Below are 241,096 nucleotides of genomic sequence, written 5' to 3'. Positions count from 1 at the left end.
GGGCAGGATCTGCCTCTGTGGTCATGTTTTTGCTCTATAAAAATTCTGTCTACTTTCTGTCTATATGGCCGAGAAACTGTCTACCTTAGAGACCGTCTTTTCCCATATGTTCCCCAGAGGGTTCTCAGATCAGGGACATGGAACCTGTTATCAATCCCTGGGCTGAGGGAGGCAAGACTGAAGCTCACCCGGGAGATGGCCTTCTCTATAGTGGCCCCCTTTTGGTGGAACCAACTGCCAGAAAAAGCAACAGCCTTGCGGGACCTTGTTCAGTTCTGCAAGGCTTGCAAGACAGCTTTATTTCAACTTGCTTTTAATCGATAGCCTCATATGAGGGTACTCAAGAAGACTGAAACTACTGGAATGTATTATTAGCACCAAATTGTTTTTTTAAAAAATGTTTTAATTGTTATATTGTTTAAGGTTTTAATTAGTTAATGTTTAATATTTGTGCATGTTTTTACTGTTGGGAGCCGCCCTGAGCCTGCTTCGGCGGGGAGGGCGGGATAGAAATCCAATAAAATAAATAAATAAATAAACAAATTTGCTGCTGTAAATGTTAATTAATAATCATCATAGTAAACATTATCCAAAGCTGATTTCTGCAGATTCAGTTCATTGACCCATCTAGCTTGGTATTGCCCCCTCTGATGGGGAGTGGCTCTACAAGGCCTTAGACCAAAGTCTTTCTCTGCACCTACAACCTTCTATCTTTTTCACCGGAGATGCCAGGGCTGAAGCTCAGACATTCCATATGCAAAATATTGCCAGTTTGGTGTAGTGGTGAAGTGTGCGGACTCTTATCTGGGAGAACCAGGTTTGATTCCCCACTCCTCCACTTGCAGCTTCTGAAATGCCCTTGGGTCAGCCATAGCTCTGGCAGAGGTTGTCCTTGAAAGGGCAGCTGTTGTGAGAGCCCTCTCAGCCCCACCCACCTCACAGGGTGTTTGTTGTGGGGGAGGAAGATAAAGGAGATTGTGAGCCGCTCTGAGACTCTGAGATTCAGGGTGGAGGACGAGATATAAATCCAATGTCTTCTTAAAAAATATGTCCTTTATCCCTGATTTATGGTGTCTCCCCGTAAGTATTCCAGGCAGTAGTTGTTTGGGACATTGTCCTTGCTCATGAGGATTGTATGGTTGGGTACAGATGGCCAGCTTGGGGTCGCACCATCCCATCCTGGAAGTCACCTGGCATAAAAAGAAGCACCTAGGGTGGTCAGATAGCATGTAGCCTGCTGCTGGAACAGGGACGGGCAGTGGGCGCCCCGGAGGAGTGTTCATAACACTCGTGCACCTAACTGCTACTTCCCCAGTGCTTCCTGGATGTTCAAATGGCTGGGAAAGATGCCGTGGAAACGCCTCACTGGTTACTACCATTCAGTATGTGGTAGCTTTTAGTGGCAGCAGAATGACAGGTAAGAACAGGGTGAGGGCGAGAGCAGGACGGAAGTCAGATGTGAGTGTTTGGATGAGCTTTTTTGGGCCTGTTGTGGGGCATCCCAGAGGCGGCTTATACTAGCTGTCTGGATCCAGCCTATGACTGTTGGTGGAAAGAGCTGTCAAGCAAGAGATCAGAAGAGGTGGTTTGTCATTGCCTTTCTGTATTATAGCCCTGGACTTCCTTGGTGGTCTTCCGTGCAAGTCCTAACCAGGGCTGATCCTATTTAGCTTCTGAGATCTGACAAGATGAGAACTAGCCTGGGCCATCCAGAACAGCACAGTGATTAAATTCCATTGAGTCATAGTCAGGGGTGGAATTCTAGCAGGAACTCCTTTGCATATTAGGCCACACCCTCCTGATGTAGCCAATCCTTCAAGAATTTACACAAAAGAGCCTTGTAAGCTCTTCAAGGATTGGCTACTTCAAGGGGTGTGGCCTAATATGCAAAGGAGCTCCTGCTAGACCCACCCCTGGTCGTAGTCAACTTATGGTGACCCTCATAGGGTTTTCAAGACAAGAGATGAACAACGATGGCTTTGCATTTCCCGCCTCTGTGTAGCAACCCCAGACTTTCTTGGTAGTCTCTGATTCCAGTACTAACCAGGGCAACCCTGCTTGGTTTCTGAGATGTGATGAGATCAGGCTTTGTCTAGATTATCCAGGTGACTAGTAAGGCATATTCATGACTATTAGGAGGTTTTATAACAATATTTTATTATGTGTCTGTCTCTGTAAGGAAAAGACCAACAACCATATAAAAGCTTACAAAGATGGTTAACCTCCAACACGATAAATGTGTTAATGTGACAAAAAAAAGAAGCTCATGATTCTGCGTCTTTATTGACTTTTTACAGAGTGAAGGAAGGAAAAGTCCTCAGACATGGCCTACCGATGATAAGACTTTTGATGAGAGACATGTACAATTGTGGTCAATCCTCGTTGTTCGAAACGCAAGTCAATAAACCCGGCTTGCAGATTTAGAAGTGAAAAAAACAACAACATAATCACACAACTTAGCACCATCACATTAAATTCTTTTACACTTCCCTAAATTTTAGTGGTCTTGACCAGCAATGACAGGAAAGTATAGGAGCACCCTTGAAAACTTCAATGCAGCCCAGAAATAAAATTATATTAGTCTGCTGACACTAGGGCATTCGCTTCTTCTGATACACTGGACTCTCTCAACCATGAATCAGTACAGAAACAGTCAGATGTATTCCTTGTTTCCAGCTGGCTTTCTCTTGGGCTTCCTTGGTGTGAATCATCCAACTCATCCCAGTTTCGGTCCATGATGAGGTAGTTGAAACAGGGATTTCCTCTCTAGCTTTGTGAACTGCATCTGATAATGCAAAGTCAACGTGGATGCCGGGATCTGTCAGTGCTTGATTGGTTGGGCGAGCAATCGTTTGGCATGACACAGTTCGTGTTGTACTGAGTGTTGAAGTTGTAATGTAGCACCATGGAGTTATTTTGTTCATTTGCTTGAAAGTGGAATTCGGGTGAAAGAAAGTAGAGAGGATGGTGTTTTCGTTGTATGAGCGGAGTAAGAAAGTGGTAACCCTTTACATCAATTTATCTCTCTTTTTTTTTTGTTCCCCCTCTTCAGAATTTTGGTAAATAAATAACTGGGATAAGGTTGATTTGATTTTACTAGTTGATAAGGTCGAAAACGAAAAGAGCAAAGATGGCGCGTGAATTGGCTTGTTGGGGGTTCGGAACGAGCATTATTCTTGGTTTTATAAGAAGCAAACTGGGCCAATGTCCACACCGAATTCCTGATTGGGAGCGCCAATATCAAAGGGTGCAATATCTATCACCGGCAACCTCATTGTCTTGCGTGTTCGGTACTCGAAGACTGTTCTGCCCCATTCGTTGGTGTGTTTCTGTGAAACGAGAAAAGAGGGAATCAAATTAAAAATATTCTCTTAGAGATTTTTTTTTAAAAAAATAAGACTCACTACAAAAGCAGCGCAAAAGAAAGCACAAGGGAGCTTCTCTGTTATTCCCTATGGGAACTGGTCTCCATAGGGTATAATGGAGTGTGCCCAGCAGACATTTCCCTCCCCACCCCTGGCTTTCTGATGACTCTGAAGTAAGGAGAGGGCCTCCAAAGCAGGGAATCCCCTGCCCCCAACTGGGCAATTTTATGTTCAACATAGAGAGAAGTCACCACAGAATTGCAAAACAAAACACAACCTCAAGGTTATAATGACAAAATTACTAATATTGCAACAAAGAAGAAGACTGCAGATTTATACCCCAGAGAAGGGCAACTAGAATGATTAAAGGGCTGGAGCACTTTCCCTATGAAGAAAGGTTGAAACACTTGGGACTCTTTAGCTTGGAGAAACGTCGACTGCGGGGTGACATGATAGAGGTTTACAAGATAATGCATGGAATGGAGAAAGTAGAGAAAGAAGTACTTTTCTCCCTTTCTCACAATACAAGAACTCGTGGGCATTCGATGAAATTGCTGAGCAGACAGGTTAAGACGGATAAAAGGAAGTACTTCTTCACCCAAAGGGTGATTAACATGTGGAATTCACTGCCACAGGAGGTGGTGGCGGCCACAAGTATAGCCACCTTCAAGAGGGGTTTAGATAAAAATATGGAGCACAGGTCCATCAGTGGCTATTAGCCACAGTGTATGGAGCACAGGTCCATCAGTGGCTATTAGCCACAGTGTATGGAGCACAGGTCCATCAGTGGCTATTAGCCACAGTGTATGTGTGTATATAACATTTTTTGCCACTGTGTGACACAGAGTGTTGGACTTGATGGGCCGTTGGCCTGATCCAACATGGCTTCTCTTATGTTCTTATACCCTGCCGTTCTCTCTGAATCAGAGACTCAGACTGGTTTACAATCTCCTGTATCTTCTCCCCCCACAACAGACACCCTGTGAGGTGGGTGGGGCTGAGAACGCTCTCACAGAAGCTGCTCTTTCAAGGACAACTCCTACAAAAACTATGGCTCACCCAAGGCCATTCCAGCAGCTGCAAGTGGAGGAGTGGGGAATCAAACCCAGTTCTCCCAGATAAGAGTCCGCACATTTAACCACTACACCAAACTGGCTCTCTACAAATAACAGTACATCAAGAGAACAAGTCCCTTGCTGAAAAATCATGATGTGTCAATATCCAGGATCCAAACGGTCTTGATACTGATTCCAGTAGATGCAAAGGCATTCAAGTCTCTTCAAGTCGCACACACAAGAAGCGTGAGCCGGTAGGAACATGTGCCCTAATTGAGAGAGCATCTTGTGGAGACTGGTTGGCCCCTATGTATAATGTTTGAATATTGCAAGCTATATTCTATATAAGTACTGTGGAATATCCCCTGTTGACAAAGGGTTGAAACAGGTGTGGCAGATGTCCGGTGTGAAAAGCAAAATAAGGCCTCATCAATTTACAAGATATTCTGACCATAGAGCTCCTGGTTAATCTGAGTGCCACCCAAAAGTAACAAAGGATAGCTCTAGGAATTTATGAAAACTCTGTGGTAAAATTAGAAGTTCTTACCATAGAGTTTCTGGGGATCCCTAGATTCCTACGGTGGCAGCCCTAATCCTAGACAAGAGCACTGTAGTGCACTTGGCAAGGACTCTATTGTTGGAAGTAATACTAGTATGCCGGGCTCTTTTTCTGGGGGAATATGGTGGAACAGAATTCCAGCTCTTTGAGGAAACAAAATTCTCAAAAAAATGTTTAAAAATTCATGCATTTCTCCTTCATTTTCCTCTTGAGAGTTCTGGCACCTCTTTTTCCAAAAAAAGAGCCCCGCAAGCAGGAATGCACAGGAATGCAGTTCCAGCTGGCTTGGCACCAAGGAATGTGGCCGAATATGCAAATGAGTCCCCGTTGGGCTTCTTCTACAAAAAGGTCCTGTGTGAAACAATGGTGACATCAGAGGGTGTGTCCTAATATGCAAATGAGTTACTGCTGGGCTTTTTATACAAAAGGCACTGTGTGAAACAATCAGGGTATATGGCCGACTAGGCAAATGAGTCCCTACTGGGCTTCTTCTACAAAAAGACCTTGTGTGAAACAATGGTGATGTCAGAGGGTGTGGCCTAATATGGAAAAGAGTTCCTGCTGGGCCTTTTCTACAAAAAAAAATCCATGTCTGCCGGTATGGATAAAAGAGGAGTATCCCACTTTCTTGAGTAAATCTGCCCACTTTTGAATACCGCTGCTTAAGACAAGCACTGTTCTCCAGCGGCTTAAACTGGGTGCTGGGATGTTATAATGGCAAAATATATCGAGTCACTCTTAAAAAACAATAACAATAAAGGAAAGGTGCTCAAGTCTTGTGTCCTTACAGTGCATCCGTCTTCCAGCACAGTGTATGTGAATTTGCTGTTTCCTTCTGCCTTGATTTCACTGTCAGTAGAGCTCATGAGCTTCAGCGCCCTTTTCACGTTCCCGCTGGCCTCATCCATGTAAGCGATGCTGTTCTTGCAGTGATAGGTGATGTTCTGTGAGGCTCGACTGGAGAGGATCCTGAGGAACGCCAGTTGAACATCTGCAACTTCTTCTGGGAGATCAGGGTCACCGTAGTTGAACTGCAAGCGGGGACAAAAAACGGGGAGACACATTGGGTGCTATCACACTTGGAAGTTGACGCAATAGTATCTCGAGGCAAAAAACCCTGATTCACTCAGGTCCATTTTAGGGGGATCAGACAGCCACAGTTGAAGTGGCAGGATCCTGGAGGCTGTCGGTGGTTGCGCCTTCACACTGCTAGTGCGGCTCAAGTATGGACTGCTGTGGAAAGGGAGTTTTTCATAAAAAGTCCCCCGTGTGTGCGCTCAGGCAGAGACGCGCACAAGCACACCTTGTAGAGGGGTTAGGGGGGAACCTCCCCACACCGGCAGTGCTGGAAATGGCTTGGTGGAATCCTAGAATCATAGAGTTGGAAGGGACCTCTAGGGTCATCGAGTTCAACCCCCTGCACAATACAGGAAACTCACAAATACCTCCCCCTAAATTCACAGGATCTGCATTGCTGTCAGATGGCCATCTAAAAACCTCCAAGGAAGGAGAGCCCACCACCTCCCGAGGAAGCCTGTTCCACTGAGGAATTGCTCTAACGGTCAGGAAGTTCTTCCTAAAGTTGAGCTGGAAATTCTTTTGATTTAATTTCAACCCATTGGTTCTGGTCCTACCTTCCAGGGCCACAGAAAACAATTCCACACCATCCTCTATATGACACCCTTCATAGAATCCTAGAATCATAGAGTTGGAAGGACCTCCAGGGTCATCGAGTCCAACCCCCCGCACAATGCAGGAAACCCACAAACTCCTCCCCCCAAATTCACAGGATCTTCATTGCTGTCAGATGGCCATCTAGCCTCTGTTTCAAAACCTCCAAGGAAGGAGAGCCCACCACCTCCCGAGGAAGCCTGTTCCACTGAAGAACCGCTCTAACGGTCAGGAAGCTCACACAGCTCTTACGTTCATGAGTCGCGCTGGGGCACTCAGACAATATCCAATTATGCAACCTACATCTGAATCAGGGGGAAGCTACCAGGCAGATCCAGGTGGCTTTTTTAATGTGGATAGGAGGCATCTGGGGATGGGGTAGGAACAGGTGCAACTCGGAGGGCAAATGTGCTCATGTGATCATGCGCTTTTGACTCAAATAGGAGGCGGGGCTAGGTCTGGCCACATCTCTTGTGTGAAAGCACCCATTGTTTCACAGCTGCTTTGTGTGATCTTGAGACTGAGTTGTTTAGTGACACAGCAATATAGAAAACATTAGCTTTACTGAGACCATTTCTGCAGTAGTGAAATCCCCCCCATTGACATTTATAAAGCTGCACGTGATGTGAAGTTTTCTGCAGTAGATTTTTCCTCACCAGGGGCACTAACCATATGTTTTCTCCTTCTTACCACCCGGCATTTTCAGAATGCCCAGTTTTAGCACGTTCTAAAAATGTGCAGTAAAAAAAGGAGAAAACTTTAGGTCTGGGCCTGGTGAGGAAAGATCTACTGCAGAAAATTTCACGTAACGCACAATTTTCAAAACGTCAATGCAGGGAATCTCCCTACTGCAGAAGTGATATGAGAAGGCACTGAAATGCCCTCTCCGGTCAAGGTGACAGGGAGGAAGGTTAAGTTGGACAGCCCTGTTAGTCTGTCTGTAGCAGCAGAAAAGAGGAAGATTCCAGGAACACCTTAAAGACTAAATTTACGGTAGGGAAAGAGATGTTGTGAGTCGCTGCTCACTTCTTCTGATACAAAGGTTATCCTGACCGCTCACCTGGAAGCCACCATTCATGGATTCTCCAAACCAAACGTGCTTCTTTTCTGGTCCTGGGCTTGTCCACCAGTTCCTCTGTGGAATACTTCTGGGGTTGGCGTTGATGCACGACTCACCGGTTTCCATATTGCAGAACACTTTAATGGCATCCAATTTGCAACCTTGGTTAGGATCGATCCAATAGTCTCCTGCAGCAACACAACGAGAAGAAGGCATAGGGAGCTGATTATGCTTCAGAATGCGTGAGTGTTGCACAACCCAAACCCAAACAAGTACAATGTTTCTGAGGCCGTTTTCGCACTCACGTTTTACTGGCGCCACGACCATCCTGACGCCGGCGAATCTGCATGGCTTTCGCACCAGAAGCTCCGGCGCTCCCAGAAGCGCCGGCTACTTCCGTCGCTAAGCCAGCGCAAACGGAAATCGCAAAGATGCAGGAAAACGTTTGCGCTGGCTTAGCGATGGAAAGCGCCGGCGCTTCTGGGAGCGCCGGCGCTTCTGTTGCGAAATCCATGCAGATTCGCCGGCGTCAGGAGGGTCGTGGCGCCAGTAAAACGTGAGTGCAAAAACACCCTGAGTCAGCGCTAGGGACAGGCACAAACCGAAATTCATCACGAATGTTGTCCCATTCTCGGTTCGCAAACCAAAGTTTGTGACAGTTCTACCATCACGAACTTCTGTGGGCTTTTAAAGCAGTTGCGGTGGGTTCATGGATAGAGCAGAAAGCAGGTGCTTAAACCCCTGCTTTCTGCTCCCCACAAAAGCTTGTATAAGGGGACTACAGTCCCTTTCAACAGGGTTTACTGGGGACCACAAATCACAAACTGGTTTGGTGCACCTGGAAGCCTCTGGTTTGGTTCTTGGTTTGACCATCAACTAGAAAAAAACTCGCTACCAGATATGAATCAGCAATGAGATCAAGTCACAGGGATCTTTATAAATAATGGTTAGAGAAAAAGGGAACTAGATCAGCTCCACAAAGCATTGCACGTTGTGCAATTGTAATTGTTCATAACCTGGAGAGAAATCAATATAACAAGTGAGATATGTATCTGTCACTTTAAAGCTACAGAAATGGATCATTGCAAACTTGAAGAATGAAGATTGGGGAAACATACAGCCCTCACCACTATCTGCACCTATGGAATATTCTGGAAGTCTTCTTCCTTTGAAGACTGTTTTTACTCAAAGTCATAGGAGGTGTATAGTGATTTATCGTGCTGAGGCAAAATATTAGGCACAACAAAAGACATGGCTCATTAGACTATGCCTTTCCCCGGTTTCCTTAATTCCACCTCTCACCATTGGCTGTCAGTATTGAAGTCATGTGACATGCAAGGCAGTGAAGTCATGTGGCACATTGTCACACTAGATGTCACCAGAAAGTGGGGATAAAGCCATATAGAGGGACAGCAAGTTTGTGTTGCTTGTAACATCTCATTTTGTTCAGTTATTTCATGACCAGGGCTGGTGCATGGGAGTTGGCAAACTAGGCAATTGCCTAGGGCACCAGTTCCCAGCTAGGGTAAGGGTTGGGCTCCCCCTCCCTGCTCGTGCCATCCCTGACCCTCCAACTGGGCTCTGAGGGGTCAGAGGAGCTCCCCTGGTGCTTCCTGGCACCCCCCAAACTTGGAAAGCGTCGTGGAGGGGAAGTGTCATGTGTTCTTTCTGAGTGCTGAGGGGTTGAAAGAGCTCCCCCGGCCCTTCAGAGTAGTGGCTGGGCTTGAACTCAGGGTGCCTGGGTGAGCGGGCTGGGCAGCCTTCTGCTCCGTTCCTCCCCTTTGCCACCGGGCCTGCGGCTGCCCTGCCACTGCTGGCCTCTCTGATGCTGGCCAAGGGCTTTGGGGTGCCATGCCTCCTCCTCCTACATGCTGCCCTGGCACCAGAGATGCATTTCTCCTTCAGCAAAGAGGACATCAAGCAGCACTACCGGCTGCTAGCCAAGGTGGTCAGGTTGGTGGTGGCTTGCCTCGGCGGGCTGTGGGGGGTGGAAATAGAGAGGCCTAGCTCCTGCCGTAGGCCCCCCAACTGCCTGGCGTGATGACGTCACCTCTGGGTGACATCATCACAGTGCGCGTGTACAAAGCAGACACAATAACTTTTTCGGGGGGGGGGGCACATTGGGGTTCTGCCTTGGGCAGCAGAACCCTATGCCCCGGACCTGTTCATGACTGCATGTTCCTTCCCTATGATGGAGATAAGAATAGAACAGGACATACCACTCTTCAGTTCTGGATGGCAGAACTTCAGGTCTCTGCAGTTACGGGCTGGATTCTTCCGTGAACCATCGGGGCTAATAATGTTTTCAATCTGATTGTTGATTGACTTCAGCGAGGACAAAACGTCATTCATGGTGGCTTTGTCGTCAGATGGCTGGTCTCTGTAGTAGGGGGGTCCTTTCTCCCACTGCCCTTCAGGGCCACCACCAGCAGCACCACAACATGGGCCAGGAGCTCCGGGGGGACCAGGGGGTCCGGGTGCCCCAGAATGACCAGGGGGGCCCTATAAAAGAAACCAAAATTTGTCCAAATAACAATAGTCCATCCACAGGTATTGAAAAGATGAACCCCTGACACTGCCTTATATAGAATCAGACCATTGGTCCATTGAGTCAGTTAGTATTGTCTCCTCAGATGGGCAGTGGCTTCCCAGGGTGTCATGAAGAGTCTCACCATGTACTGTTTGGTCCTTTAACTGGAGTTGCCAAGGGCTGGGCGTGGGGCCTTCTGCATGCCAAGTAGATGCTCTACCACTGAGCCACAGCCCCTCCAAACCTCTTTATTTGTCTATCTGTCAGCATAAAGTGATTGTACTCAAAGGGCTGTAATGTAGAGAATGGTGTGGAGTTGTTTTCTGTTGCCCCGGAAGAACAGATCAGAACCAAAAGGTTGAAATTAAAGGTTTTGGACGAAACATTAGGAAGAACTTCCTGACAGAGCAGGAAGACCTCAATAGTTTGTAGTATGTATCTGAGGAAATTGCCAAGTTAACAGCAGCCAAAAATGCACTTCCCAGGTATCTCTCTTGGTGTTTCAAAACATTTCTTCTTCAATAACAGCTGTTTAATGGAACTTGATTTTACAAATAGGTAAGGTGTAACTCAAAATTACAATGGAATCAGTAGGCTTTTGGACACTGCCAATTGTAGGAGGAATTCCCCACTTATCTTCTTGTATTTTTGTTTATAATTGTGGACTTTCTCACGTTGCATTGATGGAGACCAGGAGTGGGATTCTAGCAGGAGCTCCTTTGCATATTAGGCCACACACCCCTGATGTGGCCAATCCTCCAAGAGCTTACAAGGCTCTTTTTCGTAAGCTCTTGTGGCTACATCAGGGATATGTGGCCTAATATGCAAAGCAGTTCCTGCTAGAATTCCACCCTGATGGAGACTATATTATGCTAACATTAGCGTCTGGTATTGTGACCATCAATCCAGTTATTGTGATGTATATCTGTATTTATACAATAATTAATTGTTTATATACATCAGAAAGAATATTCACATTATGTGGTCGAATTCACAACAGCATCACATTGTTGATGGTCTATCCATGCGTTTTTTTGCTTTTGTTTCAACTGTATTGAAACAATCCAGCATTCATTAAGGCATGTACAACTGCTTTGTTTTGTGCAGCCTTTGGCTAACGTTACGAACCAGGGAGCTGGTTATCCTTTTCCAAGAAATTTGCTGATTCAGTTGATGTTTTAATTGGTTTTATTGTTCTGTTTATTGCATTTATCTATATTTGAATTGCATTTGTATCTACTGCACTTTTAAATGTTGTAATCCTTCCGGAGTTCCCCTGTGGGGAGCAGTTACGGCAGGGGTGTCAACATGCAGCCTGGGGCCCAAATCAGGCCTCCGAAGTGCTCCTATCAGGCTCCCGAGCAACTGGCTGTTGTCTGCTTCCTTCTCCCTCTCTTTTGCTTCCTTCTGCATCACAGCTTGCTTTGCCAGGCTTGCTCGATCACATAAGAGCTACAGAGAAAAACCTCTATTTTCTCCATTGGCTGAGGCTCCTCTTTTGGAGAGGAAGGGGGGCAGGCAGAGCTTGCTTTGCCAGGCTCTCTCAATTCCACAGCAGAGCTACTGAGCCAAGCCTCTCTTCCTTTTTCTTGCTTTCTTTCTCCCCCTCCTGGTTCCCTGGGGAATGAAGGAAAGAGCCAGAGCTTCCTTTGCCCAGTTCCCTGGATCCCATGGGATTGATATAAAGAAAGCACCTCTAAGACCAGTGAGTGCTAATATTTTAAAGCATGTTTTAAGGGTTTTTTTAAAATCTTTAATTGTGTGTGTTTGTGTCCTTTATAAAATTTATCTCTCTGCTACCTGGAATTACATTTTATGACACACATGGCTCAGCCCAACAAGGCCTCATTTGTGTTGGATATGGCCCTCATAATGAATGAGTTTGACACCCCTGGGTTACGGGGTATAAACAAAATAAATAAATAATTTTTCAGTATCCTAGTTCTCTTACCGATGTTCCAGCTTCACCTCGGGTTCCACGAGGACCTGGAGGGCCAATGGGGCCAGGGTAGCCGCTTGTACCGTCCTTTCCGGGAGGGCCGTTAGGTCCAGGGGGTCCCTAAACAGCATAAGAAACGAGATGTTATCTGCTTTATTCATGGATTGTGAAGCACTGCTATGAACTTGTCCGTTAAATGGTTTTGTCTCTTTGGAACATTTTCATGCCACTTTCCCACCCAGTTCTGGGTCCTCAAGGCAGCAAAAGATCAAAACCATTAAAACAAGCTTTTCAAACACATAGGATAAAAAAATTGAAAATAACGATTAAACCAGACACATATACCATTAGAACATATACACAAAGAAGGAAGGGCCAGTGAGGGGAGTAGGGTTGCCAATCCCAGGTGGGGGCAGGGGAGCCCCTGGTTTGGAGGTCCTCCCCCCGCTTCAGGGTCATCAGAAAGTGGGGGCGGGGAGGGAAATGTCTGCTGGGAACTCCATTATTCCCTATAGTGACTCCCATAGGGTATAATGGAGAATTGATCTGCAGGTATCTGTAGCTCTGGAAGGGCTGTTTTTTGAGGTAGAGGCACCACACTTTCAGCATAGCATCCAGTTCCTCTCCCCAAAATACTCTTCAAAATTAAAAACGATTGGACAATGGGGTCGAATTTTATGAGCCTCAAAAGAAGGTGCCCCTTTCCTTCATTATTACCAATGGAAGGAAGGCATTTAAAAGATGTGTGGTCCCTTGAAATGTGATGGCTAGAACGCCCTCTGGAGTTCAGTCATGCTTGTCACACCCTTGCTCCACCTCCAATGTCTCCTGGCTCCACCCCCAAAGTTTCCTGGCTCCACCCCCAATGTCCCCAGATATTTCTTGAATTGGACTTGACAACCCTAGAGGGGAGGCCAAAAAAATGGACCTGATGGCAGACGACAGTGATAGAGGGGTTAGATCAGTCTCCTTGGGAGGGAATTCCATAATTTGGTTCTTCCTGACTTCTGTGTTATACATGCCTTTTTGTCTATTTATAGAAATTCCACTGCCTGTTTTAGGATTCTGCCTCTAGAGAGGAAAGTGGGCCTGTAACTGGGCTCATATCTACACCAACAAACACAGGAGTAAAATTCAGTCACTCTTCCTTAACTCCCTAGCTGTCGTTTGGAAAGGTTTACTTACTCTTGCTCCAGCAGGCCCTGGGCTTCCGTTTGGACCTTGGGGACCCATTGCACCCTGTAAAGACAAGGACAACGTAAAGCAAGTCCAGCTAATGCAAGGTTTGTTGCATAGGAATGGTACATACAATGGTGCTCAACTGCATTCCTGAGCTGGTCATTACCTTTAAAGCCCTTTATGGCCGAGGACCTGCTTATCTGAGGGACTGTCTGTCCCCACACGTTCCCCTGAGGGTACTAAGATCGGGAACTCAACATCTTTTAGTGATCCCTGGGCTGAGAGAGGTGAGATTGATGGCTACCAGGGATCGCGTCTTCTCAGTAGCAGCCCCCTACTGGTGGAATCAGCTGCCAGAAGAGGTTAGAGCAGGTGTGGGGAACCTTTTTTCTGCCAAGGGCCATATGGATATTTATAACATCATTCGTGGGCCATAAAAATGATCAACTTAAAAAAAATAGTGCTCAGCCAAGGAAGAACGATTCAGGCCGGCAAAATTAATACAAATAATTGTTTTTCTATTTGAAGTCATGTGGGGAGAGCCTAATCTGGCGCACACGCACGCGCACACACACACACAGTAGTGGTGTAGTGGTGTAGTGGTTAAGTGTGCGGACTCTTATCTGGGAGAACCAGGTTTGATTCCCCACTCCTCCACTTGCACCTGCTAGCATGGCCTTGGGTCAGCCATAGCCCTGGCAGAGGTTGTCCTTGAAAGGGCAGCTGCTGTGAGAGCCCTCTCCAGCCCCACCCACCTCACAGGGTGTTTGTTGTGGGGAGGAAGGTAAAGGAGATTGTGAGCCGCTCTGAGACTCTTCGGAGTGGAGGGCAGGATATAAATCCAATATCTTCTTCTATCTTCTATATTAGGTCACACACTCATTAGCATATTAGGCCGCACCCTCTGGGATAATCAAGTGCAAACTGAACTGTGGCAGTAACTTTTCCAGGCCCTGCAGCAATTCTGGTCGGCCAGCCAGGCTCCAGGGAGGCTGCTGCACAGCACATCTGGGCCGTGTGATCCCTGCCTGGCCCTGGGGAGGCTGCTGCACAGTGTGGCTGGGCCCCACGATCCTTGCTGGCCAGCCAGGCCCCAGAGAGGCTGCCACATGGCCTGGTTCAGCCCAGCAATCCCCGAGGGCCACACCAAGTGACCTTGAGGGCCACATATGGCCCTTGGGACAGAAGTTCCCCACCCCTGGGTTAGAGCCTTGCAGGACCTTGCCCAGTTCCTCAAGGCCTGTAAGACCACACTCTTCCGCTTGCTTTCGGCTGACCTTTGAGACTTATAACAGCAGGAGGAATCCAGGAAATACTGACATCATCGAAAGTGAATAACACCGGAATGTTATTAGCACCAACTGTTTTAAATTGTTTTAAATATTAATTGACTTTATTAATAGGATGCACTAAGGTGTTAGTCTCTTATTGTCATTATGACTATTGTTGTAAGTTGCTCTGAGCCTGCCTCGACGGGGAGGGCGGGGTATAAATTTAATAAACCTAAACCTTTATGTCAGAGAAAGGCTGCTTGACTTGAAGGAAGGTGTTGCTGCTTTTTGAGAAAACTAGTGGGCTACAGTCCCCTGGGCCTGTCAACATCGCCCGCAGTCAAGAAACTGGAGAGACAATATGATAATGCTTGTCACTTGACTCCTGATTGCTTCCAACGAAATTGAGAAGAGATTCAGGACAGACACAAAGTACTTCTTCATAGCAGTTAAACTGTGGAACTTGTTACCACAGAATGGGGTGAAGGCCACCAACTTGGAAGGCTTCAGAAAGGGAGTATGCCTCTTCGCATCAGTTGCTGGGAATCATGGGAGGGAGGATGCAGCCATCTTGCTTGTGGACTTTCTAGAGGCAGCTGGTTGGTGACGGTCTGAACAGAACACTGTCGGAATGGAATGCTGGACCTGATGGTCTGAACCAGCAGGGCTCCCTTTGTGTTCTGAAGTGTAATCGTTTTAGCGTAAATCTAACGGAATCATCTCTAGCCCATTTTACAATCTGGCAAAGTTATCTAGCGCCATGAAAATTCCTGCGCATACAGGAGAAGAAAGTTATGCTGAACAACAAAATCCTAAAAACTTACAACTGAACCGGGAGGACCTGGATTACCAGGGAATCCTCGATGACCCTTGATTCCGTTGAGGCCACGTTCCCCAGCTTCACCTTTATCACCACGTGCACCAGCGGGGCCCTTTTGAAACATTGACCAAGAGTTAACATACATGAAATAGTAGGACTAGCAACACAGGAAGCATTGTAAACTCAGAACTGGGGACTTACAGGAGCGCCACGAACACCAGCAGGGCCAGAGGGGCCCATTGGACCAGCAGGACCCTGTGGGGAAACAGGAAATGTGTTTATTTTATGTTTAAGATTTTGTTTACATTATTTACAGTCTGCCTTTCTTGAAGCGGATGACAGAGAGCGAGTCAAGACAATCAGCAAAATGGACATTTATCAGAAGAGATAATTATACTCTTCCTTTTGAGAAATAATGGGGATTTGCTAGCCAGAGAAAAGGAAGAATATCCGCACCCCAGCATCAGTTCTTGAATATACCTTTACCTTTATAATTTAAAATGCTGCCTCTGCAAGTAAGGATTTCACAAGCATCTACATCCCACTGCGGTTCACAAGAAGCCATCCATAGGCTGGTTTGCTATTTCCTGGGTTTTATACCGTCATCACCTGCGACTCCTTGAGCGCTTTCATCAGCGCTGCCTTCGCACCATCCTCAACATCCACTGGAGTGACTCTGTGACCAACACTGAAGTCCTCAAGCAGGCGGAGGTTACAAGCATCGAGGCACTGCTGTTGAAGACGCAGCTGCGCTGGGCAGGGCATATCTCCAGGATGGAAAACCACCGCCTTCCCAAGATTGCCCTGTATGGCGAACTTTCCACCGGCCATCGAAATAGAGGGGCACCAAAGAAGAGGTACAAGGACTCCTTGAAGAAATCCCTTGGTACCTGTCGCATTAACCATCACCAGTGGTCTGACCTAGCCTCAGATCGCAAAGCATGGAGGCACACCATCCACCAGGCTGTCTCTTCCTTTGAGAACGCACGCATAGCTGGTCTTGAGGACAAAAGGAGATCGAGGAAGAATCGCACTGCTACAGTACCAACCCCCAAACAGACTTTTCCCTGCAGCCACTGTGGCCGGATCTGCCTGTCCCGCATTGGTCTTGTCAGCCACCAGCGAGCCTGCAACAGACGTGGACTACTGCACCTTTCTTAAATCTTCGTTCGCGAAGCCAAGCCGAGAGAGAGAGAAGTTGTGAAATTTTTGCTTTAAAATGCTGTGGGTTTTTTTTTTTTTTTGGCATTTCAAAGGAAACAGCATGGTGGGCAACTATCTCATTTGGACTGCTATGAAAATCGCTGATCAAAGAGAGGTTTCTGTCTCAATAATTCTTCCAGATGGCCTCGTTCTGATAACGGACAGCCATTTCCAGCCTAACCCATGTCTGTAAATGCCACGGCATGAGATTACTAATAAAGACATGTCTTTAGTCAGTCTTGTGTTTGTTTTAAAAGGCGGGAACAGTAGCTGTCACAGATATGATGCTATTCTTTATGCATACTGAACATGGTTAGCTATACTGCCCATATTTGTAATTTGACATTGTTTTTACACTTACTGGACTTCCTCTGTCACCTGATTTTCCAGGTTGACCAGCATTCCCTGGGGGACCAACATGGCCAGGAAGCCCTGGTGCTCCAGGAGAGCCATTTTCACCCCGATCACCCTGAAGAGAAGACAATCAGGACATATGTGAGTGATGCATTCATTTACCACATGCCACATCAGTCAATCTCTGGCAAACTCCAGTATTGCTTAGAGCCAACCAAAATAATTGGAGATGTACGGAACACATGTTCTTGTGTTAATATGGCATCTTCTCACCTTTGGTCCTGAAGATCCATCACGTCCTGGTACGCCATCTTGTCCAGGGTTACCCTTAAAAGACAGATTCACATGTGTTTAAGCACAAGCTGAAAACAACAGAAGGGACTGAAAATGTGTAAAACATAAATACTAAGCATGCCTATTAATTGAGTGCGGTCTTTTAACCAATAGTTTCAGAAATATGACATTCACAGGTACCACAATGGGGACCTCTGGTTTATAGCATTATATTACTATGGGTGAGATGACCAGGGGTTGTTTTGTAGAAAAACAGGTGGTGGAGCTCATCCAGGGATTGTTATGCGGCTGCACCTACTATTCAATGGACATGGTGGGAAGGAGGAGGTGGAACTCTCAGAAAGGTTCAGGAGCTGTGCTCCTGTGAGCTCCTGCTGAATCCAAGGCCTGAAGATGACACAAGAAATTTGGCCCAGCCTAGCCCTGAATCCCCTCCAGATTTAATGCGCACAATCACATCTATGCATCTGCCCCACCCCCCCAGCCCAGTCCCACCCATTTTTACCTTGTCTTAGTTTGGGCTGGGACTGGATTAAATAGCTACCGGGAGCTGACTGGTAGCAAATCTCTAAAGTGCATGCAGGGTGCATTTCCCAGCTGTCTGAATGGCTGGGGAGCATGATGCATGCTCCCTGCACACAGTCTGAATGCTCTTTTTGAAAGTGTGCAAAGTGGGAGACGGTTGTGGCAAATTCCCAGTGTGAGCCCACCCTATGTGTCATGAGACTATTGATCTCCAAGTCAGAACAAAATAATAAGAAGAAGAATAAGAAGAAAATGTTTCTTACATCTCTGTACAACAACAAATAACAATAACAACAATAAGAATTGTTTCTTACATCCCTGCCTGATTCTCCAGGTGTTCCGCTAAGTCCAGGGGGACCCTGTGCACCTGGGGGGCCTCGTTCTCCTGGGCTGCCGTTGGATCCTGGTTTTCCATCTTCACCCTACACAGAAAAGGAAATAGACCAGAGACACATTTTCCCCCTCAAAAACAAAAAAACCCCACAATCCCTGTGTAAACTATTAATTCATAAACGGTCAATCGCCAAATAGTTGGCATTAGAAAAGATCTATGTGCAGTTGGTAGTAGATGCCCCACAGGCATGGTGGTGGAAAGTGCTATTAAGTCACAGCTGACTTATGGCCAATCCTGGTGGGGTTTTCAAGGCAAGAGACATTTGGAGGTGGTTTGCCATGGCCTACCTCTGCTTCACAACCCAGATAGGCCTTGTAGGTCAACTCCGCTTCACAACCCAGATAGACCTTCTAGAGTCAACTCTGCTTAGCTCCCAAGATCTAATGAGACTGGGCTAGGCAGGTCTGGATTCCACCCAAGAAGAAGAAGAAGACTGCAGATTTATACCCCATCCTTCTCCCTGAATAAGAGCCTCAGAGTGGCTTACAATCTCCTATATCTTCTCCCCCCATAACAGACACCCTGTGAGATCAGGGGTGGGGCTGAGGGGGCTCTCACAGAAGCTGCCCTTTCAAGGACAACTCCTAGAGAGCTATGGCTAACCCAAGGCCATTCCAGCAGGTGCAAGTGGAGGAGTGGGGAATCAAACCTGGTTCTCCTAGATAAGAGTCCACACGCTTAACCACTACACCAAACTGGTTCTCCCATGGGAATACATTATTTCAAGTTTTATTTCAGTTCAAATGGATGGGCTAAGCAGAAGTCATTATGAAAGCATACCTCTTTCCATGGGTCATCCTCACACTAATAGTAACACACACTCACTGAAGAGCTGAGCTTAGTCCACAATTCTAAACCAAAACCCCCACTGACGCAACTATCTTATGCAGAGTTACCACAAACTAAGGCAATTGATTTCAAAGGGTTCAGAGGGGATTAACTTTGGCTAAGAGGGCATTGTGTATCTTGGCCTATGATATTATACACTTCCAGGGCTAGAGTTCTAGCAGGAGCTCCTTTGCATATTTGGCCACTCACCCCTGATGTAGCCAATCCTCCAGGAGCTTACAAAAAAGAGCCTTGTGAGCTCTTGGAGGATTGGCTACATCAGGGGTGTGTGGCCTAATATGCAAAGGAGCTCTTGCTAGAATTCTACCCCTGTATACTTCTATGGCCAACTGTCAAGTGATGACTTTTAATAAAGACCCCCTTTAAGCATGCTCTAGGAGGCACACAATGTTGGAAGTCAATTAATCCTGGTGGGCAGCTGTGTTGATCTGAAGCAATAGAAGAAGAAGAAGAAGAAGAAGAAGAAGAAGAAGAAGAAGAAGAAGAAGAAGAAGAAGAAGAAGAAGAAGAATTGCAGATTTATATCCTGCCCTTCTCCCTGAATCAGAGACTCAGAGCGGCTTACAATCTCCTATGTCTTCTCCCCTCACAACAGACACCCTGTGAGGTGGGTGGGGCTGGAGAGGGCTCTCACAGCAGCTGCCCTTTCAAGGACAACCTCTGCCAGAGCTATGGCTGACCCAAGGCCATTCTAGCAGGTGCAAGTGGAGGAGTGGGGAATCAAACCTGGTTCTCCCAGATAAGAGTCCACACACTTAACCACTTCACCAAACTGGCTTTCAAAGTAGGAGTTGGAGTCCAGTAGCACCTTTAAGACTAACCAAGTTTTATTCAGAATGTCAGACCAACCAAGTTTTATTCAGAAGCTTTTATATGCATGCATACTTCTTCAGACAATGGAATAGGGTGCAGTGAGCAGAGCTACATATAGCTGGTGGGCAGCAGTTCAGAATGCAAAGTGGTATAAAGTTAGAATCCAATGGACGCATGCATACGAAAGCTTACATTCTGAATAAAACTTCGTTGGTCTTGGAAGTAAATGAAATGTCAGAAAAGAGGGTAAGGCAAATTACCTGGCTTAAACCACTGAGGATTTATGGAATCCAGGGTGGAGGGATATGCATTTATAGATGTTGTGTATGAGGGCTTATATTATTAGCGTTCCTGCCTAGCTCATTGGAGCCTTTAGGACTGAGCTTGGGGACTCGGGAACAATGGGCAGTAGGATCCAAATCCCTGCTGCCCTGCTCCAATCATGGGCCCCCTGCTGGTTTGAATGGTCCAATGGCATCCTAGCGTGGGAACCTTGACCTCTATATAGTTGGCCCCATTGGCCCAGTTCTCCAATCTTCTTAGTTCTGTAGCTACCATGCTGTAACTGAATAAAGAGCTATGAACATGAACATATGAAGCTGTCTTCTACTGAATCAGAATTGGTCAGTATTGTCTTCTCAGACTGGCAGCGGCTCTCCAGGGTCTCCAGCTGAGGCTTTTCACACCTATTTGCCTGGACCCTTTTTTTGGAGATGCCAGGGATTGAACCTGGGACCTTCTGCTTCCCAAGCAGATGCTCTACCACTGAGCCACCATCCCTCCCCAATGATCACTGCCACCATGTCTCCTCCTTGCATTGAACCCTCTATATTATAATATATTTGCAATTTGTTTTTCTCTTTCTCTATGCAACAGCAGGTAGAGATGTTTCCTGTGGATTCCCTTCTTGTTGCAGATCCCCTTCCTGAGGGTCCCCCATCCTTCCGGGGTTGCTTGGGATGGTGAAAGGGGTTGCAGGAAAGGGAAGGTAGCAAAGTTCTCTTTCACAAATTTTTATTTGTAATTATATAGATTCAAGGGGGTAGCCGTGTTGGTGTGAAGCAACAGAACAAAGTTTCAGTCCAGTGGCACCTTTAAGACCAACTAAGTTTTATTCCAGGTATAAGCTTTTGGTATTCCCAGTGGTAATGTATGGTTGTGAGAGTTGTACCATAAGGAAGGCCGAGCACAGAAGAATAGATGCTTTTGAGCTGTGGTGCTGGAGAAGACACTTGAGAGTCCCTTGGACTGCAAGATCAAATCAGTAAGTCCTACGAGAAATCAACCCAGACTGTTCCCTGGAAGGTCAGATGCTGAAGCTCAAATACTTTGGCCACCAAATGAGAAGGGAGCGCGCACTGGAGAAGACCCTGATGCTGGGAAAATCAGAAGGCAAAAGAAGGGGATGGCAAAAGAGGAGATGGCTGGACAGCATGACTGATGCAACTAATGAATTTGAACAGACTTAGGAGGATGGCGGAAGACAGGAGGGCCTGGCGTGACTTGGTCCAGGGGGTCGCAAAGTCACACTTGACAGTGCGACTGAACAAGAGGAAATCAGCTTTTGTGTGCATGTACATTTCTTCAGATATCCGGAGTGCCACTGGACTCAAACTTTGTTCTTGTAATTATATACAACTCTAGGGTTTTTTTCTATGATCTCCATGGAAAACGTGTGTAGTTTCATGTACAACCAATGGAAACTGCTGGTTATTGTCATAATATAATGTATCTTGAAAATGAGGGCTCAATGATTTCGGTAAATTGCAAAGCTATACTTTACAAAACCCTGGTTCTTCATTTACCTCTGGACCCATAATTATCTCTTTTTGAATGGCATGGGGAATGTCATGATATAATCTTATATACGCTATAAACTGTTAGACTTAAAATATTTGGCAAACATTGGAAACCATGCAAAGGCACTTCAGGAAACGAATCACTAGCAACAGAGTGGGAATTAATGTAGATCGTGCAATTAATGACTCCTACAAGTGGTCCTGGAGAAGACTCTTGAGAGTCCCTTGGACAGCAAGGAGATCAAATAAGTCAAAGGAAATCAACCCTGACTGTTCCCTGGAAGGTCAGATACTGAAACTGAAGCTCAAATACTTTGGCCACCAAATGAGAAGGGAGCACTCCCTGGAGAAGACCCTGATGCTGGGAAAGATTGACGGTAAAAGAAGAAGAAGGATGAGATGGTTAGACAACGTTATCGATGCAATGAACATGAATTTGAGCGAACTTAGGAGGATGGTGGAAGATAGAAAGGCCTGGTGTGATGTGGTCCATGGGGTTGTGAAGAGTCGGGTTCAACTTTGCGACTGAACAACAACGCAAGTTCTTAACAGGTACTAACTAGTGATCCATGGAAATAAGAATTTGAAGACATTTGATGAGATCATGCTATCCAGGGGTGGAATTCTAACAGGAGCTCCTTTGCATATTAGGCCACACACCCCTGATGTAGCCAATCCTCCAAGAGCTTACAAGGCTCTTTTTTTTGTAAGCTCTTGGAGGATTGGCTACATCAGTGGGGTGTGGCCTAACATGCAAAGGAGCTCCTGTTAGCATTCCACCCCTGATGCTATCTATGAATAGGTTTTATGTTCAGAGGCCTGGATCCTAAGCGTTCTTCCCCTCATGTAAAGAGCACTTCCACTCACACGAGATTTCCACTAATTCCCTGTCCCAACGCAGACAACCATGTTGTGCCATATGCTACTCCTGTGGATCTACCAGTGTTATGAACTGCACAGGATGTACAGCTGGGTGCAGCAGAAAAGGGGAAGTGGGAAATTTCCCTCCAGGAATATAGCTCCACTCATGGTATTTCAGACTCAACCATATGCATAAGACATGTGCCATGAGCAGTATTTTAAAATGATATGTTCTTGCGCCTTGCATTGCCTATATAGCATGTTGGGTACATCTCAGATTTGGTACAATCACTCCACATCTTAGACCATTAAGAAGAATAGGGAAAGGGTTTTGTTTATTTTACACATGAAAATTGTCACTGAAAACTCAAAGAGTCCGTTAGATCATTGAGGTGATTTCAATAAAGGGTCATCTTCAAAGAATGTTTGCCTTACCTTGATACCAGGTAGACCAACAGGTCCTGGGGCTCCTCTTGAGCCTGGCAGTCCTGCAGTACCACGTTGTCCGGGGATGCCTATAATTCCTGAAGGTCCTGATGTTCCCTAGGAAAGAAATGGGTTTCAGCTTAGACTAAAGGCAGTGGAGTCTAAGACAAAGGTATTCTCTATGCTTAATAGGAAGCATCTTTGGTGGGGGAAGGAATTTTTAAAGTGCAGAACATTTTCAGTGAGCAATGAGTTGGTAGAGATGAAAAAGTACTTGAATATAAGAGAAGCCATGTTGGATAAGGCCAGTGGCCCATCCAGCCCAACATTCCATGTCACACAGTGGCCAAAACCCAGGTGCCAATTCCAGAAGCCCTCCCACTATTGCTTCTCCAAGCACCAAGAATACAGAGCATCACTGGCCCAGACATAAGAACATAAGAGAAGCCATATTGGATCAGGCCAGTGGCCCATCCAGCCCAACTCTCCATGTCACACAGTGGTCAAAACCCAGGTGCCATCAAGAGGTCCATCAGTGGAGGCAGCATTCCAGAAGCCCTCCCACTGTTGCTTCCCTAGCACCAAGAATACAGAGTATCTCGGCCCCAGACAGAGTGTTCCCTCTAGACTGTGTGCTGTGTTTGTTCCTCTCCACAAATCCCCCTTGATCCCTTAAATGATCTGCCTCTGTATTTCTGCATTTTAAATGGCTTTGGATGTCCTCCATCTTCCCTTATGTTGTTATTCCAGTTTTGAATGCTGAATAAGCAAACATGCCAGCTATAACTGTGAACTGAGGGACTGTCTGTCCCCACACGTTCCCCAGAGGGTACTAAGATCTGGATCCCAACATCTCCTAGTGATTTCTGGACTGAGGGAGGTGAGATTAGTGACCACCAGTGATTGGGCCTTTTCATTGGCAGCCCCATCCTGGTGGGATCAACTGCTGGAAGACAGTTCTCTTCCGGCAGGCCTTCAACCTGAGAATTCTGGAATAACTGCCATCCTGGAACTATGAAGAACATCTGATGTGTTAGCACCAAGCTGTATATTGTTTTAATTTATGTGTTTTAATTTAAATATTTAAATGGTTTTATTGTTTTTATGATTGTGATCACAGCATGCTAAGACTCTGATGTAAGCCTCCCTGAGCCCACCTTGGTGGGGAGGGCGGGATATAAATCGAATTAAACATTAAACAAACAATTGGATCTCAATCTTTATCACCTGGGAAGGTGTCAAATATATATCTTAGGGCAAATGCAAAAACTGCCAACAATTTGCCATGCAAATACTGGTAGAAAGTGCCATCAAGTCGCAGCAGACTTATGGCTACACCATAGCATGGTGGTCTCCCAGAAATACTGACTGGGGCCAAACCTGCTAGGAGTCCAAGATCTGATGAGACTGGGCTAGCCTGAGCCATTCAGGTCAGGTTGTCATGCAAACACAGTCATTAAATTAGTCAATAGCAGAACTGCTATAATACCTTGGTCTTCGCTGGAGAAGAAGATGATATTGGATTTATACCCCGCCTACAATTTCCTTTCCCTTCCTCCCACACAACAGACACCCTGTGAAGGTAGGCGGGGTTGAGAGAGCTCTGACAGAAGCTGCCCTTTCAAGGACAATTCTGAGAGAGCTATGGCTGACCCAAGGCCATTCCAGCAGCTGCAAGTGGAGGAGTGAGGAATCAAACCCGGTTCTCCCACATAAGAGTCCGCACAGAAGACCATGCAATTAATACTGGTCCACTTTGTATTATCAGCAGTGAGAAATGATAGAAAAGCTGCAATTTCACCGATCGTCCATCCTGACTCTAGGTATGGATTGCCCCAAAGGGTACCTACCGGTTCTCCTCGTGCTCCTGCTGGGCCTCTTTCACCAGGTGCTCCAGGCTCTCCTTTTGGACCGGCACCTCCAGGGGACCCACTAGGGCCAGTGGACCCAGCGGGACCAGGAGGCCCGTCTTTGCCTGATGGACCTGCAAGGCCAGGTGGTCCAGGGTTGCCCTGAAAATCAATATTGGATAGATTGAAAGTTGACATATGAGAAATACAGCATTGGGGGGGGGACCCTACTGAAATATGGAAAGAAGGGATGATCCATTTTATAAAATGATGTGATTAAAGTAATTGATTTTGTTTGGCCTAGGCAAGAGAGAAGACTTAGATTTATATTTCGCCCTCCACTCCGAATCTCAGAGCGGCTCACAATCTCCTTCATCTCCCTCCCCCACAACAGACACCCTGTGAGGTGGGTGGGGCTGAGAGGACTCTCACAGCAGCTGCCCTTTCAAAGACAACCTCTGCCAGAGCTATGGCTGACCCAAGGCCATTCCAGCAGGTGCAAGTGGAGGAGTGGGGAATCAAACTCAGTTTTTCCAAATAAGAGTCTACATACTTAACCACTACACCAAAGAGAGAAAGAAAGAGAGAGAGAATTTAGGTGTGGATGTGAGTATATATTTATAGTTAACACATGCCTTAGAGAGTGATAACTAAATGATAGAAACTAAGAAGAAAAGAAAAAATATATATTGTAATGAAATTCTGGTTTTATTAGCATAGAAAAGTAGAAAACGATACTCCCATTCATTATTTTGTTGGGGAAATAGAGATGGCTTCCATGCTGTTATTTATTGCTCATAAGTCTGAGAGATCTAGTACTTGTAAAGAAAACCCCACCCTTCACTCTGAAGATAAGCCGTAGTCAAGCCCTACAATAGACAGGGCATTGTTTGAGCAGGAACACAGTCCCGCTGGCTTTGGCATCAGGGGGTGTGGCCTAATATGCAAATGAGGTCCTGCTGGGTCTTTTTCTACAAAAAAAGCCCTGCAGTAGAGTATTAAATCCAACCAGCTGATTAATGCTTCGAGGCATGGCTGTTATCCTATGCTTGGGGGAATGTGCCACTGAATTAAATGGGATTTATGTCTGAGTAAACATGCATAGGACTGCATTGGACATGAGCTGTAATGCACAGAGCTGCAAATGAGTTTTCCCATTCGCTGCAGTGGAAAGGGCAGCATTTTGCATGCGCCGCTTTGCCGCTGCCCCTTCCTCACATGCCAACCAGGAATCTATTGTAGTAGGTGGGGGGAGCTGGATCAGAAATGTATACCAAAAATGACATGCTAAAAGTCTTACATTGTTGCCGGGAGGACCGGGTAAGCCGCGAGAACCAGGGAAGCCGGCCTGACCCTGAAATACAAGAACAACGTTAAATCGAGGCATTGAACATTGAGGAATGAAATATAGAAAAGTACAACGAAAAATAACCACATATTTTGCGCAGCAATTAAATTAAACCTAATCTGTTGGTGACCTCTGGCTCAAAGAGCATCCAGGTATCCTGAACTAGGGCCAGGGCCTTGGCTCCAACCTGGCAGAATACTCTTTCAGGAGAGATCAGGCTGCTGCGGGAGTTGTCACAGTTCTGCAGGGCCTGCAAAACACAGTTGTTCTGCTGGGCTTATGGCTGAGGACAGCGACAGGCGCTATCTTAACAGTTTCCATCTTGGATGGGCCTTCTTCCTTTCTCCCCTTTCCTTCTTATCAAATAACTATACCTTATACCCCCTGAGATTTTTGCCATCTTTTAGCTTTATAGAGAGATGTGTCCATTTATTACATACGTTATGGCATTTATTATGATTTTATATTTTCAGTGGCAGCCCCTGCCTTGTGGAACGGTCTCCCCGGAAACATCAGGGCCCTGCGGGACTTGCCACAGTTCCACAGGGCCCGCAAGGCAGAATTGTTTAGGATGGCATTTAACATTCTAATGGGGAGACGACCACCATTTCGCCATCCCACAGCATTGGTAATTGAACTCATCCCAATGACCATCTGGATTCTAGGGAATGAAACTAAAACTGAACGAAATGCCCCTGAAATGTATGACATCGTGTGTGTTGTTTTAATGATTTTATTGTGAATTTATTTTGCGCTGTGTTGTTTTAACTGTTGTTAGCTGCCCTGAGCCCGTCGGGGGAGGGCGGGATACAAATGTAATAAATAAAATAAAATAAAAATATTAGTTTTATGAACTGAATGTTTCACAAATGATGTTACCCTGTTCTGAGCCTAGTCTCTGAGGAGAGCAGGCTATAAATTTTATAAACAACAACAAATTTATCAGGGACAGAATTTAGAAACTTCTATGCAATATGTATCGGTTTTCGCAAGAGGTATTCATACTTTTTTGTAATATCTACAACCTAGATGCGAATATTCACAGTGCAAAAGTCAAACGAATGTTCGCTGACACTGCGAAAGACAGGTTTGTTTTTTTTACCTCCAATGATTGGTGACCTGGAGAAAACTATTCCAAACACTTTCTTAACCTATCAATTTCCAAGTTAGAGAGACCTTATATGCTGCTTTTTTCCTCACAGTGCAGTGTAGAAGCCCTAAGGGTTTGCACCCTGTTGAAGCTGAAACACCTAATAGTAAGTAGAGCAGGGGTGGCCAACAGTAGCTCTCCAGATTTTTTTTACCTACAACTCCCATCAGCCCCAGCCATTGGCCATGCTGGCTGGGGCTGATGGGAGTTGTAGACAAAAAACATCTGGAGAGCTACCATTGGCCACCCCTGAGGTAGAGGATAAGTGGCCATCTGACAGCAATTCTGACTTTGTGAACTTAGGCAGATCAGGAGAGGGCAAGCAGAGCAGGAAAGGAAGAGTCAGTACTTGACTCTTGCGGCCCTTTCTTATATGCCCAAGGTCAGGGCTTTTTTTGAGCAGGAACGCACAGGAAAGCAGTTCCGGCTGGCTTAGTGCTAGGCGGTATGGCCTAATATGCAAGTGAGGTCCTGCTGAGATTTTTCTACAAAAAGCCCTGTATGAAACAATGGTGATGTCAGGGGGTGTGGCCAAGGTAATGCTAATACCACCAGGCTCGGTGCTGGGGGTTCCTCCCCCTCCTAGGACTCACCTTGTGTGCGCTTTGCACGAACGCTCAGCCTGCCCCTCTCACGCTTCAGAGGGCACCAGAAAGAAGCCACCACCACCACATCTCCCCTGCTTCTTCCAGCCTTTGAGGGAAGCAGGCAGCAAAGACCCGCATTGCTGCTGCCAGAAGCAAGGGGAAGGCACACCTGATGTGCTGCGGAGGGGGGGGGGAGAGGAAGAGATCCCCCTGCGCTTCCCTCTGAAGCGGGAGAAGGCAAGGCAAGGGGTGGGCTGAACTGTGCATTTGGAAAGAATGCATGGTTCGTCCTGCCCTTTGCCCAGTGAAGAAAGGAAAGGGTCGCCATGAGTGGGGACGGGGAGGGGCTGCCTGCCCCTGAGGTGAGGTGGCATCCCAGGTGGCTGCCTACTTTGCCGACTCCTACATGCCAGCCCTGATCACTACTATGGAATTTTCTTTCAGGTCAGATTCCCCAGGAAGCCTGGAGTCTTTTTGCCTTCTTCTGGGCACAGAGCAGGGGTAACTGGGGGAGTGGGAGAATGGAGGGAGTTGTGAATTTCCTGGGTTGTGCAGACAAAGAGGCCAGGCTTATGATGACCAGAGCTAGGGCCTTCTCTGTTGTGGCTCCGAGCTGGTGGAACGAGCTCCCTGAAGAGGTTAGGGCCCTGCGAGAGCTCACACAGTTCCGCAGGGCCTGCAAGACGATTCTCTTCCACCAAGCCTTTTGTTAATCAGATCACAGGCTACAACAGAGTCTGAAACATCTGGTCCACCTCTAGCATGACCCTAGGAGCTGTTCTATACATAACATCCAGCTGGAACAGCAGAATAGTTAAACTTAATACAAAACAGAATAGGCAGCCATCCATTTTATTAAACAGACTGCCATCTAAAGATCAATAGCACCTCAAATGTTTCTTAATATTTTATGTTTTAATTGTATTTTTTGTTTCATTATTTATTTATTACTTTAAATTTCTATCCTGCCCTCTCCACAAGCGGACTCAGGGCGGCTAACAGCATTCATTTTTACAGATTAAAACAAATAAAAGATAATTACAATTTAAAATTTTTAAAACATTTCATTTCATGGTGCAGTATCACTACAATATAATATAAGCGGTGATCACATAGTTCTCTATAATGATGTAGGGTGGCAGCTCTTTCCCGGTTAGATCTCAAAGGCCTGTCGAAACAGTTCGGTCTTACAGGCCCTGCAGAAATTAGAGAGATCCCGCAGGGCCCTTATGGCCTCCGGGAGAGCATTCCACAATTCTGGTGCTGCCACCGAGAAGGCCCTAGCTTGCGTCAGCCGCAACCTAGCCTCCTTTGGTCCAGGGATGGACAATAGATTTTTTGTTCCTGAATGCAGTACTCTCTGGGGAACATGTGGAGAAAGGCAGTCCCGCAGATAGACAGGCCCCTGACCATAGAGGGCTTTAAAGGTCAATACCAACACCTTGAAAGAGACTCGGAACACAATAGGTAGCCAGTGCAGCTCTCTCAGCACTGGCCGAATGTGCTTCATGTGTTTTATGTTCATACATGAATATATAAGCCGCCCTGAGCCTGCTTTGGCGGGGAGGATGGGATATAAATGGAAATAAATAAATAAATAAATAAAATACTTATTAAGGACAGAGCAAAAAGCAATACTCACTGGAAGACCTTGAGCGCCACGCTCTCCTTTGGTTCCTTGTGGGCCAGAGGGACCCTAGAAAGGATGTGAGAATGTTGCACATTAATTAGTGGAGGAGGGGAACCCCAAGTTAGAAAGTACACAAAAACCTTCGGTTGATGAATGGACAAAGCTTCTTGTTGGAGGTAAAAAAGGGGGGAAACTATAGCTCTGTTTGTATCTTACATCCTAAATTTACAGGGGCCTACTTGTTTGTATGATAGAGCTGATGTGTGGTCGGTTTGCAAATGAAACCAGAGACCATGGATAAATGTGAGGTTTAAATCATACATTTAGGTGCAGATGCACTGCATGTAACAGGAGAATTACACTGTGCCTGTATACAGGGAAAGCGAGCAAAAGGTTTATTGTATAAGGCCAAAGGCCAATACAAAGAGGACACAGAAATACACAGACAACTCTGGCTAAAATGACAGCATAATAGCATTTAAAACACAAAAACATCTTCCCTATGTACAATTAAAATAGTTCCACATTTAGACACAGCTCTAGCCCAGATTTTCTTGACTGCCGAGATGAATTGTGCCGCTCTATAAGAAATTTACTGAGCAGTGTTCCCTCTCAGCTGAGTTAGCGTGAGCTAGCTCACGTATTTTTAGCCTCCGGCTCACACATTTTTGCCTTAGCTCAGGAGGGATGCCCACAGAGCACAATAATTTATCCAGTAGCTCACAACTTTAACGCCAGCAGCTCACAACTTTAATACCAGTAGCTCACAAAGTAGAATTTTTGCTCACAAGACTCTACAGCTTAGAGGAACATTGGTACTGAGCTGAATCGGAAAGAAGGAAAATTAGTTTTTCTACCACAGGAAAAGAATGTATACCCTTTAAAATCTTGGTGAGTATAAAGAAAAATCAAGTATACGTGGACTGTACGTTTGTTCACGGTAACTTGTGAACAGGGATTCTGCCCTGGATGTTCCAGGCATGGCCAAACTTGCTTAACGTAAGAGCCACATAGAATAAACGTCAGATGTTAGAGAGACACATAGAAAAAATGTCAGATGTCTGAGAGCTGCAAGACATGAACATCAGATGCTTGAGAGCCACAAGGAAGGAAGGCAGGAAAGAAGGAAGGAGATGGGAGGGAAAGGTGGAAAGAAAATAACTTTAATTTTAAATGCATTCTCCAAGCCACTGACTGACTTGGCTTGGCGAAGTTATTTAAAGGAACTGGTGCCTTTTCCAAGCCAGCCAACAGGGGGTGGGGGGGGGACTTCAAGAGCCACACAATACATGTGAAAGAGCCACAGTTTGGCCACCCCTGGTATGTTCACATAAAACGTTCGTGATAGAATACTTACCGGTGCTCCAGGGCCTCCAAGTGGACCTGCTGCCCCGGGAGGGCCTGGCTCACCTCGCTCACCAGAAGGGCCTTTTTCACCTTTCCCACCAGGCTCTCCATTTTGTCCCTACATGAGAAACCAGTTATTACATGTTTTAAACTTCCATACATAATGAGACCTGATAAACCTCTGTTTTTTGTGCCCTTTATATCATGACATATGGCAAGCATAACAACAGAAGAGAAGCCATGTTGGATCAGGCCAGTGATCCATCCAGTCAACACTGTGTCAAATAGTGGTCAAAACTCAGGTGTCATCAGGAGGTCCATCAGTGGGGCCAGAACTCCAGACGTCCTCCCACCATTGCCCGCTAAGCACCAAGAATACAGAGCATCCCTGCCCTAGGCATAAGGACATAAGAAAAGACAAGTTGGATCAGGCCAGTGGCCCATCCAGTCTAACACTCTGTCTCACACAGTGGCCAAAATCCAGGTGGCATTAGGACATCTACCAGCAGCAGGGCCAGAACTCCAGAAGCCCTCCCACTGTTGCCCACCAAGCACTAAGAAGACAGAGCACCACAGTCCCACACAGCGTGTTCCCTCTATAACTTGTGGCTAACAGCCACCCATGGACCTCTGCTCCAGATGTTTATCCAATCCCCTCTTGAAGCTGTCTATGCTTGTAGTCACCACCACTGCTTCCTGCAGCAGTGAAGCTCACATGTTAATTCCAGGGGATCGTGGCTCCCAAGGAACAGTATGAAGGGCAAACTGGACGTCTGAATTTTTTTTAAAAAATGCTCTCCTTTCTGTTATCAGACCTTTACTGCAGGATCCCTGCCCGAAGTTATTAACCCCTCAAAGAAGAAATGTATGAAACAGCAGCAAGTGAATTGAGTTTGTAAAAATCTCCATACTTACAGGAGCTCCAGGAAAGCCAGCAGGGCCTGGGGGCCCGTGTTCTCCTCTGTCACCCTGAGAATTACAAAAATGGCAGAGAGAGAAGAGTCAAACAGCCCATAATTGAAGCTTAAATACAGCACTACCAATAATGCTGTTCTTAACTCATTTGAATGTGTTAATTTAATCCCCTTAAACAGGAGGCCTCTGTTGCTATGGGTTATAAGAACATAAGAGAAGCCATTTTGGATCAGGTCAATGGCCCATCCAGTTCAACACTCTGTGTCACAGATTGGTTAAAAAAAAAAAAACCCAAGTGCCATCAGGAGGCCCACCAGTGGGGCCAGGACACTAGAAGCCCTCACACTGTTGTTCCTCCCACAGAGCATTACTTGCCCAACAAGATTTTTGGGGCTTGAGTTTCTTAGATACAAGGCTTCTGTTTTCCTCAGAGCAAGTGATAGATTTCCCACCAGTTGCTTCATGGGAACATTCTGAGCCACGGCAATCTCCAGTTCTTCACACGGCAACGTAGTACTGAAAAGACTCTAGATGTGGGAAAACGTCTCTTTGTGGAAGGGCAGACCAGAAACGGTAGCACAGGCAGAAGCGTTCCCGTTAGAGGCTGTGGATGTTTCTCACTTTATGCAATAATATGCTTTAGAAGATGTAAAGTTTTAAATCATGTCTTTGAAGAATGGCTAAATACGTTTATGAACTCTAAATGAACTTTGCACAACGGAGTCAATTTCAAGCACTAGCACTTTAACCCCCCGCCCCCGCAAGAGCGGGTGGATTGGCACTGAATAATCTTTGAAGCTGAAGAAATCTGGACTGTGACATTTATTGGTATTAATGAGTTGCTCAAGAGTCTGTTATACCTTTATTGTACTTTTCTACTTTGGCATTACAATAGATGAATTTTAAAATATTTTCAATATTATATATATTTTGTACGGCGAATGTGTATTCCACAGTAATTTTGGTGTGTTGACTTTGTTCTGCGGTACTCTTGAGTTGTGCATTCTGAGCAACAGCAATCTCCAGTTCTTCACACGGCAACATAATCCTGAATCTAAAAATGGCGCAGGGAACCTGGAGGTTGCCGTGGCTCAAAATGCACAACTCAAGAGCAATGGTTGGGAAACTGATCACTTGAGCCAGCGAAAAACAGAAGCCTGAGGGCAGAGGAACACTAGTGGTCCAAGTTTCAGAGGAACACTAGTAGTCCAAGTTTCAGAGGAACACTAGTGGTCCAAGTTTCAGAGGAACACTAGTGGTCCAATTCTTATCATGTTGGTGATAAGAATTAAGTGGTTTATTGGAAGATACTACATCACAGTATGCTATAATAACATACTGCAATAAACAGTTTTGTACTACACTAACAAATTGCTAACAAATTGCCTTTACTTTTTGGGGATTTTCTGCATTTGCTTTAAAAACTTGTAAGGCCAGATGGACAAAGCTCCACAATGCAGGACACCAAAACATGTGATTGTAAATACTTGAGCCAGTTACCCTGGCAATTTTTTTTTGGATGTTGCCAGATTGTAACTGCTTGGGGGAGGGGAACACTAGAAAGATCTGTGGCTTCTCTAAGAGATCTTCCTCTGACAATCACTTCTTGAGTAAATTCATGTTTAGAACACAAGTAAAGCTCTCTAGTGTACAGTAATGCAATTGATTGCTCACACACAATCCACCCCCCCATCACTTACGGGGCCACCACGAGGACCTGTTGGACCAGGCGGTCCTGCTGAACCAGACTCTCCCTGAAAGAAAAGATGAAGAATGTTTACTTCAGAATACGGCTCATTATAAAATAAGTACCGGTAACACTTATATGAAGAAGCAGAAGAAGACTGCAGATTTATATCCCACCCTTCTCTCTGCATCAGAGACTCAGAGTGGCTTACAAGCTCCTCTATCTTCTCCCCCCACAACAGACACCCTGTAAGGTGGATGGGGCTGAGAGGGCTCTCACAGCAGCTGCCCTTTCAAGGACAACTCCTACGAGAGCTATGGCTGACCCAAGGCCATTCCAGCAGCTATATGTGGAGGAGTGGAGACTCAAACCCGGTTCTCCCAAATAAGAGTCCACACACTTAACCACTACACCAACAATAATAACAACAGAAACAAGAATAAGAACAGCAGCAACAACAATAATTTCTCATCTTAGAGTAAGCGAATACCTTATCACCAGGTTGGCCAGCTGGACCAGGGGGTCCGATGGATCCTACAGGACCCTGCAAGGTTAGAAACAAAGACAGAACAAATATTGTCCATAGAAGGTGTAGACATTTGTCAACACCTCCCCCCCCCCCCCCGAAAAAAAATCTGGAATCCAAAAGTGATGCAAATTGTTTATAGGTAATTTGATGGGTTATTTTTCTATACCTGTACCTAATATTGAGTAAGGCCCCCCTCCCCCATTAAACGGAATGATGCTGGCGAAGACAGCTATAGACTGACTTTTCCTGTTAATGCTCAGAGAACATCAAAGTCACGTGGACCTAGGCAGGGCTTTTTTTGTAGCCGGAACTCCTTTGTCTATTAGGCCACACCCTCATGATGTAGCCAGTCCTCCAAGAGCTTACAGGGCTCTTCTTACAGGGCCTACTGTAAGCTCTTGGAGGATAGGCTACATCATGGAGGTGTGGCCTAATATGCAAAGGAGTTCCTGCTACAAAAAAAGCCCTGGATCTAGGTGGCAATCACTAACATACAAAGAAAGGAGGTTGGTGTGAAGAAGTAACTTGTATGACATTGAACTTGAAACCGTACGACACGCTTGAACCCCGCCTAGCTATATGAACTTGTGTGAAATGTTTTAATGATTTTATTGCAATTTGTTTTTCTCTTTCTCCATGCAGCAGCAGGTAGAGATGTTTCCTGTGGATTCTCTCTTGTTGCAGATCCCCTTCCTGAGGGTCCCCCAACCTTGCAGGGTTGCTTGGGATGGTGAAAGGGGTTGCAGGAAAGGGAAGGTAGCAAAGTTCTCTTTCACAAACTTTTATTTGTAATTATATAGATTCAAGGAGGTAGCCATGTCGGTGTGAAGCAGCAGAACAAAGTTTCGGTCCAGTGGCACCTTTAAGACCAACTAAGTTTTATTCCGGGTATAAGCTTTTGGTCTTCTCAGTGGTAATGTATGGTTGTGAGAGTTGTACCAGAAGGAAGGCCGAGCTCAGAAGAATAGATGCTTTTGAGCTGTGGTGTTGGAGAAGACACTTGAGAGTCCCTTGGACTGCAAGAAGATCAAATCAGTCAGTCCTAAGGGAAATCAACCCAAACTGTTCCCTGGAAGGTCAGATGCTGAAGCTGAAGCTCAAATACTTTAACCACCAAATGAGAAGGGAGCGCTCACTGGAGAAGACCTTGATGCTGGGAAAATCAGAAGGCAAAAGAAGGGGATGGCAAAAGATGAGATGGCTGGACAGCATTACTGATACAACTAATGAATTTGAGCAGACTTCGGAGGATGGTGGAAGACAGGAGGGCCTGGCGTGACTTGGTCCAGGGGGTCGCAAAGTCAGACTCGACTGTGCGACTGAACAACAACAAATCAGCTTTTGTGTGCATGTACATTTCTTCAGATATCCGGAGCGCCACTTAACTCAAACTTTGTTCTTATAATTATATACAACAATTGCATTGCAATTTTATTTTAACATTCTGTTGTTTTAATTGTTTTTAGCCGCCCTGAGCCTGTTAGGGGAGGGTGGGATACGAAGGTAATAAAATTTAAAAAATAAAAAATAAAATAAAATAAAAGTTGAACACAGTTTGGTTCCAGTGACAAGTCTTAAAAGTGCCACTGGACTCCAACTTTGTCATACAAAGAAGGGGAAAGAGAATTCAACCCAGATAGCAGTGCACTATGTATTTACCTTATCAGCAGGATATACATATTTATATGGTCCTTTCATATGATTGTGCTTCGTTCTCTTGGGGGGAAAACCCGATGCTGATGAAAGAAGCTACCTGTGCTGCTATGAAGCCATTCAATGGACATGATGGGATCTACTCACCCTTCCGCCATCTTTACCAGGCAAGCCGTCACCCCCTCTGCCACCGGGTTCTCCCTGTTGAACAGAAGACAGTTGTGTTAGCATAGCACAAAACTTTGGCGGTCTTAAAGGTGCCACTGGTCTCAAACCACATATTCAACTGCAAACAGCACATATTCAACATGGACCACCTATATTCAACCTGTGCTAGAACGGGTAAAAGGAAGGATTTCTTCACCCAAAGGGTGATTAACACATGGAATTAACTCCCACAGGAGGTGGCGGCAGCTACAAGCATAGACAGCTTCAAGGGGGGATTGAATAAACATATGGAGCAGAGGTCCATCAGTGGCTATTAGCTACAAGGTATAGATGGACTTCTCTGTCTGGGGCAGTGATGCTCTGTATTCTTGGTGCTTAGGGGGCACAGTGAAAGGCCTTCTAGTGTCCTGACCCCACTGGTAGACCTCCTGATGGCACTAGTGTTTTTGGCCACTGTGTGACACAGAGTGTTGGACTGGATAAGCCATTAGCCTGATCCAACATGGCTTCTCTTATGTTCTTATGTGACACTGAGTGTTGAATTGGATGGGCCATTGGCCTGATCCAACATGGCTTCTCTTATGTTTTTATGCTGTGCCAGCTGCACTGGCTCCCAGTGGAGTACCGGGTCAGGTTAAAGGTTTTGAGGTCATGAGCAGTTTGGAACCCATGTATCTGAGGGACCTCCTCCTCTGGTATGTCTCCCAAAGAGCTTTATGCTCTGCTGAGAACATCTTACTGGTGATCCTCAGCTCTAAAAACATCTTAACTGTCCTCAACCAGAGGCAGAGCCTTATCAGCCCTGGCTCCTGCCTGGTAGAACTCCTTGCCCAAACCCCCCCAAACCACTGCCCTGCAAGACTATATGCAGCTCCACAGGGCATGCAAGGCAGAGATGTTCCACCAGGCTTTTGGTTGAGGACAGCAATGGGTACCACCTTACCTGGCACTCCCTTCCCCTCCTCCACCCTTCTCCTCTCACTTACTGTGAGACATTAATGCATACTGTATGTCTTTTTTGGCACCTTCTGATATCATTTTAACTTTTTTTTTAACTTCTGGGTTTTAAATTGTACCGCTCTGTTGTCAACCGCCCTGAGCTTTGTGAACTCTGAGAAAGGTGGTAAATAAAATGCAATTATAAATAAATTGACTTGGTTCACAGTTCCACAGTTACTGCCGGTACTGTATGGGGCTCCTTGGCTCAGATTGCTCTCAGCTACCAGTGGCCCTCCATGGTAGAGGCTCCCTGGGGACTCTCCTGAACACTTAAAGCCCCAGTCTCTCCCTTGAGGTAGGGACGTATTCTGCCTCCTACTTTGTGGGTCCCGAGGTGGGACACTAGTGGGCTCATCCCATACCCTTGCCAACTCGAGACCAGGGGTGGAATTCTAGCAGAAGTTCCTTTGCATATTAGGCCACACACCCCGATGTAGTCAATCCTCCAAGAGCTTGTAAGCTCCTGGAGGATTGGCTACATCAGGGGTGTATGGCCTAATATGCAAAGGAGCTCCTGCTAGAATTCTACCCCATCCTTCTGGATACCTAAATGGAAAACTTTGTCAGGAATAGCTGGCACTGAAGCAGATAGTGTTGTCATAGAACTTTTTTTAAAAAAAATTACCTATTGAATACACTGATAGGCCACCTCTTCAACCAATATAGGATTAGGGTCCCCAAGGCAGAAAAAACAAGTTCAACATAAAAACAAATGAACAATTCATAAAACATGCAATCATAGACACAGACACATCAGCAGGCGGTGGAAAAGATGATTTTTTTTTTTTTAAAGATGGGGTTAAGAATTATTGAAAAAGCGCTAATTCCAAATTTATTCCCAACTGGATTTTGGCCTTGCACAATAATAAAATCCAGTCGCAAAGTGCACTGAAAGTGGATTAAAAGTGCATTATTTAGTGTATACGAAAGTGATCTAAAAAGGGTCTTGCAATGTCCTAAAGGCGACAAATATACAGTGACTGACATAAGCATTTTTAAGGCAGAGTCTGCTTCATTTGATGCATGAAAAACCAAGAATGCATTATAAGGAAAGACGGGAATCGGTAGCTTTTAATTGCCTAACTTTGGAATTGAGGTTTTTTGATAAACCTACAACTGTTCCAACAGTAATATCTAGTTCAGGAGTCCCTGGCACGATGACTGTGGTTGCAACGGCACCTGCCAACACCTTTAATTGTGCCAAGGAGTTGTTTTGTAGAAAAATAGGTGGTAGAGCTCATTCAGGGATTGTTATGCAGCTGCACCTACTGTTCAATGGACAAGGTGGAGAGGAGGAGGGGGAACCCTCAGAAAGGTTCAGGAGCTGTGCTCCTGTGAGCTCTTGCTGAATCTGAGGCCTGATTGTGCCTGCTAAGTGCTTTTCGAAAGTGAATGGGGCCAAGGGAGGGTTTTGCTCAGCAAGCCTTCTGATTGGCTGTGTAGGTTTTTGGAAATCTTGTGTTGGTAGCCATCGCCACTACAGCACAAGAATCTATTTTTTTTTAAAATAAACAATTGTTATTCAATTCATAAGGTAATTGGGGAGAGCGGAAAGGAAAAGGGGTATGGAGAAGTAATACTGAACATACTTATTTCAATTTTCCACCTTTTCTCATTTCATTGAGCTACATGAAGTTTCTAATTTATTTTACATTCTTTAATTTTTAAATCTATTTTATGCTAAATCAATCATTTAATCTCATCAGGTTGTAAAATGGTTACCAAAGTAGCACAAGGATCTTTACTGTGTAGGCTTACCAATCGCCAAGTCCCAGCGGGGGTTCTTCCGCTTTCCCAGGCTCCTTTCCACCCCCAGTCAGCTGGCTGGTGGGGGTAAGCCCCACACCCAAAGCCACCATGTGACTTTCTCCCTCTGGAGGCTCCAGGAAAGGCTTCCTCTTGGGATGGGGTGTCTGTGTTACTTGGAAGAAGTTGGCTGCAACTCGTGAGTAGAGAGGCCGATCCCTCACTTCAGAGTCACCAGAAACGGGGGGTGGGGACGTCTACTGAGCACTTCATTATCCCTATGTGGAGATTGATTCTCATAGGGTATAATGGGGAATTGATCTGGAGGTTTCAGAAGCTCTGGGGGAACTGTTTTTTTAGGTAGAGGCACCAACTTTTCTGTATAGTATCTAGTGCCTCTCCCCAAAGTACCCCCCAAGTTTCAAAACGATTGGACCAGGGGGTCCAATTCTATGAGTCCCAAAAGAAGGTGCCCCTATCCTTCATTATTTCTTATGGAAGGAAGACATTTAAAAAGGTGTGCTGTCCCTTTAAATGTGATGGCCAGAACTCCCTTTGGAGTTCAGTTGTGCTTGTCACACCCTTGTTCCTGGCTCCGCCCCCAAAGTCTCATGGCGCCACCCCCAAAGTCCCCAGATATTTCTTGAACTTGACTTGGAAACCCTATTACTGTGTGATTGAAGGTAAGTTAGAGCAACCATTTTGTGGCAGCTATTTTATGACGGCGCCCGCTGCACTGTATTGGATTTCCAAAGATGCCCACAGGTTCAAAAAAGTAGCTGACTCCTGATCTGTTTAATTAGCTGGTTAGTTAGCTGACCTGGTTAATTATCTGGTGGGAATGGTACCTGGGTCATCGTAAGTTGGTTGTGGCACACGTATACATTTTCACAATAATAGTCATCATTCTATTATTGGCATAAGTCAACAGGGACGATACCTTGTCTCCCTTGGGTCCAGGACTTCCGGCTCCTCCTCTCTCACCTGGCATTCCTTGCAAACCTGGTGATCCTGATGCCCCGGGAGGTCCTGGAGGACCACCAGGACCCTAGAAGAATATTTTGAAGGAGAACAATTCATATTAAAACAGAGAGAAAATGTCTGGAACGTATTTTAAGGAATGCATTGAATATGCTGCTGCCCCTAAGTACCTTTCCACCCTCTGGTCCGGGAGGGCCTGCTCCACCTCTGGCTCCGGGAGGTCCTTGAGGTCCTTGTGCACCGCGTTCACCTGGGACGCCATTTTCACCCTGATACAAATAAAAGCTTGTTAGCTGAGTAGGGTTGCTGATCCCCAGGTGGGGGCAGGGGATCCCCCGGTTTGGAGGCTCTCCCCCTGCTTCATGGTCATCAGAAAGCAAGGGAGGGGAGGGAAATGTCTGTTGAGCACTCCATTATTCCCTATGGAGACAGATTCCCATAGGAAATAATGGAGAATTGATCCTCAGGTATCTGGGGTTCTGGGGGGGGGGCTGTTTTCGGAGGTAGAGGCACCACATTTTCAGCATAGTATCCAGTGCCTCTCCCCAAAATACCCTCCAAGTTTCAAAAGGTTTGCACCAGGGGGTGCAATTCTATGAGCCTCAAAAGAAGGTGCCCCTATCCTTCCTTATTTGCAATGAAGGGAAGGCTTTTAAAAGGTGTGGAGTCCATTTCAATGTGATGACCAGAAGTCCCTTTGGAGTTCAATGATGCTTGTCACAACCTTACTCCTGGCTCCACCCCCAAAGTCTCCTAGCTCCACCCCCAAAGCCCCCAGATATTTCTTGAATTGGACTTGGCAACCCTATAGTTGAGAGGTCTCTGTCATGAGTTCATTTGCCTTCTTTCACATTTAGAATCAGGCAGTTTTTTTGATGAGAAATTTACCTTGGCTCCTGGGGCTCCTGGGCCTCCATTCTCTCCTCTTGGTCCCTGTAAACCAAAATCAAAATATGTTGCTGGTATGTTTCATGGATTACATGGACACTGACATTCTACATGCTTCCAGATTTCCTCTCCTGAATAGTGTACTTAATATAAAATCCAATTTGTATATTTGGAATAGTAATATGACAGGCTGAATGTCCTTTCCTTTTATTGTCTTGAATTTTTTAACTAGTCTCTTAAACATGTCTTATTTTTGTTATGAGAAAAGAAGAAGAAGAAGAAGAAGAAGAAGAAGAAGAAGAAGAAGAAGAAGAAGAAGAAGAAGAAGAAGAAGAAGAAGAAGAAGAAGAAGAAGGAATCTCAGAGTGGCTTACAATCTCCCCACAATACAAACCCTGTGAGGTAGAAGAAGATGATGATGATGAAGAAGAAGATATTGGATTTATATCCTGCCCTATACTGTGAATCTCAGAGTGGCTCACAATCTCCTTTACCTTCTCCCCCATAACAAACACCCTGTAAGGTAGGTGGGGCCAGAGAGCTCTTATAGCAGCTGCCTTTTCAAGGATAAATTCTACGAGAGCTATGGCTGACCCACGGCCATTCCAGCAGCTGCAAGTGGAAAAGTGGGGAATCAAACCTGGTTCTCCCGAATAAAAGTTCCCACACTTAACCACTACACCAAACTGGCTCTCAAGGTAGGTGGGGCTGAGAGAGCTCTCCCAGAACTGCTCTTGAGCAGAACAGCTTTGAGAGAACTTGGCAGACCCAAGCTCACATCAGCAGCTGCATGTGAAGGAGTGGGGAATCAAACCTAGCTCTCCTGAATAAGCAGGGAGTTTTTTTGTAGGAGGAACTCTTTTGCATATTAGGCTACATCCCCCTGATGTAGCCAATCCTCCAAGAACTAACAGTAGGCCCTGTAAGAAGAGTCCTGTAAGCTCTTGGAGGATTGGCTACATCGGGGGGGGGGGGTGTAGCCTAATATGCAAAGGAGTTCCTCCTACAAAAGAAGACCTGCAGATAAGAGTCCGTGCACTTAAGCACTACACCAAACTGGCTATAAAATATTACAATTTGAAATTAATTGATGGGATTACTACAAGGTTGACCTCTGATACTTGATGAAAAAGAACAGTTTTAGGTTTTTCCCATTGTTCCATCTTCCAAACTAAAGATGTTTTTAAAATTTCAATTGTATTTATGACTTGCAAAAAATTGTCTTTTCTCTGTTAACTTTTATCACTTGCTATCTGTTTGAAGTACATCCTTCACATGGAATACACATGAAGATCCCTTCTACAGATCAGATCTTTGGTCTAAAAGTCAGAACCACCTACTCTAGTTTTCTGGGTCTCAGAGGATTTTAACATCACCTTGTACCTGATCCCTGGAGTTGCCAGGCATTGAATCGGGGACCTTCTGTATGCAAGACAGATGCTTTACCACTGAGCCATGATTCCAAAGGTTTACAAAGCTCTTTAATGAGTATAATATTAGAAGTAGAACTATGCCATCTTCATTTCTCTTCTTTTGGCTCCTATTTCTTTGCTTCCTTGACTGGATTTATATCTTACTATGGCCAGAGCCTCAGATGATGGATTGATTTTATTTCAGTTGATAAAAGTTTCTGCGATGATTATGAATAGGAAATAGATGTTCCTGTTTAGTTCTCTTTGGAGTCCTAAACTGTGTCTGATAACTGTTATGTTTGCAAGTATTCTGGCAGTGTAAAAGAAATAAAATGTCTAAACCTCAAACCTGAAGACAGGTCCAATATTGAATTATTTTAAAATCTAACTTTATTCTAATTTATCAAAACACCTGAACAACTAGAAATTCCTAAAACTCTGTCATTTTTATTCATGTCTTCAGCCATATTTAAATTCAGACATATCTATCAACGTTCTGAAGTTATCCAACATTTTGTAAGGAATGCTGCCATTAATATCATTGCAGACAGTTTTATTTAGTCAAGAAATAAGTGATGCAAACTCTTTCTGGCATCAATCAAGAAATCCACAAGCCTATATCACTAAAAATTGATTGATATTTCCTTTATGAATTTCCAACATTTTTTAAAGGTAAAGGTAGTCCTCCGTGCAAGCACCAGTCGTTTTTGACTCTGGGGTGATGTTGTTTTCACAATGTTTTCACGACAGACTTTTTACAGGGTGGTTTGCCATTGCCTTCCTCAGTCATCTACACTTTCCCCCCAGCAAGCTGGGGACTCCTTTTACCGACTTTAATAGGATGAAAGGCTGAGTCAATTTGGAGCCGGTTACCTGAACCAATTTTCACTGGGATCGAACTCAGGTCGTGAGCAGAGGGCTCTGACTGCAGTACTGCAGCTTCACCACTCTGCACCATGGGGCTCTTGCCCAACATTTTTTACCTTGACATAATTCCAAGAATGACTTGGAAGAAGATTAAGTTTTATACCCCACTTTTCTCTACCTTAATTAGTCTCAAAATGGCTGACAATCTCCTCCCCTCCTCTCCTCACAATAGGCCTTGCAAAGTCATTGAGGCTGAAAGCATTCTGGGAGAACTGTGACTGACCCAGTCACCCAGCAGCCATCATGTGTCTCAAAGAGATTTACAATGGCCTTCCTTCCTCTCCCCACAACAGGCACCTCATGAGGCAGGTGTGGCTGAGAGATTTTTGAGGGAACAGTGACTGGCCCAAGGTGACCTAGCAGCTATCATGTGTCTCCAATTGGTCTACAATGGCCTTCCCATCGTCTCCCCACAACAGGCACCTTGTGAAGCAGGTGGGGCTGAGAGAGTCCTGAGACAACTGTGACTGGCCCAGGGTCACTCAGCAAACTTCATGTGGAGGAATGGGGAATCAAACCCAGTTCTCCAGATTCGAGTCTACTATACCACACTGGCTTTTTTTTTTTTTTTAGAGCATTGGGTTTCATGAATTGCATCAGATAAAGTCCCATATTCAGTTTAGGCGAAACAAAAAGGTTCTACCAGATATGTTGTGTGTCTGCGTAAAGTCACACAACATATGTCACAGCCAACCCAATAGAGTTTTCTAGGCAAGGGATATACAGAGGTGGTTAGCCATTGCCTGCCTCTGCATAGTAACCTGGATTTCCTTGGTGGTCTCCCATCCAAATATAAACCAGAGCCATCCCTGCTTAGCTTCCAAGATCTGACAAGACTGAGCTAGCCTGGGCTGCCCAGTTCAGGCCCAGATATGTTAGTTATGCACATATGTGGAAGAGCATTCAGGTATCAGATCTCCCTGACTTGTGCCCTGTATTCTCCTGGCGTATTATCCAGTGACAGTTATATCATATAGGAATTCAGACAGTGTACAGTGCTCGTCTTTAGCAGGCAGGGAAGAGCAATTCAATCATGAGGCTTACCTAATGTGGGCCACACATCTGGCGCCATGAACAGCTTTTGAACAGAGGAAGGGAAGGGTAACAATTGAGAAGGAGAGAGACAGAGAAGAACTATTGATAGAAAGTTGAGATGGAAATAAAAATTAGAAAGAAGGCTCTATCTAGATCACAAGTTTCCAGCCTTTCGGAACCTCTGGGCCCCTTTGTAATTCTGACAGGGCGGCAGGGACGGAATTCTAGCAGGTGCTCCTTTGCATATTAGGCCACACACCCCTGATGTAGCCAATCCTCCAAGAGCTTACAAGGCTCTTTTTTATAAGCTCTTGGAGGATTGGCTACATCAGGGGTGTGTGGCCTAATATGCAAAAGAGCTCCTGCTAGAATTCCGTCCCTGCAGGGCGGTGATACAACCACAAAATGGCTGACAATAACAGACAGAGTCAACCGAAAGTATCAGGGAGGGAGGTTATACATAAATCAAATAGTACCTTTTCAACATTTCAGGCAGAATCTCTGCTTAACAGGATGCCTTTTAATCCGCAAAGCCTATCAGATCTCCAGTGGCCAATCAGAAGCCCTGCCAGGCAAACGTCCCTCCTAGCCCCTCCCACTTTCTAAAAAAACTGAGAAAGTGACAGGAAAGATGTCATGGCACTGAAGGGTACCATGTTGGAGACTTTGAGTTAGACATATAAAGGCAGATAGATAAGATGTGAACATGCAAGGGCAGATGATCTACAGAAGGGAAAAATAAATATATATTTCATGCAGCAGAGTGGGATCCTAGTTCTGGGAAACTTTTAAGACTTCCAACACACATGACTTCCAACACATATGAATCCACTCCATAAAAGGACACTGAAACAAGATTCAAGCTTTTCCCAAGTCTTTTTCTAGTTCATGCACAAATAGACAGTAAACATGACCATGACAGTGCAATTCTAAGAATACTTTCTGGGGTCTAAGTCCCACTGAAGAGACCTGCATAGGAGTCTGAGGGGACCTATTTAGTATTATTCTGTGAGACTAACCGTACATGAAGATTATTTTGAAAGCCAAAAGCCTACCAGGTTTTTATGAGCTCTGTTACGGGAAACTATTCTGTCAGGAATCTCAGTAGCGAATCTGCTTTGTCTCCTAGACTGATGCTAGGTCTAAATTAATTGGTTTAACATATTTTACAGGTTCAGGCTACCACTTAAACTTTTGTGAGTTACTGCTGAGACCGAAGAGTCCCAATCAAAAGTAAAGTTTGAATTGCACTGAGTTATCTATCTATCTATCTATCTATCTATCTATCTATCTATCTATCTATCTATCTATCTATCTATCTATCTATCTATCTATCTATCTATCTATCTATCTATCTGTCTGTCTGTCTGTCTGTCTGTCTGTCTGTCTGTCTGTCTGTCTGTCTGTCTGTCTGTCTGTCTGTCTGTCTGTCTGTCTGTCTGTCTGTCTATCTATCATCTATCTGTCTATCTGTCTGTCTGTCTCTCTCTCTCTCTCTCTCTCTCTGCCTGCCTGCCTGCCTGCCTGTGTCTGCTATGTATCTATCATCTGTCTGTCTATCTTCACTATTAAATTGCAGCCAACTTATGGAGACCCTGTAGAGTTCTGATGGCAAGATACAAACAGAGGTGGTTTGCCATTGCCTGACTCTGCATCAAGACCCTGGACTTCCTTGGTGGTCTCCTATCCAAGTATTAACCAGGGTCAACCCTGAGTAGCTTCCAAGACTTGATGAGATTAGGCTAGCCTGAGATATCCAGATCAGAGCATATGCATACTGATACAGCCATTTTTTTCCACTTCAGTTCTTGAGATAAAACAGTGTAATAACCGGAAAAGAGGAGATAACTTACTGCTTCTCCAGGTTTTCCATTCTCTCCAGGTGGTCCTGAGGTACCAGGTAGTCCCTAGAGAAAGTAAAACTGTTGCTTAATACATGATTCCTTCCCATTTCAAAACAAAGAAGGATGGGATTCATGTGTTGTACAGAATCGGTCTGCTATTCCAGCCGGTCTACTGCTATTTAATATGACTAGTGGTTAGTCTCCATTCCATTCCATTTAACAACAGTTTTGTCTGTATTTTCTATGTGACATAGAATCATAGAGTTGTAAGGGTCCTCCAAGGTCATCTAGTCCAACTCCCTACCCAGTGCAGGGAATTCACAAATACCTCCCCCCTCATCCCCAGTGACCCCCCTGCTCCATGGCCAGAAGATGGCAAAAAAACCTCCAGAATCCCTGGCCATATTTGCCTGGAGAACAATTGCTTCCTGGCCCCCAAGTGCTGATTGACATTTCCCTGGGTATATAAAACGGGCCATGACATCTATTAGATGCCAGGGATTAAAACTGGGATCTAAACATAAGGGTTCTAAGAATGGGTTGCAAACCCTTCCGCATTAAGGTGTGAATATTCCGTGTCTTTGACAAAGGATTCGTCACGTTTTTTCTCAAAAGGTTTTTCGGATTTATTTTTGTTGGGGGAGAAGTGACACCGTAGTTAATTTTGGGAGCCCTGCTTGAGAAAAAAAAAAACCCATCAGGAAGAATTCTGAAGGAAATTCAAATCGTTTTAATATGCTTGGAAAAAATAGAGGGGAAAAGGCTGTCTCCACATCTCTTCTAATTCGCCAATATGATAAATCCTTGAAAATGATAATGTGTGTATTGATCTTCATATGTTGCAATGTTTCTGGGTAGTTTGTTACCCAGAATGAATTATAGTTGAGTTTGAAAAGTTATTCTGCCCTTTCTGTAATAAATAAAGTCGTGGACCTTTATTCTTCACATGCCTGTGTTGGCACTCTTTATATCAGGCCTAATTCAAGGAGTAGTAAAAGATGAAAGATGATTTACCTGGAAACCAGGTGGTCCTATAGCTCCAGGTTCCCCTCTGTCACCAGCTGGACCCTGGAAGGAGAAAAAAAAATAGTCCTATTTTGCCATGACAATATATTTCCATGTGTCATGCTAGCTTGTCTGGACCCATTGAAAGAACACCCCCCTCCCCCCCAGAAAACCTCTTACCCCCTCCTCAAAGAAAGGCAAAACCAAACAATATAAAGATGGAAAACAAAAGTTAAAAAGATATAGCACAAGATGGGTAGCCGCGTTCGTCTGTCTGTAGCACAGGGCCATAGCCGGCAGGGAACACTGAGGGTGCTGACCCCTATAGAATCTGCAGTGCCTCCACTCAATCTTCCCTTTCAGGATTGGGTGGGGGTGATGCAGATTCTATAGGGGGCACTGCCCCCAATGCCCCCCCGCTGGCTATGTTCCTGCTGTAGCAGTAAAGTAAGAGTTCAGAAGTACCTTTAAAGACCAACAACATTTGTGATAGGAAGTATCTGAAGAAGTAAGCAGTGACTCACAAAAAGCTCATATGCTACCACAATTTTTAAAAAGCCTTTAAGGTGATACTGGACTCTTACTCTTTTCCACTGACATGATAACGATTCAGAATATATGTGACTAAAATAAATTATTTTATTTAAAAAAATGGAAAACAAATACATATTCCTTATGAGCTCTTTCCAAAGTCGAGGCTTCATCATGCGCTTGAAAGCACGGTTGCAAATTATTTAGTTTTTTTTTTTTAAAGGCAATAGTTGTTGCAGATATTTTGATGATGACTTGTCTCGGTTGTTGCTTTTCATTGGTTGTTGTTGGTGGGAAGCTCGGTCAAGTCACAACCAATGATGACCCTCATTGGGTTTTCAAGGCAAGAGACCTTCAGAGGTGGTTTGCCACTGCCTGCCTCTGCATAGCAACCCACGACTTCCTTGATGGTCTCCCATCCAAGTACCAACCATGGCTGATCCTGCTTAGCTTTCAAGATCTGATGAGATCAGGCTAGCCTGGGCCACCCAAGTCAAGGCAGATGAACAGAGATGGTTTGCCGCTGTCCAACTCTACTTAATGCCCCTAGACATCCTTGGTGGTCCCTCATCCGAGTACTAACTTGGGCTGACCCTGCTCAGCTTCCAAGATCTGACAAGTTTGGGTTTTCTAGGTCAGATTGGTTATTAGTTTGGCGCACATTAAGTTGGAGCCTACAACTCTCTTTAGTAAGTGGGGAGCCTTTCTCTGGTGGAAAAAGGATCCAAGTGAGTAGCCATGTTGGTCTGAAGCAACAGAATAAAGTAAGACCTTTAAGAATAAAGTATAGCACAGGGGTGGCCAATGGTAGCTCTCCAGATGTTTTTTTGCCTACAACTCCCATCAGCCCCAGCCAGCATGGCTGATGGCAGGGGCTGATGGGAGTTGTAGGCAAAAAAATCTGGAGAGCTACCATTGGCCACATCTGGTATAGCACTTTTTTTCCATTTTCAATAATTGTTATTAAAGAAACTAATAATACAATGTTGTGAATAACATGACAGTTCTTTTCATGCGGCTGACCTTTACAGTATTTTCAGGCTATAAGTATACTTCAATAAATTGCATTTATGACATCCAAATGATTTCATATCCTTCATAAGAAGCCAAACTTTCTAGAAAGGAAAACCAAATGGTTTCAAAATGAGAGGAATGGTTATGGGAATTTAGATACAGGTTTGAGTCTGATAGTTTATCTAATGTACAAAATTCTTGGAGTGCTAAGAGCCAGTTAGATATAAGTATAGCACCTTTAAGACCAACAAAGTTTAAGCACCTTTAAGTAGCACCTTTAAGACAATTACCGATTTTGCACGCAGCTTACCCTGCGGTCATGTTCCCCTTCTCTGCGCAGTGTCCATCGGATTTCCCACTAGCTGCGTTGGAGTTATAGGAAGTGTTGTGGCTTTCGTGTAGCAAACGTAAACTGCTAAAACCCAGTTTACGTTCGCTACGCGAAAGCCGCGGCACTTCCTGTAACTCCGGCGCAGATAGTGGGAAATCCGACGGACATGGCGCAGAGAAGAGGAATGTGACTGCGGGGTAAGCTGTATGCGAAATCGGTGAATGTTTTATTCAAGGTACAAAGTTTGAATAAAACTTTGTTGGTCTTCAAGGTGCTACCGGACTCTTACTTTATTCTGGTGGAAAAAAAGTTTTGCTTCCTTAGAGGTAGCTTTCTTCGATATAATAAGACTCTTTCAACGGGAAGAAGACACCTCTAATTGGGGAAGGAAGATGTTGGCTCAACCCTATTTATAAACAAGTAGACTTTAAAAATAAAATAAAATGTTTCTGTAACCTGGTACACATTGCTTAGATTGCAGCCTCTTTATATAGTTGACTTACAGCAGGTCCTGGGGGGCCTTGAGCTCCACTTTCACCATCTTTTCCAGGTAGTCCCTGTTAAATGGTAAGAATAGCAGCTAGTTATGGGTCAACATAATCCTTATAGAGGTTTAAAAATAGAAGGAGAAGGCGATGTGGAGTTTCTGAAGGGACAGTTTCTACTGACCTGTCCCCCAGCATTTCCAGGTGGACCTCTTTCTCCATTTTTACCAGGTGCGCCCTAAAAAAAAAAAAAAGAGAGAGGTCGAATTCAGATCAGAGAAATTCTGACCTGAGTCACAGAAACTGTAAGGTAAGTCACATGCACTATACTGAAGACAATCAGATAGCCCGTTATTAGTAGGGTTGCCAAGTCCAATTCAAGAAATATCTGGGGACTTTGGGGGTGGAGCCAGGAGACTTTGGGGGCGGAGCCAGGAGCAAGGGTGTGACAAGCATCATTGAACTCCGAGGGAGTTCTGGCCATCACATTTAAAGGGACAGCACACCTTTTAGAATGCCTTCCTTCCATAGAAAATAATGAAGGATGGGGGCACCTTCTTTTGGGGCTCATAGAATTGGACCCCCTGGTCCAATCCTTTTGAAACTTGGGAGGTATTTTGGGGAGAGGCACTAGATGCTATACGGAAAATTTGGCACCTCTACCTCAAAAAACAGCCCCCCCAGAGCCCCTGACACCCGCGGATCAATTCCCCATCTTTCCCTATGGGAATCGTTCCTGGAGGTGCATAATGGCTGTGGGGGTGGAGCTTCCCCCGCCGGCCAGCTGGCTGGGGGAGGAGGGAAGCCTGTAAAACCAGGGGATCCCCGCTGGGACCTGGGGATTGGGAAGCCTAGTTATTAGTCCCATTCACATAGATAATATCTGCACCAGCAGTGTCTTTTTCCATTACTGGAAGGCCATGTTAGCTTATGTTGAAACAGTTGGCATATGCTGAAAATTTTCAGCTCAGTATGGCTTTCCCCCCAGACAAGTCAGAAAAGAAGAAATTGGATTTATACTCCGCCCGTCACTCTGAATCTCAGCATCTCAGTGGCCTACAATCTCCTTTCCCTTCCTCCCCCACAACAGAACCCTGTGAGGTAGGTGGGATTGAGAGAACTCTCCCAGAAGCTGCCCTTTCAAGGACAACTCCTACCAGAGCTATGGCTGACCCAAGGCCATTCCAGCATTTGCAAGTGGAGGAGTGGGGAATCAAACCCGGTTCTCCCAGATAAGAGTCCACGCACTTAACCACTACACCAAATTGGCTCTCTAGGACCAGAACCAATGGGTTGAAATTAAATCAAAAGAGTTTCCAGCTCAACATTCAGAAGAACTTCCTGACCATTAGAGCAGTTTCTGAGTGAAACAGGCTTCCTCGGGAGGTGATGGGCTCTCCTTCCTTGTAAGTTTTTAAACTTGTAAGTTTTTAAACAGAGGCTAGATGGCCATCTGACTGTAAGGCTGTGAATTAGGCAGATCATGATATTGGATTTATATCCTGCCCTCCATTCAGAATCTCAGAGTCTCAAAGCGGCTCACAATCTCCTTTCCCTTCCTCCTCCACAACAGACAACCTGTGAAGTAGGTGGGGCTGAGAGAGCTCTAACAGAAGCTACCCTTTCAAGGACAACTCCTACCAGAGCTATGGCTGACCCAAGGCCATTCCAGCAGCTGCAAGTAGAGGAGTGGGGAATTAAACCCGGTTCTCCCAGATAAGAGTCCACACGCTTAACCGCCACACCAATCTGGCTCTCAAGAAGCCAAAGATGTATACATTTTGTACATTATACTAACCTCACTACCCTTTGGACCAGGAAAACCCATCACACCTGGTTGACCCCGTGGGCCTGCTGGGCCTGGAGGTCCGCTTCGCCCAGATTCTCCTGAAGAACCCTGATGCAAAAAAAAATCAAGCAAATTAAAGACACAGATTCACATGGAGGAAAAGACCCACAAAAGTCCACAGGGAACAATATGAAGTACCACAAGAGCAATACTAATATGATGGATTAAATTATGGACAATGACATCATGACTCTATCTTGTCATGATTTTAAATGTGTGTGAATATTTTTTTTTCCAGTCAAGATGCTGTAAAACAGAGGTCCCCAACCTTTCTGAATCTCTGGGCACCTTTGGAATTCTGACAAGGGTTGTTGGGTGCAGCTTCAAAATGGCTGCTGCAGGAGATGGAGCCAATCACAAAATGGCTGCCTCAGGAGGCAGAGCCACACACATGTAGGAAGCCCAAGTGTGGGGTAGAAGAGAGGTAATTAAAAAAAAAAAACCACTGAAAAAGGGGAATGAGAAAGATTAAAACCAGCACTGTGGTGGAAGCTCCAACTGAAATGTTATTTTCATCTGCACAGCTACTCAGATCTCCAGTGACCAATCACAAGCTTTGCTGGGCAAAAGCACTACATTGCCCCACCCACTTTCTAAAAACACTTTTGTAAGCACCAGGAACATTGCTGGTGGGCACCCCGGCACCCACAAGCACCATGTTGGGGAAACCCTGCTTCAAATAAGAAAAGGTAAAGATAGTCCCCTATGCAAGCACCAGTCGTTTCCGACTCTGGGGTGATGTCTCATCATGTTTTCATGGCAGACTTTTTACGGGGTGGCTTGCCATGACCTTCCCCAGTCATCTACACTTTCCCCCTTAGCAAGCTGGGGACTCATTTTACCGACCTCGGAAGGATGGAAGGCTGAGTCAACCATGAGCTGGCTACTTGAACCCAGCTTCCACCGGGATTGAACTCAGGTCGTGAGCAGAGAGCTCGGACTGCCGTACTGCAGCTTGCCACTCTGCACCACGGGGCTTCGCTTTAAATAAACTTCCCTCTAAATAATATTTGCTGTTTGCATGAATATTATAGAAAGATATTTGGAAGAGGTATCAAGTAGACTGAACCCAGAAAGCTTTGCTGGTGTGACTTTATAGTAAGCCGATGTATGCAGTGGATATGTATACGCTACTACATTTAGAAGAAGAAGACATTGGGTTTGTATCCTGCCCTCCACTTTGAATCTCAGAGTTGCTCACAATCTCCTTTATCTTCATCCCCCACAACAGAAACCCTGTGAGATAGGTGGGGCTGAGAGGGCTCTCCCAGCAGCTGCCCTTTCAAGGACAAACTTGTGTGAGAGCTATGGCTGCCCCAAGGCCATTCCAGCAGCTGCAAGTGGAGGAGTGGAGACTCAAACCTGGTTCTCCCAGATAAGAGTCCACACACTTAACCACTACATCAAACTGGGCAACTGACATTCAGATTGACTATATTGACAAAGCTGGCATTGTCAAGCTATTTACATACGGCTGGGCCTGGTTTTCCATCTGATCCTGGACTTCCTGGGCTTCCGGTTAATCCCTGCATGAGAAAAGAACAATAAGATGAACACCATATCAGGAAGTGTTCTATTTCTTGTAAGATACAGCATCAGTTTAGTAAGCGCCTGGCTTTTAAAATGGCGGTGACTTTGGGATCTAGGGTTGCTAAGTTCAATTCAAGAAAAATTACTGGGAACTTTGGGGGTGGAGCCAGGAGACATTGCAGGTGGAGCCAGGAGCAAGGTTGTGACAAGCATAATTGAACTCCAAAGGGAGTTCCAGCCATCACATTTAAGGGTGTCCCACACCTTTTAAATGCATTCCTTCCATTGGATAGGGGCACCTTCTTTTGGGCTCGTAGAATTGGACCCCCTGGAGATGCTAGGGATTGAACTTGGAACCTTCTGCATGCCAAGCAAAGGCCCTACCACTGAGCCACGGCTCCTCCCAATTTTTTTGTCTTATACTGAACCAGACCATCAGTCCATCAGAGTCAGTACTCTCTACTCAGACTAGGGACCCAAGGAGAGGTCTTTCACATCTGCTACAGTCCTTTTAACTGGAGATGCCAGGGTTTGAACTCAGGGCCTTCTGCATGCCTATCAGAGGCTCTTCCACAGACCCATAACCTCTCTCCTGCTTATTGTCTACTTACTCTCATTCCTGGAAGTCCAGGAGATCCATCACGTCCGGGTTCACCGGGGCTTCCTCTTTGTCCCGCTGGTCCGGGACCACCTCGTTCACCAGGGACACCCTTCAACGACAGTGAAACAGGGTTATTACTGAAACATAGCAACATCATTCCTTTTACAACCTGAAATAAACAGCAATAAATATTACGGGAAACAAAATTTCTATCCAGAGAGGAGGGCTGTACCTTTTCACCTGGTGCCCCATTTCTACCAGCAGGACCGCTAAAACCTGGAGCACCCTGAAAAACACAAAAGCAGGACTTTCAGTTTGTGGATGGGAAATAGCAAATAAGAGGGCTGGAATTCTTTCCCAAATATCTGCAGAACTATTAAGAAATATGCCATGTTCCAGCTAAGTGGAAAAGTCAAAACATATCTTGAATCTCTGAACCATGATGTTCTTATAGAAGAAGAAGAATTGCAGATTTATACCCCGCCCTTCTCCCTGAATCAGAGACTCAGAGTGGTTTACAATTTCCTATGTCTTCTCCCTCCACAACAGACACCCTGTGAGGTGGGTGGTGCTGAGAGGGCTCTCACAGCAGCTGCTCTTTTAAGGACAACTTCTGTTATAGCTATGGCTGACCCAGGGCCATTCCAGCAGGTGTAAGTGGAGGAGTGGAGAATCAAATCCGATTCTCCCAGATAAGAGTCCACACACTAAACCACTACACCAAACTGGCTCTCTTATAGTAACAATGCATATATCTGTGGTGATATCATGGGTGATGTATTTAGAAAGCCCCAAATTGTGCATTATACATATTGTGAATATGCCCTGGGTGGAATTCTAGCAGGAGCTCCTTTGCATATTAGGCCACACACCCCTGATGTATCCAATCCTTAAAGAGCTTACAAGGCTTTTTTGTAAGCTCTTTGAGGATTGGCTACATCATGGGGCATGTGACCTAATATGCAAAGGAGCTCCTGCTGGAATGCCACCCCTGAATATGCCACTTTGGGTCCCAGGTGTGGAGAAAGATAAATACCTGAAGCTGCCTAATACTGAATTGGACCATAGGTCTATCAAGGTCCATATTGTCTATGTAGACTGGCAGTGGCTCTCTAAGATCTCAGGTGGAGGTCTTTCATATTACCTATAACCTGATTTATTTCAATTGGAGAAACCCGGAATTGAACCTAGAACCTTCTGCATGCCAAGTATTGCTCTGCAGCTGAGCCAATGATGATATAATCCAGGACTAAAGTTCAAGGCTGAAGAATTAAGGGACCATTTCACTATTCAGGTCTCTTTCTTGTACGAACATTGCCTTATGAGGAAAAATCTTAGCTGATTTCATTGTCCTGAATTAACAGTGTCCTGAATAGCTCCATTGGCTCTGATATATCTAAGGCTGGTCATGATGAAATCCCTTTGGAATTGTGCCATAGCATGGTGGCTGACAAAATGGCTGCTACAAAATGGCTGCCGTGGGAGGTGAAACCAGCCACAAAATAAGAAATAAGAGAAGCCATGTTGGATCAGAACAATGGTCCATCCAGTCCAACACTCTGTGTCACACGGTCGCCAAAGCCCAAAATGTCATCAGGAGAGGGGCCAGAAAAATGATCGCCACAGCTTGATTGCAGTGATACAATTCAGATCCTTGGGCTATGGTGACACCTGCTACCCAAGTAACGTTTGTAAAAATCTGCACAGCCAATCAAATCTCCAGTGGCCAATCAGAAGCCTTGTTGGGAGGAAGGCCCACCTGCTCCTACACACTTTTGAAAAAACTTGGCGGGTGCCAGGAAAGGTGTTAGAGTGTACCATGATGCACTTGGGCAATGTGTTCGGGACCCTAGTCTAAAGGGCTGATGATGACTACTTGCCCTCTCTCCCGGATTTCCAGGCAAACCATTTGTGCCAGCTTGACCAGGAGCTCCAGCTTTGCCTTCTTCACCTGGAGGACCAGCTGCGCCAGGAGTGCCATTCTCACCCTGATAAAAGAAATACAATAAAATATGATTAAAGCACGAATTGTGGATTAAAACCTCCTAGAGATGCATAGGCAAACACTTACCCTCTCCCCTCTTGCTCCTGGTTCTCCTTTGTTGCCGTTCTTACCGGGTTCGCCCTGAAGATGAAGACAGCGCCGTTAGAATCATCCTAGCTGGCTCATCCAATAGGAATAGCACAGCAAGATGAATCGTAGGCCCCTCCTCTGTCTCCCATCATGCTTTCGTTTGATTAAAATGTAATGGGAGAACTTTGCTGTTATGAACTTTTGGGATTAATGGCAGGTTCGCATGCCCACGTTCATCCCTCGACTGTAGAGGAAACCAAGACTTTGCAAGTGAGCATGTGTCGTCAAATAAAAAAACCCTACAGGCACAACGTTCATACAATCTCACAGCTATCTCAAATAAAACATTTTCAGGTAATCAGTTCAGTGCAGTTTCAAGTTTTCAAGGCATATGTTAGATTTTGGGTAAGCAAGAAAAGAGAACTCAAAGGATGTTCATATGAACAGGGGCTAGAGAGATCTAAGCCACTGAATTTCCTTTCCCTGTAACGCAACAGCTATATGTTGGAATAAGAACATAAGAGAAGCCATGTTGGATCAGGCCAATGGCCCATCCAGTCCAACACTATGTATCACACAGTGGCCAAAATACACACACACACACACTGTGGCTAATAGCCACTGATGGACCTCTGCTCCATATTTTTATCCAATCCCCTCTTGAAGCTGGCTATGCCTGTAGCCACCACCACCTCCCGTGGCAGTGAATTCCACATGTTAATCACCCTTTGGGTGAAGAAGTATTTCCTTTTAGCCATAAGAACATGATATTTTACAAGAGCTTTGTTACTGCCTTGATAAAATATGGCTAAATCACATGCACAATTTTTTATGTTGCCTTACAATAATATCTTTAGTTTCTGTTGTTCTGCAATATTCTGTAGATGATCAGTCCAAGGAGAAATACATTGGTTACAACCAGGGCTTCTTTTTGTAGCAGGAACTCCTTTGCATATTAGGCTGCACACCCCTGGTGTAGCCAATACTCCAAGAGTTTACTTTAGGCCCTGTAATAAGAGCCCTGTAAACTCTTGGAGGATTGGCTACATCAGGGGGTGTGGCCTAATATGCAAAGGAGTTCCTGCTACAAAAAGTCCTGATTACAACATAAAATATAACTGGGGGGGGGGGGGAGCTAAAAAGGATATGGGCAATTGAGTCAACTTGATCTTTACAATAAGTACAAAAGTGTTTCTCAGGAGGAGTTCTGCTGAAGCAGCCCTTCACCTCAGCGGAAGGTAGCACGTTTGCATCCCAGTGATAGGAAAGAATGATGATATTCTGGAACTGTTAAATAAAATGAATTTCTGTGCTGTGGAAAAGTGTCCACATTACGCACATGGGGCCCCAGTTCTATTAATTGGCATTGTGGGTAATTTATTCTTGTTTTTGCCATCTGTGTTCTCTTGTTTCTTTCTTTTTCTTATTATTCACATTTTGGGTTTGTGGTGTCCTCCCAATGGGTAATAACAATATGTCTTAGAGAAAAGAAAGATGGTGTTTTGATTTTCAGGGGAAAATGGGGTGACTGAAGACTCCCTGTATAATTTTTTTCTAGGCATGTTCTGGGTCCAGTGACCCCACCCATTGTTTTTTTAAACACATGGCAACAATGCAGGAGATTTTCTTCTTCATGCAGACTTACAGCTGGACCTCTTTGTCCGGGGATTCCATTAGTTCCAGGGGGACCAGGAGGGCCACGAGCTCCAAGCAATCCTGGAGATCCAGGAATACCACCAGGACCCTGTGTTGAAATAAAAGGCACTGTAAGAACCGGTGCTTAAAGATGCTAAGCAAGGTTACATAAGAGTTAGCCAACGGAAGTACTGCCCAGGGACACTTACTGGTAGACCTTTTGCACCCGGGCTTCCGTCACGTCCTCCGGGACCCTACAGGGAATAAGTAATATTGTAATTATTTAATGACATAATTTATAGTCCACCTTTCTCACATGGACTCAAGACGGATTATTAAGGGGAGGGACGGTGGCTCAGTGGTAGAGCATCTGCTTGGGAAGCAGAAGGTCCCAGGTTCAATCCCCGGCATCTCCAACTAAAAAGGGTCCAGGTAATAGGTATGAAAAACCTCAGCTTGAGACCCTGGAGAGCCGCTGCCAGTCTGAGAAGACAATACTGACTTCGATGGACCAAGGGTCTGATTCAGTATAAGACAGCTTCATATGTTCATATATGTTCATAGTAAGTAATATACTATTTACATTTCTAGTAACAGATGTTCTAGATTTACAGTACGATCCTATGTAGAGTTACTCTAGTCTAAGCGCTGGAGTCTATTTCTACAGAATGTGTTTTAGTAGTTTAAATGTATTTCTATTTTTGGAAAAAACCACATGCCACTTACTGGAGGGCCCGCACCGCCAGGCTGGCCTTGAGGCCCGGGTTCTCCTCTCGGTCCCGGTGGACCAGAGGATCCAGGGGGGCCCCCAGGGCCAACTTCACCCTGCAAAGTAAAGAGTAGGAGATCAACCCAAGCTCGGTGGCCAATTATTTCATTCTGGAGGAAAACACAGGGAGGAAGGAATTTGACCGTCTGCCCACGGGTGCGCTGCTGGAGCGCAGTAGCTGTTCAGGATTCCTGGGTTCCATGACTTCTCAAGCATTCCTGTTTATCATCTGAAGAAAATGATTTGTGAACTATTGCCCAGAGAGGGCACAGTGAAGTAACCGTATCTTTTAGGGCTACCATTTGCCCACTTCCAGCAGGGAATCCCCTGCCACTGTGCTCATTTTCCCAGTGTCACTGATATCAGCAGCAGGAGAAAAAAAAAATGGAGGGGGTGGTAACTGACCCCCAAACGATACAACTTTCAGGGTTGGAATCCCCACCCCCGATTCATAGGATTTTATCATAGAGATCTGTGGATATTTCTGGAGCAGGGGTGGCCAACGGTAGCTCTCCAGATGTTTTTTGCCTACAACTCCCATCAGCCCCAGCCATCAGCCATGCTGTCTGGGGCTGATGGGAGTGGTAGGCAAAACACATCTGGAGAGCTACCGTTGGCCATCCCTGTTCTAGAGCATCATCCATAAATGATGTTATTTCCAGGTTACGCATGACTCTCCTCAATCCCTGCCCCAGAAATCTCTCAACAGTTGTAAGCTAGGACCTCAGGGCTTTTTTTTGTAGCAGGAACTCCTTTGCATATTAGGCTACACACCCCTGATGTAGTCAGTTCTCCAGGGGCTTACAGGGCTCTTATTACAGGGCCTACTGTAAGCTCTTGGAGGATTGGCTACATCAGGTGTGTGTGGCCCAATATGCAAAGGAGTTCCTGCTACAAAAAACCCCCAAGGGACCTGAGGACCATAATATATCTACACCACAAGTCCAAGTAGTTTTTTATACATCACTTTAATGCTTAATAATGAGTTCCCTGCAAAGGGTCCTCTCTAAAACCTAAAGCTGAACAGCTGCTAAGGATCTTCCATGCTAGATCCCTGCACCCCTTCTCAGAGCTAGAGTCAACAGGGTTTCTACTGGAGATGAGAATCATGTAAATTGATGGAAGGCTCTTCAGACGAGAAGAAGTTCCATCAGCCTAATGTAGGATAAATGCCGACATAACTGACTTTCCTTCTACACAGGGGTGGAATTCTAGCAGAAGCTCCTTTGCATATTAGGCCACACTCCCCTGATGTAGCCAATCCTCCAAGAGCTTACAAAAAAGAGCCTTGTAGTCTCTTGGAGGATTGGCTACATCAGGGGGTGTGGCCTAATATGCAAAGAAGCTCCTGCTAGAATTCCACCCTTGCTCCTACTAAACGTCTGTGAAATCTATTTTGAAGTAAATGTGCTAGAAACACAGATTAATATATTGGAAACATTCATTTACAGAGAAACTTCTAGATTATATACATCATCAGGTAGGTACCTTAAAACCTGGAGATCCTGGGAATCCTGAAGGGCCAGGTGGGCCAGGGGGACCCTAAAGGAAAAAAAAGGAAAAAAAATATAGTTAGAAGAAAACATAATATAATTTGGAGTTGCACATTTAACAAGGGTTGTGTTACGTCATGTTCTTATGCTAATGCATATATTCCATCACCAACAGAAATAAAAGCTATGTTGTAAAATAGGACTTCAAAATACATAGTCCCCAATCAGTCCTAGACTAAGTGGGTAGTTTCACAACAGGAAATTGACACGGAATGATCTCGTCACCAAAAGATCCGTTTGGGTTTGGTCACAACCAGATTGAAATGGTGCGCTCAAAACATGAATATCTGGATCCTGCCTCACTCCCGCCCGTTACTTACATCATCCTCTGTTGAAACTCTGTCGCTTCAAAAAGCTACCAGGTAGTAAGTGGTAGCAAATCACTGAAACACTTCTGGGGCGCCTTTCTTGGCCATCTGAACAGCCAGGGAGTGCCAGGGAAGTCTTGCTCATGTCCTTGAATGGTATGACCATTCCTCTGGGGCACATGTAGCCCAACCCTGTTCCAGCAGCAGACTGCGCACTGTCTGACCACCCCCAGGGTGCTTTCCACTAAACCAGTTTTCTTCTGAGATGGAAGGCTGCTGCTCCATCTGTACCCAGCCTTAGTATTTTCCTATTTCATTCAAACCCTGGACTTCCTGATGAGATTGGGCTAGCCTGGGCCATCAAACCCATTAAGTATAAGGTCATTCTTTTATTTGATTACTCCCTTTTGTTTGGCTCGGGGTGGTGCAAGGTAAGACTCTTAACGTAAGAATCAATACTTTTGGCCCAACTATCAATTAATTTACCCTTAATAGGATGTTTATTTATTTATTGGCAAATTGGATTTCATTTATCTTAAATTCTATATAAAATGTTCCACAAGATTATATATGCTGTATCGTGCCAGTTTGGTGTAGTGGTTAAGTGTGCAGACTCTTATCTGGGAGAACCGGGTTTGATTCCCCACTCCTCCACTTGCACCTGCTGGAATGGCCTTGGGTCAGCCAGAGCTTTGGCAGAGGTTGTCCTTGAAAGGGCAGCTGCTGTGAGAGCCCTCTCCAGCCCCACCCACCTCACAGGGTATCTGTTGTGGGGGAGGAAGGTAAAGGAGATTGTGGAGGGCGGGATATAAATCCAATATCATCTTCTGCATCTTCTTCTTCTCTATGCACAGTAGAATTTTGTTATGTGCTAAATCAATGTATTTGACGCTACTTCATTTAAAAGGTTATGTACAACCTGGAGATTTCCAATAAACTTATCACATATATATTATATTATCACATGATATATAGTATAAGCTAATTCAAAATGGCAATGTGGTAGCATACAATGGCAGTGTAATTGCAGGTTCATGCCCAGACTGGATATGAGCAATATTATCGATTAACTGTTTGGATATACAGAAATGCAGGAAAAAGGGTAATGATGGAAGAGCATGGTACTTACAGGTTGGCCAGCTGCTCCTGGGGAACCATCGTTGCCACGACCGCCCTTTCAAAAGAAGACAAACAATATTACTCCTTTTGAAAAATCTTCAGCTGCAATCAAAAATTTCATCTGCTGGGATGTGCATCTTTTTGTATGCGCCAAATTTTCTCTGTCCTTGAAGTCAACAGGGAGGTCAATATGCTGGAATGCTGTACCTGTATCAGAGCTCTAGTGCTCATGGTGAATGGCTGGACCGGGCCAGTTAAAGGGTTCAAGGCAATGAAAGCAACCAGCACAAATCACTAGGCAAGACAATATTCTTAGAAATATCTATTTGATCATTTGTGTCAAGTAAGCAACAAGCAACATGGGACGGTTTAAGAAAGAAGAAGAGAAAGCTGACCTTTACCCTAAACAATAGGGCCATATTAGGGAAAATACAAGACCTGAGAATGGGAGAACATTACATCAGGAGAGGTCTACCCCTTACCCTTGAGGGGGCTCACACAAAATAATTTGGGTTGACTCCAGAGGGTGATAAGGTCAGACATTTTCTGGGATCCCAATTCTAGTAAACAGTCCACTGTTTCCCCCCATGATAACTCATTACAAATAGAGTATCCAAGGACACCAGAGGGAAACACATGTTTGCAAACTCCATCTCTTCGAAGTGTCTCCACTGAAGATGTTTGCTCGAAGGCTTGCAGGGTGGTAGGAATATCGCTGAAAATAATAATTTGCATGATGTTTTGCTCTGGTTACTTACAGCTGACCCTGGGCCTCCTGGTCTTCCTCTTTCACCTGGTTGACCTCTTGGGCCCTAAAAAAATAATACATTAAAATTAATCTCACAGAATGAATGGGAAGAATAGTACATTGTAAGAATTTAAATTTAACATCCTTAGTGGTCTCCCATACAAATGTGGGCTAGGAGCTGACCCTGCTTAGCTTCCAAGATCTGACAAGATTGGGCTAGCCCGGTCAGATTTTGGAGCATCTACAGCCATGGGAGAACTACAGGTTCTGGGTCTTCCATACTGAACGCTAGTGATGTTGTGTATTGGCTATCATGCACAACAAAATAAAGACCGCGGTATAAGGATCAACTTCTGGAGGACTCATCACACTTCAGCTTTCACGTCAGTATGAGATGGGTCAAGATGAGTCAGGGAGCTGCCCTGGGACCCATGCCAGGTGGGAACTCCCCCACCCACAGCCCCATTCAGCCCAATGGAGTAGGGGAGAAAAGGAAGAGCAGGCAGGCTCCTGCTGCTGCTCACACGTGTCCACTTGTGGGGTGGCCTTGGCAGGAGGTGGGTCCCAGCAAGTGGTGCACTGAGGGATCCCATTCCCGACTTTTGTCCCAGAATTACTAAGACTGTCCTTGAGAAGAGTGTGCTGCTGAGACTTCAGCATGGGACAAATAAACCTGCAAAACATTATACGATACCAATCTAGGTCTGGTCCCATTGAGCAATCTGGACAAAGAATAAGCGGCAAATCTGATTGTCTACAGTTCTGGTAACTCAGTTACCGATACTGCATGTCCTCTTGTCTGAGTAGTAATGCAAGGTTCAGTTCTCCACCACCAGAGAACTTCAGTAAGCATAATGGACCCATTTTGATTCACAAATGCTGTTAAATAAAGCAGCGATCTTTGTGCTCTGGTAAACTACTATTGTAGAAAACTCCTACTAAATCGTATTGAAAATAATTACCATTGGTCCAGGAGATCCATTTTCTCCAGGAAGTCCATTCTCACCCTATTTGATAACGAGAATCAATGATAAATACACAGTAGGCTTCCAACCCCCCCCCTCCCCACAATTTTAGTATGCAAGCTTAAAGTCATTAAATATTTTTGTCCTGCTCCTAAAAGAATCCTTTAGGGGCCCATTCAACACCATATGTGCAAAAATTCTTCCCTTCACGTGGCATCTAGGGCTACTCAAGCAAAGCCATTGTGTTATAGTGGTTAGAGTATAAGACTAGAGGATCTTGAAATCCCAGGTTAGTATCCTCTCTTTCCATGGAGGCTTGCTAGGTGACAATGGGCCAGTCACACAAGCTCAGACTAATATAAAGAGAGCCAGTTGGGCGCTGTTGAGAGCAGCTGACTCTAATCTGGAGAACTGGGTTCGATTCCCCACTTCCTTACTTGAAGCTAGCTGGGTGACCTTGGGCAAATCACAGCATTCTCCACCTAAAAAATAGGCATAGCTCACTGCCTAGTCGTGCCCCAAAAAGGGCTACGGCTTCGGCAGCCACACAATCCCTTCCAGGATCTCCTGGCTATTCCACAAACAATGACATACAGTAATTAATTAATTACCAACATATGTCACAGGGTTGTTACGGGGATAAAATGGAGGTGAGCAAAACGAGGTCAACCACAATGAGTCCCCACGGGGCAGAAAGGCAGAATATAAGTGAAATAAAAAATATGAATGCATTGATGTCTGCATCAATTGACGTTCATCCATCTCCTAAGGACGGGAATGGGAGCATGGTGGTCTCCTTCAACCCTCACCAGGAGGTCCCCACTGATGGACCTCCTGATAGTGCCTAGGTTTTTTTGGCCACTGTGTGACAAAGAGTGTTGAACTGGATGGGCCAGTGGCCTGATCCAACATGGCTTCTCTTATTTCTTCTTAGCATTCTCAGAGTTTACAGATTTATTCACTGATGATATGTACAGAGATCTTTGCAAGCATCAGGGTCTTTCCAACTCTCTGGTGCCCACAGATTTCTGAGGATCAGGTCTTAGTGTAAGACATTAAATGTTTCCTCATTCTACATGCATCACGTATGGGGGGATATCATGTGATAATGAAATATTAGAAATAAGGGGGGAAGGATTTTAATACCTGATTACTTATTGATTACAATTTCAATGGAGTTCATACGGTGTATACCTAAAACCACACTGGTGGAAATGAGTCTCATAGAAGCAGAAGTGCTTACTCTACAGATTGGGTTGGATCAGTGGGAAGAGTTCCACTAAAGGAACGAGGGTAATTTTTGCTGATTCCCCCTCTCCACCACACAGACCTCTGATTTCCCCCTTGTGCTGTTTCTGGAAGACCCCTAACCCCCCAAGAAGCAAGATTCGGGTGAGCATTTTGGGAATCCTTTCCACCAGTGGAGGTTTTGTGTGGGATCCATGCCATAGTCACATAAGAAATTTACCCTCAGACCAGGAGCACCGGCATCACCTTTGGCGCCATCTCTTCCATCAAATCCCTTTAAGGATAAAAGAAGAAAAGGGTGGGGGGAGATGTTTAAAGTTAAAAGTTATATGTAAGTGCTGTCAAGTTGTAGACAACTCTTGGCAATCCTGTAGGGTTTTCAAAGCAAGAGAGAAATAGGTGCAAAGCGACCTTGGGCTTCCTTGGTGGTCTCCCATCCAAGTACTTACCAGGGCCAATCCTGTTTAGCTTCCAAGATGTGGTGAGATCAGGCTATCCTGGGTTATCCTGGTCTGTCTGTCTGTCCGACTCTATCTATCTATCTATCTATCTATCTATCTATCTATCTATCTATCTATCTATCTATCTATCTATCTATCTATCTATCTATCTATCTATCTATCTGTCTGTCTGTCTGTCTGTCTGTCTGCCTGCCTGCCTGCCTGCCTGCCTGCCTGCCTGCCTGCCTGTCACCTCTCCCTCCCCAATCTCTCTCTCTCTCTCTCATCCATCCATCCATCATCTCTCTCTATTCTTCTTCTTCATCATCAACAACTATCTATAAAATTTTTATTTTTTCTCCTTTCAGCTGTACCAAAAAACACAGATTATTTATTTTAGTATGTCTCCCCAATTCCTTACCTATACTCAATAAATGTTTACTGACAGAACCCTGATCTGAAACCAACTTATTCTGTGCAACTGACTCATCCCACAAATAATCCCTGTGACTATGGATCAGGGCCAAAAATCTTTTGGGTTTCAGGGCCTAGAGACGTTACTTCCATCAGAAAGCATCTGATCCCTCACATTAGTAACTGGAAAATTGGGATCAACCATTATTTCTCCAGGACTGGAACAAAAACATTTAACATAGTCCACCTCCACAATATGCATCTCCTCTCCTCATCTAAATCCACAGAAATAAAATAAATAAATCAACAAATCTGTACAGTCTCATGAGTCATGAAAGAAAAAAAATTACTAATTTGTTTTGATATGACATAAGTAGGTCATATCATGGAAATGGGTATGAGACCCAAACAAGTGCACCTCCCTACAGTGGCTGGCCACTCTTGGAGATCAACTGCCTACAGATGCAACCACTAAACCCTTGTGGAATTAAAACCAACTGCCATTTTAAAATGTCCCTGTGCTGAGAGGACTGCACGGGCTGCCTGTTGTGTACCGAATCTGTTTCAAGGTCCTGGTATTAACTTTCAAAGTCCTATATGGCCTAGGACCTACGGATCTGCGGGACCGCCTTGCCCCACATGTACCCCAGAGAGCACTGAGATCAAGCTCTCAAAATCTTCTGGCTGTCCCTGGGCTAGAAGAGGCTAGGCTTAACTCCACCAGAGCAAGAGCCTTCTCGGTTGCGGCCCCAATACTCTGGGACACCCTCCCAGAAGCCATCAGGGCCCTGCGAGACTTATCGCAGTTCCGCAGGCCCTGTAAGACTGAACTGTTTTAGATGGCATATGACATCTAACGGGAGAGGGTTGCCACCACATCCTGATCTATCGCAGTTTAGTACTAACTGCCTAGGATCTATACGCGCTGAGAAAGGAAATATTATATGCCTGAAGTAACACCATTGCATTTTTTTATCTGATTGTTTTATTGTTTGAATATTGCTTATTGTTTATTATGTATTTTACGTTGTTAGCCGCCTTGAGTCTGCATAGAATAAGTGGGATATAAATATAACGTAAATAAATAAGTAAATAAATAAAAAATTATTTTATGTTCAACTCACTCTGTGGCCTTTCATTCCGGGGACTCCAGGCATACCGGAGGGACCTTTGTGGCCCTAAATAAAACACGAGATGCAGCAGCAGAAAAAGGTTAGGAATGTGTATGTTAAACTGAACACTTAGATCAAATCAAGTAATACCTCAGAACCAACGAGATTTTAGGTGTTTTGAGAGTCCAAGTTCCTTTCATCAGATATGTAAAACTAAGAATCTGATATACATAGGCATGTATTTGGGAGGCACCTCCAATTCTATACCAAGGAACATTTCATCTTTCTGAGGGACATAGTTTTTTTTAAAAAAAATCCACTGAGAAAATCCAATGAAATCCTCAGGAAAAAATGCATTGTATTAACGAGAGTGAATAGAAGCCTGGCACTGCAATTTTACTGCAGATGCTAATATCTGTAAGTTGCCTGAATGGAAACTCTTCAGAGAAAGAAAGTATATATTAAACAAAATAAATCAGGGCTTTTTTTTCCCTTCCAGGAATTCCTTTGCACATTAGGCCATACACCCCTGATGTAGTCAATTCTCCTGGAGCTTACAGTAGGCCCTGTAAGAAGAGCTCTGTAAACTCTTGGAGGATTGGCTACATCAGGGATGTGTGGCCTAATATGCAAAGGAGTTCCTGTTATAAAAAAGCCCTGATTTAATAAATTAACAACTCAAGAAATAATTGGTCACTGAGAAGGAAGAAGAAGAGAGTCTTTGCACACAGCAGTAAATCTGTAACTTCTGGTGAAAGAAACTCTCTTTTGATGGAAGAACCTCTGGATTATGTCGCAGGCTGGGACAATCCTGAAATGCATCATTTTCAAATGAGGCCCCAAGGGAGCAGCTTTCACCAAGACTTTCCACAGTCGTATCCAGGTTGGATTGGATTCATCCATGGTAGTGGAAAGCACTATCCGGTCACAGTCGACTTATGTAAGGTTTTCAGGGCAAGAGATGAACAGAGGCGGCTTGCCATGCCTCTCCTCTCCACAACAGCTTTGGATGTCCTTGGTGGTCACCCACTAACCAGGGCTGACCCTGCTTAGCTTCTGAGATCTGACAAGATCTGTCTAGCCTGGGGCATCCAGGTCAGGGCAGTTGTTGTTCAGTCGCACAGACGAGTCCGACTCTTTGCAACCCTATGGACAAAGTCACCCCAGGCAGATTCATTCCTAAATCAATATTTTTTTTGGGGGGAGGGCAGATAACTTAAAGACTAGGGGTTCTGGCTAGAGATACAAGCACGAAAGAAATCAGGGACATTGAAGCCAGACAAATAAGACCTGGACTGAACAAATCTACACCCCCCCTCCTTTGCAGATGAGAGCCAGTTTGATGTAGTGGTTAAGTGCACGGACTCTTATCTGGGAGAACCAGGTTTGATTCCCCACTCCTTCACTTGCAGCTGCTGGAATGGCCTTGGGTCAGCCATAGCTCACATAAGAGTTGTCCTTGAAAGGACAGCTGCTGTGAGAGCACGCTCAGTCCCACCCACTTCACAGGGTGTCTGTTGTGGGGGGCTAAAGGAGATTGTGATCGCTCTGCGATTCAGAGTGAAGGGAGGGATATAAATCCAATATCTTCTTCTCTCAGATTATGTCCTTGTGTGGGCTGGAGCAATGTCAACAAGCCCACTACAGGTGCAGAGCGTCCTTGAAGGTTGTCTTGCAGTCATCTTGGGCACCACCTTTTTGTCTGATTTTGTACTCATGTACATTTTATTTTGTAAGTGGCTTGGAGGCCCAGCATTGGGGAAAATGAGATTAAACAAACAAACAAACAAAATATTTCCTCACAGGAGCTCCAGGCAATCCACGTTCACCAGGTCTCCCAGGTCGTCCAGATTCTCCCTACGGGCGAGTAAAAGAAAAGAACAGCGTTTTAAAATTGTTTCATGGCCTCCAAAAAGGACTACTGGGTAATGGCGTATGTCAGTTCTGGGGAAAACCTGGAAATAAAGTCACACCTCTCTAGGAATCACCAGAAACGATCAAAGAGTTTCCACTGATTCCTAGAGTGGACTGATGTCATTGTGGGGTTTTCCTTGGATGTGATATCATGCATTTGCCTGACAGTGTCCCCTCTACACCGCTTCTGGTCTTCTGACCGGAAATAGGAAGTAGAAGTGGGGATCTGCCATGTTTGACAAGAACCTGCTAACAGCCCATGGATTCCTGGTGTGCTGATGCGATAAGTGTGTGTGTGGGGACTGAAAAGGAGTGAGGGGCCTTAGGCACTCCCTGCTCCCATTACCAACCAGGAGATGGTCTTGGCAATTGACATAAAAAGTTAGATTTAACTAAAATGGAGACATGGACAAATATATCCTCTTCACATTTTTCTGTTCCATATGCAGATAGACCCCGCCTCAAATTCTCCCCCCAAGTTATGCTACAACATTCATACTCCTTTTGACACAGATTTTCTGTGTTAGGGAGGGGAAAATGTATGAAGTAGCCCCAAAGCTCACCAGCTGAAATCAATCCAGGAATACTTTATGCCCAAAGCCCACTTTAAGACTATTTTAGAATAGGATATCAGTAGCTATAAAATAACGGAGCTACAAACTTTCAGTAGGTAGATAATCCCCAGTGCAAGCACCAGTCTGGGGTGATGTTGCTTTCACAACGTTTTCACGGCAGACTTTTTACGAGGTGGTTTGCCATTGCCTTCCCCAGTCATCTACAAACTTTCAAGTCCCTTGGAAATAGAGAACATCTTGCAAAAGCATGTTAGCGGTTTGGAATCAATGTGCTAAGCAATGCAAATAAGTATAGGGAGGGAGATAACAGAAGAACATGTACATCACTTTTCTTAACCTCAGTTGGGCTGAACAAGCATTTTAAAACCCCAAACAACCACCCATTTCTTACAGGTAATTTTTTAAATAAAACAGGCAAGCTGAAGTATAACTTTATGCAATAGAATTTGCATACTGCTAATTGGAAACTTACATCTTTCCCAGCTGGACCAGGGGGGCCCAATAATCCTGGGGGACCAGCGGGGCCCTGTGGGAGAAAAAATCAAAGAAAAATATTCTTCCGTTACTGCTAAATAGAAGTAGGTTAGAATGTTAGAATTTGGATGAACCCTTTGCCAGCGATGAATGCGGTTATACCAAGATAAGACTTGAAAGAAGGTTTATTCTATGTCAGACTTAGATTCAATACAGAAGGGAGGTTCCCCATTAGAAAGTTCCCCTGACTTAGCATTAGGGTTGCCAATAGCTGGTTGGGATGTACCCAGAGATCGGGGGTTGGAGCCTGAAGAGGGCAGGATTTGGGAAAGGGAGAGACCTCAGAGGCAGAGCTGGATTAACAACAAGGCCAAGTAGGCACTGGCTTATGGGCCCCCATGCTTTTAGGGGTCCTAGGCTGGCTTCCCCCCCCCCTGCTTGCAGCCCTCCCAGCCTGCATGGACAGCCAGCAACTGAACCTCTCTTTGCCTGACTTACCTGGTGCGGCTGCTGCTGGCTTTGTTGCCAATTTGCCACTCTCTGTCCCCCCCCCCCCGCGCAGTTTTGTCAAAGGGGCTTTTGGGAAAGTGGATGCAGCGAGGGCCACAGGCGGCAGGGTGGGTGCTCCAACTCTGAGATAATTTGCAAGCCCCCCCCCCAATATTTTGACTGTCTGGGGGCCTCTACAGGGTTTAATCCGGCACTGCTCAGAGGGACAGAATGCCACAAAGTCCACTCTCCAAAACAGCTGTTTTCTCCAGGGGAGCTGATCTCTGTAGTCTGGGGTTGAGCTGGAATTCTGGGAGATCTCCAGGCCCTACCCAGAAGTTGTCAACACTCCTCAGGGTGGATTCTTCACATCCATGATCCTCTATCCTGTCCTACATAAGCTACCCAGAATACAAGCCCCTTCACACTTCTGAGGATGGTAGGGCATTTAAATGTAATTTGAAGGGACATATGAAGAACACATGAAGTTGCTGTCAAGCCCCAAATAGTTCAATGATCAATGGCAGTTCATTACAAGAATTGCTGTTTATTGATACATGACAGGTCAGAGCAAGATGGTCGTGAAAACTGGCTATGGCGGGAAACTGCCCTCTACTTATAGTACAGTCTTAGACTGTTACACATTCAAACTTAAGGCACAAAGTGAGCAATTCCGCCCCCCCCCCCATAGTTCTTTCCCAGCCCCCTTGAGGTGCGAGTGTAATCAGACAGAGGTGACCTTGGCTATCCCTGAGACTAGGCAGAAGGAATGCTTTGCTCATTACATAGAGATAGGAGTGTTGCAAAGCAGAGACAGTGGGGAGTGAAAGAACTCCCTGGCTAATGGTAAGAGTCTCTCTCGACAGTTGCCTTATACTAAATCAGACCATTGGCCCAATGAGGTCAGTATTATCAGACAGGCAGCAGCTCTCCGGGATTTCGGGCAGAGGTCTTCCCATGACCCCAAATCCAGGATCTTCTGCATGCCAAGCAGATGCTCTACCACTGAGCCACAGCCCCCCCCCCCAGGGAATACTTCCTACGTTGCTTATTATGAATAAGCAAAAGCTTCTACCAGACCATAACCATTATTAAGGTTATAATAGTCAGACTCACTTGGGGTTGATATAAGGCTATACAAGGAAATCTCTAATTCACCTTTCATTTTGTGGGATAAATCACAGCCCAACCTCATCAGGAAAACTGCTGAGATTTATCCAGGGGTGGAATTCTAGCAGGAGCTCCTTTGCATATTAGGCCACACCCCACTGATGTAGCCAATCCTCCAAGAGCTTACAAGGCTCTTGTTTATAAGCTCTTGGAGGACTGACTAAATCAGGAGGGTGTGGCCTAATATACAAAGGAGCTCCTGCTAGAATTCCACCCCTGGATTTATCAATGCTGTCCAAAGTACTTCTCTATCAAAGACAATCTAGGTCTGAGTGCTGGACTATCAAGCCTGGAAACCTGCTACGATACTGTTGCTCGAATGGTCTCAGGATCCCTGTTGACTACCATGAGTGTTTAAATCCCCTAGTTTCTTTTTCATACATTAGGCAGAATATTTCAATACATTCAACATTTGACATATGATGCTGCCTTCTACTGAATTAGACCCTTGGCCCACCAAGGTCAGTATTGTCTACTCAGACAAGTGGCGGCTCTCCAGGGTCTGGGTTAGAGGTTTTTAACATCACCTAGTACCTTCTAAATGGATATGCTGGGGATCGAACCTAGGACCTTCTGCATGAAAAGCAGGTGTTTTTCCACTGAGCCACAGCCCCTTTCCTTCTCTTACTGGGGCTGGAATAGATGTCTTTCTTGCTATTCCTGTGGTCACCCATGACATGGGCCATAGGATAGGCCTACATGTCCCAGAATGCTCCAGAGCTTCTATATGGCAACAGGCACAGCCAATTTCTCTACTGAATTGCAGACATTAATAATATCTTTGCTTCTCATGCCATTTCATCTACCCTCAACTGTTTTCATTGCCCAGAATTTCTTTTCTCTTCCTCCCAAAAGAGAAGTTTTCCTCTCCTCACAAAAATTAGTAAATGAGTATTTTGGAAAGCAACACTGGACAAAATAAAAAAAAATTATGACTAGAATTACTGTTTCTTTAAATCCTAAAATAATTCTACTGAATTTGGGAGATGACTGTGATAGTCCTAAGCTTAGAAAGAATTAATTTTAGTGTCGTGGGGAGCTGCAAAAGTGGTTTCAAGTCAACAGATATCTGAAAATCCTGCTATTTCTTTGTGATATCACAAAATTTGGAAACACTTTATCGTGGATAAATTATCAGATTAGATTATGAACTCCAAAAACCCTCGTTATCAGTCCTCCTTTTTGGAGAAATGGTTTCCTTTCTTGAATTACATAGAAATAGATAAGAAGATCAAACATGACATTCCTAACAAATTTAAAGTAATACTTTTATATTAAAATGACCAATGTTGTTTCAAATTGCCACTCTATTACGTTACTATTCTTACTGTTTTATACTATACTTTATTGACATTATTTTTGTATTGTTCTATTCTCATATCTTAGTATCTATAAATAATAATAATAGTAATAATAATAATAATAATAATAATAATAATAGAGCAGCTGCCTTTCCGTCTGTGCCCCTGTAACATATTTTGATCACAACTGAATTCCAAACACAGTACTGTAAATTCAGGATGCTAGAAGGATTTAACTTGTTGTTTCTGACAAGGTGAAAACTTGCAAAAAACCCCCAAACCTATGAGCCCCCTTAGATAAAAATGGAAACTGGGACTTACCGGACTGCCTGCTTGACCAGGTTCACCTGGAGGTCCTTGGTATCCATGAGATCCCTAGAATGCAAGACAAATTCCAAATTTTAGAAACTCTGCAAAGTGATAAGAACTTTTAGGACTGTTTATTTTCATTAAGTTATTCATGAGTTATGTTTTATCTTCTCTGTGATTGATTGTAACGGCCTTTGGCTAGATGCACTTAATGCTACTGTATCTATATTGTTTTCTTCATTAGAATCTTAAAGACCATCCTCTTCATTGGTGATAAAAAGTGCCAATGAGTAATAGCCAATGGATGGCAACTCCATTGAGTTTTCAAGGCAAGAGGTGTTCAGAGGTGGTTTGCCACTGCTTGTCTCTACGCAGCAACCCTGGATTTCTCTGGTGGTCTCCCTTCCAAGTGGCAGGCGGTGGCAAACCACCTCTGTGTAACAGAGGCACTATCAAAAGCCAAAAGCAGTCCAATAACCTAAAAACACCATACTCTCAACATATGACCCTACAGACAGTCGACAAGTGCTAAGTCCATTTCAGAGCAAGGATCCATATCTTCTCAGTTCCTTGGGTAATGAAATTTCTGCAAACTTCCCCAACTTTGTAATCAGTGTCCAGTCACAGAATATATTGAAGTATCCAATAACATATGTACTCCCCAGGGAGACATATGATTTTCTTCAGTGTATATTACAACATGGAATACTTACAGAAACATTTGATTTCCTTGGCTCGTCTCTCTATTATTGCTAAAGTTTAACTTGTAACCTGATTAAGGAGTGCCAAAACATGCAGGGGAAACATTATTATTGGTACTTACGGGTGCTCCGGGCTGACCCACAGGACCAGGGGGGCCAGGAGGTCCAGGGGCTCCACCTCCAACCTGGGTGAACATTTTCAAGATATCAGAATGACAACAGGATTAAGCATTTTTAGAATATCTGCCTTATATTCTAAAATTTGACTGATATTCTAAAATCCCCCCTTCATTTTATTGCAACTGAGGTCTGACTGATTACCATGAGTGTGGCTGCTTATATAGATGCTTCTCTAGTGATATGGTTTATACACGATGAAAATGCTCCACCCATGTTTTCCGAAACTTCCCAGGATGTGGTATGGGTGTTTACATAAAACGGGAAAGTGTGAATCTGCCCTTCAAAGGGACTCCACAGGTATTGTACGGAGGTGCTGGACACCAAAGAATTGAACCGTGGTATTTCTCAAAGTCAGTATGGAAGAGATGGCCCAGATGTTTGTGGCACTTACTTTTACTCCAGGTTTCACAAAAAAGTGGAAGATTTTTTTTTTTAAAAAAGTATATATGTTGCCAGTGTTTCTTTGGCAAGCCATTTGTCCCTCAATGGGAAGGAGTTATAAAAGAGTTAATTTAGACTGAGCATACATTGACACAAAATTATGATGAAAGTGAGCTAATGGCACAGAGGGGGTGCTGTTAAAGAAATGCCTGGTCACCAACGTGGGGAAAAATATTAAGTTCATTTCATTTTGGAGAGCACGTACCATAATTGGGGTTAACTGTTATCCTTAGTTACAGAAAGCACACCGCAAAACAAAAAACCCAGAACCAAACAAAAGGTGTACATTTACTGTGTGGCTCAGAATTTTAAATTTATCTATGCAGGGAAACCTCTGTGTGTTGTTGTCACATGGGACGTAGTCATCCCAGTTCTAAGTGCTACATACACAGAGACAAACATTTAGAGGCGACCTCATTTCATCTCAGTAGTTAAAACTAGTCAGTGTGTGCAAATTGGCAAACTGGCTTCCTTCAGTGAAGTGAACTTTTGTAGGGGAACAGGAGTTCTGGGAGCATATGGGTGTATTAAGATCCATAAAAAATTTGCTGACCCAGGACACAAATCCAAAAAAAAGCAGAATTCTTGAAACAAAACTTAGTTTTAAAATACCGTACCATCTAATGCAGGGGTCCCCAACCTTTTTGAGTCTGTGGGTACGTTTGACATTCTGACACAGTGTGATGACTGCAGCCACAAAATGGCTGCCAAAGAAAACAGAGCTAGCCACAAATTGCCTGCTGCAACTTTCCTTCAGTCACACAGTAAAGATCCTTGCGCTGTGGTGGCAGCTGCCACCAAAGCAACATTTTTAAAGATCTAAACAGCCAATCAAATCCCCAATGGCCAATCAGAAGCCCCACCTAAAAACACTTGATGGGCTCCAGGAAAGGTGTTGACAGAAACCATATCACTCAGAGGCATCAAGGTGGTGGCCCCTGAGCTAACAGTTCTTCTCCAAGGATACACAAAGCAATACATGCGAAACAACCCAACTCCCCATCCCCCAAATCCCACAACCAATGAAATGTGAAAACACATGAAATGGAAGGACATTTCTTTTCTTTCACTGGGTTCTGCACATCTCAGATGAGGAAGCCAGGCAGAAGAATGCAAGGGACATAAACTGTGAGGGGGTAAAAATGGTAAGACACTGGAAATGGATGAATGAATTAGAGAGACAAATGATGAGTTGATGATGGACTGATGAATGGATTAATACACAAATGAACTGAAATGGGGAGAAAACCTGTGAGGAGCAGAAAAATGGATGAACATGATAATTAATGAGTGTAGTAATAAATGAGAAAGGCAGGAAAATGTAGAAAATGGTGATCATGTGGATGATCGTCCTTAGAGCATGGTATGTATATACAACTGTGAGCAATCCTTTCAGTAAGCTAGTGTACAGCCCAAGGTCATCTTGTCACAGAATATTTATTTGTTTATTTATATTTATATCTGGCTTTTCACATTGTTTTCCCTCTGTCACCTAATCCTCAGTACAACCATCTTGTCAGGGTCAGGTAGACTGTGGTAGGACCAAGGTGACCTGACAGGCTTCTATTGTGGAATGAAGGATTCATACATGGTTATCTTAAGCCCTAGTCTACCATTCTAACTGCTCTGCCACACCAGCCCTCATGAGAATTAGCAGAATACTAGCTCAATCCACTCATAAATGGGAATACTTTTGGGGAGTAGCCATGATGGTCTTTAGTAGAACACCTAGTTGTCCCTCAGCGACCAACCATATTTTCAAGAGTCAAAAGTTCCCATCACCAGGTATCTAAATGGGAAAGTTCTCATTCTATATGGCATCCAAAGAGGGAATCGCACCAATTCTTTTCTGTGACAAGATTGTTTTTTTGAGGAAATTTCGAAGTAACTCAAGAATCCAAAATGCTTGTACCACATCCAGTGAGTAATAGCAACAACCCCACTAGATCCATCCGGGCAGCTGCAAAAGGGATGGGGGAAAGGAAGTGATGAAGACTCATAATGTTTATGGCTGGATGAGAGAAATTAATGGAGAAAGTAATGACGAGCAACAAGGAGAGTGGAGAAAGTGGGAATAAAATGAAGGAAAAGATGAGGAAGCAGAATGTAACAACAGGAAACAGAACAGGGGGGAAATGGGGAAATGTAGGCAGAGACAAAAGAAGGTCTGGAGGAAGCAATGTCAAGGAAAAGATAAAAATGTTTACGAGAGATCCTAAAACTGTTTCCTCCTTAAAAACCAGTCATGTTCCTGGGCAGGAACTGAACACTGTTTCTCCAACAGAGAATCTGTACAAGGCAAAACAAAATCAATAATTTCAAAAGGCGCTCAAAAAATAAGAAGAGAAAGAGAGAGGGTGGGCCGCAGTCTTACACTTGGGAAGGGATATTGTTGTCCAGACTTGGTATCATAGGTGTCATACTGAGGCAGAGGATAGTTCTGTAATAGAAAAATGGATAAAAAATATATAGTTGCCATTATAAACATACAGGAAAATGACAAGGCACATTTGGAATGGAAGGAATAATTCAGACACATCAAATACAATATATTGGAAATGTTGTTCCGACTTGAGACCCACACGACATATCTTTCTGCTGACTGAACAGTTTTCTTCATGGTTAACTTCACTGTCGATACACTATTGATATTCAGATAGCTCTGACAGGATTGCCTCAGGAACTGAAATAGGTCTTGAAGTTTTCAGGCAAGTGACTTCCAGGTAAGTGAAACTTACCAGGCAAGTGAAAATAAAGATCTCCATTTCCTATCCCTTCTTCTAGCCTCATTGTCTTTTTGGTTTTACAGAAAACAATCTAATTCTGTGACTTAGGTTGTGGCGTTTTGGGAGAGGAGACTGTGGTAACCAAAGAACAATTTCAAGAGATGAGAGTTCCTCAGGGGTCGTATGCTGCTTTGGAGGATAGCGAAAATAAGTCCAAATCCTAGTTTCCCCAAACTTTAGGGGGAGAATATTAGTTATGATCACATTGATTGAAAGGGTGGTGTTTATAGCTTGCAGAACACCACTAGGAGGGGAAGGTTATCTTGACCTGGGGTGGTCAAACTTCTTTAACATAACAGCCGCATGGAATAAATGCCAAATGTCTGAGAGCCACAAGACAGGAAGGAAGGAAGGAAGGAAGGAAGGAAGGAAGGAAGGAAGGAAGGAAGGAAGGAAGGAAGGAAGGGAGGGAGGGAGGGAGGGAGGGAGGGAGGAAGAGAGAGAGGGAGGAAGGGAGAGAGGGAGGGAGGAAGGAAGGAAGGAAGGAAGGAAGGAAGGAAGGAAGGAAGGAAGGAAGGAAAGAAGGAAGGAAAATAGATGGGAGGAGGGAGAGGCAAAAAGAAAGCAGCTTTACATGCATTCTCCAAGCTGACAGCAAACAAGATCCTCTAAAAACCAGTTTCTGTTTGCCGTGCAAAAAAGGCGAAGCAAGTTGCAGCCCTTTGGCAGATAGTGTGAAATTCAATGGAAGCCCTGCAGAGGAGTGTGAGAGTGGCATAAGGCTAGTGGGAAATCGGTCCAAGTAAGACAACAGGGCGATGGGGGCTTCAAGAGCCACACAATATGTGTGAAAGAGCCACATGTGGCTCCCGAGCCTCAGTTTGGCCACCCCTGCTTTAGAGGGTAGATATGTTGGTCTGCAATAGAGCTAGGTTTGAGCCCAGAAGAACCTTAGAGACCAACAAGATTGTTGGGGTATTTGCGGGTCAAAGCTCCCCTTGTCAAATCGATGAAGAAAGACTTGACCCTTGAAAGCTTATACCCTGAAAATCTTATCAGGCTTTAACATGCTACTGGACTCACATTGAACTCTTTGGCCAAAGAAATCACTGCATGGAGATAAAATTAGAAGTCTAATTAGGGGTGGAATTCTAGCAGGAGCTCTTTTGCATATTAGGCCACACACCCCTGATATAGCCAATCCACCAAGAGCTTACAAAAAGAGCCTTGTAAGCTCTGGGAGGATTGGCTACAACAGAGGTGTGTGGCCTAATATGCAAAGGAGCTCCTGCTAGAATTCCACCCCTGAGTGTAATTAATTTTCTATACTTGATTTTATGCACGAACCTACTTTCCACAGAGTCCAGAGTCAGACTATAAGGATTAGAACATCCTAACCCAGCACTCTCTGCTAGGGTTGATAAAATTGCTTCAACAAAGGCTAGCAGATTTTGAGGTTTGGGGAGGATATGACATCAATTCTGGGTGCTGCTGTAGGAATTTTTCATAATGGAGGAATTCCTAGAGTGTCACCATGGAAGCCATTTTATCTCCAGTTTCTCAATTTCAAAAGGGATTGGGGCTGAGAGTGCAGATTTACCTGCTGTGGACAGGTAAATTACAAGCCTAGCTCTCACTAGCAATACCTTTCCAGGATCTTAGATAGAGAAAGGTTTCCCGCCCCCACCCCACTCAAGCATGTTTTATGACTTCTGCTAACTGAAAATATTAGCCACTGAAACTGGGACCTTCCATAACCAAAACAATGCTCTACCATTGATCTATGGTAACTTTCCATATTCAAATTATGAGTAGCCTTTATTGTTCAGAAACAGTGAGATGACCTTTTGTTTCTAAACCATCAAAACAGAGAGTAAGGGCAGAATAATTGATCTTCCCAGACTTCCTATTTTTGATGAATTCTGGAATTCTGGTTCTCTTAGTGTTATGACATGATTCTGGTCTGTCTCTATTTAGATTGGCCAGAAATTCCCTTTTTACATTAATCATCAAGAATTAGTGGAATATCTATCTATCTATCTATCTATCTATCTATCTATCTATCTATCTATCTATCTATCTATCTATCTATCTATCTATCTATCTATCTATCTATCTATCTATCTATCTATCTATCTATCTATCTATCTATCTATCTATCTATCTAATCATCTCCAGTTCTTCTATGGTAGATGTGCAGTTCTAAGGTAACAAGGTATCTAATATAGGATTTTTTGTCAGTACACAAATAGATTTAAGTCTTCTTTCTAGCCACAATTTGTCCTCCCATGAAAAAACTGACTATACGTGACCTCAATGGGTGAATTTGGTGTTCTCATATGTGCCAAAAGATTTGCATAAAGGAAGAGACATATTTCAGATTGGCTGGCTCCATTGTTGTGAATGGGGAAGAAGTTCTGAATAAGCAACACCTTTGTGTAGTTCTGAGTTCAGATCCATAGAACAGATCACCAGGGAAAGACACAGAGTGTGAAATAACCTTCATAGTATAGCTTCATGGTGCGAGCCAAAAAGTAGGTCCTTCGGGTAAGAGAATTATTTTATACAGAAAGTGACACAAAGAAGCCCATGTGTAAAAATGTTGATTTCCTCCCACTCCCCTCTTTCCCACAAGTGGCCTCCTTGTTGAAAAGCAACTGTGAATAACAGGAAAGGGTAATTTTTCCTTATCTTTTTCATGGCTTCCCATGCATGTGAGAATTTAGGGAGTAAACTCACTAGACCAGACTCCAAAACATTCCACTGTCTATTTTCTCTTTCCCATTTGTTTATATTCTAATGGATCGTTTAGCTGGGAGAGCGTCCAAACCCCTTCAAGGGACCACCCCACTAGACAGTTATTCTGGAATTGCCATGATTCATTTATCTGGCTTTAACTAGAATCCAGAAGACAGCATTGACAACTCCTTCCATTCCACCATTTCCCCCATCATCCTCCTGCTATGGCGCTAACGAATCAGTCAGGGGTCGAGCATCGCTGGGTTTTTGTGGGGCAGAACCCTAGCTGAAATCGTACTTGCAACTGAGTGTGGGAAAGCAACAATCAAGTGACAAGAAAGCATCCTTGTAATAGGTTTGCCAGCTCTAGGTTGTGAAATCCTGGGGTATTTTGGGGTGGAGCCTGGGGAAGGCGGGGACTGGGGAACAGAAGGGATCTTATCAGAGTATAATGCATCAAACAATAGAGTTTGAATGGATACCAAGGGTCATATCTTCCTGCCCTCCCTCTCATGATCACCTAAATTCAGAATGAGGCAGATTCCACCCTGCAAAGCAGACATTTTCTCCAGAGGAACAAATTTATCTAGTCTAGATATCAGTTTTAGTTCTGGGAGATCTTCATGTCCCACCTGGAGGCTGGCAACTCTAGTATGGAAGCAGCCCAGGTAGAAGGAAGTAATCTTTTTTAAAAAGTAATCTTTGATAGGAAAGGCACGAACCAGCTCACAAACAAAAGTTCGTGATGAGTTTTATTGGGTTCGTGGTGCACGAACTGATGTTCGTCTTAATTTTTCACAAATTTTCAGCAATTTGGGGGCATTTTGTCATGGTTCGTGAACGGATACATTTCCAGCTAGACTTTTTCTGATCTGCACATAACTTGGAGGGCATGTAGAGCAGCATCAGGGGGAGGTCCCCTGTTAGTTCTAGCTCACAAAGAACCCATTCTATAGACTCTTGCAGCTGTGCCTATCATTTGTCCAGAAAGAACTTTCCCGGGGGCACCTTCTTGTGGGGGGGCATAACTCAGACCTCATAAATCAAATTCTCATCAAACTTGGAGGACAGGTAGAAGAGAGTCAGCCAGAGATCCCCAGTGAGTTTGGTGTCTCTAGTGCATTGGTGTGTGTGTGTGTTCTATTGCATCATGAACTGTCACAAGCCCATTCATTTCATTTGGAAGCCTTCCAACTCAGTTCAGCTCGTGGCACATGAACTTGGCATACCATGAACCCTGAACCTCATTTTTCTGGTTCATGACTATCCCTAATCTTTGAATCTCCTTTGAAAGCTTTCCTCTGTGGCTTCACAAAGATGGCTGTGTTAGAAAGTAACCAATCGTTCTGCATAGCATAGTTCAATAAAATGGTCTTAATAGCACCAGGGAAAGGCTATTAGTCTTCATTGAACACAAACAGTGAAGAAATGCATTATGAAAGGGAGTAGTATGTACTTGGCAGGGCTGCTACAAGTGCAAGATCAGCATGAAGGGGTGGTTTATAGGAAGGATGCAATGGATACTTGAATGCTCCCGGATGTACAAAAGGGACAGGAATGTGTTTGAATAGGATGGCGGATGGTTGACAAATAAAAAAGAGGATTTCCGAGAGAGAATATTGAAAGGTATAAACATTTTGGAGTCCTTCATCCCCCAATGGCTACATTTGGGGAATGACTGATGAATTCAGGAATATTGGTAAAATAACGACAATCCTTGGTAGTTCCTTCTGACTCTACTCTTTCAGGGTATGACCTACTGGTCACACGAAGGCCGATCTTCAACCTGTACATTGACATTTGACAATAATAAAACATTATTATAGGGAAAAATAGAACAAAACAGATCTCTTTTTAGTACGGCACAAAACAGATTTTTTTTGCAGAACAGCATGCAAATGCTAGATGACAGCTCACAAATAATAAATGTAAGGCAAAAAAGAAAATAAAAGAAAATTACTTACCGGTCCACTAGTGATACTGGGGCAATTTTCACAGACTCCAGGGGACCCGGGGGGACCAGGACTTCCGGGTGTTCCTGGTAAACCAGGTGAACCATTTCTTCCAGGAGTACCAGGTGGACCCTACAGATTTTTCACCAACATAATGTTAATAATAATAATAATAATAATAATAATAATAATAATAATAATAATAATAATAATAATAATAATAATAATAATAATTTGTTTACGCCCATTCCCCCATAGGCGCTCAGAGTGGAGTACATCATAAATAATAAAATCACAATAAAATTACAACAACATCATAATAAAAACCCATTACAATATTCAGTACAACAGGATGGTCCAGGCAGTACAGCAAATCAGCAGAGTAGGATAGTGCAGTAGGGGAGGCCAAGCGATCTAGTGGAGAGATGCCTGCCGCCTCACCCAAAAACCTGTCAGAGCAGCTCCATTTTACATGCCCTATGGAAGGCTAACAATAATTAGATAACTATATAATAGCTGCCATTCCCATTCTTATTCGGAGAACTGGAATGGATTGTTATTTTAAAATGTATACATATGTATGTTTGTATATGTTTATCTATATTAGTACATGTTTCATACACTCAGGAATGATTGTTTTGGCTACTCATGTATGCATCTTCTTTCCAATAGTGGACAGATGTTTCAAGACGTATTCATAAAAGAGTGCTAAGATTCTGCCAATCCTAACATCTGGTCACACCCATCCTCTAGTTCAGGGGTGGCCAACGGTAGCTCTCCAGATGTTTTTTGCCTACAACTCCCCTCAGCCCTAGCCATTGGCCATGCTGGCTGGGGCTGATGGGAGTTGTAGGCAAAAAACATCTGGAGAGCTACCATTGGCCACCCCTGCTCTAGTGGAATGAGAACTAGAAATGGCTACATATTTCCAAGGAATGTACAGTTACTTTTGTAACCTTGGCCAACATGTGTTCTTCAGAATGCTGTAGGAACACAGCAGGAAAATGAACTTTTTGGATGCGTTTTGGTCAGATTTAATGTCCCGCAGGAGACCTACAAACCTTTTATACCAGCAGTAGAATCTGAAAAGTGCCCCTTATAGACATTATATGAGGAACTGGATACTGACTCCACCATTTCTTGTGGCTTGGTATTGGGCCTGAAGCTGTTTCACCTTTTGCCTACCTGAAATGCTAACTCTCCATTCAAAGGAGCACATCTCCTAGCTAAGCTAAATAACAGCAATCATGTCTATTGGAAAATGAGGTGGCTGACACTGAAAATGATAACCATACATACAGCCCAGGAGTTAAATAGCAGCAGCAAAACGTTAAGGCCTCCTCCTGCCCGACTCTCACAACATCCCAGCGGGGCCGTCTCCATTTACCTGTCCCTCCATCTCTGAGCAACTGTCTTGCCTTCCATTATTATGTCCACAGTTTTCTCTATGGAAGTTTCCCCTGGTCTTTCCCCTCCCCATTTGCTCCCCTATTCCATGTCCCATCCGCTCTGCTGCTCCATTTTTTAAATTGCCTTTGACATTACAGCATTAGATCGCTGCTGGGGAAAACCCGGAAGTGATGTTTTATGGTAGTTTCCAGGGATTCCTAGAGTGGCGTAACATCACTTCTGGGTTTTCCTCAGAAATGATGGTGCCCCCCCATGCTCCCCTCAGACTCTGCTGGCTGGCAACCTTATCCCAGCAGAAGAAACAAATTCTCTCACTAAGGCCAACAGTTCTCTGGTGAAAGTAAACATTAGAGGGGAGAATCCTAGGATCATGATCATCTCGGCAGAAGAGCAAGTGACTGAACAGATAGCCCTTCTCCATTCCCACCTCCCTCCACCAATTTTGGCTGCCTTATCTCCCCTACCCCCAGATATAACTCTTTGTTCACCATCTAATTCTCCATTCTTACATGAAGAAAGCCATGATCTTTCTTGTGAGGAAACATGAAATTGTCTATTTCCTCCTTGTGTCCCACTACTGGACACAACACCTTCCCATTGAGTTAGCTGACTCAGGGCTTTTTTTCTAGAAGGAGCTCCTCTGCATATTAGGCCATGCCCCCTGATGTAACCAATCCTCCAGGAGCTTATAGTAGGCCTTGTACTAAAAGCCCTCTAAGGTCTTGGAGGATTGGTTACATCGGGGTGTGTGGCCTAATATGCAGAGGAGCTCCTGCTAGAAAAAGAGCCCTGCAGCTGAGCATTAGACTTTGGCCTGACATAAGTCTTGGACCTGGTTCTCATTGAGGTGGAAAAACTATTGCTCGATTGTACCACTTTAGGCTGTAGAACGGTGGTCTCACACAACCAAATCCTCTTCAGAAGCAATGTCCTTCCTACAGAAAACCAGGGGATAAGAAGCTAGTTTTCTGAGTGTAGGTATTATTTTGAATTTGAAGGAACACTGAATCATGGGACTTCACTCATGCTCTCATGTGGTACACCCAGACTAGGGTTGCCAAGTACCTTGTACCATAGAATTTCCCCTCCCAAATGGCTAGAGTGTCCGGGAAAAAAATAGAGTTTCTCCAGAAATGCCTAGAACAGCTTCAGCGTGACATTGTTGGTGTGATGATGTCACTTCCGGGGGCTTGGCAGCCCTAACCCAGACATGAGTTTACCACTTCAAAGTGACAGCTACATTTTTGAAGCTACAAGGAGGCCCTGTCAGCTGCCATGTGGTGATGGCCACAGCTTTAAAGGTGGACTAGATAGATTCATTGAGGACAGGTCTATCAGTGGCTCTTAGCCCTGGTGACTAAAGGAAACACCCATGTTCAGAGGCAGTCAGACTCTGAATACAGTGCCAGGAGGAAAGAGCAGAGGAAGGCCTTGGGCTCTATGCTCCTTCATAGGTCCTCCAGAGTAACAGGTTGGTGGCCATTTTGTGAGACAAGGTGCTGGACTAGATGGACCACTGGTAGGGCAGCCAAGCTTTTGCTGGGGCAGGGTTTCCCTTGGTTTGGAGGCCCGCAACCTGCTGGCATGGAACAGGTTTCCGGGGGGATCCCTGCCCCCAAAGAGCTCTGTCATCATGAGACATGCCTGGTGCAGTGACACCACTTTGAAGTGATGTCATCATGCTGGGCATGTTGTGTGGGAGACTCTCTAGCATTTGGGTTAAAGTAAGGTAAGACTTGGCAACCCTAACCACTGGTCTGATCCAGCAGGAATCTTTTTATATCCTTAGGAATGCTTTGGTCTCTCTGCCCTGCTTTTAACCCTCCAGAAGAACTGGTTGGCCACTGTGTGAGACAGGATGCTGGACTAGATGGACCACTGGTCTGATCCAACAGGGCTCTTTTATGTTCTTTGAAAGGCCTTGGCCTCTATGCCCTGTTGTTGGCCATCCAAAGGAACTGGTTGGCCATTGTGTGAGACAGGATGTTGGACTAGATGGACCACTGGTCTGATCCAGTAGGGCTCTTCTGATGTTCTTAGAAAGGCCTTGGCCTCTGTGCCCTGTTGTTGGTTCTCCGGAGGAACTGGTGGCCTCTGTGGAGACAGGATGCTGGACTAGACGGACCTTCATTGGTCTGATCCAGCAGGCTCTTCTTATGTTCTTAGGGAGGCCTTGGCCTCTACGTCCTATTGTTGGCTTTCCAGAGGAACTGGTTTGCCTCTATGTGTGACAAGATGCTGGACTAGACAGACCACCGGTCTGATCCAGCAGAACTCCTCTTATGTAAGAATCATGACAGAAATGAGCAGGGTCTTTTGTTAGCTTAATATTATTTGGATATCGAGGGACTCTGGGATGGCAATTTAAGAACAAGCAAACAAACAAGACTGACGAATGCGCTTTTAGACATGTTTTGAACTTACAGGATCTCCCCTGGGGCCTTGGGGGCCTTCTGGTGCAGGGCCGGTGACAGGCTAGAAAGAAACATAAGCAGAAAGAAGCCACAGTGAGCCGTTAACATCAGCAGAAGCGTAAAAATCTGAAATCCACGGTGAGGAATTGACCAGCCTTTGAAACGCATAACAGGAAATCCACATCTGCTTTCTCCTAGCCACCCAAATCGAAGGAGAGAAATTGTATAGAATCTGCTGCTATTTTCCTTGGAAACATATTGACAATAGGAGCAGGGGGGAAAGGATGTCCTTCAATATGTCCTTCTCTTTCTCAAATCCCTGCTTGAAAGAAAGCCTAGGCAGGTAACTTAAAAGGGGAAGTCTCTAGCCCAGCTATGCTAACTACAAGTCCCCCTGGATAGCCAGAAGGCAACATCAGAGGAAGGCCTTGGCCTCTCTGCCCTGCTGTTCGCCCTCCAGAGGAAGTGATTGGCAGCTGTGTGAGAGCCAGTTTGTTGTAGTGGTTAAGTGCGTGGACTCTTATCTGGGAGAACCGGGTTTGATCCCCCACTCCTCCACTTGCACCTGCTGGAATGGCCTTGGGTCAGCCATAGCTTTCGTAGAAGTTGTCCTTGAAAGGGCAGCTGCTGTAAGAGCTCTCTTAGCCCCACCCACCTCACAGGCAATGTTCCCTCTAAGCTGTGGAGCCTTGTGAGTAGGAATTCTACTTTGTGAGCTACTAGCATTAAAGTAGTGAGCTATTAGCATTAAAGTTGTGAGGTACTGCATGAATTAGCTTGCTCTGAGGCCTTTTTTTGCGAACTAAGACAAAAAATGTGTGAGCCAGAGGCTAAAAAACTGTGAGCTAGCTCACACTAACTCAGCTTAGAGAAAACACTGCTCACAGGGTGTCTGTTGTGTGTGTGTGTGTGTGTGGGGGGAAGGTAGAGGAGATTGTGACCGCTCTGAGACTCTGAAATTCAGGGTATAGGGCGGGATATAAATCCAATATCTTCTTCTTCAGCTGTTGTTAGCATAGCTAGATTAGGGACTTCCCACTTTTTCAAACTGCAACCTTGCTGTCTCCTCATTGGCTCTCCTGGGGACTTCCTGCTCCTGCGGAGCTTCCTGTTGCTCTTTGTTCCTCTTACCGCAACTAGATTAGTTAGTTTAGGCTTTTTCTCTGTATGTCCTACAATAGTTAGTTTTTTCTATAGTAAATCTATTTGTTTTTCTCTAAACAGTGAGCGCTCCACTTCCTTGCATATCTAAACTCTGCTGGCAACTTTTTTATTCTCTAGAAGGAGATGTTATCCTGTCCTCTTTTCCGATCTTCCTCGTGCTCCCACCGCTCTGTCCTCATGCTTTTCATTGTTCTAAGTCACTGTTTATATAGCTGGACAGTTGACTTGGTCTTCAGTGGACAGTTGACTTGGTCTTCGCACTCAGCTTACCACGCAGTCACATCCCTGTTCTCTCCGCAGCGTCTGTTGGATTTCCCACCATCTGCGCCGGAGTTACAAGAAGTGCCACGGCTTTGGTGCAGCAAACGTAAACTGGGTTTTAGCGGTTTACGTTTGCTACGCAAAAGCCACGGCACTTCCTGTAACTTCGGCGCAGATGGTGGGAAAACCGACGGACGCTGCGGAGAGAACAGGGATGTGACTGCGTGGTAAGCTGAGTGCGAAAACGGTCTCAGAGACCAATTTCCCACTAGTGTTGCTCCACCCCAAGGCTTCTGTTCCACCCCACCCCCCAGCTCAAGCGATCAATTTCCTATCAGTTGCTCCACGGGTGCATTTTGTGCTGCAGCAACCTCCTGTTCCCTGCACCATTTTTAGATGCTGTCTTTTCAGGATGACATTGTCACACGGAGAATTAGAGGTTGCTGTGACTCAGAATGCACCCGCGGAGCAACTAGTGGGAAATCTTTTCGGCCCTGGCCCTGACCAGGTTGAATCAGCTCCCTACAGAGATTTGGGCCCTCCCGGATTTGTTACCATTCCGGAGGGCCTGTAAAATGGAGCTGTTCCACCAGGTCTGTGGCTGAGGCAAGCGGATGTCCTCATTTTATTATACCATCTAACTGGCCTCCCAGCTATGATTGCCACCTTGATCGGGGCCGATACTGCTGACATTTTTGGGCAATGAAGTTGCCCACAATAATTATGCCTCATGTGCTCATACCATCCATGCCATCTTAAACAATTAATGTTGATGTATTGTTTTAATTGTTTTAACTGTTATGATGTTTTATCTGTTTTAACTGTTATGATGTTTTAACTGTTATGATGTTTTAACTGTTATGATGTTTTAATGGTTTTAGCATGTTGGAATCTGCCCTGAGCCCTTCATGGGAAAGCACAGACTATAAATCTACAGAAATAAATGAATAAATGAATAAATAATCTATCACTTGCTCCGAGGAAAACAGAAGCCTGGGGGCGGAGCAATGCTAGTGGGAAATTGGTTACAGACTAACAAGATTTCCAGGGTATAAGTTTTCAAGAGTCAAAACTATTTGAGGAAGTGAGCTTTGACTATGGACAGCTAACGTCCTGGAAATTTTGTTGGTCTCTAAGGCACTACTGGAATTCAGTCTGTAGATCTAGACAGTTCCTGCTTTGCAGAAGCCGTTACTGTTTAGCTTTCCCCAGACCAGGGGTGGCCAAACTTGCTTAACATAAGAGCCACACAGAATAAATGTCAGAAGTTTGAGAGCCACAAGACAGGAACGTCAGATGTTTGAGAGAAGGAAGGAAGGAAGGAAGGAAGGAAGGAAGGAAGGAAGGAAGGAAGGAAGGAAGGAAGGAAGGAAGGAAGGAAGGAAGGAAGGAAGGAAGGAAGGAAGGAAGGAAGGAAGGAAGGAAAACAGATGGAGAGGGAGATGTGGAAAGAAAGAAACTTTAACTTTAAATATATTTTCCAAGCCGCCAGCTGGCTTGGCTTGGAGAAGTGAGTTAAAGAGAGAAATGCCTTCTCCAAGCTGGCCAATAGAATGCTGAAGGCTTTGAGAGCCACTCAATATGTATGAAAGAGCCACATGTGGCTCCTGAGTCACAGTTTGGCCACTCCTGCCCCAGACCATTCAAAAAACCCCCATGGAAATAAGATGGGGAGATCTGTTTCAATAAAGGTCCATGGACGAGATAAATTCTGGTATAGCTTACAGTTGGCTCAACCTAAAGAACCACTTGCTTTCAAGAAAGAAATTCACCACTTCCTGGGCTCATGCTAGGGTTGCCAGGTTAGCTTATCTGTCCAGTGGGGGGATTTGGAGGGCATTTTAGAGGTGGGTGAGGACATCACACAATGTCCCCGACAGGATGACATCCCTTCTGGGTGATCCATCCAATACTCCCCCTAAGCTGTGGAGTCTTGTGAACCAAAATTCTACGTGAAGCAAACATTTTACTTGCCTTAAAGTTATGAGCGAGCGATTTAGCCACTACACAAATTAGTTTGCTCTGGGGCCATCCTACCTGAGCTAAGACAAAAATGCATGAGGTGGAGATTAAAAACCAGTGAGCTAGCTCACACTAACTCAGCTTAGAGGGAACAGCGATGCCATCATGTCAGGGACATCATGCAGCAACATCCCTATTTGGAAGGCGGGTTTCCCTCACTGGCCAGCTGGTCCACGGCAGAGAGGAACCCCCAGACCTGGGGGATCCCTCACTGGGACCTGTAGGCTGGCAATATTAGCTCATGCAGTTGACAACTTGTCTAAACCTGTGCCATGTGTGCCCAGGAAGGGATGTTAGTCACATCCCCAGGCTTGATAGCTGGGAATCTTCCAAGACAAAGGGGATGTTTGTCTTGACTTCTTTGTTTACCTTGACTTCCAGAAAGCTTTGGATAAAGTTCCTCATCAAATGCTCCTTAGTAAGCTTGATAGTCATGGGGTAAAAGAACAAGTCCTCTTGTGGATCAAAAACTGGCTAATTAATAGGAAAGAGAGAGTGAGTACAAATGGGCAATTTTCTCAGTGGAGGGTGGTGAGCAGTGGGGTACTGCAGGACTCAGGACTGGGTCCCATGCTTTTTAACTTCTTCATTAATGATTTGGAGTTGGGAGCTGGGAGTAAGCGGTGAAGTGGCTAAGCTTGTGGATGACACTAAATTGTTCAGGATGGTGAGAACCAGAGAGGATTGTGAGGAACTCCAAAGGGATCTGTTGAGGCTGGGCGAGTGGGCGTCAACATGGCAAATGAGGTTCAACGTGACATGATAAAGGTTTACAGGATTATGCATGGGATAGAGAAGGTAGAGAAAGAAGTCCTTTTCTCCCCTTCTCACAATACGAGAACTCGCGGGCACTGCATGAAATTGCTGAGCAGTCGGGTTAGAAGAACCTCTTCTGTGTATACAAAGAATGAGCTTGTGCCTTGTATGGAACTGGCAGGAAGGACTGGTTCCACTTTAAGCCTCAAGTCCAGACAAAGGCATTGAAACGTGTCACACCAGTTTTACCTGGATTGGCTTCATATGACTTTTCTTCTCACACATCAATGCCACATTGGAGGACTGACTTGTGAAATATTTGCTTTCAGGATTCTGTAACATTCTTTTCTCCCTTTCTCACAATACAAGAACTCGTGGGCATTCAATGAAATTGCTGAGCAGTTGGGTTGGAATGGATAAAAAGGAAGTCCTTCTTCACCCAAAGGGTGATGAACAGGTGGAACTCACTGCCACAGGAGGTGGTGGTGACTTCAAGCATAGCCAGCTTCAAGAGGGGGTTAGATAAAAATATGGAGCAGAGGTCTATCAGTGGCTATTAGCCACAGTGTGTGTGTGTGTATAGATAGATAGATAGATAGATAGATAGATAGATAGATAGATAGATAGATAGATAGATAGATAGATAGATAGATAGATATAGATATATATAGATATTTATTTATTTATTTATTTATTTATTTATTTATTTATTTATTTTGGCCACTGTGTGACACAGAGTGTTGGACTGGATGGGCCATTGGCCTGATCCAACATGGCTTCCCTTATGTTCTTATGTGACACAGAGTGTTGGACTGGATGGGCCATTGGCCTGATCCAACATGGCTTCTCTTATGTTCTTTGTAGCACCTTTAAGAATTGCCAGTGTGAGCAAGTCTTGTAAGAGTCATTCTGTGGACTCCCTTGTATGTTTATTGTGCCCGCAAGCACATTCTGATTTATGAATCCTTATTGTGGAGGTTTGTGATGAACTGTTGACTTTTTAAATAACCTTTTGTGATAAGTTTTCAGGCTAAGTAGTAAGCAGTATTTTCCAACGTTTCTTTTTGGTATTCTACTTCTATGCAGGGAATCTCCCCTTTTCTTCTAGTGTTTCATTCTAGGCAGGGCTCTCTTTTTTTGAGCAGGCGCTCCTCTGCATATTAGGCCACGCTCCCTGTTGTAGCCAATCCTCCTGGAGCTTTACAGTAGGCCCTGTAAGTACTTCCCTGTAAGGGAAGGTCTTGCTATTCTGGAAGATTCTTTATTTTAAAAGATTTTTTTAATCTTTAAAGATCGGAAATCTTTAATCTCGCCAATGTGGGTGATAGCTCACATGAGGATTGCTATAAACTGGAAACCCCCACATACTCCCAGGATTGAAATGTGGTATAAATTATGGGACCAGTATGTAATGGGAAAGACAGTGGATAACCCTTTTTTTCAATAATGATACTGATTTGGCTACGATTTGCTTTGGGCCCCGTTTTGGAATTCTATGAGAATTTTTTAATTGCCTTAGCAAATTCTTGTAGATGACCTTGGGTCCACAAAGTAGGGAAAGGCTGTCTAGAAATGTTTTCATCAATAAAATCTCAAGAAAGGAAAACACCACTTTTGAGCCAATGGGATTAGTCAAGCTTAATCGAGCGTGGAAGTGGAAGTCAAAATATGGCGCTCTTACAGGTGCTGATGTTGACGGTGGGCAAACTGGGCAACATTCTCCAAACGGAATCTCGGGGTTGGGGCAATCTTAAATCCTGCTCGTCACAGATGATGTCATCGCAAAGGACAGCTCCCGAGTCACACACACATATTTGGCACGGTTCAGGTTTCCACACATCTCTGTCTGCGTTATACTTGGCCAAGGTGGGTGCAGGCTCCTAGGATCACTGGAAAAGAAAAAGAAATATTCGGTTCTAGTGAGCATGGGCCGAATAAAAAATAAGAACCTTCTCAAACAGGTTAATGACATTACAGACATTTTGCCGGTGATACTTTCCCTGCAAACTTTTTATTTTTGAATTTTTTTTTCCTGAACAAGAATAAATACAAACCTAGTTAACAGAATAATGAAAAAAAAACTTTAATAGTAACATAATAATAGAAAGGGTAGAATAAGACACATAATTCAACAAAAAGCCACACAAGCATACTTCTTTGGTAATGAATTTTTAGCTTTTGAGTGGTTTTTGACACAGTCAAGGAAAGGGAACCATTTGTCTAGAAGTTAGACTGGAACAAAGGGATTTCTGTGGTGAAAATCTGATCTGAAATATCTTCTATTGCCAGGTAGTCCCATTTTTTTTTAAAAAAAACACAAAACACTGTTTTATTGAAAGGCTAATACAATTTAAATTGATAGATCAGGGCCCCCAACATTTTTGAGCCAGAGAGAACCTCTGGAATTCTGATACAAATTTGGTGGGCACAACGACAAAATGGCTGCCACAAAATGGCTCCTTCAGGAGGCAAAGCCTGCCACAAAATGGCTGCCGTAGCTTACCATCAGTCACACAGTGAAGATCATTGAGCTGTGGTGGCAGCTGCTGACAAGCAACATTTTAAAAAATCTGAATAGCCAATCAAATATTTTTTTTTATTATTATTATTATTATTATTATTACCACCTTTTATTTATATCCCGCCCTCCTCGCCGAAGCAGGCTCAGGGCGGCCAAATATCCAGTGGCCAATCTGCTAGGCAAAAGCCCTACTTAACATCTCCTACTTTCTTTAAACATTTGGTAGGTACCAGGAGAGGTGTCGGTGGACACCATGTTGGGAACTCCTGTGATTAACTAAACTTTATGATCTACTAGGTGAAGTACAAAGAGTTACTATTTAGGAACAACAGAGAAACCATATTGAGTGGTGCTTGTTTAGTACCTAAGTATTGCTGGCAGAATGAACCCTATGAAATGGGTTTTTTTCTGTTTTGAGCCTTGCATCTCATTTCTGGTCTGAGGGTTCAAGAGATCCTCAGAAATAGTGTGGATCTGAAGCTAGGAGGGGTTAGGAATCTTGGTCCTGCTAGCTTATCCAACTCAACATTCCTTGATCCCCAAGAAACTGGGAGAGACAGCCAGAGAAAAATGGAACCCAACTTGGGAGCAAAGGCAAATTAGCTCCAGTTCATTATGCATGGGTGACACACCCAACAATGTAGATCTCAGGGCACGATCTCTCCACACATGTCCAAGACTTATCTCTATGCAAGAGAAAGACCTACAGAATCTCTGGTGTGATGGAGTAACCAGAATGATGCCCAACAGTTAAGAGATAGTGAAGGACTATTAAGGACAACTAAGTTAAGAATGTTTTAAAAACTCCAAGAATCTGTACAGATCAACAGGCTGTTTTCAACCATGGTGAGAAAGGTCTTGGCAAACCACTCAGCAGGTGTGAAGCTGAAGTTGTTCGATGCTGGAGTGGATACAGGGGTGGAATTCTAGCAAGAGCTCCTTTGCATATTAGGCCACACCCCCCTGATGTAGCCAATCCTCCAAGAACTTACAAGGTTCTTTTTTGTAAGCTCTTGGAGGATTGGCTACGTTAGGGAGATGTGGCCTTATATGCAAAGCAGATCCTGCTAGAATCCCACTCCAGAGTGGATCTAACTATCCTTGAAGGAGCCTCCCTCCAACTTAAGTGGCTTTTCCATTGAAGGAAGAGCCACAAGTAGAAGGAAGTCATCTTAGGCTGGAGGAAGGCTCCCTGAAGAACTCCTCCACTGGACAAAGGCTCTGCAGGCAGAAATAAATCCCAAATAGCTATTCCCAGCCCCCCCCCCCCCACATCTTTGACAGCAACCTCTCTCGTGAATATCTTGAGTCAATAAACAATGCTAGAAAAAGCAACACTGCATCACCAAATAGTAGAATTATATAATACAATACTGTTTCTTCTTGTGTCCACTAGAGGGAGCAAAACATGGGAAAGGGGAGGGGGGAACTCCAAGCAATAAGCACACACGGGAGCTCCTCTTCATAGTAGGCTATGCCCCCCCAGATGCAGCCAATCCTCCAAGAGCTTAGAGGGCTTTTAGTACAGGGCCTATTGTAAGCTCCAGGGGGATTGGCTACATGGGGGGGGGGGGTGGCCTAGAAAAAGAGCCCTGTCAGAGAATGCAAAGGAGCAGAATGTGTGCAGTGAACATAATAACATAAGAACATAACACTCTGTCACACAGTGGCAAAAAAACCAAGGTGCCATCAGGAGGTCCACTAGTGGGGTCAGGACACTAGAAGCCCTCCCCCTGTGCCCCCCCAAAGCACCCAGAATACAGAGCTTCACTGCCCCGGACAGAGAGTTCCAACAATATGCTGTGGCTAAGAGCCACTGATGGACCTCCGCTCCTTATGTTCATCCAATCCCTCTTGAAGCTGGCTATGCTTGTAGCTGCCACCACCTCCTGTGTTAGTGAATTCCACATGTTAATCACCTAGGCTTTCCAACCCTCCTGCCCTGGCGGGGGACCCCAGGATTTCCAGCCTCTTCCCCACTCCCCAAAAAAATGGAAGTGGGGGGAGGGGGGGAAACGGCGCCAAGGAGCGTGGCGAGCCGCCCCATCTCGGAGCGGGCGACGCCGCTGCACTGCTGCCACTCTTCTTCGCTTCACCGTAGCTGCTCCTCCAAGATGGGCTCAGGCTGAGCCCATCTCGGAGGAGCAGCTAAGATGAAGTGGAGAAGAGGCGGCAGCAGCGCAGCGGCATCGCCCGCTCCGCCTCTGAGGTAAAATCAGAGAAGGGGTGGGTGGAGGCAGGCCAGGAGCATGGCGAGCCGTGAATCTGGGTCCTTCTAGGACCCGGACTTGTGGCTCGCCACACTCCTGGCCTGCCTCCACCCTCCCCTTCTCTGATTTCACCTCAGAGGCGGAGCGGGCGACGCCGCTGCGCTGCCACCTTTTCTCTGCAGCTGCTCCTCCGAGATGGGCTCAGGCTGAGCCCATCTCGGAGGAGTAGCTATGGTGAAGCGGAGAAGAGGCGGCAGCTGCGCAGCGGCGTCGCCCGCTCCACTCCGCCTCTGAGGTGAAATCAGAGAAGGGGAGGGTGGAGGGAAGGAAGGCATTTAAAAAGTTGTGAGGTCCCTTTAATTGTGATGGACAGAACTCCCTTTGGAGTTCAATTGTGCTTGTCACACCCTTGCTCCTAGCTCCACCCCAGTGTCTCCTGGCTCCACCCCCAAAGTCCCCAGATATTTCTGGAATTGGACTTGGCAACCCTATAATCACCATTTGTTGGGCAGTGATCTTTAGTGACATTTAATAGTGGAGGAACATTATGGTGAGACAACAGAAGTGTCATAAATACACACAAGTGTCTTTCCATTTTGGAAGGCCCTTATATCATTATCTCTGTTATTCACCAGATCTCTCAGTATTCCAACAAATCCCCGCTCAATTTACAATCCATTTAAAAATATTTTTTTGTTTGCAGCAAAACACCTTCATACCAATTCAGGCTGTTAATCTGGAATAGGGTCCTTCAGAGAAATTCTTTTCATTCCTCTTTATCCAGTTTCTCCCTGAAATCTGACAATCCCTTTCTCTTAGTCTTTTTAGGAATTTGGAGTCAGTCTCTGTGACGGAAAGCTAGGGGTTAACCATAAACTGAAGACGCACAGGGCTGCATCAGGTGACCTGAGGGTGGGGGCAAAGTGCTCGGAGCTCTCAGGGAGGGAAAGTGGTTGAGAAAGAGAAACTGCTGAGGCAGGAGTTCAGTCAGTTGGAGTCTGACAGAGTGGAGGCCTGTCAGAGAAGTCTGTCAGTGGGGACCTGACAGAGACTGAGAGGGTCAGTTCGAGCCTACCAGAAGGGCTGAGAGGGCAGCTGATCCTGTGAAGGAGCTTGAGGCGGAGACGGGGAAGTCTTCCAGAGACTGCAAGCTCGACAAAATCAGCCAAGAGGGCTGTGTGTGTGTGAGTCAGTTAAGACCGGAATGGTCACAGACACCAGGAAACTACTCTAAAGATCTAGTGAGGAGGTTGAGGGAGTGGATGTGGGTCTGAGACACCAAGAAGGGCTGAGAGGAGAGACTTCAGTCGAGGGGTGAGACTAGACACATCAATCCCAAGAGGCCAGACCTTGGCTAGAGGTGGAGAGTGAGTTGAAGGGAAACTGTGAACCGTGTAACTGTGAAAGACTCAAGAAAGTAAAAGTGATTGTAAAGCCTGAAACAACAGAACAAACGTACTAGCCTATGTAAATATCTCCCATATCCCCAGTTTAAGACTTTTTGTTACAATAAATCTGTGGTTTAAGTTAAAGTTCTCGTGAGCCTATATTTTGTGGGAAGAGCAAACAAAGCTGCTGTGGTCCCATCAAAGAAACAAGTAAAAATACCCCAAAGAGACTAAAATATAGAGATCCAGTGAGGCCGTGAGGCGGGCGCTGCTATAGTCTCTAATCCAGGGGTGGAATTCTAGCAGGAGCTCCTTTGCATATTAGGCCACACCACCCTGACGTAGCCAATCCTCTGAGAGTTTACAAAAAAGAGCCTTGTAAGCTCTTGGAGGATTGGCTCCATCAGGGTGTGTGTGGCCTAATATGCAAAGGAGCTCCTGCTAGAATTCCACCCCTGCTCTAATCTATTCTGTTTTGATCAAAGAGGTATCTGGAGAAAAGGGGAAGGAAGAGAGGTTCTGCACAATTTCAGAATTCCCTTCTGCCGATTCTCAAAGGCAGGCCCTGTTTCCTGTGAGCCCTCCCCTTTTCCTGTTAAAGCGCCACCTTGTGGTGGATCGCAAGAAACAACCGCAAAGGCTGAAACTATAGAAGGGGGCGATTTCTCACCAGAGAGAAATGAAAGAGGAACTCTTTTTTTTCAAAGAGGAGGGGAGAAAAGTCAATCAGAGGTCTTCCTGGCTGCATCTAAAAAAGTGGATGCTGGAAAAAGAAATTCCCCTTCTGATAACAACTTTAGTTCAGAAAGGTCAGCAGCAAGGAAAGGTCTTTTGCAAGGATGGCTTTAACTGGAGGAAGAAGAAGAAGAAGAAGAAGAAGAAGAAGAAGAAGAAGAAGGAGAAGGAGAAGGAGAAGAAGGAGGAGGAAAAGAAGAAGGAGAAGAAGAAGGAGGAGGAGGAGGAGGAGAAATTGGATTTATACCCCACCCTGCACTCTGAATCTCAATCTCAGAGCAGCTTAAAATCTCCTTTACCTTCCTCCCCCACAACAGACACCCTGTGAGGTAGGTGGGGCTGAGAGAGCTCTCCCAGAAGCTGCTCTTTCAAGGACAGCTCTGCCAGAGCTATGACTGACCCAAGGCCATTCCAGCAGCTGCAAGTGGAGGAGTGGGGAATCAAACCTGGTTCTCCCGGATAAGAGTCCGCATACTTAACCACTATACCAAAGTGGCACCAAACTATGGACTGAGGCATAGCCTCTTCTTGTAAGGAAGCATCCGGAACGTGCTAACAGTGGCAGAGTTATGCTTCCCAAAGCCTCTTCAATTCAATAGCCTCAGAAGAGTGTAATTCTGCTTGGGATGGTGATCTGAAAGGGTGATTATGGAGGATGCTGAAGATTTACTTCTGTATCAGACTGATTTGCAGGCTCCTGCTAGGTAGTTATACTGCCAACCATAATAGGTACAATCAGGGCTACAGGAAAGAGTATCCATCTCTTCTGCAGCTGTTCACTTGGCTCTTTTAAGAAGCAGCTACAAGTGCATGTTTGTCTTAAAAAGGAAAGGAACACACCTGTAGGAATAAAATAGTAGCCATAAACCAAGCTAATCGAAACAGCATGAAAAATGCTCTAACAGGCTCATTAAAAACCGGCCTGTCTTCAAGGCTTCTTGAAAACAATGTTCATGTTTCTCTGTTTAACGGGTTGCCAGTATAACCAGGATTCCTTTCTTTTATTATTAAGCTTGTACGGCCAAAGGTTGAGTATAAACCAGTACTTCACAACAGAACAAAACAGAAAACCCAACATAACAAAACATGACAAGAAGGAAAGGAAAGGTCCCCCGTGCAAGCCCCAGTCATTTCCGACTCTAGGGTGACGTTGCTTTCACAACGTTTTCACAGCAGACTTTTTACAGGGTGGTTTGCCATTGCCTTCCCCAGTCATCTACACTTTCCCCCCAGCAAGCTGGGACTCATTTTACCAACCTTGGAAGGATGGAAGGCTGAGTCAACCTAGAGCCGGCTACCTGAAAGCCCAGCTTCCGCCAGGATCGAACTCAAGTCGTGAGCAGAGTTTAGGACTGCAGTACTGCAGCTTTAACACTCTGCGCCAAATTACCAAATCAATAAAATACATGTATCTCATCGATCCCGAGGAATCAGCCGTGTTAGACAATTGCGGCAACATAGTAAAGAGTCCAGTAGCACCTTTAAGGCTAACAAATTTTATTGCAGCATAGGCTTTCAAGACACACAGCTCTCTTCGTCAGGTGCATGGTGGGTATGTAGAAACTGGCCAAAGATGTATAAGTAATAAGGGGAGGGGGAAGGGGATGAAGGAAATGAGTGCCATGTATATTTATTTATTTATGTTATATTTATATCCCTCTCATTCTATGCAGACTCAAGGCGGCTAACAGCATAAAATACATAATAAACAATAAGCAATATTTAAACAATAAAACAATCAAATAAGTTGCAACGGTGCTACTTCAGGCAGACCATACAATATTTTCCTTTCTCAGCACGTACAGATCCTAGGCAGTTAGAACTAACTGGAGAGCCAGTTTGGTGTAGTGGTTAAGTGTGCGGACTCTTATCTGGGAGAACCAGGTTTGATTCCCCACTCTTCCACTTGTACCTGCTAGCATGGCCTTGGGTCAGCTATAGCTTTGGCAGAGGTTGTCGTTGAAAGGGCAGCTGCTGTGAGAGCCCTCTCCAGCCCCACCCAAGGAGATTGTGAGCCGCTCTAAGACTCTTTGGAATGGAGGGTGGGATATAAATCCAATATCATCTTCTTCTAAAATGCAATAGATCCAGATGTGGTGGCAGCTTTTTCCCGTTAGATGTTATATGCCATCCAAAACAGTTCAGTCTTGCAGGTCCTGCGGAACTGCGATAAGTCCTGCAGGGCCCTGATGGCTTCCAGGAGGGTGTTCCAAAGTATTGGGGCCACAACCGAGAAGGCTCTTGCTCTGGTGGAGTTAAACCTAGCCTCTTTTAGCCCAGGAATAGCCAGAAGATTTTGAGAGCTTGATCACAGTGCTCTCTGGGGAACATGTGGGGCAAGGCGGTCCCGCAGATAGGTAGGTCCTAGACCATATAGCAAAGCAGTTGCAAAAGACACGAAAAAGGTAGAATATATATCTCATAAAAAGGTACATATCTCATTTCAAAAGTCTAAAACACGCTGGAGGATAGAATAGAACGGCGGGCCCATATAGTTTTTCATAAAAATCAACAAGATAGGAGCATTTTAAAAAGATCACTATTGTCATATATTTTGCAATGGATCAAGTTATTTCTGTTAACAACAAAGATACCACACACGACTTGAGAGGGAGCTGGTATCTAGACACAACAGGGATAATCCAAGAGAACTCTGGGGATTGATCACAAAATAGCAAAAAGTGGACTACAGTCTCTAATGCACCAGTTACACAACCGCAGAAATAACCTAAAATGGAATTTTAGTGAACCGATTGTGTCTGTCCTAATTCAATATACTTTACAACCTTTATAATCAAAACTGTCTTATTACATTCTCTGCGTGAGAAGCCAGTGAGGGCTGGTGGAGCGGTGTAATTATTTACCAGCAAAAAGTCAGTTGCCTCTTCCAACTAAGGTTAAAGTCTGTGGCATTAAAAATAAGATTGCTATTAGACGACCATCAACCTTCAAATAGGCTTGTTAAACAGCCTCAGAGTGCTGTCATTCTTTTACTGTACAGTAGGTGGCGGTATTGACCAGACAGAAAACAGTGACCTTGCGCGCACATCTGGTTAGAATGCTTTCCAAGTCTTGTTGCAAACTTTTTTGGGATATTGTTAAATCAGTTAAGAACTAAACTGGAAGTTCTGCGCTACAAATCTCTGTAGCTTTTGGCACACCGAAAGTAATATATACAGTGGGTTCCCCCCCCCTCCCTCTCAGGAGAAACCTTCCATCTGTGAATATTTGCCAGTCGAGGAAAACACCGCCAGGTTAAGAGATCAGCTTGCTCTGACATAATGCCCCATAGGTTGCATATAAAGACAGACTTTTTTAAAAAAGAAAAGAAGAGGAAAAGTACTCTGCAAGGCTGAGCCGTATTCCAATATTGACACTATGGCTGATAACAGACGGGCTTTTGAAGCCGACCGGGGAGAAGGGGGGGGGGGGCGGGAGACAGGCAGACCAAAAATGCACATCCACATGTGCACATCTGCCTCCTGTTCGTCCCGTCCCTGAGTCACCCTCGGCTTGCCGGGGGCCGGCTTTTCACTGGGGTGCCTCCGAGATGCCTCCCTGGCCATCTTGAAGACTGGGCAGAGCCTGGAGAGTGCCCAGGGAGCTGCGGATGGGATGTGTGAGCGTTCTGGACACTCCCCGGGTGCCCATTGGCCTGCCCTTTTCTCAAGCACCACCTGGAAGCTCCAGGGCGCTCTATTTCCGCCCGGCTGTTGTCAGGGTCGATGCTAGACTTTCTGGTGCCCTAGGCGAATCACCCACTAGTGCCCCCCCCATTATTAAAAATATATATAGGGAAAATGAAGAGCGCCAAACTTTTCACTTTTTAAATTTACCGATTTTTAATGTAAATTTTTCAAAAATGTGTTATAAGTTATAAAAAGATATGTGAGAATAAGTGCTTGCTGGCCACGCCAGGAAGGAGGGTGGCGGGATAGGATGAGGTGGGAGGCCAAGTCACACATTGGGGAGAGGCGGGTGGCTTGGTTTTGTTGAGGCAGCTTGGTGATGGGAGAGGACAAGGTGACAGTGGTCAGGAGCCAGAGTCATGTGTCAGAGAGGGGGCGCCTAGTGGTGACCCTAGGCCAGGTGGCACCCTAGGCAACTGCCTACTTTGCCTACTCCCATGCACCGGCCCTGTCTGTTGTTGGTCTATATGTAGGAGAGAGAGAGGGAGGGAGAGATGGAGAGAGCATAGACTTTCTGCATGGTGGGATTGTCCACTCTGGGCTGGGAAATTCCTGGAGGTTTGAAGGGGATAGAGTCTGGAACTTAGGCAGGGACGGGATCTCAGGTGGAGAGCTAATGCCATGCAATCCAGCCTCCAAAGCAGCCATTTTCCTCAGGGGAACTGATCTCTGAAGATCAGCAGGGCATTTTTTTGTAGCAGAAATCCTTTGCATATCAGGCCACACCCCCTGATGTAGCCAATCCTCCAAGAGCTTACAGGGCTCTTCGTACAGGGACTACTGTAAGCTCCAGGAGGATTGGCTACATCAGGGGTGTGTGGCCAAAAATGCAAAGGAGATTCTGCTACAAAAAAAAGCCCTGTCAAAAACCCTATTAGGGAGGGGGCTTTAGTGAGGAGAGGGCATACATTATCACTCTAGGACAGGGACAGGCTTCTTCAGGCCATTTAGCACCTCTGGGTGGTGGGGCCGGTCAACTAATTGCACAAATACATCTCTTTACATTATGGCTGATCCAGGAACTCATAAAACATCGACCGGATGCCCGGATCGAGAACCCAGCCAGCCAATTACCCATCTCTGCTAAATGTGCTTGGCTGCAACAGCTAATTATAAAAAAGGTAAAGGTAGTCCCATGGGTAAGCACTGAGTCATTACCGGCTCCATGAGGTGATACCACATCACGACGTTTCCATGGCAGACTTTTTTACGGGGTGGTCTGCCGTTGCCTTCCCCAGTCATCTACACTCCCCCCCCCCCGCAAACTGGGCACTCATTTTACTAACCTCAGAAGGATTGAAGGCTGAGTCAGGACTGGATCTACATGTTTTTGAGGGGGGGCAAAATTAAAAAAACGACACCCCCTTATGGGCCATTCTATCTTATGGTCCCATAGAATACAATGGACTCCATACCCAATTTGGCGCCCCCCCTCCATTGGTGCTTGGGGCAAGCACTCCCCTTTGCCCCCCTTAGATCCGGCCCTGGGCTGAGTCAACGTTGAACCGGCTCCCTGAACCCAGCTTCCGCTGGGATTCAACTCAGGTCGTGAGCAGAGCTTGGACTGCAGGACTGCAGCTTTACCACTCTGCGCCACGGGGCTCCTGCAGCAGCTAATTATCCTGGACCAAATCAGATTGGGAGGGGAGGGTAAAAATCACAGGAAATTTGCTGGCCTTGATCCCACACAGGATTTGGCGTGTCAGTTCCTGTGGGGCTCAGCGCATCTGACAGGCTGTCCAACTGTATTTTTTTTTTCATGCATACAAGTTTCTTTACAAACCAAACATCTTGGGATGTTCCCATCAAAGCATTTCCTATATGCACAACACGGAACACACATTACTGCTGAAGGATACAATTTCTTTTTTGAATAGTTGGTCGGAGCGGTTTGCCAACAAACAAAACGTTCCTGAACATCTGTAATGCATGTCACAAAACAGCAACGAGGGGCTTCTTCCCCCCAACCATTAGTGTAGGAAAATATGCATATGTAACATTAAAACTGCATTTGCTATGGTTTCAGTCCTTAATGCTGACTGCTTCCAGCGATGGATTTGCGGTTCTTGAGGTGAACCAACTGCGATCAGAAGTATGGAATCCTGTCCAGTGGGAGTTTTGATACAGTTCTCAAAATGTCCATGTTTATGTAGGAACAGATGCATGCAGGGAGATCGAAGTACCCAGGGCTTTTTTTGTAGCAGGAACTCCTTTGCATATTAGGCACCCCCCCCCCCAATGTAGCCAATCCTCCTGGAGCTCACAGGGCTCTTTTTTGTAAGCTCTTGGAAGATTGGCTACATCACAGGGGTGTGGCCTAATATGCAAAGGCGTTCTTGCTACAAAAAAACCTCCTGGACGTATCACATTTCATGTCAACATTGAAAAAGGAAGAGCGCATAAAATCCTTTAGGAAACAATAGGGTAAGAAATGAAAGTGCCTAGTAACTGGTGGTAAGGTTGTAGACATGTTGTGGCCCTGCCACTTCTGATATAAGAGGAAGTGACATAGGTAGCTCTAGGAATCACTGGAAACGCTATAGTTTTTAACCATAGAGTTTCTGGTGATTCCTAGAGCTACCCTGATTTACTTTTAGGTTTTAATGGAAAGTGAAATGGGGCGGCATGCAACACAACCGTTTAAAAAAAAATTCTAGTGTGGCCACTCAGAGTAGGGGCAGGCAATAGGAAAGGGAAGCGGGGTATCATAAGAACATTAGAAGAACCCTGCTGGATCAGAGCAATGGTCCATCTGGTCCAGCATCCTATCTTACACAGTGGCCAACCAGTTCCTCTGGAGGGCCAACAACAGGGTACAGAGGCCAAGACCTTCTAAGAGCATCAGAAGAGCCCTGCTGGATCAGACCAGTGGTCCATATAGTTCAGCATCCTGTCTCATACAGTGCCCAACCAGTTCCCCTGGAGGACCAACAACAGGACAGAGAAGTCAAGACTTTCCCCCGATGTTGCCTCCTCCTGGCTCTGGGATTCAGAGGTCTAGTGCCTCTGAATGTGGAGGGTTTCCTCATTCGCTACTAGCCACTGATAGACCTATCCTCCATGAATCTATCTAATTTCCCTTTAAAGCTGTTTATTCCTGAGGCCATTACTACATCCTCTGGAAATGAATATCTGCTACAGGGGGAATGGGACCCCTTGTGTAACCGCATCTTGTGCTCTGCCTGTGTGTATCAAAGCCCTCTCTGCACTTTAGATTGAGGGAAATGTAAATTCCTCAGAAATATTCCTTTGAATATTTTTTTTAAAAAACCAGCTGAGGGAAAACCCGAGAACAAGGCAGGGAGGAGAGATGCTTAATTGTTTCCTTGTTGACTGCCTTCCACTCAAATCACCCCTTTCCAAGCTGATAAACCCCCAGGCAGGAAACTAGAGACAGATATCTTTGCTGGAGGAAGCAAATAAGAATTATTTTGAGCAGGGAGAAGAACCAGCCAACAGGGAAGGGATTAAATATTTCCTTCTTATCCAACAGTCCTTGGCTCAAGATGGTCGCCTGTATCAGCTGCTTATTGTTATAATCATTATTGTTATTTCGAATGCCATTAAGTTAAACATAAATTCTTATACTGTGTCGTTTGGGGGCATCAGTATGAGTTTATGGCACACGTGAGGAGAAATAACAGCTCAGCTTACAGCCAGGAACTCCAAACGCCCTCCATGTTAGATCTGCTGAAACATAATCCTGAGGCTGATTTCATAATGGTAGAAGTTGTCAACTCGTCCTTCATGGATAAGAACGACAAGAATATCTGTTTTTAATTCAGCAGTGAGCAGCGACTGACAGACACACTGACTAAGATCTTATACTGAGATTTGTGAGCCAGAAGGATGATTATATCTCTCTTTAGGGCCTTCCATCCTGGGCAAATGCAACTCCATGGGAACATTTCATTTCATCCCAAGCACTTCCATCAGGGCTCATTTTGTAGCTGGAGCTCCTTTGCATATTAGGCCACAGACCCCTGATGTAGCCAATCATCCAAGAGCTTACAGTAGGCCCTGTAAGAAGAGACCTGCAAGGTCTTGAAGGAGTGGTTACATCAGGGGTGTGTGGCCTAATATGCAAAGGGACTTCTGCTACGAAATGAGCCCTGACTGCCATTTTTGATTTGTTTGGCCTAAACTACAGGAAGAGCTTGACTCAACAACATTTAATATGGTGGGATTGTTGAAAGTGTCTTTCTTCATTTAGGATAAAGGCGATGGAACATATGGATGCCTCCTAAAGATTTGTGCTCAGGAACCCTAAATTACTGGGAGGGGGAGGGAGACTGACATTGCAGTGACGTACCTAGATCACTTTTGATGTGACCTGGAAATGATGCCATTATGTCAGGTGAGGCTCTGGTATTGGGGCAAAAATTTCTATGGTAAAATTGGCTTCACGAAAGGAAAGGAAAGGAAAGGAAAGGAAAGGAAAGGAAAGGAAAGGAAAGGAAAGGAAAGGAAAGGAAAGGAAAGGAAAGGAAAGGAAAGGAAAGGAAAGGAAAGGAAAGGAAAGGAAAGGAAAGGAAAGGAAAGGTCCCCTGTGCAAGCACCAGTTATTTCCGACTCTGGGGTGACGTTGCTTTCACAACGTTTTCACAGCAGACTTTTTACGGGGTGGTTTGCCATTGCGTTCCCCAGTCTTTTACACTTCCCCCCCAGCAAGCTGGGGACTCATTTGACCAACCTCGGAAGGATGGAAGGCTGAGTCAGCCTGGAGCCGGCTACCTGAATCCAGCTTTCTCTGGGACAGAACTCAGGTTGTGAGCAGAGAGTTCAGATCACAGTACCGCAGTACTGCTACTTTACCACTCTGCGCCACGGGGCTGCTTTCTACCATAGAGTTTTGTTTAAATACCAGAGTGTCACCACAATGTCACCAAATGTAATGATGTCACTTCTGGGTCATGTTGGAAGTGACGTATTTATTTTAGTATATTTCTATTCCACCCATCCCCCCGTAGGGCTCAGGGCGGAGTACAGCACATGATAAAACAATAAAATACAATTAAAACATTTTTTTTAGAAAAACCAGACAGCCCAACAGTGCTCAGAGAAGTTTACCATATCACATATTGCCCAGCCTGGCCGTCTCAACATCATGATATCTCACAGGTGACATAGACACATCACTGCAACATCAGCTGGGCCATGCTCTTTTTCAGTCAACTGATTGGTGGTGGGGCCTAGCAGTGGGCCCTTCGCTTCCATGGGGGAGGAGGGGTCTGGCAACTCTTCCCACACAACCTAGTCACCTGTCCTTCCACATCCACTTCCTCATTTTCTAGTCCTCCCAGTTCGTGCCCACCTTTCCTGATTATGCTGGGCAGTACATACAGCTGGGATGTGGATGGTAGGCAGGCTCACAACGAAGATATGGGCAGCAGGGGAGTTCAGCAGCAGTGGTCCCCACCAGCAGACCTGGGCCCTGGCAAGTGCCCCATCTGACATCAACCCTTCCTGGATCTCAGTCTTCCCTAGTATCACTGGAAATTCTCTGGTTTTACCACAGAGAATCATAGAGCTGGAAGGGACCTCTAGGGTCATCTAAACCAACCCCCTGCACAATGCAGGAAATTCACAAATGCTTCTCTTCCCACACCCCCAGTGACCCCTGTTCCATGCCCAGAAGATGGCAAGAAACCCTCCAGGATCCCTGGCCGAACTGGCTTGGAGAAAAATTGCTGCCTAACCCCCAAGTGGTGATCAGCATTTCCCTGGGTGTGTAGGAAAGGGCCACGAGGACTAGGCATTGACGCAACCCTTCCTGCCCTTCCTCTTGTGATCTGTTGAAGATTTTCCTGGAAATAATGGCACGCCAGTACAGATGGCTGCCCCAAGCCTGGCAACACCATACACATCACAAGCAGTGTTCCCTCGAAGCTGAGTGAGTGTGAGCTAGCTCACCGTTTTGTAGCCTCCGGCGCACACCTTTTTGTCTTTGCTCAGGGAAAATGGCCCCAGAGCAAGCTAACTGAAGCAGCAGCTCAGAAGCTATAATGCCAGCAGCTCGCAAAGTGGGATTTTTGCTCACAAGACCTCACAGCTTAGAGGGAGCGTTGATCACAATGGGAAGTGAGCTTTGTGAGAGGGATGAATGTGGGAATATGTGTGCAGGGGAAAGGGGGAGAACGGACACAGAAAGCATTTCGTTAAAATTAACCCTGTCCCTGACTTTTTGAGACTATTCATGCTTTGGAAGTCTCTGGGAACCTTTAAAAAAATGGACCTCTTCTTATTCGGAAGCAAAATGACAAAGACTAAAATACTCTTTCCCTCAGAGTCCGTTAAGTATGGCAATGTTTATAAGATGAACCAACACGCTGGTTTCATACGAGGATTTGTAAGAGAAGCAAGCATAGTCGCAACATGAACTCATCGAATTGCTGAGCCAAAATGCCGCCTGTTTTCAGTTCTGGGCAATTAGATAAGTGCTGAAGACAGGGAAATGGAAACATTTGGCTCATAAGGGTCGTAACAAGACATGAAGAAATAAGTACAAGACAACGGTGCCAGGGTGACTTTGCTCCCTTCTGTGAGAATTCTTTTCCGAATTGTGCCAATTCAAAGAGTCTGTCTCATGCTCTAGTGCAAAGAAATAGAACATTTAAATGAGTTTAATTTTCCCTCATATCCTCAGAGCATTCATCAGGGCATATACAATGGCATTGGCTTATTGATTCATTGTCCTTTTTAATGTAGGCAGGGCTTTTTTGTGGCAGGAATTCCTTTGCATATTAGGCCACGCCCCCCTGATGTAGCCAATCCTCCTGAAGCTTATAGAGCTCTTCTTACAGGGCCTACTGGAGGATTGGCTACATCAGGGGTGTGTGGCCTAATATGCAAAGGAGCTCCTGCTAGAATTCCATCCCTGCTTCTACTAATATTTACTCCAGTCTAAACCCATTAAGTCCACTAAAGGTTAGAGCTGAGCCACAGACAGGTTACAGGCGTGGCTTTTTTTGTAGCAGGAACTCCTTTGCATATTAAGCCACACACCCCTGATGTAGCCAGTCCTCCTGAAGCTTATAGAGCTCTTCTTACAGGGCCTACTCTAAGCTTTTGGAGGTTTGGCTACATCAGGGATGTATATGCCTAATATGCAAATATCAGGCCTAATATGCAAATGAGTTCCTGCTACAAACAAAGAAACAAACAAAAGCCCTGAATGTAGGTGACTTAGGGTTGCCAACGCCAGTTTGGGAAATTCCTGGATACTTGGGGGTGGAGTTTTGGAAGGGATAACGCCATAGAGTCTACCCTCCACAGGAACCACTTCCTCTAGTGGGACCGATCTTTATAATTCTGGAAGATCTCCAGGCTCCACATGGATGTTAAGTAACACAACAAGGGAACCACTGTGAACATATGAAGCTGCCTTCTACTGAATCAGACCCTCGGTCCATCAAAGTCAGTATTGTCTACTCAGACTGGCAGCGGCTCTCCAGGGTCTCAAGATGAGGTTTTTCATGCCTATTTGCCTGGACCCTTTTGAGTTGGAGATGCCAGGGATTGAACCTGGGACTTCTGCTTACCAAGCAGATGCTCTGTCACTGAAGCACAAAGCTTCCGTGATTACCAGCCTCAGACACAAAAGAAACAATAACAATATTATCAAAAGCTTAGTGTATTCTATGTAACCTAAAGCACAGACACAACTCAATCATTTAGGAAACGGAACATCCCAAAGTAGCCATCAGAAATCAAGTCCAATTTTTAAAGCAGTCCAATGCTGTTTCCTTGATGAAAGGTCTGATGTAGCCCTTAAGTTGCTCACAGTGACTTGAAGTTTGGAGACTTGACTTTCTTGGCGTTCACACCCTTGTATCTGAAATCGATGACTTGATGCTTGAAGAAGCAATTGTGAAACAAGGCAATAGTACATCCTTGTTGCAATAAGTGGACTGCTGGCTGCCTTAAAATTTGAATCTACTTGGACATCACTCATCATTCTTCTCCAGGGCTACATCAGACCTTTAGCATCTGAGGCTGGCAATCATGGAAGCTTTGTGCTTTATTTTCTTGCTACCCATGTGGATGTTGGCAACCATAAGGAGAACAGAAACAGTTTTTACATGCACAAGGAGACGTTTGTATGGAACTTTCTTTGTCATTGAGATGAACCAGTCAGGCATCGATAAAACAATGTGCAGGATATTAATACATTCCATAAGCAGGGGCTTTTTTTTTTTTTGAGCAGGAACACACAGGAATGCAGTTCCGGCTGGCTTGGCACCAGTGGGGGTGTGGCCTAATATGCAAATTAGTCCCTACTGGGTGTCTTCTTCCCAAAAGCCCTGTGTGAAACAATGGTGGAAACAGAGGGTGTGGCCTAATATGCAAATGAGTTCCTTCAGGACTTTTTCTGCAAACAAGAGAGCCCTGTTAGCCAGCATACATCCCTATCATTTGTAAGTTTATAAAGAAAATCAGGTTCCACTTGTCTAATTTCTGTGTTCCATGTGTGCTGCCAGCGGAATCATTTTCAGGTCTTCGCTCAGATCTTAAACGGATGCACCTGACTCCATTCAAGGTAAGGATGATTGCGATTCAAGCTTTGGTGTCAATAGATTTGCATTCACTTCATTTTCTATGGTGTTTAAATTTTAACGGATGTTTTAGCAGTTTTCATCAAAAGTGAAGAGGTGCGTCAGGATTCTTCTATTCCAAAAGAAAATATGTGACAAGAGGCATCCTTGCTTCCAGAGGTGGAATTCTAGCAGCAGCTCCTTTGCATATTAGGCCACACACCCCTGATGTAGCCAATCCTCCGAGAGCTTGCAAGGCTCCTGCTAGAATTGCACACCTGCTTGCTTCCCAGAGAACAGAAATGGATCCCAGAATGACTGTTGCTTGCATTCTTTGCTTAACTTGATATTATCTCTGGTCAAACAAACTTAGCAGGTTCCTACAGTTCTTAAAGAACCTGGTTGACCAGCAATGGACGATAAGGAATAAAAAGAAACTAGTGGATCGACATGGATATTGAGCCTCCTACAGTGTGCATGCAAACAGGCATAAACAAAATGGCTGCTTCTGAAGCACATCTGGTATTTTCAGCCAGATGTGCTTAACAGATTTGTTTATATCCGAACATTGGCTTAACTCTGTTGGAGTGATTAGAAGTGATTTCCTACTCATCTTGCAGTGATTGTATCTAAATCACCTCCCCCCCCCCACACCCCGGGTATAACTCTGAAATCTGTTGGTGTCCTAGATGCATTTCTGCCCATCCTCCTCTTTTAATAGGGCAAACATCATCAGAAAACACCCCATTTCTTGTGGCAATGTGCATGTCTCGCATTTAGCCTAAGATTCATGTTGCAGTGGGAATGTTTTGCAATCGTCGGCGGCTTTCCTTCAGAGACTGAGGCCAGCTTTGTGTAAGAAGAGACCTAATGTGCCGACTCATAGAAACTAACAGCATTGGCAAGCTATGTTCTCAGCACAGTTCCATTGGACGGGAAGACTAGGAACTCCTAGATCAAGTGGGAAGAAAAACTGGCTCATGGAGAAACCAGGTCCAAACACCCACACGAGATCTGGAGTAACATCCAGATCCAAGAACCTTCTCACTGTTCTCTCGAGTGCCTCTCTGGGATTCTGTATGCCAAATGGAGTTCAAAATCCAACATTCTCTCTCTCTCTCTCTTTTTTAACACAGATGCACATAATCATGTTGGCTTCCTCTGATACTACTTGGGAGAGGACACTGAGAACTGAAATCTGTCCATATGTTTTATACTTTCTCTCGTTAATCGTGACACGGCATGTCATTTCTTTTGTGCGTTTAAGTGCCATCATAAGAACATAAGAGAAGCCATGTTCGATCGGGCCAATGGCCCATCCGGTCCAACACTCTGTGTCACACAGTGGCCAAAAAAGCAGGCACCATCAGGAGGTCCATCAGTGGGGCCAGGACACTAGAAGCCCTCACACTGTTGACGCCCATGCCCAAGCACCAAGAAGACAGAGCATCACTGCCCCAGACAGAGAGTTCCAACAATTTTGTGTTGTTGCTCAGTCGCACAGTTGAGTCTGACTCTTTGCGACCCCATGGACAAAGTCATGCCAGGCCCTTCTATCTTCCACCATCCTCTGAAGTCTGCTCAAATTCGTGTTTGTTACATCAGTAACACTGTCCAGCCTTCTCATCTTCTGCCGTCCCCTTCTTCTTTTGCCTTCTGTCTTTCCTACAATACGTTCCAACAATACGTTGTGGCTAATAGTCACTGATGGTCCTCTGCTCCATATGTTACATATATCACGTCACTTCCAACTTATCATGTCCTATATGGGGAGGGACGGTGGCTCAGTGGTAGAGCATCTGCTTGGGAAGCAGAAGGTCCCAGGTTCAATCCCCGGCATCTCCAAAAAAAGGGTCCGGGCAAATAGGTGTGAAAAACCTCAGCTTGAGACCCTGGAGAGCCGCTGCCAGTCTGAGAAGACAATACTGACTTTGATGGACCAAAGGTCTGATTCAGTATAAGGCAGCTTCATATGTTCATATGTTCATATATCACGTCACTTCCAACTTATGTTGACCCTATGAATTAACTATCTCCCAAATGTCCTATCATTAACAGCCTTGTTCAGGTTTTGCAGAATGAGAGCCATGCCAGCTCTTCCTCTTTCTCTGCGGCCTTCTACTTTTCCTAGCATTATTGTCCTTCCTAATGCTTCTGGTCTTCTCACAATGTGGTTAAAGTAGGATAGGCTCAATTTAGTCATTTAGCTTTTAGGGAGAGTTCAGGCTTGATTTGATCTAGAGCCCTCCGATTTGTCATTTTGGCGGTCTGTGGTATCCATAAAGCTCTCCCCTCACGCCACATTCCCAATGGAACGACTTTCATCAGCGGTGGTGGGCTCCCCTTCTTTGGAGGTTTCTAAACAGAGGCTAGATGGCCATCTGACAGCAATGCTGATTCTGTGAATTAGGCAGGTCACGAGAAGGGAGGTCAGGAAGGGTTGCATCAGTGCTTAGTTCTCATGGCCCTTTTTTAACATGCCCAGGGAAACTGAACAGAGGCCACTGGGTGTGTGGGGGGAAAGGTATTTGTGAATTTCCTGCATTGTGCAGGGGGTTGGACTAGATGATCCTTGAGGTCCCTTCCAATGCTATTCTTCTTCCTATCAGCTTTCTGTATTATCCTGCTTCCATATCCATCTACAGGGCTTTTTTTTGTAGCAGGAACTCCTTTGCATATTAGGCAACACAGCCCTGATGTAGCCAGTCCTCCTTACAGGACTCTTAGTACAGGGCCTACTGTAAGCTCCAGAGCTTTTTTTTTGCAGCAGGAACTCCTTTACATATTAGGCCACACCCTCTAATGTAGCCAATCCTCCAAGAGCTTACAGGGCTCTTCGTACAGGGCCTACTGTAAGCTCCAGGAGGATTGGTTACATTAGGGGGGATGTGGCCTAATATGCAAAGGAGTTCCTGCTACCAAAAAAGCCCTGCCCATAGATATTAATGGGGAATACTATGGCTTGAATTAAGTCGGTCTTGGTTGCCAGCAACACATCCTGACACTTAAGAATCTTTCTAGCTTTAGTCATTTATAGCCTAAGTGATACAATGATCCGGAGGAAGAAAACCTCCCGTGATTACTTTATAATGATTATTACCAGATAATGCGTTTAACACATTGTGCATTGAACTTTAAATCTTGCCCTTGACACTTTCAACAGCCCAATTTAAGAACTGCATCGACAGCAAGGAAGAGCTTTTAGAAACTAGTTCTGCTGAAATGGAGGATTAAATGGGAGGGGCAGGGAGAAGTCCCAGCCCCATCTGCTCTGTGGTCCCTTGCTCATTTTATTCCTCAGGGAGTTTTTTGCAGAAAAAAGTAGGAATTCATTTGCATATTAGACCACACCCCCTGACATACCATTGTTTTGCACAGGGTTTTTTTGGTAGAAAAAGCCCAGCATCAACTCATTTGCATATTAGGCCACACCTCCTGACACCAAGCCAGCCAGAACTGTGTTCCTCTGTATTCCTGCTAACCCCCCCTGTTGTTCCCATAGATTCAGATCCTCTCACAGCCCTTCTCCAAGATAGCAACTGTGGAAGAAATCTGAATCAGTTCCCCGGGGAGGGTGGGGCTTCCAGTCTCTGGTCCCTCCCCTAGAGGGGAGATACAGAAAGTTCTGCTATCTATGAATCAAGTCTAAGGTCCTCTATTGCATACCAGCAAGGCTGCTCTCTGGAAACGATCTTCATGGACGAAAATTCCGCACCATCACGAACCATCACTTTATGCCAGCAAATCTGTTTCCTCCCATTGGTACGAAAGAGATTTCAAAATTCAGTTCCCATTGTCTGGATTTAGACAAACCCACCATAACGGTACTGTAAACTTTAACTGGTGTGAGTGCTGGTTTACAGGATTAGACCTATTCATGGAGGCTTGGTCTGTGAGCACCCTGAAAGCTGCCTTACACTGAATCAAACCCTTTGCACATCAAGGGCAGTATTGGCTGCAGTCACGCACCCTAAATAATGCACCTTCGATCCACTCCCCATGCACTTTCCAACTGGGTTTTGCCAGTTCATGCAGTAAAATCCAGTTGGAAAGTGGATTGAAAGTGGATCGAAAGTGCATTCTTTAATGTGTGTGATCGCAGTCGCTGTCCATTCAGACTGGAAGTGGTACTCCAAGGTCTCAGGACAAGGGTTCCTGACTCTGGGTTCAGAAATACCTGGAGATTTGAGGGTGGGGCCCGGGGGGGTGGGGTTTATGCAGGGGAAGGACCTTGGAATGGTGTAATGCCATATAGGTCACCTTCCAAAGCAGACGTTTTCTCCAGAAAATGGGTGCTTTTGATCCAGAGGGAAAACGAGCATGTGGATAGATGAGACAGAATGGAAGAAGAGGCTGCTGGCAAGAAAACAGACATTCTGTTCCTGTATCGCTCAGTGTAGGAAGCCGTTAAAAAGACACTTTGCAGCACTGAACGTCATTTTCCTGGCCATTTTTCCTCCTAGCTGTGCCTCATTCTTTCCATGGCTGGGCTCGGCATGTTGTCTTACCAGTTCATAAACAAAGCCTAGTTCTTGGGTTTCTGCTTGGTGCTTGGATAAACACACTTGTTTGGTAAATCCTACTGATTCCAACAAGGTTTATGTCAAGGGAACACCATGAGGGCGGGTGCAGAGGAGAGCGACAAGGGTGATCGGGGCCTGGAGACCAAGCCCTGTGAAGAAAGGCAGAAGAAGAAGAAGAATTGCAGATTTATACCCCGCCCTTCTCTCTCTGAATCAGAGACTCAGAGTGGCTCACAATCTCCTTTACCTTCCTCCCCCACAACAGACACCCTGTGAGGTGGGTGGGGCTGGAGAGGGCTCTCACAGCAGCTGCCCTTTCAAGGACAACCTCTGCCAGAGCGATGGCTGACCCAAGGCCATTGCAGCAGGTGCAAGTGGAGGAGTGGGGAATCAAACCCGGTTCTCCCAGATAAGAATCCGCGTACTTCACCACTACACCCAACTGGCGCTTTCTGAGGAACTTGGGAATGTTCAGTCTGGAGAAGAGAAGGTAGAGGGGAGGAAACGTGATTACTTTCTTGAAATATTGGAAGGGCTGTCCCTTAGAGGAGGGCAAGGAGCTGTTCCTGTTGGCAGCAGAGGAGAGGACTCGCAAGAAGGGGTCTAAATTATGGGTGGGAAGATCAGATACTAGGAAAGATAATACGTCAGATACTAGGAAAGATAGATACTTTTTTTACAGTGAGAGTTGTTCAGCAGCGGAAGCAGCTATCTGGGGAGGTGGTGAGCTCCCCCTCTTGCAGTCTTTAAGCACTGGATGAACACTTGCTGGGGATGCTCTAGATCAGAGGTGGCCAAACTGTGACTCAGGAGCCACATGTGGCTCTTTCACACAGATTGTGTTGCTCTCGAAGTCCCCAGTCCCCGTTGACTGGTTTGGAGAAGGCATTTGTCTTTTTAAATAACTTCTCCAAGCCAAGCCAGCTGGCAGCTTGGAGAATGCATTTAAAGTTAAAGCTGCTTTCTTTCCAACTCTCCCCATCTACTTGTGGCTCTCAAACATCTGATGTTCATGTCTTGCAGCTCTCAGACATTTGACATTTATTCTGTGTGGCTCTTACATAAGGAAGGTTTGGCCACCCCTGCTCTAGATAGACCCCTGAGATGCCTTTCTGCTCTGTGTAAAACATTAATTGCTCTCATTCTCCCAGGACCATTTTCTTGTCAGGAGATCTATCAAAGCAGAAGAAATCACTGGCTGGGACTAATGAGGGTCACGGCTGAAGATCGACCTTGTTCTTGACACCGAAGGAGGTGGGTAGAGCTCAAAATTCATCACAAAGACAAACCCTCTGAGAACCAGAAAAGACGGGAAACAACACCAACTCTAGTGGAACAACATTATTGACGTCTTCATACAAATATTGATTGTCATCCTCCAAGCACGGAATGCCTGTACCATTCCTGAATTCAGAAACCCCTGATATATGTGACTTGTACACTGTATTTCCAGATCCATGTGTTTAACAGCGCTTCTCTGCTATGCATCCCTGAGTTTGATTTATGATGTAGATTGAACAAGAGCGACATCAATTTTATACTAGGCTAGTCACAGAACTACTCTCTCTCCTCTCGTAGCACCCCCCCTCTCAGTTCTAAGCTGTTGAAAGCTTTTTATGCAATTAGTGCTTTGAATCATAGGGTTGGAAGGGACCTCCAGGGTCATCTAGTCCAACCCCGTGCACAATGCAGGAAACTCACAGATACCTCCCCCTAAATTCACAGGATCCTCATTGCTGTCAGATGGCCATCTAGCCTCTGTTTAAAAACCTCCAAGGAAGGAAAGCCCACCACCTCCTGAGGAAGCCTGTTCCACTGAGAAACTGCTCTAACGGTCAGGAAGTTCTTCCTAAGGTTGAGCCAGAAGTTCTTTGGATTTAATTTCAGCCCGTTGGTTCGGGTCCTACCTTCTGGGGCCACAGAAAACAATTCCACACCATCCTCTAGATGACAGCCCTTCAAGTACTTGAAGATGCTGATCCTATCACCTCTCAGTCACCTCCTCTCCAGGCTAAACACGCCCAGCTCCTTCAACCTTTCTTCATAGGACTTGGTCTCCAGACCCCTCACCATCTTCGTTGCCCTCCTCAGGATTCGTTCCAGCTTGTCTAAAGCCTTCTTAAAATGTGGTGCCCAAAACTGAACATAAGACTGCAGGTGAGGTCTTACCAGAGCAGAGTAAAGCGATACCATCACTTCACGTGATCTGGACACTAGACTTCTGTTGATACTGCTCAAAGCTGTATTTGCCTTTTTAGCCTCCGCATCACACTGTCGACTTAGAAAAATTGGGCAGGTTTGGATGTGAAACCAGGGCTGGCTCTACCACAAGGCAAACTAGGTGATTGCCTAGGGTGCTAGCCTTCCGGGGGGACCAAATTGGGCACCCCCATGTGACTCAGTGATGTTATCAGTGCAGGGTGGGGCGCCAGAAGTTAGCCTTGCCTAAGGTGCCAGGTGTTTTAAACTGTGGAATGCTTGGGCAGTAAGTTGCCTTGAGCCATTTGGAGAATGCTGCCAGTTTAGACATTTCTATGGAGACTTTTTGTCCCTAATGAGCCTTTACTACTACATGAGATTATGATCGATCCTTTGCCTGACGAAGGATTTGGTTTGGAAACAGGAAGATAGCTAGCAAACCTGTTGCATAGTACTTTGTTGTTGTTCAATCGCACAGTCGACTCGGGGCTTTTTGCGACCCCGTGGACCAAGTCATAACAGGTCCTCTTATCTTCCACTATCCTCCACAGTCTACTTAAATTCATGTTAGTTACATCAGTAACGCTGTCCAGCCATCTCCTCTTTTGCTGCCCCGTTCTTCTTTTGCCTTCTGTCTTTCCCAGCATCAGGGTCTTCTCCAGTGAGTGCTCCCTTCTCATTGGGTGGCCAAAGGATTTGAGCTTCTGCTTCAGCATAGTACTTACATAATTTTAATTGGAAGACTGACGATCCAAATACATGAATTTTGTGCCTTGCTTTGAAATGGATAATTGAGAGGATCGTATTAGAGCTGCAATCAAGCTTTGCTGACATTGAAGGCTTCCCACAGAACTGAATGGGTGTGGATGAACTTGCAAAGGAATTGGATGTTGTCAGCCGCTGTGGACTTATTTAGATTTGTTGATTAGAGTAAAGGTATTTGTAATTTTCTCAACAAGAGTATCATTCAATTTGCAGAGTAATTTAAGTCACATTTTTGATTTTCACTGTTTTTTTGGTGACTACTCTCAGTCTATTGTGGCATCCAGGTGAGGTCTGGGCATCCCCCAGAATTATAGTCTATCTCCAGACTACAGAGATCAGTTCCCCTAGAGAAATTGGCTGCTTTGGAGGGTGGGCTCTGTGACGTTGTACCCCACTGAGGTCCTTGTTCTCCCCAGACTCCACCTCCATATCTCCAGGAGTTTCCCAACCTGGATCTGACAACCCTATACCCACATCCCCTGATGGTGCCTGAGGGGTGGTGGTGAAACCTGACAATTCTATGCTAACCTTATTTGAATCCTAGGGCATCTGCTGAAAGAAAAGAAGAAGAAAAAGAAGAAGAAATTGGATTTATATCCCGCCCTAAACTCTGAATCTCGGGGTCTCAGAGCGGTCATAATCTCCTTTACCTCCCCACCCCCCACAACAGACACCCTGTGAGTAGGTGGGGCTGAGAGAGCTCTTACAGCAGCTGCCCTTTCAAGGACAACTCTTAGGAGAGCTATGGCTGACCTAAGGCCATTCCAGCAGCTGCAAGTGGAGGAGCGGGGAATCAAACCCGGTTCCTCCAGATATGAGTCCGTGCGCTTAGCCACTACACCAAACTGGCTCTCATCAAGACCTTTCATCATCCCCTTTAATGAGGCTGAATGACCTCATGAAGAGAAATCTAGGCACACTTAAGTCTCCTTGAAATCCATGGGACAGAAGTTTGTCCACTAAGTAAAGTTCTGCAGATGTTGTGTGGGATCAAGGAGGGATTATGTTTTTTTTGGATGAAGATCAATGGCTTCAGGGACAGTCACCATCTAATGCCAGTGCCATGAAAATTAAGCCATTTGCTGCAACTTCTAAGACTTGATTATGGAATATTTTTCCAAAAGAATTATTACAACGGTACTGTTGGTTGAAGCCCAAAGGCACAAATCCCAACATGATTTGCTTCTAAGCAAGTTCTCATGGCATCAAGTCAACATCCTCAAGCATGTTCACATTTAGGGATTGCTACCCAACTGTCATGTTTCGTGCCTCACACCAACCAGATTGCCAACATGTGCTTTCCATTTGCTCCGTCACTCCGAGTTAATTTGTATGAGAATCTCTCTGTTGGTCTAGTCCCAGATGAAAGGGATCCTGACATATACTCCTTTGTGACCTTTGGCCCAATTCCCTCTTAGTCAAAAAATACACCAGTTGAACCAGTTGTTGAACAACACTGGGATTCCAGAAACAGACGACATTCTTGTGTGCTGATTGGAATTAAGGAAAAGAAAACAGCTCAAGTGGAAAAACCCAACATATGCCTGTCTGTGCAATTTCATGACTGCGGTCTGAACTCTCAGCTCACGACCTGAGTTCGATTCCGATGGAAGCTGGATTCAGGTAGTCGGCCCAAGGTTGACTCAGCCTTCCGAGGTCGGTAAAACAAGTACCCAGCTTTCGGGGGGGGGGGGAAGTGTTGATGACTGGGGAAGGCAATGGCAAACCATCCTGTAAAAAGTCTGCCGTGAAAACGCTGTGAAAGCAACGTCACCCCAGAGTCGGAAACGACTGGTGCTTGCACAGGGGACCTTTCCTTTTCCTTCATGTCTGATGACCTGGGATAAGCTTAATTTGTCGAGCCAAGGTAACCGCAACAGCACAGCATGGGATGGAGAAACTGAATCATAAGGGCTTCTACAGATGTGTTGCATCGCCTTCTGAAAGAGACTACATTTGTCCACAGAGGTTCCATTTAGCTACCTCACCTAATGGCCACTGATAGACCAATCCCTCCTAAGTTTATCTAATCTTTAAAAAGCCATCTGAAGTACCAGTCATTAACCCATTGTGTGAAAGTGAATTATATCAAAACAGTGTTTTCCAAGGCTTTTTTATAGCTGGAACTTCTTTGCATATTAGGCCACACCCCCTGATATAGCCAATCCTTCAAGAGCTTCCAGTAGGCCCTGTAAGAAGTGCCCTGTGAGCTCTTGGAGGATTGACTACATCAGTGGTGCGTGGCCTAATATGCAAAGGAGTTACTCCTACAAAAAAAGCCCTGGTGTTTCCCATGTTTTGGGAGATGCATGACTCTCCTAAGACAAGCCTTTGAAGCATCTGCTTGGAGGAGAGCATAACCACCATCTTGTTCCACTCAGTCTGCAGTCCTCTTTTTGGGGGGCATTCTTGTATATATTTTTGTGTGTGTGTGCATGCTTGTGTGCATGCCTGGAAGTCATGGTGACTTCTAGCAACCCTTACTGGGGCATGGAGAACATTCAGAAAAGTGGTTTGATACAGCCTGCCTCTGCCTCTCAGTCCTGGTATTCCAAGGAGATCTCCCATCCTCCAAGTGCTCGTCAGGATCAGCCATGCTTAGCTTCCGAGATCTGACAAGATCGGGCTTTCCTGGGCTATCCAGGTCATGATGGACTGCAGTCCTCTTCTGATACAGTCTCCATTCACAGAATCATAGAGTTGGAAGGGACATTTAGTCTAACCCCCTGCACAATGCAGGAAACTCACAAATACCTCCCCCTAAATTCACAGGATCTTCATTGCTGTCAGATGGCCATCTAACCTCTGTTTAAAAACCTCCAAGGAAGGAGAGCCCACCACCTCCCGAGGAAGCCTGTCCCACTGAGGAATTGCTCTAACGGTCAGGAAGTTCTTCCTAATATTGAGCCGGAAACTCTTTTGATTTAATTTCACCCCACTGGCTCTGGTCCTACCTTCTGGGGCCACAGAGAACAATTCCACACCATCCTCTAGATGATAGCCCTTCAAGTACTTGGAGATGGTGATCCTATCACCTCTCAGCCACTTCCTCTCCAGGCTAAACATGTCCAGCTCCTTTAACCTTTCTTCATAGGCCTTGGTCTCCAGACCCCTCACCATCTTCGTCACCCTCCTCTGGACCTGTTCCAGTTTATTTATATCCTTCTTAAAATGTGGTGCCCAAAACTAAACACAAGACTCCGGGTGAGGTCTTACCAGAGCAGAAAAGAAACTACCCACAGGACACCAATTAGAATTCAGTTTGTAGCTACTTAGAGATCAAAGGAGCCTTTGCCACTCAGTACACAGGGCTGGCTCTGCCATTAGGCGAACTAGGTAACTGTCTAGGGTGCTGGCCTTCTGGGGGTGCTCTCATGTGACTCGATGACATTGTCAGTTGGGGAGGGGGGAGAAGTTAGCCTTGCCTAGGGTGTCAGACAGTCGAGGGCCAGCCCTGTGGGATCAATGCACGTAGCAGTCCCCCCCCCCCCGAAATTAAACTATTATCAATCAAATTTGGACTGTCAGGACTCACCCTGACAGTTTCCCTCGCCCGCCACTTAAACAAATGAAGAAACATACAAAATCTCAGAGCCGCTAGAGTGAACTTTGCCAAGGTACGGAAGCAAAAGAAAATTCCACCATGAAGAGAATTTGTAGGCAGAGTCTTTTATTTGTATGTTAACCTCTCAGCCTTGGGTAGAGAAGGGGATTGGAGTGAATTAGATTTAAACTGGTGTACTATATTAACTTGTATGGAACAACTGTTAGGTATAGTTGTGCTTTCCCCCTTTCCCTTATAATTATTTTCTTGTAAATTGTGAATTTGTTATAATTTTTTTTTTAAAAAATGAACCTCTTGGTATTGTGTTTTACCATAGTTTCCAGCGCTTCTTAGGGCCACCCTGTGAAACTTCCAGGTGTTCTCCAGATGTGACACAGTGGTGCACATCGTGTATCAGCCCTCAGGGCCTTTTTTGTAGCAGGAACTCCTTTGCATATTAGGCCACACACTCCTGATGTAGCCAATCCTCCCGGTGTTGACAGTAGGCCCAGTACTAAAGAGCCCTGTAAGTTCTTGGAGGATTGGCTACATCAGGGGTGTGCAGCCTAATATGCAAAGGAGTTCCTGCTACAAAAAAGCCCTGCCCACGCTCAACCTTTCCACTGGTTGCCATGACCTGGTAACCAAATGTACAAAGCCTGACAAAAATAGTAAAGCCAGAAATATACCACCTCCCCCCGCCCCGCCTTTTTCTGTCTGTTTCTCTCTTCTGCAATCTACCATAAACATTTGTAGTTGCATGACTAGGGTTGCCAAGTCCCCCCCCCCCCCATAGAGTTTTCCCTCTCAAATCGCTAGAGTGTCCAGGAAAACCATAGAGTGTCCAGGAAAACCATAGTTTCCCCAGAAACGCCTAGAGCAGCTGGCGCGCAATGTCACCGGTGCGATGACATCACTTGCAGGTGATGTCATCACACCGGCGATGTTGGGGGAGGTTCCCCCCACCAGCTCAGTGTGGGTTGGCGGGTTGGGAACCTCCCAGGCGGGAGAACCCCTGCCCAGACCGGGGGCTTGGCAGCCCTATGCATGACTGATCAATTCCCTCAAAAACAAAACAAACTACAAACCCTAGGTCAATCTCTTTCTGTCATTTATGGAAAGCATAAGGGTGCTCCAGAAAGACAGCACATTGGAACATGACCCACTTCTGCTAAGTGATTAATTGTCTTTGCTCCCGTAAGCAAAAGGAAGTCATTGGATGGAGTTTATCACCAATCAACAAAAAACACTGTCGCAAGATGCATTGAGGGCCACCCACTTAGATGGGTTTCCTATAAATGGGCGTGGGAGGATAAAGCAAGCCATGGAGAAAAGGTCTACCAGCAGCTACCAATCATATTCCATCACGTTTCCCAAAATGGCTCTGCCTCTTGTGGCAGCCATTTTGGGTTTGGCTCCACCTCCTGCGGCAGCCATTTTGGGGTGGCATTCCCCACCCCCTCTCAAAATACCAAAGGTGTTCACAGGCCCCGAAAGGTTGGATACCCCTGAAACTTTGGTTATTATGGGGAAAATCTTAGCAGTGGAAGAATGATATTTTTTCTAGCACAAAGTACGTATTTTATGTGGTGTCCTCATACAGGAGTTCACAGGAGCTACCTTATCTTACTCGAGACTTTACTTTGGAATCGCCAAGATTAATACCCCTTGCAGTAAGAAATCCATTACGTATATATATCAAGCTTCAGCACTATTTCACTGGAGACACGAGACTAATTCCATGCTAATGTACGAGTAGCCAAGATGATTTCAAGGCTGATGAGTCAGTGAAGAGTTGGGCTCAGGTAATTCATCTTGATGTATATTAAAGCAATCCTTTTTGCTCTCTACAATAAAGGATACGACATATAACGAAACTATCCGTAATGCCCCCGCTGCAGGACACATCCGCTGAAATGGAAATCATTCCATACATAATGCAATATCAATCTTTCCCTTAAATTTGTTTCTTTCCTTATTCAGAACACTCTGGCCACAGCGTGTATAAGATTTGGAGGACTACTTTCTTAAATTCAACTCGTACTCCTCAAATAAGCAGCCCAGTGAATTGTTTCAAGGCATTTGCAGGGTTGAAAACCTGGGCTTGTCTCAATATTTTTTTAACATCTTTCAGTTTTGCTGACCTTCACTTTTTTTTTTACAGCTTAGCCACCCCCTGGAGGTCACTGGAAAAGCTTCCAAAATAAGGACAAGTGCATCAGAGGCCGGAAGCTTTAATCGATTCCTTCTTCACTCCAATGTGGCTGTATCGAATTCATGAAGGGAAGGGAAAACTTTGCGGGGTAGTGAATGTACAAGACATGAATAGCAAATATCTACATAGTTCGCACAGAGTACACATAGAACAAAGTTTCTGTCTTGCTCTGAAGTGCTCTCAAAGGAACATGTTCATATGGACATATGGACATGTGAAGCTGCCTTATACTGAATCAGACCCTTGGTCCATCAAAGTCAGTATAGTCTACTCAGACTGGCAGCGGCTCTCCAGGGTCTCAAGCTGAAGTTTTTCACACCTATTTGCCTGGACCCTTTTAAGTGAGAGATGCCAGGGACTGAACCTGGGATCTACTGCTTACCAAGCAGATGCTCTACCACTGAGCCACCGTCCCTCCCCAAATGTCCCCAAATTTACTATTTGTTCATGAAGCTATTAATGTTGATCAAGTCTTTTTTTGTAGCAGGAACTCCTTTGCCTATTAGGTCACACACCCCTGATGTAGCCAATCCTCCTGGAGCTTCCAGGGCTCTTTGTACAGGGCTTGCTGTAAGCTCCAGGAGGACTGGCTACATCAGGGGTGTGTGGCCTAATAGGCAAAGGAGTTCCTGCTACAAAAAAAGCTCTGATTGTTGACCCACTACCCAGTGATGCTTGCCCTTTATTTCACGAATTCAGTACAACTGCATTGGAGTGCAGAAGGAACTGAGTTTCCAATTTGTAACCAGTGTTCCCTCTAAGCTGAATTAGCATGAGCTAGCTCACAGATTCTTAATCTCCCGCTCACACATTTTTGTCTTAGCTTGGGAAAAATTGCCCCAGAGCGCACTAATTGATGCAGTGTAGCTCTCCATTTTAATGCCAGCAGCTCACAACTTTAATGCCAGGAGCTCACAAAGTAGAATTTTTGCTCACAAGACTCTGCAGCTTAGAGGGAACATTGTTTGTAACTAGAGCTCTGCTGAGCTCTTTACGTGCTCAGAGGCTCTCTGATTCATGCTGGCTTCGTTTGTCGGCCTCTTCACCGGCTGATCTCCCCGTGCACAGGAGCTTATGGGCTGGAATCGAGGTAGCCAGACTGGAGGGAGAATATGTCAGAAACAGGGTTATCCTGCTAAGAAAGGCTGCCTACACCAAGCCAATGATTTCCAGACTGTCAGAGAAGAGCCAAAAATGCTGGGGGGGGGAGGGGGGGCTGTTTTGTCAAAACTAAAGAGAGAACAAGCAGACGTTACTAGAGGGCTGAGCATATTCCTGTTCTTGCATTTAATAGCGTCTCCCCCCCACCCCTTAATTACAATGTTTGCTCAACATAAAACCTCGGAAAATGGAAGTGGCTTATTAACTAATGCGAAAGGAATCTCCCGCGTTGTGCTGCGTTCGAGGCAGCCAACACCAAGCAGCGGCCGAAAAGATCCCAAAGAAAAGCTGAGGAAGGCTATATCATGTTTTCCACTGTCGGCCGTGACATGAAACAGCCCCCTTTTCCAAATCGAGGAAATTGGAGCCAGCTTGCTTGATGCTGGAAATATAAAAAGGTAGAGTTCTCCCCCCACCCCCACCCCACCATGTGACAGGAGAGAATGACGACACGTAAATCATTGCTCCTATGAAATCTTCTTTTGGAGAGAAAAAGGCACAATGCTAAAGGATTTATTCTTCTTCTGGGAGGCCCTGCTGTTTTCACCAAACAAGAACAACAACAAAATCCCCTAAGACAAGCGTCCAATGTGTTAACCCTTCTTTGGCCTCTGCGAACATGAAACTCAAGAAGAGAACTTTGGAGCTAGATCCACTATACCAGAGGTTGGCAAACAATGGTGACATTAGGGGTGGTGGTGGCCCAATATGCAAATGAGTTCTTGCTGAAGGCAACAGGGATCTGGAACTCATTTGCATATTAGGCCACACCCCTGATGTCACCATTGTTTCACACAGGGCTTTTTTGGGGTAAAAAAAGCCCAGCGAGGACTTATTTGCATATCAGGCCACACCCCTGATATCACCATTGTTTCCCACAGGGATTTTTTAGGTTAAAAAAGCCCAGCAAGGACTTATTTGCATATCAGGCCACACCCCTGATGTCACCATTGTTTCCTAAAGGGATTTTTTGTAGAATAAGCCCAACAGAAACTCACTTGCATATTAGGCCACACTCCTGATATCATCAGTTTCACACAGGGCTTTTCTTTGTAGAAAAAGCCCAGCAGGAACTCATTTGCATATTAGGCTACACCCCTGACACCAAGTCAGCCGGAGCTGCGTTCCCGTGCATTCCTGCTGAAGCTACTGAAAAGTGATGCCGATGAACATTCTAAACTACTCCCATCCACCATTGTCTGCCACTAGGGCTGCCAGCTCTGGGTTGGGAAGCACCTGGAGATTTGAGGGGATGGAGCCTGAGGGGGGCAGAGTTTGAGGAGGGGAGGGACCTCAGCTGGGTATAATGCCCTAGACTAGTCCACCCTCCAAATTGACCATTTTCTCCAGGGGAGTGGATATCTGTTTCCTGGAGATCCGTTGTAATTTCAGGAGATTTCCAGCAACCACTTGGAGGTTGGCACCCTTCCTTTTCCCTTGTAATTGTCTAGCATAGATAAGGCCACTGTTCTGTGCATTTTCTCATCTTCTCTCAAGTGGGCATCCCAGTCCCTGGGTCCCAGCGGGGGATCTCCCGGTTTGGAAGGCTCTTTCCCACCGCAAGTCAGCTGGCTGGTGTGGGGAGGCCTCGCCTCAGCAGCCTCTATGTGCCTTCAAACCTTGGCAGGCTTAAAAAGACCCTTGGGAACAATTTCCTTTTAGAAAGGTGTGCGTGCCTTTAAATCTTGAGCCAGACTGAATGTGGGTGGGGTGAACCTGCAGAACAATGCGTCTGTTGAAAGAGAAGGGGATGTAAGGGAAGGAGCCAGAACTTCTGTTTGTTTTCCAGTCCCTTAAGAAGCAGTTTGCACACTAAAATAGTAACCTCTGTTTCCCCTGTGTTAGTCTGACTAACTGGGTTGAGTCTAGAGCAGTCAACAACTCCCATGATGAGTAAATTGCCCCACTGAGACCACAAAATGTGTGCTTCCAAACTGCGTTTATTTTGGCTGCTGTGTGCCTTTGTGTTTGTGTGCGTAAGAGAGAGAGAGAGAGGGAGAGAGGAAGTGCAGCCAGCTGCTAGAGGATGACAAAATGAAGACTGTATTCAAAGCAACTGCACTGCTGTATTTTTTATTTATTTATTTTAGGGAATGGGAAAGTCTCCTGGCTCCACCCCTAAAGTCTCTCAGCCCCACCCCCAAAGTCCCCAGGTATTTTCTGAGTTAGACTTGGCAACCCTACTCTCAAGTCACAAGTTGTTGGCAACGCAGGCAGCGAGTCACAGTCGGTGCTGGCGTCACCGTGTTCGTTGTCTTCCGGTCGATGTAACCAGAAGCAGAACCAGAAAGAGATCCCGGATCTCTTCTGCAACATCAAGTCTGATCCATAAAACACTATTGTAAAATCTTTACTGTATCCCTTCGGCATCCATCGATCACTCAGAGCGCATTTATTTGACCAAGATGTGACTTCAAAGTCAAAAGAGGGCTCAGGCATTAATTAAGAGCTGTGTTGATCATGAGAAATTGTTTATTGCTCTGGCACCGAGATCGTAATTGAAAAGTGCCAGAGGAAAATGAGCCAAATTAATCACAATGTACGTCGAATGCAGCCACATCGGAAATGAGGGAAATGCAATCCAGGACTTCCTACAATATTTCCTTCTGTTAAGAATGGCTGCAAAACCGCAGAACTAAGTAATACGTCTGGGATTACATCTATGAATGTGCTGAATTATAGATCTTCAGTTATTCAGTGTGGCTCAGCAGAATAGTGGGTGTAATGCTTTGGGGGGAATGGAACCAGATCTATGGAGGACAACGTGAGTGGGAGACGACGGTGATGTCATGGGTAGAGTAGGGGACTTAGATTTGGGCTGGGATTCGGTCTTATACAGCAGGTAGGGTTGCCAATCCCCGGGGGGGGGCAGGGGATCCCCCAGTTTGGAGGCTCTCCCCCCACTTCAGGGTCATCAGAAAGCTGCGAGGGGGGGAGGGAAATGTCTCCTGGGCACTCCATTATTCCCTATGGAGACCAATTTTCATAGGGTATAATGGATAATTGATCTGTGGGTATCTGGGGCTCTAGGGAAGCCGTTGTTTGAGGTAGAGGCACCACATTTGCAGCATCGCATCCAATGCCTCTCCTCAAAATATCCTCTGGGTTTCAAAAAGATTGGACCTGGGGGTTCAATTTTATGAGCCCCAAAAGAAGGTGCCTTTATTCTTCATTATTTCCAAATGAAGGGAAGGGATTTAAAAGGCATGCAGTCTCTTTAAATGGAATGGACAGAATTTCCTTTGGAGTTCCATTGTTCTTGTCACAATCTTGCACCTGGCTCCACCCCCAAAGTCTCCTGGCTCCACCCCCAAATCCCCAGATATTTCTTGAGTTGGACTTGGCAACTCTAATAGCAGGGGACACCAATATAGCGCCTATGGGTGCGATAGTTCTGCCAACAACTTTCCTAGCGCCCGCCAAGTGTTTTTATGAAAATGGGCAGAGCCAGATAGGGCTTTTGCCCAGCAAAGTTTTTGATTGGCCGCTGGAGATTTGATAGGCTGTGCAATTATTTGTAAAACATTGCCTTGGCAGCGGTTGTCATCGCAGCGCAAAGATCTCCACTTCGTGATTCAAGAGGAACCACAGCAGACCTTTTGTGTCTGGCTTTGCCTCCTATGGTAGCCATTTTGAGGCAGCCATTTTGTTGCTGCTCCCACCATTTTGTGTCCGGCTTTGTCTCCTGTAGCAGCCATTTTGAGGCAGCCATTTTGTGGCTGCTCCCACCATTTTGTGTCTGGCTTTGCCTCCTGTGGCAGCCATTTTGAGGCAGCCATTTTGTGGCTGCTCCCACCACTTTGGGTCTATAGGCTCCAAAAGGTTGGGAACCATTACTCTGAACCGTGAATATCACTCACTGGTCTTGGATGAAACAACTCAATGGAATAGAACTATAAGAGAATGGAAGAACCTCACTGAAATGAATCTGAATTCCTGAGAGGAAAACGGGGAGGTGATACACACATCTTAGTTCTTATACTGAACGAGACATGGGTCTACCAGGATCAATAGTGTCTATTCAGACCGACAGCAGCAATCCTGGGATGATGTATGGCGATGGGTTGTTTTTTTGAGGTAGAGGCACCCAATTTTCAGCATAGCATCCAGTGGCTCTCCTCAAAACACCCTCCAAGTTTCAAAAAGATTGGACCAGGGGGTCCAATTCTATTAGCCCTAAAAGAAGGTGCCCCTATCCTTCATTATTTCCAATGGAAGGAAGGCCTTTAAATGGTGTGCGGTCCCTTCACATGTGATGGCCAGAACTCCCTTTGGAGTCCAGATATGATTGTCACAACCTTGTTCTTGGCTCCACCCCCAACGTCTCCTGGCTCCACCCCAATGTCTCCTGGCTCCACCCCAAAGTCTCCTGGCTCCACCCCTGTTGCCTCCTGGGTCTACCTCCAAAGCCCCCAGATATTTCTTGAATTGGACGTGGCAAACCTACTCCAGAGGAATGGATCACTGTAGCCTAAATATCAGCTGTAATTTCAGGAGATTTCCTCCCCTCCCCCCCGGGAGGTTGGCAACCCCTAACGAGGGCCAGAATTGTGCCTATATATATATTTCTTGAAGGATGCCTTGAATCCATTTGGCTGCTCTCTTAAAAGGCTCTGAGGCCGTTTTCTTTTGCAGCTGACCCCCTTCTGCTCTGTGTCGTTCTGTAACCATTTGGCTACATACGGTATCCATTGTTCCCGTCATGTTACAGATTGGGCAAACCTGCCAAAAGTGGCAGTCTGAGAAATAAACTGCCGTTAAATTAAATTACACAGGGCCTGAAACGTCTTAAAAGCATCTGTCAGGAGCCTGAACTACAATCCAGAGCGAGGGCTGGAAAATGTTTGTGGTGGCTTCATGTCTCATGGCACGAAGCGGCCTTCACATTTTCCAGACCTGGGACTGGGGCTCTTTTTGTGGCAGGAACTCCTTTGCATATTAGGCCACACACCCCTGATGTAGCCAATCCTCCAAGAGCTTATAAGGCTCTTTTTTGTAAGCTCTTGGAGGATTGGCTACATCAGAGGGGTGTGGCCTAATATGCAAAGGAGCTCTAGCTAGAATTTCACCCCTGGCCCTGAGAGTGATATAGTGCCCTCCCGCATTCCTTGATGTAGCCAATCCTCCTGGAGCTGAAAGGTAAAGGTCGTCCCCTGTGCAAGCACCAGTCATTTCTGACTCTGGGGTGACGTCGCATCACAGTGTTTTCACAGCAGACTTTTTTACAGGGTGGTTTGCCATGGCCTTCCCCAGTCATCTACACTTTCCCCCCAGCAATCTGGAAGGCTGAGTCAACCTTGAGCTGTCTACCTGAACCCAGCTTCCGCCAGGATCGAACTCAGGTTGTGAGCAGAGAGCTTGGACTGCAGTATTGCAGCTTACCACTCTAGACTATGGGGCTCCAAGAGCTTAAAGGGCTCTTAGTACAGGGCCTACTGTAAACTCCAGGGGGATTGGCTACATTAGGAATGTGTAGCCTAATATGCAAAGGAGTTCCTGCTACAAAAAGAAGCCCTGCCAGGGACCCTCTCTTCATTGTAAATTGCTTTTCTCTTGACTTTCTAAATCTGGGTCTCCTTAATCCACTTTATCGCTTCCTAGTTATGGTCAGGACTTGTGGTCCAGGACTGACCAGTTGGGGAAAAAATTGATCTCCATCAACACATGAACCTATCAAAAGAACATTGAAATAAAAGAAAAATTTGTTTAAAAAAAAAGAACGTAAGAACATAAGAGAAGCCACGTTGGAACAGGCCGTTGACACATCTAGTCCAATACTCAATGTCACTCAGTGGCCAAAACCCAGGTGGTATCAGGAGGTTCACCAGTGGGGTCAGAACTCCAGAAGCCCTCCCACTCTTGCCCCCCACAGCACTAAGAATACAGAGTATCATTGCCTCAAACATAAGAACAGAAGAGAAGTCATGCTGGATCAGGCCAATGGCCTATCCAGTCCAACAGGCTGGATCACAAAGTGGCCAAAACCCTGGGGCCATCAGGAAATCTACCAGCAGGGCCAGAACTCAAGACGTTCTCCCACTGTTGCTCCCCAAGCACCAAGAATACAGAGCATTACTGCCCCGGATATATGAATATAAGAGAAGCAATGTTGGATCAGGCCAATGGCCAATCCAGTCCAACACTCTATGTCACACAATGGCCAAAATCCATGCCATTTGGAGGTCCATCAGTGGGGCCAGAACTTCAGCACCCTCCCGCTGTTGCTCGCCAAGAACCAAGAATACAGAGCATTGCTGCACCAGGCATAAGAACCTAAGAGAAGCCATGTTGGATCATGCCAATGGCCCATCCAGTCCAACACTCTGTGTCCCATAAGAACATAAGGGAAGCCATGTTGGATCAGGCCAATGGCTCATCCAGTCCAACACTCTGTGTCACATAAGAACATAAGAGAAGCCATGTTGGATCAGGCCAATGGCCCATCCAGTCCAACACTCTGTGTCACATAAGAACATAAGAGAAGCCATGTTGGATCAGGCCAATGGCCCATCCAGTCCAACACTCTGTGTCACATAAGAACATAAGAGAAGCCATGTTGGATCAGGCCAATGGCCCATCCAGTCCAACACTCTGTGTCAGATAAGAACATAAGAGAAGCCATGTTGGATCAGGCCAATGGCCCATCCAGTCCAACACTCTGTGTCACATAAGAACAGAAGAGAAGCCATGTTGGATCAGGCCAATGGCCCATCCAGTCCAACACTCTGTGTAACATAAGAGAAGCCATATTGGATCAGGCCACTGACCCATCCAGTCCAACACTCTGTCACACAATGGCCAAAACCCAAGTGCTATCAGAGGTCCACCAGCGGGGCCAGAACTCCTGAAGCCCCCCCCCCACTGTTGCCCCCCAGCACAAAAAATACAGAGCATCACTGCCCCAGATGTAAGAACAGAAGAGAAACCATGCTGGATTGGGCCAACGGCCCATCCAGTCCAACAATCTGTGTCACACATTGCCCCAAATCCAAGTGTCATTAGGAGGTCCACCAGTGGGGTCAGACACTCTGTATCACACAGTGGCCAAAAAACCAGATGCCATCAGGAGGTCCAGATTCCTCAGAAGCTAAACTGAAGAATGTCTCAGGTGCTAGCTAGAACCCCATGTCAGAACTGATCAACAGCAACACAATGTTTTAAAAAGGACACTCTTAACCAGAGCAAATTCTATGAAGTCAAAGGTTAAGTGATGGTGCTTTATGGTTGGATCCCCAACATGGTGGCCAAGGGTTTTTAGAAAGTTGATGGGACAGAGTGAGGCACTTGCCAAGCAGAACTTCTGATTGGCCACTGAAGCAGGCCATGTGACTGGCCGGACAGATTAAAATAATGTTGTTTCAGGTGCCACTGCCACCACTGTGTTGGTTTTATTTTCTCACTCCTCTTTTCCACTCTTCTCTTCCACTCTTTCTTTGTGTGTGTGGTGCCACCTATTCTGGCAGCAGTTTTGCGTTTGGCTCCACCTCCTGCACTAGTTTTGTTTCTAGCTCCGCCTCCCCTGGCAGCCATTTTGTGGTTGGACCCACCGCCCTGTGTCAGAACTCCAAAGGTGTCCATGAGCTCAAAAAGTCTGGTTTATTAAACCACAGAGAGGGATAGGAATTCTTCCAGTAACAAAGAAATCTATTAAGGAGATGATGGCGCTGAGCCAACACTGCGAAAGCAGGAGCAAGAATAGCCTCACCTTTAACAAAAAAAAACTTCACCTTCATCTCTCCTTCACCACAAGAAAGCAACCATTTTCCCCCTCCCCAACTCTGCATCCTCTTGGCAAACGTTTAACGGGTCTTGGTCTCAAGTCAAAAACCACATATGGAAATCTCGCAAGGCAAAGGTAATGGTCTCGTTTCTGTCAGCCCATAAGTTTTGAAACTGGCCTGATTTTCGGGAACACCTCGAGAAAGGCTGTGGATCTCCTCTGCCTTCATTTAGACTGAGACTTTTCAAACTCACAAAAAGCCATGGACAGTGCTCCCCCACCCCACCCCACCCCACCCCACAGCACCCTCTCTCCTGGAGGCTCCACTTGGCAACGCCAACTTTTCAAGAATATTCTCCTTCTCAATGTGGTAATCGGCATTGCACAAACCGCCGAAGTGCAGCTGCGTGTTCACATTCTTATGGACTTGACTGTAGGGATTTCTCCAACATTCCTCACCCAGTTCTGTTTCAAACTTTCCCAGCCAAACTCCCCTCCCTTTCCCAAATGCAAAGAATCGAGCTGTTGCCTTTTAGAGCCGAGTGAACTGATTGCAGGGAGACAGGAAGTTCTTCAGCAGAAGGCGGGGCTAGGGTTGCCAATCCCCAGGTGGGGACAGGGGATCCCCCAGTTTGGAGGCCCTCCCTCTACTTCAGGGTCCTCAGAAAGCGGGGGGGGGGAGAGGGAGGCACTCCGTTATTCCCTATAGGGACCATTTCCCATAGGGTATAGTGGAGAATTGATCTGTAGGTATCTGGGGCTCTAGAGGGCTGTTTTTTGGGGTTAGAGGCACCACATTTTCAGTATAGCATCCAATGCCTCTCCCCCAAATACCCCCCAAGTTTCAAAAAGATTGGACCAGGGAGTCCAACTCTACGAGCCCCCGAAGAAGGTGCCCCTATCCTTCATTATTTCCAGTGGAGGGAAAGCGTTTCAAAGGTGTGCGGTCCCTTTCAATGTGATGGCCAGAACTCCCTTTGAAGTTCAATGATGCTTGTCACAACTTTGTTCCTGGCTCAACCCCCAAAGTTCCTTGGCTCCACCCCCAAAGTCTCCTGGCTCCATCCCCAAAGTCCCTAGATATTTCTTGAATTGGACTTGGCAACCTTGGACGGGACCCAGGATATGGACTACAACAGCGGTTGGAGAAAGAACACAAGTAGCTCCCAAGTTCCTGCTGGGGGTGGAGGAGCCCTTGTTTTGGCAGGCCCCAACCTCCCGAACGGGAGGAGGCCCCCGAGGGGATCCCTGTTCCCCAAAGCATCCCATTACTGCGCGATGTGTGCAGTGCCTGGAAGTGAGGTATCACGCCGAGAACGTCGCACGGGGATTCTCTAGGAATATGCGGAGAACTCTAGTTTCATGCAAGGATGCTCTAACAATTTGGAGGAAAACTATATGGAGTTGCACCCCAGATTGCTAGAGTGTCCCTTCATGAATCCATAGAGTTTTCTGTGAATTCGTAGAGCCTCCTCATGTGACATGCCTGAAGTAATACCTTACTTCTGGGTGATGTCATCATGCCGCGTGCGCAGAGTACATGCAAGAAAGTCTCCTTCTGGCAGCTGTGGGTGACTTGACAACCTTAAAAACAAGGAGTTAACCATCTTGTGCACTTTATCTACAAAGCCACCTAGAAGTTTTCTCCACCCCCTGTTTACGTCTATATTCCTCCTTGTAAAGAGATAGTATGCTCTGAGTTGGAAAATGTGGGCTCTACAGGAAACTAAGATCCTACATCCAAGGGGGTTCCATTAAATGTGACTGCCAGAACTCCCTTTGATGTTTGTCACACCCTAGCTTCTGGCTCTACTCCACTGTCTCCTGGCTCCACCCCCAAAGTCCCCAGACATCCAGAGGGGGTGGAGTTCAGTTGGCAGCTGCGATTTCCCATTTCTAGGCCTCAAGTGAGGGTTGCCAATGGCAGTTTGAGAACTTTGGAGGTAAGACCTGGGGAGGAAGAGTTTGGGGAGGGGAGCGTAGTATAGAGCCTCAAATCCCCCACCCCTAGCTCCAATTTTCTGTTGTTTTCCCGCTGCCATGCTGAGAAAAATATATATATCTTAAAATGGCCATTGGGTGAATGCTATGACATCACTTCTGAGGAAAAACCAGAAGTGATGTTGAGGCTGTCTAGGAATTGTTAGAAACTTGATGGAAACTCCATAGAGTTTCCAGTGATTCCCCAGAAGTGATGTCACACCATCGCTGATGGCACCCCCCCCCCATGCCTTTCCCCCTCCTGATCTCCTGTTCGTTGCTTGACCATTCCTGGCTATCCTTGGCATAATGCCATAGAGTTGTCCCTTCCAAGCTGCCATTTTCTCCGGGGCAACTAATCTCTGCTGTTTGGAGATGAACTGTAATTATTGGAGGTCTCCAGGCCCTGCCTGGAGATTAGGATTGCCAATCCCCAGGTGAGGGCAGGGGATCCCCACATTTGGAGACCCTCCCCCCATTCAGGGTCATCAGAAAGCGGAGGGGGGGGTGTCTGCTGGAGACTCCATTATTCCCTATGGGGACTGATTCCCATAGGGTATAATAGAGAATTGATCCCCTGGTCTCGGGGGGGGTGCTTTTTTAGGTAGAGGCACCAAATTTGCAGCATGGCATCTAGTGCCTCTCCCCAAAATACCCTCCATGTTTCAAAAAGATTGGACCAGGGGGTCCAATTCTATGAGCCTCAAATAGGTGCCCCTATCCTTCATCATTTCCAGTGGAGGGAAGGCATCTAACAGGTGTGCGGTCCTTTTAAATGTGACTGCCAGAACTCCCAATGATGCTTGTCACACCCTGGCTCCACCCCCATGTCTCCTGGCTCCACCCCCAAAGTCTCCTGGCTCCACCCCCAAAGTCCCCAGATATTTCTTGAATTGGACTTGGCAACCCTACTGGAGATTGGCAACCCTAGCTCAAGAACCCTTTCCTCACTTTTCGCATTATGTCTACCCAACGAATGGGACAATCTGTTTCATGGTAAGATTGCACTCAAGTGGGAAAACAAGTGAGCTCCAGCACTGGCATTGTAAAAGCTGGGAACAATTTGTGACGGGGGGAAAAAATCAGCTCAAATGCAACAATATGACCTGCACTCTCCAGGCTTTATTTTGCTGAAAAATGGTCTATTGCATTGGAATATTTGGCTGAAGAAGAGGTTATTTCAAGTGAACTTAAAGCTCGCAATTTACTGCATCAAGAAAACTGCATTACTGTCACTAATATCTGAATGTATTTAACAGTAATAGTATGATAAGATATTCTACCTTTTCCTTTGTAGGTATTCAATACTCGCTTAAATCAAAAACACTACGTATGCATATAGATCCAAGTGGGCAGCTGTGTTGGTCTGAAGCAGTAGAACAAAGCAGGAATCAAAGTGGCACCTTTAAGACCAACCACGTTTTATTCAGAACGTAAGTGCGCTTAAGAGAGCGCACGGAAGCTTATGTTCTGAATAAAAATTGGTTGGTCTTAAAGGTGCACTTGATTCCTGCTTTGTACTACATATGTATGTTGACAATTGCATTGTTATTCTATTTTTACTTCTCTATGTTTGTCCAATTGGATGTCTGATCGATGATTTGTGATTTGGAAATCTCAATAAATGTTGCAAAAAGTTTGGCCTGGCTTTCCGAGGACAGTGTGAAAGAGCCACATGTGAAGAAGAAGAAGAAGTGCAGATTTATACCCCGCCCTTCTCTCTGAGACTCAGAGCGGCTTACAATCTCCCATATCTTCTTCCCCCCACAACAGACACCCTGTGAGGTGGGTGGGGCTGGAGAGGGCTCTCACAAGCACAACCTTTCAAGGACAACCTCTGCCAGAGCTCTGGCTGACCCAAGGCCATTCCAGCAGGTGCAAGTGGAGGAGTGGGGAATTGAACCCGGTTCTCCCAGATAAGAGTCCGCACACTTAACCACTACACCAAACTGGTTCCTGAGCTGCAGTTTGGCCATCCCTTCATCATGCAAGAACAAGAGGGTTGCCAAGTTTAGGTTGAGCCTGCATGGTGTAGTGACTGCAAGTGGCAGATTCTAACCTGGAGAACTAGTTGGATTCCCCCCTTCCTCCTTCCCATGAAGCCTGCTGGGGGACCTTGGGCCAATCCCAGTTCTCTCAGGACTCTCTCAACCCCACCTGCCTTACAAGATGGCTGTTGTGGGGAGATGAGATTGTCAGCCACCTTGAGACACATAAGACCAGCTGGGCGACCTTGGACCAGTCATAGGTCTCTCTCAGACCTTTCTCAGCCCCACCTGCCTTACAAGGTGCCTGTTGTGGGGAGGAAGGGAAGGCGATTGTCAACCACCTTGAGACACATGAGGCTGCTGTGGCAAGTAGTGTTCTGTATTCTTGTTGCCTTGCGGGGGTTTTAATAGTGGGAGGGCTTCTAGTGTCCTAGCCCCACTGATGGACCTCCTGGTGTTTTTGGCCACTGTGTGACACAGAGTGTTGGATTGGATGGGCCAATGGCCTGATCCGACATGGCTTCTCTTATGTTCTTATGGGACACAGAGTGTTGGACTGGATGGGCCATTGGCCTGATCCAACATGGCTTCCCTTATGTTCTTATGGGACACAGAGTGGATGGGCCATTGGCATGATCCAAAATGGCTTCTCTTATGTTCTTATGTGACACAGAGTGTTGGACTGGATGGGCCATTGGCCTGATCCAACATGGCTTCCCTTATGTTCTTATGGGACACAGAGTGGATGGGCCATTGGTCTGATCCAACATGGCTTCTCTTATGTTCTTATGTGACCCAGAGTGTTGGACTGGATGGGCCATTGGCCTGATCCAACATGGCTTCCCTTATGTTCTTATGGGACACAGAGTGGATGGGCCATTGGCATGATCCAAAATGGCTTCTCTTAGGTACTTATGCCTGGTGCAGCAATGCTCTGTATTCTTGGTGAGCAACAGCAGGAGGGTGCTGAAGTTCTGGTCCCACTGATGGCCCTCCAAGTGGCATGGGTTTTGGCCATTGTGTGACATAGAGTGTTGGACTGGATTGGGCTATTGGCTTCTCTTATGTTCTTATGACCTTGGGCCAATCAGCGTTCTCTCTCAGACCTCCCTCAGCCCCACCTCCCTCACAAGGTGGCTGTTGTGGGGAGAGGAAGGGAAAACGATTGTCAGCTGCTTTGAGACTCCTTAGAGTAGAGGAAAGTAGGGTATAAAAACCAGCTCTCCTTCTTCTTCGGGGTAGGGAGCATTTTGGAGATTTGCGGGTGGAACCGAAGGAAGGCAGGATTTGAGGAAGGAATGGAACCTCGGCAGGATATAATGCCAAAGACTCCGCCCTCCAAAGCAGCCATTTTCTCCAGAGGAACTGATTTCTGTGATCTGGAGATCAAGTGTAATTTCAGGGGCTCTCCAGGCCCCACCAGGAGTTGACAACCCTATAAATGACACCGTATGCATGCCATGCTAACAGCGGAGTGGGTTTTTTTCAATGCACCCGTCGGCAAACAGATTGGAACAGAAACAACAAACGCGATCCAGCCTGTCTATGACCAACCCCTGGCTGGCTCCCAGTTTTACGTCTGGCTGCTTCCCTCACCAAATTCCGTTCCAATAATTACTAACCGAGACCAAGCATCAGTCACATTAGGTGGTTAAGCTGGAGAACAAACATTTCCACTGGAAAGCCATTCTCTTTGCTCCTATGGCCAAAATCCTTGTTATCAATGGCACACTGATACAGCCTGTTCACAGTCATAAGAACAAAAGAGAAGCCATGTTGGACCAGGCCAGTGGGGCCAGGACACTAGAAGCCCTCCCACTGTGACCCCCTACAAGCACCAAGAATACAGAGTATCACTGCCCCAGACATAAGAACAAAAGGGAAGCCATGTTGTATCACGCCAATGCCCATCCAGTCCAACACTCTGTGTCACAAAGTGGCTAAAATACAGGTGCCACCATGAGGTCCATCAGTGGGGCCAGGACACTAGAAGCCCTCCCACTGTGACCCCCCCCCCCAAGCACCAAGAATACAGAGTATTACAGCCCTAGACATAAGAACAAAAGAGAAGCCATGTTGGATCAGGCCAATGGCTCATCCAGTCCAACACTCTGTGTCACACAGTGGCCAAAAAACCCAGGTGCCATCGGGAAGACCATCAGTGGGGCCAGGACATTAGAAGCCCTCCCACTGTTGTCCCCCCAAGCACCAAGAATACAGAGCATCACTGCCCCAGACAGAGAGTTCTAACAATATGCTGTGGCTAATAGCCACTGATGGACCTCTGCTCCATGTGTTGATCCAATCCCCTCTTGAAGCTGGCTATGCTTGTAGCTGCCGCCACCTCCTGTGGCAGTGAATTCCATGTCAATCATATTAAGCGGTTCTTCTGGAGAACAAACATTTCCATTGGAGAACCATTCTCTTTGCTCCTATGGCCAAATTCTTGTTATCAATGGCACACTGACACAGCCTATTCACAGTCTCTGTTCAGGAGTGACAACCAAGGGCATCTGGTATCACTGCTACATTTGTTGTCGCTTCCCAATGTATCCCGGCACTCACAGGTAAACCAGGGAGGAGCAACAGATGTTGTGGAATATTACCTTTTTAGCTAGGGTTGCTGGGTCCCCTCACCAGTCCAGTGGTGGGATTTGGGTGGGGGGTGTTTCCAAGGTTGGGTGGGGACATCATGCAACATCCCCAATGCAATGACATCACCCGGAAGTGACATCATTGCATTGGGGATGTTGCACAGGGGATGTTCTGGTTTTTGGGCAAACTCTATGGCCAAATTGGGCTTAAACCATAGAGTTTGCCAAAAACCAGTGTGTCCTCCACGCCACATCCCAGTTTAGGGGAGTGGTTTCCCCAGCCAGCCAGCTGGTCCATGGAAGAGAGGAGTCCCCTAAATTGGAAGATCTCCCACTGGGACCTGAGGGCAGGGAACCCTACTTTTAGCACTGCTGGTCTGTACAGAGTTGACAGGATGGGGTTTTTTTTGGGGGGGGGGGGAGAAAAAGCCCAGCAGGAGCTCCTCGATGCTTTCCCCACTGCAGCAGGCATGCTAGGGAAGGCTGAAGCCATGGGGGAGACATTTAAAGATGCCTCCCTGCACCGTCCCTAGCTTGCCAGCTGGAGCCCTGGCCAGCCCAAGTGGAGCTCTGCTCCGGTTCGCTCCTGCCCCCCAAAAGCCCTGGTCAACAGGCCACCATCTGCCACTCTGACCTGATTAGGAATGCTACACTGTGACCTGAGAAGTAGCCAAAAGGCAGGGCAACCAGGATACAGAGGCTAATAGAGAGGAGGAAGATTACTAGCCTAAGCAGGGCAGGTTCCAGTGGGCCATGGGGGCCCCTTTCCCTTTTCTGCTTTCCATTGTGTCCCCCCAACTCACACCTCCCTGCTCACCTGCCTGCATCCCTCCCCACCACTACCTTGCTCTGTATTCTTTCCTTGTCCACTTGCTCAGTTCCTATTCCTCCCAGGGCTTGCCCATCCTTCACAGGCTGTGTTGGGCAGTGCGTGCACCTGGGAGTGTAGAAGGTGGGAAGGGTCACCAAAAAAGGAGATGGGCAGGAAGGGTGAGTGGAGGACAGCAAGTGTGGGAAGAAGAAGGATGAGGAAGAGGAGAAGAAGGAGAAGAAGAGGAAGAAAGATGAGAAGAAGAAAGATGAGGAGGAGGAGAAGAAGAAGAAGATGAGAAAGAAGAGGAGGAGGAGGAAGACAACGACATTGGATTTATATTCCACCCTCCACTCTGAATCTCAGAGTGGCTCACAATCTCCCTTACCTTCCTCCTCCACAACAGACACCCTGTGGGGTGGGTGGGCTGAGAGAGCTCTCCCAGAAGCTACCCTTTCAAGGACAGCTCTGCAAGGGAGCTATGGCTGACCCAAGTCCATTCCAGCAGCTGCCTGTGGAAGAGTAGGGAATCCAATCTGGTTCTCCTAGATAAGAGTCCATGCGCTTAACCACTACACCACACTGGTCCTTGACACCTTCAGAACAATTCCAAGTGCCTAGGAAGACTCGCCTTGCCCCCAGAAACATTAGCACGCCAGCACGCTTTTTATGTGCTGTCTAGACTGTACTGTACAACTCCAATAACCTTGTCACGACTGCATTTTTTAAAAAAATCTGGTCTGTTGTGGAAAGAAAATGGAAAGGCAAAAGAAAGTGGATATGTAAAACAACAACACATGAGGTAGATTTTAGGTTTTTTATGGAAAGAGAAACTCCTAAGAGGGTACTTCATCTTCTTCATGGAAAGTAAGCCATTTGTATGGTAATCAGATTCCTTCGCTTGTTCGAGAAAATAGCCCTGCACTGAAATGATCATGAGAAAAACAAGAATATCAGGGGGAAGGGTATGGTTTGGATTTCTTCGATACCTCCACCCAAGAAGATTCAAAGCCCGAGCCAAACACTATGGGAGAAACTCAAGAGCAGATCAAAGAAGAAGAGTTGGGTTTTTATACCCCACTTCTCTCTACCCAAAGGAGTCTCCAAGTGGCTTACAATCTCCTTCCCTTTCTCTTGCCATGAGAGACACCCTGTGAGGTAGGTGGAGCTGAGAGAGTTCTGAGAGAGAACTTCTTTTGAGAAGCATAGACAGCTTCAAGTGGGGACTGGGTAAACATATGGAGCAGAGGTCCATCAGTGGCTATTAGCCACAGCGTATTGTTGGAACTCTCTGTCTGGGGCAGTGATGCTCTGTATTCTTGGTGCTTGGAAGAGACAACAGTGGGAGGGCTTCTAGAGTCCTGGCCCCACTGATGGAAGCTCCTGATGGCACCTGGGTTTTTTTGGCCACTGTGTGACACCGAGTGTTGTACTGGATGAACCATTGGCCTGATCCAACATGGCTTCTCTTATGTTCCTATGCTCTTAAACCTCAGTATAACATTACCACAAATCTGAAATAAATAAATAACTGGGTTGTGGGGAGCAAGAGAGAGAGAGAGAGAGAGAGATGTTGGGTGGGTTGCCAAGCTCCAGGCAAGGCCTGGAGATCTCCCAGTATCACAACTGATCTCCAAATCCCGCCCCCCCCCCAAGAAAATGGATGCTTCAGGGGGTTGACTCTATTGTCGACAGAGTAATTAACCTAGCAATGGCACACAACCTGATTAAAGAGTGGATGAAAGTTTATTTAGGAATGAAGATACTTGATAGGAAAGAGGAAAGACAGAGACAAGTTCCTAATTACATCTCTAGCTGAGAGAGAGGGTAAGACTGAACTATGGGCATTATACCCCAAGCTCCACCCCTAAACCTCCAGGAATCTTCCAACCAGGAGCTGGCAATCCTAATTAGGGTAAGGTTGCCAAGTCTGACTCAGGAAATATCTGGGGACTTTGGGGGTGGAGCCAGGAGCATGGTTGTGACTAGCACAATTGAACTCCGAAGGGAGTTCTGGCCACACACCTTTTAAATGCCTTCTTTCCATTGAAAATAATGGAAGATGGGGACACCTTCTTTGGAAGCTCATAGAATTGGGCTCCCTAGTCCAATCTTTTTTAAACTTGGTAGGTTTTTTGGAGGAGAGGCAGCAGATGCTATGCTGAAAATTTGGTGCCTCTACCACAAAAACAACCCCTCTAGAGCCCCAGACACCCACAGATTGGTTTCCATAGGGAATAATGTAGTGCCCAGCAGTCATTTCCCTCCCCTCCCCCAATTTCTGATAATCCTGAAGCAGGGGGAGGGCCTCCAAATTGGAGGGCTGGCAGCCCTAAATTAAGGGAAGGTCTAGGATGCCACTGAAAAACCTTGAGATGCCAAGTTTTCTCTTTACCGCCCCTCATAAAGCTCAGATGCTGCATGAGTGGTTGCCAATGTAGGATTGCAATATAATCTCTAGGGACCAAATGTGCAAAGGAAAGACTGGATATTACTCATTATTATGTGGAAGTGAGGAGAATGCCTAACCAACCAAAAGACTTGTATACACCGGGGTGGCTAAACTTGCCACATAGGATAAATGTCAGACGTTTGAAAGCTGCAAGACATGGACATCAGATGTTTGAGAGCCACAAGGAAGGAAGGAAGGAAGGAAGGAAGGAAGGAAGGAAGGAAGGAAGGAAGGAAGGAAGGAAGGAAGGAGGGAGGGAGGAGAGAGGGAAGAAGGAAGGAGGGAGGGAGGAAGGAGGGAGGGAGGGAGGAAGGAAGGAAGGAAGGAAGGAAGGAAGGAAGGAAGGAAGGAAGGAAGGAAGGAAGGAAGGAAGGAAGGAAGGAAGGAAGGAAGGTGGATGGGGGAGGGAGAGTGAGAGCTAGAAAGAAAGCAACTTTAACTTTAAATGCATTCTCTGGTTGACTTGGTTTGAGAGCCACACAATATGTATAAAAAGTGCCACATATGACTCCAGAGCCACAGTTTGGCCACCCTGGTATAGACTATACCACGGAGTGAGGGCAGGGGAATAGCTATTGAAACAGTGTCCTGGGCTGGCAAATTAAATCCCTCAGTATTGCAAGTTAAGTCCCCAAATTGGAAGGCATGTGTTTCAATTCTTGTGTGTGTGTGTGTGTGTGTGTGTGTGTGCATGTGGGGGAGACATTTTGCTTGGCCCTTATTATTATTTGCACTTTGCACAGCGTCATACCTGCCTCACTCAAGAATGACAGTTTGCACAAGCAAACACAGGGTTGCCAAACTCCAGCTGGGACCTGGAGGCACCCCCCCCCCCAAGTTATGGCTGTTCTCCAGCCTACATAAATATGTTCCTTGGAGAAAATGGCCGCTTTAGAAGGTGGACTCCATGGCGTTCGACCTGAGGCCCTTCCCTTCCCACAAGCCCCACCTTCTTTGAGCTCCTCCCCCACAAACCTCCAGGATTTTCACAACCCAGAGTTAGCAACTTGTGGTAAAGGTGATGCAGCAATCACACACATTTCAGTGAGGTTTGTCATCCCTTTAATCATAAAAGCCCTTCCCATAATTATACACACGGATTCTGCCAATATGAGGGAGTTTGGCAACGCTGACAGCTAATGAAATGACAGCTATGAAATGCTGCTGCCCATGTTATTTCCTATTAATCAATTTGTCAACACATACTTCTTGGATTTCCAATGAAATCAGAAGCCTGCTCCGTAACCAGCTTTCCCTCTAAGCTGAGTTAGCGTGAGCTAGCTCACAGATTTTTAGCCTCCAGCTCACCCATTTTTGTCTTAGCTCAGGATGGATGGCACCAGAGCACACTAATTGATACAGGAGCTCACAACTTTAATGCCAGGAGCTCACAAAGTAGAATTTTTGAAGAAGAAGAAGAATTGCAGATTTATACCCTGCCCTTCTCCCTGAATCAGAGACTCAGAACGGCTTACAATCTCCTATGTCTTCTCCCCCCACAACAGACACCCTGTGAGGTGGGTGGGGCTGAGAGGGCTCTCACAGCAGCTGTCCATTCAAGGACAACCTCTGACAGAGTTATGGCTGACCCAAGGCCATTCCAGCAGGTGCAAGTGGAGGAGTGGGGAAGCAAACCCGGTTCTCCCAGATAAGAGTCCGCACACTTAACCACTACACCAATCTGGCTCTCTTTGCTCACAACATCCTGCAGCTTGAGGGAACATTGCCCGTACCTCCACACCCGAACACTCATTTGTGAAAGCAGCCCAAAGCCATGTATCCATGTTACCAAACGTCACAGAACCTGAGGCAAATTCCATTTTAAATCTGCCTCCCTTTTGTTCCCTGTACACAAACATCCCAACACGGGGCATGTTCCCTCAGACATACGACTCATGGCGTTTAATTGTGCATGAGATGACGCCGCTTTGGATTCTAGCCTTCGGCACTTAGATGTGCATGTAAGGTCTTGCAGCAGCCTCTGATGAGCGAGGGGAGGGGGGGTTGATAGGAAAGAGGAGAGACCGAGAGAGGTTCCTAACTCCATCTGTAGCTGAGAGAGACAGTAAGGTTGAACTATGGCATTAAACCAGGCTGAGGTCTCTCCCCAGGCTCCACCCCCAAATCTCCAGGAACAGCCGGATTAATAATTAGGCCAAGTAGGCACTGGCCTATGGTCCCCCATGCCTTTAGGGGACCAGGGCTGGTTATTCCTCCCGTCCCCCCCCCCCCCGCTTGCAGCCCTCCCAGCTTGCACGAGCAGTCAGCTGAGCCGCTGTTTGCCCGACTTGCCTGGTGCGGCTGCTGCTGGAGTTGTTGCCAAGTTTGCCTCTCTCTTAGGGTTGCCAATCCCCAGGTGGGGGCAGGGGACCCCCCAGTTTGGAGCCCCCCCCCCAGCTTCAGGGTCGTCAGAAAGCGGGGGGAGGGGAGGGAAATGTCTTCTGGGAACTCTATTCTTCCCTATGGAGATTTATTCCTATAGAAAATCATGGAGAATTGATCTGTAGGTATCTGGGGCTCTGTGGGGGCTGTTTTTTGGGGTAGAGGCACCAAATTTTCAGTATAGCATCTAGTGCCTCTCCCCAAAATACCCCCCAAGTTTCAAAAAGATTGGACCAGGGGGTCGAATTCTATGAGCCCCAAAAGAAGGTGCCCCTATCCTTCATTATTTCCTATGGAAGGAAGGGATTGAAAAGGTGTGCCGTCCCTTTAAATGTGATGGCCAGAACTCCCTTTGGAGTTCAATGATGCTTGTCACACCCTTGATCTTGGCTCCACCCTTAATGTCTCCTGGCTCCACCCCCAAAGTCTCCTGGCTCCACCCCCAAAGCCCCCAGATATTTCTTGAATTGGACTTGGCAACCCTCCTCTCTCTACCTCTCCCCTGCAGCTTAGTCAAAGGGGCTTTTGAGAAGATGCCTGCAGGCTGCAGTGGGGGCCGTGGGCGGTGAGGCAGGCGCTCAGACTCTGAGATAATTTGCGAGGCCCCCCCCCAATATTTCCACTGCCTAGGGGCCTCCACAGGGTTTAATCGGGCACTGTCTCCAGGCATCTTCAAACCAGGAGTTGGCAACCTTAATTAGCAGGGTATAACGCCACCGAGTTCGCCCGCCCTTCTGTTAACATCTCGGAAGCAGGGAAGTCCACAAGACGCTGGAGAGCTCTTTTTCAAAAGGGGAATCAAAGCAATCTGGTTTATACAGTAAGCCTTTCTGTTTCCTATGAGAACCTTTTTTTCCCCCTATTAAAAAAAAAGAAAGGAGAGCCTGCAACACCAAAGCCCATGTTTCCTCTCTAACAAAGAACAATCCTGTCACAAACAGTAGAAGACATTGTCTGGAGCAAATAAGTTCCAGATTTCTCTGAGCTAGCGGAGAAGAAATCTCATGTCCAAAAGCCGAGGCAAGAACATGACACAAGTTTCCTGGACTCGCCAAGCGAACCCAGGTCAGCCTGCAAGGAGAAGAAGCCGAGAAGGGAGTGCGCATCATGTTCCAGAGCATGGAAAGAGCACCGGCTTATTTACGGCAGCGTCGTTTCGCAGCCGCCTCTTCATTTACCTCAAGTGGCAAAAGGCACATTGCTTCGATTGCGCGCAGGTTTCTCGCAACCCCCTGAAACTGAACCGACAAACAGACAACAAGCTTGTTAAAAAGAAATCCTCCAGAAAGCATGAAGCGGGGATCACTCACCGTCTTGTTGTGCCAAAATGAAGGATGGTTGTAACACGGCGAGGCAAAGCAAAACGGCTCCCTGCACACAGCTCATCGCGCCTAAAGGAGATTAGGCATGAGACTCTATGTGCAAAAGAGGAAAGGAAGAAAAAATGAAGGTGGGGGAAAAAGAATTAAAAAAAAATCAAATGTGCACCATCAATGGGTTTCCTGCCCCCTCAGCCACCGGGCCCTGCTCAGAACTCAGCCGCAGACATTCCTCACCCCCGGCCTTAAATAGGAAAAACTTTGGCTTCCTGTATTTCCCAGCCCCTTTCTGAAACATGAGAGGAGGTCCCGTCCCCTGAACATGAAATGAAATGATGAATATTGCTTTTGGCCTCAGAGAGAGCGAACAGCCGGCTGAAGCAGATACCGAAGACATCTGGGATGTTCGTGGTTGGGACGCTCAGCATGGGAACAGAGCATTAATCTGCATGTGTTTGTTCCAGGACATGCAATGCATGCTTTTCTAAGCTTGGTGCCTGCACATGGGTGGAAAAGCAAGGGCAGGATTCCACCTAGTTTGCAACAGGGGTCTTTTATCGCATAAAAGGAGAGCCAGTTTGGTGTAGTGGTGAAGTGTGCGGACTCTTATCTGGGAGAACCAGGTTTGATTCCCCACTCCTCCACTTGCACCTGCTGGAATGGCCTTGCGTCAGCCATAGCTCTGGCAGGAGTTGTCCTTGAAAGGGCAGCTGCTGGGAGAGCCCTCTCAGCCCCACCTACCTCACAAGGTGTCTGTTGTGGGGGGAGAAGATATAGGAGATCGTAAGAAAAAGAAGAATTTCAGATTTACACCCCGCCCTTCTCTCTGAATCAGAGACTCAGAGCGGCTTACAATCGCCTTTATCTTCTCCCCCCACAACAGACAGCCTATGTGGTGGGTGGGGCTGAGAGGGCTCTCACAGCAGCTGCCCTTTCGAGGACAACTTTTGCCAAAGCTATGGCTGACCCAAGGCCATTCCAGGAGATGCCAGTGGAGAAGTGGGGAATCAAACCCAGTTCTCCCAGATAAGAGTCCATGCACTTCACTACACCAAACTGGCTCTCTCTGAGAACCACTCTGAGAGTTTCAAAGAGAAGGGCGGGATATAGATCTGCAGTCGTCGTCTTCTTCTTCTTCTTCTTCTTCTTCTTCTTCTTCTTCTTCTTCTTCTTCTTCTTCTTCTTCTTCTTCTTCTTCTTCTTCTTCTTCTTCTTCTTCTTCTTCTTCTTCTTCTGTGTTTCGTCCCTTTGGCATGTCCTAATTGTAATGACCTCTGGCCGTTAGACAATAAACACTACGTTAGGGTGTATTTTTATGTAGCATATTTGTAAACAGGCATTTATTAGCCTGGTTCCTTATCTTCTAGCAGCTGCCACCACTATAAAGGCAGGGCTTTGATTAGTAAGTTAGAGATCTGAAAGCTTCCACACACAAAAATAATGGACAGTTTCCCATAAAAGTGATGAGAGACCATGCCAATAAATGACATTCTGTTCTGGGAAGGATGACTTGGCAAAGAGAGACTGGCTTGAATCATCACTTATTCTAGTGTGAAATGGGCCTTCTTAAAGGAGTGCAAGCAGGAACTATGGGGGGTGCACCCCCTGACATCACCATCGTTTCACACGGGGCTTTTTTGTAGGAAAAGCCCAGCAAGAGCTCATTTGCATATTAGGCCATACCCCCTAAAGTCACCATTGTTTCACACAGGGCTTTTTTTGTAGAAAAAGCCCAGCAGGAACTCATTTGTATATCAGGCCACACCCTCTGGGGGGGTCATCATTGTTTCATACAGGGCCTTTTTGTAGAAAAAGCCCAGAAGGCACTCATTTGCATATTATGCCACACCCTCTGAGGGGGTCACCATTGTTTCACACAGGGCTTTTTTGTAGGAAAAAGCCTGGCAAGAATTCATTTGCATGTTAGGCCACACCCTCTAAAGTCACCATTGTTTCACACAGGGCTTTTTTTTGTAGAAAAAGCCCAGCAGGAACTAATTTGTATACCAGGCCACACACTCTGGAGTCACCATTGTTTCATACAGGGATTTTTTTAGAAAAAGCCCAGCAGGCACTCATTTGCATATTAGGCCACACCCTCGGACACCAAGCCAGCCGAAACTGTGTTCCTGTGCATTCCTGCTCAACCCCCCCCCCCCCCCCCCAAAGAAGCCCTGGGTGTTAGGATAAAGAATAAGTTCATCCACATGAAGCCAGTCCACGTTAGCCGGTGATAAACGTTTCGTTGCCTTTATCAAGACTGATGGCTTTTAAGTGGAACCCCAAAATCCTGTCTCTTCCTCACAAGGCTCTAGCTCATTCCTTGTAAAGACGGAGTGGGTTCTCAAGGGACTATTGTATCACTCCCGCTCTACGAAGGTTGCAGCAGGCAGACTGCTGTCTGTGCAGCAGGCAGATAGGAGCAAGGCAGTAGAGTCTCGCAGCGGTGGAATGGACTGACTGTACCACTGCAGGCTGCCACTGGGGGAACAGCATTTCACATGGGCTCCAATAAACAAGCCAGGAAGTGAAACTGTGAAAAAAAAAATTCACATAACCTTTCTGCCTTCTGAGACACGTGAACACATGAAACCGCCGTATACTGAATTAGATCCTCTTGGGCCCACCAAGGTCAAAGTCAGGATATTCATACAAACACACATGAAGATGCCAAATACTGGCTCAGACTCTTGGTCCATAAGATTTGGAACTGTCTTCTGAGACTGGCAGTGGCTCTCCAGGGTCTCAGGCTGAGGTCTTTCCCATCAACTCCTGCCTGGTCCTTTTCAACTGGAGATGCCGGGGATTGAACCTGGGACCTTCTCCATGGCAAGCAGAGGCTCTTCCACTGAGCCACCATCCCTCCCAATACAGTACAATCTTCTCTATCCGACTTATCATTCTGCCACTTCATTCTACTCCATGGCATTGTACCCATTTAGGGTTGCCAGCAAATGCACATGGGGTCTGTGACCTAAACAAAAGGCACTCAGATGGGCATCCATGTAGTAAGAACTGACTGTATGAACTGTCAGCTCCAGTGAGTTCACTGAAATTTAGCATCTACTACAGGGGTGGCCAAACTGTGGCTAAGGAACCACATGTCGCTCTTTCACACATGGTGTGTGGCTCTTGAAGCCCCCACCGCCCCATTCGAAGGCATTTATCTCTTAAAATAACTTCTCCAAGTCAAGCCAGCCAGTGGCTTGGAGAATGCATTAAAATTAAAGTTGCTTTCTTTCCACCTCTCCCTCCCTCCTCCCATCTGTTCCCCTCCCTCCCTCTCTCCCTGTTTTGTAGCTTTCAAACATCTGACATTCATGTCTTGCGGCTCTCTGGTGTTCATTCTATGCGGCTCTTATGCTGAGCAAGTTTGGCCGCCCCTGATCTAGTAGATTCTCCACATTTGGACACAGTTCCTCTGTGTGTAGTATCCCTCCTTTATCTCAGACTGGGCCATGCCCCTAGCAAATGGGCTACCTCAATTGTTCTCCTCAGGGGAAGAAGAAACACATTTTTTTTGTCCTACTGTTGAAGTCCTCCCTGGTTCCACTGGTTCCACTTGCACCTGCTGGAATGGCCTTGGATCAGCCATAGCTTTCACAGGAGTTGTCCTTGAAAGGGCAGCTGCTGTAGAAAGCTCTCTCAGCCCCACCTACCTCACAGGGGGCCTGTTGTAGAGGGCGGGAAGGTAGAGGAGACTGTGGCCTGAAGGAAAGACAACGGCCTGGCCAACCTTGTCCTGCCTCCATCTTAAGACTCAGAAGGCAGCATTAAGCTTTCATGTACCTTGACCTATGCGAGAATGCTGGGGGTCTCGGAATGTGCTGCCCTTTCACCTCCTTCCTGGAATCCACATTTGGGGTTCCAAGCTTATGTAAACATTGGTCGTTGTTAGTCAATGATTGTGTACAGAGGAATGTATAAAATAAAGCAAGGCAACCACTGCCACGGAGACACAAGCAGCATGGACAGACTGCTGCGTGAATCTCATCTCTGAGTCGTGTGACCGTTACTACAGTGGCCGCTCTGAGACTCTGAGATTCAGAGTATAGGGCGGGATATAAATCTAGTACCACCGCCACCACCACATTCTCCTCCTCCTCCTCCTCCTCCTCCTCCTCCTCCTCCTCCTCCTCCTTCTTCTTCTTCTTCTTCTTCTTCTTCTTCTTCTTCCTCCTCCTCCTCCTCCTCCTCCTCCTCCTGGTTTTGGAGCAGTTTACACAACGAAAGAGCAGCTGATTCCCCAGAGATACTTGAGGCAATCCAAGTTGGCAAAGCTACCAAGGCTTGCACGGGGAGGGTGTGTGACTTGACACATTCGAAAGAAATGCAACCTGATTCCTCGATCACTTGGCTACGCCAACAAAAAAATGGGACAGTCTTTAGCCAGCAAGGTTTGTTTGTTTGTTTGTTTGTGTCCTACATTTCTTTTTCTCCAGCTTCCAGGCTGAAGAGGGTCTAGCCCCAGGAGGATTGGCCTCAAGTTCCCCTAGCATTACAGTTGATTTCCAGATTTCAGATTCTCCAGGAGGAAACGTCAGCTTTGGGCTGTGGACTCTGTGGCATCGCTTCCCTGCAAAGAGGCCTTCCTGCACTAATGCTGCCCCCGGCTCCATCCTCAGAGCTCCCAGTCCGGAGCCATGCCCCCTCCCCAAATTGGAAACATTCTATAATCCAGCCCAGGCATTATGCCCCATTGAAGCTCCTCCCCTCCCCAAACCCGACCTCCATAGACTCTGCCTTCCAACTCTCCAAGTATTTCACAGCTGTGGAGTGGACAATCTTAAAATGAGTAGAAGAAGAAGACTGCAGATTTATACCCCACCCTTCTCTCTGAATCAGAGACTCAGAGCGGCTCACAATCTCCTTTATCTTCTTCCCCCACAACAGACACCCTGTGAGGTGGGTGGGGCTGAGAGGGCCTTCACAGAAGCTGCCCTTTCAAGGACGGAGTCTCAGAGCGGCCTATGATCTCCTTTATCTCCTTCCCCCACAACAGACACCTTGTGAGGTGGGTGGGGCTGAGAGGGCCTTCACAGAAGCTGCCCTTTCAAGGACAGAGTCTCAGAGCGGCTTACAATCTCCCTTATCTTCCTCCCCCACAACAATCTTCTTCCCTTCTTTATCTTCTTCCCTCCTTTATCTTCTTCCCCTGTGAGGTGGGTGGGGCTGAGAGGGCTCTCACGGCAGCTGCCCTTTCAAGGACAACCTCTGTCAAATCTATGGCTGACCCAAGGCCATTCCAGCAGCTGCAAGCGGAGGAGTGGGGAATCAAACCCGGTTCTTCCAGATAAGAGTCCACACACAACCACTACACCAAACTGGTTCTCTGAGTACTGGTTTACTACTCCCTGAACCCATATGATTGTGAGAAATGTGTTTTCACTTAAAGCAGGAACTCTTGACCTGATAGCATTTATCTATGTCTTACGGTTTGCGCATCCCCGTTTTATTTAGAAAACTATCCAAATTCAAAGCTTAGGTTAGACATATTTCTGAGAACCGCAAAAGAAAACAACACCACACTTATACAACAATGTATCATAAAATTCTTTTCCTAATTACAATTTAGAGCAAATTATTAAATTCATTTCCTGCATACTGTATGAAGGAAGAAGAAAAAGATGAATCTCAGAGTCTCAGAGCAGTCACAATCTCCTTTACCTCCCACTCCCCCACAACAGACACCCTGTGAGGTAGGTGGGGCTGAGAGAGCTCTCCCAGAAGCTGTCCTTTCAAGGACAATTCCTACGAAAACTATGGGCATTTCAGCAGCTGCAAGGGGAGGAGTAGGGAATCAAACTGGTTCTCCCAGATAAGAGTCTACACACTTAACCGCAACACCCAGAACTTTTTTGGTAGAAAAAGCCCAGCAGGAACTCATTTGCATATTAGGCCATATCCCCTGCTGTCACCATCATTTCATACAGGGTTTGGGGGTAGAAAAGGCCCATCAGAAACTCATTTGCATATTAAGCCACACACCCTGACATCAAGCCAGCCGGAACTGTGTTCCTGTGCGTTCCTGCTCAGAAAAAGGCCTGGCTACCCCAAACTGGCTCTCAAAGGGAGACCTACTATCAGATTGCTCAGGGGTTTTTTTCCATATGTATTAAGCAATCTTGCCAGATCCCAGATATTATTCAACCGGTAACCAGAAAAAAACCCAAAGGAAAAAAGCCCAAAGAAGGAACCCAACAGACATGCTCACAGGAAAAAAGCCCACATGGAAATCAGCCTACATAGAAAAAAGCCCATACTGAAAAAGCCCACATGGAAAGAAGCCCACATGGAATAGGGTTGCCAAGTCCAATTCAAGAAATATCTGGGAACTTTGGAGGTGGAGCCAGGAGCAAGGTTGTGACAGGCACAATCGAACTCCAAAGGGAGATCTGGCCATCACAAAGGGACGACGCTCCTTTTAATTGCCTTCCCTCCATAGGAAATAATGAAGGATAGGGGCACCTTCTCATAGACCCCTTGGTCCAATCCTTTTGAAACTTGGAGGGTATTTTGTGGAGAAGCACTGGATGGTATGATGCAAATTTGGTGCATCTACCTCAAAAAAAAGCCCCCCCCCCCAGAGCCCCAGATACCCATGGATCAATTATACCATTTTTTTAAAATTAAATCAAACTATGTTAATTGATTTCTTCCTTCCAGATACTTGCCAGAGTCAGCCCTGCTTAGCTTCTTAGATTTATAAGGCCTTAACTACTTCTGCTATTTAAGAAAGGGAAGGTATGAAGAAGAAAAAGACTGCAGATTTATACCCCGCCCTTCTCTCAGAGCAGCTTACAATCTCCTATATCTTCTCCCCCCACAAAAGACACCCTGTGAAGTGGGTGGGGCTGAGAGGGCTCTCACAGCAGCTGCCCTTTCAAGGACAGAGTGGCTCACAATCTCCTATATCTTTCTCCCCCACAATAGACACCCTGTGATGTGGGTGGGGCTGGAGAGGGCTCTCACAGCAGCTGCCCTTTCAAGGACAACCTCTGCCAGAGCTATGGCTGACCCAAGGCCATGCCAGCAGGTGCAAATGGAGGAATGGGGAATCAAACCTGGTTTTCCCAGATAAGAGTCCGCACACTTCACCACTACGCCAAATTGGCTCCAAACTGGCTATCACAGATCAGGCTGTAATTTGCCTAACACAAAACCCCCAAACCCCAAAACCATACATTTTAACATTCCTGAAAAGTATAGGCAACTGACACTTCACGATTCTTATGCTTGAATTAAACAAAGATACCATCTATGGAGATGGCACCTTTGATAAAGTGCCAAATATGTTTTACCAACGGTACACATGGCATGCCAAGGTGGGTAATTCATATCCACTATGCATTTACATTTTACTTCAAAAAAAAAAGAACATGGACACCTATAATAGCATGTTTGAAATAATGAAGCTATTGATTCCAGATCTGTCACCTGAAAGGGTTTTAGTGGATTTTGAGAAGGCTTGTATGAATGCAGTGAGGATTGCCTTTCCACACGCTGAGGTCAAAGGGTGTTATTTTCACCTGTGTCAGTCTCATCAGGAAAACCAACAGTGATGGCTTGAAGACTGAATATGAAACTAATATGAACATAAATATTACACTGAAATCTCTTGCTGCATTAGCCTTTGCCCCAATCAACGATGTGAGAACTGTTTTTGATGAGTTTGCTGCCACATTTCCGGATGAAGACAGTTACAATGCAGTGCTCACGTACTTCTTTTCAACATATATTGAAGGTGCAGCAGGTAGAAGAAGATGATACTGGATTTATATCATGCCCTCCACTCCAAATTTCAAAGTCTCAGAGCGGTTCACATTCTCCTTTACCTTCCTCCCCCACAACAGACACCCTGTGAGGTGGGTGGGGCCGAGAGAGCTCTCACAGCAGCTGCCCTTTCAAGGACAACCTCTGCCAGAGCTATGGCTGACCCAAGGCCATTCCAGCAGGTGCAAGTGGAGGAGTGCGGAATCAAACCTGGTTCTCCCAGAGAAGAGTCTGCACACTTGACCACTACACCACACTTGCTCTCACAGAGATCCTCAGTTTCCTATAAGGATATGGAATCATCATGATGCAGCCCTGGAACAGTCACCAAAGACTACAAACTGTCGTGAGGGATTTCACAATGCTCTTAATTCCTTGTTCCATTGTGTGTGGTCCCAGTGTGTGGTCTCTATTCAATGGATTACAGAGGGATCTGGCTTGTTACAAACTAACGTTGGCTAATCCACAGGCAGGTGGCCAAAAGGTGAAAAAGAGGAAATATGAGGCACTACATGTCGTGGTCACCACTTCTGTGCAGCAATATGAACAGATGGGGGAGGGACGGTGGCTCAGTGGTAGAGCATCTGCTTGGTAAGCAGAAGGTCCCAGGTTCAATCCCCGGCATCTCCAAAAAAGGGTCCAGGCAAAATGGTGTGAAAAACCTCATCTTGAGACCCTGGAGAGCCGCTGCCAGTCTGAGAAGACAATACTGACTTTGATGGACCGAGGGTCTGATTCAGTATAAGGCAGCTTCATATGTTCATATGTATGTTCATGATGGAAGATAAACTTAGTTACTTAAAGAGATTGGCTCATTTGCAATGAAGAATTATATCTGAGTTGTTGTTGTTAAATAATTGTTGCTTTTACTATTAGGGTTAGATAGTATTTTGCCGTGGCCACAGGGTGTACCACAATGTATTAACATCAAAAAGTTTGACCAATTGTAAATTAATAAAGTTAAAGTATTTAATTTTATTTCAATATATTTCTATGTAAAGTTTAATTCCTGTTATTATTGTTTCACCTTCTTAATAAAGTTCATTGATAACAAAATGGTCACTTCTTGTTGCATGTGAATATGACATATTTTAATCCTAAAATAACAACAAAATATTATTAATGGTTATCCACAATAAGAAAAATCTATGGTGCTTTGCACATTTTTCCATGTGGGGTTTTTTCCTGTGAGCATTTATGTCTGTGGGTTTTTTCCTTTGGGCTTTTCCCTAGAACCTGTTCAACCACTCACTTTTCTTGGGAGGGGCTTTGTAACTTAGAATAACATGCAAAGAATGACCTGAAAGCCGTCAACAAATCTCATACCATTGGTTGTTGTGAATTTTTTGAGGTGTGTGGCATTGTGAGATCTGATGTTTCGCCAGCAACTGTGACTGGTATCCTCAGAGGTGTAGCCCAGAAAACTGGAGTTCTTTCTGGGTCAAATTGAGAAGAAGTTGGTAGGCAAGTAATTTATATCGACTCAGGCAGGTGGGGTAGGGTGGATACCGGTTCTCATACCAGTTCCTGCTTTTTGTTTGTTTTCAGTTTGCTACCATAGAGTTCAACAGCCATATTTCTGGTGCGCTAGGAAGGTGTCAGTTTCAGATCTGACATTGCATTAGCAACCATTCTCCCCCCCCCCCACAAAAAAAAATGTTGGGCTCTCATGTGATCCCACCACAACACATGATAAAAGTCACCTTTGGTTTCATGACAAAAACCACCTTTTCAATGAATGAGGTTTACCAGCCTCCTGGGTAGGAGATCCATCTTCCCAACACTTGTTACCCAAGACCTCTCCAAGTGGTGGAAGGAAGGAATTTTTTTTTTAAAATGGCCATTAGACTGACACTGTGACATCACTTCCAGGAAAAGTCTGGAAGTGAGGACAATCCTCTCTAGGAATCACCAGAATCTCTATGGTTTTATCAGAGAGTTCAAGGCACCACTCAAGATGGGACTGGGGGGGGGGGTCCAATTCTATGAGCCCCCAAAGAAGGTGCCTCTATCCTTCATTATTTCCAGTGGAAGGAAGGTGTTTAAAAGGCATGTGATCCCTTCAAAAGTGATGACCGGAACTCCCTTTGGAGTTCAGTTGTGCTTGTCACACCCTTGTTCCTGGCTCCACTCCCAAAGCTCCCAGATGTTTCATGAGTTGGAGCTGGCAACCCTGTTTGAGCTACAGAATACGGCTGAGCTCCAGGGGTGGAATTCTAGCAGGAGCTCCTTTGCATATTAGGACGCCCCTGATGCAGTCAATCCTCCAAGGGCTTACAAAAAAGAGCCTTGTTAGCTCTTGGAAGATTGGCTATGTCAGGGGTGTGCGGCCTAATATCAAAGGAGCTCCTGCTAGAATACCACCCCTGCTGAGCTCCATGGCATATTAGAAACATTTTGGGGGTGAAGTCTGGGGAAAGAAGGATTTTTGGGCTGGGATGAACGTCTGCGAGGTATAATGCTAAAGACTCCACCCTCCAAAACAGCCATTTTCTCCAGGGGAACTGATCAATGCGGTCTGGAGAGAAACTGTAATTGTGGGGGATCCCCAGGTCTCGCCTGGAGGCTGGCAACGCTAATAGAGCGTACAAAAAAAGAGAGCTTTGAATCATGGTAAATTCTTCCTCTCGCAGGGCAGAGCTAGCAAATTAGTAAGTGGGGAGGAGGGCGTGCCAGTAAGTAAACAGCTCTGCTCCTCTTTTGACGCAGCTTATCTCCTCCATTCCAAAATAGTTTTTTAACAAAGGAGATATCTCTCCCTGGGCACGATCCACCCTGCCTTCCGTCAGCCGAGGATTTACAGCTTGTGGGTCCTGGGTCCGGACGGAGGATCTGGGCTGCATGGAGATATGGGAGGAATGCACAGATCTCTCACTTCTTTGGACAGTCTGATGAGGGCCTCTAAACGTCCACCGTTGGGCCAGGAGGAAAAGGGGGAGCACTCCACAGATGGGCACTGTACCCACATGGAGAAAGATTTTTTTTTTGTTTTGTTTTGCACTGCAGCTCGGCATTTCCAAATGCGAACATCTGAAGGCGGGAAATCGAATGAAGTTAATAAGAAATGCCGTAATTTAGGCTGAGGGCTTCACACGGTGTCCAGCACAGCTGTTACGGCTCCTAAAACACAGCCAAACAAACGGAGGAAGGGGATCAAGAATCAGTGGTCTTAAAAAACACACACACAACTGAGCTGGAAACTCATTTGGGAACTATACATATCTGCATCCTTGGGAATTTGGAGATGGAAGCAAGGCGGAGCCGTGTTTGTTTGCAGCTACAGCGTTAGCCAGTGATGAATCAGATTAACTTGGAACGTGGCTCCAAGCTGCCTTTCGAAAGAATGCAGATCTTTCATGTGTGACCTTCTAAGCTGTGGGTTTTCTTTATAAACTTCAGGGCTTTTTTTGGTAGCAGGAACTCATTTGCATATTAGGCCACACAACCCTGATGCCAAGCCAGCCGGAACTGCATTCCTGTGCGTTCCTGCTTAAAAAAACAACCATGAGTGCTATTATCTGACATATCCTAAGTCAGATGATCATTTTATATGGAGAGAGGTGATCCACTGGATGAGAAAAGCAGGAGTCAAGTGCACCTTTAAGACCAACCAAGTTTTATTTAGAGCGTAAGCTTTCGTGTGCTAAGCTTTACGTTCTAAATAAAACTTGGTTGGTCTTAAAGGTACCATTTGACTCCTGCTTTGTTCTATTGCTTCAGACCAATACGGCTGCCCACCTGGATCTATCAACGCTGGATGAAAAGTGAAGTATGCGCTCAACCACAGTCATATTCCGTCACACAAATGCAGATCTTTACCCCAGGAGTGTCAAACATGTGGCCTGGGGGCCAAATCAGGCCCCCCCGAGGGCTCCTATCAGCCCCCTGAGCAACTGGTTGTCGTCTGCTTCCTTCTCCCTCTCTCTTGCTTCCTTCTGCATCTCAGTTTGCTTTGCCAGGCTTGCTCAATTGCACAGGAGCTACAGAGCAAAACCTCAATTTTCTCTATTGGCTGAGGCTCCTCCCCCTCCTGGTCCCCTGGGGAGGGAGGGAAAGAGCCAGAGCTTCCTTTGGCCAGTTCCCTGGATCCCATGGGAGAAATACAAAGAAAGCACCTTTAAGATCAACAAGTGCTAACTTTTTAAGCATGTTTTATGTTTTTATTTTAAAAATCTTTAGTCGTGTTTGCCTGTGTCCCTTAAAAAGTTTATATCTTTGCTACCTAATCTTAAATAGGTACACGTGTGCCCCGGCCCGACACAGCCTAGACCAACAAGGTCTCATTTATGTCAGATCTGGCCCTCATAACAATTGAGTTTGACACCCCTGCTTTTCCCCTTGTAAGATGACTTCAGGAAGAGAAGGGATAGAGGATATAGTGGTAGGTATATGGGATGCATATAAGAAAAGGAAAAAGATCTGTCCTTCTCATTTTTGTATAAGATTATACAATGAGACAGTGAGACAGGGATTATGACTGTTTATGGACCACTTTTTTTTTTTTAAATGTGATATTGATTTAGCATTGAAGGAACTGACTAGCCCAAAATGTGTCCCGCTCCACCAGGTTTTGAATGGAGCATGAACGACATGAGTGGATATTTTATAGAAGCAACAGAATTATATATCCTAGGCTTGGCTTATTTATCGCAGTTTATGGAAGTATGTCAAAATATTCAGCTTGGCTCAGGAGAAGATAAAATGGGACGATGAGAATCTGGGGAGGCTGTAGCTCAACTTACTTAATTGATTTCATCGTGAACTTTCTAGTTATAAATGGACATGCCCAGGGCTTGTTTTGCGGGAAAAGCCCATCGGGAATATTTGCATATTAGGCCACACCCCATCACACCAAGCTAGCCGGAACCGCATTTCCGTGCGTTCCTGCTAAAAAAAAAAGCCCTAGATGTACCTACAGTTGGTCGTGAAAGCCCTAGCTGACTCAATAGAATGACAGAAATTCCATTCTTAGGTTTCCTTAATGTATATAGGAAGCTGCCTAATCCTGAACCAGACCATTGGGTTATATATATATATATATTTATTTATTATTAACAATCATAATTATATAGGGCTGTCAGGTCCAATTCAAGAAATACCTGGGGACTTCGGGGGAGGAGCCAGGAGACACTGGGGGTGGAGCCAGGAGCAAGGGTGTGACAAGCATAACTGAACTCCAAAGGGAGTTCTGACCATCGCATTGAAAGGGACCGCACACTTTTAAAATGTCTCCCCTCCATTGGAAATGATAGGGTCGCCTTCTTTTGAGTCTCATAGAATCGGATCCCCTGGTTTAACCTTTTTGAAACTTGGAGGGTACTTTGAGGAGAGGCATCGAATGCTGTGCCACAAATTTGCTGCCTCTACCTCAAATAACAGCCCCCCAAGAGCCCCAGATACTTGTGGATCAATTCTCCATTATACCCTATGGCCAACGGTAGCTCTTCAGATGTTTTTTTGCCTACAACTCCCATCAGCCCCAGCCATTGGCCATGCCGGCTGGGGCTGATGGGAGTTGTCGGCAAAAAACATCTGGAGAGCTACCATTGGCCACCCCTGCCCCATGGGAAACGGTCTCCATAGGGAATAATGAAGTACCCAGCAGACATGTCCCTCTCCCCATCCCCCACCCCGCTTTCTGATGACCCTGAAGCGGGGGGAGGGCCACCGAACTGAGGGACCCCCTGCCCCCACCTGGGGATTGGCAACCCTATTTAAATTATAATAACTCTATAATAACTCAAAAAGCTCAATATTTGGTGCTGGGAGTGGCAGTTGCTCTCCATAGTTTCAGGTCGATCCCTCCTCCATATTACCTTTTGCCTGATCCTTTTTTAAACAGGAAATTACAGGGACTTGAAAATTGTTAATTATCTACACCTGGTCCCCCCCCCTCTACGTTTTAACCGCAATCCATATCTTAGTTGCAGCTAAGAACTGAAACCTGTATGGGAAGTATAAGAGTTTGAAACACTGGATCAGCTGGAAGTGTATAAATGTGTATTAAAGGTACAATGAGAGTTTTTTATCAGGTGTAAATTTAACAATAGCAGCCCCATGGCGCAGAGTGGTAAAGCTGCAGTACTGCAATTCAAGCTCTCTGCTCATGACCTGAGTTCGATCCCAGCAGAAACTGGGTTCAGATAGCCGGCTCCAGGTTGACTCAGCCTTCCATCCTTCCGAGGTCTGTAAAACAAGATCCCAGCTCGCTGGGGGGAAAGATAGATGACTGGGGAAGGCAATGGCAAACCACCCCGTAAAAAAGTCTGATGTGAAAACGTCATGATGGGACATCACCCCAGATTGGAAACAACTAATGCTTTCACAGGAGACTACCTTTACCTTTTAAATTAACAATGGGAGCAGTTTTTTAATATTATATTTTATTATACAGCTTCGGTAAGCCCAATTGGATGAAAACAAGGTATAAACATTTCGGGAGGCCCATTTAGCTTATACAGAAAATTTTGGAAATTAACTGCACATTAGAGAATCCTTCTGTCCGGAGCACACTCTTTCTGCGTCCTGAAGTCCATCTTAAATTCCTCACCCAGTGGGAGAAGTGGACAGTCAGCCTAGAAAGAAAAGAGAAAGGACTTACCTGTTGAATTGTGACTACCTGAGGAATGATTGTTGAATTCCCCTTTGAGTATATTGTTCTGTTTGTATGTTTGTACGAATGCATATTGGTATCTATTAATCGGAACTTAAGATTTTTCTATTCTATTGTCTGTACTTTATTAAGAATTTTTTGTAAGCAATGCTTAGACCAGGAGCGTTGAACTCATTTGTTGTGATGGCCAAATCTGACATAAATGAGACCTTGCTGGGCTGGGCCATGTCGGGTGGGGCCATGCGTGTACCTATTTCAGATTCGGTAAAAAAAGGTAAAGGTAGTCCCTTGTGCAAGCACCAGTCGTTTTCGACTCTGGGGTGACGTTGCTTTTGCACGTTTTCATGGCAGACTTTTTACGGGGTGGTTTGCCGTTGCCTTCCCCAGTCATCTACGCTTCCCCCCCAGCAGCTGGGTACTCATTTTACCGACCTCGGAAGGATGGAAGGCTGAGTCAACCTGGAGCTGGCTACCTGAACCAGCTTCCGCTGGAATCAAACTCAGGTCATGAGCAGAGGGCTCTGACTGCAGTACTGCAGCTTTACCACTCTGCGCCATGGGGTTCTTTACTTTACATATGTTACATAGATTAGGTAGCAAAGATATAAACTTTATAAAGGACACAGACAAACACAATTTATAATTTTTTAAAAAAAAAATTCTTAAAATAAAACATGCTTAAAATATTAGCACTCATTGATATTAAAGGTGTTTTCTTTGTATCTCTCCCATGGGATCCAGGGAACTGGGCAAAGGAAGCTCTGGCTCTTTCCTTCTTTCCCCAGGGACCAGGAGAGGGGGGAGCCTCAGTTAACATAAGGAAGAGAGGCAGGGCTCAGTAGCTCTGCTGTGCAATTGAGAGAGCCTGGCAAAGCAAGCTCTGCCTCCCTCCCTTCCTCCCCAAGGGAGGAGCCTTAGCCAATGGAGAAAATAGAGGTTTTGTTCTGTAGCTCCTGTGCGATTGAGCAAGCCTGGCAAAGCCAGCTGTGATGCAGAAGGAAGCAAGAGAGAGGGAGAAGGAAGCAGATGACAACCAGTTGCTCGGGGGCCTGATAGGAGCCCTTTGGGGGCCTGATTCAGCCCCCCGGTTTGCATGTTTGACACCCCTGGCTTAAACAGTATACATGGAAGCTTTGTTTCTCTCGTTGCCCCTACCTGGAGTTTGACAACCTGAGGCCAGGCCACCTCATGAAAAAGAGAAAGAAAAGAGAATACATGAGCCCTGTGTGACGATAAAATGGTGACGGTTCAGAGTGGGTTTTTTTAGAAGTCCAATGTCCCCCACAGTTCTTTGGGAGCCAAGGAGCTGTGTATTCCACTGTGAAGGAAGCAGGATATTTAGCAGTATTCAAAATGAGTCTTGAGCACATGCTGAATTTTCACACAGCCTTTCCCCCTGTGCCCTTCTCGAATGGGCTAAAGGAATTCTGGAACCCTGGACTGCAATGCCAAAAGGTTGCTCCCCAATGTGCAATATACATTCTGCCCTCTTCCCAGGCCCTGTGACCTCTTCTGGCCAGTCATAGGTCTACGGAGTGTCACCACCCTCCCAATATTTTTACGATTGAGAGGAATAACAACTGCACTCTCTCAAACAAAAGCACCGGCGTTTGAAAAGCCAGCTCAACTTTGCCAGCCCATTTAAGGTTCTGCTGCAGATTTAACTGCGGTTCTTATCGAAACCAGGTGTTGTAGGACCCACCGGATTCTGTGCTGTATCTGTGCAGAATTCTACAGACTTCTGCCACTCTTTCTGGTCTCCTCTCCTTGGTTTGGCTCAGGGAGTAGGGGTGCCTTCCTCTTTGCAGCCACCAGATCTGCAAGGTAATGCAAACCCTATGATCTCCAGAATCAACTTTCCTAAAATCTGAAAGGATCGCTGGGGGAGGGGAAGGAGGAAATGATCTGCTGACAGATCATTGGATCCAGGGCTCTTTTTCTAGCAGGAGCTCCTCTGCATATTAGGCCCCTGATGCAGCCAATCCTCCTGGAGCTTACAGTAGGCCCTGTATTAAGAGCTGTCTAAGCTCTTGGAGGATTGGCTACATCAGGGGAGAGTGGCCTAATATGCAGAGGAGCTCCTGCTAGAAAAAGAGCTGTGATTGGCTCCAACCTTTGGTTTCCGTTGGTAGTCATCGTTTCCCTCCTCACACTATCTACCCCGGGGCTGCAATTCGCTTCACCTTTTTCGCACAGCAAACAGAAACTGGCTTTGAGAGATTTCTGTTTGCTGTGCGAAAAAGGCGAAGCAAGTTGCAGCGGAGAAGAGGAATGTGAGAGCGGCATAAGGCTGGTGTGAAATCGCTCCCAGTTTCAGTTCTTTGCTTGGCTTTGCTACCAGTTTTGTGGCTCTGCTTCTCCTGTGCACGCACACTATGTTGTTTGTAATATCCAGTAGATACGATATTGATGCACAGAAGGTACATCATTTATGCCTTTAATACACACAATGCCAATTCATCGTAGCACAACTAATGTGGAGAAACGTCTATGTAGTATGCGCAAGGGATTGCTTGCAGCCTGCAGCAACACTGCTAGGCTGCGTTAGCAGATCTTCGGCCCATTTGGGCACAATCTTGAGGGGGCGGGGCTTGGCTGTCTTAACGGCCAAGCCTCCGCTCGCCCGTGCAGTCCTTTCGACGATTGGCCCTCCCACCCGCTCTCTTTGTTATGTAAGTGATTGCTGGTCGTCTCAGGTGAGGGGCCCGGTAGGAATTCTTTGCTCCCCAGCTGATTGGCTGTTGCTGGGGTGTGTTTTTCACCTACCCTAGCAAAGCAGTGGATTCTGGAATTGGCTATCGGGAGGTGCTGTTTAATAATTGGTCACTTTGGTTTGGCAGGTTTTACTGGGTTAGGGTACTTTGCGGCTAGGGGAGGACCATGAAGCATCCCCCTTTCGGGGAATCAGGGTTCTGGCATAATCAACCTTGGGGTTTGATGACCCAGGGTGGGGGAAATGCAGACTGTCCTGGAGGCTCGACTAGAGGGTGCCTTCCATTGAGACGTGCATCTGGTGGCTGGGCCCTCTGGGCTGTGCCTCCTTGCTGGGCTGGCCTGGTGGGAGCTGTGTCTCACAGCTCCAGCTGGGGGCTGGGTCTCTTGCCCCTGAATGGCAGGGGAGTGGTCTGTTGAGACCCCTAGCCCTGACCAGGCCGCACTTTTGGGTGCCCTTGCTGTTGTGATTATTATGATTAATAAAGTGGCCCTTAGTCATACAAAAGTCTTGTGTCCGACTCTTCATTCCGATCTTGGGGGGCAAAGCAAAGATCCATAACAGCAGGGCGTTTTTGGGTAGCAGGAACTCCTTTGCATATGAAACCACACACCCCTGATGTAGCCAATTATCCAGGAGCTTACAGGGCTCTTAGTACAGGGCCTACTGTAAGCTCCAGAAGGATTGGCTACATCAAGGAGGTGTGGCCTAATATGCAAAGGAGTTCCTGCTTCAAAAAAAGCCCTGTATAACAGAAACTGGAAGTCACACCCTGGTTGCATGGGTAAGCTTTTCTGATGGAACAGGCCTTTTCCATCTCCAGCCTTCTGACTCGAGAGGCCAGTATTTTCCAAAACCGTGCCCTCCAAATGATGAATTTCTTTGGCCAGTGACCTGTTTGTAGAGGAATGATTCTCCAGGCATGTTTACTGTGGTAATATAATATCCGAAGTCCTTAAAAGTGGGCATTTCTAAGCGAGGGCGAAGCAAGAAATATTGTTTTACATAGCTGCAGAGCCTCGTGCAGATTTCCCCCCACGCCCCGGCTGAAATCGCAGAGGAGAAAGCCGCCCTGCTTTTCTGGGTCAGTAGCACAGACTCTTGTTAGCCCTCCTATCAGCCCATTTCCCCTTGACTCATCAAGAGCTTCTTACATTTCTCGCAAATGTGGTGTTTACATTTTGTCTGACACGATTGCCCTTTGCAGAGCTATATTTGCCATAACGTTTTCAGGGTAGCGGGTGTTGTGAACAAAAAAAACAAGAGAAAAACGAGAAAAAGAAATAGATGAAGGTGAATTGAAAGTGAAGGGTGTAAAATAGTGAGTTCAGCTAGGGTAGGTACGATGCAACTCAATTTTATTTCGAACCGGGACTGGGGAAAACAGGCAAACATACAGGGAATATATACACAAAACCCCGCCCCAAACTAGGGTTGCCAATCTCCAGGTGGGGGCAGGAGATCCCCCGGTTTGGAGACTGTCCCCCCGCTTCAGGGTCGTCAGAAAGCGGGGGGAGGGGAGGGAAATGTATGCTGGGAACTCTATTATTCCCTATGGAGATTTATTCCCATAGAAAATCATGGAGAATTGATCCACGGGGCTCTGGGGGGGCTGTTTTTTGGTGTAGAGGCACCAAATTTTCAGTATAGCATCTAGTGCCTCTCCCCAAAATACCTGCCAAGTTTCAAAAAGTTTGGACCAGGGGATCCAATTCTATGAGCCACAAAAGAAGGTGCCCCTATCCTTCATTATTTCCTATGGAAGGAAGGAATTTAAAAGGTGTGCCGTTCCTTTAAATGTGATGGCCAGAACTCCCCTTGTCACAGCCTTGATCTTGGCTCCACCCCTAATGTCTCCTGGCTCCACCCAAAGTCTCCTGGCTCCACCCCTAAAGTCCCCAGATATTTCTTGAATTGGACTTGGCAACCCTACCCAAAACACACCCATTGGGTCGGTGAGAAACTGTCCTATTGGTCTCTGCAGGATCCTATATTTTGCATAATTACAGTGACATGCCAAGAGCCCTGATTGGCGGGTTCACAGGGAACGGCCAATCAAAACGTAGCTATTAGGATCCTGGAGAGCAGAAGTGTGCTTTGTTTCAGAACTATATACAATGCATAACAAAGGGCAAAGGTCTTTTTTTTCATGCCACTTTGGACACAAAGGTTGTAAGAACATGCGTGAATTAATTGCCGACAACCTATACTACTGGCAAAGGGAAGGGAAGGGGCATAATGCCTAAAGAACTGGAATTTCCCCCTCCATATTTCTTTGGCTCTAGGGTTGCCAGGCCCAATTCAAGAAATATCTGGGGACTTTGGGAATGGAGCCAGAAGACATTGGGGGCGGAGCCAGGAGCAAGGTTGTGACAAGCATAATTGAACTCCAAAGGGAGTTCTGGCCATCACATTTAAAGGGACAGCACACCTTTTAAATGCCTTCCTCCATTGGAAATAATGGATAGGGGCACCTTCTTTTGGGGACTCATAGAGTTGGACCCCTTGGTCCAATTTTTTTGAAACTTGGGGAGTGTTTTGAGGACAGACACCAGATGCTGTGCCGAAAATTTGGTGCCTCTACCTCAAAATACAGCCCCTCCAGAGCCCCAGATACCCCCAGATCAATTCTCCATTATACCCTATGGGAATTGGTCTCCATAGGGAATCATGGAGTGCCCAGCAGACATTTCCCTCCCACCCCCCCTGCTTTCTGATGACCCTGAAGTGGGGGAAGGGCTCCAAACCGGGAGATCCCCTGCCCCCACCTGGAGATTGGCAACCCTATTTGGCTCTCGGATGTCCACATTCTAAAGTCTTCTGATATTCTGTAGTGAGATGCCTAAAATGAACAATAGATGACAAGGCAGAAATGTATTTCAAGAGAAATATGGCCAATGGTCTAGGAATAGTTTCCTTGAGCCTTTTTCTCTGAACGTAAATTTAAAAGAAAAGCTATTTGAATGCTATGCTGTTCTGGAACCTTGGGTGAGGAAAAAAATTATAACTAAACAGCAGTGGAAGCAGTATCGGAATGGAGAATATATTTCCACACATGATGGGTCAGGCCCTGTTTAAAATATTATTTTTAAAGTAGAACAGGATTTCCATGCTCATACGAGCATGCTGAATGAGAAACCAAGGATCGGATTTATGTTCATCAGTCTTTGTTACCCGGTACGATAGCAACTTTTTCTTTTCTTTTTTGTATTGCCTAGATCAAGGGTCATTTTGTAGAAAAATAGCTGGCGGAGCTCATTAGCATAACTCAATAGCATATGCCACCCCCCACCAACCAAAAGCAACCTGACGCAAGAAGGGTGAGCCCCGGGCGAGTGAGACCTGCTTGGGCTGGCTAGAGATCCAGCAAGCCCAAGCAGGCTTCGCCCACCTGGGGCTCTCTTTGGCCACCCCCCCCCCGCCCACACTCAAAAGGCCAGCAAGCCACCTGCTGCCAAAAATCACATAAGAAGTGGAGAAAGAGTGGCATGGGCTTCTCCAAAGGTTAATAAAGGGTGCTGGGGTGTGTGGCAAAGCCCCTGGGGGCTGGCTGGCTGCCCACTCTCCTAATCCAGGGATTGTTATGAAGCTGCACCTACTATTCAATGGACAAGGTTGGTGGGGAGGAGGAGGGGGAACCCTCAGAAAGGTTTAGGAGCTGTGCTCCTGTGAGCTCCTGCTGAATTCAAGGCCTGCATAGATACATGAACTTTGCAATACTTCCAAGATGCACTGTCTATTGCAACTAGTCCGTTATTGGGGACAAATGACAAATTCCTTTATGCAACATCAGCAGCTACTGATGAAGCAATCAAACGTCAGGACTGTTGACTTAGGAGGACACTCCCCCCACTGGCCACAGAATAGGGTTGCCAAGTCCAATTTAAGAAATATCTGGGGACTTTGGGAGTGGAGCCAGGAAACTTTGGGGGTGGAGCCAGGAGACATTGGGGGAGGAGCCAGGAGCAAGGATATGACAATCATAATTGAACTGCAGGGGAGTTCTGGCCATCACATTGAAAGGGACAGCACACCCTTTAAATGCCTACCTTCCATAGGAAATAATGAAGGATAGGGGCATCTTCTTTTGGGGCTCCTAGAATTGGACCGCTTGGTCCAATCGTTTTGAAACTTGGGGAGTATTTTGCGGAGAGGCACTAGATGCTGTACTGAAAATGTGGTGCCTCTGCCTCAAAAAACAGCCCCCCCCCCAGAGCTCCCGATACCTCCAGATCAATTCCCCATTAAACCCTATGAGAATTGATCTCCACGGGAATAATGAAAGGCCCAGCAGACATTTCCTTCCCTTCCCGCCCCCACCTGGTTTCTGGCGACTCTGAAGTGAGGGAGTGGCATCTCTACTCACGAGCTGCTGCCAACTTCTTCAAAGAAGCACAGACACACCATCCCAAAAGGAAGCCTTTCAATCGGAGACTGAAGCCCCTGGAGGTGAAAAGTCACAGAGCAGCTTACAATCTCCTTTACCTTCTTCCCCCACAACAGACACCCTGTGAGGTGGGTGGGGCTGAGAGGGCTCTCACAGCAGCTGCCCTTTCAAGGACAGAGATTCAGAGTGGCCTACAATTTCCTTTATCTTCTTCCCCCACAACAGACACCCTGTGAGGTGGGTGGGGCTGAGAGGGCTCTCCCAGCAGCTGCCCTTTCTAGGACAGAGTCTCAGAGCGGCCTACGATCTCCTAAATCTTCTCTCTGTACAACAGACACCCTGTGAGCTGGGTGAGCCACTCTGAGACTTGTAATGTAAGGACATTGTAAGGATCGTAAGGAGATTGTATGGGCTCTCCTTACAGGCCAACTGTAAGCTCTTGGAGGATTGGCTACATCAGGGGGTGTGGCCTAATATACAAAGGAATTCCTGTTACAAAATAAAAGGCCCTTATCCTATGTATTTTATTTTATGCATTTAAAACGATTATTCTGAGATGGGGTCTGTAGTCTCTCTCCACTAGACTGCCAAAGATGAAGAACTCCTGACCAAAAGAAACATCAGTACAGCATGACATTCCACAGAGACCTTGGGTAAAAGCAGGAGTTGGATTCTTCAACTGGGCAGTCAACGAGTATCTGATTATTGTAAATTATTTTTCACATTTTGGGAAAGTGGACTATCTGAGAGATATTTCAGCCAGAACAGCTATACCCGAGATCAAAGCATATTTGGCAAGCTCTGGGATACCAAACGCAGTCTGCTCGGACTGGGACAGCCCAGTTTGTAAGGAAGGAATTCCAGCAATTCAGTAAGAAGTAGGATTTTGATGGAGTTGCAATATCGCCTGGATATCCTCAAAGTAACGGCAAAGCTGAGTCAACCATTAAAACGGCGAATAAAGTTAAGAAAAGGAAAAGTGGCAGAGGCAGCCTCATGCCTTAGACAGGGAGGCCAGCCTCCATGTGGGACCTGGGAATCCCCCAGAATTCCAACTCATGTGCAGACTACAGGGATCAGTTCCCCTGGAGAAAATGGCTGCTTTGGAGGGTGGGCTGGACTCTATGGTGCCCTACTGAGGCCCCTGTCCTCCCCCAGCTCATGCTCGTCAAACCCGTGCTCCTGGTTCTACCCTCAAAGACTCCTGGCTCCACCCCCAAAGTCCCCAGATATTTCTTCAGTCAGACCTGGCAACCGTACACGGCACTCTTGAAGAGTTATGATTTGACTTCCCTAACGTTCTGGGGTTGGCTCTCCCTCCTGCAGCGGCCATTTTGTTATTGTGCACGGGGCTCTTTTTCTTGCAGGAGCTCCTCTGCATGTTAGGCCACGCCCCCCTGATGTAGCCAATCCTCCTGGATCTTACAGAAGGCCCTGTACTAAGAGCTTTGTAAGCTCTTGGAGGATTCGCTACATCAAGGAGGGGCGTGGCCTAATATGCAGAGGAGCTCCTGCTAGAAAAAGCACCCTGGCACACACCGTCCTGTGTAATAATTTCAAAGGTGCGTCCAGGTTTGAAAAGGCAGGGGAACTAGGGTTGCCAAGTCCAATTCAGGAAATATCTGGGGACTTTGGGGGTGGAGCCAGGAGGCATTGGGGGCGGAGCCAGGAACAAGGGTGTGACAAGCATAATTGAACTTCGAGGGAGTTCTGGCCATCACATTTAAAGGGACAGCACACCTTTTTAAATGTCTTCCTTCCATAGAAAATAATGAAGGATAGGGGCACCTTCTTTTGTGGCTCACAGAATTGGACCCCCTGGTCCAATCGTTTTGAAACTTGGAGGGTACTTTGGGGAGAGGCACTAGATACTATACTGAAAATCTGGTGCCTCTACCTCAAAAAACAGCTCCCCCAGAACCCCCGAAACCTCCAGATCAATTTCCTATTATACCCTATGAGAATTGATCTCCACATAGGGAATAATGAAGTGCTCTGCAGACGTTTCCCTCTCCCCCCCACCCCATTTCTGATGACTCTGAAGTAAGGGATTGGTGTCTCTGCTCACGAGTTGCTGCCAACTTCTTCAAAGTAACACAGACACACCATTCCAAGAGGAAGCCTTTCAATCAGAAACTGAAGCCTCCAAAGGAATATGCTTCTCTGGGGGTGGGGCTTTCCCCCGCTGGCCAGATGACTGGGGGCAGGAAGGAGCCTGGGAAAGTGGAAGAACCCCCACTGGGACCTGGGGATTGGCAAGCCTAAGGGGAACCAATGTTCCCTCTAAACTGTGGAGTCTTGTGAGCAAAAATTCTACTTTGTGAGCTACTGGCATTAAAGATGGGAGCGAGTAAGTTGGCTATCGCACACATTTGTTCCCCAGTATTTATTTATTTATTATATTGTATTATATTCATACCCCCCCTCCCCTATTGAGTTCAGGGTGGCTAACGACAGTAGAAATGTATGGCTGTGAGAGTTGGACCATAACGAAGGCCGAGCACAGAAGAATAGATGCTTTCGAGCTGTGGTGCTGGAGAAGTCTCTTGAGAGTCCCTTGGACTGCAAGAAGTTCCAATCAGTCAGTCCTAAGGGACATCAACCCAGGCTGTTCCCTGGAAGTTCAGATGCTGAAGCTCAAATACTTTGGCCACCCAATGAGAAGGGAGCACTCACTGGAGAAGACCCTGATGCTGGGAAAGACAGAAGGCAAAAGAAGACGGGGACGGCAAAAGAGGAGATGGCCGGATGCATTACTGATATAACTAACATGAATTTGAGCAGACTTTGGAAGATGGTGGAAGACACGAGGGCCTAACGTGAGTTGGCCCATGGGGTTGCAAAGAGTTGGACTCGACTGTGCAACCGGACAACAACATTTGTTTGCTCTGGGGTCAGTTTTTCTGAGCTAAGACAAAAATGTGTGAGCCAGAGGCTAAAAGCTGTGAGCTATCCCTGCTAACTCAGCTTAGAAGGAAGACTGCTCAGGGCCCCTGCCATACACTTTGAATGAATGTATTTTATACGTTTTTAAGAGCCTAGAGAACTCTCAGGATAGACACAGTCCTAAAGATACTTATACCCTTCCAAGTCCACTGAAGCCAACGGACTGAGAAGGGATTGCACTATAAATAGCTTTTTAGTCAGATCATATTTCATACTTGTCAAAATAAATCTCCCCATCACAATGCAAAGAGCATCTTTTGGGAACTGTTCTTCTGACAAGCAGGATTTTGGCCCAGATTTATTTCTATGTTCCTGGAATCATGTTATGAACACATTCCAGGGAAAACAGCTTTTTAAATAGGGTGGTTTGAATATTCTCCTCAAGAGGAAAGAACTCTTAAATCTGTGTTTCTTACAGTGAGCTAGTAAATTTCTACCACCGACCTTAATTCTTTTAAGAATGGCAGAACCTACTCAGAACAGGAACCAACTACAAGCATAGGCAGCTTCAAGAGGTGACTGGATACGCATATGGAGCAGAGGTCTATCAGTGGCTATTAGCCGCAGCGTATTGTTGGAACTCTCTGTGGCAGTGATGCTCTGTATTCTTGGTGCTTTGGGGTGGGGACTGCAACACTGGGAGGAATTCTGGGGTTCTGGCCCCACTGGTGAACCTTCTGATGGCACCTGAGTTTTTTTTTTTTGTCACTGTGTGACACAGAGTGTTGGACTGGATGGGCCATTGGTCTGATCCATCATGGCTTCTCTTATGTTTTTATGCTTGGGGCAGTGATGCTCTGTATTCTTGGTGCTGGGGGGGGCAACAGTGTGAGGGCTGTTTGGTGTAGTGGTTAACTGTGTGGACTCTTATGTGGGAGAACCGGGTTTGATTCCCCACTCCTCCACTTGCAGCTGCTGGAATGGCCTTGGGTTAGCCATAGCTATCACAGGAGTTGCCTTGAAAGGGCAGCTGCTGTGAGGGCCCTCTCAGCCCCACCTAGGCTTCCCAACCCCCCCGCCCTGGCGGGGGACCCCTGAATTTGCAGCCTCCTCCCCCGCTCTCCCAAAATCCGGAAGCGGGGGTGGGGTGGGGGTGGGAAACGGCGCCAATTTTAGTTCCACTCTTCCCCATTGAGTTTCCCAGTTAGGTTCTTCCACTTTCCGAGGCTGCTTCTCATGCCCAGTCAGCTGGCCAGAGGGGGAAGCCCCGCCCCCAGAGGATCATGTGCCTTTCTACCTCTGGAGGCTTCAGTCTCCGATTGAAAGGCTTCAACTCTGGTGTGTCTGTGTTGCTGTAAAGAAGCTGGCAGCAACTTGTGAGTAGAGAGGCCAGATTCGCCAGAAACCGGGCAGGTGGGGGGGTGGAAGGAGAGGGAAACGTCTTCATTATTCCCTATGTGGAGATCGCTTCTCATAGGGTATAATGGGGAATTGATCTGGAGATTTCAGGGGCTCTGTGGGAGCTGTTTTTTGAGGTAGAGGCACCAGATTTCAGTATGGTATCTAGTGTCTCTCCCCAAAGTACCCCCCAAGTTTCAAAACGATTGGACCAGGGGGTCCAATTCTGTGAGCCACAAAAGGTGCCCCTATCCTTCATTATTTCCTATGGAAGGAAGACATTTAAAAAGGTGTGCTGTCCTTTTAAATGTGATGGCCAGAACTCTCTTGGAGTTCAATTATGCTTGTCATACCCTTGTTCCTGGCTCCACCCCCAAATTCCCCAGATATTTCTTGAATTGGACTTGGCAACCCTAGCCCCACCCACCTCACAGGGTGTCTGTTGTGGGGGGAATAAGATATAGGAGATTGTAAGCCGTTCTGAGACTCTGAGATTCAGAGCGAAGGGTGGGGTATAAATCCAATATCTTCTCATCTTCTTCATCTGTTGTGGAATGATGCTGGTTGGCTTCTACCACTTCACTTATTAAGAACAAAAGTAGTTAAAGATAAAACATAGAATAAAGTTTCAGTCCAGTGGCCCCTTTAAGACTAACAAAAGTTCTGGGTATAAGAGGGGCGGGGTATAAATCTGCAGTCTTCTTCTTCTTCTTCTTCTTCTTCTTCTTCTTGCGTCCTGGACTAACTGGTGGTCATCCTGATAGCACCTGGGTTGGGGTTTTTTTTGGCCACCTTGTGACACAAAATGTTGGACTGGATGGGCCACTGGCCTGATTCAACATGGCTTCTTTTATGTTCTTATGTGACACAGAGTGTTGGATTGGATGGGCCATTGGCCTGATCCAGCATGGCTCCTCTTATGTGACACAGAGTGTTGGACTGGAGGGGCCATTGGCCTGATCCAACAGGGCTTCTCTTATTTTCTTCTGTGACACAGAGTGTTGGACTGGATGGGCCATTGGCCTGATGTAACATGGCTTCTCTTACGTTCTTAAGAAGATTAGCAGCAATCCAAGATGTCTAAAATGGTGAGTTAGAAAATGATGACTGTAATGGAATCTGAACATATAAGCTCTCAGTGGTAGTTCCATAATAGCGTAGAGATCACGGGCCCTGGCTTTTATAACGTATTATTGCAGCCGGCATGTTGATGAGTGGCAACATTTATTCCTCCTGGAGAAGTGCTGGAATGTTGTGTTTCTTTCTATGGGGCCTTGGATTTGTTTGTAATATGATTTAGGTCATAAAACAAACAGGGAAAGTTGCTAGAAAGAAGAATATGCTCAATCGATCTTGTAGCTAAAGACCTTGGATCACCGGAGGAGGGGGGAAAATTCTTTGTAGGATTGCCAGCCTCCAGGTGGCAAGGGAAACAGGCACTTCCATGCAGGCCTCAGATTCAGCAGGAGCTCACAGGATCACAGCTCCTGAACCTTTCTGAGGGTTCCCCCTCCTCCTCCCCACCTACCTTGTCCACTGAATGGTAGGTGCAGCTGCATACCAATCCCTGGATTAGGAGAGCAGACAGCCAGCCAGCCAGCCACCAGGGACTTTGCCACGCCCCCAGCAGCCCTCATTAACCCCTGGAGAAGCCCACACCCCACCCTTGCTCCACTTCTTATGTGATTTTAGGCGGTGGGTGGCTTGCTGGCCTTCTGACTGGGGGGGGGGGGGGTGGCTCAGGAGAGCCCCAGGCGAGTGAGGCCTGCTTGGGCTGGCTGGATCTCTAGCCAGGCCAAGCAGGCCTCGCTTGCACAGGGCTCTCCTTTCTTGCATCAAGTTGCTTTTGGCTGGGCAGGGGCATATGCTAATGAGCCCCACCACCTATTTTTCTACCAAACGACCCCTGCCTCTGTGTAAGGAGTCTGTGTGTTCAGGGTCCAAGTGTTCTGGGAGTGCTCATTTAGCGGGATGTTTGAAATTTCTTATCCTGCACATTTGAGAGTTGAACGTGGACTGGAGTCCGTTTGAAAATTTTGTCCACTGCAGGAGCTGTGGACATTTACCTGAAGAACAAGAAGAATGACTGCATTCATACTTTGACCTTTACCTGTTGGACTTCAGGGCTTTCCATCCCAGTCTCGGTTGGGTGTTCTGTTTTGTAACATTTCGTAATATTTATGATCCTTTGGAAAAATAATAATTTTCTTGCTCTAAGTCATTATGGTGAACTTCAGTCACTTTATGAGAATTGTAGGTACCTCACACAGAGGCAGTTCCCGTTTCCTTGCCAATTCATCTGTGGTTCTCACTTCTGTTGCCAAACCTCCAGGTGGCCCCTGGAGATCTCCTTTTATTGCAACTGGTTTCCAGGTGACCAAGATGCACCCCCCCTGGAGAAAACAGCTGCTTTGGAGGGTGGATTCTACGGTATTATACCCTACTGATGTCCCTCTCCTTCCAAATCCTACCTTCTCTAGCCCTTCCTCCCGGAAATCTTCAGGTATTTCCCAGCCTAAAACTAGCAACCCAATTTCTGAAGGCCTTAACTTTGAACTTATTGACATGTTGAACTATCTTTACCACTATGCAGTCAGAGACCTGACCCATTAGTGTTTCTCAGTGTCTGTGGATGGTCCCTATAGTAATTGTTGTAATTTAAAAGGTGTGCAGATGCCTTAAATATGATGGCCAGAACTCCCTTTGGAGTCCAATTATGCTTGTCACAACCTTGGTCCTGGCTCCACCCCTAAAGTCTCCTGGCTCCGCCCCCAAAGTCCTCAGATCTTTCTTGACTTGGACTTGGCAGCCCTAGGATCAGCAAACACATCCGTGTGCCTTCTCTAAAAGAGGGGGCATTATTGAACCATGGGCAGCATTCCCTCTAAGCTGGTGTGGGACCTGCCTATCTTCAAGACCGCCTCTCCCCATATGTGCCCCAGAGAGTGTTTTGTTTGGGGTCCCAACATCTCAAGATTCCCGGACCGGAAGAGGCTCGACTGTCTTCCACCAGAGCCAGAGCATTTTCAGTAAGAGCTCCTGCTCTGTGGAATGCCTTACCTGGAAACATCAGGGCCCTGCGGAACCTGCCTCAGTTCCGCAGGGCCTGTAAAACCGAGTTATTGGCTACCGATAATCCGAGTTAACGGCTACCGATAATCCCACTGAACCACCATAAATGAAGCAAGATCATTCAGAGTAATTAGAAATGCACATCTTGGTCTTAAACGATTGTAAGCTGTATTTATTATGTAATCTGTTTTTTTTAATGTGTGATATGGTTAAGTTGCTGTTGTGAGCCTGCCAGGGGAGGGTGGGATATAAATTTGATTAAGTAAATAAAGAAGCTGAGTTCGTGTGAGCTAGCTCACACATTTTTAGCCTCCAGCTGTCAAGCCCCGAAGAGAAATGAAGAGGGGCTTGACACCAGCTCACACATTTTTGTCTTACCTCAGGAAGGATGACCCTGGGGTGCACTAATTGATGCGGCAGCTCACCATTTTCATGCCAGGAGCTCACAAAGTAGGAAGTTTGCTCACAAGACTCTGCAGCTTAGAGGGAACATTGGCAATGAGATGAGGATACTGTCTCCTTTGCACCTGGAATTTGGTGGGGAGCGTCTCTTGGCCGAGGGCCACCAGCCCTTTAGTTTAATCCCAAATTTCCTTTCCTCATTTTTCTTTTTTTTTGTCATTGTTGTTGAGTTTTTGTTTACATTCCTTCACTACCCCCATCTTTTTCCCTTGTGACTTGGGAAGCCTTTCGTTCCCCCTGTTGAGCATCGTTCATCAGAAGTTCATTTTAAAAAGTGTCCCGTTGCGATCTGTCGTGCTCTTCTTGCAACTGTTGGCTGACCTGGCCTTTGTGAAGTAAGTGGCTCGCAGTGGTTGGCTGACGTTTCCTGAGTGGGTGCTAAAGTTTCAGGGATGGACCCCTGCTTTGGTCAGTTAATACTGATGAGAGTCTGTCGTGATAAGGAGGGGTCTTTTTATCATATGTGGTGGTCTTGTGTAAAAGCAAAAAAAATTGGTATTTAAGATAATTCAAAAGGTATGTGGTAGAATAATCCCATTTATTCTACCACAGAGCAGGGTGATGAAGGCCAGAGGGGTGCGACAAAAATGGTGAGGGGTCTGGAGACCAAGTCCTATGAGGAAAGGTTGAAGGAGCTGGACATGTTTAGCCTGGAGAGGAGGCAGCTGAGAGGTGATACGATCACCATCTTCAAGGACTTGAAGGGCTGTCAGATAGAGGATGGTATGGAATTGTTTTCTGTGACCCCAGAAGGTAGGACCAGAACCAATGGGTTGAAATTAAATTAAAAGAGTTTCCGGCTGAACATTAGGAAGAACTTCCTGACCGTTAGAGTGATTCCTCAGTGGAACAGGCTTCCTCAGGAGGTGGTGGGCTCTCCTTCCTTGGAGGTTTTTGAACAGAGGCTAGATGGCCATCTGACAGCAATGAAGATCCTGTGAATTTAGGGGGAGGTATTTGTGAGTTTCCTGCATTGTGCAAGGGGTTGGACTCGATGACCCTAGAGGTCCCTTCCAACTCTATGATTTTATTATTTAAGCCAGAATGTTTGCTATTGAACATAATTCCAGAGGTGAAGGAAAGGAAAATTGGGCATTTATGTATGCACATTTTAACTGCAGCTAGAATTCAATATGCTAAAAACTGGAGGAAGGTGGAAGCACCAAAGAAAGAAGTGATTACGAAGATACTTCAAACGGCAGAAATGGACATTTTGACGGACGATGAGAGAAGATAGTAAACAAGACTTGCAAGAAGTGCGGCAACCATTTCACAAATGGGCTGAAACTATAAAATGAAAGTGTGACAGATAGAGAAAGCTGGATAGAGAAATTGTACTTCAAATTAGTGCACAGAAATTATGTTTATTTCAATATATGATAGAGACTGTGAAAGGAATATTACTTGAATATATGTGAAAGACTATATGTTAATGGAGAAACAAAGATTGGAATGTCATTTTTAACCCTCCCCCTACCCACTCTCCCTTACCTGAACTTCTCTATTATTGAAACATAATAAAATTGTTAAACCAGAATATTGATGAGAGTCTGAGGGAGAGGCATCCTCAAAGCCAAAAGGAGGAGAAAGGGGTGTCTCTTTCTGTGTGAAGAAAAAACTACAGCAAGTAAACTGATTGGGTCGTGTGGATAAATTTAAACTTGTTGTGCCTAAAATGAAATGGGCTGATTTCTGACAAAGAAAAAGAAGTGAAGAATGGCTTGTAAACATTCATTCTGACTGGAGACGGGAGGCTCAGTTTCCAGTACTACTCACTGGCACCTCTAAAGAATTAATAATGCGGCCTCAAGTTGCAACTGATTCTTGCTTTAGGGGCCTTAACAGTTTGGGTCCAAAACAGGGTTGGCAGTTCCCGGTTGGGAAATTATTGGAGATCTGGAGATGGAGGGAGGGCGGGGTTTGAAAAAGGGAGGGACTGCAATGGGGATTAATGCCATAGACTCCACCCTCCAAAGCAGCCATTTCCTCCAGGGGAACTGATTTCTGTCATCTGGAGATCAGCTCTGATTCCAAGAGATCTTCAGGCCCCACCTGGAGGAAGAAGAAGAAGAATACCCCACCCTTCTCTCTGTATCAGACACTCAGAGCAGCTCACAATCTCCTATATCTTCTCCCCCCACAACAGACACCCTTTGAGGTGGGTTGGGCTGAGAGGGCTCTCACAGCAGCTGCCCTTTCAAGGACAGAGTCTCAGAGCGACCTACAATCTCCTGTATCTTCTCCCCCCACAACAGACACCCTGTAAGGTGGGTGGGGCTGGAGAGGGTTCTCACAGCAGCTGCCCTTTCAAGGACAACCTCTGCCAGAGCTATGGCTGATCCAAGGCCATGCTAGCAGGTGCAAGTGGAGGAGTGAGGAATCAAACCTGGTTCTCCCATATAAGAGTCGGAACACTTAACCACTACACCAAACTGGCTCTTTCAACCACCCTTTCAAGGACAACCTCTGCCAGAGCTATGGCTGACCCAAGGCCATTCCAGCAGCTGCAAGTGGAGGAGTGGGGAATCAAACCCGGTTCTCCCAGATAAGAGTCCGCACACTTCACCACTACACCAAACTGGAGGCGGGCAGCCCAGGGTATGTCTGCTTTGGGAACTGGCATGACTACAATCAATTAAATCGTTGTCAGACCCTACATTACTAAATCCTTCAAACATTCATTTGATTTGATTCTAAAGGAACAAAGGAAACTGCTGTCTTTTGTAGTGCCTAGCCAACAGGAGAAAACTAAACATTTGAATTCTTTACATAAGTCATGGTTGGTTTTGTCCGAAAGCAAATCTGGATACATTCCCTTTGACTCACTTTTTAAGTGATTTAAAATTATAATGTAAGATTAGCTGGAAAACGAATGTTAATAAACAGAGAAAAGGCAAGCTCTGTAATTATAGGCAGCCTCGCTGGAAAAATTGCTAGCACAAGGCTTTTATTTTTCTTGCAAAAATCAGCTCTTTTGGTTAAAGCTGTCAGAAGCAATTGGCTTGAAATGACCCAACGTAAGAGACAACAGGAATACCATGATGTTATTAGGAACAAAAAAGGAGAGAATCCACCAAAGCATTAATCAGAATGTTATACTGACTTCTTCCATGATACACTAGGAAAATGGGGGATGAGCGAAAGACGTCATACCAAAGGAATGTCTAGAGGTGACTCTATTGATTGATTGATTGATTTTTTAAAAAATTAAACCACTTTTTAGAGCTGCCAATCCCCAGGTGTGGGCAGGGGTTCCCACAGTTTGGAGACCCTCCCCCCACTTCAGGGTTATCAGAAAGCAGGGAATGGGGGGAAATGTCTGCTGGGTACTCCATTATTCCCTATGGAGACCGTAGGGTATAATGGATAATTGATCTGCAGGTATCTGAGGCTCTGGGGGGGGGGCTGTTTTTTGAGGTAGAGGCACCAGATCTACAGCATAGTATTTGATGCCTCTCCTCAAAAGACCCTCCAAGTTTCAAAAAGATTGGACCAGGGGGTCCAATTCTATGAGCCCCAAAAGAAGGTGCCTCTATCCTTCATTATTTCCAATGGAGGAAATTTAAAGAGTCTGCGGTCCCTTGAAAGGCATTTAAAGAGTCTGCGGTCCCTTGAAATGTGTTGGCCAGAACTCCCTTTGGAGTTCAATTATGCTTGTCACAACCTTGCTCCTGGCTCCACCCCCAAAGTCCCCAGATATTCCTTGAATTGGTCCTGACAACTCTACCACCTTTCCACCTGATCAGGGTCCCCAAGGTGGACCCATAAAAATGTTACAATAATGAAACACAACTTTATTCAATAAAAGCACATAAAGAAACGACACCAGAAACAGGAAGGAAGGCCAATAACAAGGGTTGCCAGGTCTCTCCTGGCAACCAGCGGGGTAGGGGTGGACATAATGGGAGCAGCAGAGAGGCCCATCCAAAATACAGTGACATCTCTATGTTACTGCCCACATGACCCAGAAGTGACTTCATCACATCCGAGAAGTCAGGGCGACACTCTGGTATTTGGGCAAAACTCTACGGTAAATTTGGCTTCTGCAATAGAGTTTTTGATCAAATACCAGAGTGTCAACCCAATGTGCAGGATGCGATGTAGACACATCACTGCACTGTGGATGGATCTCCTTTTTGGGGGGTAAGTTTTCCCCTGCCAGCCAGCTGATCAATGGTGGGAAGGAGAGGCCTGTCAATGGAGGATCTCTGCTTCCACAGGGACGGTGGCTCAGTGGTAGAGCATCTGCTTGGTAAGCAGAAGGTCCCAGGTTCAATCCCTGGCATCTCCAACTAAAAAGGGTCCAGGCAAGTAGGTGTGAAAAACCTCAGCTTGTGACCCTGGAGAGCTGCTGGCAGTCTGAGTAGACAATACTGACTTTGATGGACCGAGGGTCTGATTCAGTAGAAGGCAGCTTCATATGTTCAATTGCTCATCTCTGGGTCAGTTTGCTAAAATAAGTGCATGCAACTGTGCATAATTCACTCAGCAAGATGGCAGAGCTCACTGCTTTGCCCTTTGCTGTTAACTGATGGATGTACGAAAATTGTATTCACTATGCTTGCATGAGTCTACCATTGCAAATACATCCCATTACCATGTTACACTTTAAGCTACATGCCCTCAAAAATATGATAGTCCATGCATGCAAATTACTAAAAACCAGCTCAGCTGCCCCCACCCCGATATAGCAAAACCATAAAACCCCCAGTTGTTCTTACAAAAGTTTGAGTTGATGTTGTGTTTGTCTTTTTTTCAGCCTGAAACTCTTAACTGCCCTATAGCTGAGTATTCGCGAGTTATGCTCAGTCACTCCCATTCCGTGCGTTCATCCTCCGGGAAGGGTGGGTGGGTGGAATGCAGTTAAATTACATGGTGTGGAGATTCTGGGAACCAAGAGAATATCTAAATATGAGTCTAAATACAAGCCATAGTACAAGAAGAAGATATTGGATTTATATCCCGCCCTATACTCTGAATCTCAGAGTCTCAGAGCGGTCACAATCTCCTTTACCTCCTCCCCGCCCACAACAGGTACCCTGCGAGGTGGGTGGAGCTGACAGAGCTCTTACAGAAGCTTCCCTTTCAAGGATAACTCCTACAAGAGCTATTGTTGACCCAAGGCCTTTCCAGCAGCTGCAAGTGGAGGACTGGGGAATCAAACTCAGTTCTCCCAGATAAGAGTCCGCGCACTTAACCACTATACCAAACTGGGAGAAAGAGGGGAAAATAAAGAAGAAATTATCTAAGGATAGGAAGGAATAGGTAAACTTGGCTTCTGGGTAACATCTTCTCTGCGATCAGGAATCATCACATAAGTTTGTATATGTAGTTGCCTTATACTGAGTGAGATCTGTTGTTCCCAGTATTTTCCATGCTGGATGGATGTCCGCATCTAGGGCTGCTAGATCTTACGTGGCTGCCGGTGGGGGACACCATAGAGTTTTAACCCAAATGTTAGAGAGTCCCCCACATGATATGCCCCGTGTGATGATGTCACTTCCGGATGACATCATCACGCTGGGCACATTGGGCGTCAATAGAGTTCTTTGGCAGCAGGGCGTGGAACCTCCTCCAGGGGCAGGGAACCCTAGCTGCATCTTTCAAGAGAATCAGGCAGAGGTCATTCTTGGCTCTGCTATTGAGATTCTGTTATAACTGAAGATTCCAGGAACACAGATGTGAAGTATGATCGGTGTGGTCTCTGTGCCAACCTCGGTCTGACAAATTGGACCCACGTGGCTTCTCAATGCAGTTTTTTTAGATGAAACATAAGAGAAACGGGGGTGGGGGGAACCCTCAATTTTTGTTAACTTTTTTGGATGGAATAAAGTTGTCCAGGAAACAGGCTTGAAACTGTATCCAACCGACAGGTCCAGTTCTGCCTTCCTCTGCAAACAACCAATGAGAGGTGACAAAATGTTGGGAGGAGAGCTGGCGATTAGAGCCATTAAGTCAGTTGGAGAGAGAACGAGAGCTGTAAGGAAGGAGATGACAGCTCGAGAAACTGATGAGAAAAATAGTAACCTGACATTGCCTGAAAGGAAGATAACATAACAAATAGACTTGGCAGCATGATCAAGTTCGGAATCAAAAGTTCAAGGGTTAAGAACGGTCGTATCTGATTACCTGAATTGTTCCGGTATTACTTTAAGCCTTCAATAAAAAATAACTCTTTTCCGGTTAACCCTGCTGACTGATTGTGTCCTGTCTCAGGGAAAGAATCATGCACATGCATAAACATGCCAGGCCTCAGCCTTTCTATATACATATGAATAGATGATGGTAATTTGAGATTGAAGCAGTGGTTCTGTCCCAACAAATAACTCTGTGAAGTGTCTAAGGGAGGCGTAGTTGACAAGGGGACTGGTCTTCCCTGTCCGATAGTACATCTGGGAATGAAAGAGGGAACCTGCTCTGTGAAAGTGGCAGTGGTCCATGCATATGATATTGATAATATTGGATTTATATCCCGCCCTCCACTCCGAATCTCAGAGTGGCTCACAATCTCCTTTATCTTCCTCCCCCACAACAGACACCCTGTGAGGTAGGTGGGGCTGAGAGAGCTCTGACAGAAACTGCCCTTTCAAGGACAACTCCTACAAGAGCTATGGCTGACCCCAGGCCATTCCGGCAGCTGCAAGCGGAGGAGTGAGGAATCAAACCCGGTTCTCCCAGTTAAGAGTCCGCACACTTCACCACTACACCAAACCGACTCACAAAAATATGTGGTGAGCTGTGACTGCTGGATGCACCCATATCCCTGAACCTGTGTGACAAGGTTGTAGAGGGTGGTAGTATCTGTGAAGGAAGGGGGGTGGTCCACACTATATTTAAATATAATACACACTATTTAATCAGTCATTCATTTATAATACTTCAATTGTCAGTTTTGGGCTACAGATAGCACCCAATATTTTATTCTTGAAGTAGCACTTTGGCTTTTCCACAAACTTAGGAATCCCATGGTATGCACGAACTCCTGGAAAATTCCAACTCTTTAGCCAGCTTTCCCTTGAAACCTGTTTCCCTTGAAACAGACTGGTACAGTGTCCTTTTAAAGCATCCACCAAATCAGCCTGCTTGCCATAAAAGCTAAGCAGTGAGGCCTGTGACTTCTCTCAAGGACTTCTCCCAGGACTCAAAACTGACGGTTTCTTCTCTACTCCCCCCTCCCCTATAGCTTCATCAGCCATCCACAGAACCTGATTGGCTGTTACACATTCTCAGGGCTCTTTTTCTAGCAGGAGCTCCTCTGCATATTAGGCCATGCCCCCCTGATGTAGCTAGGGTTGCCAATCCCCAGGTGGGGGCAGGGGATCCCCCGGTTTGGAGGCCCTCCCCCCGCTTCAGGGTCGTCAGAAAGCGGGGGGAGGGGAGGGAAATATCTGCTGGGAACTCTGTTATTCCCTATAGAGATTTATTCCCATAGAAAATCATGGAGAATTGATCCGCGGGTATCTGGGGCTCTGGGGGGGGGCTGTTTTTTGGGGTAGAGGCACCAAATTTTCAGTATAGCATCTAGTGCCTCTCCCCAAAATACCCCCCAAGTTTCAAAAAGATTGGACCAGGGGGTCCAATTCTATGAGCCCTGAAAGAAGGTGCCCCTATCCTTCATGATTTCCTATGGAAGGGAGGAATTGAAAAGGTGTGCCGTCCCTTTAAATATGATGGCCAGAACTCCCTTTGGAGTTCAATTATGCTTGTCACACCCTTGTTCCTGGCTCCACCCTCAATGTTTCCCAGCTCCACCCCCGAAGTCTCCTGACTCCACCCCCAAAGTCCCCAGATATTTCTTAAATTGGACTTGGCAACCCTAGATGTAGCCAATCCTACAAGCGCTTAGAGGGCTGTTAGTACAGGGTCTACTGTAAGCGCCAGGAGGATTGGCTACATCAGGGGGGCGTGGCCTAATATTCAGAGTAGCTCCTGCTAGAAAAAGAGCCCTGAACAAGCACATGGGGAATGGGAAATTGGCAGACCTTTCTTTTTTTGTAGCAGGAGCTCCTTTGCAAATTAGGCCATGCACCCTTGGTGTAGCCAATCCTCCTGGAGCTTACAGTAGGCCCTGTAAGAAGAGCCCTGTAAGCTCTTGGAGGATTGGCTACATTGGGGAGGTGTGGCCTAATAAGCAAAGGAGCTCCTGCTACAAAAAAAAGCTCTGGGAGTTGGTGACTAAAAGAGAGGGACCCTTCTGTTGCATTGATGAACATAGCATTCCCCCCTCCCTTTGTGTTTAAGTAGTAGAAAGAGGGGAAAACAAACTGAAACATTATTTTAAAAAACTCCAGGTCAGCCCAAGGGTTTTGGGAGCCCTAGAAAAATAACATTTCCCTCATGGGCCATGTGGGAAGTACACCTCCCTCAGACTGCCCTCATTTATTTTATGTTTTGAGACTTTTGACCCGTTCCAACCCACAAACGGGCTCAGGGCAGCTCACAACATATAATCCAACCATAAAGCCAAACATCAGGGGAGGCCAATGGTAGCTCTCCAGATGTTTTTTGCCTGCAACTCCCATCAGCCCCAGCCATTGGCCATGTTGGTTGGGGCTGATGGGAGTTGTAGGCAAAAAAACATCTGGAGAGCTACCGTCGGCCACCCCTGCCATACATTAATCGAATAAAATAAGTTCGCTGAATTATCAAGTCAAACAATTAAAATTCAGTCGAGTAATTTCAGTATCTACTGGCAGCACAGCAAATAGTTCCTTCCTTCCTCCTTCCTCCCTCCTTCCTCCCTCCCTCCCTTCCTCCCTTCCTCCCTTCCTTCCTTCCTTCCTTCCTTCCTTCCTTCCTTCCTTCCTTCCTTCCTTCCTTCCTTCCTTCCTTCCCTCCTTTCTTCCCTCCTTCCTTCCCTCCCTCCCTGTATTGTTTGTAATTTTTTTTCTTTGTGTCTGCACTTAGAAGTCGTGTCAACCTCTGGTGACTGACCTCTACTGGGGGGCATGGAGGAAATTCAGGGAGGTGACTGAATAGAGCCTTCATCTATCAACTGGACTGCTGGTATTCCAAGGAGGTCTCCCATCCAAGCACTTGCCAGAGTCGACCTTCCTTAGCTTCCAAGATCTGACAAGATCAGGTCATGCGTGTACCTCTTTAAGATTAGGTAACAGAGATATAAACTTTTTAAAGGACATAGACAAAAACAATTAAATATATCTATTTTAAAAAATGTAAAACCTGCTTAAAACTTTAGCACTCGTAGGACTTAAAGGTGCTTTCTTTGTATGTCTCCCGTGGGATTCAGGGAACTGGGCAGAGGAAGCTCTGGCTCTTTCCTTCCTTCCCCAGGAGACGGTGAGGAAGGAGCCTCGGGCAATAGAAGGGAGAGAGGCTTGGCTCAGTAGCACCGCTGTGTGATTAAGAGACCCTGGAAAAACAAGTGCTGCCTTCCCACCTTCCTCCCCAAGGGAAGATTCTCAGCCAATGGAGAAAATAGAGGTTTTGCTCTGTAGCTCCTGTGCAATTGAGGAAGCCTTGCAAAGCAAGCTGTGACGCAGAAGGAAGCAAGAGTAGTGTTGCCAAGTCCAATTCAAGAAATATCTGGGGACTTTGGGAGTAAAGCCAGAAGACTTTGGGGGTGAAGCCAGGAGACTTTGGGGGTGGAGCCAGGAGACATTAGGGGTGGAGCCAAGATCAAGGCTGTGACAAGCATAATTGAACTCCAAAGGGAGTTCTGGTCATCACATTTAAAGGGACCGCACATCTTTTCAATTCCTTCCTTCCATAGGAAATAATGAAGGATAGGGGCACCTTCTTTTGGGGCTCATAGAATTGGGCCCCCTGGTCCAATCCTTTTGAAACTTGGGGGGTATTTTGGGGAGAGGCACTAGATACTATACTGAAAATGTGGTGCCTCTATCCCAAAAAACAGAGCCCCAGATACCCGCGGATCAATTCTCCATGATTTTCTATGGGAATAAATCTCCATAGGGAACAATAGAGTTCCCAGCAGACATTTCCCTCCCCTCCCCCCGCTTTCTGATGACCCTGAAGCAGGGGGAGGGCCTCCAAACCGGGGGATCCCCTGCCCTCCCGGGGATTAAAAAAAATCAAAGGTACATAACCCACCGTGAAAACCAGCTTCTATTATTAAATTATCCAAGGTCAACAAAAATAAACACAAATGTGTGTGTTTTAACAATTTATTAATAACATATGGTTACAATATTTAATTGTCTCTTTTCTATACTAACCCATATGATATTTCAAACCCCCCTCCCTCCAATATTTGACTTCCCTGAAGTTATAAATTTAAATTCAATTATAAGGTACCACTAACCAATCAAAGTTCAATACTTTTCTTTTCTCATTAATACTAAAAAAATTGTCCAATGTCTTTTTACGTTCCACTCTTTCTCCATATATCCTTTAAATTTCTTCCACTCCTTTTTGAATATATCTAAATCATAGTCTCTTAAAGTTTTAGTTAATTTGTCCATCTCACTCCACGATAAAACTTTCACAATCCAATCCCATTTCTCTGGTATTCTTCCCTGTTTCCACAGCTGCTCATACAATGTCCTAGCAGCTGAGAGCAAATACCAAATTAATGTCCTGTCTTAAAAAAATAAACACAAATTCCACCAACATAAATTACAAAACAACCATAACTTTTAGTCCTTAATAGAAAAGGAAGCAATAGCACCAAGAGTCTTTCTTTTCATCCTGTGGTAAAACTTCCCATCTCATTCCATGCAATCCTGGTGTAGTACTCCAGATGTTTAATGTCTGTCCAAAGATGCAGCCAATAATCCAAGTTTCCAAGGACAAGGTCGTACTGAACCCTTGTTTCGCGTGCGCTTCTTCAAGCTGCAACAATCCTGAATAATATATAATGATACAATAAAACCATATGCACATAAGCCATAAAAAACTTTTTAAGCCCTGAATAAAATCAGCAAACCTCTTAGCAATTTCTCTTAAGTCTTAGGCCAAACAGCCAGCATGGTTGAAGGAACACCTACAAGGTGCTACAGTGAGTCGTGCTAAATGGCTTATATGCAGCAGGTGCAACAATACAAAATGTTCCTTAAAGCTACAGAGTACCCAGCTACAGTAATGCTAAAAACTTATTATAACAAATATCCAAAGCACATGCCAATAAATTATTTTATACACAGTATATTTCATTAAAAACATGCCAAATCCCAATCACGATTTAGACCACGAGGAAACATCATCCCTAATTTAAAGATCGTGCGCAACTCCTGCTGATGTAACCATCTGCTACAATCCATCCTACCTTGCAAACGCATTGGAAACTTAAGAAGTACACAAAAACGTAAAGAGTCTGGGTCATGATTAAACTGAATGAAGTGCTCTGCCAAAGGAGCATCGACCACACGATTCTTTAGTCTCGATTTATGTTCCAACACACATGTATGAATAGCACGTGTGGTGGATCCCAAATACAGTTTTTTACATGGACACAAAATCACATAAATACATCTCTGTGTAGCACAGGTGGTAATATCCTTTAAATATATCTTGTATCCAGTCTCTGGATGCACAAACACAGACACCTGCAGCGAAAGACCACAAGCTCTGCAGGCCCCACATTTAAAGTGCCCCCCAGTTCTAACCATCTCCCTTTCAGGCTGTACGTCAGCTCTAATCAAACCTGGGGATTGGCAACCCTAAGCAAGAGAGAGCGAGAAGGAAGCAGATGACAGCCAGTTGCTCGGGGGCCTGATAGGAGCCCTCCGGGGGCCTGATCCGGCCCCCAGGCTGCATGTTTTATGCCCCTGACTTAAGATGTCTCAAAAGGAAGGAGACTAATACGGATGATCTGTTTTTGTGCATCCTCTTAAACAGACTGCTCAAGAAAGCAATAAGATCGAATGGTCCATTCTTTATAGTGAAGGTTACAATAACAAATAAAACAGAGCCATACCACAGGGACTTGTAAATGTCTGGGATGGAAACAAAAGGCTGAGAGCCTGACGAATTGCAGAAAACTGGAACCTGACATTTTGAAATGTTAAGTAAAAGATGTACAGATCCTTGGAAAGCGTTTTAAGGAAGAACACTTATTAGACTAACTGCAGAGAAGGATGGAACCACAACAGATTTCTAGTCACTATTGCCCAATGAAAGTCGTTTATCAGACTGGGGAAACGTAAGAGTGTCTGTCTCTAACCAAAGTGTGCTTCCTGTATTTCTGTTGAGGTTATAAATGATAAAAAAGGTGTTTTCTAAATGTTTGAGCTTAAATGTAATAGAATGCCATATGACACGTTGTGCATTGTGCAGGGGGTTGGACTAGATGACCCTGGAGGTCCCTTCCAACTCTATGATTCTATGACACTGGCACCGATTTCCCACTAACCTTATGCCGCTCTCACACAAATCTTCTCAGTGGGGCTTCCATCGGATTTCACACTATCTGCCCCGGGGTTGCAACTCGCTTTGCCTTTTTCACGCAGCAAACAGAAACTGGTTTTTAGAGGATCTGGTTTGCTGCACGAAAGAGGTGGAATGAGTTGCAGCCCCCGGGGCAGATAGTGTGAAATCTGACGGAAGCCCCAAGGAGAAGAGGAGAGTGAGAGTGGCATAAGGCTAATGGGAATTGGTCTGGTTGTGGCATGGATTTCCCCTCATTTTTCATTTAAGATACACAGCGGTCCTTAAAACTGAGGTTATATTTTGCAAAACAGTATTATGTGGAAGACATTTTAAGGCTCATGTCATGTCACTCCCAGTTGCCTGGACATTGGGACAATCCTGACAGAGGTTTTGAATTATTCTCTACAACAGGGCTCCTAAAAGATTTTGAGCCTGATGGCACCTTCAGAATTCTGACACAATGTGGTGGGCACAGCCACACGAGGGCTGCCACAAAATGGCTACCATAGGAGAGAGAACCATAAACTAACTTTCCCAGGCTCAGTGAGGTCACAGGAAGCCTCTACAATCGCCAATTTGGCAGGGGCGGGGGGGCTAATTGGGCACATCTGACCTACAGTATCTAAAGCTACAAATCCCATCATCCCATGGCATTTAAAGGTACAGAACCATTTCCCTCTTGCAGAGTTAACCCTCTGCTCCTTCATGTGGGCAGAAAAGTGGCACTTGAGCCCAAAAGATTCTACAAACTCTAATGATCTGGTAATTGTTAGGTCCATGCTGGGGCCTCCGTGTCTCAGGGCCCTGCTGGCTCAGGGTCCTTTTGGGGAGGCATCGGAGAGCCTGCTTCCCTGGGAGGGTCTGCCAAGATGGGGCTTGCTTGGGGGGTCATGTTGCCCCCCTCCTCCTCTGAGGACTCCTCTATATGCTAAACCAGAGAAGTCCATGACAACTGTTGCCCACGACGTGATTCTCATGTGCAAAGCAGCCGAGTGTAACCGCTGAAAATCCTGTGATCGCTTTTCCGCTCTGAACAATGGTTGTCACTGAAGAATGACAGGCACAGCTGGCTGAGCAACATAATGTAAAACCAGGCAATCTATGCAACAAATAGTTGGGCTTTGAGCATGGAATCTTTCTCTGGGAGCCAGCCAGCTGAAGAACAGGGACACGCCAGTGGAACGGATTCAGTTGCAGAAAGCAGTGCCAGGACAAGAAATAACCACTACCAAGACAAGATACCTCCTCTTCCAAAAGCAAACTGACTCACCTCCCCCCCCACCCAATCCAGCAACGAATCCAGATGTTGTCATAGAATCATAGAGTTGGAAGGGACCTCTAGGGTCATCGAGTCCAACCCCCTGCACAATGCAGGAAACTCACAAATGCCTCGCCCTAAACTCACAGGATCTTCATTGCTGTCAGATGGCCATCTAGCCTCTGTTTAAAAACCTCCAAGGAAGGAGAACCCATCACCTCCCAAGGGGGAAGCCTGTTCCACTGACGAACCACTCTAACGGTCAGGAATCCTAGAATCATAGAGTTGGAAGGACTTCCAGGGTCATCTAGTCCAACCCCCTGCACAATGCAGGAAACTCACAAACACCTCCCCCTAAATTCACAGGATCTTCATTGCTGTCAGATGGCCATCTAGCCTCAGTTTAAAAACCTCCAAGGAAGGAGAGCCCACCACCTTCTGAGGAAGCCTGTTCCATTGAGGAATTGGTCTAACGGTCAGGAATCCTAGAATCATAGAGTTGGAAGGGATTTCCAGGCTGGCGATTCCACGTTCAGTGAAAACAGGAATGTATGTCTGTCCTTCATGACGTTTTGGGGCCTGTGCAGCTGGCGTTCATCAGCTCAGGTAGCCTGACACGAGCCACTTGGCACAGGTCCTGTAACTGAGGACTTGAATTGTTTCCTCTTGAATTGCTTTCCTTGATCTTGATAAAATGGTCCAGATCGCTGAAACGGACACAAAGCTTTTTTTTGTAAAGGGAAATGTAATAGGCGGAACCATATATTGGTTACATCTGGAAACCAAAAATCAAATCATCATCAATAACAACAACAAAGGGAAGTTCAGGATTTTGCAGGATGACAGAACAGTTCCAATTTCATTTCATTTTTATTGTGGCTGACATTTCTGGTTCTCCGCTCTTTCTTTGCATGTTCTTTTAGACAAGACCCTTGGAGCAGAGTGGTAAAGCTGCAGTACTGCAGTCCAGGGCTCTTTTTCTAGCAGGAGCTCCTCTGCATATTAGGCCACACACCCCTGATGTAGCCAATCCTCCTGGAGTTTACAGTAGGCCCTGTGCTAAGAGCCCTCTAAGCTCTTGGAAGTTTGGCTGCATCAGGGGAGTGGCCTAATATGCAGAGGAGGCCTCTGTTTAAAAACCTCAAAGGAAGGAGAGTCCACCACCTTCCAAGGAAGCCTGTTCCACTGAGGAACCGCTGTAATGGTCAGGACGTTCTTCCTAATATTGAGCCGGAAACACTTTTGATTTAATTTCAACCCATTGGTTCTGGTCCTACCTTCTGGGGCCACAGAAAACAATTCCACACCATCCTCTACATGACAGCCTTTCAAGTACTTGAAGATGGTGATCCTATCACCTCTCAGCCGCCTCCTCTTCAGGCTAAACGTGCCCAGCTCCTTCAACCTTTCCTCATAGGACTTGGTCTCCAGACCCCTCACCATCTTTGTCACCCTCCTCTGGACCCGTTCCAGCTTGTCTATATCCTTCTTAAAATGTGGTGCCCAAAACTGAACACAATACTTCAGGTGAGGTCTTACCAGAGCAGAGTAAAGCGATACCATCACTTCACTTTGTCTGGACACTAGACTTCTCTTGATACAGCCCAAAATTGCATTGGCCTTTTTAGCCACCACATCACACTGTTGACTCATGTTCAGCATATGGTCCACTAAGATCCCTAGATCCTTTTTGAACATGCTACTGCTAAGACAAGTCTCCCCATCTTATAACCATGTGTTGGATTTTTTTCTACCTAAATGCAGAACTTTACATCTACCCCTGCTAAAATTCATTGCAGTGGTGAGGGTGTGAGTCATCCTCTCCTGTAGCATTGCGCTCAGCTCTGCATATTCAGGGATGGGCCCTGGAACTTTCGCGCTGAAACCGAGGTGCCAGGGACTGTGTTCCTCGAAGGCATTACAGAGGCCCATTTGGAGCAAGCTGCCAAGAGTGGTTCGACACAGTTCAAAGCCTAGTGAAAAGATCTAGCTGAAACTTCGTATTAAGCCGAAACAGATGTCCTTCAGAAAGGAAGCTGTTTGTTTGGCTCGCAGCTGGCGAAGGGGCCTCCTCATGTTCACGATTGCTGAATTACATCTGGGAATAATCCCGTATTCTGGCCAGAGACCGCGAGTCTCACACACTTGAGCGAATTACATCTCCCTGGGTTGTTGTATTCTGGGTAGTCGTGGAAAACCCAAAGCTGCGTTCAGACACAACGACAAACCCAGATTCAATGTGGTTTGTAGTTAGGAGAAAGAGACTGGGTGTGAGGTTTCCCATTCCCGAGACAGTTTCCTTGCTGTCTGCCATCCTGCCACCAAAGAGGGGATCTGCCCATAGACCTCCATTCCCAGTCTCCCTTTCCTTGCCTGAGCTTAGTCTGTCGCTTCCTCCCTCACAGGGTGTGGTGCTTTCCCTTTTATGGGATGCTCTGGCCTCACTCAACTGGACAATATCCAGTCCCCTTCCAGTTTGGAGAGCCAGTTTGGTGTAGTGGTGAAGTACGTGAACGCTAAGCTGGGAGAACCGGGTTTGATTCCCCAAACTGGCTGTCTGTTATCAGCCTTAGATTCTCTTGTGTTCAGTATAGCCTAATGGGGAGGGGACTTGTTGAAGTTGGAGGTGATGGAAAGAGCCATCATGTCATAACCAATTTACAGTGACTGCATAGACTTTCTCATGGCCGATATGTGAGAGTAGGCCAAGTAGGCAGCCACCTAGGGTGCCACCAGGCCTAGGGTGACCGCAGGTGCCCCCTGTCCCCATGCACGGCGTATGTGCTCCTTGGAGCCTGCCTTCCCCAATGGAAAGCAGGCTCCACTGAGTACAGATGCTGCCTGGCCAGTTTTGCATCCCCCAAATCTGTTACAGACCCAGAAAATGCAAAAGTGGACGACGCCTGTGGAGTGCACTCCTTGGAGCCTGGCAGGGATAAATTAACCAATTGTAAAAGCTGGAGAAGAGCCAATTACAGTTTCTAAACATTGGCTCCTGTTGAAGCTGCCTGCTGCCCCTCATCCTTCTGACTCTACTTCAACAGAGCCATAGCTCTGTGGTAGAGAATCTTTATCGCATGCACAAGGTCTTGTCCCTGGCACCTCCAACTAAAAGGATCAAGTAGACATGGCCATATGAAGGTCTTGTCCCTGGCACCTCCAGCTAAAAGGATCAAGTAGAAATGGCCATGTGAGGGTCTTGTCCCTGGCACCTTTGTGTCAAGATCCTGGACTTCTTTGGTGGTCTCCCATCCAAGCACTAACCAGAGCTGAACCTGCTTAGCTTGTGAGATCTTAGAGGAATTGGATGCTGATTAATAGACTGGCTGCTTCCTAACAGTGTAGCATTCAGACATAAGTGATATGGTGCCATGACATCATAGTGCAAATTGGCTTATGCTTTTCTTTGAAGATGTGGGGGTCTGTTGATCTTGATGAACAGTAGTGATAATTGAAACAGAACCATCCTCTGTGTCAGGGGTGGCCAACGGTAGCTCTCCAGATGTTTTTTGCCTACAACTCCCATCAGCCCCAGCCATTGGCCATGCTGGCTGGGACTGTTGGGAGTTGTAGGCAAAAAAACATCTGGAGAGCTACCGTTGGCCACCCCTACTCTATATGGCTGGGGGAAAATCCAAGAGGTGAATTGTTTCAGTATTGCAAGATCAACAGATGTGTGGATCCTCCACTGTAATACTTCCTTGTGCCGATGAATCAGGAAACAAAAGACTGAGCAGTGCAAAAAAAGACTGTAGAACCACCCTGGTCTACTTTTCCCAAACACATACAGAAATTGACTTATTCTCATATTGGTTATTTAACATGTGTGTGTGTGTGTTAGGGCCGCCCTGGAGGTTCCGAACCTGCTGGCCCACATTGGGCTGGCGGGGGGAACCTTCCCCAGTGTTGCTGGTGTGATGACGTCATCCAGCCCCTCTAGGCATTTCTGGGAAAACTCTATGGTTTTCCTGGATGCTCCAGCAAATTGAGAGGGAAAGCTCTATGGTACAATAGGTGGCCGAGGCGGACTTGGCAACCCTATCTTGAGCAGGCTTCCCAACCCTCCCGCCCTGGCGGGGGACCCCCAAATTTTCAGCCTCCTCCCCCGCTCTTAAAAAATCTGGGGGCGGGGAGGGAGAGAGAACATACCTGTAGGCATCGTGTTGTTTTACAGCTTGGGATCCGTTTTTAAAATGTGTCCCTTTAAGGTTGCACAGGAAACAGGAACGGCCCCTTCCTTTCTTTTCCTGTGCAGCCTTGCTTTCGTTTTCACAGCGAGCAAATTCTGCTGGAAGAAGACCAAGTACGGTAAGTATTTGTGTGTGTGTGTGAGAGAGAGGGAGGGGGCAGGGAGGGGGGATTCCCTCGTATGGAGGCCCTCCCCCCTTTAGAAAGTGTGGGGGGGAGGGAAATGTCTACTAGGCACTCTATTATTTCCTATGGAGAACGATTCCCATAGAGAATAATACGGAATTGATCCATGGGTATTGGGGCTCTGGGGGGGCTATTTTTTGAGGTAGAGGCACCAGATTTTTAGTATAGCAGCTAGTGCCTCTCCCCAAAATACCCCCCAAGTTTCAAAAATATTGGACCAGAGGGTCCAACTCTATGAGCCCCAAAAGATGGTGCCCCTATCCTTAATTATTTCCTATGGAAGAAAGGCATTTAAAAAGGTGTGCTGTCCCTTTAAATGTGATGGCCAGAACTCCCTTAGAGTTCAATTATGCTTGTCACATCCTTGTTCCTAGTTCCCCCCTAAAGTCTCCTGGCTCTGCCCCCAAAGTCCCCAGATTTTTCTTTAATTAGATTTGGCAACCCTAATCTTGAGGTGGGGACCCAAATCTACTTCTTCTTCCTTCCCTCCTGTAAGTGCATCCCCCAGCCCCCGCCTGTGCAGCCAAGGGACCTGGCAACCCTAGTAGGAGGATCTTCACTGTGTGGCTGGAGGTAAACTGCAGTGGCCATTTGCTGTTTGGCTTTGCCTTCTGCAGCAGCCATTTTGTGGAATGGTCAGAGGTGGAAATCTAGCAGAAGCTCCTTTGCATATTAGGCCACATGCCCCTGATGTAGCCCATCCTCCAAGAGCTTACAAAAAAGAGCCTCGTAAGCTCTTGGAGGATTGGCATCAGGGGCGTGTGGCCTAATATGCAAAGGAGCTTCTGCTAGATTCCCACCCCTGGGAATGGTACGCCTTATTCCTTCTTGCAGATCTTGGGTGCTTTCACACAAGAGATTGGGCCCAATTTAGCCACACTTTCCATTCGGATTAAAAGCACATGATCCCACGAGCACATCTGCCCTCTGAGCCGCACCTATTCTCACCCCATCTCCAGATGCTTCCTATCTGGATTAAAAACCACCTGGATCTTCCCGGTAGTTCCCCCCCTGAATTGCATTCAGATCACATATTCTCTCGCCATCCGAATGCCCGGGTGCGACTCATAAGCAGAACAGCAGTGTGATCACACCAAGCTGTTTCTGGTACGGTCGAGGTCCCCCCCCCCAACCCTTCTCCAGGTCTGTGGTTGAGACATGCTAGCCAGTGCTGGATTAAAACCTGTGGAGGCCCCTAGGCAATCGAAATCTTGGAGGCCTTCTTGCAAATGATCTCAGAGTCTGAGCACCTGCCCCACCGCCCATAGCCCCCGCTGCAGCCTGCCGGCACCTTCTTAAAAGCCCCTTTTACAAAGCTCCAGGGGAGAGAAGAGGCAAACTCGGTGACAATGTCAGCAGCAGCCGCACCACGAAAATTGCGCAAAGAGCAGCTCAGTTGCTGTCTGTGTGTGCAGGGGAAGGGCTGCAAGCAGGGGGGAAACCATGAGGAAAGGCATGGCAGCCCATAGGCCAGTGCCAACTTGGCCTAATTGTTAATCCAGCTCTGGTGCAAGCATAGGGTTGCCAAGTCCAATTCAAGAAATATCTGGGGACTTTGGGGGTGGAGCCAGGAGACATCAGGGCGGAGCCAGGAACAAGGGTGTGACAAGCATAATTGAACTCCAAGGGAGTTCTAGCCATCACATTTAAAGGGACAGCACACCTTTTTAAATGTCTTCCTTCCTTAGGAAATAATGAAGGATAGGGGCACCTTCTTTTGGGGCTCATAGAATTGGACCCCATGGTCCAATCATTTTGAAACTTGGCAGATACTTTGGAGAGAGTCACTAGATACTATACTGAAAATTTGGTGCCTCTACTTCAAAAAACAGCACCCCCAGAGCCCTCAAAAGCTCCAGATCAATTCCCCATTATACCCTATGAGAATCGATCTCCACATAGAGAATAATGAAGTACTCAGCAGACTCCCCCCCCCCCCCATTTCTGGCAACACTGAAGGGGGATCGGCCTCTCTACTCATGAGTTGCTGCCAACTTTTTCAAAGTAACACAGACACCCCATCTCAAGAGGAAGCCTTTCAATCAGCGACTGAAGCCTCCGGAGGTAGAAACACACATGGTCCTCTGGGGGCGGAGCTCCCCCCCCTCCACCGGCCAGACTCCCCGAGGAAACGCCTGTAGCAGCCGGAGAGGATGCAAGGACTACGAGTCCCAGCATGCATTTCGCGAAGGGAGGCCGCGCCGTTTCCCCCCCTCCCGCTTCCATGTTCTTGGAGATCGGGGGGAAAGGCTCCTAATCCAGGGGTCCCCCGGCAGGGCGGGGGGTTGGGAACCCTATGCAAGCAGTCTGAATGGGCAACCATGGACCGCTGCCAGGATCCTGCCGCTTCAGCAGCCAGTGTCTGATACCTCTAAAATGGACCAAACTCAAACTTTTTTTTTTTTGGCAATAACATCAGTGGTGGAATTCTAGTAGGAGCTCCTTTGCATATTAGGCCACACCTCCTGATGTAGCCCATTCTCCAAGAGCTTACAAAAAAAGAGCCTTGTAAGCTCTTGGAGGATGGGCTACATCAGGGATGTGTGGCCTAATATGCAAAAGAGCTCCTGCTAGAATTCCACCCCAGAATGAGATAATATCACAGCCATTTCCCAGTGTGATAGCACCCCTGATTCTGAAACCTCATACAGCGCTTGTCCGTTTCTGTCCACCGGTGGCCAGAGTCTACCAAGGCACAGTGGTGATTCAGTGATAAGTATTTGCTTTTTGTATATTTTCAATGGAAGATTGTGTGTATGTGTGTGCGCCTGTGTATTCTTATAACCCCTTTGCTAATGTATGTTTTATCCTGGTGGTCTATGGCAGTAATAAAGTACTGATTGATGGAACATGTGGAGGTCTGTTTCAGCACTTTTGACATTCTGCAGGCTACAAAAGGGTGTCCTCAGTTCACTTCTCGAGGAGGGCAGAGCCCAAACAGACAGCTGTATTTGTTTCAGCCCCGGGAAAACAAAGAGACTATGCATTCTCCCCAAGCCCTTCGACATTCAGCTCTCACAGCGAATCCAGCTGCTCTGTCAACCCCCCCCCCCCCCGAATTGGACAAAGATGCTATGGTTCTTTCCTCCGTTTCTCATCAAAAGATGGCTTACACCCAGAGTTGCCAATCACCAGGTGGGCTCCGGAAATCTCCCACTATTATAACTGACCTCCAGCCAATAGAAATCAGTTCCCCCAAAGAAATGGCTGCTTTGGAAGGTGGGCACTATGGCAAGGGTGTCAAACATGCAGCCCGGTGAATGAATCAGGTCCTTCAGAGGGTTCCTATCAGGCCCCCGAGCAACTGGCCGTTGTCTGCTTCCTTCTCGATGATGACGACTGCAGATTTATACTCCACCCTTCTCTCTGAATCAGAGACTCAGAGCAGCTTACAATCTTCTATATCTTCTCCCCCCCCCACAACAGACACCCTGTGAGGTGGGTGGGGCTGAGAGGGCTCTCACAGCAGCTGCCCTTTTAAGTACACTCCGGCAATAGCTATGGCTAACCCAAGGCCATTCCAGCAGGTGCAAGTGGAGCAGTGGGGAATCAAAACTGGTTATCACAGATAAGAGTCCGCACACTTAACCACTACACCAAACTGGCTCTCAGCTCTGCACACTTCACTATTACACCAAACTGGCTCTCAGCTCTCCCTCTCTCTTGCTTCCTTCTGCAGAACAGCTTGCTTTGCCAGGCTTCCTGAATCGCACAGGAGCTACAGAGAAAAAACTCTGTTTTCTCCATTGGCTGAGGCTCCTCCCTTTGGGTTAGGGTTAGGGAGGAAGGGGGAAGGAGAGCTTGCTTTGTTCTCTCAATCACACGGCAGAGCTACTGAGCCAAGCCTCTCTTCCTTCAATTGGTTGAGGCTCCTTCCCCTTCTGATATCCTGGGGAAGGAAGGGAAGAATTAGAGCTTCCTTTGTCCAGTTCCCTGGATTCCATGGGAAAAAAACAAAGAAAGCAGCTTTAAGATCAATGAGTGCTAAGGTTTTAAGTTAAAAAAAAATATTTAATTTGTTGTGTCCTTTATAATATTTGTATCCCTGCTACCTAATCTTAAATAGGTACACACACGGCCTGGACCGACATGGCCCAGCCTGTTAAGGTCTCATTTATGTCAGATCCGGCCCTCATGACAAATGAGTTTGACACAGCTGTTCTGTGGCATTGTAGCCTGCTTAGGTCCCGGCCCTCCCCAAACCCCACCTTCCCTAGGCTCCACCCACCCAAATCTCCAGGCATTTCCCAACCCAGAACTGAAAAACCTTTTTGTGTCGAAAAAAGGTAGATTTTGTTTCCTTAGCAGCACAGATATGAAACATCTCTGGTCTTTAACTTGTTGGCAGCTTATTAGATCCGGGTATGATTTATATTAGGAAGTATCAGGAGGAGAATAGAGGAACGATCAGCCCCCAGTTGGGTGTAATAGCGAGCGCATCTAATCCTTTACGAACGTATTTCTTTGACAGCTTTCTCCATCATTCCTGTCACAAAGACACACATGGAGCTGTTAGGCCCTCCGTCACGTCTTAGGGAATGCGGTGTACGGTTCTGTCAGCACGGTAATCCGAAATCTCTTCAAGTTCTGAGGGAGAACATCTCCTGTATGTGTCTGAAGGCCAAACTGCCATGTCAAAACATTTTCCCTCCGGAACTTTTTGCCAAAAATCAAGGGATTCGTTGTACTAATTGAAAGCAAATACTGGTGACAACACATGAATAGGAGTGCTTTTGAAAGTACTGTCAGGGTCAGCCCGAGGTTGTGTGAGGCCCTAGGGCAGACTTGCCACACCGCGCCCCCTCCACAGTGCTGCCCTCCTGTCTGCCCCCTCCCTTTTTCTTGTATTTCCATTTTTTCTCCAGCCCCCACCCTCAACACGCTCAGAGGAGTGACACCAGACTCCCCCTTACCCTCTTTTAGGCAGGAATCCCAGTAAAGTGAGAGCACTTGACAACGAGGCTTTGCTTCCCCCCCTCCCTTCAGGGACAGGGGATGTGAAGCTTTGTCGTCATTAGCTCTCTTAAGAGAACGCTTTACTGAGATTCCTGCCTCAAAACGGGTAATAGGGAGGCTGACATCACTCCTCTGAACATACCAGGGGGCAGGGGGAAATTAGGTATTTGTCTCGGGTACTGGAGAGGGGGAACCGAATTCGGCACCCTGGTGCCCTAGGCAAATGCCTAATTTGCCTAGTGGACGATCCGGCCCTGAGTACTGTTAATTTTTGACGTGTTATTCTTCCTTTCCAAAACATCTTTGCATATTTGTAAAGGCTCCTGTAACAGGAGCTCCCTGGAATTTACCAGGAAGAAGAGAGGAATGAGGCTGGAAGCTACAGGTGGGATTTGGAGATGTCCAAGAATGATAATATTTTCCAGTTTAGGGATGTTCAGTCTGCAATTGGGATTTGGGGATGCCCTGAAATTACAGCTCATTTCCAGAGTACAGAGATCAGTTTCCATGGAGAAAATGGAAGCTTTGGAGGGTAGACTCTATGGCAAGGGTGTCAAACTCATTTGTTATGAGGGCTGGATCTGACATAAATGAGACCTTGTCAGGCCGGGCCATGTGTGTGTTCCTATTTAAGATTAGGTAGGAAATACATAAACTTTATAAAGGACACAGAAAAACCAAATTTAAAAAATTTAAAATAAAACATGTTTAAAATATTAGCACTTGTTGCTCTTAAAGGTGCTTTCTTCGTATCTCTCCCAAGTGATCCAGGAAACTGGGTAAAGGATGCTCTGGGACCAGGAGGGAGGTAGCCTCAGCCAATAGAAGGAAGAGAGGCTTGGCTCAGTAGCTCCACTGTACGACTGAGAGTGCCTGGCAAAGCAGCTCTGCCTCCCCCCCTTCCTCCCCAAGGGAGGAGCCTCAGCCAATAGAGAAAACAGAGGTTTTGCTCGGTAGCTCCTGTGTGATTGAGCAGGTCTGGCAAAGCAAGCTGTGATGCAGAAGGAAGCAAGATAGAGGGAGAAGAAGAAGAAGAAGAAGATATTGGATTTATATCCCGCCCTCCACTCCGAAAAGTCTCAGAGCGGCTCACAATCTCCTTTACCTTCCTCCCCCACAACAGACACCCTGTGAGGTGGGTGGGGCTGAGAGGACTCTCACAGCAGCTGCCCTTTCATGGACAACCTCTGCCAGAGCTATGGGTGACCCAAGGCCATGCTAGCAGGTGCAAGTGTAGGAGTGGGGAATCAAACCCGGTTCTCCCAGATAAGAGTCCGCACACTTAACCACTACACCAAACTGGCTGACAGCTGGTTGCTTGGGGGCCTGATAGGAGCCCTCTGGGGGCCTGGTTTGGCCCTCGGGCCACATGTTTGACACCCCTGCTCTATGGTCTTGTGCCCCACTGAATTCCCTGTCCTCCACAGGACCCAACCCTAGCTCAGAAGGTCCTTTCCTGGATTGCCACATGCCTAACCTCAGAACAGGTGAACCACAGAGACTGAAAAACTATCCATCCTAAAAAATATATGCTTCACCTTTTAGCATTTTTATATATATATATATATATATATATATATATATAATATATATATATATATATATATATATATATATATATACATACATACATATACACACACACATTCTTCCTGGAATAGAGAGGTTTGGCTGGTGAAACGAGCAGGCTTTGCACTGCTCGCTTCTTCTTCCTCTTCCATTCGCTGGAAGATTTTCTGTCTCAGCATCTCAGGGCTGTTTATCTTTTCTGAGGCCTCATTTCCAAACATCACATTGTGAGAAGCAAAACATTCCCAAACGAAATGGTGTTTACTTCTCGTTTGGTGGCCACCCGCAATTTCAATCCAAGGGTGTCTCACACTGTCCATGAAAAGACTTCCCATGGCTCAAATGGAAGTTCCAATCACATCTCTTGTCAATGTACAGATCCTATTTCCCCTGGCCAGAAGTCATTTCGTAGAAAAAGAGGTGCCGGAGCTCATTAGCACAACTCATCTGCATATCCCACACACCTGACATCTCTGGAAGGTGTGCTAAATTATATCAGCTCAGTGTCTACCTTAAAATGCACCCTGGTTAAAGAGAGCATCTGCTTATGTCACCTTTATTGAAGAACAAGAAGATATTGGATTTGTATCCTGCCCTCCATTCTGAATCTCAGCATCTCAGAGTGGTCACAGCCTCCTTTACCTTCCTCCCCCACAACGGATACCCTGTGAGGTAGAAGAAGATATTGGATTAATATCCCGCCCTATACTCTGAATCTCAGAGTCTCAGAGGGGTCACAATCTCCTTTACCTCCCCCCCCCCACAACAGACACCCTGTGAGGTAGAAGAAGATATTGGATTTATATCCTGCCCTATACTCTGAATCTCAGAGCACTCACAATCTCCTTTATCTTCCTCCCCCCCCCCCCACACACACACAACAGACACCCTGTGAGGTAGAAGAAGATATTGGATTTATATCCCGCCCTCCACACTGAATCTCAGAGTCTCAGAGCACTCACAATCTCCTTTATCTTCCTCCTCCACAAGACAACTTGTGAGGTGGGTGGGGCTGAGAGGGCTCTCACAGCAGCTGCCCTTTCAAGGACAACCTCTGCCAGAGCTATGGCTGACCCAAGCCGTTCCAGCAGCTGCAAGTGGAGGAGAGGGGAATCAAACCCGGTTCTCCCAGATAAGAGTCCGCACACTTAACCACTACACCAAAGTGGCTCTTGGCTCTCTGCTCTGCTCTCTGGCTCTCACTATTGTTTGTTATATGTTTTCAATTTTCTTTTTGCTTGTTATATTGTATGTTATAAGAATTTTTGTGAATAATATTTTGAAACAGCAAAAAAAAATGCACCTTGAATTATAACTGTCACAATAAAACCTTACTCCCATCATACTTTTTAAATGCACCCTGAAGTATAACTGTCACAATAAAACCTTACTCCCATCATACTTTTTAAATGCACCTTGAAGTATAACTGTCACAAAAAACCTTACTCCCATCATACCTTTTAAATGCACCTTGAATTATAACTGTCACAAAAAACCTTACTCCCATCATACTTTTTACATGCACCTTGAATTATAACTGTCACAAAAAAACCTTACTCCCATCATACTTTTTAAATGCACCTTGAATTATAACTGTCACAAAAAACCTTACTCCCATCATACTTTTTAAATGCACCTTGAATTATAACTGTCACAAAAAACCTTACTCCCATCATACTTTTTAAATGCACCTTGAATTATAACTGTCACAAAAAACCTTACTCCCATCATACTTTTTAAATGCACCTTGAATTATAACTGTCACAATAAAACCTTACTCCCATCATACTTTTTAAATTCCTGTCTCCTACGTGGCCACGTGATGAAGATTTCCATCTGTCTGCTTGATATGTTTTGGTTATTTCCCATTTTTTGTGGAGAAAAATATTAGAAAGTGTATCAGATCTTAGAGTTCAGCAAAATTCTCACAGGGGGGGGGGGGGGGGTTGAACAATAGAGCCCAGAAGCAGATATGGGAGGGGGGGGAGATAAGAAAGAAAAAGGACAATAAAATTTAGAGGTTCTGGAGTTCTGCTCCTGTGAGCTTTTACCCAGAACGAGGCCCGCCCGTGGCCTTTTTGGAGCAGGTACCAAAAGAAAATAGCAGATGACTTTTTAAAAACTAGGATGAAAACCAGAGAGATGTGGCAATCCCTTACCTGAGAATCAAAGTTAATCAGTCTGCCTTAACGATGCTGATGGGAAAGATAAACTCTCATTTTCTGCTAGTTAACGGTTGAAAATTGGAATCTATTAATACCCTCTCCTTGAAAAGCCGCTCGGAGCTAAATGAGAGCTGTTCTATCGGGTGCCAGTGGCTGTGATCCTACACAGTGCAATGATCGTAGCCCATTGCCCATTAGTGGTAATGGGAAGTGACCATGACTCCTGCATTACTACCGGATCAAGCTTTTGTGAAATGGCTTCACACAAGAGATTCATCTAGCAGAACGGATGCCAAGAACACTGTAAATAGCATTTTCAAATACTGGCCGAGCAGCTGGGAGTCCTTCATAGGGATGCCAGTCTCCAGGGGGTACCGGGGGATCCTTCAGAATTGCAGCTCATCTCCAGATTGCAGAGATCAGTTCCCCTAGAGAAAATGAGTGCTTTGGAGGGCGGACTCTGGGGCATTGTGCCCCACTCAGGTCCCTGTTCTCTCTAGGATCTATCCCCAAATCTTCAGGAGTTTCCCAGCCTGAATCTGGCAACCCTACACCCTTACCTGGCAACCTCTATCAGCTATCTATCTACCCATCCATCCATCCATCCATCCATCCATCCATCCATCCATCATCCATCCATCCATCCAACTTGGGGATGCCAGCCTCCAAGCAGCACCTGGGAACGCCCCAGCTCATCTCCAGACTGCAGAGATCAACAGGGGGCAACAGGGTGAAGGCTTCTGGTGTCTTAGCCCCACTGATGGACCTCCTGATGGCACCTGGGTTTTTTGGCCACTGTGTGACACAGAGTGTTGGAATGGACGGGCCATTGGCATGATCCAACATGGCTTCTCTTATGTTCTTATGTGACACAGAGTGTTGCACTGGATGGGCCATTGGCCTGATCCAGCATGGCTTCTCTTATGTTCTTATGTGACACAGAGTGTTGCACTGGATGAGCCATTGGCCTGATCCAACATGGCTTCTCTTATGTTCTTATGTGACACAGAGTGTTGCACTGGATGGGCCATTGGCCTGATCCAACATGGCTTCTCTTATGTTCTTATCAGTTCCCTTAGAGAAAATGGATGCTTTGGAGGGCGGACTCTGTGGCATTGTAGCCCACTGATGTCCCTTTCTTCCCCAGGCTCCATTCCGAACCTGGAGTTTCCCAACCTGGATCTGGCAACCCTACCTCCTATCTCCCGCTAGTGGCTGGGGCAGGGAGGGGGTACCTGGCAACCCCAGTGCTTTTCTTGCAGGGGGTGGAATAGTCCATAATGCCTGACTTGGGGTGCTCCAATCTGGAACATCCATTTCCAAATTGGCAGGGGGGTTTGACAGTAAAAGCTCAACAAGAACTCATTTGCAAATTAGGCCACACTCCCTAGCAGCACCATTTTTTCGGCCAGGACTTTTTTTGTAGAAAAAGCTCAGCAGGAACTCATTTACATATTAGGCCACACTCCCTAGCAGCATGAAATGGCTGGGCATTGCGAGCTTTTGTACCAACACTAGCACCAAAAATTGTTTTAAATTATTTTAAACTGTTTTAAATGGTCTTAAACTGTTAATTGATAACGACTGTTAATTTTAATTGTTTGCTTACTGTTCTATTGTTTGGGTTTGATTGTTGTTAGCCACCCTGCGCCTGCTTCGGCGGGGAGGGCAGGATATAAATGCGAGGAATAAATAAATAAATAATACATAAGTTGCTTCGTGAGCTGGTCAGCCAATGGAGAAAACAGAGGCTTTGCTCTGTAGCTCCCATGCGATTGAGCAAGTCTGGCAAAGCAAGCTGTGATGCAGAAGGAAGCGAGAGGGAGAGAAAGAAGCAGATGATAGTGAGTTGCTTGTGGGCCTGATAGGAGCACTCTATGGGCCTGATCTGGCCCTTGGGCCACAAGTTTGACACTTTTTGATCTAGCCTATGTTTCAAAACCTCCGAAGAAGGGGAGCTGACTACCTCAGGAGGAATTCTTGCCACTGAGGAACGGCTCTAACTGTCATGAGATTCTTTCTAATGTCAAGGGCAATGTGGCATGGAATACCAGTTGTGTAAGTCAACAACGGAGAAGTCTGTTGCCTTCACACCCTGCTGGTGGACCTCTCCGGAGTCTCTGGCTCGCCTCTGTGGGAAACAGGAAGTAGGACTAGATGGACCTTTGGTTTGACCCAGCAGGGTTCTTCTTATGTTCTTGCAATCAGGTTGGGAAGAAGGTCTTCTTGTAATGTATAATTTGGCCCTTAAATGTTAAAAGAAAATACAGCTCCACAGCCCGGCTAAGCAGAGCGGTTAAAAAACACCCATCCCACTTTAATCCAAGTGAAGAAAGAGAACATTTATTGAAGAGAAAAGGGGGGGAAATCTGAGTCATCGTCTGGTTCTTATCAAGAGAAGGCATTCTCTCTTCCAGTTTGTCTCCCAGCCCAGTGTCGATGAATCACCCGTATTCTTGATTAACTATGCTTTTCCATCTGCAGCTGGAGCACAACTTATCCAGGGCATTCTTGAGCACAGAAAATGCCCAGCTGTGTCGGCAACATTTGCATGTCTCGAATAAAAGCTAGAAGGGAGGATCGCTTCAAGCTCTCGTGCAGGACATTCCTTTCATGGTGAGGTGCACAAAGAACTAGGAAGAAACCGGGCCTGATCTCATGCAACCAGCAGAACTCCACCATCCTACCAACAGGAGTTTTGTACCTTATCAAAATTCGGGCTGGAACCATTTGGGAAGAAGTATTTCTGCAATATGCTTAAGTTGCTTAATATAAGAGCCACATAGAATAAATGTCAGATGTTTGAAAGACACAAGACATTAACATCAGATGTTTGAGTCAAGGAAGGAAGGGAGGGAGGGAGGAAGGGAGGGAAGGAGGGAGAGAGGAAGGGAAGGAAGGAAGGGAGGGAGGGAGGGAGGGAGGGAAGGAGGGAGAGAGGAAGGGAAGGAAGGAAGGAAGGAAGGAAGGAAGGAAGGAAGGAAGGAAGGAAGGAAGGAAGGAAGGAAGGAAGGAAGGAAGGGAAATAGATGAGGGAGAGATGGAAAGATAGCAACTTTAACTTTAAATGCAGACTCCAAGCCACTGGCTTGGCAAAGTGATTTAAAGAGATAAATGCCTTCTCCAAGCTGACTGATGGGGTGGTGGGGGCTTCAAGAACCACACAATATGTGTCAAAGAGCCCCATGTGGCTCCAAAGTCGCAGTTTGGCCACCCCAGCTCTGGACTTTCTGCAGAAAAAGAAAGTGCTTTTTCCAAGGTACTTGGAGATCTCCTGATATTACGGTTGATCTCCAGATGACCAAGATCAGTTCCCCTGGAGAAAATGGAGAAAGTGCTTTTTTCCAAGTTGAGGTCACCACGTTGGAGTAGGATCTGGAAGACCCAGGTTCAAATCCCCATTCTGCCATGGAAGCTTGCTGGGGGACTTTGGGCAAGTTGCAAACGGAGGAGATAATCATGGCGGAAACTGCTTTGGATGAGGAGAAAGGGAGGGGATAAATGAAGCACATAAAGAAAATACCTTTCTCAAGTATGAAGTCTGGGAGTCTTTCCAAGCCTACGTTCCTAAGCCAAATCAGATTCTGGCTCAAGGGTTGCCAACCTCCAGGTGGTACTTGGAGATCTCCTGATATTACAGTTGATCTCCAGATGACCAAGATCAGTTCCCCTGGAGAAAATGGCTGCTTTGGAGGGTGGACTCGGTGGCTTTCTACCCTGCTGAGCTCCTTCCCCTCCCCTAAACCCACCCTCCCCAAGCTGCACCCTCCACATCACCAGACATTTGCCAACCTAGAGTTGGCAACAGGGCTTTTCTTGTGGCAGGAACTCCTGTGCATGTTAAGCCACATTAGGGTGCCCAAGTCCAATTCACGAAATATCTGGGGGCTTTGGGGATGGAGCCAGGAGACTTTGGGGGTGGAGCCAGGAGTGAGGTTATGACAATCATCATTGAACTCCAAAGGGAATTCTGGCCACCCCATGTAAAGGGACTGCAAACCTTTTAAATGCCTTCCCTCCATTTGGAAATAATGAAGGATAGGGGCACCTTCTTCTGGGGCTCATAGAATCGGATCCCCTGGTCCAATCTTTTTGAAACTTGGAGGGTGTTTTGAGGAGAGGCACTGGATGTGATGCTGAAAATTTGGTGCCTCTATCTCAAAAAGCAGCCCCCCCAGAGCCCCAAATACCCATGGATCAATTTTCCATTATACCCTAGGGGAATTGGTCTCCATAGGGAATAATGAAGTGTCCAGCAGACATTTATCTCCCCCCCCCCTCCATGCTTTCAGATGACCCTGAAGCGGGAGGAAGGCCTCCAACCTGGGGGATCCCCTGCCCCCACCTGGGGATTGGCAACCCTAGGCAACATCCCCCTGATGTAGCCGACCCTCCATGACCTTACAGGGCTCTTAGTACAGGGCCTACTGTCAACTCATCGAGGATTGGCTGCATCAGTGGGTGTGGCCTAATATGCAAAGGAGTTCCTGCTAAAGAAAAAAAGCCCTGACAGCCATACATGGCCTGCTTGCATATCTGTGGTTTTCAGTGTAGGAAGGGAAGTGGTGAAAACATCTCTGCACTGTCACAGGATATGGTACCCTAGTGTAAAAAGGTCAAGGTAGTCCCCTGTGCAAGCAACAGTCGTTTCCGACTCTGGGGGCTTGTTGCCTTCACAATGTTTTCACGGCAGACTTTTTACGGGGTGGTTTGGCCATTGCCTTTCAAAGTCATCTACACTTTTCCCCCAGCAAGCTGGGGACTCATTTTACTGACCTCGGAAGGATGGAAGGCTGAGTCAACTTTGAGCCGGAGAGCTGAACCCAGCTTCCACCGGGATCAAACTCAGGTTGTGAGCAGAGAGTTTGGACTGCAGTACTGCAGCTTTGCCACTCTGCATCACAGGGCTCTTATACCCTAGTCTAAAAAAAAAAGATAGTCCCCTGTGCAAACAGCGAGTTGTTACTGACACATGGGGTGATGTCGCATCACGACGTTTTCACGGCAGACTTCTTACAGTGGGGTGGTTTGCCATTGCCTTCCCCAGTCATCTACACTTTCCCCCTAGCAATCTGGGGACTCATTTGACCCACCTCGGAAGGATGGAAGGCTGAGTCAACCTTGAGCCGGCTACCTGAACCCAGCTTCCGCCGGGATCGAACTCAGGTCATGAGCAGAGAGTTCGGACCGCAGTACTACAGCTTTACCACTCTGCGCCACAGGCCTGCTGATTACCCTCGTGTACCTTCGTCCAATTCCCAAAGTCCTCCATTAGAATGTCAGGAAAAACACCACAGCTTTGCATAGACCCAGAATGAACTATGGAAGGCATTTTGGCTCCTGGGATCGTCGTCCGCACCAATTATTCTTAATAGATCGGCCCATGCATGAGAGAGGCGCATCATCCAAACAGTAATATATTATCTGGCTGCAGCTGCAGGGAGATTACGAATGGTACTTTTACATCAACACATATTCTCCGATAAGCAAACGAAGATGAGTCACGGCAGAGCCGTGGCGACATAAAACACATTGTCTGCAGGGGAAGCCAAAAAACCCATCTCCCAGCTGAGGTTGGAGGCCTTGGGCCAGCTTTGCCCCCCACCCCCGAGTCCTCCAGCAACATTACCGAAAGAAAAAAGACTGTTTGGGGCTCGAAGCAGCCCTAATTCTTTTGCCTTAAATAATGGGTTGATAGAATCCTTTTGGCTTTTAAAAAAATGGGTGAATAGAATTTCGTTTTATTAAACTGTAAAAACTCCTCGGGTGTCAGTGGCAGAAGAAAACACGATCGAATCCAGGGCTTTTTGTGTAGCAGGAACTCCTTTGCATATTGGCTACGCAGGGGTGGAATTCTAGCAGGAGCTCCTTTGCATATTAGGCCATACCCCCTGGTGTAGCCAATCCTCCAAGGCTCTTTTTTGCAAGCTCTTGGAGGATTGGCTACATCAGGGGTGTGGGGCCTAATATGCAAAGGCACTCCTGCTAGAATTCCACCCATGAGGCTAAACCTCCCTGATGTAGCCAAACTTCCAAGGGCTTACAGTAGGCCCTGTAAGACGAGCCCTGTAAACTCTTGAAGGATTGGCTACAACAGGTGGCTGTGGCCTAATATGCAAAGGAGTTTCTGCTATAAAAAAGGCCAAGTGGATAGATAGTGGCTCTATTTAAGAGAAGGTGCTGTTGACAACATTAAGGCCTTGTGGATGTGTGAAATTCCTGGAACTGACTACCTCTTTAGCTCAAGTATTCTAACATTCAAGGGCAAACTCAACACTGAGAGATTCACAAAAAGAAACTCCTCCTGTTTTAAAAATGGTAAGTAGAACTGCTGCTGCAGTAGACTGAAGGATGGGACAATGAGAGAATAAAAAAGGGGGCTAATCCCTTTTGGGGCAGCTGATTCAGATGCCTTGCTGCCCCCAAACCCCACTTGCCCACTTTCTAAAAACACTTGATGGGCACCAGGGGTGGAATTCTAGCAGGAGCTTCTTTGTATATTAGGCCACACCCCCTGATGTAGCCAATCCTCTAAGAGCTTGCAGAAAAGAGTCTTGTAAGTTCTTGGAGGATTGGCTACATCAGGGGTGTGTGGCCTAATATGCAAAGAAGCTCCTGCTAGAATTCCAAGCTCTTGGAGGATTGGCTACATCAGGGGGTGTGGCCTAATATGCAAAGAAGCTCCTGCTAGAATTCCAAGCTCTTGGAGGATTGGCTACATCAGGGGGTGTGGCCTAATATGCAAAGAAGCTCCTGCTAGAATTCCAAGCTCTTGGAGGATTGGCTACATCAGAGGGTGTGGCCTAATATGCAAAGAAGATCCTGCTAGAATTCCACCCCTGATGGGCACCAGGAAAGATGGTGAGAAGCACCATGGCATTTATGGTCAGCGTGTCGGAGACCCCTGGTCTAAGGAGCTGTACTGCACAGAAATCTCTCTCATGCATAAGGAAGGCCAGCACAGACGAATAGATGTTTTCGAGTTGTGGTGCTGGAGAATACTCTTGAGAGGCCCTTGGACTGCAAGAAGATCCAATCAGTCAGTCCTAAGGGAAATCAACCCTGACTGTTCCCTGGAAGGTCAGATACTGAAGCTCAAATACTTTGGCCATCAGATGAGAAGGGAGCACTCACTGGAGAAGACCCTGATGCTGGGAAAGACAGAAGGCAAAAGAAGAAGGGGACGGCAAAAGAGGAGATGGCTGGACAGTGTTACTGATGTAACTAACATGGATTTGATTGGACTTCAGAAGATGGTGGAAGACAGGAGGGCCTGGCGTGACTTGGTCCAGGGGGTCACAAAGAGTCGGATGTGCCTGAACAACAACAACAGCTGCACAGAAGGGCTAATAGCATTCATTCGCACTGTATGGCTCAGAACATTCCTATATACTTTACAGCACTTTTTCTAAGTGTCGAAGGCACTCTTTAGTGCACAATTCCACCCAGTGGCTGCCATCACACACTCTAAATAATGCACTTTCAATCCACTTTCAATGCACTTTCTGACGGAATTTTACTGTGTGAACCAGCAACATCCAGTTGGAAAGTGGATTGAAAGTGCATTATTTAGCCCCTGAGAGGCTATTGCAGCTTTTACAGTGAATTCTTAGCAGAATTGCACCCTTGTTGAATCCACTAGGGCAGGGGTGGCCAACGGTAGCTCTCCAGATGTTTTTTGCCTACAACTTCCATCAGCCCCAGCCATTGGCCATGCTGGCTGGGGCTGATGGGAGTTGTAGGGAAAAACGTCTGGAGAGCTACCGTTGGCCACCCCTGCACTAGGGCTTTGAAGGGTGTATAAGTCTGTTTAGATCATTGAGTTGGAAGGGACCCCCCAGGGTCATCTAGTCCAACCCAATGCACAATGCAGGAAACTCACAAATACCTCCCCCTAAATACACAGGATCCGCATTGCTGTCCAATGGACATCAAGCCTCTGTTTAAAAACCTCCAAGAAAAGAGAGCCCCCCACCTCCCGAGGAAGCCTATTTCACTGAGAAACCGCTCTGTTAACAGTCAGGAAGTTCTTCCTAATGTTAAGATGGAAACTCTTCTGATTGGTGCTTCATTTGTACCAGGAACTCCTTTGCATATGTAGCCGATCCTCTTGGAGCTTACGGTAGGCCCTGTACGATGAGCCCCGGAAGCTCTTGGAGGATTGGCTACATCAGGAGCGCATCGTCTAATATGCAAAGGAATTCCTGCTTACAACAAAGCCCTGGTTCTGATCCTACCTTCTACATTACTAGAAAGTCAGGTGAGCAGGACTGGGTTCTGAAGGATTTACAAGCTTTTCCAGCCTCGGAAGGAATGGGATGCGAAGATTCAACTTCCACAGCCTGTTTCCCATTTAAAAATGTGGTTTTGATTAATATAAAGTAGACTTGCCCTTCCTCCTCCCCCTTTTTTGCTACAAATCCATGCCAGTGGTTATTCCCATGTCTCTTCTCTGTTAATGCTGGCAGCCTGAGCCGGGGATGTGCAACAACGAAGAAATCCGTTCTGCTGCCAAGAGCACAAATGTTTGGCAAGCCGCTGCTGAAGAGACAGAAGAGCCAATGGTATGACTAGGCATCTCTCCTTAGCTGCTGAAACGGGGACTGAGTCATATGGGGGCACTGAATTGGGCACCCCCAGAGAGCCGGCGCCCTAGGCTGTTGCCTAGTTTGCCTCTCCTCATACGAGCCCCCCCCGGGGCCCTGAGGTCAGCTGCACAACATCTTCTTGTGATCACTGGCCCTAAGGACGCCCGACTGGCTTCCACAAGATCCAGGGCCTTTTCGGTCTGGGCCCCCACCTGGTGGAATGAGCTTCTGCTGGAGATCCGGGCCCTGCGGGACTTATCGAAGTTTCGCAGGGCCTGTAAGGTGGAGCTCTTCCACCAGACTTTTAATTGATCCAGTGGGTGTCTCCTGAAGACATCGCTTCCCCCAGCACCTTATCAGCACCTTACCATCTAGGTGCTTAAGTCATGTTAGATACTAATTTGCTAATTCTGTGATTCTGTCATTTTACAGATTTTGTAATTATGATATTGTCTAGTCTGGATAGCGGCCCCGTGGCGCAGAGTGGTAAAGCAGCAGTACTGCAGTACTGTGGTCTGAACTCTCTGCTCACGACCTGTGTTCGATTCCGGCGGAAGCTGGATTCAGGTAGCCGGCTCGAGGTTGACTCAGCCTTCCATCCTCCCGAGGTCTGTAAAATGAGTACCCAGCTTGCTGGGGGGAAAGTGTAAAAGACTGGAGAAGGCAATGGCAAACCACCCCGTAAAAAGTCTGCCATGAAAACGTTGTGAAAGCAACGTCACCCCAGAGTCGGAAACGACTGGTGCTTCCACAGGGGACCTTTCCTTTCCCTAGTCTGGATGTGGTTTGTTTGATGTTTCTGTAAGGCTTTTTTTTTTAATGTTGTAAACTGCCCAGAGCCCGCTTGCGGGATAGAGCGGGGGTATAAATCGAAAATTAAATTAAATTAAATTAGATCAGTGGCAGGATCGGCCCTGATCCTAAGGGCTGTAGCCAAGATTTCATGTTTGGTGGGGCACTCAGCAGCAATTTTTTTGTTTGGGGGGGCAGGGGGACACCCAGGTTGGGCCCTAAACATTTTCTCTGCTTCTCCAGTAAAGCTACACCCACCACCACCATTTGTCTAACTCAGTAAACCTTCCGGCTGGCTAGAAGTAGGCTTCTCCCCCCCCCCCCGGTGCCGAAATGAAGCCCCTACAGTGCCAATACTGCACTTAGGGTTGCCAATCCCCAGGTGGGGGCAGGGGATCCCCCAGTTTGGAGGCCCTCTCCCTGCTTCAAGGTCATTAGAATGCGCAGGGGGGGGGAATGTCTGCTGGGAACTCCGTTATTCCTTATGAAGACCACTCCCCATATAATATAATGGAGAATTGATCCACAGGTATCTGGGGCTCTAGGTAGTCAATGCACCAAATCCGCAGCATAGCATTCGGTGCCTGTCCTCAAAACTCCTTCCAAGTTTCAAAAAGATTGGATCAGGAGGTCCAGTTCTATGAACCCCCAAAGAAGGTGCCCCTCTCCTTTCCAATGGAGGAAGGCATTTAGAAAGTGTGCGGTCCCTTTCAATGTGATGGCCAGAACTCCCTTTGGAGTTCACTTATGCTTGTCACGACCTTGCTCCTGGCTCCACCCCCAATGTCTCCTAGCTCCACCCCCAAAGTCCCCAGATATTTCTTGAATTAGACTTGGCAACCCTAACTGCACTTGTTCAGAGTGGCGTCAAACAATGCCGGGACCACGGAGGTTAGCAGTCAGGAAATGACAGAAAAGATACTCTCCGTGTTACAAAACAATATCAAAATATAATTACAATAGTTTCCATTCACAACATAGTTTTACAACGTTCCCTGCACAACATGGACAGGAACGCAACAAAATGCTGAAAGATGGAGAAAGAACAGTAGCGTTCTAGTAATGAAATAAATGAGAGAAAGCTTGGAAAAAACAGTGCATAGAAAAGAAATAAGGCACCATCAGATTACTGCATTCAAAATTAATAAGACGGTCCCAGAGGAAGGATCATAAGGATCCGAAACGAGAACGGACCGGCTTTGCATCATCGGACTGTATTGTTTGGAAAGAACCTGATATCATCTTATGGACGGTAGTGAAGTTGTGTGCTTTGGATGGTATTTGTCACTGAATTGGTTACTAAAATGTACATTGTAATACCATGTTGTGAATGGGAAGTATTGTAATTATATTTTGATATTGTTTTGTAGCACGGAGGTCGTTTTCGCACTCACCTCCAGCTGGCGCGACCCATCTCTTCACCGCGCAGGATCTGCGCGGATTTCGCACTAAATGCCGCGGAGCAGCCTTTTGCGCTCGAAACTCCCGTCGCAAAAGCCGCTCAAACGTAAATCGCCAAAAAGCAGTTTGGCGTTTGAGCGGCTTTTGCGCCGGGAGTTTCCGGCGCAAAAGGCTGCTCCGCGGCATTTAGTGCGAAATCCGCGCAGATCCTGCGCGGTGAAGAGGGGGGTCGCGCCGGCTGGAGGTGAGTGCGAAAACGACCGGAGAGTATCTTTTCTGTCATATAGAGGGAAGGGAGGGTTGAATGGAGCGGCCTGCCACCCCAGGCCCCATTGTAGCTACCGGCCAGCACGAGAGTCATGCTCCCTCTTCCCCGACACAATGACTGTCATTTAAGTCAGGCAGGGAAGGTGAAAATTCACACAGAGCCACTCCCTGGGAAAGCACAGCTGTAGGTCTTCTTTGACTCATTGCCCAAGGAAGCTCCAAAAATCTGTTCAGTCCTATCGTGGCCTCGCCAGTCGATGGCGAGGTGAAAAAAAATGTGCTTGTTGACATGAATATTTGTGATGTGTCCTAACAACACGGTCATTAATCAAAAGCTCTTGGCAGAGTTCTTTGTGAAGATATTTTGGAGCTCAGCAAAGTTTCGACTGTACAGTTAGAAGTCTTGGGATGAGTCCACCACGAATTCTCCGATGAAAAGCTTTGTCCCCATTATCTGCATTCCGGTTATGCTTGGAGACACTCTCTGTTACAGTCCATCTGTAGATGCCAAAGAAAACAGTTCTGGCTTATGGTGCAGGGTTACCAACCTTCCGAGGGGGCCCGGGGATTAACTGCTATGACAATTGCTCTCATAGGAACGTAAGAGCTTTGCTGGCTCAGACCAATGGACCATCTAGTCCAGCATTCTGTCTCACACAGTGGTCAACCAGTTCCTCTGGAGGGCCAACAGCAGGCATGGAGGTCAAGGCCTTCATAAGAACTTCAGAAGAGCCCTGCTGGACCAGACCAGTAGTCTATCTAGTCCAGCATACTGTCTCACACAGTGGCCAACAACAGGAAATAGAGGCTGAGGCCTTCATAAGGACATAAGAGCCCTGCTGGATCAGACCTGTGGTCCATCCAGCATCCTTTCTCACACAGTGGCCAACCAGTTCCTCTGGAGGGCCAACAACAGGGTATAGAGGCCGAGGCCTTCCTAACAACACCAAAAGAGCTCTGCTGAAACAGACCAGTGGTCCATCTAATCCAGCATCCTGTCTCACACAGTCCTCTGGAGGACCAACAACAGGGCATAGATACTAAGGCCTTCCTAAGAACATCAGAAGAGCCCTGCTGGATCAGACCCAAGGCTTTTATAAAAGCATAAGAAGAGCCCTGGTGGATTAGATCAGTGGTCCATCTAGTCCACCATCCTGTCTTACACAGTGGCCAGCCAGTTCCTCTAGATGGCCAACAACAGGGCACAGAGGCCAAGGCCTTCATAAGAACCTAAGAAGAGCCCTGCTGGATCAGACCAGTGGTCCATCTAGTCCAGCATCCTGTCTCACACATTGGCCAAACAGTTCCTTTAGATAGTAACCAATGCAGATCCTGTGAATTTAGGGGGGATTTTAGGGGTTTGGGGATCTAAATGTAGGTGAATCTCCTGCCTTGTGCAGGGCGTCGGACTAGATGACTCCGGAGATCCCTTCTAACTGTATGATTCTATGAAAGGAATGTAATGAGCAGAAAGGCGATTGCCATTTTACCCACTCACTGTGTTACTTTGGAAAAAAAAATCACTGAAGTGTTTCCAAAGGCGAAATGAGGACACAACAGGGATTGGGAGGGGCATGAAACAGAGTCTGTCACAGGTCAGTAGGAAGAACTGGAACAAATCCAACTGAAAAATATGTTTGGGTCTCAGATCTGTATGATTTGGATGCTGGGTGCCTCTTAATTAGCATTAAAGGTTTTGAAACATGTCATAAGAAACTATTTGGATTAATTAATGCTAGTGGACTCATGGTCTTTTCTACTGCTCCAGACAAACATGGCAACCCATCTTGAGTTATTTCTGTGGAGAAAAAGGGAGCTTTGGAGGGTGGAGTCTATGGCCATAATTGCCACTGTGATCCTTCCTTTTCCCTCCTCTCCCCGAAGCCCATACCCTCCTGGCTTCATCCCAACCTCCATGAATTTTCAAACTCTGAGTTGGCAACCGTAGCTTCCAGGCTGAGAGACCCCGTCCAAATATGTTCCCTCTAAGCTGAGTTACTATGAGCTAGGGCACAGTTTTTTAGCCTCTGACTCATACATTTCTGTCTTGGCTCACAAAAAAACATGCCCCCTCAACAAACTAATTGATGCAGTGGCTCACAATTTTAATACCAGCAGCTCACGAAGTAGAGTTTGTGCTCACAGGACTCCACAGTTTAGAGGGAGTTTTATTCCAGTCTATCCAATCTCACTACAATCCAAGATTACTTTCCCCCCAACGATACTTGAAACTGTTCTCTGAAATTGAAAAACCCATGTTAACGCATGCCCGATATCAAAATTCAGCGCGGGGCAGTAAATCCAGGCCTTCTCAAAGGTGAGCACATAATTATTCTTTTGAGGTAATAAATGTTCCAGTCTAAATGTACACGTTTTATAATGATATAGTAATTGAAGTTCCTCTCATAGCCGCTGCGCCCCGTCCCTCCAGGACTTCCTAATTAAAGCGAGGTAATTAAATACCTGCTGGACAATTTCAGTCTTGTTCCCCCCTCGGCATTACGTGTTTTCCCCTGATGCAAACTTTCGGTTCTGCTTTTGAAAATACTTTATTAATAAAACTGCTTTTTGGTCCTAGGTCTGCAGTTTGCAGTTTGGTGTAGTGGTTAAGTTTGCGGACTCTTATCTGGTTAAGTGTGTGGACTCTTAGAGAGCCAGTTTGGTGTAGTGGTTAAGTGTGCGGACTCTTATCTGGAAGAACTGGGTTTGATTCCCCACTCCTCCACTTGCAGCTGTTGGAATGGCCTTGGGTTAGCCGTAGCTATCGTAGGAGTTGTCCTTGAAAGGGCAGCTGCTGTGAGAGCCCTCTCATCCCCACCCACCTAACAGGGTGTCTGTTGTGGGGGGAGAAGATATAGGAGATTGTAAGCTGCTCTGAGTCTCTGATTCAGAGAGAAAGGCAGGGTATAAATCTACAGTCTTCTTCCTCTTCTTCTTGACCTCTGCAGTTCCTGGTCAGGAGGAAAAAGGCAAACCACACAGTAGGACAGCAAAAACAGTTTAACACCAACCAAACCAGGCCAACCATCTTGACTCCATAAACATTCGAGACACAAACAGTTTGGGGGGAACGTATAAACACAGGCAACAATAAAACCGGGGAAGGTGCTGATTGGTTCTCCTTCAGGGAGGGAACGTAAAGACCTTGCAGCCGGCAAAAACCCGCAGCCTCGGTGTCCGAGTCAAGCAAAGTCATCTAGACCTACGTGAGGGTGGCTCTAAATCTGTCGGGGGTTGTTCAACTCCAGCACAGCTGTGCAACTTTATTGTGCAAGATATATATCTGCAGCCTACGTTGATCGGGCAACAACTGTGAAACCGGAGGCTTCTTCTGGTTTCAAAATGCTTATGAGTGCCTTGGGAGGAGTGATGCGTAACTGCTAGGAAAGCACGCCTCTGTAGTGCGGCTATTGTTCTTGCTGTGGGTCTATAGCCATCTCATACTAAACGATGCACCAAAGCTCCCCTGTGTGATACATGGACGCATCTTGTGGGAATGTCTGATCAGGATTTAGCTCAGGGATGGCCAAACTGCAGCTCGGGAGCCACATGTGGCTCTTTCATACAAACTGTGCGGCTCTTGATGCCCCCACCGCCCTGTTGGCCATCTTGAAGAAGGCATTTCTCTCTTTAAATCACTTCTCCAAGCCAAGCCAGCTGGCAGCTTGGAGAATGCACTTAGCACCAGCTTGAGGGCGCATGGTGCCCTAGGAAGACTGCCAGCCTGCCACCCCTCTCCACAGCAACCCTGCCTCCCCCCCCACAGTGCTGCACCCCCCCCTCCCCACTGCTCCTCCTCCTCCTTCCCTTCCCCACCCCAGGTCTATTTCAAAGGCTGGAAGGGCGGTGGAGCTGTGCTCCCGGGCAAGCTAAAGGCGCCCCCCCGCCAATCAGCTGATCGGCAGGTAAAACAGCATGGCGCTCACCATCTGTGAGCACCGGGGAAGGCTAGAGGAAGTGTAAAGGAACCGTGTCCTGAAAGGGTGCTGACGCTGCTCCCTCCTCTCCACTTCCTAGCTGTGCATCAAATTTCTGCTAGATGTGCATCAAATTTCTGCTTTGGCCAAATTAGGATGCAACTTTGTTCCTTTCCATTAGAAGGGTTTCGAAGATTTTGATGTTGCTTTCAGTTTTTCTTTTTAACGATGCCTTAGGATACTATATGTGGGGCACATACCCGCGTCACACCTTCTGTTTTGGGGAAGGGTATCTGAAGAAATGCTTGACGTAATGAGAGGTGAAGTTCTAGGAGTAGTGGACAAATTGAAAACTAGTAAGCCTGCCCTTCCAGATGGCATACACCTGCAGGTTCTTGAAGAATGCAAATATGAAACGTTGATCTAGCAACAAGTATGTGGAACTTGTTGCTAAAACTGTCCACCATGTAGGCTTGCCAATCCCCAGGTCCCAGCGGGGGTTCTTCTGCTTTCCCAGGCTCCTTCCTGTCCCCAGTCAGCTGGCCGATGGGGGGAAGCCCCGCCCCCACAGCCCCCATGTGACTTTCCCCCTCCGGAAGCTTCAGACTCCACTTGGAAAGGCTTCCTCTTGGGAGGGTGTGTCTGTGTTACTTTGAAGAAGTTGGCAGCAACGTGTGAGTAGAGAGGCCAATCCCTCGCTTCAGAGTCACCAGAAACGGGGTGGGGGAGGGAAAGGTCTGCTGAGCACTTAATTATTCCCTATGTGGAGATTGATTCTCATAGGGTATAATGGGAAATTGATCTGGAGGTTTTGGGGGCTCTGGGGGAGCTGTTTTTGAGATAGAGGCACCACATTTTCAGTATAGTATCTAGTGCCTCTTCCCAAGGTACCCCCCCCCCCCCCAGTTTCAAAAAGATTGGACCAGGGGGTCCAAACTGGAGAGCCAGTTTGGTGTAGTGGTTAAGTGTGCGGACTCTTATCTGGGAGAACCGGGTTTGATTCCCCACTCCTCCAGTTGCACCTGCTGGAATGGCCTTGGGTCAGCCATAGCTCTAGCAGAGATTGTCCTTGAAAGGGCAGCTGCTGTGAGAGCCCTCTCCAGCCCCACCCACCTCACAGGGTGTCTGTTGTGGGGGAGGAAGGTACAGGAGATTGTGAGCCGCTCTGAGACTCTTTGGAGTGGAGGGTGGTATATAAATCCAACATCTTCTTGTTCTTCAATTCTATGAACCCCCAAAGAAGGTGCCCCATCCTTTATTATTTCCTATGGAAGGAAGACATTTAAAAAGGTGTGCTGTCCCTTTAAATGTGATGGCCAGAACTCCCTTGGAGTTCAATTATGCTTGTCACACCCTTGTTCCTGGCTCCGCCCCCAATGTCTCCTGGCTCCACCCCCAAAGTCCCCAGATATTTCTTGAATTAGATTTGGCAACCCTTCCTCCATGCTTGATGACTGGAAAATAATAAATGTCATCTGTTACAGGCCAGTTAGTGTTATATCTGTTCCAGGTAGGGCTGCCAGCTCTGGGTTGAGAAATACCTGGAGACTTTGGGAGTGGATCCAAGAGAGGGTGGAGCTTGGGGAGGGGAGGGACCTCAGCAGCGTACAATGCCAAAGACTCCACCCTTCAAAGCAGCCATTCTCTCCAGGGGAGCTGATCTCTGCCAGTGGGAGATCAGTTGGAAAAGCAGAAGATCTCTAGACTTCACCTAGAGGCTGGCAACTCTAAATTGGAGTACAATTCCTTAAAATCTACCTTCAAATGCAGCGGTTTTCTCCAGGTGAGCTGATCTCTGTCTCTGAGAGGTCAGTTGTAATTGTAGGGGATCTCCAGCCACCTCCTGGAGGATAGCAACCCCAGTGTCAGCTCAATTAGTAGCAACTTATTAAAGAATGAATGATGAAGCATGTGGATGAGCAAAGTGTACCGAGATGACATTTTATGGGAAAAGCTGAACTCAAAAGCCAGACTTCCTTCTCAGTCACTGGGAAAAAAAAAAACCCACACACAAATCGGCCATCTTGCCTAACTAGGCTGAGGAAAGACAAAGTCGATTCCATAAAAGGACTGAAAAAGCAGGTTAGCTGACTCCTGGGGGGAAACACGACCACAATTAGTCATTGACTTTTCCCTCCCAGCCTCTGACAGAACATTGTGGTTGGAGCATGCCTGACTGAAAAAAATCCTAATAATTGTAGTTTTTAGAGCACTTACTTCATAGCAGACTTGGAATCAAGAATGTCTGTGTTCCAGTTCTTGCTCAGCTATACAGTCAACACATCTTCTGGCATTGAAGTCCCTCCCCTTCCTCTCCCACTCCTCCTCAAGCTCCACCCCCCAAATCTCTAGGAGTTTCTTAACTCAGATTTTGCAACTCTATATTCTGAGATCTTATTTTTTGAAAGCAAGGCACTTTAAGGCTTTTTCTAGACCAGGAGATAAAAAGCAAAGTGTGGATATAGTTTTCTACTTAATTTATGTAATGGAAAGAGGCCTGTTCTGCCCTAGGATTGCCAGTCCCCAGCTGGGGGTGGGGGATCCCTCAGTTTTGAACCTCTCCCCCTCCAGGTTCAGGGCTATCAGAAACTGGGGGGAATTACCCCTCCCCAAACAGGCAAGAAACTGACTGTCATGTTCTGCACAGTCCTCATCAATAGTTACCTCATTGGCTTTGGCAGAGTAGATTTATTGCATGATAATAGACAAGTACAATAGGCAAGACTTCTCTTGCTGAAACTGAGGCTTGTGGCCTCAGTCTCCCCAGATATAGGTTTGGGTCCATCCGTTATAAGGCTAAGAGCCAAAATCTACCAATTGCAGCTCCCCCTCCTCCTAAGAGCATCTGGAGCAATTTATTTATTTATTTTTCAGATTTATATCCCACCCTCCCCGCCGAAGCAGGCTCAGGGTGGCTCACAACAGTCAACTAAAACAATAAAACAGTAAGTAAACAATTGAAGTTTTAACAATTAATTAATACCAATTAGATAATTTTAAAACAATTTTGGTGCTAGTGTTGATTCCATTAAGTTCAGAGATGTTGGGCATCTATTTATACTATAATTCAGCTGAAGGCAAGTCGAAATAGGGCTGTTTGAGAAGGCTCTGTCTCTGGTAGCCTTCAGTCTTGCCTCCCTCGGCACAGGGATTGACAATAAGTTCTGCGTCCCAGATCTGAGTACCCCCTGGGGAACATGTGGGGAGAGACGGTCCCTAAGGTAGACAGGTCCTCGGCCATATAGGGCTTTAAAGGTAATAACCAGCACCTTGTAGCAAATTCGGAATACTATTGGCAGCCAGTGCAGTTCCCGCAGCCTTGGCTGTATGTGCTCCCATATAAAGAGACCCAATAACAGTCTGGCTGCCGCACTCTGCACCAACTGCAGTTTCCAGATACGAGACAAGGGCAGCCCCATGTAGAGGGCATTGCAGTAGTCTAGTCTCGAGGTGACCATTGCATGGATCACAGTTGCCAGGTCGCTGCGCTCAAGAAAGGGAACCAATTGTCATAACTGCCTAAGGTGAAAGAAGGCGGATTTCGCAGTGGCTGCTATCTGGGATTTCCCTTCCCAGACCGCCGCAACTCAGGCAAAGGACCTCTGTCTTCGTCGGATTCAGCTTCAGACGACTCAGCCTAAGCCACCCTGCCATGGCTTGCAATGCCAGAACTAAATTTTCTGGGGCAGAGGCCAGCCATCCATCCATCCGTAGATAGAGCTGGGTGTCATCAGCATACCGTTGGCAACCCAGCCCATATCTCTGGACAATCTGGGCAAGGGGGCGCATATAAATATTAAACAACATTGGGGAGAGCACTGCCCCCGAGGCACCCCACAATTAAGCGGATGTCTCTGGGACTATTGTCCCCCGATCGCCACCCTTTGTCCCTGACTGCAGAGAAAAGAGGAGAGCCATTGCAGGGCCAACCCCTGAATCCCTGCATCGGCAAGGCGGTGGACCAGCAACTGAATCCCTGCATCGGCAAGGCGGTGGACCAGCAACTGATGGTCAACCGTGTCGAACGCTGCCGACAGGTCCAACAACATCAGCACTGCCGAACCGCCTCGATCCAGATGCCGGTAGAGATCATCCACCAGGGTGACCAGCACTGTCTCCATTCCATGACCCGGGTGAAAGCCAGACTGGTGTGAGCAATAGCTGTGAGAGGAAAACGAAAGTACATTTTCTGAGAGTAAGATAACACAGAGTGACCTTGGTACCATTTGTCAAGTCTCTGACAGCTTGTCACGTGCTGGGGCTGGGTCAGGCGAAGTCCAGGGGCAGTCCAAGGTCTGTAGCTGGGGAGCAACGAGGGTCCAATACACCAAAACCGAATCACAGTCCAGGTATCGCAAGTCAAAGGTCCAGGAGCCGAAGTCAGGGGGGTCCAGAAGTCAAAGCCAAAGTCAGGAGGTCCAGAAGCCAAAGTGGATACTAGAACGTCAGGTAAGTGACTAGTTGCTTCCACAAAGCCTTCTCCCAAAGCCCACAGCTATATAGCCCTCTGCTGGCTGTTGCCCATTTGGATTAATTGCTGACTCAGAGGGCGACCAGGATCCTGCTGGGACTCAAGCATCCTCACTCCTAGAGGGGCCAGGATCCTTTTAAAACTCAGGGCTCAGGGAGCGTCCTGCTTGTGAGCGTGCCGCCCTCCTCCGTTCCCTGAGATCCTGACGCAGGCGGTCACGTACACGAGCCACCCGAGAGGGCGAGGCTGGGGGGCTTGGATCTTCTCCAGTAGGTGGCAGGGGCACGGGTGCAGGTGGCAGGGGTACAGTTTCTTCTGCAGGCTCAGCTTCTTCTGCAGGGTCCTCAGCACCCATGACACAGCTCAGTAATCAACATCAGGCCATTCCGAGAATAGGCTTTTATTAATTTAATTTAATTTAATTTTTTCAGATTTATATCCCACCCTCCCCCTGGCAGGCTCAGAGTGGCTAACAACAATTCAAAGCACATAAAACATTAAAAACAACTTACACAATAAAAACAATCATACGATTTACAATCAGTGAGTTCAAGATGTGCGTTTCTGATTTCTTTGATGTTCTTAATTCAGTTATAATGATTCAGTGGGATTATTGGTACTGTGGAGTAATAACTACCTCCCTTCAGCTGTTAAAAGCGAGTTTGAATAATTCAGTTTTACAGGCCCTGCTGAACTGTGGCAGGTCCCGCAGGGCCCTGATATTTTCAGGGAGGGCATTCCACAAAGCAGGGGCTATTACTGAAAACACTCTGGCTCTGGTGATGGACAGCCGAGCCTCTTTCAGTCCAGAGATCTTAAGGAGGTTTTGAGACCCCGAGTGGAGTGCCCTCTGGGGCACATATGGGGAGAGGCGGTCCCGCAGGTAGGCAGGCCCCAGGCCATATAGGGCTTTAAAGGGTATAACCAGCACCTTGAAGTGAATCCAGAACTCCACAGGCAACCAGTGCGATGTTTTCAGCACAGGTTGAATGTGTACCCATACAGGCAGCTCCATTAACAACTTGGCTGTTGCATTTTGCACCAGTTGCAGTCTCCGGATTTGAGTCAAGGCTTTATTGAAGTACCGACAGATCAAGAGCAAGACGGTTCTTGAGGAAACTGACTTTGGTGGGCAATTGTCCTCTACTTATATATTAGGTGCTTAAACCATTATATGTTCAAACCCAAGGTGCTAAGCGAGCTGTCCCTCCCCCCGGTAGTCTGTTCTCAGGCCCCTCACAGCTGCACACATAATCAGACAGGGACGACCAAGGCTGAAAGATCAGGCTGAACATAAGAGAAGCCATGTTGGATCAGGCCAATGGCCCATCCAGTCCAACACTCTGTGAAAGAATGCTTCGTTTGTTACACAGAGATAGGGCTGGCTAAGCGAAAAGCCAAAGTAACAGTTTAGCTAAAATGGCAAGAGGCACCCTTGACACCATGCACACTTTCTCAAGGCAGAAGTGATTACTTAGTAAGGTATAGACGTAACAGGCAAAAGCAGGCATGAACAATGTAATAATGAGCCAAGCTTGGACCCTATTGGGTTACATCAATCACATAATAACTCTGAGGTTGAAATCTTAGCAAGAGGGCACTCCTGACCCTGATGGTGAACACAAGGTGCCTACATCACCCAGAAATGACATAGGCCAGGGGTGGCCAATGGTAGCTCTCCAGATGTTTTTTGCCTACAATTCCCATCAGCCTCAGCCATTGGCCATGCTGGCTGGGGCTGATAGGAGTTGTAGGCAAAAAAAATCTGGAGAGCTACCGTTGGCCACCCCTGACATAGGCACATCGGTGACATTGGGGGCGATGCTCCGTTTTTGTGGCAAAACTCTATGGTTTGATGCTAATTCTACCATAGAGTTTTGCCCACAAACTGGAGCATCGCCACTGGCCCCTGATGTGCCTATGTAACCTGGAAGTTATGTAGGCATGTCATGTTTATTTCCTTTTCCGTCTTCCTTCCCTCCCGGTTAGTGCACCCTCATCCCCTGTCCGCTTGGCTGAGGTACCTGGCAACCCAAGTTCTGCCTCTTCTTCTATCTAATGAAGGAAGTTCTGGCTCTGATTGACAGGAATTGGTAGGCCTGTTTGTGCTTTCAACTTCTTAGGCCTTAACTGGCTTCGAAAAGTAAGTGTGTCATGCCTTTTCTGTGAATTTCCAAATTATTCCCAAACATTATGGTAATGTAATAAAAACTGTTTTTCAGTTCCTTTTCCAGCTTTATATTTGAGGCTAGGAGCAGCAGGGGAAAAAAAAAATACTGATTTCTGCATATTTCAGAACTGGAAAATAATATTAGATGATGCATCACCAAGTCAAAAGAAGAAGACCATAGCATCATAGAATCAGAGAGTTGGAAGGGAGCTCTAGGGTCATCTAGTCCAACCCCCTGCACAATGCAGGAAACTCACAAACACCTCCCCCTAAATTCACAGGATCCTCGTTGCTGTCAGATGGCCATTTAGCCTCTGTTGAAAAACCTTCAAAGAAGGAGAGCCCACCACCTCCTGAGGAAGCCTGTTCCACTGAGGAACTGCTCTAACGTCAGGAAGTTCTTCCTAATGTTGAGCCAGAAACTCTTCTGATTTAATTTCAACCCTTTGGTTCTGATCCTACCTTCTGAATCCACAGAAAACAATTCCACACCATCCACTATGTGACAGCCCTTCAAGTACTTGAAGATGGTGATCATATCACCTCTCAGCCACCGCCTCTCCAGGCTAAACATCCCCAGCTCCTTCAACCTTTCCTCATAGGACTTGGTCTCCAGACCCCTCACCATCTTCACCGCCCTCCTCTGGACCTGTTCCAGCTTGTCTATATCCCTCTTAAAATGTGGTGCCCAAAACTGAACACAAGACTCCAGGTGAAGTCTTATATGACAGCCCTTCAAGTCCTTGAAGATGGTGATCCTATCACCTCTCAGCCGTTTCCTCTCCAGGCTAAACAGCCCCAGCTCCTTCAACCTTTCTTCATAGGACTTGGTCTCCAGACCCCTCACCATCTTCATCGCCCTCCCCTGGACCTTTTCCAGCTTCTCTATATCCTTCTTAAAATGTGTATAGATTTATACCTTGACCTTCTCTCTGAATCAGTCTCAGAATGGCTTACAATCTATCTTTTTCCCCTACAACAGACATCTGGTGAGGTGTGTGGGGCTGGGAGAGCTCTTACAGCAGCTGCCGTTTCAAGGACAACTCTGCGAGAGCTATGGCTGACCCAAGGCTTTTCCAGCGGCTGCAAGTGTAGAAGTGGAGAATCACCCGGTTCTCCCAGATAAGAGTCCACACACTTAACCACTATACCAAAGGAGGGGGCCAAGGGCATATAATTAGGTCCTGATCTGTAGAGGTGATGCTTCAGGTTGCCAGCTGTCATTTGGAAAATTCCTGGAGATTTGGGAGTGGAGCCTAGTGATGGTGGAGTTGAGGGAGAGGAGGGACCTCAGCGGGGTGTAATCCATAGACAGCCTCCCCCATCCTCCAAAGCAGCCATTTTCTCTGGGGGAGCTGACCTCTGTTGTCTGAAGATTATTTTTAATTCTGGGTGATCTCCAGGTCTTGCCTGGAGGTTGACAACTCTAAAATCTATATTACTAATTCAGATATTGCAAACTTGGTATTGCTTTTTATAAGCTGTTAGTAGAGTGAGCATGAACTGGTTCACGAGCCAAATTTCAGCATGAACTTGGCCCGGTTCAAAGTCCCTGAACCAATGTTGCCTTCCCTGAACATTTATTGAACTTTTGTCTGTTTTGACTGTTTGTGCCATTTAAACCTAATAGCTGAGTGGCGTGGGTCTGTGGCTCACCCATTAGGTTTAAATGGCTGCGACCCATTTCAGCCCCGTGGTTTGCTTCACCTGCTATGAAGCTGCCAGCTATTTAAACATAATATAGAAAGCAAAAAAGCTCACAATAACAAAAGTTGTACTAAACTGTGTATTGTTTACACTGAAAAATAAAGAATCAAGGTATCAAATCTTCTTCACAAAACTCACCACAAAATCACACCAAGTTCAAATCAAACCCTTACATTGTATCCTATGGAAATCCACTGCAGACTTGAAAAGAAATAAACGTTCAAAATAACACACAAGGTATTAGTCCATTCCAGGGAACTTCCATTCCTTTCAATGTGCTGAAGATGAAATTGAGATGTCTTGATGGTCCCCGCACACAAAATTGATGCGACGGATTGCTAGCAGTACCATGCCGTTTCCCACAAAGCTTCTTCAGGCATGCTCCACAGGTGCTTCGAGTCATGCAAAATGCTGCCATCAGTCAAACCACTCGAACTGCTTGAATAGATATGAGAATTCATACCAAATGGAGGTGAAGGTTCGTGCTACCTAATTAATTGGGCCCTGAACAATTAATTCAAGAGTACACATCTGCACCATCATATCCTTCAGTTGAATATCACTTTCTTGTTGTTACTCTGTCTCATTTTTCTTTTTAAAAAAAACCTGTTTAGAATAAATGACTTAATTATAAAAGGAAAACTAGGTACATAACAACTGGAGGAAAAACTTCATTTTGACATACCTTGGCTTCAATATTTTCAAATTCATAGAGCTTTTAATCAAATAATACCACTAATATGTAAAACTAAACAATTAAATGCTTTTGAAAAAGTCTTGCAAGTAGGGCACTCAAATACAGAAGGCCTCATGTCAATTATATATAAAATTTTGATGGGAAAAAATTGGGAACAACCCACTTCCCAACAAAACACTTGGCAGAGGGATTGCGATATCCAAATTACAGAGGAACAACAGGATCAGATATGGAGTTCCCCTACCATGAAGAACAAAGCAATTAATGTTTAAGCTCAACAATTTAAAATCCTGTCAAGATGATATTTGACCCCAGTTATTTAGAAGCAAACCGAAATCAAATGCAAAACGTTGGAAAGGGTGCAATCTAGAAGGAAGTTTATCCATAACTGGTGGTCTTGTCCTTTCATACAAAACTTTTGGTCTCAGTTAGTGGCAAAAATATCAGATACAGTAGGCGTACTGGTTCCGCTAAAGCCTGAAGTGATATTATTAAATTTATGGCCAGCAAATTTCTCAACTACACTATGAGTTGAATTCGTATCACTGCTGATATTGGCGGGTAAAAACCTGTTGGCTCAGAATGGGAAAAAAGTACTGTCCCCTCTTTGGAAGAATGGTTCATGAAAGTAAGGGATATTATAGTACAGGATAAATTATCTACTCAACTGCTGCTGATGGAATTGCCAAATTATAAAAATAACATAGTGGGAAGATGGTTTCCTTACCTTGATTATGTGAATTCCAAAGCCTCTGATAATGAAATATCTGCAGAATTATTAGATTTTGTTGTTATATAGTTACGATATAATATTATAGTAAGCCAATTACAAGATCTATTTGTAAGAACTGGAGTAGAAAAGTGTTGAACATTTGATATTATTATTTTTATTTGTAAATGAAGCTTATTTTTGTTACAATAAAGTATTGGAAAGTTAAAAAATAAAAAAGTAAAGGGACCTTCACTATCATCTTGACCATTTCCTGATCTTTCCCTTCACAGAGGGCCAAGACAGTGAAAAATCATTAGGCAAGATCAAAAATTAGACAGTTTTCACCCTTCTAAATGAACCAGCAGTGCCCTCCATTATTAGCTTTTATTGGATATCTGCAGGGCTTTTTTTGTAGCAGGAATTCTTTTGCATATTAGGCCGCACCTCCCTGATGTAGCCAATCCTCCAAGAGCTTACAGGGCCTACTGTAAGCTCTTGGGGGATTGGCTACATCAGGGGGGTGTAGCCTAATATGCAAAGGAGTTCCTGCTACAAAAGAAAAAGCCATGGATATCTGACAAATAGAGCTTTGATGCTGGAAAGTTTATAGTCCCCAAATCTTGCTGGTCTCTCAGGTGCTACTGGATTAGAATCTAGCTGGTTTATCAGGCATGTATCAGCAGTTGTTAAGATATCTTCAGTTCCCTTCATGCTCCTTTCCCATCATTTCTTAGAATTCCACCTTTGACTTCCTGTGGTGTACCGCAGTAAAAATTAAAGTTCACAATGCAAGGCTGATGGTTAAACAATGGAACTTGTAAACTAAGATTGATTGCAACTGGTTTAGAAGAGGACAGATACAGATCTCTATGATACCCTCACTTCTATTCAAACCATTTTTCTTCATCAGTTTAAGGTCCATTTCATCATGCCTGACAAAGGTTTTTATAACAATTAGAGTAGCAATAGTTTTGAAATGGAACTATTTTAGTTTTCTGAGGGAACTGAAATATTTCCTCAGCACCCATTTTCATGTCCCTATTTGATGTCATTCACAGCTTTTTAAAAAAGATGAGTTATTTTTTTACACTCCGGTGTTCACTACTCAGAGCAGCTTACAATTGCCTTCCCTTCCTCTCCCCACATCAGACATTCTTTGCAGTAGAAGAAGAAGATATTGGATTTAGATCATGTCCTATACCCTGAATCTCAGAGCGGTCACAATCTCCTTTACCTCCCCCCACCCACAACAGACACCCTGTGAGATAGGTGGGGCTGAGAGAGCTCTGATAGAAGCTGCCCTTTCAAGAACAACCTCTGCCAGAGCTATGGCTGACCCAAGGCCATTCCAACAGGTGCTTGTGGAGGAGTGGGGAATCAAACCCGGTTCTCCCAGATAAGAGTTCATGCACTTAACCACTACACCAAACTGTGAGGTAGGTGGGGCTGATAAAGCTCTTGGAGCTGTGACTGGCCCAAGGTCACCCAGCTGTCTTCATGTGAAGGAGGAGAGGGGGATCAAACCCGTTTCTCCAGATTAGAGTCTGCTGCTCTCAACCACTAAACCACACTAGCTCCGAAGACTCAAGCTGCTGGGATTGATCCTATCCAATCAGTGTCATGTCCAGACACAAGCCCATGCCTGGGCTCAACCCCCAACCAAGATCCCAGAGGTGAAATACTTACCTGGTCCACAGCCCTTGGAAGGAGGCAGAGTCATCAGGGAGCTGGCAGGCTGCCTGGCAAAGGAATCCACAGAAAGCATCCAGCAGATGATAGAAGAAGGATGCCTGGACTAGGGAGATAGATGGGGCGGGGCCGGGCCTAGGTGTAGGCAGGGCTCTTTTTCTAGCAGGAGCTCCTCTGCATATTAGGCCATGCCCCCTGATGTAGCCAATCCTTCAAGAGCTTACAGAACAGAGCCTTGTAAGCTCTTGGAGGATTGGCTACATCAGGGGGCATGGCCTAATATGCAGAGGAGCTCCTGCTCGAAAAAGAGCCTAGGGTGTAGGGGCTACTGGGTGAATAAGGAGGGGTGAATAATTGACTCCTCAAGGATAGAGGAGCTGGGAGAAAGACCAGAGAGGGAGATTAAAGGCTGGCTTCACAGACAGACTGGAGAGGAAGGAAGCAGCGCTTTGCCGAGAGGGATGTTCCGGGTAGAAAAGGAGGGGTCTGTGGTGTTTCGCCAGCACCCTATCTTTACCAGTTTTGAGACCTAAGGAGCTCCAGTGGTGGTGGTGGGGGAGAGTGAGCTTGTGGAGGAGGGCATTCGCAGTCATGTTGACAGGGCTTTTTTGGTAGAAAAAGCCCAGCAGGAACTCATTTGCATATTAGGCCACACCTCCTGATGTCACCATTGTTTCACATAGGGCTTTTCTGTAGAAAAAGCCCAAAAGGCATTCATTCGTATATTAAACCACACCTTGTGACACCAAGCCAGCCGGAACTGCGTTCCTGCGCATTCCTGCTCAAAAAAGTCCTGCATGTTGATATTACATCACCAATCACACTACATCTCATTCAGGGCTTTTTTCTGGGGGAACAGAGTCCCGGAACCTCTTTGTGGAAACAAAATCCTCAAAAAATGTCTAAAAGTCCATGAAGGGCACCAGGGAAGCATGACATAAGAACATAAGAATATAAGAGAAGCCATGTTGGATCAGGCCAATGGCCCATTCAGTCCAACATTCTGAGTCACATAAGAACATAAGAAAAGCCATGTTGGATCAGGCCCATGGCCCATCTAGTCCAACACTCTGTGTGTCGTCACACAGTGGCAGCACTTATAACATCACAAAGATATTAAAATATTAAAATATAAATATAAATGTAAAAATATTTAAACAAGGGGATTCTCAGTAGCAGTTGTGGGTGAGCAGGGAAGCAGCTGGACCACACAGGGGACTTGTTGCTTTTGCCAAGGGAGACTACTTTAAAGTAGAGATACGTCCATTGTGCATGGAAATAGTATTGTTTCAAAGAATCCTGTGTGTTTCTTCTTCAGTTCGCCTGTGAGAGTTCCGGCACCTCTTTTTCCACAAAAACAGCCCTGATTTTACCAATCACATTACAGCACAGTCATATTGATATTACATCACCAATCACATTACATCACCGATCAGATTCTGTTACACAACGACACCAAGCCAATTCTGAGTGAGGGCAGGATCATTGCTTTCATGGCACTTTTACCACTGTTTGCGCTGCAAGCCCCATGGAAACTCACCATATAAAGGAAAAGAAAACTGGTTTTGCAGAGAATAGAGCTTTTTACGGTCACCATTGCTTGCCAGCTCCCTCTGCTGCTCATGCCCTCTTCCCCAAAATTTGTTCTTGCAAAGGGTGAGCAGTGGGGTGGGGCTGATAGAGATAGTGGAAACTTCGTCTTTGGAGCTTGGCTGTTCACACACATTGTCCTTGGCTGTTTGGAGCATAGGAAACATAGTTCCAGTGTCTTCATTGATAGCCCCTCACATCTTTTGAAGAAAAATGTCTTCCGTTTCTGGAATATACTGAATCTAAAAACATTTTACCTATTAACACAACTTACCTTCCATTTCTCTCACTATAATTTTTTCTAACGTATGCTATCCCCTTTCTCTCTTTTTTCAAAATATTCCCTTTTGTTTGGCTTGGGATGGAGCAAGGCATCATTCAGCTTAAGAGTCAAAAATTCTTGCCCAATTATCAGTTAATTTATCCTTAATATTTATTTATCTATTGATTGATTGGCGAACTGGGCGTTATCTTAAATGCTAAATAATGCTTATAACATCCGGCCTAGCAATATGATTTCACTACAACACCCAAACTCTTATAAACCTAGGCCTATTCACAATACTTTTCACAACATATCAGTGATGACGCGATATAAGGAGGGCCGCCATGGCACCTGTGAGGGGCCTAGGGCTTGGGTCTACTATGTGAAAGCTGTGGGCTTGGTGGGTCATTAGGTGTTTTCTTGTAAAGGCTTAGTAGCAGTAGCAGCGGGTATGTTTGAGGGAGTCAAAAGCTAATGATGATTAAGATGGTTGTCAATAATGAGGCGAGGCCGCCCAGTTCTGGAGCTGGAGCCAGGCTCGAGTGGTAGAAGGCTCAGAAGAAGCCAAGAAAAAAAGAATACTTCAGAGGTGATGAATAGGGCTATTCCATAGCGTAGGCCGGTTTGTACTATTTTCGTGTGGTGTCCTTCGAACGTGCTTTCTCGGACGATATCACTAAATAATATCGCATCATAAATAATGCTAAATAAGATGTTCTACAATGTTATATATACCATAGTACTTTATGCATAGTAGAATTTTGTTATATATGGAATTAATCCACTTGATACTACTTCATCCAACAAAGTTCTGTATAACTTGGAATTTTTAAAATAAATTTATCGTATGTTTTTAAAAAATGATAGCACTGATTTGTGGGAAAGAATGGGAGTGGTGGAAACACATGGGCACATGAAGTTTCCTTACACTGAAACAGACCAGTATTCCTTACACTGAACCAGACCTCAGCACCAGTATTGTCTACTCAGATTGGTAGTAGCTTTCCAGGGTCTCAACCAAAACTTTTTCCCATCACCTATCTCCTGAGCATTTTAGCTGAAGATGCCAGGAATTGAACCTGAAACCTTCTTCACATCACACAGATTCTCTATCCCTGAGCCACAGTCCCTCCCCAGCTTGTCTAAGTTTGTAATTCAGCAGAAGGAAATTCAAAGAAAAGTCCTGAGCTTTTACTGAGGATTCTGTGAGAAACCTCAACAAGATGTAACCAATTATTTAGTGGCCTGAGGGTTCAGGATGGGACTTCCCTCACGACTCACAATATGTTGCTATCTTTGCTGGGTTTCTACTAATTCCATCCATGTTGTTCATCCGTGCCTTTCTGCTTGTATTGTGGACATTGTATAAGCCTGACAGAACAATTGTTTTGGCGGGAAACATTTTCCAGCTTCACTTCTCTGCATATTAAGTGAACATTTAGCAGAGACATCCATTTGGTGAGGCATAGTCTGTAAAGTGTTTGCTGTTGATTTCATTTCTGTGTAGCCATTTCCCTCAGGGAACTTCTCAGATGTCTTGATGGTTGGCTGGTGTTGGAAAACGCCTTTCAGGTTTTCATCAACACATGGATGTTGTGTTTGCAAGATGATGACTTAGAGGATAATATTTGCTTCATGTTTCTATTCAATGGCAGAATGTCACTTCATGTCAATCATTTTGACTGATTCTTTAAAGTTCAAAGACTCTTAACTTAGTTAACTTGTTGGGTCTTGAAACTAATAACAAGGCCTGTCTTTTTTTTTTTTTTGTCTTCAAGTCCCAGATTACTTATGGTGATCCTGTAAGGCGAGGGTGTCAAACATGCAGCCCAGGGGGCCAAACCAGGCTCTCAGAGGGCTCCAATCAGGCCATCGAGAAACTGGCTGTCATCTGCTTTCTTCTCCCTCTCTCTGGCTTCCTTCTGCATCACAGCTTGCTTTGCCAGCCTTGCTTATTCGCACAGAGCAAAGTCTCTATTTTCTCCATTGACTGAGGCTCCTCCCTTGGGGAGGGAGAGTTTGCTTTGCCAGGCTCTCTCAATTGCATAGTAGAGCTACTGAGCCAAGCCTCTCCTCTTTCTGTTGACTGAGGCACCTCCCTCTCCTGGTCTTCTGAGGAAGGAAGGAAAGAACCAGAGCTTCCTTTGCCCAGTTCCCTGGATTGCACAGGAAAGAAGCAAAGAAAGCAGCTTTAAGACCAGCCAGTGCTGTTTTAAGCATGTTTTATCTTAAAGGGTTTTTTTTTAAAAAAAAATATTTAATTGTGTTTCTCTGTGTCCTTTATAAAGTTTATATTTCTGCTACTGGCATTACATTTATGACACACATGGCCTGGCCTGACAAGGTCTCTTTTATTTTAGATCTGGCCCTCATAACAAATGAGTTTGACACCCCTGCCTAGGGTTTTCAAAATAAGAGACATCCTGTCTGTCTGTCTGTCTGTCTGCCTGCCTGTCTATCTGTCTGTCTATCTATCTGTCTATCTATCTGAAACACTAGCTTCCATTTACGTGTGCCTGCACGGAAGCTCAGACCTTGAATAAACTTTGTTGGTCTGAAAGGTGTTGCTGCAATAAAATGTGTAAGATATGAAAACTCTAGTTCAGTCCCAGCTGGATGGATAATGCCCAAGTCATATTGGTTGGTGAAGGGCAGTTCTTTACGTCAGTCATAAAGAACTGCACAGAAAATAATTTTTATAATTTTAATGGCCATGACAGACTCAATGTGGTTCTGTCAACGTATCGGATAACTTGCCAGACAAGATTATAGGATTACTCTTGGAGCAGAAAAAGGAGAAAGCTTTACTGGCACCATGTCCTTAGTTAACAATCTGTTCTTCATAAAACATTTGTTCATAGTTTCTTGGTTCACCCAACTTTAGAAATGCTTTGCTTGACTTGCATAATTATGCGTGCCTCCAGGGATATTAATTTTACGCTAAGGAAATCACACACACACACAAACATACACTATCCATCCTAAAATGGAGGTAATGAAATGTAAGCTTCATTGCAGAGAGAGAAATTTGGAGAAAGCCGCATTAGCATGTGAATGCAAAGCATTGTGTAATATAACCGCCTTTTGCTGTTCTTATTAATTCCAGTGGATGTCAGAGAGCCAATCAAACTATTTGTTGTAGGACTGGTTCAATGGAGGGTGGATGGTGAAAGGTTGAATCTAGAATACTCTCCAAAAATTCATTTGCTATTTATTGTTCTTATTGGGGGAAAGCTGTCTCTTGGGTTGCCAGTTCCAGCTTTGGAAATTCTGAGAGATTTGGTGGTGGTGCTCCCAGAGAGGTTAGAACTTAGCAAGTTTATGATGTCGCTTTCTGAAGCGACCATCCTCTCACGCGCTCATGCGCACTGAACAGTTTTAATTTTAAAAAACCGGGTGCAACTTGTGCCCTTCTGCTTCTAGACACCAGGGAGGCGAATGACGTGCGGTTCGAAAATTTGCTAACACTTTGGAAGTGGTAGCTTTTCCAGTCACGCTGCAGAGGCTGGAGGACGGGGTGAGGACGTTATGAGACGGGCGGCAGATGCTTGCATGTGGAGGGATTTTGGGGGTCTATTTCAGAGGCGTCTCTGGGTTGGCCCAAAGTGCTAGTCTGTTAGCAGACTAAACGCCCTGTTTTTGATCACATGAACCCATGAAGCTGCCTTATACCAAATCAGACCTTGGGTCCATCAAGATCAGTGTTGTCTACTCAAACTGGCAATGGCTCTCCAGCGTCTCAGGCAGAGGTCTTTCATATCATCCACCACCTGTTCCTTTTTTTAACTGGAGATGTCAAGGATTGAACTCAGGACCTTCTGCATGACAAGCAGAGGCTCTACCACAGAGCCACGGCCTCTCCCAACAACCATTGATCAACAACCTTTGATTGCAATTTGTCCAGACTTCTGCTCATTTTTATGACATTTTTATGCTCATTTTTATGACAAAGGCTTTTCTCAAGGGTCCGTTATCCAGACTATACCAGTATCCCTAGGCTGCTGAGATGGGTTGCGTAAGTTTGCTCGAGACAACAGCATAGAAAATCTGAGCAACCGAATCCTGAGAAAATCCCATATAAAAGCTTTCTAAACCATTGTGGTTGCCAAACAAAACAAAGCTACATTCCAGGTACTAAGATAAAGCAGCTTCCTTCCCCTCCCCAACAACAGTTCTGAAGAATCCCTGTTAGGTCGTGGAGAGGTTAATGGAGTGACAGTGGTGAAGCTCTCCCTTGAGGTAAATTCACCTCACCTCACATACAGAACCATCTGCCTCCACGTAGATCATTGAAGTAAGAGGGTGTTGACAACATTTCTCAGAGGCTGCCTCTGGACATCTGGATAGAAACGCTGAATTACAGACTTCACATTCATCTCAGACAGGCCTTGAATTCAGCAGGAGCTCACAGGAGCACAGCTCCTGAATCTTTCTGAAGGTTCCACCTCTTCCTCCCCACCTACCTTGTCCACTGAATAGGAGGCGCAGCTGCATAACAATCCCTGGATTAGGAGAGTGGGCAGCCAGCCAGTCACCAGAGGCTTTGCCACATCCCCATTAGCTCTCATTAACTCCCGGAGAAGCCCTCACCACCCTTGCTCCATTTCTTATGTGGTTTGGGGGGGTGGGTGGCTTGCTGGCCTTTTGACTGGGGGAGGGGGCGCCAAGGAGAGCCCCAGGTGAGGAGGCCCGCTTGGACTGGCTGGATCTCTAGCCAGCGTAAGCAGGCCTCGATCGCCTGGGGCTCTCATTTCTTGGATCAGGTTGTTTTTGGCTTGTGGGGGACAGCATATGCTAATGAGTTATGCTCAGACCTTGAATTCATAGAATCATAGAGTTAGAAGGAACCTCCAGGGTCATCTAGTCCAACCCCCTGCACAATGCAGGAAACTCACAAATACCTCTCCCTAAATTCACAGGATCCTCATTGCTGTCAGATGGCCATCTAGCCTCTGTGGAAAAACCTCCAAGGAAGGAGAGCCCACCACCTCCCAAGGAAGCCTGTTCCACTGAAGAACCGCTCTAACGGTCAGGAAGTTCTTCCTAATGTTGTGCCGGAAACTCTTTTGATTTAATTTCAACCCATTGGTTCTGGTCCTACCTCTGCTGTGTTGAGAGGGCCTGACAAAGCAAGCTATTCCTCCCCAAGGGAGGAGTCTCAGCCAATGGAGAAAACAGAGCTTTGCGCCATAGTTCCTTTGTGATTGAGCAAGGCTGATAAAGCAAGCTGTGTTGCAGAAGGAAGCAAGAGAGGAAGAAGGAATGACAGCCAGTTGCTCTGGGGCCTAATAGGAGCCCTGCAAGGAACATGCTTGACACCCCTGTAGTAGAGCTTTCCTACGTTCTCCTACAGCCCCTTTCACGTCCCGGAAGCCACACCAGAAAGCCCAAGGGAGGGTTTAAGAAGCCACTGAATGTTCTTTTATTTTATTTGAGTATGGACCGGTACCACACTGATTGTTCTTTGTCTCCCAAACATCATATTTTGAGCTCAAAATGGACTTAGTACTGGTGGGTCCCAAACATCACATCTTCTCATTCTTATGGTCAGGGATGGAATTCTAGTAGGAGCTCCTTTGAATATTAGGCCACACCCCCTGATGTAGCCAATCCTCCAAGAGCTTCCAAGGCTCTTTTTTGTAAGCTCTTGGAGGGTTGGCTACGTCAGGGGTGTGTGGCCTAATATGCAAAGGAGCTCCTGCTAGAATTCCACCCCTGTTTATGGCTCCGCTCATTCACGTTAAGCAGACCCCAAAATTTTAAGAGTGCTCTTATTCCTGGTTCACCCCACTTTCTGTCCATCTCTTCTCAGACATGATGAATGCCTTGGACATCTAGAATTTGCTCTTCCTTTTGCAGTATTTTAGACGACTGATCCATATTAGTGACTCCTAGCCGAAGTCGTGACCGAAAGGTCAGTTCTCCACTAGGCAAAAACTAATGGGAGAGTAATGTATAGAAAAGTAGCTGAGCCGTTAGGGGAAAAATGTCAGATTGCTCTCCAACAAATCTACATGTGTCCAAAAGGAAACATCTGATGCACAGTTGGAGGTGCCTTCTAAAGATTTATTTCAGCTGAAAAGTACCAGGCCTCTTCAGCCATGGAAGTAGCTGCGGAAACTTCAAAGAAACTGGCTGCATGTGTTGGTCGAAGCACCATGCCCTGAAACATTCATAAAACCTTCCTAGCTTCTCCCATGCTGAGTGCATTATGCATTTATTTACTTAGCCAGTTTCTATGCTGCCTCTCCAGGAGGGTTGCTAACTGTGAGTTGGTAAATCCTTGGACATTTAAGGGTAGATCCCGAAGAGCACAAGCTTGAGGAAGGGGAAAGGCCACTAGGCAAACTAGATGATTGCCTAGAAGAAGAAGACATTGGATTTATATCCCACCCTCCACTCCGAAGAGTCTCAGAGCGGCTCACAATCTCCTCTACCTTCCTCCCCCACAACAGACACCCTGTGAGGTAGATGAAGATAGTGGATTTATATCCCGCCCTCCACTCCGAAGAGTCTCAGAGCAGCTCACAACCTCCTTTACCTTCCTCCCCCGCAACAGACACCCTGTGAGGTAGATGAAGATATTGGATTTATATCTCGCCCTCCACTCCGAAGAGTCTCAGAGCGGCTCACAACCTCATTTACCTTCCTCCCCCGCAACAGACACCCTGTGAGGTAGAAGAAGATATTGGATTTATATCTCGCCCTCCACTCCGAAGAGTCTCAGAGCGGCTCACAACCTCCTTTATCTTCCTCCCCCACAACAGACACTCTGAGAAGTGGGTGGGGCTGAGAGGGCTCTCACAGCAGCTGCCCTTCCAAGGACAACCTCTGCCAGAGCTATGGCTGACCCAAGGCCATTCCAGTAGGTGCAAGCGGAGGAGAAGGGAATCAAACCCGGTTCTCCCAGATAAGAGTCCATGCACTTAACCACTACACCAAACTGGCTCTGGGTGCTGGCCTTCTGGGGGGACAATTGGGTGCCTCCCATGTGTCTTGATGACATTATCAGTGCATGAGGGGGGGGGGGGCACCAGAAATTAGCCTTGCCTAGGGTGCTAGACAGTCTAGGGCTAGCCCTGGGAAGGGGAGGGACCTCAGTGAAGTATACCACAGAGTCCACCCTCCAAAGCGGCCATTTTCTCCAGGGGAACCGATCTCTCTTCTCTGGAGATCAGCTGTAATTCTGGGAGATCTTGAGGCCCCAAATAGAAGCTGGTGACCCTACTGTCCAGACAACCTGCTTGAGGCAGCTAACAGAACAAAACATAAGGGAAAAAAAAGTAATACGCTGTACTAGGCGTTAACCATTAAAGACCCAGTCAGACCCTAAAACCAACATAAAACCCTGCGCAGTTTAAAATGAGACCAGTTTCACACTAGACCTTGAATCCTGGTTTAGCCCTGTCCCCAAACTGACATTTCACACTAGAATCATACAAACCAACTCTGTGACTCTATGATTCTATGATTTTAGTGTAGAATGTCAGCTTGGGGACAGGGCTAAACCAGGATTAAAGGTCTATTGCGAAAATAGAGGGAGCCTCACAAAACAGTCCTCAGACAACAGGGAGAGCATCAAAATGAAAAGACCAGCCGCTTCAAGAAAGTCTGCATAGAAAGAAACATGCTGACCTGGTTCCTCAAAGACTGTAGGGCCTGGGAGGTGGAAAGGCCATGTTGCGGGCTGGTGTTTCTTAGTGCTTGCTGGCTGTTGAGTGATAAAGCCCACAGAGTCTTGATGGACCAAAAATGTTGAGTGATTGATGAAACAAACAACACCAAAACTAACAAAACAAAAAAGCTTCAGGTAGCTTCTTACCAGCTGACTGACCACCAAAGAACTGAGCTCATCCCGTCTAAGTAGGGTTGCCAACCTCCAGGCAATTGCTGGAGATCTCCTGGGATTACAATTTATCTCTAGGCAACAGATCAGTCCACCTGGAGAAAATGGCTGCTTTGGAAGGCGGAGCATAAGGCATTATACCCCGCTGGAATCCCTCCCCAACCCGCTCTCCTCAGACTCCACCTCCAAAACCTCAAGGTATATTCCAACCTGGAAATGCTAATCATACACATAGGTGCATCACAACTATAGGCTTTCAACTTTTCCTTGGACACTAACTTTGTCATGGCTTTGGGCTTCACAAAACCTCCTGACACTGTGCAGGGAGCAAAGCCTCCGTTTTGTTTGGAAACTGAAAGTGGATTCCTCCATGATAGCTTTTTTGTGATTGGCTCTGACTCCTATGGCAGCCATTTTGTAGAGGTGCATATTGCCATAACTCAAACACTTTGGCCACCAAATGGGAAAGGAGTCCTCACTGGAGAAGACCCTGATGCTGGGAAAGATAGAAGAAGGGAATGGCAAAGGAGGAGATGGTTAGGCGGTATTATCGATACAATGAATATGAATTTGAGCAAACTTAGGAGGTGGAAGATAGAAGGGCCTGCTGTGATGTGGTCCATGGGGTCTCAAAGAGTTGGACTTGACTGTGCAACTGAACAACAACAGTAACAAAGTAGTTTTAAATGTACATTAATGTCCATTCTGTGTCTTTGGGAGAAAGACGGTAATCTAAACATTTAAATAAAATTATGGGAAATTAGATACATTGAACCAAACTGAATGTCGCTGAGAGAATGTTTTGGCCAGAATACAACAGTGGAAGAGAATGGATTATGCCAGGAAAATTAGCTTTAACTGTTATGGCTTCTTTTATTGGTATTTTTTTTCTCACTCTATACATGTGATTACCAGGTTTTAGCACTTGAAAAGAAGGATATTATTTAGTGATTCTTCTAACCGAAAATAAAAAGCGGCGTGCAAAAAAGAAAATAAAAGATACACATCAGTAGAACTGCCAAATGTTAGCACCTTAAGTAATCCCATACGAATGATGAATGAAGCCCTGAAAAGACAGTTAAAATTCACTGCTCTGGTGGCGATTAGACCTGTCAACATTTCCAGCATAAATGTTGGAACTTTCTGCAGGAATACAAGGGTGATCTGTAGATTTTCCCACCCAAGAATGAAAATTGGGAACAAATTAGTTTCTTCATTTTTCCTCTGTTGGTCTAGACCAGGGGTGTCGAACTCATTTCTTATGAGGGCCGTATCTGACATAAATGAGACTTTGTTGGGCCGGGCTATGTTGGGTTGGGCTGAGCCATGTTGGGCCGGGTAGCAAAGATACATTTTTTTAAAAAGAACACAGACAAACACATTTTTTTAAAAAAAGTAAAACATGTTTAAAATGTTAGCACTGTTCTTAAAGATGCCTTCGTTGTATTTCTCCCATGGGATCCAGGGAACTGGACAAAGGAAGCTCTGGCTCTTTCCTTCCTTCCTCAGGGGACTGGGGAGGAGGAGCCTCAGCCAATAGAAGGAAGAGAGGCTTGGCTCAGTAGCTCTGCTGTGCAATTGAGAGAACCTGGCAAAGCAAGCTCTCCCTCTCCCCTTCCTCTCCAAGGGAGGAGCCTCAGCCAATGGAGAAAATAGAGGTCTTGCTCTGTAGCTGCTATGCGACTGAGGAAGCCTTGCAAAGCAAGCTGCTATGCAGAAGAAAGCAAGAGAGAGGGAGAAGAAAGCAGATGACAGCCAGTTGCTCGGGGGCCTGATAGGAGCCCTCCGGGGGCCTGATTTGGCCCCCGAACTGCATGTCTGACATAAGTCTAGACTTATGGTGCTGCCGGTTTTAATGATGTGCACATATGCTCTTGCACATTGATAAAGCATGATACCTCATACCTTGTCATTTGCTTTTTTTGGAAGGTGGGATTTTATCATTAAACATAAGGGTACTTATAAAACACCACAGAAAAAAAAGAAACTTGATGTGTTAGTGGAGGGGTGTCAAACTCATTTGTTATGAGGGCCGGATGTGACATAAATGGGACCTTGTTGGGCTGGGCCATGTCAGGCCAGGCCATGTGTGTACCTATTTAAGTAGCAGAGATATAAACTTTATAAAGGACACAAACACAATTAAAGATTTTTTTTTTAAAAAAACCCTTAAAACATGCTTAAAACATTAGCACTCATTGGTCTTAGAGGTGCTTTCTTTGTATTTCTCCCATAGGATCCAGGGAACTGGGCAAAGGAAGCTCTGACTCTTTCCTTCCTTCCCCAGGGGACCAGAAGGGGGAGGGTCCTCAGCCAATAGAAGGAAGAGAGGCTTCATGGATAACCAACGTGGAGAAAGCTCTCTCTTCAAAGCTTTCTCCTCTGTCAAGACACTGTACTGAATACTCTGTAAAAAAATCCTTTCTGAAACCTTTGGTGGGCTCTCCAATGTATCCCTCCTCGATGAAGATGAAGGCACCCAAGGTCAGAAGTTTGGGGGTGCTACTGGAACCTTCATTGACAATGGAGGCCCAGATAGCAGCCACTGCCAAATTCGCCTTTTCCCATCTTAGGCAGGCAAGGCAGTTGGTCCCTTTCTTTGACCGTGGTGACCTGGCAACTGTGATCCATGCTATGGTCACCTTGAGATTGGATTACTGTAATGCCCTTTACATGGGGCTGCCCTTGTCTCGAATCCGGAGACTGCAGCTGGTGCAGAATGCAGTGGCTAGGCTGTTATTGGGGCTCCCCATGCGGGAGCACATATAGCCTGGCCTGCGGGAACTGCACTGGCTGCAGATAGTGTACTGGATTCGTTACAAGGTGCTGGTTATTACCTTTAAAGCCCTATGTGCCCGAGAACCTGTCTACCATAGGGACTGTCTCTTCCCATATGTTCTCCAGAGGGTACTCATATCAGGGACACGGAACCTGTTATCGATCCCAGGGCCGAGGGAAGATCACTCGAGAGAGAGCCTTCTCTGTAGCGGCCCCCTATTGGTGAAACCAACTGCCGGAAGAAGCAAGAGCCTTGCGGGACCTCGTCCAGTTCCGCAAGGCTTGCAAGACTGATTTATTTCAACTTGCTTTTAATCGATAGCCACATATGAGGGTACTCAAGAAGACTGAAACCGAAACCACTGGAACGTATTATTAGTAACAGATTGTTTAAATTGTTATAGTGTTTAAGGTTTTAATTAATGTTTAATATTTGTACGTTTTTACTGTTGAGAGCCGCCCTGAGCCTGCTTCGGCGGGGAGGACGGGATATATAGCCAATGAAATAAATAAAAATAAATAAATAACATGTGCTCTACCACTGAGCCACCACCCCTCTCCTGCTCTCCAGGGTCTCAAGCGGAGGTTTTTCACACCTATTTGCCTGGACCTTTTTTAGTTGGAGATGCCAGGGATTGAACCTGGGACCTTCTGCTTACCAAGCAGATGCTCTACCACTGAGCCACCGTCCCTCCCTATGGAAGATGGAATGACATACCTTAGAAAAATAGCAAGTCCCAATAATAAGCCTTATTAGGAACCGCATTTTGCTGAATCAAATATGATACTCCTGGAAACCATACTGCTGTAAATTTCGCTTGATAATTTTGTAAGTTAGGCATGAGATGACGACTAGTGATTTTGCAATGAACAAAACATTCCTGCACCTTATTTTGCCAGGATGTTAAAGAAGGCTGGGTACTCATTTTACTGACCTCAGAAGGATGGAAGGCTGAGTCAACCTTGGGCCAGCTACCTGAACCAGCTTCCGCTGCGATAGAACTCAAGTCGTGAGCAGAGAGTTCAGATCACAGTACTGCAGTACTGCTGCTTTACACTCTGCGCCATGGGGCCACTAAAAAGCCCTGGATACATGCATAAATGCTGTAACATAAATATTTGAAGTGTATACGCACAGCTTTTTGTTTCTGGTTATTCCACCCACCTGGGGATCGGCAACCCTATCTCTCGAGCATTTTTAAAATTTAAACTCGAGCCCTTGAGCAACCTGGGAACCACATGTGCTTCATGGGGCACGGTTTGGCCTGCCTTGCAACAAAACAAGCCAATGTAATGATATATTTATCCTACTACGCTTCAGTTTCTGCTCCTCTTCCAGTTCACGCTTGGCTAGAAGTTTACATTTCCGTGTCTGGCATCGCCTGGACCGCGTGTGTCTGTAGGCTTGGCAGGAGCGTTCGTGCCTCCATTCTGCATCAAGGCAAGTGAACGTTCCCTCTAGCTCGTCTTGTCGTATTTCTTAATATTTGGATGGGTTGGATTCTCTGTCGGGTTCTCTGCACAATGGGGTGCCACAGCTCTGCACTGGGAAATCCCTGGAGGTTTGGGGACCGAGCGAGGGGAGGACGGAGTTTGGGAAGATACAGTCATGGGGTCTGCCCTCCAAAGCAGCCAGGGGAGCTAAATACTGTAGCCTGGAAATCAGATGTAATTTTGAGAAATCTCTAGGCCTCACCTGGAGGTTGGGAAACCTGTGTAAACATTTTGTGGCTCTTGTATTTGGTTTAGACCATAGCTGTGAGCAGAGCTTAGGACTGCAGTACTGTAGCTTTACCACGCTGTGCCACGGGGCTCTCCGTTTACTGGTTTATGGAGATACAAATAGAAAGATCCGACAAACTTTCTAATATTTCCCCCCACAAAAAGTGGGGAAATAACCCCGACATATCAAGCAGACAGATGGAAATCTTCCATCATGCCACTGTGGCTGCATAAAGGTCAAGGTAGTCCCCTGTGCAAGCACCAGTCGTTTCCGACTCTGGGGTGACGTTGCTTTCATGTTTTCACGGGAGACTTTTTTACGGGGTGGTTTGCCATTGCCTTCTCCAGTCATCTACACTTCCCCCCCACCAACAAGCTGGGGACTCATTTTACCGACTTTGAACATAAGAACATAAGAGAAGCCATGTTGGATCAGGCCAATGGCCCATCCAGTCCATCAGTCTGTGTCACACAGTGGCCAATATGTGTGGAAGGATGGAAGGCTGAGTCAACCTGGTGCCGGCTACCTGAACCAGCTTCTACTGGAATTGAACTCAGGTCGTGAGCAGAGGGCTCTGACTGCAGTACTGCAGCTTTACCACTCTGCGCCACGGGGCTCTGCATAGGAGAAAGTAATTTAAAAAGTATGATGGGAGTAAGGCTTTATTATAACCATGATAATGCAAGAAACATTTTAAGGGAGATGCTGAGCTGATATAATTTAGCCCACCTTCCAGTGATGACAGGGGTGTGTGCAGGGCTCTTCTTCTAGCAGGAGCTCCTTTGCATATTAAGCCACGCCCCTCTGATGTAGCCAATCCTCCAAGCGCTTAGAGGGCTCTTAGTACAGGGTCTGCTGTAAGCTCCAGGATGACTGGCTATATCAGGGGGCGTGGCCTAATATACAAAGGAGCCCCTGCTAGAAAAAGAGCCCTGGGTGTGTGGCATATGCAAATGAGTTGTGCAAATGAGTTGTTCTAATGAGCTACGGCACTTCTTTTTCTATAAAATGACTCCCGGTTGCTATGTAGAAATAACTTTCAGAGGAGGTTATTAGTGAACACACATGAAACTGCTTTCTATTGAATGAGACCCTTGGTCCATCAAAGTCAGACTGGCAGTGGCTCTCCAGGGTCTCAGGCTGAGATCTTTTAGCTCAGGGGTGGGAAACCTACGTCGCGAGGGCTGTATACGGCCCTCGAGGTTACTTGGTGTGACCCTCGGGGATTCTGGAGTGAACCGAGCCATGTGGCAGCCTCTCTGGGGCCTGGCTGGCGAACAAGGATCGTGGGGGCCAGCTATGCTGAGCAGCATCCTCCCCAGGGCCAGGCAGGGATCACAGGGCCCTGATGTGCTCTGCGGCAGCCTCCCTGGGGCCTGGCAGG

At 46.1% G+C, this 241,096-nt stretch overlaps 1 protein-coding gene and 1 long non-coding RNA gene across 2 annotated transcripts; both read right to left on the bottom strand.

The window, feature by feature from the left end:
• Nucleotides 1–2,140: 2,140 nt before the first annotated feature.
• On the bottom strand, nucleotides 2,141–75,713 carry COL3A1 (collagen type III alpha 1 chain). The gene is made up of 48 exons (XM_060257051.1): nucleotides 75,687–75,713; nucleotides 75,323–75,388; nucleotides 72,450–72,512; nucleotides 71,639–71,692; nucleotides 68,356–68,409; nucleotides 67,198–67,251; nucleotides 65,407–65,460; nucleotides 63,649–63,702; nucleotides 62,178–62,222; nucleotides 61,226–61,279; nucleotides 60,478–60,522; nucleotides 58,976–59,029; nucleotides 57,445–57,543; nucleotides 56,928–56,972; nucleotides 56,729–56,827; nucleotides 55,081–55,134; nucleotides 54,890–54,997; nucleotides 53,242–53,295; nucleotides 53,020–53,118; nucleotides 52,351–52,404; nucleotides 50,828–50,926; nucleotides 49,214–49,267; nucleotides 49,048–49,101; nucleotides 46,678–46,731; nucleotides 45,673–45,726; nucleotides 40,446–40,490; nucleotides 39,728–39,826; nucleotides 39,517–39,624; nucleotides 35,811–35,864; nucleotides 33,972–34,025; nucleotides 33,495–33,548; nucleotides 31,795–31,848; nucleotides 30,890–30,997; nucleotides 29,545–29,598; nucleotides 26,118–26,171; nucleotides 24,818–24,979; nucleotides 22,977–23,084; nucleotides 18,140–18,247; nucleotides 17,280–17,333; nucleotides 17,014–17,121; nucleotides 15,651–15,704; nucleotides 15,454–15,561; nucleotides 13,365–13,418; nucleotides 12,192–12,299; nucleotides 9,930–10,212; nucleotides 7,711–7,898; nucleotides 5,768–6,010; nucleotides 2,141–3,329 (listed from the first exon to the last, which is right to left on the bottom strand). The coding sequence occupies exons 1-48, from the start codon at nucleotides 75,711–75,713 to the stop codon at nucleotides 3,183–3,185; spliced, it is 3,960 nt and encodes a 1,319-aa protein (XP_060113034.1). The 3' UTR covers nucleotides 2,141–3,182.
• Nucleotides 75,714–90,127: 14,414 nt separating this feature from the next.
• LOC132585382 (uncharacterized) lies at nucleotides 90,128–143,525 on the bottom strand. The gene is made up of 2 exons (XR_009556306.1): nucleotides 143,114–143,525; nucleotides 90,128–90,281 (listed from the first exon to the last, which is right to left on the bottom strand). It is a non-coding gene; the product is annotated as an uncharacterized LOC132585382 (long non-coding RNA).
• Nucleotides 143,526–241,096: the final 97,571 nt, after the last annotated feature.

Source organism: Heteronotia binoei, chromosome 16, assembly GCF_032191835.1.
Source record: "Heteronotia binoei isolate CCM8104 ecotype False Entrance Well chromosome 16, APGP_CSIRO_Hbin_v1, whole genome shotgun sequence".
In the NCBI taxonomy this organism is placed as follows: Eukaryota; Metazoa; Chordata; class Lepidosauria; order Squamata; family Gekkonidae; genus Heteronotia; species Heteronotia binoei.
This window is presented reverse-complemented; position numbering and strand designations above follow the sequence as displayed.

Bases quoted from the DNA above. Each gene is read 5' to 3' on its own strand.
- COL3A1 (XM_060257051.1), bottom strand. From the start codon at position 75,713: ATGGAGATCTTTATTTTCACTTGCCTG. The intron at 55,135-56,728 runs GTAAGTCTGCAT...CTTCATCTTCAG, and splicing joins CCGGACAAAGAGGTCCAGCT to GGCGAACCCGGTAAGAACGG. The intron at 6,011-7,710 runs GTGAGCGGTCAG...CCCCGCTTGCAG, and splicing joins CCATGAATGGTGGCTTCCAG to TTCAACTACGGTGACCCTGA.